This window comes from Geotrypetes seraphini, chromosome 12 (assembly GCF_902459505.1).
Source record: "Geotrypetes seraphini chromosome 12, aGeoSer1.1, whole genome shotgun sequence".
Classification (NCBI taxonomy): Eukaryota; Metazoa; Chordata; class Amphibia; order Gymnophiona; family Dermophiidae; genus Geotrypetes; species Geotrypetes seraphini.
In genome coordinates, this window is record NC_047095.1 from 26,321,099 (window position 1) to 26,609,456 (window position 288,358).

Below are 288,358 nucleotides of genomic sequence, written 5' to 3' on the forward strand. Positions count from 1 at the left end.
GTTTTTTTTAATTATGCCCCTCAATGCGCTTTGGACAGAGTCCAAAAAATAGCACTTCTTTACTCTACATAAAATGAAGAAACGGAGGTACCGCAAGCTGGCATCAGACAGGGAGGCAGTCGCAAAGTTTCTAAAAAACTTAAAGTGGCAGTGCACTTTTACCAATGGCCCTACCGGGCTCCGTGGATGACATCACCCACATGTGAGAATATACTGCCTGCTTGTCCTAGGATAAATTTGCTTTATCTCCCCCTCCACTCAAAGTTTATTGTGTCTCCTTTCTCACCAAGCTAACTTGGGAAATGGCGGTTGATCTCTTCTAAGAACCAGATATTGATGATGTCAAAACTTTTTTTTTTTTTTGCAGTACTTCTCAGGAAGTGGAGAAACTAATATAGATTTTATAACAAATTCCACAGATTCTTCAAAAAAAAATTAGTATCTCATACAACACAGTGCAAGCACCAACAACCAAGACAAATATCAATGATTATTAAAACTTTGGGTTTTTGAAATTTATTCCTCCAATAGACTGGAAAAACTGAGCAATGCTAGAGTTACAACAAAATCAGTTTAGAAAAAGGTATTATTGCTACAAACATTCATTTATCACAAATTACTATCTTATGTTTGTAACGTGTTTTGTTATATAATATGCAATGCATTCCAAATGCAGCCATATTCACAAAGATAAAATGTTACTAATGAATGAAAATGATTCAACCATATAGTAATATTTTCACTCAATACCAATATGCTAGAAAGTATGCTTAAAACACAATACATATTTTATTCTAATTAAATTTTGCTAGTTATAAAATTAACTAAAATGTACCAATTTTCAAAATAAATGTTAAGACATTTACAGAATTATATAAGCAAACTCTGTTCTCACAGAATGCATACTGGTTAAAGAAATACAGATTCAGAATGGACACATTAAAATTGCTAAAAAAAATTGTGACTTTGTGCACAAAATCACAAGGCAGCAAAAGATTAATAAAACCCCACATCTGTCAATGTTATATGAAAAAATTTTGCATTCATTCATCAGTAGGTTCAGCAGAATAGTCATTTGGATCAGCTGCCTCTTCACCTGCACTCTTGTCTTCTGGCTGCTCCTGAGGTGTTTCTTCAAAAGGATTTTCTCCCTGAAACAAGAAAATATTGTTCTCACTTGTGAGAAGGTTCATCTAAGACTTGTGTGACTGATCAAACATACTGTCTATCAGAAAAACAGTTGGCTCCATATCTATCATATGGAGCTCTCCCAGAGCTCTATACTAAGTATAAAGTTCTGAGCATATATGATGGCCCTTCCAGCAAGCAAATGTCTCAGAACTTCAGTTAGTTCCATAACTCAACATGGAATGCAAGCCGCAGGGAGGTGGGAGGGATTGTGTACATCATCAATCCTGCTGACTATGGTAAACAGTTGTTATAGATGAGAAACAATGCTTTGTCCATAGACAAGCAGGACTGAGCCAGGCACTTAATGGGTGACTCCCAACCTTAGGCCTCCAATGAAATCATGTATTGTCCAGGAGCAGCTCTGTCAAAGAAAGATGCTAGAATTGCCAACATTATGAAGTGAAGCTGGCCAGTACAGCTTCATCAAATCCACTGATTGACTGTGAACTGGTTCAAGCAGTGGTATGAAGTAAAGGTATAATGGAAGGATTAAATCGAAAGATTAGGTTCTTACCTCTGCTAATTTTCTTTCTTGTAAATCCACACTTTATTCTGGGACCAATGGGTTATTTCCCTTCACCCGCCAGGGTCTATAGGAAGCCTCAAAACTTCAAATGCTTTTCCCCCCTCCCTTACATACCTCCTCCCTGAGCATGCTCACTAGTCAGTCTGAAAGCAGCCAGGAACATCTGTAGAGGGTAAGAACAAGAGAGACAGAGGAATACGAGTACACTCCCCGACAAGTAAGTATATTCTACTCACAAGTATAAACGCAAAACAGCAACAAGGGAATATAATCAAATCAATATAACAAACATCAGTAACCTGAATGACAATAACAGTGCTAGAAGTAGAAACAACCTTAACCATTGCCCCCCATACCTACTGAAAACCTCCAGTACACTATTCCGTACCCTACTACAATGGATACTAACTACTCACAGATGGCCTTTTCCCACAAGACCTCAGCGAAATCATCATAACTCCGATCCTAAAAGACCTCAAAGGAACAACGGAATAACCTTCCAACTACAGACCCATAGCCTCAATCCCACTTTACATCAAGCTTATGGAAGGCCTGGTAGCAAAAGCTCTAACCTTATACCTAGATAACCACAACTTACTCCACCCTACAGAGTCTGGTTTCAGATCCAACTACAGCACATAAACCCTACTAGACATGGACACAACTAGACAACACCTCAGTACAGGAAAGAAAATGATGATCATACAACTAGACCTATCAACAGCCTTTGACTTGGTAGACCACGACATCCTTCTACAAACACTAGACTCTATAGGAATCTCAGGCAGGGTACTATCATGGTTCAAAGGCTTCCTACAATCCAGAACATACAGAGTTAAAACAAAGAAAAATAAGAACCATGGTCTAACCCCTGCGGAGTACCCTAAGGATCACCTCTATTACCCACACTTCAACCTATACATTGCTTCCCTCAGCTCCTACCTAGACAAACATGGCCTAACCTCCTACAGCTATGCAGATGACATCACCATTCTCCTTCCCTTTGACCAACCGCAGCCCACCATGATAGGCACAATACACAAAACACTTGAAACAGTAGCAACATGGATGACAGAGCACAAATTAAAACTTAACCCGGACAAAACAAACTTCATCCTCCTAGAAAACAACAAAACCCTAACCTTAACAAACATAGTAATAAACTTGATCTCTTACCCCATTCATCCCACGCTAAAACTCCTTGAAATACTGATTGACAGAGGCTGTACCATGCAACCACAAATCGACAAAATAATAAAAACATCTTTCACAACTATGAGAAACCTAAGACAAGTTTGAAAATTCTTCGACAGAAAACAATTTTGGTACAATCTCTAATCCTAGGCTTAATAGACTACTGCAACATACTATATCTCCCCTGCCCAGCAACCATGATAAAACAATTACAAACAATACAAAACACAGCTGTAAGACTCATCTACTTGCTAAATAAATATGACCACATCACAGAAGCATACCACAACTCACACTGGCTCCCATTACAAGCAAGAGTACACTTCAAATTCCATTGCCTACTATTTAAAGTTATAAACGGAGACAGCCCAACCTACTGGAACAACAGACTAATTCAATCTACCTCAACCAGACACAGAAAAACCCACACACTATTCACACACCCACCTACCAAAAATGTCAAATGAAGAAAAATGTACAACTTACTAGCCACCAGAGCAGCAAAGCTGGACAGACAACTCACAAATCTGCTAACCTCGACCACAGACTACAAAACCTTCAAAAAAGAAACAAAACCCTACTCTTCAAAAAATACATTAAACTTCTATAACAGAACCAGACCCACCCCAAGCTTCACCCACAACACTATCTACATAGCAAATCAAAAAATATTCAAACCACTCACTAGACATTTACTAGTATCATGACAATTCTCATGTAATCCACCAAATGTATTTCGTACCATCATGACAATTCTTGTGTAATCCATCTTGAACTGCAAGGTAACGGCGGAATAGAAATCACTAATATAATGTAAACAAAATGCAGACAGAAGAGGGCGCCTTAACTGGAGACCCCTTAAAACTGAGTGCTAACCCCATTCTGATGGCACTCTAATAAAAACTGGACAGAAATGCAGCTTACCCAATATTTGTAAAGGCAGACAATTGGCAAATCAGCAAGTATAGGGCAGGTTCTCAGAATAAAGTGGATTTACAAGAAAGAAGATTAGCAGAGGTAAGAACCTAATCTTTCATTCTTATACAATCACATTTTATTCTGGGACCAGTGGGATGTAACAGAGCAGTCCCAAAAATTCAGGTTGGGACTGATGAGCCCACTGCCAACACAGAGGCACCAAAAGCAGTATCTTGCTTGGCGGCCACATCAATCCTATAAAACTTGGTGAATGTATGCAAGGAGGACCAGATAGCGACCCTGCAAATCTCATCCAGAGAAACAGCTGCTGACTCTGCCAAAGAGGAGGAAAACCCCTCAGGTTAACGGAGCCCGGACATCGAGGGGGGGGGCCTCTTTCCAACCACCATATAAGCTGCAGAAATGGCCATGCGATTCTCCTGGAAATGTTAGTCGTAGAAGCTGGCTTCCCTCTGGGGGCAAGACCCACCAAGACAAATAGGTGGTCAGAGAGGCGAAACTTGTTGGTGACCTCCAGATACCATAGTATACTTCTGCGCACGTCCAAGGACTGAAAAACCCAGTCCTGCTCCCATAAACCAGAGGAAGCAAAAGCAGGAAGCTGGACTTCTTGATTACAAGAAAAGCGGAAACCACTTTCGGAAGAAAGGAAGGAACAGTATGCGATATCACTGCGGAATCCGGAATCCACAGAAAAGGAATCCTGCAGGAGAGGGCCTGCAGCTCTGAAACCCTGCAGGTTGAGGTAACAGCCACCAGGAAGACCGTCTTGAGCATGAGATCCATCAGATACACTTGCTGTAGAGGCACATATGGAGGGCGAGCAAGAGAGCGAAAAACCAGATTAAGGTTCCAGGTTGGACAGGGAAGGCACAAGGGAGGCCTGAGCTGCAACGCTACCCACAGAAAACAAACCACATCTGGATGGGCTGCCAATAAGCCCCTCAGGGAACGAAGGCCCATACACAAAAGCCCAGCAATCTATACCCGGAGCAAAGCTACTGCTAGACCTTTCTTCAGGCCATATTGCAGAAATTTTAGGACCTGAGGAATCGATGGAAAAGAAGGGTCCACCTGCCTCAGCGCACACCAGTCTTGGTAACACCTCCAACCCTTTGTATAGGCCGCCCCTATGGACATCCACTTGCTGTGAAGCAATGTGGTAATCACCACTGAAAAATAGCCTCAGCCAGTCAAGGCCACATGCTCAAAAGCCATGCAGTAAGAACAAAGTGTCCGGATCTTGCATCTCAATCGGTCCCTGTGTGAGAAGGCGAGAATAACAAGGGAGCCTGAGCCTCTGAACCTGCTGGAGCCAAACCAAGTTGGCATACCACGGCTGCCTCAGCTAATCGGGTGCCACCAGAATCACCAGACTCTCGTGGGCCGCTATGCACCTCAACAGATGCCCTATCATGGGCCATGAAGAAAAGATATAAAGAAGATTCTCCTGGGTCACGGCTGAACCAGAGTGTCCAGGCCTTCGTTTCCAGCCTCTATCAGCTTTCTTGTTGGCTGCTGTCACAATGAGGTTGAACGTGGTACACCACCAATGATCTACTATGCAACGAATGCTCTTCGAGAGTGACTACTCTCCGGGGTCCAGTGTCTGATGACTGATAAAGTTTGCTTGGACACTGTCCACTCCGTCACGTGCACCGCAGACAGCGCCATGAGGCGTCTCTCTACCCACCAAAAGAGCATCTGAGCCTCCACGCTCCGAGAAGGGCTCTTCGTGCTCTCATGACGATTGACATAAGCCACCTCCGTGGCATTGTCTTAAGAACACACAGACAGCTTGATGATGGAGACAACTCTCGAAGAGAAGGGCCAGCCTAATCACCCGCAGTTCCAAGTAATTGATCAACCACTTGCGCTCTAAGGGCACCCACCGGCCCTGAACACGGACAGACATGCACACTGCTCCCCATCTTTTGAGACTTGCTTCTGTCAACAAGATCACCCAGTCTGAGATCCGGAGCAGAAAACCCTGGGTCAATGAGAGAGGATGCAACCACCGTGTTAGACTGTTGAGTGCCACCGTTATCCAGACAGGGGTGCATGGAACAGGTCCTGTCGTGGATTCCAGCATAAAAGCAAGGCACCCTGTAGTGGATGCAGGTGGGCTCTGGCCCAAGGAACCACAGCAATCGATGTCACCGTGGTCCCCAGAACCTAGAGATACTGCCAAGCCATCGGGACCAGAGTAGCCAGAAGGTCCCTAATAACCTGCTGTAGCTTCTCCCAAAAGGACATGGGCAGAGACACTTTGTTCTGTCCCATGTGAAACCGATCACCCAGGTACTCCAAATCCTAGGTGGGTTCGAGGTTACTCTTTCTGAAGCTGATCACCCAACCCAGACGTTGCAGCAACTGTACTACCTGATGGACAGCTTGATACCCCTCGTTCAGAGAGGGCACTCTGATCAACCAGTCGTCCAGATACGGGTGAACCAGGACACCCATGAAGCGCAGATGGGCTGTCACCACCACCATCACTTTGGTGAAGGTCAAGGGTGCTATCACCAACCCAAAGGGCAGAGCCGCAAACTGGAAATGGCGCCCAGAATATGGAATTTCAGGTACTTCCGGTGGTCTGGAAAAATGGGAATGTGGAGATCCACCTCCATTAGATCCAGGGAGGCTAGAAACACCCCCAGTGCCACGAGGTATTATTAAGCTGAGTTTCTTGTTTGTTATTTTTCATATACATTTTTTGAATGTTTAAGGTTTGATAATTTGAGGTGTCTCGGTGGCACTTCAATGCTGTATGTTAGATATTTACTGTGTTTATTTTGCGAGTTTTCAGTCTCCCCTCCTGATTAAGCATTTTGCGAAATCCAGATTGCGGTCACTTCACAGGGGTAGCAAGTAGTGGCTGAAATGGAATAACAGTGCCGATAAGATGATTGGTCTGAGCATTTTCCATAAAAATTTTTATTTTTATTTGTATATTTAATGATTGTTTTGTAATGCATACTCTGTGATAAATTTTTGAGAAGTAGGTTTGGGTTTAGCCATACTCCTAGGTTTCTTACCCCATCCGTGGAAGATTTTAAGGTGTTGCCTTTCAAAGTTATCTGGTATCTTGGGCTATTTCTGCCCCATTTCTTGATTAGCAGTAATTTGGTTTTCTCCTTGTTGGCTATTAGTCTGTTTGTTTGGAACCACTGTGACAAACCAAGCACCCGTGCTGGTTTTGGACCTAAAACTGCCAAGAAGATCCTGTGCACAAGAGCTGACCAGATCAGCTCTAGTGACCAACTTGAGTCTGACTCCCTTGTCCATGTTATAAAAGCAGTGGTGATCTGGATCAGGCAGAATCACAGCATTTGCACCCTGTCAGTACATCAGCTAGGGCAGCTAAAGCCTATGAGACTAAGGCAAAGCAGACAGGGGAAGCTGCAATGGAACCAAAGCCCATCCCCCTCTACAGGCTGAAGGGGAGTGGCTTTGGGCTGGTTAAAGGTAAACTGAAGCAATCAGTAAGGGGAGTGGAGAGTGACGTGGCAGAAACACTCCAGCTTGATGAAGCAAGGCAGGAACCTTGGAGAATGCAGGCAGACTCTGAGGTGGTAGATTGGCCCATGCAGGAGGTAGAGGAAAGTTGCCCTATTCCTAACTTCCATGTTCCAGAGGATTTTATGGAAATGGAAATCCAGGAAGCCGGCCTACTTCAGAGGACCAAGCAGAGCTCATGGAACTTAACTGAAAATAGTGAGTAGCTGTGAGACAGCTAGTGTTTTTTTTTTAAAGTATGCTTTGTATTTTGAGTTCCTTGTTTTTTTGAGCTGGATATTATTGCGGGCCAAGACATGGGTACTTATCTGATTTTTACAATCTGCTAATTAGATGTTTAATTTGGGCAAAGAGGCATTGAGACAGAGTGAATGTTTGTATGCTGAAACTCATTGTGTTTGCCATGGTGGAGAAGCAATCATAGAATCTTGTTTCAGCTGAGCTGCCTACTAATATGTGCTGCAGTGACAGAAAGCCTCAAGGAAAGCTTACTCTCTCTTTTGTGCCTCAGAGAGAATATTTAAACTGTCTGCTGCTGGGAATCATAACATTCTTATATGCACTGTGCTATGAAAACCTTGTTCCTGCTTATAAATAATCTGTCACAGAGAAGGAAGTTTTGTTTCCAGAAAGCCAGTATGTTTTGAAGTCTGAGCCAGAATGGATAGTCTCAGGCAAGACAAAAATGTAGGCATTTTCTTTAGACCTTTATTTTTTTTTAAACTTGTTTTTTTGTGAAAACTGGTTTTGTGAATGAGTTTTGCTTTTGCCATACCCTTTTGACCTTGTGGTCAGAATAAAGGCTATTATTGACTTGGAGAAATTCTGCTTGAGTGTGATATTTGAATAGTTGAAGCCAGTACGTACCCTTTTCTCCCAGGCCTAGGCAGTTACCTAAGGCTCAGTAGAAGACCTGAGGATACCTCTGGTAGTAGGGAACACGGCAGAGCATAGTTTTGCCACTTCCCAACTCTGCTCTGAGGAGTATTTGTGACACCACTCAAATATTTTTTTCTAGGCCTGCCTTGATCTCTGTTTAGTTTTCACATTTTGTTTCTTTAACGGGATGATCAGTTGGATGTCGTCTGTGTAGATGTAACATTTCCATCCCAGTTTTCTAATTAAGTTCCCTAGCGGTTGGAAGATGATATTGAAAAGCATGGGAGACATAGCTGATCCCTGTGGTACTTCTATGTCTTTTTCTTTCCAGTTGCTAGGAATCCCTTGCCATTGTACCCTTGTTAGTCTATTTGTAAGAAAGGATTCAATCCATGCTATGACATTTTCTTTGAGGCCCAAGGTCAAGCATCATGATTTTAGTGTGTTGGACTAGATTGAAGGCTGCTGAGAGGTCCAGAAACCCTAGTAGCATGTCTTCTCCTTTTGCATGGTGTTTCAGGACCGAGTCCTGTACTGCTACTAGTACAGTTTCCGTGCTCAGGTGTCGTCTGAAACCTGATTGGTCCTGGTCAAGGTTTGACATATTTTTTAGGAAGTCTGATATTTGTTGGCAGGCTATTTTGTCTATTAGTTTAGATATCCACAGTTGATCGGCTACTGGTCTGTCGTTGGAGAGATCTTCATGGTCTTTTATTTTATGAAGCAGATTTCAAGAGAGCCATCATAGCTGCAGCAACTCTGATTTAACAAGGCTTATCTTACTGTTCAGAGGAGTATCAGTTTATGCATAACAGAATTGAATGCAGGCTACTGAAACTTAAAATAAGTACAAAGAATTATCCTGTTATGATGACACCAAGAATATAGTTCACAGGCAGCATGTCAATGAATTCTGGGGAAAAGCCCACATACAGGTCGGCAACCGCCTCCTGAGAACTCCTTTGGAGTTTTTTGTAGGACCTTATTCGCTTTTTGCTGCCAAATTGCGGCTGCATTTCGCTAGGGCGCAAGCACACTGTCCCCGGGGGCCAATTTCAACTTTCAGGATTGTCCCTGACTAGAGTGAGTGGCAAGACCCCTTAAAGGGGTCAAGGGAACCAGGGCCGACAAAATCTTGCCCCCCTCCTGTGCCGCAGAGCACATGGAAAGCAGCCACTTGCTAGATAGCCATCCACCACAAACAGCATGAATCCAAAGTATCCTTCTCTGAGTAGCCCATCTAAGTGATTTTCTTGCAAAAACTAAGCTTGTAGAGGCAAAACATAACTTTTAATTCAAATTGGGAAAATCCAAGATGGCCACTGCATGTGCAATTTTCTGAGAAAACATCCTGGGAAAAGCACAGAAATTTTAGGATTTTAGGGGGGGAGACTAGGGCTAACTCCCAAACTGCCCAAAACTCACTTTTGAAGACCTCCCAAAATTGCTGTGACAGGCTGTCAGCCCTGTACTCACTATGCTATGCTGTGCCGAGAGCTGCAGAAAAGGAAGCTGAAACAGCTTATAGTGAGATCCTCTGCCACATCAAGCCTCGCAAACTGGACTGCTGGTCTTCTGACTGCCCTTCTGCCCAACGGCAGAGGATCTCTGCCACTCATGGAAAGCACCGAGCAAGCACCTAGTGGAACGCAGTGGGGTCCAATCTCAGGCACACCTCCAAGGAGCCACGCAGCCTGTACTCAAACCCACTTGCGGATGAACCTGGGGTGAGCCAGCTCCTAAAGGAACGGACCTTGAGCTCTGATCTGAAGTGCAGGGTGTCCAGGAGGTGCACTGCGACGCAGCCAACCCCCTGGAAATGGACTTTTTCCACAAAGTCTGAGATCTCCCACAGCCAGAGCTGTCCCTGCTAGGAACCTCTTCAGTACGAAGATGCGAAACATGTGAAAATACTGAATAGAAGAAAAATTAAGCACAAGCAGAAAAGACTAGCTCCTACTGTTTCGCTTGTAGGAAAGCAACTGAATACCTGAGGGCAGTCCTGAGGTAAGAGGGGAGGGTCTAAAACATTATGTACATGAGGCTTCCTATGAGCAGTCTTGCAAGTGAGGATGTATAACCCACTTGTTCAGGAATACAACAGGATTGTACATGAACTAAAGTTATCACTAAGTGCCCTCTGGAAGGTGAAGAATGTAAGCATGCTGACTCCCAAATTAAATACAACTTATAACTATTTGCTGTAGATCTTACCTTGCAATAGAGATCATAACGTGCTTTCACGATTGGATTATTCAGGATGCTTGTAGCAGTCAGTACACTCTCTTTTTTTATTTGTTCCTTGTAGGTCTAAATTTTTAAAAAAAGTATAACAATGATATATAGCAAAGTGACAAAATAAAGTTGGTCAAGTTATGGGACCTACATTAAACAGGATTCCATTATATAACTGGATAGGGACAAAAAATGTAATCTACATTACAAGCATTAGCTTGAAAAGAAAAGCACAAATAATGGAAAAAAATATAAGAAATAAAAAAGTGCTACATAGACTTCAAAATGAGAAGGAAACAATGGGAAAAGCTGAGGCAAAGTATACAAAAAAAGAAAGAAGAGGAGAGTCAGCAATCACATAACATAGCTCCAAGCGAGCCTTCAGCATGACTTTGAACTGGGAATTCTAGCTGCTTAGAGTCTAAAAGAAACTTCAAAGCATACATGAGAAGATTAGGTTCTTACCTCGATAATCTTCTTTCCAGTATAAAGGAACATGAGTCTTGACCAGTGGGGGTCATTCACCTTTACTCGCGAAATTTACAGAAGGGATCATCCACAGCATTTCAGCCCTACCTCCTTGTATCAGTGGGCAGTGTCCCATCTGCTCAGTTTGAACCAAAGCAGGTGATTACACCTAAAAGAGGAGAAATAACAAAGAGGGCATGGGGATCATCCCGACCGTCAAGTCTTTTCTGCTCTACAACAAAGACAACGTATTAAACTCCATGAACTTTAATGTAAACAAGGTGGAACCAAACAAGTCACCTACCTGAGTGCAATTATTATTAACAGTTATATGATCTTCCACAGACTTTGCCACCACGAGCTGTCACATCAGTTATTGTACTTGCTTGAAAGCCAAATAAAACTCAACTTCATGCTCTCTTGGCTGTTCTAAGGCATTCTTTTGGAGACACACATAAATGTCTGAGACAGTAAGCAGGCTAAATTAAATCTGACAAGGCGGGCATAAAGACTCATGTTCCTTTATACTAATCTAATCTGGAATTTCTGAGTCGCACTATGTTCAAAGCGGATTCAAGGTGACTTGCATTTGAAAATTATTGGTATACAAATTGGTGCATTGCAAACTGAATAGAAGATACAGTTCTATAAATGGATAGGAATTGAACAGTTTTTAACTGGAAATAAGATTATCAAAGTACTTAATATTTCCCTTCCAACGCAAAAGACCTATACCATAACTGCTTCTTGACACAAGGCAAGAGCTCATTCAAGTAGATTATAACTACTAGAATGTCTGTCTGACTTGCAATAATTTTGCTAGCCACCTTATTTTCGAAAGTCTTTACACTTTCAGTTTGGCTCTTAACTCTATCAGATTTATACACATAAGCATGGATTAATGAGAGAAAGCCAACATGGATTTTAGTCAAGAGAAATCTTGCCTCACCAATCTACATTTCCTTGAAGGGGTGAATGAACATGTGGATAAAGGGTGAGCCAGTTGATATTATGTATTTGGATTTTCAAAAGGCATTTGACAAAGACTTCTGAGGAAATTAGAAAGTCATGGAATAGGAGGTAAAACTGAATTACTGCATGAAGTGGTTAGAGAAGTTGGATATTGAATTATCAACTTAAATAAGGATAAAACAAAATTATGTTTATTAAACTGTCCTAACATGAATTGTGATACTAAAGTTTTAACCATAAATAATATTGATTTTCCACTAGCTAGTGTAATAAGAATATTAGGAGTTCATTTTGATCACAATCTTTCACTATTACCTCAGGTCATCTTGTTAATAAAAAAAGTTTTTTGGTCTTTTCTAGAAACTGTATTAGAAAGTATTTAGACAATCAATTCCGCCTACTACTAATAATAATAACTTTTTTTTTATATACCGCAAGACCATGATAGTTCAATACGGTTTACAGCAAGAGAAACTGAACAGTCAGCGACATATACAAATCATAAGAAGTACATAATAAACAGATAAGCTAAAACAGAAACTGAACAGTCAGCGACATATACAAATCATAAGAAGTACATAATAAACAGATAAGCTAAAACAGTAAAAACTTAGGTAACAAATTATCAAATAACTGCATCTTAATTAATTTTCTAAAAGAATAATAACATGAAACACCTGGAATAATTTTACTGAGCCAATCATTCATTTTGCCTGCCTGAAAAGCAAGGGTTCTATCAAGAAATCTCTTAAAATGACAGGCTTTTACTGTTGGATATGCAGAGAAAACCAAAAAAACTCTGTGGAGTGACGATGTTCCCAAATGGACTTTATTTGAAAGTATCAAAATCATCCACATAAAATAATTCCATCCACATAAAAGTAAATCATCCACATAAGAGCCTTAAAGGACCTAGTCCGCTAGGGATACAGGATCCAAAACGGTCTGCGTTTTGACAAAAAATCTTCTTCAGGGGTCCCTGGGGGTCCTATAAAGGTGAGTACGTGGGAAACAATTGTGTGGTGAACCGGAAGTGAGACACTGCTTGTTGGATATGCAAATAAATGAACTCTGCGTGTGGACTTGTTGGAACCATTCAAGAGAAAATGGGAAGCCAAATAGACTGAATTCATACCAAATATAATTTAAAAAAACCCTCCAAACTATAGAATACAGCCATTAATCTTCAGATTGAAGAAAAGTGATAAGACTACACCTTACCTATGTGAACTGCACTGGCTACCTATAGAAGGGTAAATACTTTATAAATTCTATTGTATACTATTTAAAATACATTTTGGAGAAACTCCAGATTATATGCCTCAACTCAAATTTTTCCAATAATCCACCTTTGAATCTGAGAAATAATGACACTTTTCTGTATCCAGACATTAAGAATATAAGATACAATAGATCTTTTAACTCCACATGGGCTCATCAAGCAGCAAAACTTTGGAAAACTTTACTGACTAATATTAACCAGCAATGTAATTTTAAGATTTTTTAAAAAAAGACCTAAAGATGTAGCTATTTCAAGAATTTGTTATTAAATATTGAAATACTATCACAAGGCACCAAAATTTTTTTTTTCGGAATCATCTGAAAGCACAACACATTTTTCTAAATCAGTTTTTCACACTGATTTCAGATCTATTAGTTTTTTTTTCAGACACGTAAAATTTTAAAGTTATGACTAATGTTAGTTTATAATGTTTTAGCATATAGGGTTTTAAGAATTGCAACATCAATTTAAAGAAATGTTGCAGTATCTTCAGTCCAAAGTCAAATAAGCACATAGCATAGCATAATTATACTGGACTGTGTCACTTAGCAACCAATATTTCTTCAAAAATGCTTAAGAGTATGATTTCTCTTTGTGAGTTGTGTCTGGAATGTCACAATACAACATCCAGAAGTAGTCAGCTATCATACGCTCATTCCAGAAACCTTGGTAGCGACGTCCCATTAACTGAATGTCCTGGTGAAAACATTCTCCTTGCTCACCATACCAAGATTTTCTGGAAAAAAAGTCAAGATGTGAGTACCAAAAGGATTTTTAATGACATGTGACAGCCAAGTTTCTGATATGAGTCAAGGAGATTCTGAACTCCTTCCTTGTATGAAGGAGACTTATGGTTGCCCAGAAAGTTTTCCACTAACCACTTGAATGCCTCCCAAACTTCAAGCTCAGCTGCTGAGGGTGACTGCTTAACATCTTCAACCTGCATAACGGACTTGATCTGTGGGCCTATAAATATCCCTTCCTTCAGTTTTGCAGTGCTGATTTTTGGAAATTTCTTAACAAGATATTGAAAACCTGGCGAGTTTGCTTTACCCATGGCCTTTACCAGATTCTTCATCAACCCCAGCTTGATATGAAGAGGTAAAAGAAATAGTTTATGAAAATCCACCAATGGCATAAATTTCACACTGCTTGTCCCTGGGTTATAGGTATTCCTCAGCTGCCAGACACACTTGATATAATGTTCAGCTGTAGATCTGCTATCCCACAACCACAGGAAACAGCAGTATTTAGGGAATACTTGCATTCCCATTAGCATGCCAATGACATTCAAATCACCACAGATGTTCCACTGGTGTGTTTTATAACTGATTGTTTCTAGTAAATTCTTCATATTCTCATAATACTCCTTTAGATGAGTAGAATGGGCAATCGGTATACTTGGTTTGGAATTTTCATTGTGCAGTAACACTGCCTTCAAGCTTCTCTGTTAAGAATCAATGAAGAGACGCCATTCATCTGGACAATGCACTTGTGACAAACTGTTGAAGAGCCCGTTGATGTCATGACAAAAGCACAATGAGCCATTTACAGTGAAGAATGTTGTTATGATTCCTTTTTCTGTAATGAGTTATATTAGCATCTTTTGCAAGCAAGTGCTTTTGCTTAAGCCTTGAAGCAAGACGTTCTGCTTTTTCTTTTGAAAGATGTAGATCACAAATAAGATCATTGAGCTCAGCTTGTGTAAAGGAATCTGGTTCTGAATCTTCATCATTCATATCATCAGGATCAGATAATTCTGGATTGTGACCAGTTGCTGCATCATAATCACATTCTTCATCATGTTCCACAGGGACAGGCAGTGAGTCATCATGAAGAACAGGCCTATTAGCAGTATCCAGAGCAGGATAATTTTGTGCTTAGTTTTAGCTGAGAATCCACTTGGCAAAAGTAGCAATCTTTAATATGGTCTTGCAGTTCCCTCCATATCATTGGGATTGCAAATGACATCACTGCCATTCATAGTAACATCGTTAAAAAGGCATACAGGGACTCAATATAAATACCAGTCAGAAAAGGAATTATGTTGATGAATGAGAGACTGACTGTAATAGTATTAAATACCAGTGGGGAGAGAGCAAATGACTCCTAAAAACGCTCAGAAAAGTGAAACTCTGAAAGGGAGGTGGATACCTCCCCTTGAGGCAAGAGTTTACCGTCCAATCATTGCATTTGCTTTGTAGAACATCACTTTCTGACCACTGGTAAAAACTAGTATTGTTTAAATAAACTCTGTTAGATTGACTAAAAAGTTCAAAACAATTATGCACAACTCTTGCTTGGAACGATGATACCATTCACTTATCTGTACCAACTTTAAAGTTTGTAGTTGTAAGGGCTCTTGGGGGTCTCAACGCGGCCCCGTTTCGAAAATTCTGCTTCAGGAGACCCAATGCTACAATGCTACACACTGTTAAACGTATCTGTCCAAGAGGTGATCGTTTGTAAAACTTCAAAAATTCCAGACGTCTGGAATTTTTGAAGTTTTACAAACGATCACCTCTTGGACAGATACGTTTAACAGTGTGTAGCATTGTAGCATTGGGTCTCCTGAAGCAGAATTTTCGAAACGGGGCCGCGTTGAGACCCCCAAGAGCCCTTACAACTACAAACTTTAAAGTTGGTACAGATAAGTGAATGGTATCATCGTTCCAAGCAAGAGTTGTGCATAATTGTTTTGAACTTTTTAGTCAATCTAACAGAGTTTATTTAAACAATACTAGTTTTTACCAGTGGTCAGAAAGTGATGTTCTACAAAGCAAATGCAATGATTGGACGGTAAACTCTTGCCTCAAGGGGAGGTATCCACCTCCCTTTCAGAGTTTCACTTTTCTGAGCGTTTTTAGGAGTCATTTGCTCTCTCCCCACTGGTATTTAATACTATTACAGTCAGTCTCTCATTCATCAATATTCATAGTAACATAGCAGATGTGGCAGATAAAGTCCCGAATGGTTCATCTAGTCTGTCCAACCTGATTCAATCTAAAAATGTGTTGGGGTTTTTTTTCTTCTTCTTCTTAGCTATTTCTGGGCAAGAATCCAAAGCTCTGCCCGGTACTGTTCTTAGGTTCCAATTATTGAAGTCTCCATCAAAGCTCACTCCAGTCCATCTACACCCTCCCAGCCATTGAAGCCTTCCCCAGCCCATCCTCTACCAAATGGCCATATATAGACACAGACCATGCAAATCTACCCAGTACTGGCCTTAGTGCTTCTATATTTACTATTATTTTCTGATTCTAGATCCTCTGTGTTCATCCCACGCTTTTTTGAACTCTGTCACCGTTTGTCCTGTAAGTCATATACAGTCAAACCTCAGTTTGTGAGTAACGTGGTTTGTGAGTGTTTTGCAAGACGGTACAGCGGCATGATAACCTTCTTTGATCTGTTCGTGATCCCCTTCTTTATCATTCCTAGCATTCTGTTTGCCCTTTTTGCTGCTGCCGCACATTGTGTGGACGGCTTCATCGACTTGTCGATCAGAACTCCCAAGTCCCTTTCCTGGGAGGTCTCTCCAAGTACCGCCCCGGACATCCTGTATTTGTGCATGAGATTTTTGTTACCAACATGCATCACTTTACACTTATCCACTTTACACTTATCCATGTCGATGCCCATTCCTCGAGCTTGATTATGTCATGTTGAAGATCTTCGCAATCCCCCTGCGTCTTTACTACTCTGAATAACTTCGTATCATCTGCAAATTTATTCACCTCGCTCGTCGTACCTATGTCCAGATCATTTATAAAGATTTTAAAGAGCACGAGTCCAAGCACCAAGCCCTGCGGCACCCCACTGGTGATGCTCTTCCAGTCCGAGTTTTTATTCTTATTTTTAGTTCTTTAGTGCTCTAGGTTTGATGTGGCACTATGCCCTTTAAGCTCTCTTACCATAAAGCTTCATATTTAAGTACAATAGAACATTGGGCATTTTTATGTTATCAGGCCATATAGTCTCCATAATCAAGGATTATAGAATATTGGATAATTTCTTTATAGACTCCTGTTTGGTCTATTAAATTTATGAGCTGCCTTTTTAAGAGATTTTTCTATATGCACAAGTAAATTTTTAAGAGCCGTTTAAATTCAGCATTTACACAAACAAGGTATTCCTTAGAGATAGTTCATGTAAGTTGGTCTATGTGAGCCAAACTAGGTCCCCCACTATGCTCCATGTTCTGCCCACATAGACCAACTTACATGGGCAGATAAGAACATATACTACTCCCTCTGTCTGACAGTTAGTGTTTACCGAAGCTGTTATTTTTTTCATTATCTGGGGATATGTCCATGTTGTGCCTTCTATAGTACTGGCACTCCATTGACAGTGACCACATTTACTGTGATTTCCTTCAATTTTAGTATAGCTCTTTCCCACCCTTTGTTGAATCAAAATTTGACCCATCGTCTTTCCCTTTTTAAAAGAAAACATTGGGATCTCAGCAAAAATGGCATGAAGTTGTAATATATGCCAGTACTTTTTTATCTGAGCTATAATTTCCTTAGCTGCTTCTGAGTAAGGCAGTACGCAGATCAGTCGCTCTATAACTCTAGATCCTTCTTTTTCTTGCAATAAAAGCTCTCTATTGGCATATTTTGCTCTTAAATATGCTCGATGTATAGCCTTCGCTGGATATCCCCGGGCTTTAAAACAATGTTGTAACTGATCTGCTGCTGCTTTAAAATCTGTTAGATCTGAAGAGACCCTGTGTAATCTTAAGAACTTACTTACTGGGAGGTTAAATTTTAAATGACACGGGTGGTAACTTGAGAAATGCAGTAATGTATTACGGGACACAGGTTTTCTAAAAAGCTGTGTGGTCACATGAAAATCTTCCTTAATTAATTTCATATCCAAAAATTCTATTTCCTTATTGTTATATGTCGGAGTAAACTGTAAATGAGGGTCTCTAGTGTTGATCCAACTTAAAAATTCTAACAAAACTTGTTCAGAACCCTTCCACAGGAAAAAAAAATATCATCTAAGAACCTTTTCCATAACAGTCTGAAGGATATATCTCTCTATCTTCGAATTTGCCCATATATTAGGTGGCCACAGATGGGGCCAAGGTAGCCCCCATGGCTACCCCCTTAAATCTGTTGGTAATAGGCCCCCTCAAACTCAAAGTAATTCCTCTCAATCACCCATTGGGTTAATTTCATCAAAAACTCGGTACTAATTCTCTGATCTCCATTTCTATTAGCCAAAACTTCTTTTACTATAGCTAATGCTCCTTCTTGTGGTATCTTAGTGTATAGTGATACTACATCTAAAGTTACTAGAAAAGTCACTGAACTTACCTTGTGCTAGAATCCTAAGGAGGTGAGAGGAATCTTTCAGATAAGAGGGGTTTCAGATAAGGTTGCTATATTAGCGAGAAAAAATTGTTTCTAGTTAATTTAGAGTTTGAACAGTTTAAGCTTCCTTTGACATATTTAATAGAACAGTGCAATTGATTGATCCATTTAGTTTATATGCATGTATGGTTTTAAAATTAGGTTTTCCTAACAGTTTTATGTCATTTTAAGGCATTTTAAGGCAATATTTTTCCTTATTTTAAGGACTCTTCGAGACTGCATATCAATTCTGTATACTACCAACTTGTCTTTTGACTGGTATGTTAGTTTTCCTCCTTTAACAACACATTTATCACTACTCATGTGGGCATGTTTTCACTGTTTCATCTCACTATTTTTTGATGATCCTAAACCTTTAATTCCATCATCACGTCATGGTTTTTTGATATTTATAAGGCAAATATGTCTTACTATCATCACAATTCATATATTTGCTTAACCTGACATCTACAGATATGGCCCCAACATGTCACTATTTTCACACCCTTATCTTCACATCATTTATTATCACATCACGCATCCACTATGCATAGGTGTCTATGCATGATCCACTATGACATCATATTTCAGCTGCACATGTCACATATTTTGTTTACATTTTTTTGTTCACATCTGTATCCTTTTCTCATCATTTTTACTGTTATTGTCATTTCTATTTGGTATTTGTCTTTATTTCTATACTATATTTCTATTATTTATATTTTGATTTGTTTTTATTTTTAACCTTAGGACCTTTAAAAAAGGCTTGCTAGCCGAAACACAGCCCGTGTCGGGTCACGGTAGTCTTTTACATGGTTGATATGTTCTTATTTTACCATTGTTCAGAGATATCGTGAAGAAATAAAGGAAAGTCAAGAACATTGTGTTTATCCACAGTTTGTTTTCTTTCGGATAAGCATGTTGTGGCATTTTTCCTATCCAATCCCATCTCCTAAACAGTATCTAGTAGCACCTTGCACCCCCCCCCCCCCACACACACACACACACACAAACAATTCTTAGTGTTTAAGGCACTAACAACTATTACCTCTTCACCTCCAATTAAAACACACAAAATTCCCAGGTGTTTAGTGGCACCCTTTCCAGTCCACAATCCCCACCCTACCAGTCTATGGGCACCCACACCCCTTCCCTCATCAGGCCCAATCAGACCACATATCTCTTAATGAGACAGGAGTGATGCCTACTCGCTCATGCCTCCACCATCATCATTCTCAAACTGGCAGTTCCTGCCTCACAAGGTGATTCATGGGGATGCACTGGATAGGGCCAGTTTGTCAAAGAAGTGAGAAATTCACTTACAGTATATGGCTGACTGGCCCTGCCCAGTGCATTCCAAAATGTACCAGATAGAGCAGGGCAGTGCCATTTGAGAATGTGTGTGCCAGAGGCCTTATTAAGAGGCACGAGGTCTGGGGGGACCTGTGTGCTATTAAGACACCAGGGACAATTTTTTTTTTTTTAAATTGTGATTAGGTTGTCACTAGATAGCAAGGCAATAGTTTTGTTGGGAGGAAGGCAGTCTAACCGGTACTCATCCTAGTCTTCTCAAGGATTTGAGTTACCAGGCACCAAGGAAGCAGTTTTGCTGGAGGGGATGAGATGGCTGGTAATGTTGGGAAGGGGTAGATTTATAGGTAGATTTATAGATAGATAAATAGATAGATAGATATAGATATAGATATATCCTCGGGAAAGGGTGGGGCAAGTAATTTACAGAATGGGACGTGCTGTAGTGGGATAGAGGGGGAAGGAGATGAGGCCCAATGCAGATTGTGGGGGCTCTATACCATCCTCAGACATGGCAGTAGGTTTCAGGCACTGAGCCCCTACTGTACACCTCAGTGCACAGCCCTGCATGCTGCAGAGTAGCTGATCAGCTCTTTAGCATGCATTTTAATACTGTGTGCTGATGTCTACCGCAGGAGCACAAAAATTCTTAGTATACAGAGGCCATTAATGAGCAGGTTAAAGACACACTGTAAGCCCATGGTAGCTTTCTACATCTGCCCCCAAGTTAGTTAAGAGGGAATATATTATAGGGGTAAAAGGTCTAAAGTAACTGTGAATGAGGCTCATGGAACTAAATTCCCAGCCTTGGTTTTGATTCAGCTGTAAAGTAGAAGGAAAAAAATGCTAGTTAAAAAAAAAATAAATTGTTTTGGTGCACAGTCCAGAACAAAACATGCACATGCTCAAAAAGCAGCAGTGCATGCACAAAGTCATAAACTACTTTACAGTCAATGGTGTACAACAGCAAAATCTTACCAGTTTGCTCTTTGTATGATCTGCTGATTTCAAATGTTGTTGCACAGAACTGTACAATGCGGGGACATACACACTGCAAGCACTACAGTGTACAGTCTCCACCTTCATCATATGATCATCCCCAGTGACACCTGGTGAAGACAGACATTACATTCAACCATAAACATTACAAAGGATGAATAGTTATGAAGGAAGGATTAGGCTCCTACTTCGATAATCTTTTCCTGTAGAACAGCATACAATTCATTATAGATGGGTTGTGCACCTCAACTCGCAAGTTGCTTGCAGAAGACATCAATCATTTTCTTCTCTTTGTTCCTTTGTCCCTCAGTCTTTACCAAATTAAGAACCCTTAGAAAAAGAAAACCAAACAAGGGGGGAGGGGGTCTTGGGGAATTTCCTGATCCAAATAAGTTAAGAACATAAGAATTGCCACTGCTGGGTCAGGCCAGTGGTTCATCGTGCCCAGCAGTCCACTCTAATAATAAACAACAGTTAATAAACAACTATCCAACAGGGCATCAAATAACAGTGGAGAACAAAACTACTTACCTGTGTGCAACCGGCATTAAGACATATATAGCTCTTAGCAAAACAAAATGTGCTGATATCAAATTTAGTACTAACATGCCAGTATTCAAAGGACTCTGCTTCTCTTCCCTGGCTGCCTCAAGCCAAGCTCCTGGATACTCTTCCTAGCCTTCAAGCCAAAGCAGGCATATCACACATCTGACAGGGTGGGGCATAAGAAATTGTATGCTGTTCTATATGAAAGAGGATTATTGAGGTAAGAACCTAATCCTTCCTTCCTGTGCAAACAGCATACGATTCTGTACGGATGGGATGTACCAGAGCAATCCCTTGAGTCTAGGGTGGGACAGATGAGCCTACGACCCACATAGAGGACCCAAAAGTCACATCTGTTTGCGCCATCACATCCACTCTGAAAAAATTTTGTAAAAGTATCTAGAGCAGACCATGTGGCTGCCCTACAAATTACATCAGGCAGCACTGCTCTGAACTCTGCCCTGGAGGAAGCCACACTTCTGGTAGAGGTAGGCAATTCCGGTCCTCGAGAGCCAGAGCCAGGTCAGGTTTTCAGGATAACCACAATAAATATGCATGAGATAATTTGCATCTCAAGGAGGCAGTGCATGCAAATCCATCTCATACTTATTCATTGTGGATATCCTGAAAACCTGACCTGGCTCCGGTTCTCGAGGACCAGAATTGCCTACCCCTTCCCTAGCCAATGTACATCAAGTTTATCAAGTTTATCAAGTTTATTATGCAATTTGATTAATCGCCTATTCTACATTCTAGGCGATATACAATCAATAATGAATAAATAAAAACATGGGGTAGTTATTACATAGACAAATAAAATTACATAATTACAAAAACTTACAATCATGAAACATTAGGGAAATGATATTTAAAGGGTTACATTATGTATCAAATTTTATATTTCAGGATTACAACAATAGGGAGGGGATAAAAACATAAATAAAAATGTAGAAGATAAGAAAGATTATAAAGTTGTATATTAATTAAAAACATCATTGAATATTAATTAAAAGCATCATTGAATAAGAAACTTTTAAGCTTAGTCTTAAAATTAACTAAGTTCTTTTCTTCTCTAATATAAATAGGAAGATTATTCCAGGATTGTGGTGCGGTCACTGAAAATATAGTAAGCCGTCTAGTGTTTATAACTTTCAATGATGGAATAGCCAATAGATGTTGGTCCTGAGATCTAAGAGTTCTTGAAGTTGTATAGGGAATTAGAACTCTAAAAATAAAAGCTGGGGTTTGGGACATTATTGATTTGAACGTAAGCAAACAAATTTTATATTGAATACGATGTACCACGGGAAGCCAGTGTGACTCTTTAAGTAAAGGAGTGACGTGGTCGAATTTCTTAGCTTTATAAATTATTTTTATGGAAGCGTTCTGTATGATTTGAAGGCGTCTGATTTCTTTTTGAGATATTCCCATGAACAATGCATTGCAATAATCTAATTTGGAAATGATAAGGGAATGTATTAGGATATTTAAAGATTTTTCGCATAAGAATTTTGCAACAGATCGAATTTGGCGTAATCTAAAAAAGGTAGATTTGACCACATTGCTTATATGATCGTGGTATGATAATTTAGTGTCGAATGTTATACCTAGGATCTTAATATTTTGGTGAATCAGCAGAGGAGTATGATTAATAGAAATCGGGATAATTGGTTTACTACAGTCTTTCCAAGGAAAAAGCATAACCTTGGTTTTAAGAATATTTAAAGATAGCTTATTGAGATCTAACCAATGGTGAATTTGATCCAATTTCTCATTTATTATTGTTATATTTTGTGAGCTGTCAGGGTCAATTGGGTGTAATAACTGAATATCGTCGGCGTAGGCGTAAACAGAAAATCCGATAGATTGACATCAAGGAAATAGCCATGCAAATATCAGGAAACAGAAGCTTTACAGGCTGGCTTTCCTCAACGGCTAGAACTGATCAAGACTGAGGTGATCTGACAGGCAGAACTCATTTGTCCCTCAATATAACAAAGAAGCACTCTCCTGACATCAAGTAATTTCACTATTTTGTCATTTCCTCTTGTCCATGGGCTGAAAAGTGGGAAGCCGCACTTCCCAAAAGCTACCATACTGGAGAGTGGAGCCTAATAGCTCCTTTCAAGAATCTGGATACATCTGGATGAGAGGCCAAAGTCTTTCTGTCCACTAAGCCGGTTATTTGCACCTTTAAAGATACTATAGCCAGCCCGTTCTCCAAACTTTCCTTCATGAACTACAGGACCTCAGAAATAAGAGCCCATAAGGGGTCAAACTGCCTCTCCTTACACCAGGACTGAAAGAGTTTCCACACTTTGGCCTAAGCAGCTACAGTAGCAGGTTTCTTCGATTGTAGAAGAGTTGTGATAACCACATCCAAATATCCTTTTCGTGCTAAGGCTGTGCGCTCAATAGCCATGCTGAAAGCCCAAAGCGTTCTGGAGTCTAATCTAATCTGGTATTTCTGAGTCGCACTATGCCTAAACAGGTTCAAGGCAACTTACAATGTTTTGAATTACAGAATGAATATACTACTTTATAGTAGTTTTAGGAGGTCAGAATTATGGATAGGGAAATAGAGAAGAGAATGGAAGTTCTTTGATTGTATTGGTATAGTGTCTGAGTAGAGGGTGAGATTTAGTGATATTAATTATTTTCAGTTGTCTACAGTGTGTATGTTTTCAAAGAAGACTGTTTTTAATTTTTTTTGGAATTTGTTATATAATGTTTCCACCCTGATGTCAGTTGGGAGGTTGTTCCAGGTCTTGGTGCCAAGGTATGGGCCCCTTGGACAGAAGATTCTGGTGCAGTGGTAGTCAGACAACTGTCCCACTTCAAATGGACTAAGTTCTCATACCAAGAATGACGCAGCCAATCTGGGCCCACAAGGATTACCAATCCTCGATAGGCCATTGTCCTGCGAAGTATCCTGCCTATCATCGGCTATAGAGGGAACACATACAATAGCCCCATCACTGGCCATGATTGTACTAGAGCATCTATATCATTGCTTCCTGACTTGGATCTTTGACTGAAGAAATGAGGGGCTTTCCAGTTGCCGCTGAAGCCATGAGATCAAAAGTTGGCCGCCCCTAACATTTCACAATGCAGTTGAATGCTCTCTGGGGCAGGGATCATTCCCCCGGATCCAGGGTCTGGTGGCTGAGATATTTGGCTTGGACAGTGTCCACTCCCACTAAATGAGCTGCTGTGATGGTCTTCATTGAGCTTCAGTCAGGTGAAACAGTAACTGGACCTCTACCTCAGTGGAGCACTCTTGGTTCCCCGTTGTCTGTTAACATATGCCATGGCTGTGGCATTGTCGGAGAAGACCCCAACTGCCTTGCAGCTTTGCTGGAAGAACCACAGAGCCAGCCGAATAGCTTTCAACCTCAATCTGTTGATAGACCAATGCCCTTTACGGGATGACCCTCTCAAGGACTCCTCCCCAGCCGTAAAGACTGGCATCTGTCATCAGGATCACCCAAGACTCTAGCGGAGAGCGAGACCTCTGGATAATGACTCTGGCTGGCGCCACCACTGTAGACTCTGGCTTGCTTTTGCCATCCAGGCTGTGACTGGAGAGAGTCCTTCTGAGACGACTAACACACAAGCAGTGTGCTCTGTAAGGGATGCAGGTGGGCTCTTGTCCTCCAGAATTACCTCTACAGTCGCTACCATTGAACTTAGTACCTGCAGGTAATGCCATGTCCTAGGAAGTCAGCTTTGCTAAGATTTCTAACATCTGGCTTCTGTGCTTCAGGTTGTGTGGCTCTGGATGAAACACTTGGCCCTCTACTGTGTTGAACTAACCCCCCAAATACCTTGAATGTGAGCTGGTTCCAAGTGCTTCTTTTTGAAATTTATAATCCACTCCAGATCCAGCAACTGGACTATCTGAGACACTACCCTGCGACATTCCATCACAGATGGTGCTCTGATCAGCCAATCATCCAAGTAAGGAGGATCTTGGATGCCTGCTTTGCATAGATGCGCTGATACCACCACCATTACCTTAGTGAAGGTGCGAGGCATAGTTGCCAAACCGAACAGCAGGCCAAGAACTGAAGATTGCTCCATTTGCTTCTGGTAAGCTGCATACATCAAAGTCATAAAATCAGGGCGAAAGACCTGCCCTGTAATCTCTGGGGACCTCTGATGGGCTATCCCATGTCTCCTTTCAGGGTGAGGGGCATCCAAGCAAAAGCGCTTCATTGGCAATGCCAAGTTGCAGTTTAGAGGCTCTAACCGGGCTTTCCACCCTGGATATTAAACTTTCTTTCTCATGGAGTGACCACAGAGAGCTAAGTCAATCGCTCTCCACCACATGCCCCATGGTACAAGGACGCTCCTCAGGCACCCATCCAGCACACTTTTGGCATGATACTGAGATCAAAACACCTGAGGAGTCCATTCTATTCAATTTAAAGCAAATTTGAGGTGATTAGAGGCAAATAGAGGCTTTTAAAAGAAAATCAGGAAATTCAAGATGGCTACCACAGCAGTGATTTAGGTGCCAAAAACAGCCTGTGGAGCAAAACTAAAACTTCAAAAATTTTCAAAATATAATTTTGGAGGTGAAGGGACCCTTGGGACAATCTCAAAACCCTTAGTTTTGCAAAAATCAGACCTACCCCAGTTTTCCTATAGATAGTACTGAGCTGTACTCACAGATTTGCTAGGTGCTGTGCCTGCATCAGCTTCTCACTGCAGCTGGAAATTGAGAATTTTTGCCTCAGATAAGCAACGGTGGTTCCAGGGGCTTGTTTCTTCAAGCTGCTTTTTAATCGGGTTCCAAAAACCTGAAACCCTTGACTCCTCATGTTCCTATATATTTCTTCGGGGGGGGGGGGGGTAGCTGGCCTCTGCCAAGACTCCCAGCCAGTAGCTGGGTCAAATCAGTATGCATTGAAGCGCCTAATGCCACAGGCGCGAGTGCCACTCCCAGGGGACCTAATCCCGAACTCCCAAGAGTTAACGCAGGCCGGCCAGGCAGGTACTCTTTAAAAGTGTGGCCCTCCTGGTTCCAGAGGTCTGATCCTTCTCCCAGGCAGAGCTGTCCCAGGACCACTATGAACCTCTTAGCACAGGGAAGCCTCAAAAAGATCAGATTAAAACCCGAAAATAAAAAATCTAGTGCACAGCAGATGAAAAGACATCTTCTCAACTTGTTTACAGAGTTAAAACTGAGGAGAGGGGTTGCTGCCCAAAGAGACAAGAAGGCGGAGGGAAAAAAATGATTGATGTCTTCTGCAAGCAACGTGCAAGTTGGGGTGCATAACCCATCCATAAGGAATCGTATGCTGTTTGCACAGGAAGAAACACTTAATTTCTCTATATTAACATAATACATTTAAACTATTAAAGAGACAGGGATATACATTTAGTAATGAGTGAAATAAAAACTTACACAAAAAAATGAGCGACTAACTGGGATGATCTGCAACTGGGAAATCGGTTAATTAAAGAGTGGAGAAAAAAGACTCAGATATAACTGCATCCTCCCAATACTGAAATAATATAAGGGCAGCAGCAAAAAATATCATCATGCATCAGAAAAAAATTCCACACTCTCCGAACTATCGGAAACAGATCAAACCCTGCTCAAAGGCAGGAATTAATAAAGCAAGGGGAGCAAAAATATAGCAAAACTTATCTTGACTCAGACGCTCTTCATAAACAATCAAACGTCGGCTTCCGGTTTGGACTCAGACAATATGGCTGCGTGAGCTGCTTGCTCCCACTTCCTGTCCAGACATTCGTGCATACCAACTTTTACCAACTATCATTTTCGTAAACCTGCACATTCGGTATCATCAGCGGGTCTGTATAGCACAAGATTACCACAAAAAAATCTAAATCAGAGACCCCACCAACTAATAAATGCCTCAAGTCTGCTCCACCATCTCCAGTTAAGGCCGGCACGGCGGAGGACCTTGTGGAAGAACCGGACCCGATCATGGCTGAACTACAGAGCATCAAAACCATGATGAAGACGCATATTGACATCTCCAAAGATATGCGAATTGAGTTGGAGTCAATCCATTCTCAGATTGCCGCTTCTCAACAGCACTTCGACTCTTTAAACACCAGAGTCTTGGCGGTGGAGAAGGATATCCCCGCGATTCAAACCAATACAGCGGCCATCTTAAAACTAACTTCTGACCTGGAGGACCTGGCGAATCGTGGAAGAAGATCGAATTTACGAATCCTCGGCGTACCGGAGGGGTCGGAGGGCAATGACACCCTATCATTCATGTCTTCTTGGCTTCCTAAATTTCTGGACCTTGACTTCGTTCCTGCCTTTGAAATCGAGCGTGCTCACCGCTCTCCTTCCACCCCCCAGCCTGGCAACAAACATCCCAGACCGATAATCATCAAGGTTCTCAGATTTCAACAGGCCCTGACGATCTTGACCACCGCTAAGAGCAGAACATCGATGCTTTTCCAGGGGCGTAAAATAACTATAGTTCCCGACTTAGCCCCCGCCACCGCTGCAAAACGCAAAGCTTTCCTTGCAATGCGCTAGGACCTCAAAGATTTGGGCCCTTTCTATCCGGCGAGGTTCCGAGTGACTTTCAGAAATAAAACAGACTCTTACTCCGATCCTGAGACTCTACGCGCTTGGATACATCAAACAAAAATGGGATGACTTGACTTACTCTCTCTGATATAATGCTTTCTTCTGAACTCTGAGGATTTCGCCCCTTCAGCATCGGACTGCGCCCGAAGTCTGTGAACTGAGCCACCTTGCTGACCGCTCCACCATTCGACCATGTTACCCCTTTGGACCTTTTTTGCTTATCTTGCTTCATTCGGCTTTCTCTCATGGACCAACTCATTCTTTTTGTCCAGTTTTACACGTTCTGATCTCCCCCCGTATTCTGCTCGTTCTATCTACTGCTTCTCCCCCTTCTCTTTCACTGTTCGCACCTCTCTTCTTTTCCTGGATAATTCATTTCTCCTTCCTTGGCTTACTATATGATTCTTCCTCTCCTCTCTAATATGTTATTGAATATATGCACTTCTCTCCCTCCCTTCTACCTTCTCTGTAACAGCTTAAAAATAGTCTTATGTTTAGTTTCATTGTTTTTTGCATACCTTTTGATGTGTTTTGATTTCTTTCCCTCACTCCCGCTGAATTTCCCTTCTTACTGCATAGATTCTCTTTCTGCTCCTTCTGAAAATTTCTGTAAACATGATAATGCATTGCCAGATATAACTTTCCCTGCTACTTTCCCGGTCTCATCTTACTTCCCCCATCTTATCTTCTATCTTCTCTCTCTAACCGCCTTCTCTTTTACTGATGGTTATCTTTTAGTACGTTTGATTACTCATTTTAAGTTTCCTGGTTATTCCCAAACTCTGCTTTAATGTCACTCTTGTTCACTCTATTACCTGTCTTATAGTATCTCAATAGCCTTCCTGAGTGTTAATACTCTTCTCTTTCACACTTTTTGTTTCATGTACTCCATGTATACCCATTACCCCTTTTCACCACAGCCTGTGAATTTATTATTTTATATCATGTTTTCTATACCTCTCCCTGATACATGCCTTGTTAATATAACATTACATTACATTAGTGATTTCTATTCCGCCTGTGCATTGCGGTTCTAGGCGGATTACAAATTATAAGAGATCTGGACATTACCGAGAGAATTGCGTAACAACGATTATCTAGAGAAATTACATAACAGTGATTCATGTACTTTACATGGTGTGGTAGAGGATTCAATTGTAAGAATTACATAGCAGAGAATCAAGTGATAACAGGATACAGTAGAGAATATCAGTATATATGGGTTACAGACTAGAAGTTACCTAATAATGACGTAAGAAGTTTGTTGGATAGTGAGGTAAATGCTTATATAGGAGTCAGAATATGTTTGGAAGGACAGGTTCTAGGAGAAGACTAATGTGTTATTCAATAGAGGGAGAGCTTGTGCGAAAGGGGAGGATATTAGTTGGTGAGGACGTGTTTTTTGAATAGAAATGTTTTGATTTCTCTTCGAAACACTTTGATGTCTGTTGTGTTGATCATTAGTTTGGTGATGGTGGGGTCAATTTTCGCTGCCTGTGTCGCTAGAAGGCTGTCGTATAGTTTCTTACGTCGGGTTCCATTATGAGGGGGGGGAAGGTGAATAGGTTTTGAGTTCTTCTTGATCTGGATGAGTAGTAGCGGTATAGGCGGTTGTTTAGGTAACAGGGGGCAGTTCCATGGGTTACTTTAAATAGTAGACAATAGAACTTGAATTGAGTTCTTGCTTTTATCGGAAGCCAGTGAGAGTCTACATAGGCGGGAGTGATGTGGTCAAATTTGCTGAGACAGTAGATGAGTCTGATGGCTGTGTTCTGAACGGTCTGTAGTTGTTTTATCATGTTGTTTGGGCATGGTAGGTAGAGGCTGTTGCAGTAATCCAAGGTACTGAGTGTGAGGGATTGTACAATGATCTTGTAGTGTTCTTTGGTAAAGAACTTTCTTATTTTTCTTAGGTTTCGCATGGTGAAGAATGCCTTCTGTATGACTTTGTGTATCTGTGTCTGCATAGTGCAGCGTCTGTCTAATTGTATTCCTAGAATTTTGAGAGTGCTCTGTATGGGATATTTGATTGCGTTTACTTCCAGTTCTGTTATAGATGGCTTTTGTTCCTTCTCTAGTAGTAGGAATTTGGTTTTCTCCGCATTCAGTTTCAGCTTATGGTTCATCATCCATTTTTCTACTGTTTCCAGTGTTGTTTTTAGGTGTCCATTGGAGCTGGGGTCTTGGATGTCAAATGGGAGAATGATGGTTATGTCATCTGCGTAGCTGAAAGAAGTTATATTTAGGGCCTCTAGGGCAGTGCCTAAGGAAGCTATGAAGAGGTTGAATAGTATGGGCGATAGTGGGGATTCTTGTGGTACTCCGCAGGGGTTTGTCCAGGGTTCGGATAAAATATCTTTTGACTTAACTCTATATGATCTTGTTTGAAGGAATCCTTGGAACCAGTTGTGAACTTTACCAGTTATTCCTATGGCATCTAGTGTCTGGAGAAGTATTGGATGATCTACTAAGTCAAATGCTGCTGAAAGGTCGAGTTGGATGATTAGTAACTTGTTTCCTTTGCTGAGGTGCTGTCGGGCTATATCAAGTAAAGATACCAGTAATGTTTCTGTGCTGTGATTAGCTCTGAAACCGGATTGAGTTGGATGCAGAATGTGGTGGTCTTCTAGGTAGTAGGATAGATATTTTGCTACTAGACCCTCTATGAGTTTGATGTATAGTGGTATAGAAGCGATTGGTCTATAATTTGTTGGGTTGTCTATTGGGCCTTTGGGGTCTTTTAGTATGGGGGTGATTATGATTTCGCCAAGTTCCGGAGGGAACTGACCTTCCTTGAGAGTGGTTTGCAACCATAGCGTGAGACAAGCGATGAATTTGGTAGATGCTGTTGCTAATAGGTAAGGAGGACAGTTGTTCAAATCACAGGAGGATTTGCTGTATTTTTTGTACAGCCGGTCCAGGTCTGACCATTGTGTCGTTGGGAAGTTGGTCCAGGTCCTATCTGCTGAGATGGCTTCGTCTTTTGTGGGTTTTATTAGTATCTCTTCTATGATATTTTGAGAATTGTTGAATGTGGCTCTGATTGTGATGATTTTATTTTTGAAGTAGTCCGATAGTTGTGAAGCTGATGGAGTCTGGGTTCCTTGGGTGGCGAGGAAGGATTTGGTATCTGTGAGGTTTTTTACAATGCTGAAAAGTTTTTTGGTGTCTGGTTTTTCAGTGCCAATGAGTTTGGAGTAGTAGTCTTTACGTTTTTCCTTCAGTTTGAAGTCACCCTAATTTTATTTTTCCTTTTATGTCAGCTCAAGGTGGTGTCTTTAATGCTGGTGGGGTTGCTCTTCCTCTTATACTGTTGAAAGGTTTTTATAATTTTACCTGATTGCCTTCCATGTTTCTTATTCTACTTTGGACTCTTTCTTTTGTTCCTCTCAGGTAAAATCTTCATGGTTTCTCACTATATGTTACATGTTTTCAATTGAATTACTTACCTTTATTACTATATGCATATTTGGTTTTCCACTGCCTACCCTTTTCCATCACAGGGTATGCTTACCTTCTTATTACCATTGTTGGTATTTACCTTGGTCACATGTGGTTTGACTCTGTTCATTGCTTACCAAAGTTTCACTTTTCAAATTGTATATTTGTATACTTATCATCATTGGTATTTGCACTGCTTTTAGTATGCTAGACTGTGGACTGCGTGCAGCTTTAAAGCTATTTGTTTGACAAACTGGCACTCTCTCTCCACATTTCCTCCTCCTGTAGAAGAATAATTTTTGTTAACCTAATGTCTTACTCTTTCCTCTTTGACTCTCGTCTTCTTTTTTCTAGGGCAGGCGTCTCTCTTCTGGATCTCAAGCTTCTATCATTCTTAGCTCCTGCTTATGACATCCCTTAAATTTGTATCTTGGAACGTCAACGGTATTAATCACCCTTTGAAATGTAAAAAAATTATGGATTATCTTAAACTGAAAGATTATGACATTCTATTTTTACAGGAGACACACCTTGACTCAAAAAGCTGCTCCTTGCTCAAAATCCCTGGCTATAATACTCATTTATTCTCTCCTGCATTCCATAAGAAACGAGGAGTATCTATTTTAATTAAGTCCTCTCTTCAGGCAAACATCCTATGTCAGTCTTCAGATCTTGAGGGCAGGTGGATAGCTTGTTCTCTATAATTAGGGAATACACTAATTTCTATTCTTAACCTTTACGCGCCCAACTTAGATATACCCTCCTTCATATCTTCTTTGCGTGACACACTTTAAATATTTCCGAACATCCTTTGATAATAGGTGAGGATTTTAATCTACCCTTAGATATTCATGAAGACAGGCAGTCACTTGCACCCTTTCGTATCCCGAAAATGTGATCTGAACTTCATCATGTCATCTCTGATCTGGGCCTCTGTGATCCCTGGAGACTCCTCCACCCTAGTGAGCGATTGTTCTCATTCTACTCTGCTCCTCATAAGTCCTATTCTAGGATTGACTTTTTTCTTATCTCTAAATCACTAATGCCACTGGTTCGGGCCTCCACCATTCATCCCATCATTCTATCAGATCACGCTCCTGTTGGTCTACATGTTGAACTTCAGCATATTCGTCCTAAACATATCTGGCGTTTTAATACCTCCCTTCTTCTGGATACCTCCTTTCAGGACAAGATTCGTTGTTTTATTCCTGAATTCTTTGATATTAACACTCCCTCCACCCCCTCTTTTAACACGGTTTGGGAAGCTTTCAAGGCGAGTCTTAGGGGGGAAGTGATTAGCTTCTTAGCATGGAAATGGAAATCTGACTACGCCAAACGTGATACTGTGGAGAATGACATTTCTGATCTGGAAAAACAACAAGTTAATGAGGGGTCGAACCATGTCTCTCCCACTTTGATCCAGAAAAAAATTGAATATAATATACTTTCTAAACTAAAAGCTCAACAGGACTTTCTTGTATCCAAATCAGGTACTTATGTCTCGGCTAACAAAGCCGGACGATCTCTTGCTCGTTACCTAGCTAACCGCAAACAACGTTCTAGAATTGCCGCCTTGGTAAAAGATGATGGTACTTCCGTCACTGATGACGCCTCTATTTCTCAACTCTTTACTTCTTTTTATGAAAAACTTTATTCGTCATCCTCAATTACCTCGGATACACCCTCTGACCCGTTTCTTCATAATCTCTCTCATCCTTTTTTGTCCCAATCTCAGGCAACTATTTTGGGTGCTACTATAACAGAAGCTGAGATTTTGAATGCTATCAAATCTCTTGCTTCTCATAAATCACCAGGCCCTGATGGCTATCCTATTGAATTTTACAAAACATTTTCTAATGAACTGGTTCCTCTGCTACAAAGGTTATATGACTATCTTTTCTCCTTTCCGGAAGACCAGGGTGGATTCACCGAGGCACATATCATAGTACTTCCCAAAGAAGGACGGGATCACACTAATGTCGCGAACTATAGACCCATCTCTCTACTTAATGCGGATTGTAAAATTCTGGCTAAAATCCTAGCTTCCCGGTTGGATAAAATCCTTGGCTCTCTTATTCACCCAGATCAAGTAGGATTTATGAGGAACCGTTATATCGGTGACAATGCACGCACATTTCATGCTATCCTAGATGTTGCTCACTCATCTTCTGATCCCTTGATTGCGATCTCACTTGATGCTGAGAAAGCGTTCGATATGGTTGAATGGAATCATTTGTTTTCTGCTTTATCCTGGTTTGGATGTGGAATGGATTTTGTGAAATGGGTCCAGATTCTATACTCTAAACCTTCCTCCAGGTTACGCATTAATGACTCTCTTTCTACCCCATTTCGTCTTCATAGAGGCACTCGTCAGGGTTGTCCCTTATCTCCTCTTCTCTTCAACTTGGCTCTTGAACCTTTACTATTAGCAATTAGACAACATCCACACCTAACCGGTATACAGGTGGGATCTACTCAGATTAAACTAAACTAAACTAAATCTTGGGTTTATATACCGCAACATCTCCACAGGTGGAGCTCGACACGGTTTACATGGTTAGGGAAGGAACGGAACTCCAATAGATTTATAGAAGTAGGTAAGAAGAGAGGTTAGGTGTGATAATACTAGGGAGGGGATTAAATCTTTAGCGTATGCCGATGACTTGCTTGTTTTCCTCTCCAACCCTGCCTCCTCTATTCCTGTCCTCCTTGATCTAGTTTCTGACTTCTCTTGCCATTCCGGCTATCGTATCAATTGGGACAAATCTGAAATCTTACCTCTTAATGATGTTACTTCTTTATCTGACTGCGGCCCTATTTCCTTTCGTTGCGCCAGTTCATCGCTGAAGTACCTAGGTACTCTTTTCCATCAAGATACAGACACCATGATGTCCCTTAACCTTTCTGCTATAACTTCCAAAGTTGAGAAACTATTGAAAAGATGGTCTCCCCTCTCATTATCCTGGTGGGGGCGTCTCGAAGCCATCAAAATGACCATATCCCCGATCATCAACTACTATCTCTCCATGCTTCCTAGACTTGCTCCGAGATCCTTCTACAAATCAATTGAGAGCAGACTTACGGAATATCTCTGGAACAAAAAACCTCCTCGTATTTCTTTGCAAATCCTCAAATCCTCCAAGGAAGATGGGGGTATGGGATTTCCCTACTTCTTTCTATATCACATTGCCGCCTTACTCAGATATGGCTCCCTTTGGCTCCAGAACTCTGACTCAACTGCATCTCAGGCTGCTTGGTTGCATATTGAACAACATCTAGTCAGGCCCATTCCTTTATCATGTCTTCCATATATCTCTCCATCTTTTCTACCTTGTCAATCTGCCACTGTTGGGGCGACCCTCCAAGCGATTCAACTCTTCGATGATATTACTTCGACAAACAGGAAACATACGCTGGAGGCTCCTATTTGGTGCAATTCTTTGTTCTGTATTGACAATCAACTTATTCATTGGTGCTCGTGGATAGATAGGGGAATTTGGACCTTGAATCAACTCATAGATGGGAGCACCCTCTTCTCTTTCTCGCAACTCCAGGACAAATTTAATCTCCATTCCTCGGAATTCTTTCATTGGATTCAACTTTCGCACTGTCTGAAAGATACTCTCCCTCCATATTTACTTTCTCCTCCTCGTCAGCCTTCCTGAACTCTTCCCGTATGGAGATTTTTCTCGGTCATACCACATCTCTTTTTTATAAAGAACTTCGATCTCATCGCTTCCCTAGGTCTAAAAGAACCACTGATGTTTGGGCTACACATACCACTTGGCGGGGATCTGATCATGACTGGACTCATTACTTCAAGAAAATTATTCGTCCCACAGCCTCTTCTAGTCTTTCTCAATCTCTCTACTTTTTAACTTACCAAGTATTCTAACAAGATGTTTAGATCTGGTCTTAGGGACTCCAATCTTTGTTGGCACTGCTCGGCAATGTTGGGGGATATCTATCATATGATTTTTGACTGTCCTTTCTTATCCTCTTTTTGGTCCAAGATTTGGCGTATCATTCAACAAATTTTGCCTATTTCATCAGACTTCTCATTTGGCATTCTTCTCTTTAGAGCTTTGGCGGTTCCAGATCCCCTTACTCCTGATCAACAATCTCTTCTTAATATCTTGATAGCTCTCACGATCCAAATGATTCTCCATAACTGGAAATCTGCAGACCTACTAAATGTTGTTTTTTGGTGGAACTCTGTTCTTATGATTCACTTATATGAGATTAAAGCGGCTGAATTCTCTAACAGGGCTCTCGTAATTTCCCGCATTTGGGAACCTGTACAACATTTCTCCCCTTGATCGTTGACTTTCCCATCTTTTTCTTCTAGCTTCTCTTTTCCTGGTATTTGCTATCAGATCTCTCTCAGAAATGGACATCTGCCCTACCTTTCCTCCTCTTTTCTATAAACTCTCTTTCCTTTCTGTTACCTTTTCTCTTCTTTCCTTTTTTCTTTTCTCCTCTCCAGGGTTTTGCATACTTTCTGTTAGATTTTTGTGCTACCTCTCTAAGGAGTTAGCTTTGTTATATTACATTTGCCTATGTTATGGTATTCTGGTTGGATCAATTTTGATCTGTTTGCACTTGACTTTGCTATACTTGTTATTTCCTGATTCTTATATGATGATTGTCCTTTTATTTTCTTTTGTTTTATGTAAAATCAATAAAAATATTTGAAATCAAAACGTCCACTGCTTGTCACCGATACCCTTGACAGGGAGGTCCCTGTTTTGCCTCTGCTGCGTCAAAAGGGAGTCCTGCTCAAACCACCAGCTCTGCTCCAAAAGAAATGGCGCCAGTTTTTTTTCTGACGCATGATGGTATTTTTTGCCCTGTCCTTATATTACTTCAGTAATGGGAAGGTGCAGTTATATCTGAGTTATTTTTCTCCACTCTTTAATTAACCAATTTTCCAGTTGCAGATCAACCCAGTCAGTCGCTCATTTTTTTGTGAGTTGGACTCTTCTTTTTTGTGTGTTGTTTTTGAAATTTAAACTTACCATTATCTTTCCTTGAATCCTACTAGACCAGTGGTCTCAAACTCAAACCCATTGCAGGGCCACATTTTGGATTTATAGGTATTTGGAGGGCCTCAGAAAAAAATAGTTAATGTCTTATTAAAGAAATGACAATTTTGCATGAGGTAACTCTTTATAGTTTATAAATCTTTCCTTTTGGGTAAGTCTTAATAATAATAATATAATTTATAGCTAAAGAGACATATGATCAAGAAACTGTTTTATTTTACTTTTGTGATTATGATAAACATACCGAGGGCCTCAAAATAGTACCTAGCAGGCCGCATGTGCCCACTGGGCCGCACGTTTGAGACCACTGTACTAGACAGTCTAGATGTATGTTTTCCCCCTACCAGCAGAATTTATAATCCGCCAAAGCCTTTCAGTTCAAGGCGGATTACAAAGCATAAATAAACTGGGCGCTTCCAGAGATTATAACAGTTTAAACATACACCATTTACTCAAACATTTTCTAAGAGCATATATATTTCCAAAATAAATATGTCTTAATCCTGATAACCTACAAAGCTCATTAAAAGTTCCAGAACTTCCACAGAGGACACTTCTTTCCTAATGCTTTTAGCATTGATGTAACAGGTGCAGTGAGCTTGCAAGTGAAATCCTATCAAAGCTAGTACATTATCACCCACAAAAAATATAAGCATATAAAAGTAAAATTCAACACACAGGTGTTAAATTCCAACAGTCTTTGCTTCACTGCTATCTCTGAACTGGACAACCAGCATACTTCTCCCCTGAACTGTAAGAGTGAGTGAAAAAACAAACAAACAAATTAAATCAAATAAATAAATGGCTCCCCCTCCAAGATGAAAAAGAAGTAGTACAAATCCTTGCCACCCTAACCTTCTCACGCTGGTCCAGGATTGGTCTTTCAGAATTCAAGAAGAGAAAATGAAATTGCAAGTGTAAATATCATTTTCCTTACCATCCTGAAAGAGTAGCTCAGATCTGTGGGACATACCCAAACCTTCTAACGTGGCAGGAGAAAATCAGATGGCTCTCAGCCCTCCCTCTCCAAAAGCAAAGGCAGCTTCCCTGTTTACTTGATCATTCAGCGCCCATTTAAGAAAACCTTGCTAAAGTGGTAAGAGACGCCAAAAAAGTCTATGAAGAAAAGATAGCACAGGAAACCAAAAACTTCAAGCCCTTTTTTAGATATATAAAAGGTAAGAAACCAGCAAGAGAGGCAGTAAGCCCTCTCGACGATCAAGGAAAGAAAGGGTCAATTAAGGAGGATAAACAGGTTGCCGATAGGTTAAATTCATTCTTTGCCTCTGTCTTCACAAATGAGGACATTTCAACAGTGCCAGACACAGGAAAGATATTCACCGGAGCCATAGAAGAAAGCCTCACAACAGTAAAAGTGACATTGGATATGATATACTTTCAGATTGACAAACTGAAAAGCGACAAATCCCCTGGACCGGATGGAATTCACCCGAGAGTATTAAAGGAACTTAAGGTCGAAATTGGTGAATTGCTACAATCTCTGGCTAATATGTCAATTAGAACCGGGCAAATACCAGAAGACTGGAGGATAGCAAATGTTATCCCAATTTTCAAAAAAGGATAAAGAGGTGATCCAGGGAACTATCGACCTGTGAGCCTCACTTCGGTTCCTGGGAAGATAATTGAAACACTGATTAAAGACAACATTGTACAACATTTGGAGGATCACAATCTAATAAGGGCCAGTCAACACGGATTCAAGAAAGGGAAGTCATGTTTGACAAATTTACTACAATTCTTTGAGAAAGTGAACAAACAAGTGGATAGTGGAGATTCAGTGGACATAGTTTACTTGGACTTCCAGAAAGCGTTTGACAAGGTTCCACATGCAAGGCTTATGAAGAAACTACTAAGCCATGGAGTAGGAGGAGAAGTGTACAGATGGATCGGCAAGTGGTTGGAGAACAGAAAGCAGAGGGTTAGCATAAATGGGAAATTCTCGGACTGGGAGAGGGTGACTAGCGGAGTGCCCCAGGGCTCGGTTCTTGGACCTATCTTATTCAATATTTTTATATTCAATATTTTTATAAACGACCTGGAAGAGGAAACAACTTGCAATATAATAAAGTTTGCAGACGATACAAAACTATGTCGAGCTGTTGACTCTCAAAGGGACTGCGAGGAACTCCAGAAGGATCTGAACAAGCTAGAAGCATGGGCAACAAAGTGGCAGATGAATTTTAACATAAACAAATGCAAGGTGATGCATGTAGGAAAAAAAAAACAAAGAACACGAGTATAAGATGTTGGGGGTGACATTAGCAAAATGCGAACAAGAAAGGGATTTGGGGGTACTGATTGACAGAACCCTAAAGCCTTCGGCACAATGCGCAACGGCAGCGAAGAAAGCAAACAGGATGTTGGGCATGATTAAGAAGGGGATCACGAGTAGATCAGAAGATGTAATAATGCCACTTTATAGAGCAATGGTCAGACCGCAATTGGAATACTGTGTCCAACACTGGCCTCCATACCTCAAGAAAGATATAATTCTACTGGAAAGGGTACAGAGGAGAGCCACGAAACTTGTCAAGGGATTGGAGAATTTGAGTTACAAAGAGCGCCTTAGGAAATTGGGATTGTTTACCCTCGAGCAGAGAAGACTGAGAGGGGATTTAATAGAGACTTTTAAAATAATAAAGGGATTTGATAAAATCGACCAAGAAGAAGTATTGCTAACTTTTTCGGATGTGACACGGACAAGAGGTCACAGACTGAAACTGAGTGGCAGCAGGTTCAGGACGAATATCAGGAAGTTCTTTTTTACACAGCGCGTGCTGGGAATTTGGAATGCTCTCCCGGAGGATGTTGTGACAGAGATTACTGTTCTGGGATTCAAGCGCAAGTTGGATGCACACCTTCTTGCAAATCGTATTGAGGGCTATGGTATATCTGGGTCTCCAATCAGGAGTACCTAAATGGGCCGCCGCGTGTGCAGATCACCGGACTAGATGGACCTCGGTCTGATCCGGTGAGGGCTTTTCTTATGTTCTTATGTACCCTGCAGATGTCCCTGGGGAGAACTCTCCTGAACTCTGCCCAGAATACTGCTCAGTGTCCTTCAGGAATTCCATGCCTAGTGCCGATATATGCGAACTATGATCAAAGCCTTAGAACCGTCAAGCCACCTCCCCCCTTACATTAGTTGTAGAAAAGGATTAGAGAATTGCACGGGGAGAAATTTTTCTCCGTGGGAATATATTTTCCCGTCCAGTCGAGTTCTTTTGCTGTCCCTGCCCCATTCCTGCAAGCTCTGTCTTCATCTGCACAGGCCTCAAACACTTTAAAATCATAAATGTTTGAGGCTTGTGCAGTTAAGGCAGAGCTTACATGAATAGAGCAGGAATAATGACAGTGACAAAACTCACAAGGATGGGATGGAGAAATTGAGTTCCTGAAGGGACGGGGAAAAATCTTATCCATTTTCCTGAATGAGATGTAATCTCACGACACCATTACAGTCTTGTATAGATCAAGAAGATGAGGCCCTCTTCTCATTGCTGAGAATCCAACTTCTCAAAGAAACCACAACTTAACCACATTGGTAAAAAAAAATAAAATAAGATAAAGGACTGACCCTCTTCAGAAATACCAGGAATCATCCCCTACAGAACACAGGCTGCAGCTCAGAAATTAATCTGGCATAACAAATGATCATTTGAAAAACTGTATTCAGATAGCTCTCTGCATTCCTTTTGTACCCTTGAAGATATATGTCACTAAGAGATTAACGCACCTGAAGCGCCTATTCTCTGAATAGGCAGGCAGAATAGCCATACCGATGAGTGAGCTCATCCAATAGAGCCCTGCATGAATTCTACTCCAGCAATTTCTCAAAGTCTTTGAGACTGTGCACTGAGCATTTGCACACCTTCCATTGCACATAACTAAACCAGTTTAATACTATAATAGCTAGGATAGAACTCTAAAGAGAGGTGGTTGGAGCAATCTGGATATTCATCTTGATATCCTTGGAGAACATCTGTTACAGGTAAAAGCACGAGGCTTAAGTGTTTGGCAAGGCAGGCACGAGGTAGGATGATGCATCGGCCCAAGGCACTTGAGGCAGTGTTCGTGAGAGATATTGTGCACTTGCACTTGCACTTGCTACACCGTTTGAAACCAGTAACAGGCCGGGGCATAGACAAAAATACAGCCGATGCAAAGTCAAAGCCCGTGGGCTGCGGCTGAGCGGCCTGTACCGGACGAACGGACGGAAGTAAATTTTTTTTTTTTTTTAAAGAAAGAAAAATAACAATACAGCGATTCGTGAGAAAAATAAAACACAAACCACGGTAAGAGAAGGCACGAACGACGAAGTAACCGGAGAGAGCCAAAAAGACAGACTTCTCGGCTCCGCGGAAATCTAAGAACTGAGGAGACGCGCCCTACGTTGGGCGGGAAGGCACGCACGCATGCGTGGTGCGGACGACTTGAAACTTCGAGTTTCTTCAAGCAAGTCTGCTTGTGAGGCGTCGGATGACATCACCCATATGTGAGAATACCTGCCTGCTTGTCCTGGGATAACATCTGTTACAGGTGAATAACTTCCTCCTTAATCAGCTCCTGGTGCTGAGAGCTGAACTTTGATGTTTTCAGAGGGCACCCGGGGGGATTTTTTTTTTCCAACTGTAGAGAGTAGCCTATTCAGACTATTTTGAGAACCCACTGGTCTAGGTTTACAAGGTGCCACCTTTCTTGGAAAAAAAATTCAACCTCCTTTCTTTGGATAGTTCAGAATGGCTACTTTTACTGCAGTTATATTTACCTGGAGTCAACCAAAAGATCATCCTTTGCCTCGACTGTGGAGCCAGCTGGATCTTTTGATGCCTCTGCTACCTTGGGCAGGACGCAGGAGCAAGAGGTTCAGATATTCTGAGATGGGAGGAAACCTATGCCTTTGAGAGCGGTAGGCCCTCCCTTGCCCTCTACCAGAGTACCTCCTAGATGAGAAGGCTGAGACAGGAGTAAGTCAGGATAATGACTTGATGGTGTCATAATGTTTCTTGATGAGGTCTGCGACTACCTACATCTAGTCACCAAAAACATTTTTTCCCAGTATAGAATATCCACCAGCTTCCCCTGAACCTCTGTTTCTAGGTCTGAGGCACATCGCCAGACAAGCCTATGCATCCTAATACTCATGGCAGAGGCCATGGATGCTGCATTGAAATCATCATAGATTGTCTGAGTCATGTACTTTTTATACTCCTACTGCTTAGATACTAGGTGGCTAAGCTCAGCAGCTTTCTTTAGAGGTACAGTTGCAGAAATCCAAACTCTTTTCTGAGCACATGCTCCACCCCATTAGCCTGAGAGTTTGCAAACATATCCAGTTAAGTCCCAAAGTCAAGTAACATACATGCACAAATCCATGACAAGGGGGTACAGGGGGAAATCCCCAGCAACACAAAGTCTGAACTGGTCTGCTCTGCAAAACATGAAACAAGCAATAAACAGGCACAAAGGCAATGCAGCAAAACATTGAAGAACAATGTAGAAATAACCTGCTGCATGCAATGAGCACCCAACTGAGACAGCCTTCAGGAAAGCATACTCACAGAAGTGGAAAACTGCACCCAGGATCCGTCAACTGGCTGGAAAGACGTCAAGCTTGCAAGGAGACCAATTGAGGCAGAAAGAAGCAGGCTATTCAACAACTGAGTGCATGCAGAGAGGGCGGGTCGTAGAGAATTCTACAGGGACTAACAGAAAGAAGATTATTAAAGGTATAAACCTAATCTTCCATTCTATTACTTCCCTTCCGGATTCCATACGCTAGGTGATGTACCAAAGCAACGGTAGCAGCTAGGAAGGGACAGAAGAGCATGCCTTAACACCGAGGTCCCAAAAGCAGCATCAGAACAAGCTGCTACTTCCACTCAGTAAAACCGGGTAAAAGTATGAAGAGAGGACCAAGTAGCTGCCCTGCAACTTCATCAGAATGAATCGCACAAAACTTCACCCACAAGGCAGCTACACCTCTAGTAGAGTGTGTTTAGAGTGAAATTGCGGCTGCTTGCCGTGGGCGATATAAGTCATGGAAATGGCCATTCAAGTCCATCATGCAATCGAAGACTTGGACGCCGGCCAACCACAGCAAGGCGCAGCAGTCAGGACAAAAAAAAGTGATCAGACAGCCTGAAATCGCGAGTCCTCTTCAAACAGTGGAGCAAGACTCTCCTAACATCCAACTTGCACAAGATCCAATGCTTTCGTTCCAAGCTTGTGTAAGGAAACACAAACAAATTAACTTCTTGGTTGACATGGAAGGCCAGAAACCACCTTCGGTAGAAAGGTACAGGATGAAGAATCACTCCCACATCCGAATAACAGATAAAGGACTCCCTGCACAAAAGAGCCTGAAGCACCGAAATACTCCGTGCCACGACAATGATGACCAGAAAGACAGACTAGACTGCCAGATTCAGAAGAGAAGCATCCTTCAGTAATTCAAATGGGACCTCTCCAAGGCCCTGCAGAACAATGTTAAGATTCCAAGAAGGAAAAGGAAGACGCAAGGGAGGCCGCAAATGAAGTACACCTCTTAGAAACCTGGACACAGCTGGATGAGCAGTAAGCAAACTAGCGCCTCTGCACACTCTAAAACACAAAAGGCCTGCAACCTGAACTTTAAGGGAGGCCACTTCTAAACTTGTTTCTAGGCCCACCTGAAGAAAAACCAGGACCATCAAAATGGGAGCTCTCAGGCTCCACGTGATCCTGAGTACACACACCACTCTTGGAAAGCCTTAAAGGCTGTGGCATAAAACGACATAGTAGAGGGTGTCATCGAGCGCAAGAGAGTCGAAGTAACTACATCTGAATAACCGCACTTCATCAAAGCTGAGCGCTCAAGAGCCATGTCATAAGACTAACGCGCCATGGGTCTGACTGAGAAAATCTCGATGAAGAGGGAGCCGGAGTTTCTCATCCCACTAAAAATGGACGAGATCCTCATACTATGGGTGATGAGGCCAGTCTGAAGCTACTAGAATCACCAGGCTGGGATGAATTGCTATCCGGTGGAGGACCTGACTGGCCAGAAGCCACAGAGGGAACACTTACAGAAGTTCTAGTTCTGGCCAGGGCCATAGCTTCCTTGCTGTTTGTCACCTGAAAAAGCACCTGGCCTTCGAGTTCTCTGCTGAAGCCAAAAAGTCCATCTGGGGCTGATCCTAGTGCTGTACAATCAAATGGAATGCCTACTGTGAGAGGGACGATGTTCCTGGGTTCAAGATCTGACGGCTGAGGAAGTCTGCCTGAATACTGTCGACTCCAGCCACAGAGACAGAAGATGAGCTTCTACCCAATGGAACAGCATGTGAGTTTTCCAGCCCAAGGGAGAGTTTCTTGTGCCCCCTTGATGATTTACGTATGCCACCACAGTGGCATTGTTGGAGAAATTCATATAGATGTTCCTTTCAGGAGGGGCTGGAGAGCGAGTAGCTCCAGCCAAATTGCCCGAAGCTCCAGACAACTGATTGACCAAGATTTCTGATGAGGAGACCACTCCCCGCAGTGACCATCCCAACCCAACAGGCTGGCATCTATTATGAGTCATTCACTTGGAAATTTTAAGAAGCAGCCCTGGCAGAGAGCCTCCTCCTGAAGTCACTAGCCTAAGTTGCTGCACGCTGGCACTGTCCAGGAGACCAGCATCTGAAGGGAAAGACTCTGCGGAGACCACCAAGAGAGAAGGGACTCCTGTAAAGGGCACATGGGTGCTCCGGCCCAGGGGACCGCCTCCAAGGAGGCTGCCATAGACCCCAGAACCTGCAGGTAATGCCAGGACGTGGGAGTCAGATGGTCCAGGAGATTTCTAATATGCCGTTGAAGTTTCTGTCTATATGCCTCAGGAAGAAACACGACCCTGTCTGGAGATAAAGAGAAGGCCTAGATACTCCAGCTGGGAGGATGTCCAGTGGCTTTTCCTGAACTTGCCAACATTTGCAGGAGAAACACTACCATCTTCACTGCACTTTCGAGGAGATGAAGCCTGGATCAACCAGTTGTCCAAGGAAGGATAAACTTGGACCTCCTGCTGGCAGAGAAAGCCGCCACAACTACCATCACCTTGGCGAAAGTGCAGGACACCATTGTGAGGCCAAATGGCAGAGCTGCGAACTGGAAATTCTGTTGCAGAACCTGGAAAATGCAGAAACCGGCGATGCTCTGGGTAAATCACAGAAACATGATGGCAGATAAAGGCCAAATGGCCCATCTAGTCTGCCCATCCGCAGTAACCATTATCTCTTTCTCTCTCTGAGAAATCCCACGTGCCTATCCCAGGTCCTTTTGAATTCAGACAGTCTCCATCTCCACCACCTCTTCTGTAAGACTGTTCCATGCATGGAGGTAAGCCTCTGTGAGATTCAAGGATGCCAGAAACTCTCCTAGAGAGACACAGCGGCTATCACCATATATGCTGTTTCCATGCGGAAAAGAGGAATTCACAAGAAGCAGTTGACTGACTTTAAATTCAGAATGGGTCTCCAGTCATACGAGCCTTTCTGTGGCAGGATGAAGCATAAGGATTATCTGCCTAAGCCCAATTTGTGTTCTGGAACAGGTTTCAGCATCCTGATGTCTAAGAGGCGTTGCAGAGTATCACGGACCCTGGACTCTAGTCTGGTCGACTTGCTAGAGTCCAGAAACAAATCTGGAGGAGGACAAAGGAGATCTAACTTGTGCCCCTCCCGAATGATGGCCAGCACCCATCAATCCGAAAAAAATCGAGTCCACTCCGAATAAAACTGAGAAGTTAGCCTCTGACCCCTGGCATCAGCAGGGCTTTTTAGGCATAGCCACTGCACAGGAACCTGAGGCATGAGGATGCCTGGAATTGGAACTGTTGTAACGGGGGTATACCCTGGCAACACCTTTGGGAGGAACGAAGTGCACTATGATCCCCTCCCAATGACCGGCGAAACTTGTTCACTGAGAGACACTCAGGGTGGCGCTTGGCAACACCTGTGCAGAGGTCATCCAGACCCGTACCAACAAGAAGCTGGCCCTTGAAAGGACGTCCGCTTCCCTTCAGGCAGCATCCCCAAGCCAAAGACAAATCCAAAGAGTCTGGCACACAGCAGGCTGGCTCCACAGATCCACCAGAGTTTCTCTGTGAAGCAGCAGTCCGGCACCGCAGGACTGCATCGTTTCCGCAGACAGGGGACCACCGGGAGGGGGTCTCAAGGCACTGAAGCCACAGAGAAAACGAACTTTAAGCAAAAATGAAGAAAAAGAAGCAGATCAACTGCAAAAGACTTCTGCACAGATTGCTTGCAGAAATTGTACCCAGCTCTCAGGATAAAGAGTTTGGATTTTTTCAACTCCCAAACTGTGGGTTGGGATTGAACACTTAGCATATGGAATCCAGAAGGATCATAATAGAAAGGCTATTAAAGCTAGACAAATAATCCAGGTATGGACTAGAAAGACTTCATATCTGACAGACACATTACCTGATACAGTGATTAAAGTTCAGTTTTTGATTTCTTCCTCCACACTCATCAGCAAAGCACCACCTCAGACTCTGGCTTCCTGCAGGTTGGCAGATGCTTCTTGAACCTTTGACAAGTGAGAGCTCACCTAGTCAACAGAGTGTTCTGCAACAGACTGGTATGCACCCTTGCCGATGGCCCAATTTCGACTGTCACCATTATTAATCATCAATACTTGCAGATAGTCCCACATTCTTTGTGCTCTATGGAGAAAAGTCCCTGGGACTTTTGTTACTAATCTGTATATCTGAACTGCTGCAAATCAGGCTCCCAGATAACCTAAGCACTGGGATGGTATTAATCAGCTTTAAACTTCTAGTTTTATCACCTAGCCAAAGGACTCCAGAACCTGCCTCTTAAATTTATTTCCTCAGCTTCCTGTTCATACTTGGCCCAGATAATCCATCCATGCAAGTATGGGTAGATCTTCCATAAATGCCACCATTGCCTCTACCATCACGATTTTGGGGAAGATTTTTGGGGACTGTATCTAGCTTGAAGGGTAAGGCCTTAAACTGGCATGTCTACCCAGCATTGCTAAGCAAAGCCATGTGCATATAAACCTCACAAAGTCCAATGGGAAAAAACTCCACAGTGATTAAGCACAATCAGCCATATTCTAGAAACAATGCCCTATTCGCGACCGCCCAGCGACATCCAAGTTTTGGATTCATGTCGAACTTAAATTGGCTTAATCGGCGTGGTAATTGACGACACCGGTTTTCAGACAATCAAAAAATAATAATTTAAGAGTTCAGCGCCAAGCTCTTAGACTAGCGAAGCCTAAGTGGAGGTGCCATCCAATGCTTAGGGACACCTATGTTAAAAAGTAGGCGTAATTATGGACAGAGACTAGGCGTGGTTGACTTAAGCGTCCTTAAGCATCCAACATAGGTGCCACCAAATCAGGCAAGTGAAAAGCTGGCCTAATCAAGCGGCACCTATATCTTAAGTGCTGGTAGATGTAATTCTATAAACAGCACCATTTTCTTGATTGACAACTATGCCGAATGGCGCCTACAATGTAAGTGCCAATCGTCGTCCTTTATAGAATCTGGCCCAATGCTTTCACACTGAAATGAAGAACCTGAAAATATTTGATGACTTCCTTGAGGCTACAAATCAGATGGAAAGATATCCTACAAAGTAGATGGAGACCAGCCTGTTCCCTCTCCTTGGGTGGCACCAGAACCACTGCCTTAAGATCTAACATGAAGACAGAAGTGGTCCTGTCTCCATCTGCTGGTAGGGGTACAAATTCCACATAAATGTACTAAATCAATCTGGAAAATACAATTAGGAAAAAAATAAAAGTTGGGTATAAGAATTATCTATTTAGTAAATGGCAATGGAGACATCATTCTAATAAAATAAACTTAATGGAAAAAAGATAGCCACTCATGTATAAATAATGATAAGACACTTTGGCTCTGTTGGTGCAGTCGCTGGTAAGCCAACATACACATGGCAGATGGCGCATTGTTGAAGCTGAGAAAGGGGAGAGGACAAAGAGCGTCAGATTTGGAAGATAGGAAGCGAAGGTGCTGTGGGAAGGTAAAAAAGTAAAAATGCAAAGAACAAGAGGAAGATGGGCACGAGTGCCTGAATCAGACAAATGTTTTACAAGTGTCTGCTAGAGATAATATACAATATATAGCCCCTTGCAAATTTTACTTGCCTTCCATTACATCTTTTTCTATAATTTTACCAGCCTCATTCTGGGAACTTTGTAACTTGCGCATAGATGTCTTTTTGAACTTATTCACCATGCATTCCTAAGAAAGGAAATTAAATATTAGTCTTATGTGATGATGCAATACCTGGAGTTGTCTAACAAACTGCAGATACAGTAATAAACATCTTAACAGAAATGCAGACACTCATGTAGCAGGGTATGTCTGTCAGACTGCTTTGAATTGGCAATAGGACATTTGAGGTGCAATCTATATAGGGGGTATTGCTTTTCTGCTAAAGAAACTGAGCCAGGATCAGATTGTATTCGGAAGGAAGTATTGGTAGTTCCACTCTATGGACTAGAGCCCAGAATTCTATGCAATTTTGTGCATAATTGAGCATGCATAACTTTATAATGTAGCGCAGTGATATGGGACTAAAACTCGGTGACGATTTGGGTGCCAAAGTCTGTGCATGGAAAAAACTTTGTTTCGCACAGTGGTACAACCAAGGTCTTGGAAGATATATCGTAGGGTATATGTTATATGAAGAAATAAGAGTGTTTGATGATATACCCTTACAAAAGTATTAATAAGCATTGCGTGCTGGGAGTGCAGTATTCTCCCTAGTGTGTTTTAGCTGGGCGCTCCGCCCAGCTAATTTAGGTGAGCGCCCGGCTGTCATCTTGCATCCGCACCACCAGCATCAAAACCGCGCTTCAATCCTCTTCCCTGTCCCTACTCCAGGGGTGTCCAATCCGCAGCCCGACAAGGAGTTTTGTGCGGCCCAGCTTCTCCCTCCCTCCGGCGGGTAGTTTTCTGGCAGGCTCCTTTCTGCAGTCGGCTGCGGATGGCGTCAGCTCCTCGCGCGCGATCTGTGGTTGTGTCAGAAGCGTTCCCTCTGACGTCATGACGTCAGAGAGAAGGCTTCCGAAGGGAGCCGGCCAAAAAACTAAATTAAAAAATCAAATCAATGAAGAGTGTATGCCAATTCCAATGGTACAAGAAAAAAAAGCCCATTGGAGGCACATTTGAAGGTTTGGCTTCAAATCGTGTAAATATTGGCATATGAGTTATTTGGCAATTCTAGGGACATTCCTAACTTGACACAGGGGAATTATCAGGGCAAGCCAGGATTAAAGGGGCTTAGAGCCCATCAAGATAGTTTCCCCGATGAGCAGGCAAGCGGGGCTAGGTCTAGTTCCCATAGCCTGGATCGTTGGCAAGCAAGCCCAGTGCAGCACCAAGGGAAAGCACACAGAAACAGGCAGAGAAGCCATTTTGCCCCTGCTCAAAAAAAGCAGCAGTTTTTTTTTCCTGACTGCAATATTTAGTCTCGCCAAAGAAGGAGGCAAAGAGAGTATTGGAACATGCCTATCCCATCCAGAAGCAGAGCTGAGTGTTTGTTTGGGGGGGCATTTTCTAGTTTATTTTTGAACTTTGGAAACGTTTTTCTTAGCTGTGCCAGGATGTACTCTTTTGCCACTGTTGAAGGACTTAGGAAGCTGCATGTGTTTGCTAAATGAGAACTGCCACAAGCAGGACTGATATTGCAAATACATATTTTTTTTCAAGCTGCAAAGGTTTAAACACTTACCTGATTTTGTTAAGAACATTTACTAAAGTCTTATGCAATGAGCTAAAGAAATGCTCCTAAGTAATTATTGATTTTTGCCTTCTTTTATTACCAAGTTACCACAAGCTGGAAACCAGGCGTGGCCAAGCTACAAACTGCCAGAACCACGGCGGCCATCTTGGAATCTGGCAGATACTGAACAGCTTCTCTCTTGTCCAAAATGAATCATTGCCATCTATTATCACTGCTGTTTGTGTTTATGGTTTCTTTCAAAATGCTTTATAGCAATGTTACTTACCGTAACAGTTGTTATCCAGGGACAGCAGGCAGCTATTCTCACTAATGGGTGACGTGATCCAACAGAGCCCTGATGTGGACGCTTCTTTGAAGAAAAACTCAAAGTTTCGAGTCGCCCTCACCGCGCATGCGCGAGTGCCTTCCCGTCCAGACCAGGCGCGTCTCCTCAGTTCAGATAGCTAGCAGAGAAGCCAACCCAGGGGAGGTGGGTGGGACGTGAGAATAGCTGCCTGCTGTCCCTGGATAACAAATGTTACGGTAAGTAACACTGCTTTATCCCAGGACAAGCAGGCAGGTATTCTCACTAATGGGTGACCTCCAAGCTAACCATAGTGGGATGGTGGGAGAGTTGGCACTTAGGAGAATAAATTTTGTAATACTGTTTGGCCAAACTGTCCATCCCGTCTGGAGAAGATATCCAGGCAATAGTGAGAAGTGAAGGTATGAACCGAGGACCAAGTGGCAGCTTTACAAATCTCCTCAATCGGTGTCGATCTGAGGAAAGCTACAGAAGCTGCCATAGCTCTGACCTTATGGGCTGTGATTTTTTTGTCAAGTGGCAATCCAGCCTGGGCATAGCAGAATGAAATGCAAGCCGCCATCCAGTTGGAGATGGTGCACTTGGAAACGGGGCTTCCCAACTTGTTCGGATCGAAGGAGATGAAAAGTTGAGGGGCAGTTCTGTGAGGTTTGGTGCGTTCTAGGTAGAAAGCCAAAGCACGCTTACAGAGTATGAAGAGCAGATTCTCCAGAGTGAGAGTGTGGCTTTGGAAAGAATACTGGCAGAACGATGGATTGGTTAAGATGAAATTCTGAGATAACTTTCGGGAGAAATTTCGGGTGGGTGCAGAGAACCACCTTGTCATGATGGAAGACTGTAAAAGGTGGGTCCACGACCAGGGCTTGGAGCTCATTGACTCGTCGAGCAGAAGTGAGGCCAATGAGAAACACCACCTTCCAAGTGAGATACTTCAGGTGAGCCTTGTGAAGAGGTTCAAATGGAGGTTTCATAAGCTGTGAAAGAACAACATTGAGGTCCCAAATCACTGGAGGCGGTTTGAGGGGAGGGTTGACATGGAAAAGTTCTTTCATGAATCTAGAAACCACATGATGGGTGGAGAGAGGTTTCCCTTGAAGAGGCTGGTGGAAAGCAGCAATTGCACTGAGGTGGACTCGTATGGAGGAAGATTTGAGGCCAGACTGAGACAGGTGCAAAAGGTAGTCCAGAACTGAAGGCAAGGAGGAATGTTGAGGCTCCTGGCGCTGGAAAACACACCAAACAGAGAATCTAGTCCATTTTTGGTGGTAGCATTGTCTGGTAGTAGGCTTCCTTGAAGCTTCCAAGACATCCCTCACAGGTTGGGAAAACTGCAGAGGGGTTACGTTGAGAGGAACCAAGCTGTCAGGTGTAGAGACTGCAGGTTGGGGTGAAGGAGAGATCCCTGATGCTGCGTAAGCAGAGATGGAAAACTCCCTGCTGCTGAGTTGAAGTAGAAGGGAGTACCAAGCTTGTCTGGGCCACCGTGGAGCGATCAGGATCATGGTGGCCTGGTCTGACTTCAGCTTGACCAGAGTCTTTTGAATGAGAGGAAATGGAGGAAACGCATATAGAAAGCGATTCGTCCAGTCCAGGAGGAATGCATCTGCCTTGAGGTGCTGAGGGGTGTAGATCCTGGAGCAGAAGTGAGGCAGTTTGAAGTTGTGGGGGGCTGCAAAGAGGTCTATCTGAGGCGTTCCCCACAGGGAGAAGATGTGATGAAGGGGCGTGGAGTAGAGAGCTGCACGAGAACGGGGACGACGGGAATCCCGCGGGACCCGCGGGCATCCCGCGGGTTCCCCCTTCGGGTCACGGGGATCCCATGGGGACGCCCCTAGGGTCACAGGGATCCCGTGGGGACACCCCCTAGGGTCGCGGGGATCCCGTGGGGACGCCCCCTAGGGTCGCGGGGATCCCGTGGGGACGCCTCCGAGGGTCGCGGGGTTCCTGCGGGGCTGGATGTACTCAGTCGCGCGGCTCTTCTTCTCCCTACCTTCTCTGCTTGCAGCACAGAGCCGAATGGAAGTCTTCCCGACGTCAGCGCTGACGTCGGAGGGGAGGGAGGGCTTAAACAAAGCCCTCCCTCCCTCCGACGTCAGCGCTGACGTCGGGAAGACTTCCGTTTGGCTCTGTGCTGCAGGCAGTGCAGGTAAGGAGGAGAGTAGCCTCGTGGTTCGAGTGGCTACCAAGGGAGGGGGGCGGTCCGCCCCGCCACACCCCGCCCCGGTTGCAGCAGAGCCGGCCAGGTCCCCTTACTTTTGTGGCACTTCCCCGACCGACCGATAACATCCCGGGTCCGACAATCCTCCCTGCCCTGTAGCCGCGAATCTAAATTATCTTCTTACAGCAGCTGTAATAAGGTAATTTAGATTTGCGGTTAAGAGCAGGGAGGTTTGTCGGACCGGGGCTGTTGTCGGTCAGTCGGGGAAGTGCCACAAAAGTAAGGGGACCTGGCCGGCTGTGCTGCACCCGGGGCGGTAGAGAATGAGGGGGGAGAAGGACGCTGAAAGGCCATGGGGAAGACGGGAGGGGGGGAAGGACTCTGAAAGCACTTGAAGACAGAGGAGGGAGAAGGACGCTGAAAGCACATGGGGAATACAAAGGGAGGGAGAAGGACGCTGAAAGCACATGGGGAATACAAAGGGGTGGAGAAGGACGCTGAAAGGCCATGGGAAGGGCGGGGGGGAAGGACTCTGAAAGCACTTGTGGAAGACAGAGGGGGGAGAAGGATGCTGAAAGCACATGGGGAAGACAAAGGGGTGGAGAAGGACGCTGAAAGGACATGGGGAAGACGGGGGGGGTGGAGAAGGACGCTGAAAGGCCATGGGGAAGACAGAGAGGGAGAAGGACGCTGAAAGGACATGGGGAAGCAGAGGGGGGAGAAGGACACTGAAAGCACATGTGGAAGACAGAGGGGGGGAGAAGGACGCTGACAGGACATGGGGAAGATGGGGGGAGAAGGACACTGAAAGGAAATGGGGAAGAGAGAGTAGGGAGAAGACGCTGGCAGGGAAGAAGACAGATGCCAGACTATGGGGGGAGCGGAGAGAACAAGATGGGTGCCAGACCAATTTGGAAGGGGGAAGAAAGGGAGAGGCACAGTAACAGAGCAAATGGAAGATGCAGAAGGAAGAGAGACAGTGGATGGAAGGAATTGAATGAGAACATGAGGAAAGCAGAAACCAGGCAACAAAGGTAGGAAAAGAATTATATTTCTTTTTTTTTATTTTGCTTCAGGATAAAGTAGTATATTAGTTGTGTTGATAAAAATTTATAAACATTAGAGGCTCTGGTAGAAACCCGTTTGCAAAGTATGTATTCTTCCCAATTAATATTTTCAAATTAATAAAGTCTTTTTGCTTATTTGTAAATGGGTTTCTACCAGAGCCTTTAATTCAGTAGCATAATTAAATGAAATAACTATTTCTGAAGTTTATAGGGACGGGCGGGGACGGAGGGGATTCCTCACGGGGACGGGTGGGGACGGAGGGATTCCTCGTGGGGACGGGTGGGGACGGAGGGATTCCTCACGGGGACGGGTGGGGACGGGTGGGATTCCTCACAGGGACGGGTGGGGACGGGTGGGACTTTGGCGGGGACGGGTGGGGACGGGTGAGATTTCTGTCCCCGCGCAACTCTCTAGCGTGGAGTTGAGGGTCCACTCGTGAGATTGTAGGAGACGGTTCAAGTTGTCTGCTAAGGCACTGTCCGCCCCCTGAATGTAGACTGCTCTGAGTAAGTTGTTGTTGCAAGTTGCCCAATCCCACACTTTCAGAGGTTCCTGGCAGGTGGAGGCCGATCCCGTTCCTCCCTGCTTGTTCACATAGTACATGGCGACCTGGTTGTCTGTCCGAATGAGGACAACCTGGTCGTGAAGGAGATGTTGGAAGGTCTGGAGAGCGTTGAAGATCGCCCTGAGTTCCAGGAGATTGATGTGGCACTGGCGATCCGTGCTGGTCCAGTGACCCTGGATACGGAGGCCGTCCAGATGAGCCCCCCAAGCATAAGTTGACGAGTCGGTCGTGAGGACTTTCTGATGACGGGGGTTTGGAACAACAAGCCTCTGGAGATTGGAGGATAGCATCCACCAGCGAAGAGACTGTTGCAGAGCAGGAGTTACCTGGAAGTGTTGAGTCAGAGGGTCGGACGTCTGGGACCACTGAGACGCCAAGATCCACTGAGGCGTCCTGAGGTGAAGTCTGGCAAACGGAGTCACATGTACTGTAGAGACCATGTGGCCTAGCAGGACCATCATCTGTCTTGCCGAGATGGAAGGGCGAGAGACACTGAATGGCAGAGGTGAAGAAGAGCCTCCATGCATGGGGGAGGGAGGAACGCTCGGAGTTGGGTGTATCCAGGATCACCCCGATGAAGGGGAGAGTCTGGGAGGGCTGTAAGGGGGATTTTGGGAAGTTTATCTCGAATCCCAGATGTTGTAATAACCAAATTGTCTTCTGGGTCACGAGGGCGACTCCCTGAGATGTGGAATCCTTGATGAGCCAGTCGTCCAGGTAAGGGAACACCTGGAGGCCGTGGTTCCTGAGTGCTGCGGCTACCGCTACCAGGCACTTGGTGAAGACTCTGGGGGATGAGGCCAGGCCGAAGGGAAGCACTCGGTATTGAAGATGGAGATGTCCCACCCGGAATCTGAGGAATTGGCGTGAGGCCGGATGAATAGGGATGTGAGTGTAGGCCTCCTTCAGATCCAGAGAGCATAACCAGTCGTTCTGCTCAATGAGGGGATACAGGGATGCCAAGGTCAACATGCAAAACTTTTCTTTGACCAGAAACTTGTTGAGCACCCTGAGGTCCACAATGGGTCGCAGATCGCCAGTCTTCTTCGGAACAAGGAAGTACCTGGAGTAAAACCCCTTGTTCTGTTGGTCCCGAGGGACCGGTTCGACAGCGCCGAGCTGCAGCAAGGCCTGGGCTTCCCGAAGAAGAAGGGTGGTCTGTGTCAAGTTGGAAGGATACACTCTTGGAGGATGTTCCGGAGGAACCTGGTGGAATTGAAGGGAGTATCCCTCCTTGACGATGGAGAGGACCCAGAGGTCGGTGGTGATAGTCGTCCATCGATGGAAAAAATGGTGGAGGCGACCTCCTATAAGTGGAGTTGCTGAAACAGATAGAGCGACAGAGGTTATGCTCTCTTTGAGACAGTCAAAAGGGCTGAGGAGCCTTAGGAACAGCAGAAGGTTGAGGCTTTTGCTGATGTTTCTGAGGATGCTGCCTCTTCACAGGCTGTCGGATGGGGGGAGCCTGTTTCGGGGGATAGCGCCGCTGGTAGATCAGCGGCGGACGTGATTGACGAGGAAGTACAAGGGGGCACTCGGAGAAATTGAAAGGGGACAGGTTTAGAACAAACGCTAGGAAGTTCTTTTTCACCCAGAGGGTGGTGGATACATGGAATGCGCTTCCGGAGGCTGTGGTAGGCAGAAGCACATTACAGGGCTTCAAAGAAGATTTGGATAGGTTCCTAGAGGACAAAGGGATTGAGGGGTACAGATAGGAGTAGAGGTAGGTTATAGGGATAGGAGTAGAGGTAGGTTATAGAAATAGTCAGGGACCACTGCTCAGGCAATAGGCCTGATGGGCCGCCGCGGGAGCGGACCGCTGGGCGAGATGGACCTCTGGTCTGCCTCAGCGGAGGCAAGTTCTTATGTTCTTAAGAGCAGGCCTGGGCTTCGGACGCAGGATGGACTGGAATGACTTCTCATGGTCCGAGAGCTTCTTGGTTACCACCTCGATGGACTCATCAAAGAGGTCGGTGCCAGCGCATGGAACATTGGCAAGCCTGTCCTAGAGGTTGGGGTCCATGTCGATTGTCCTCAGCCACGCCAGTCGGTGCATAGCCACCGAACATGCTGTGGCCTGAGCCGCGAGCTCAAAGGCATCGTAGGAGGACTGCATAAGCTGCACCCGGAGCTGGGATAACGAAGCCAGCGCCTCCTGGTACTCGAATTGTGCCCTGGGATCCACGTAGGGCATGAACTTCTGGAGTACGGACGAAAGGAACTCCAAATATGTTGTGAAGTGGAAGTTGTAATTCAGGACTTTCGAGGCCATCATGGAGTTCTGGTAAACTCTCCTGCCGAACCGGTCCATGGTCTTTCCCTCTCTACCAGGTGGGACGAAGGCGTAGACCTGGGAGGGGTGGGACCGCTTCAGTGAGGACTCCACTATCAGGGATTGGTGGGAGAGCTGAGATCCGTCGAACCCCTTCCGATGAACAGTGCGGTATCTGGTGTCCAACTTACCCGGCACCGCAGGGATCGAATGTGTCTCGAGGCACCGTGCAAAGGTCTGGTCCAGTAGCTTGTGTAAGGGAAGCTTTAGGGACTCCGCCAGTGGTTGAGGGAGGCGCATAGTTTCCAGGTATTCTTTCGAGAATTTGGACCCCGTATCTAGGGGGATGTCAATGTCATTAGCCATCTGTCGAAGGAACGAGAAGAACAGTTGGTCGGCCGTTGCAGGGCCTCGAGACGGGCTCGAAGAGATCGAGGCCTCCTGATCCATAGGGGACAGGGATTGTGACGGTGAGAGAGATCCCATTGTGTCCTCGAGCTCCGGCATCGGTGGAAGAGTAGTGGTTGGTGGTGAATACTCCAGGTATGCTTGCTTCCGATGAGGCGAGGCCTGCCTGGACGAGTGCCTCGATCGGTGATGCGGACTGTGTCGAGAGGTTGGCCTCGATGGGCAAGGCGAGTAGGTCTTCGCTGAGGCCCCCAGGTAGTGGATGGGGCTGGAAGCGGTTGATCGAAGCAGGGGTGGTTGCCGTAAAGGCTCAAACCCCGTCGGGATGATCGGTTCCAATGGAGGCATTCGCAAAGACTCTGCTCCTTGCATCGATGGAATCAGCTCCAACGGAGGCACTCGCAAAGACTCTGCTCCTTGCATCGAGTGTATCGGTTCCAATGGAGGCATGGGCAAAGACTCTGCTCCTTGCGATGCATGCATTGTTGCCAGACCAGACACTCACAGAGACTCTGCTCCCTGTTGAGAGTGTGTTCCCCGCTGAGGCACTGGAGGGGGCTCGACCTCGCGGGAGGCTCTACATGCCTAGGCTGGATTTGGGAAAGAAGCTGAGGCCCCATCGTGGTAAAGAGCTCGATGAATTGCTTCTGTAGCATGGTCTGGAACGAGGCCGGCAAGAATGGATCCGCATCTGAAATGGGACCACCTGCGTGGGCCTCGCGCTCCCTCGGGGCAGTGTGTGAGTGCTTGGACTCCAAGGTCTTGGGCACTTTCAACACTACTGGGGGAATGGGCTGCTGAGCTACCTGACCTGAGGAGGTTGAGGAAGGCATCGCAGCAGGCGCCGGAGTCTGAGGCGGGCTTGATGAGACTTGGCACCGCAGAGGTGGTAGGCTGTGGAGATGCGGATGATGTTGAAGGCGAAGGTCCCTTCGAGGTCGACGGCTCCGTCGAGGATTCCATGAACAGCGATTCCCACAAAACGCAACGGCGCTTGAGTGGGAGCAAGGCCGGCATGATTTCGGGAGATGTTCAGGCCCGAGACACCGAATACAGCGTCGATGAGGGTCCGTTAGCGAAATCGCGCGCTGGCACTTGGCACACTTTTTAAAACCGATGATAGGCCGGGACATAGGCCGAAAAAGCTCCGCCGCAAGATCGAAGCCGCGGGGCTGTGGCCACGTGGCCTGCCCGGTCGAACGGAACGAAGAAATTTTTTTTTTTTTTTAAACAATAAAACACGACGAAAATCAGCGATTAAGATCAAACAAAACCAAAACGCAGACTTAGAAGGCACACGGGAAGAAAACTTTGCGCAGAGAGTCGAAGACGGACTTCTCGGCTCCGCGGAAAAGTAAGAACTGAGGAGACGCGCCCTGGTCTGGGCGGGAAGGCACTCGCGCATGTGCGGTGCGGGCGACTCAAAACTTCGAGTTTTTCTTCAAAGAAGCGTCCGCATCGGGGCTCCGTTGGATCACCTCACCCATTTTTAGAATACCTGCCTGCTTGTCCTGGGATAATTTGTGCTATTACTTTAAGCGCAAAGACTTGTACAATAAACCTTTGTTTTTCATTTTTGAAACTGAACTCTTTTGTGTTTTTATATAATTGTGCCTTTTTTTTTTATTTGTTTTTTTTTTTTAAATTAAACAGCAACTGGATGCTCCTGGCCACTTTGTGGGGGGAAAGAAGAAACCTGAGGAAAGAGGAGCTACTCAATAGCACCAAATCGGTCACAGGTCAAAAGCGCGAGACGACAAAGGCGCGCCAACAACCCAGCGCAGACAACTGAGCACAAGGCGGAAGCGCGCCGAAGAAAAATAGTATTTTAAGGGGCTCCGACGGGGTGTGTGGAGGGGGGAATCCCCCACTTTACTTAACAGAGATCGCGCCGGCGTTATGGGGGGTTTGGAGGGTTTGAACCCCCACATTATACTGAAAACTTTACTTTTTCCCTAAAAAAGAGGGAAAAAGTTAAGTTTCCAGTAAATGATGTTGGAGGGAGGGCTTACACAAAGCCTGCCCTCCGTTGTCAGCGCTGACATCGGGGAAGACTTCCGGTTGGCTATGTGTGCGCGGCAGGGCAGGCAGGAAATAGAAGACGAGCCTTGCAGCTCGAGCTCCATTTGGCTGAGAAAGTTGCTAAGATGAGGGCTGGGAGGCAAACGCGGAACACAAAAGGGGGGGGGAGTGCATTTTTGGACACAAGGCATGAACTTGGGAAAGAGGATGGAGGAAGGGAGGGAAAGAGATGCTGAGGTGGGAGAGGGTGTGGGTTTTTTTGGACACAAAGCATGAACGGGAGAGAGGATGGAGGAAGGAAGGGGAAGGGGGAGGGAGTGCGTTTTTGGGCACAGAAGACATGATCTTGGGAGAGAGAAAGGGAGGGAAAAAGATGGTTGTGTACACGGGGAATGGAAGAAAGGAAAATTTTTGGTCATAGGGAGGGAGTGAGGTACAGATGAGAGGGAGAAATATTGTGGTGGAACGGACAGATTGAAATGGATGCAAGAGGGAGGAATGTTGGACATAGTGGTGAAGGGAATGGTGGGAGAGATGTGGCATGGTGCTGGAGAGGGGTGATAGAAGGAGAAATGTTGGGCATGAGACTGGTGGGCAGGGGCGAAAGATGAGAAAGGGATAAATGCTGGACCATCGTAGGAGGAACCAATGGACAGCAACAGAAGAATTTACAGAAGATGGGAAAGTGGAAAAAAGAAACATGGGACCAACTTTATGGAAAAAATAAGTCTCCAGACAACAAAGGTAAAAAACGGAATTTATTGACTAAAATATGTTAGCTTTGGGAAATGTATATAGCAGATGTCTTTGTATTGTGTTCAAAAGAAAATGAAATGCATTGCTGGTTTTATTTCTACAGTGTTGAAGTACTTGCTGACCCTTGCTGTGACTGGTGGGGATCCCCAAACACCACCAGCAGAGGACCTCCTCTAGAGACGGCCAGGACTCCCCTCCACCAAGCACAGCAGTCGCTGGCAACATACATGAGCCACTGAGGTGCCAGTATCTGTGACTCAGGGATGCTATTGCTGCCTGCCAAGTTTGGCAAAAGAGACCCCCAGCCAACTGCAAAGGAAGTCATCAGCTGACAGCTTGGGGGTTCTCATCAGCTGAGTATTTATATTTTATATTTACTTTAAAGGCTCTGGTAGAAACCCGTTTACAAAATATTCTTCCCAATTAATATTTCCAAATTAATAAAGTGTCTTTGCTTATTTGTAAATGGGTCTCTACCAGAGCCTTTAACTCAGTAGCATAATTAAATGAAATAACTATTTCTGAAGTTTAAAGGGACAAGCGGGGATGAAGGAGATTCCTCGCGGGGACAGGTAGGGACGGAGGGGATTTCTCACAGGGACGGGTGGGGACGGAGGGATTTCTCGCGGGGATAGGTGGGGACGGAGGGATTCCTCACGGGGACGGGTGGGACTTCTGCCCCTGTGCAACTCTCTAGTGCAGTGATTCCCAACCCTGTCCTGGAGGAACACCAGGCCAATCGGGTTTTCAGGCTAGCCCTAATGAATATGCATGAGAGAGATTTGCATATGATGGAAGTGATAGGCATGCAAATTTGCTTCATGCATATTCATTAGGGCTAGCCTGAAAACCCAATTGGCCTGGTGTTCCTCCAGGACAGGGTTGGGAACCACTGCTCTAGTGCACAGTCGGCCATCCTCCCTATTCTGCCACTGCTGCTTTCCTTAACCAGCAGCAGTGGCAGTAAACAGGGGTGTCCGCGGGTGCTCATCTTCTGGCCGGCTCTGACGGGAGTGTGGGGGGGGAACCCCCCCACTTTACTGAATACTGTTCGTGCTGCCGTGTTGGGTGGGTGTGAAGGGTGTGAAGGGAAAAAATAGGGAAAAAGTTAAGTTTCCTCTATAATGGGGGGTTACAAACCCCCAAAACCATCCCCAACGGCAGCGCGAATAGTATTTAGTTCCCACACACACACCCCTGTCGGAGCCCTTTAAAATAAGGTTGCGCACTTATGACTGTGAACCATGTAGAAAACATAAAGCCCTCTTCTAATACAGGCTCACAAACTAAAAGTAATAATGTACACATACGAAACTCTAAAATGCCAGACTCTACACACAGTACAACACCAGAGAAATAGAAAGTAATGGATTTTTTTCCTGAACTGTGCAATATATAAATATAACAGATATAAATTCTCAAAACTGACATTTCAATCACTAAACTGAAAATAAAATCATTTTTCCTACCTTTGTTGTCTGTTTATTTTATTTTTCTGATCATCTTCTTCCCAATCTAGCTGTACTTCACCCTGTCTGTGTTCATAACTCTTCCAGGGACTCCTTATCTATTCGCTATTCTTTTTCTCCTGCTTCATTTTTTTGTGGTTTAGTGATAGAGCTACTGCCTCAGCATCCTGAGGTTGTGAGATCAATCCAAGAACTGCCTGGGAAAATCACTTAATCCTCCATTGCTCCAGGTGAAAAATAAGTACCTGCATATATGTAAACTTTTGAATGTGTAACCACAAAAAAGTATACAAGTCCCATCCCCTTTCCATCCTTTTTTGACCTAAATCCCGACTTTGGTACTGACTTTTCATACTCAGCTTTCTTCCGTTTTTCTGCCTCCATCTAAAATCTGCTTTTCAATTTCTTCTCTTCCATATCCACCATCTCCTCCCTCTCCCTCCCCTCCATCCATGTGCAACATCTCCTTCCTCTCTTCCCTTCCCCTCCATTCATGTGCACCATGTGACCTAATGGTAAAGCTGCTGCCTCAGGACCTTGAGGTGTGGGATTGAATCCCAGCATTGAGCCTTGTAACCCTGGGCAAGTCACTTAATCCTCCATTGCCTCCTGCTTTCAATATTTAACCACAAAAAGGTGGTATACAAGTTCCATTCCCTTTCTTTTCCCCTTTCTCTTTTACTCCAATCCCTTCCATGTACACACTCTTTCTTTGCATCCAGCATCACTCTTTTATATCTCTGTATACTCCCCATGTCTAGCAATACCCTTCTGTGTTTTTGATCCTATGCTCTCTCCCCATCTGTCTCTTTGCTGTGTCTTTTTTCCTTCTCATAAATAGGTTCTCCCCTTTTTCATTCTTTTCACCCACATCCTGCAGAAAACAGCCCCCTCCCTCTCTCAATTTGCAGGCTCTCTGTCTTTCCTTCTGCATTCTGCAGTAAGCAGTTTTCCTGCCCCCACCTCGATCTGGCATCAATCATTCTGGCTCTCCCTGCCACTGCTTGGTCCAGGATTAATATTTCTTTTCCTGCCCTCTGTTTCATCACACTTTGCAAGTCCAGCATTCCTTCCTGCCTGCCTAGCTCCCGCCCACCCAATGTTCTTACAAATGATCTTCTTCCCAGCAGCAATTCAACAAGGCGCTCTCTAGCCAAGCCAGAGGCCTTTCCTCTACTATGCGGCAACAGGAAGTTGCTGTAGAGGAAAGGCCCCTGCGGCTGGACAGAAAAAGCCTGACTGAATTGCTGCTGGGAAGAAGACCATTTGTAAGACCATCAAATGGCAGGAGCTAGTCAGACAGGCAGGTTGGCAGGGAGGGAGGCCAGACTCAAGAGTAAAATCAGATGGGACTGGCAGTGTTTTTCAGTACAAGTCCGCAGCCTATATGCAGCAGCCAAAAAAATAAATAGCGAGGACAGCATGGGCCGCCCAAGAGGACCTTGAGAACTGCCATTAGCTCAGTAAAAGCCTGCTGCCTGTATGCAGCAACCAAAAAAATAAATAGCGAGGATTGCACAGGCCGTCCAAGAGGTCCCCGAGAGCTGCTACTGGCTCGCAGGCCTTGCATTGAAGAACACTGCACTACATAAACCAGCTCGCTTTTTATTCACGTTTATTCACTTTTTCAAAGAAATCAAACAAATTGGCTGAACCCATGCTCATTCTGTCTCATTAAAAGATTTTTGTCTACATTTGCCGTAATTTTACTTTTTTATAATAGTTTCCATTATCTTGCCTGGCAATGAAATCAGGCTTACCGCTCTGTAATTTCGCAAATCACTCCTGGAACCCTTTTTAAAAATCAGCATAACATTGACCACCATCCAATCTTCAGGTACTACGGATGATTTTAGTGAAAGGTTACAGATCACTAACAGCAGACCAGCAATTTTATGTTTGAGTTCTTTCAATACCCTGGAATGTATGCCATCCGGTTCAGGTTATTTATCACTTTTTAACTTGTTGATTTAGCTCAGTACATCTTCCAAGTTCACCAAGATTTCTTTCAGTTCCTCCGCATCGTCACTCTTGAACATCATTTCCAGTTCAGGTAGATCTCTTACATCTTCTTCCATAAAGACCAAAGCAAAGAATTCATTCAGTCTCTCTGCTATGGCCTTATCCTCCCTTTGCTCCAACAGACCCCTAGCTTCCCTTACAGGTTTTCTGCTTCTGATGTATGGTACCTGAAAATGTTACTGTGAGTTTTTATCATCATGTCCATGCCTGATTTAAAGTCCTAACCTTTGCCACCGATCCTTTTAGCTTTTTTTTAACCATTTTCCTCATTTTATCGTAGCTACCCTTTGAAAATTAATTCTGGCTTACTTTGCACAAATGCCCCAAGCTGAAGAAGAAATCAGAAAACACACACCACTTTAATTAGGTAACAGCAAATTAAAAATAAAGAAATAAGGATGATGAAAAATGCTACAAAACAATGAAGGTTTCTTCAAAAACATTTTGAGAGAGCTGTTTCATTTCCTTTTAGCAGAATGGGAAAAACTAAACTAAAGAGCCTGCAGAGACAACTGTATACAGAAAATGCCAAGCATACTCAAAATTTTACATTAGCTATGAGCCCTGGAAGAGTTGTTTCACCACGGACTGTCAGATGAAGTGTAGCTGATCACATCAAGCTTGTCAATTGAATACCAAGCCTTCCTGTCAACAATTAACCCATCTCTCAATTATGACATTATTCAGCATTTAATAAAAAATTAAATGTATTCCCCCACTACCCCACTGTGGTCTCAGGGCAGTCCAAGAGGGTTGCCATACAGGACACTGGCCACTCAAATCCATCTCTTTCCTTCCTCTCCCTAGCTTCTGAGTCATACCAGAAACAATAACTCCCCTGTTGTTTACTGGCCTATATTTGTGCTGTAGAATCAAAGACAGGTGAGAGACTGCAGCAAGCATAGTGATAAGACCTCTTTTGGAGGGGCACAATATACATGCACATTCATGCTCTACCCTCCCTTTCCTTTTAACTATTTAATTGTAAACTGCTTCAGTATATTAACTGAAGGGTAATATAACAAACAGAAATGAAAACAAATAATATATTTTGGATGGGAAGAAAAATAAGGTAGTCCTAGAAATTGGCAGCACATGTGCCCTTGACAAATGGCATCTTCAGATGTCAAGTGATCTTCAACATTCACATGCTGCAATTTTTTTGTTGGCCAAATAGATATAGCAAGCAAACATTAAGCTTGAAACAACACTTGTAACTTACATGTAAAAATTCCATGATTACTTTGTCAAATTTTGTTTGCTTCTGAATATGATTTAAAGTTGCCTGATGAGACTCGCCGACCAAATGCGCTTCAATGTCTTTTTCTTCAAATGTTCGGAATTTACAAAATGAACAAGTGAATGCCATCCTAGGAGGCAAAATGTTGCTTAGTTTTTTGAATTAGACAGAAACAATAGCTTGCTAAACTACCATAAATACTCATGTAAAGATCACAATATTTATGACCAATTAAGAAGTCAAAAGTCAGGGAGGCAAAATATATTCAAATCTATCCACAGGTCCAGCATTTCCCTTTCCTTCCCTACCCACCCATGTCATGCGTATCATCTCCCTTTCCTCTAGGATCCAGTATTATCTCCCGTGCCCTCCTCACTCAGCATCCGCTAGCATCTTCTCCTCTTTTCCCCATGCAGCCCCTATCTCCATATTTTTTCTGGCACTTTCTCTCTCTGTTACATCCTAGCTCACGTTTGTGGTCTAACACCAGCTCTGGCAGGATACACATTTCAAATCTGACATATTGTAATCACAAAACAGAAAATAAAATTATTTTTTCTCTCTTTTCTCGTCTGATCATTATTCAAATCATGTTGGTCCCAAGCTCTGGTTGTCTTCTGATAACTCGCTTGCCAGAGTTTCCTGCCCATTTGTTGTTTTCTTCTTTCGCCGTGTTAACCATCCATCTTCCATCTCTGTCCTCCCCTTCTGTTTCCCTTCCCTCCCTGGAGGTCTGGTATCTTTCCTTTTTTCGTCTCCATCCCTGCAGCTGTAGCGATGGACCCCACCATCCCCAGATTCACAATCTCTCCTTTTTTCAACTACCCTTTCATCCAGCATCTCTCCCTCCTTTCCCACCACCCCAGGGTCCACCATCTCTCCCTTTTTCTTCCCAACTACCCTTCTATCCAGTATCTCTATCCCCCTTCATACCATCCCTTGTTTTCAACTTCTCTCCCTTTCTGTTCCTTCTCTCCCTCCATCCCATTGTCCACCATCTCTCTCCCTCTCCTCTGTTTTAGACCCATTATTTCTTCCCCTCCCCCCACCCTCAGTCCAGCATATGCACATCTCTTTGGACCCCTCCTTCCCTCCCTCTGTGTACTTTTACACCAGGGCCCGTTTCCCGCCGCCCCCCCCTCGCTCCCCCAAATGTCTGCATGTTTTCCCCCTTCGTCTTCCCGGTTTCACCTTCGAGATTTGGCCCGCCGTTCCTTCCCTCCCTCCATCCTGGCTTCCCGGTCTCATCTTCTAAGCAGCCTGCCTAGGATCGCCAGTTCACTGTAGCGAACCTAGCAGGCTGCATCGGCCTCCGCAGCATGTTCCCTTTGCCAAAGTCCTACCCCTCCTCTGACGTACGGGATTGCAGCAGAGGGAACATGCTGCAGAGGTCGACAGCAGCCTGCTAGGTTTGCTATAGCCGACCGGTGATCCTCGGCAGGCTGCTTAGAAGATGAGACCGGGAAGCCGGGATGGAAGGAACGGCAGGCCAAATTTGGCCTGCAGGCCTGAATTTGACACCCCTGCTGTACAAGACACAGAAAAGAAGGAGGGGTATGGGGAGACTTCCCAAGAAACAAGTCTAATCTGCTCATATTGAAACTGCATAACAATCATGAACAATCATAACAATGTAAAAACATCTTAAAATTCATAACCTCTGGGCAAAGTGCACAATATGACTGGATGGTAATCCTAGAAAGGGTGGGTTCCAGTAATAGAGTGTGAATTTACAAGAAAGAAGATTAGCAAAAGTAAGAACCAAATTTTTCGTTCTTGTACAATCCCACTCTATTCCTGGACAAGTGGGATGTTAACAGAATGGTCCCTCAAATTCAGGGTGAGACTGATGAGCCAGCTGCCAGAACTGAAGATCTGAAAGCGAATCCTACTTTGCTGTCACGGCTATTGTGTAATACTTTGTAAAGGTATGCAAGGAGGACTAAGTGGCAACTCTACAAATCTCTTAAGGGGAAACTGCTGAAGATTCTGCCCAAGAGGAAGCAACGCCTCATATGGAGTGTGCCTTTATTGGAACAGGAGGACGCTCTCCGGCTCCAACATAGGCGGATGAAATAGCCGCCTTGCAGATCCATCTGGAATTGCTGGCTTTCGAAACTGGTCTGCCCTTGTGGGCAGCACACACAAGCAAGAACAGATGATCGATCAAATGAAATTAGTTTGTAACCTCTAAGTACTTCAGTAAACGTTTGTCTACATCCAGCGATTTCATCACCTTGTCATGTTTGCCCAAACCGCAAGGGTTCAAAAGCCAGCAACCATATCTCCTAGTTGATGTGGAAACTGGAGATCAACTTTGGAAGAAAGGAGGGAACAGTGCGCAGAATCCCACTTGATTCCATAATCTGAAGAAACTGATCTATGCAGGATAAAGTCTGAAATTCTGAAACTCTGTGGGCCGATGTAATGGCTACCAAGAAGAACAATTTGGTGGTGAGAAGAAGCTCAGTTCAACGGCTCATATTATGAACTAGCAAGCGACCAGATAATTAAATTGAGATTCCAAGTCGGGACAGCTGATGCAATGAAAGGCGAAGTCAAATCATACCCCTCAGAAACATGACCACATCCAGATGGGTGGCCAGATAGCCCCTCAGGGTTTTAGGACTGAAACAGGAAAGTCCAGCTATCTGCACTTTTCCTGGCCTTCTTGAAGGAAATCAAGCACAAGGGGAATCAATGTTGAGCTTGGATCTTCGCACTGCCGAGCACACCAATTTTGAAAACGCCTCCAAACCTTTGCATATGCTGCCACCGTTAACTTCTTACTGCGCAATATTGTTGCAATCATTCCTATGGAGTAACCTGTATGCATTAAGTTTTTGCGCTCAAAAGCCAGGCCGTTAAGACTAAAGCAGTCCAGATCCTGTAGGGCTATGGGACCCTGCATGAGAAGGCATGAGTGACATGGAGGTTTGAGATCCCGATCCAGCTGCAGACGAACCAGATCAGCATACCACAGGCGCCTCGGTCTATCAGGTATTACTAGAATCACTCGGCCCCGGTAAGTGTTGAGTTGTCTCAGAAAACGGCCTATCATGGGCTATGGAGGAGACATAAAGAAGGCCCTCCTGTGGCCATGACTGCACCAGGGCGTCTAATCATTCACTTCCCGATTCGCAACAGTAGCTGAAGAAACGAGGTGCTTTCTTGTTGGACGCTGACACCATAAGGTCGAACATCCCATCTGTCCACTATACTCTGGAAGGCTCTCTGAGACAGACTATTCTCCCGGATCTAGAGTTTGCTGGCTGAGATAATACAACTGCACGTTGTCCACACCTGTAACGTGTGCCGCCGAAACTGCCAGAAGATGTTTTTCTGCACAGCAAGAGAGCAGTTGAGCCTCCTTGTGCCCCCCTGTCAATTGATATAGACTACCGCTGTGACACTGTCTGAGAAAATCCGGACTACCTGGTGTAGAAGAGCCAGCTGGATCGCTCTAAGCTCCAGGCAAGTAATCAACCACTTCCTCTTCGAAGGTGACCAACATCCCTGAACCAGACTCTCCATGCAAAGCGCCCTCCAGTTTATTTATTTTAAAAATTATTTATTTATTTTAAAAATTTATATACCTAAAATCAAACAAATATTGACATATAATCATCAGAAAATCACGTAAAGTGACCATCAAAAGAACAATCGCAAACATCAGTTCTTAGAAAAATGCATTAACAAATAACTGCTTTTTTTAATAGTTTTCTGAAATTACCCTTGTCATAACATTTTTGTAATTGACCGACAAGTAAGTTCCACAGTTTGGCCCCCGCACAGCAAAAGTCCATTTTATTGGTCTCAGAATGTCAGACTGTGCCAAGCATCCGGCATTCAAGGGAGCCACACATATAGCAGATCCCTCTGTGGACTCCAATGGGAGATTAGCACATCCTGAACTGGCTGCAAGTGAACCCTCGCCCAGGGAACCACATCGATAGTCACAACCATCAAGTATTGCTATGCTGTCAGGGCTTGAGTGTCCATAGAGAGTGATGTCAGAGAAGGGGCGGGATCGGGGCAGAGGGAAGACAACTCGGACAACCTATAGCAGCTTACAAAGATTGCTAAAGCCAGCGATCTTCTTCTGCAGGGCAGGCTGCTGAATTTCAGTAAATTGCTGCAGGAAGCCGGACACTAGCGGGTAAGCCACTTCCCGACTGACCCTCCCCACTCGCCCTCTAAAGTAGGAGCGGCAGGCCAGCAAGAGGCAGCGCTGCCGCTCCTGCTTTAGGGGGGAGGTGGAGGGTCAGTCAATGAATCGGTTTTGGGTGGGGTAAATCGATTCACCTGAAGTGAATTGGTGAATCAATTTGAATCGTGAATCGGGCAGCACTAATATATACCCTAAAGTAGAGGCAGAAGTGGAGGGAATATGAAAAACTATCTCCAAGGTATTAATTCATGGGAGTCATACCTTCTCTAATGGAAAGGAAACTGTGGCATATGGAAATCACACAAATGGGAGGGGGATTCCTTCTTGCGGTGCCATAGCCTTCATGCTCTCACTCTACTGTGGAGTGTGCATTACTGGAGCTAGACTGGCTGCAGCAGTCCCAGCCAAAGGGTACATTGCAGGATTTCTTAGACCACTATGGGAAAAGTCTACTTGCCAGTTGCAATTAATAGCTGAAACTTATATTTAATTTGTTTATAAATTATAGGTAAGAGACAATTCAAGTAAAACTGTTTTGACTTTCCTGGAGTTCTGAGAGTGTCAGAAGTCAGATATCATCTATTTGTATGGCTAATTTCAACCCACCTGTTGATGAGGAAGACAAAACTATTCTAAATGTTTCCAAAAAATGCACTGATTTTTTTCAGCAGGTAACACTATCATTACAAGCCTAATCAGAAGTGGTTAAAATGGTTAAAAAAAAATACCCAGAATGATTAAGTATGCACTAAGGCAATCATTACCAAAATGATGGTCAAAAGCTAATGAAACAGATCTGTAAATATTCAGCAACACACAGTACAAAATCCACCTTCCCTTTATAACATATAGGAATTTATTAAAAATTTCAGTTAAGATAGCAATACCTCACTGTATTTGCAATACTAATTTTAAGCTAATTGCATGAAATTGAGATTTGAAAAAAAACAAAAAACAAACAAACCACATTGATTTGTGGCAAGTATTTTTGCAGATTGGCTACATACAAGCTCTTAATCTGTTCATATGGTAAGTTATAACACCAACATTATCACAAACCTGTATCCATCACCGTATTTTTCACTATTTTTCTCCCTTCTGCGTCTTTGTTTCTCTCTTCTTGCCTCAATTCGACGTTTTTCTTCTTCTTCATCCACCTTTTCATCTTGTTTCCCTAATTGCAAAACATAAAAAGTAATATTTAAAATGCATATTGCTTGTTAATATAATTATCTCAAGTCTTCGGAATTTATTAAACAGTAATGTTTACAAGCAGTTGCCCAAGTTACAGATATATATATCATGTTTTATTATACTGTGTACCAACATCTTGCTAAATGTGAGAATCTGTACTACTACCATAAAGCAAAGTATATTAAAGAAGAGATTGCACAACAATTTGTCCTCCTTACTATAAGCAAGGGCTGTTTAGTTCTTTCCTGTAGTCAATATTGTGAAATTATACTTAAAAATCTTTGCACAGGGTCGTATTTTTACTACTTCCTGTCATACCTTCTGAACGTCAACTATAGTAAGCTCCATTGAGTAGGGATACCAAAGTTTTCTGTAAAAAAGGAGGATTAATCAGGCACATAAGTAGGTGACTTCAACAACTCAGTGCCACTAAATTTCATAAATAGCTTGTCCATTGTCCAGGACGGATGTGGGACAATCAATCAGCTTATGTTGAGAGATAAGCAAGTTTCCCAACTGATTTTGGAAGCATCTGTTATTAGGATACAATAATGTTCCAGCCCTGCAAAAGAATACCTTTGTTCAGGTTTGAATTCTGACATCCACCACTGTAATCTGGTTTAAAGTAAAGGTGATGGACAAATTCTGGTAAGGAGCTCAGGTATGCTGGAATCTGAAGTGGTACTGCATTTTGAGTCAAGGAAAAAGAATGACATGGACTACAGATGCCTGACATTGGCAAATAAGATCTGGCCATAACTGCTAAGGAACAGTGAACCTTCTGGACATAGTGCATTAGTTTTAGATGTCTCTGTGTGGCGGAAAAGCTTTGGTCCAAAGGTGTCCAAAATAGTGACTCCAAATGAAATTTTGGCTCCTCTAAGTTGATTAGAAAGCCCAGGATTTAAAGGAGATGCATCATTTCATTCCTGAGGGAAAACAGCTGGACTTTTTCAAGAAGTTTTTACATACTAGTCACCAAGTTATGGGAAAGTACAAGTTCCTGCTTGTGCAGCTAAGCTGCCACAACTACCAGGCATTTGGTGAAAACCCAGGAGAGTACAAAGAGAGGCTGAAAGGGAAGATTGCACTAACAACGGCTAGTGTCCAGAAGGAATCACATATTTTATGTAGCTGTGATGAACTGGGAAGCGCTTATTAGTGTTGAGAAGCATCCCTTCCAGTCAAGTTGGGGAGAATGGAGGACAGTGTGTTCATTTTGATCTTCTCTTTGCATAGTTAAGGGATCACCATCTAACCTATGGCAGTTTATAGTGATCTGTAACCTGTTGCTAAAATCATCTGTAGTACCTGAAGATTGGAGGGTGGCCAATGTTATGCTGATTTTTAAAAAGGGCTCCAGGGGAGATCCGGGAAATTATAGACCGGTAAGCCTCACTTCGGTGTGGGCAAAATGGTAGAAACGATTATAAGAAATAAAATTGTGGAACACATAGACAAGCATGATTTAATGAGACCGAGTCAGCATGGGTTCAACCAAGGGAGATCTTGCCTCACAAATTTGCTTGACTTCTTTGAAGGTATGAATAAATATGTGGATAAAGGTGAGCCAGTTGATATAGTATATCTAGATTTTCAGAAAGCTTTTGATAAAGTTCCTCATGAGAGGATCTTGAGAAAATTAAAATGTCGTGGGATAGATGGCAAAGTTCAATTGTGGATAAGGAATTGGTTATTGGATAGAAAACAGAGGGTAGGGTTAAATGGTCATTTTTCTCAATGGAGGAGAGTAAACAGTGGAGTGCCACAGGGATCTGTACTGGGACCGGTGCTATTTAACTTATTTATAAATGATCTGGAAATTGGAACGACGAGTGACGTGATTAAATTTGCAGATGATACTAAACTGTTCAAAGTTGTTAAAAAGCATGCGGATTGTGAAAAATTGCAGGCGGACCTTAGAAAATTGGAAGACTGGGAGTCCAAATGACAGATTAAATTTAATGTGGACAAATGCAAAGTGATGCACATTGGGAAGAATAACCTGAATCACAGCTACCGGATGCTAGGATCCACCTTGGGGATTAGCGCCCAAGAAAAGGATCTGGGTGTCATCGTAGACAATAGGATGAAATTTTCTGCCCAATGTGCGGTGGCGGCGGCCAAAAAAACAAATAGGATGCTAGGAATTATTAAAAAAGAGATGGTTAACAAGACTAAGAATGTTATAATGCCCCTGTATCGCTCCATGGTGCGACCTCATCTGGAGTATTGCTTTCAATTCTGGTCTACTTATCTCAAGAAAGATATAGTGGCGCTAGAAAAGGTTCAAAGAAGAGTGACCAAGATGGTAAAGGGGATGGAACGCCTCTCGTATAAGGAAAGACTAAAACAGTTAGGTCTCTTCAATTTGGAAAAGAGACAGCTGAGGGGAAATATGATTGAAGTTTACAAAATCCTGAGTGGAGTAGAACAGATACAAGTGGATCAATTTTTCACTCCGTCAAAAATTATAAAGCCTAGGGGACACTTGATGAAGTTACAGGGAAATACTTTTAAAACTAACTGGAGGAAATTTTTTTTCACTCAGAGACTACGGTAGTTAAGCTCTGGAACGCGTTGCCAAAGGTTTGGACAAGTTCCAAGAGGAAAAGTCCATAGTCTGTTATTAAGAAAGACACGGGGGAAGCCACTGCTTACCCTGTATTGGTAGCATGGAATATTGCTACACCTTGGGTTTTGACCAGGTACTAGTGACCTGGAATGGTCACCGTGAGAAGGGGCTACTGGGCTTGATGGACCATTGATGTGACCCAGGAGCCTTTCGTGAGGAACTTTATCAAAAGCTTTCTAAAAATCTAGATACACTAAATCATCCGGCTTACCTTTATCCACGTGTTTATTCATACCTTCAAAGAAGTCAAGCAGGAACTAACAGAAAGAAGATTATCGAAGGTATAAACCTAATCTTCTATTCTGTTATGTTCATTACAGATTCCATATGCTAGGTGACATACCAAAGCAATGACAGCAGCTAGGGAGGGTCAGAAGAGCCTGTCCTTAACACTGAGGTCCCGAAAACGGCATCAGAATGTGCTGCCATATCCACTCGGTAAAACCGTGTAAAAGTATGAAGAGAGGACCAAGTAGCTGCCCTGCAAATTTCATTAGGAGGAATCGCACAAGACTCCGCCCACGACACAACCACACTTTTAGTCGAGTGTGTTTTAAGCAAAATCGGTGGCTGCTTGCCCATATACTTTGGTTAAAAAAACTTTCTTTGTTTTGTGGAAACTTTGCACTATAAAATCTTATTTTGATTTTTCATCCTTTAGATTGTTAGTACAATCTTTAGTTCTAAGTACATTGGATTATTGCAATATTATCTATCTTGGTTCTTATAAGAAAACTACTAAGAGGATGAGAATTATCCAAAATATAGCAGAGTTTTAAATTTTTAATTTGAAAAAAATCGGAACATGTAACACCTTACTATCAAAAGTTACACTGGCTCCCAGTAGAAGCGAGAATAATGTCTGTGTGTCTTATGCAGCGAAGGTCCTTTTTTTTTTTTTTTTAGTCAAGGTTTTTTTATTGAAAAGTTTTTGGAATGAAATATACATACAGAAAGATGAAAAAACTAGAGTTATACAAGTTGCACAGGCAGAGATATAGGTAAACTAGCAATGAGATAAAGTAACAGTGACACAATAAATGATATAAATAACATTTGTATAACCCATAATCGTATAACTAGTAGAAAAACAGTTCAACAGCATGAATCAAAAGGAAATGTAGGGGAGAGGAGACAAAAGCAAAAGAGAAAAGGGAGTCGGAAAAATCAAAAAGTAGGAATATGAAGAAATAGCCTCAATGAATTCCATCTGGTTTTAAAGCGAGGGAATCTATAGGTGGATTTAGCCAAGTAAGCTTCAGTACGGTAGGTGAGGCAAACTAAGTTCCACCATTGGGAGTGTGAAACCTGAGTAAGGTCTTTCCAAGAACTAAGGAGGACCTTGAGAGTTAGGGAGAGCAAAAAGTCCATCAGATAGGCGTCATCCTCAGTAAGTAAAGATCTTAGGGCAGAAGACTTCAGCAAAAGCATTTGATAAGTGAGAGCAATATTAATGTGGAAAACGGAACAAATGGTGTCCCAAACGTCATTCCAAAAGAAACGTATCGTGGAGCAGGAAAAGAGATGTTGTAAAGAACCTATTTCTTTGTGACAGGTCCAACAGTTCTTGGAGTAGGAGGGATTTATGTTATGGGATTTGATAGGAGTCCATTGGGCCCTATGTAAAAGAACATGCTTTGGAGAAAAGATGCTGATCTGGAGGTGTGAAAAGTAGATCGGAAAATGTGTGACCAGTCGTCCTTAGAAATGGTCTGTTCTAGATCCAGTTCCCAGGATTTTAAAAGAGGGAGGGTCAGATTGGGAGAATAGGACATGAGAAGTTTATAAAAATGTGAAGCAGTGTGACCAACAGCTAGATATTGGTTGGAGAGGGTAAACAATGTTGGGATAGAGTTGGAGACAGAGGTGTGGAAGCCTGATTTCTTTATGGAGGCGCGTAGTTGCAACCATTTGTAGAATTGTGACTCTGCAAGTGAAAAGGTTGTCATGAGCTCATCAAAGGTTAGCCAAGAGCCATCAGAATGACAGATGGATTCTATACACCAGATATGTTTAGTAAACCATGTAGGCCATGCAACAGGTTTTTTATCTATTAGAAATTGGCGGTTATGCCATATGGGGCAGTAGGCAGATTTGCACTAAGGAATGTCTAGTTTTTTGTCTAGTTCTGTGAGAATTTTATGAGTGGTCAGAATGATGAGGTTATGGGGGAAGTGTTGAAGAAGAGTGGAGCCCAAGAGTCTCAAAAGCGGGTAGGGGCGTAGAAGTGCCATTTCTAGGGAGAGCCAATTGGGAAGGTCGGAAGCGTTCGAGGAGGAAAGCCACATTGCACCCTGTCTCAGGATGAAAGCTTTGTGGTAGCAGCGAAGGTCTGGGAAATTGACCCCTCTGGATTGTTTGGGAGCTTTCAGCTTTTGGAGGGAGATACGATGTGGCTTATCGTTCCAGAGAAAGCGGAGCATAAGACTTTCGAGTTGTTTATATAGAGAAAGAGGAAACATAAGGGGGAACATGTTGAAGATATAGGTAATTTTAGGTACCACCATCATTTTTAGAGTATCAAGTCTCCCCCACCAAGAAAGGTGTAAAGGAGACCAAGAGGCTAGGGTATCTTTGAGTTGAGAGAGGAGTTTGGTGGCTATAGCATGAGAAGAGGATGTGATGTCTTTGTCAAATGGTAGGCCTAAATATTTTATTCCAGTGGAGACCCAAGTAAAGGGGTATGATGAGTTAGAGAAGGGAATGCAGGAGTCATTGAGGGGCATTATTTCAGATTTGTCCCAATTAATTTTGTAACCAGAAAGAAATGAGATGGACTAAAGAAGAGAGCGAGGAATGTGGATCAGTTAAATACAGAAGAACATAGTCAGCATAAGCTGATATCTTTAATTCTATATTGGCAATTGTAACTCCCCTAATACTCGGGGATTGGCGGATAGTGCAAGGAGAGGTTCAAGGGCAAGGTTGAACAATAGTGGAGACATTGGGCAACCTTGTCTTGTTTCCCGGTACAGTGTAAAGGGTGCTGAAACATCATCGCTAACTATCAATTTAGCCATGAGGTTGTGGTACAAAAGAGAGATCATATGAATAAATGGTTGAGGGAGGCCAAAATGAGACAGCACACAAAAAAGGTATTTCCATTCCACCCTGTCAAAGGCCTTCTCCGCATCCAAAGAGACAATTACTGAAGCGTGAGCATCTGACAAGGCGGAGTGGAGAACATGACATAGGAGTCTAGTATTGTCAGCACCATATCTCCCTTTCATGAAACCCACTTGGTCCCTATGTATCAAACTGGACATGACTTTTTCTAAACGTAAAACCAATAGTTTAGCAAAAATTTTGTAGTCTAGATTCAAAAGGGAAATAGGACGATAATTCTTCACCAGTTGAGGATCACGATTTGGCTTGGGAAGGATGATGATGTTCGCTTCCAGAAATCGATGTAGATTGTCAGGAAAGTCGATCAGATGTTGAAAATAGGTAAGGAGGTGTGGCGTCAAGAAGGAAGAGAGGGCTTTGTAAAATTCAGAAGGAAGTCCATCAGGATGGCTGTAGTGATTTCTTCTGGAGAAAGTGGTTGTCTCAGGGAATGTTGCTGAGAAGAAGTGAGGGAAGGGAGATCAAGAGAGCGAAGAAAGTCCATGATACATAATTCAGATGAAGAGGATTCTGATGCGTACAGTTGTTCATAGAAGGAACGGAAGTCTTCCAAGATGTCCTTTGTGGTAGTGTGCAGTTGACTGGTTGAAGTTCTTATGTGAGTGATCCGGTGTTTAGAGCGTCTGCCTTTGGGATACGTGGCCAGAAGGTGGCCGGATTTATTGGAGGATGCATAATATGTTACTGAGTGTCTAAATATGGAGGCAGAGGCGAGGGAACTAAAGATTTCATTATATTGAAATTTCAGTTGCTGTAATTTCTTATAGGTGGAGGAGTCAAATCTATGGTAAAGTTGGGTTTCAAGAGCGTGAATTTCAGTTTCAAGTTGGTGAAGAGATGCTTTCTTTTGTTTAAGTCGAGAAGCAGCAAAGCTGATCGATTCACCTCGTAGCCAAGCCTTGTATGACTCCCAAAGGATGGAAAAGTCAGAGACATTATTAAGGAAAAAGACTTGAGACTCATTCTTGATGTGTGAGATGAAAGATTCATCTTGCAGAAGAAAGTTATTCAATCTCCATTGCCTCGATTTGGGAAGGATAGACAAGTTCAGGGTGCAAGAAACCGCTGCATGGTCCGAAATGGTAATATCATTTATTTTCGTGGATGTGGTGATGTTGACAATGTCCTTGGAGCCCAAAATGTAGTCAATCCTGGAGAATGAGTGATGAGGTGCAGAATAAAATGTAAAGTCCTTTGAGGTAGGATGTAGAATCCTCCAGATGTCAGACTATCCGTAGGTTGTCATGAGGTTGGAGACCGTCGAGCGGACTCTGGGTTTGGAAGGACGACAGGAGGAAGACCTATCAATAAACGGATCTAAGGGGAAATTGAAGTCTCCCGCTATTATAGTGTCCGTTGACAAGGAGGAGTTGCAAATGGTATGGAAGGAGTTGAAGAAGGAGGGGTCATCAGCATTCGGAGCGTAGATATTGAGAATTTTCAAAGGTTTTCCATCAATGGATCCATCAAGGAAGGACCAGCGACAATCAGGATCAAATTTGTGAGAGGAAAGTTGGAAGTTGAGGGACTTGCTTAACAGAGTTATAACACCATTTTTCTTCCCTGCGGCTGGAACGGCGAAGCAGTGTTGAATCCAGCCTCCAGATAATTTCTGAGCTTCTGCCAGACTAAGATGGGATTCCTGAATAAGGCAAATGTCCGCTCCAAGATACTTAAAATAATGAAGTATTTTTTTCCTCTTGATGGGACTACAGATGCCCTTAATGTTAAGGGAAACAATATTTATATTAACCATAGGAGAGTAGGAAAAACCTCAGAGAGCAAGATGAGGCGCTCCGTACAGGTGGATGTAGACGACGGGTCAGGTCTAAGTGTAGAAGCAAAATAAGGGATATACTCCAGAGCAGAGAGTTATAGAGGTAAGGAAAAGAAGCACAAACAAAAAATAAAACGAAGGTTCATGCTGAATAAATGCAAGAACAGAGAACAAACGAAGATCCAAAAATGGGGTCGCATGCTGACAAGATGCACTCAGTTAACTCACTCCCCAGCCCAGGCGAGTGTAGAAGAAGCAGAGAAACTGAGCCTCAAAAAGAAACTCAAGATAAAGTGAAAACAGTTCAGGTCATTTCGCTGACATTATCATCCAGAAATTTCTGCAGCTCCAGTGGATCATCAAAATTTTTCATAGTATTGCAGTAAGTTATCCGCATTCTGGCTGGGTAAAACAACCCATATTGTGCGCCAATGCTCTTGAGATGGGGCCGCATGGAGAGGAAGGTTTTGCGTTTCTGTGCTGAAGATTTAGATAGGTCAGGGACAAACAGAATCCTTTTGCCCTCTACTGTTAAGGAAGGATTAGTCTTTGCAGCTTGTAGGATCTGTAATGTTTGAGGATATCTAAGTACTTTGAGGACAACAGGCCTCGGTGGTTTGGAGGGAGCTGGAGGTCCAGAAGGCACTCTGTGCATGTTCTATTTCTAATGGAGGAGTAAATTGAAGCTTCAAGATGGTAGGAATAAAGGTATGGAGGAATTCCAGAATATTTTTACCTTCTGTATTTTCCGGCAGGCCTATTAAACGTACGTTGTTCCGGCGCATGCGGTTAGAAATATCCTCCAGGTCACTTTGAAGCAGGATTATTTTGCGGAGTTCACGCTGTATTTCCAGGTGCTGGGAGTCATGGGCCGCCAGGCGTTCTTCTGTGAGATCAATTCGGGCATTGTGTTGTTTGAGCTGCGACATGATGTTGCTGATTTCATTTTTTATATCGGCTGTGGCAGCCAAATTCTCCTGCATGAGGCCGCAAAGTATGTGTAGGTCGGCTGCAATGGAGGCGCTGTGCTCAGCGGAGTCAGGTGGGCAGGCCTTGATAGAGGACGGTGGCTCATGCTTAGACCACATAGACGCGGTGTGTGCAGCGGGAGTGCCTGCAGAGGCGGCGTTTTCGGCTTTAGCCGACTTGGAGGACATTTTTGCAGGTAAAGCAGTAGAATACTGACCGATATACTTTCGGATGAGGCAAAAAGATCTGTTTCTCGTGGGCTAGAGCGGAGCAAGATCGCTAAGCAGCCATCTTTGTAACAGGCATGTGACGCCCCCGAAGGTACTTTTTTTTTAAACATCCCACCCCCACCCCGACGTACTATTTTAAATGCTCGCACTCCATACGGCTCTTCCTAGCATTGGTGAGTGCCCGAAGCCTCCTCTCACTCTCACCCGCGGTATCCAGATCCAGCATCCCGCCCTCATGACGGGCAGGGCATTATCTCCAAGCTGCTTCCTAACCCAGCGAGAGAGGTCGTGTTCCACGCTGTGACCGCCACTGACCTAATTACGGCAGCCTGCACAGCGAACTTAGCAGGCTGCCATTTTCCTCCGAAGCACGTTGCCTCTGCTGTGGACCCCGGTGGGACACTGGATCTGGACACCGGGGGGGGGGGGTGAGAGGAGGCTTCCAAAGAACCTTGAGGAGGGGCAGGAAAACAGACTTGAAGACAAGGCAGATGCTAGACTACAGGGGATAGGGAGAGGAAACATTCAAAATGTTAGTGGAAGGATGATAGAGAGAGGGAGAAAGCTGAAACAAAAGGGAGACAGAAGAGAGGAGGGCAGATGTTGGACTTGGGGGTGTATAGAGGGAAGAGAGAGAGAGACTGCAAAGAGGTGGAAAGATTCTGGACCAGGGAGGGAGGAAGGAAGGAGAGAGAGAGAGAAGCAGAGAAAGACCTGGAAGAAAGAAGAACAAATGCTGGACATGGGGATGGGATGGGGGGGTTGTAAGCAGAAGAAATACATTTGAAACAAAGGGGAGGCAGAAGAGAGGGGGCAGATGTTGGACTTAGGGATGTATAGAGGGGAGAGAAAGAGACTACAGAGAGGTGGAAAGATTCTGGACCAGGGAGGAAGGAAGGAGAGAGAGAGAGAAGCAGAGAAAGACCTGGAAGAAAGGAGAACAAATGCTGGACATGGGGATGGGATGGGGGTTGTAAGCAGAAGAAAGACAGAGAGAGAGATAGAGACCTGGACCCAAAAGGGATGGGGCTGAATTGTGAAAGAAATGTTGGATGCACAGTCAGAAGGAAGTCCAACCAGAAACTAATTAAATCACCAGAGAAAAAAGGTAGAAAAAATGATTTTATTTTCAATTTAGTGATCGAAATGTGTCAGTTTTGAGAATTTATATCTGCTGTGTGTATATGAAAAATGAAAGGAAAAAATTGCATTACATTTAGTAGGGGAGGGGGGATAGGGTACAGAGCCTGGCAAGGAATGTGGGGTTGGATGCAGAGCCTGGAAGGGAGTGAGGGTGCTGTGTGCAGAGCCTGGTATGTTAGTACACAATTTGGTTCAGAATGTTTTTTTCTTGTTTTCCTATTCTAAATCTAGGGTGCGTCTTATGGTCAGGTGCGGCTTATGGAGCAAAAAATGCGGTATCTTATAAAACACTGTTTGGTCTTGCCCCATGCTATCTTTTAAAGCATTTTGAACCATCCGAAATTAACCGTTGCACCTGCAGTATTTCTTTGTTTTCTTTTCCATCTTTAAAAAGTTGTACAGTCAAACCTTGGATAGCGAGTAATGTGGTGTGCGAGAGTGTTGCAAGATGAGCAAAACATTTTATTAAATTTTAACTCGATAAAAGAGCGTTGTCTTGCAATATGAGCACGTATACCTGCGTCACGTCAAATACGCACAATATACGCGTGGCGCATTGCTGAGTGCGGCTGAACTTAATACAAGCACCCGCAGTTCAAATGCGCACAACATATGCACATCTCATGCTGAGCGCAGCTGAACGTAATAAAAGCATCACGTCCAATTCACCCAGTGTAGTGACTGCTTGAAACAAGTGAGGTCTTGCAATACAAGTACGTACAGTATTGTATTTTGTATTAAAGTTTTGGGTTGTGGAACGAATCGTCTGAGTTTCCATTATTTCCTATGGGGAAATTTACTTTGATATACGAGTGCTTTGGATTACAAGCATGCTTCTGGAACGAATTATGCTCACAAACCAAGGTTTTACTGTATATGTAAAAGATTTCTGGAAAAGACTTTATCCTTTCAAGGGGGAAAATGGAATAAGAGTTTAAGTGGTTTGATTATGACTTCTCCTTCTTATCTGTTTGACAAATTTGTATAACGACATTAGTCATTTTTAAGGAAATTGTGGTTTTATCAATTATGTAATTTGATTGATGTATTATCATTGTGTTTTTCACAGTTTCTCTGCGAGGTATTGCGGTATAAAAATAAAGTTATTATTATTATTACTACTATTTTTATTTGAATCCATTGAGCGATCGAAAACTTGGATGCTGGCTGACCACGGCGAGGCACAGCAGTTAGGACAAAAAGGTGATCAGATAGCCTGAAATCATTAGTCCTTGCCAAATAATGGAGCAAGACTCTCCGGACATCCAATTTGCATAAAATCGGATATTTGCACTCTGAACCTGTGGAAAGAAACGCAGGCACCCGAACCTCCTGGTTGATATGAAAGACCGAAACCATCTACGGCAGAAAGGAAGGTACAGTACAGAGAACACCACCTGAGTTCGTAATAAAGAAAAAGGGTTTCCTGCACAAAAAAGCCTGAAGATCCGAAATATAACATGCCAAGACAATGGCAATCAGAAAGACAGGCTTGATTGTGAGATCCAGAAGCGAAGCATCCTTCAATGATTAAATGGGGCCTCTCCAAGGCCCTGCAAAATGATGTTAAGATTCCATGAAGAAAAAGGAAGACGAAAGGGAGGATGCAAACGAAGCGCCCCTCTTATAAATCTGGTCACATCCAGATGAGCAGTAAGCAAACTAGCTCCTCTGTGCGCTCGAAAACACGAAAGGCTTGCAACCTGAACTTTAAGGAGTTATTTAAGCATGTAACATCCCCGGACCTTTATGTGCAATCGTGTTTAACATAAAGTGCAAAAATACATGAAAATAAAAGTGTGCTATAATCTTTCCAAAATACACTTAGTGCTATGAAAATTGCTACAATTCCATATTTAATTAGAGGTTCAACTTCCCCCGATGTGCTCCCCTTCACATCCAGACATTTTTTTCAAAAGCAGAAGAAAGACAGAGAGAGAGAGAGAGAGAGAGAGAGAGAGAGAGGCCTGGACCAAAGGGGAAAGACAGGAAGCAGATGCTGGACCATGGGAGGTGCAGACAGAAGAGACAGAGAGGGAGAGACCCTAAGGAAGAACAGAGAGATGCAAGATCATAACAGAGGAGAGAGAGAGAGGGAGACATGTTGCCAATAGGGGTAGAGGAGAGAGGAAGAAAAGTTGGACTCCTGGAGGGACAGAGAGAGATGCTGGTTGGGGAAGGGAATGAGGTCTGGAGGAGAGGAAGCATGCAAGAGGCAGAAAGAAAAAAATATTGGATGCACAGTCAGAAGGAAGTTCAATCAGAAACTAATTAAATCACCAGACAACAAAAGTAGGAAAAATTATTTTATTTTCAATTTAGTGATCGAAATATGTCTATATTTTGCACTAGATTTGTCTATTTTTCTATAGTTGTTACTAAGGTGACATTGCATATTTTAAAATCATCTGCCTTGACCTCTTTGAAAAAGAAAACAAATATAAATGATAATTAACATTTCTCTGCATACAGTGTGCTTTGTGGGTTTTTAATTGTGTGGTTACCATTATGAATTAATAAGATGATATTCTGTGTACATGAAAAATTAATGGAAAAAATTGCACTACAATTAGTACTATTATAATGGGGTGGGGTCGGAGTGGAGCTTGGGCTGGGGGTACTCGGTTGGTATTTGTTAGACTTAGGGGGTACTTGGCTTGAAGAAGTTGAGCACCACTGGTCTAGGTGACTATGTAGTTCACTCAGTAAGGGCCCCTTTAACAAAGTCACAATAGCGCTTCTCCCATGGCAAATGCACCAAAGTCCATTCAATTCCTAAGGGCTTCAGTGCATTTGCTGTGGCCGAATTGCTATCGCAACTTTGTATAAGGAGCCCTAAGGCTATGTCTTAAACAAAATCCAGATTGCCGGGGATACAAAGCATTACCTGATACAACATGAGTTTGAAATTGGTTGAATTAGACTCTCTCAAGAATGTTAGTTTTGAAAGAAATGGAAGGTTTGATACTGGCCAGTAGTTATTTGGAATAAGAGAATCTGCATTACTTTTTTTCAAGGGTGGCTTAAATGCTACTGGAACACTGCCTAAGAGTCAAACCTTAAAAAGAAAGTCATATTGAGCATTGGAAAATAATTAACAATTAACTAATAAAAATAATGCACACTTAATTTTCCCCATCACCAAATTTCCCCACTCGGCTACTTTTTCGTGCTACCCGGCTGGAAAAAATTTCTGGGGAGAACACTGTCATCCATTTGCATCTTTGCTTTCCTGACTACACGACCAGCCTCTCTTAACTTTTCCAGATATTTTTGCCTGTCTTCCTCTTTCTGCGATCTTTTGTAGTTTATGAAAGCTAGCCTCTTATCCCTTACCTTCTCAGTTACTACTTTTGAGAACCAAAGCAGCCTTCTTTTCCTCTTACTTTTTACTTACTTGCCTCACAAAAAGGTTTGTCGCCCTTACAATCGCTCCTTTCAGTTTTGACCACCACATTTCCACTCCTTCCAGACGTTCCCATCCAGATAATAATTCCTTGATATAAACCCCCATCCGAACAAAGTTAGATTTTAAAAGTCTAGAGCCTTTACTTTTGAATGACCTCTCTCTATACCCCTCTTACTATTACATAGTAACATAGTAGATGACATCAGATAAAGACCCGAATGGTCCATCCAGTCTGCCCAACCTGATTCAATTTAAATTTTTTTTTTTCTTTCTTCTTCTTAGCTATTTCTGGGCAAGAATCCAAAGCTTTACCCGGTATTGTGCTTGGGTTCCAACTGCCTAAATCTCTGTTAAGATTTACTCCAGCCCATCTACACCCTCCCAGCCATTGAAGCCCTCCCCAGCCCATCCTCCACCAAACGGCCATACACAGACATAGACCGTGCAAGTCTGCCCAGTACTGGCCTAGTTCAATATTTAATATTATTTTCTGATTCTAAATCTTCTGTGTTCATCCCACGCTTCTTTGAACTCAGTCACAGTTTTACTCTCCACCACCTCTCTCGGGAGCACATTCCAGGCATCCACTACCCTCTCCGTAAAGTAGAATTTCCTAACATTGCTCCTGAATCTACCACCCCTCAACCTCAAATTATGTCCTCTGGTTTTACCCTTTTCCTTTCTCTGGAAAAGATTTTGTTCTACGTTAATACCCTTCAAGTATTTGAACGTCTGAATCATATCTCCCCTGTCTCTCCTTTCCTCTAGAATATACATATTCAGGGCTTCCAGTCTCTCCTCATACGTCTTCTGGCGCAAGCCTCTATCATTTTCGTCGCCCTCCTCTGGACCGCCTCAAGTCTTCTTACGTCTTTCGCCAGATACGGTCTCCAAAACTGAACACAATACTCCAAGTGGGGCCTCACCAATGACCTGTACAGGGACATCAACACCTTCTTCCTTCTACTGACTACGCCTCTCTTTATACAGCCCAGCATCTTTCTGGTAGCAGCTACTGCTTTGTCACACTGTTTTTTCGCCTTTAGATCTTCGGACACTATAACCCCAAGGTCCCTCTCCCCGTCCGTGCATATCAGCTTCTCTCCTCCCAGCATATACGATTCCTTCCTATTATTAATCCCCAAATGCATTACTCTGCATTTCTTTGCATTGAATTTTAGTTGCCAGGCATTAGACCATTCCTCTAACTTTTGCAGATCCTTTTTCATATTTTCCACTCCCTCTTCAGTGTCTACTCTGTTACAAATCTTGGTATCATCTGCAAAAAGGCACACTTTTCCTTCTAACCCTTCAGCAATGTCACTCACAAACATATTGAAAAGGATTGGCCCCAGCACCGAACCCTGAGGGACTCCACTAGTCACCTTTCCTTCCTTCGAGCGACTTCCATTAACAACCACCCTCTGGCGTCTGTCCGACAGCCAGTTTCTGACCCAGTTCACCACTTTGGGTCCTAACTTCAGCCCTTCAAGTTTGTTCAACAGCCTCCTATGAGGAACTGTATCAAAGGCTTTGCTGAAATCCAAGTAAATTACATCTAGCATATGTCCTCGATCCAGCTCTCTGGTCACCCAATCAAAAAATTCAATCAGGTTCGTTTGGCACGATTTACCTTTTATAAAGCCATGTTGCCTCGGATCCTGTAACCCATTAGATTCAAGGAAGTACACTATCCTTTCTTTCAGCAACACTTTCATTATTTTTCCAACAACTGAAGTGAGGCTCACCGGCCTGTAGTTTCCTGCTTCATCCCTGTGACCACTTTTATGAATAGGGACCACATCTGCTCTCCTCCAATCCCCAGGAATCACTCCCGTCTCCAGAGATTTGTTGAACAAGTCTTTAATAGGACTCGCCAGAACCTCTCTGAGCTCCCTTAGTATCCTGGGATGGATCCCGTCTGGTCCCATCGTTTTGTCCACCTTCAGTTTTTCAAGTTGCTCATAAACACCCTCCTCCGTGAACAGCACAGAATCTACTCCATTTTCTCGTGTAACTTTGCCAGACAATCTCGGTCCTTCTCCAGGATTTTCTTCTGTGAACACAGAACAGAAGTATTTGCTTTCTCCTCATCACTCTCCACATATTGGTTCCCAGCATCTTTTAGCCTAGCAATTCAATTTTTTATCTTCCTCCTTTCACTAATATATCAGAAAAAATTTTTATCTCCCTTTTTTACATTTTTAGCCATTTGTTCTTCCGCCTGTGCCTTCGCCAAACGTATCTCTCTCTTGGCTTCTTTCAGTTTCACCCTGTAGTCCTTTCTGCTCTCCTCTTCTTGGGTTTTTTTATATTTCATGAACGCCAACTCTTTCACCTTTATTTTCTCAGCCACTAGGTTGGAGAATCATATTGGCTTCCTTTTTCTCTTGTTTTTATTGATTTTCTTCACATAAAGGTCCATAGCTATTTTTATCGCTCCTTTCAGCTTAGACCACTGTCTTTCCACTTCTCTTATGTCCTCCCATCCTAACAGCTCTTTCTTCAGGTACTTTCCCATTGCATTAAAGTCCGTACGTTTGAAATCTAGGACTTTAAGTATCGTGCGGCCGCTCTCCACTTTAGCCGTTATATCAAACCAAACCGTTTGATGATCGCTACTTCCCAGGTGAGCACCCACTCGAACATTAGAGATACTCTCTCCATTTGTGAGGACCAGATCCAATATCGCTTTTTCCCTTGTGGGTTCCGTCACCATTTGTCTGAGCAGAGCCTCTTGAAAGGCATCCACTATCTCCCTACTTCTTTCCGATTCCGCAGACGGAACATTCCAGTCCGCATCCGGCAGGTTGAAATCTCCCAAAACAGCAGAACCTCCTCTTTCCTTCCAAACTTTTGGATATCCACAATCAGATCCTTATCAATTTGCTGCGATTGAGTCGGAGGTCTGTAGACTACACCCACGTAGATAGAAGTTCCATCTTCTCTTTTCAGAGCAATCCATATCGCTTCTTCCTCTCCCCAGGTCCCTTGCATTTCGGTCGCTTGGATATTGATCTTTACATAGAGAGCTACTCCTCCACCTTTATGACCATCTCTGTCCTTCCTAAAAAGATTATATCCCGGTATGTTTGCATCCCATCCATGTGATTCACTGAACCATGTCTCTATGATAGCGACAATATCTAGATCTGCCTCTAACATCAGGGCTTGCAGATCATGAACTTTGTTGCTTAGACTATGAGCATTTGTAGTCATCGCTTTCCAGCTATTTTTCAGCGATAATCTCCTTTTTCGTATGGATTTTTGTGTCATTTCACTTTCCGTTGCAATACTAAGAAATGAGTTGCTGATATTGCTTATGTTGCAGTCTTTACTACTATCACATCTTTTCTTTTGCCGGGGGTGGTCTCTATAATTGTCCTTCGTACATACACCACCCCCACCTTCTAGTTTAAATGCCTAGAAAAATATTGTCTAAATTTCTCTGCAAGGTTTCTTTTTCCTGCTGTAGTAATATGTTGCCCATCAGTGCAATATAGCTTCTTGACCTTCCATGTATTTCCCCATCCTCCTATGTACCTGAAGCCTTCTTGATGACACCAGGCTTTGAGCCATCTATTAAAGTCCTCTGTGTTTTTCACTCTTTGCTCTTCCTTTCCATATGCAGGCAGTATTTCAGAAAGGTTTCACGCCCTCACCAAGCTCCTGAAAAGCTTTCTGTGCTGCAAGTGTGGAGTTGTTGGCCAGGTCATTTGTTCCCAGATGGATAACAACATCAGTGTTAAAATCCTTAGTTTCTTCCTTAATTATAGTCAGTATTTGCCTGGAACTCCTGGTAGCTGAGGATCCTGGAAGACATTTCACTATTTTAGTCTCCTCGCCCTGTGTTCCAAGGTTAATGCCTCTGATGATGGAATTCCCCAACAGTAATAGTTTTCTGTTTTTGGCTTTTTTATTTGTGCTTAGGGTGCGCTTGTTCTCTTAAGTTACCTTCATTGGTTCCAGTCCCACCTCCCTTCTGTTTTCTTGAGTATCGCAGTGCACTAGTGGAGCGAAGGAATTCTGTAGAGGTAATATTAGTGAAGGTGGATGTTTCTGTGTTACATGTCGCAGTCTTCCTGAGCTTACTGTGACCCATTTATTCCTGGGCTGTTTTATTCTTTGAGGTAGAGGTGGTAAGTTGGTATGATTTTGTGGAGTGATGGAAGCTGCTTTAATTGTATTCAATTCCTGTTTAAGTTTGCAGAGCTCCTCCTTAATACTAGCAAGTTGAAGACAGATGGGGCAAGCCTTAAGTCTCCAAATAGTATGTCTTGGAATTAAAGCACCACAGTGATGGCATAAAATAAAGGTCATCTTGATTGGTTGTGAAGTGACTTGATTTGAGTAGTCCTGATTATATGGGTCTCTATATATGAATAGTGGTCCCTGGGGTTGGTGGGACTATAAGTCTTACCCTTATTCCTATGAAGGGAAAGGGAAAGAGGATATAAGATTTAACAGAGGAAAGAGAAGGGTTTTTTTTTGTGTGCTTTTTTTTTTTTTTTTAGTAAGAAACAGGGATGAGAAGAGAAATTAAGCAGATATAATGCTGAAAACCAGTGAAAAGAGCAGAATATGAAATGCAGAGCAACTTATCTTATTGAAGTTCACAGGGCATCTTTGTTCACAGCACTGTTAAACCGTACCATGCAGTGATCACTGGAAGCCAGATAATCACCCACTGTAAATTCAGAAACACGCTGCCGCCAGTGCTGTTTAGCACCTCTTCACATCGGGACAGGCAGTCCCGCTGCTGCCCGACCCAGCCAGCTGAGAGGATCCTTCGGGGAGCCTTAATCTTCGGACCAGCCGCAGTACATGGCCCGCGGTCGCGAGCCCCGGGTCGCGAGCTGAAGGGGCATGGCTAAAGGGGCTTGCCCCTTTTGAGCCCAAGAGGAGTAGGGAGTAGGGTTATCGACTCCTCAATATGGGCAAGAGGAAGGCCAAAGCAATACTATCTGCTGGAACAACGGGCCCGATGGATCGCCACCTTATGGTTCCCACTCTGCCACATCCTCTATCCTCTATCCTCAGGGGAACCAACACCACCTCCTCAACCATTATATTCCCTACGGTTAGAAGAATCTCCTTCCCTTTTTAAGGAGGGATTAATTTCTTCTTCCCCTCAATCATCCTTGTTATCTGGACTGGAGGTTTCTGGACAGTCCTTGGGGCAAGCTAAAGAACTAATCCCAGTGCAGATGATTACTGGGCAAGGCTCGGACGTTCTCCCCAGGGATAAAGTGATCACTCTAAATGATGTTTGGCTTAGCATTAATAGAATAGAGTCATCATTACAAAAGACTGTTATGAATTTATGTCAATTTTCATCTGATGCAACAGTTAAAATTAAAGAGCAAGATATTAAAATCGGAGAAACAGCTGTGAAGTTTGAAAAATTAGACCAGGCAGTAGCTACCCTACAAGCTAGTGCTGTTTCTAATATAAAGGATAGTATGATGATACATGCTAAATTAGAAAAAATGGAAAACTCTATCAGGGGTAAAAATCTTCGCTTGTTAAATTTTCCAATCACACATTATCTGTCCCCGATGGAGCTCTTGATAATGTATTTGAAAGACATATTACATTACACTAAAGTGGAGACCTTTGAGGTTGATAATCTCTATTACATCTCAAGAGACTCTAAGGAAAGGGTAGATGAAGGTGAAATGGATAAAATAGTGTCACCTGATAGTTTGAATGTGTCACAGTTTTTGGAATCATCTAAAGATACAATAGATAAGCGAGCAACTCTTCTCGTGACCTTTAAGACAGAGCTTGAAAAACAAGATATTTTAAAATTATATTTTTTGAAAAAACAAGAGATGTTTTGCGGTCAACGGGTGATAATGTTTCCGGGTGTCTCTAGACAGACTCAGTTCAAAAGGAAACAGTTCCTTCAGCTAAAGCTTAAAGTTTTGGCAGTTGGAGCTACTTTCTTTTTGAAATTTCCATGCAAATGCCTTATTTCGTATGGTAGTGATAAATATGTGTTTTATGATCCAGTCCAGTTAGAAGACTTTATTAAAGAGAAACCATTGTTGAAAGTTTAATTTCTAATACTGATTTTACTTTTGGAGGATGTTTGATAGATATATAAAATGCCAGTTGCCTGTCCCTAGATAAGTAGACAGAAAGATTTGATGTTTTATTTTTAAAATACTGGCGACCAGCGATAATGTGGACTAGGACATGGTTGAATTATTGCCTAATATGTTTTGTGGTTCTTTATATGGAATTTGTATTTTTTGTGGTCATTCATGAATATTTGTTATTAAGACATAACGAATAATAATAATATTTGTTATTAAGACATAACGAATAATCAAATAAAAAAAGAAAAAAAAAGAAACACTTTCTCCATTTGTAAGCACTAAGTCCAGTATGACCCCATCCCGTTTGGGTTCCATTACCAACTGCTGAAACAGTTCTCCTTGTAGAGAATCCAGACTCTCCCTACTTCTAGAAGACCCCGCACTAGAGATACCCCAATCAATATCCGGCATGTTAAAATCACCTATTAGCAAGACTTCCCTTTTTTTAGATATATTCTGAATATCTACTATTAAATCTCTATCTACTGAAGGAGGCCTGTATATCACACCAATGTAAATATATTCACCATTCCCGCTTTCCAAATTGATCCACAATGCCTCTTCCTTGCCCTGCAGCTCCTGAAATTGTGTGGCTTTAATATGATCTTTAACATATAACGCTACTCCTCCTTTTCTTCCTACTCTGTCTTTCCTGAACAGATTATATCCCGGTATATCTACATTCCAGTTATGGTTCTCTATAAACCATGTCTCTGTGATCGCCACTATTTCCAACTCCTCTTCTTCTATCACAGTTTCTAGATTCAGAATCTTGTTTCCCATACTTCGAGCATTAGTATATACTGCTTTCCAGACATTGCCCCCTTTTCCCATCTGTGTAGAGGTATTCAGTAATTTACTTATCTGAGGACTTATACTCACCCGAGAGCTTGCCCCATCACTTCTAGGTTAAAACCCTCTTCAGTAGATTAGCCAGCCTTCTTACCTTCTTTGATAGATGCACGCCATCCCTGCTCAGCAGCCTTTGGAAGATCATCTCATGGTCCAGGAAGACAAAACGCTCTCGACAACATCATCCACCTAGTCATGCATTCATCTCCAGGATGCGAGCTTCTCTGCCCTGGCCTTTACCCTCGACAGGGAGGATGGACGAGAATGCCACCTGCGCATCTCACTGCCACAAAGTCACTTTTGACATGTTCGCAGGGATATCTGGCAGTATCATTAATGCCAATGTGGATGAGCAGCATTGGATAATAGTCATCAGGCTTGTTCTCCGTAACATTTTGGATTTTGGCACCAGGCAGACAGCATACCTCTCGTGATATCATGTCTTGTCTGCAGATGGATGTTTCTGTACCTCTCAGAAGGGAATCACCAACTAACACTACCTTACGCCTCCTAGTGGTCATGGCTCTGGTCCTTCCTCTAATTGGGATGCTCTCATCTCCACCACTTCCAGGACAGCATACTGGTTCTTCAGTTCAAGGGTAGGGATAATCACAGTACCAATTTTTGTAGTGTTCCGTAATCTGAGTCCAGCTGTCGTCCCTCAGCACAGCCTCTTCTTCCCCACTATTGGAAATCTTTGACACCTCATGAACCATTTCATCGATGTACCTCTCATTCTCACGGATGCTTCTCAATCTTGCCACTTTCTCTCTCAGTTCTTTTACTTTGTTCATGAGGGATTCAAGCTGAAGACAGCTTGTACATGGAACTACTCCCTCTGCCTGGGTAACATTTTCTGTGTGCACAGTGACAGAAGTTGTAACTTGAGCAGCAGCTTTGGTGATACGATGTTTCCAAGTCATACTGTGGTGCAGAAAAACTTACACCTGGAAGAAATAAAAAGAAAGGGCAGAAAAATCCTATATTCGCTATTAAAACTTTCACTCAAGAATATCATTTCCACAGTTGTTTTTTCTCCTTTTTGCTGTGGAAGATTTTGGTAATTTTGTTGTCATATTTTCAGAAGAGCATGTAATAATGAATTAACATGCCAAAGTTCTAAAAATTCATTTTCATAGGCAGCTGAAGTAAAATCTTGTCTATTTAGAAACCAAGCCTTGAGATGATAAAATTAAACAAGCTAAAAAGAGATTATGTACTTACCCTGGTAAGCTCTTTTCCAGTAGATAAGTGAGACATTCTAGACAGATGGATTATATCCCTATAGCTGTGTACATCTGCAGAAGGATAGGGAAAGACTTGAAACCCATGATCCTTTAAAGCTGCTGCCACTACCACAAGGCATTTTGTGAACACTCTTGGAGAGGAGGCCAAGCCGAAGGGCAGAACTTTGTACTGATAATGTTGATGGGAAATCTCAGAAACTTTCTGTGAGCAGGATGAATTGGTACATGGGTATAAACTTCTTTTAGATCTTTAGAGAGCAGAGTCAATCATTTTGATCCAATAATGGGTATACAATTCCCATGAATAACATTCAAAACTATTCTCTGACTTGGAATCTGTTTAGGTCTCCGAGGTCAAGAATTGGATATAGACCTCCTGTCTTCTTTTGGATGAGAAAATACCTAGCATAGAACCCCTGATTTCTCAGAGAGGGGGCACTACTTCTATGGCATTTAGTAGAAGCAGAGCCTCTATTTCCCAAAGAAGGGACGTTTGCTGCGGGATTAAAGAGGACTCTCTTGGAGGATGATCTGGAGGAACGGTGAGAAGATGAAAAGAATAACCCTCAGTTGTTATCGGAGTCCAACTTTGATGGTAGATTTGTAGACGACCTCAGATTGTATGAGGAAGAGATTGAGATAAGGGAACCATAGCTATATTCTCAAGAAACACGTCAAAAAGACTAAGTAGGCTTTCGAGGAGCTGCAGTCTGAGCTTTCTGAGACCGTTGTTGCTTCTGCTTCTTTTGTGGTAGTGGTCTAGAAACAGAAGGTTTAATAGTATATCACTTTTGATAGGAATAAGAAGGCTTGGCTGCCTGTCTTGAAACCAAAGGCTTAGTCTTTGTTCTGACCAAAGGATTCCAAACTCGTTTCATGCAGTTTTGTGTAGCAGCCTCAATGAAATCACCAAAAAGTTCATCTCCTAAACAGGGAATATTGGCTAATCTGTCCTGAAGATTGATGTCCATTTCAGAAACTCTTAGCCAAGGAAGATGTCTCATTGAAAGCAGTGCATGCACATAGATCTCATGCATATTCATTGGGGAAATCCTGAAAACCCAACTGGATTATGGCCCTCAAGGAGGGAATTTGAGAACCCTGCTCTAAACCATGCAGAAAAACACGTTCCATTTACCTCATTGTGGATCCCTCCAATAGTACTAAGTGGTGCTGTCAATGTAGGCACCCTGGAGCTCCTGGTACCAGTTCAAGAGGAACTGATGCTTATGCTTTTTAAATATGAGCCAATGCCAAACATTGTCATCCTCACTGGTACCATCCTCAATATCCCAGCTTAAATAGGATGACGACTGCCATCTTACCAAAACCAGTGGAAGAGCATACCTCAAGTAGAGGCTTTCTTCTCTACCTGTACCATGCTTCAAGAAGGACTAATGTTTATGCTTCTTAAGTTTGGATCAATGCCAAACATTGTCATCCTCATTGGTAACATTGGGACTATATCAAATTCCCATAACTCCTCGGTGTTGGGTCTGACACAGGTCAGTCCACGGGAACCACCATACCACCTGAGGTTGAGGCAGAGGGAGCCCTCTTTGATGCTGGAGCACTCCAAATGTCAGAAAATCACTGCAGCCATTAGGACCAAACACATCCAACGTCATCATCAATGGACTGAACTTAGCACCAAAAATCTTTTCGTGGTGGACCTCTCTGGCTCTTTTGCATGCACCAGCATAGGATACAGGAATGAGCGTTGTATTCTGGCCTCAAAACACAGAGTATGGGTTCCAGTCCCAGAGATGACTTTATTTTTTTAGCAGGAACAGTGCTTGAAGCCAATAGGAACCTTCTGGGACATGAAGGGGAAAACAGCTTATGAAAAATCAAATGGATCAATAGTGAAGGAAGAAAAGTCAACCTAAAACTTCAAATTAAGGCTAACCACTTATTGTAAACAAAAACTATTTGTTAGGGTCTAAAGGGAGGAAAAGACTTCAAGTACTCCAGGAAACAAGGCTTTAGAACAGTGTTCTTCAACCTTTTTACACCTATGGACCAGCGGAAACAAAATAATTATTTTGTGGACCGGCAAACTACTAAGACTGAAATAAAAAAACCCGTTTCCGCCCCGTCTCCACAAGCTCGGTCCCCACAAACCATCTGATCCCATCCACACAAGCTTCAGTTATGAATTTATATTGAATGTATTTTAGTAAAGTATAAAAAGAAACAATATTCTGTACAATTGTAATTTTATAAATACAAATAATACAGAGCAAGGATTAACAAAACCTCTGTCTCCCCACCCCTTCACATATATCTCCTCTACTATCAAGAAAACTTAATAAGCCAAATTATTACAGAATGCTACACAGAAATATCATGCTAACAGAATACCGCAGTCACACATGACAGGAATAGTGTTAAGGGAGTGCAACTAGGGCAACTGCCCCCTGGTCAGAGAGAGCCCTAAGCCAGCTGGAAGCTAAAGAATCACTGCCTGGGCTTTGCAGTCCCCAGTTATGTCTAACACCGGCTCTACAAGGATATATATTTCAAATCTGATATATTCTAGTCACAAAACAGAAATAAAATTATTTTTTTCTACCTTTAATTGGCTCTGGTTTCTGCTTTCATCTTCTTTTCACTCTCTTCCTTCCAGCATCTGCCCTCTCTGTCTCTTTAATCCAGCATCTGCCCCTTCCATCCACTGTCTGCCCTCTCCCCCTTCCATATGGTATCTGCCTTCTTTCTATGCCCCTCTTCTCTTTCCCCTTTCCATCAGCCTGCGCCCCTCTCTCCTTTTTACATGATTCATTCTGCTTTTTTCATTTTTATCGCTCCTATACCAGATCTAGTATCTTTATCTCTCTCTCCTTATTTCTCTGCTGACCCCCTTTCCAGCATCAATCTCTCTCTACTTTTCTCTATCTTTCCCCTTTCCCTCATCTGATCTCTCCATTCCACCCTGACCCCTTCCCCTCCTCTAATCTCCTTGCCAGCTGTTTCCTTCCTTTTTTCCTCCTCCCCTGACCAGTAGTAACTCTCTATCCTTCCCTTCTCCCCTCCCAGAAGCATCTTTCCTTCTCCCTCTCTCCTTCCAGGTTAAGTAGCAGCTCTTCCTTTATTTTCCCTTGTCCAGCAGCTTCCCAGCTTCCAACAGTAGCTTTCTCCCCTTCCCTCAGCTCCCCTCCAGGCAGCTCTCAGTACTTGCCTGCAGCAGCAAAGCGATTCACTTAGGCAGCCATGGGTCCTTTGATGGGTCGCGCTGCCTCTGAGGAAACAGTAAGTTGTATCAACAGAGGCGGGCAACAACTCAGCAAAAGCCCCAAGGCTGCCGAAGTGAATTGCTGCGCTGCTGCAGGCAAGTACTGAATTGGGTCCCCCTGATCTCGCCGGCCCAGCATGAATCAGCAGAAAATTTCAGCGTGTGGATCTCGCCGGCCCTGTACGGACCGGCAGGAATTTTCTGCAGACCTACACCGGTCCGCGGACCGGCGGTTGAAGAACACTGCTTTAACCAACTGTTTTATCAATTTTTCAATAATGAATACAAAGTATGTTAACATATCAGCTTTAAAATTCTACAATCAATTTTCTCATTTATGATTAGGTTCTAGCTGGACCTAGCAGGGCGATTCTAGCAGCATTTACAGAAAAGTGTGCAGCATGATTCCCATGGTTAGCTCAATCCAGGTGGCCAAATATTCAAAAACATAAATTTAAAAAAGTAAATGCTATATACTGAATATTCCTACTTCTCAAAGAAATTTAGAAAAAAGTGAGTACTGCTGCTTTGCATTTAAAGGCCTTATGTAATCAAACACACAATAAATAATAATTTAAGACCATTTCATTTCTAATAACTTTTTGACCAGACTAAGCTACTTACTTTTGCTACTGGCATTGTTAGGCTGCAGTTTGAGTTTCTTGCCAAATGTTCCACCAGGTTTATTAAATGGCTGATTCATCTTTCTTTTTATTCCTTTTGCTGCACTAGATTGATTATGATAATCCACAATAATACCAGGTCTCTGCATACCTCCAAAATTCCCCATCTGTGGTAAATGTTTTAAATCAAAAATATTAGCTTTGGATAAGACAAAATATGGATAAGATGGCAAAAAATCAGTAAACAAGCAAACTGTATAAGTTACAAGTATATATGAGGGTTATATGAAAAGTTCAGTAATAAAACAAGTTAAACAAATATTTTTTAAAATTTGACAAAACCTATTTTTCCGATGGGATAAAAAAACTGGACACGAACTGGCCTAAGGGCCTGTTTTACAAAGCCGCACACCAACAGCCCCGAAGCCCTTTAAATCTCTATGGGCTTTGGGGCGTTACCGCGCAGCAGCCGCTAGTGCGGCTTTGTAAAACAGGCCCTAAGTGTACAGCCCTCGATGGAGACTATGTTGAGAAATAATAAGGTTTTTTTATTTAACTTTTTTTTACTGAACTCTTCAAACTGTCCTCATATTTTGCTGAAGTATCATTAAACAATGATTTTCAAATAATTTATGAAAAAGAAAATTCTTACATCTTAAATGAAACTGAATATCCAACTGAATTTTATTCTAAAGTATTTCAATAAGAACTCAAAATAAACTACCACTGTTAACAATAATCTTTCTACTGTGCAAAACCTCTGCTTTTGCAAAATTAGGAATTTAACACATTTCTTTGCATTACAATTGTATGCAAACATTTAGCCACACCTGATCAAATTGTATACTTCAATGAAACCCTTAAGTGAACCAAAGTTAACACAGCCTTTACGTGGTACAAAGTTAAAATGAAATCTTTTTGAAAAACATTGCATTTATTTTTTTAATTCAAAATGAAAAATAAATAGCAAATTAGAAGGTACATTTGGGCACCATTTCAGTCAATACTTTGAGATACCTTTTTCAGCGGAAATGTCATCTTCCAAATGTTTCCTGTAGCCAGCTAAAAGATTACTACTGTTATTAGGAATTCTTCCTCACCCCCGTCCTGACATTTCTTAGCAGAACTCTCCTAATTCAGAAATATTCTTGAGTGTCCTTGAATATCCTGCATGTTTGAGGTCTCCTCGTAGTTCTAAGTCTGAGGACTGAAAGGCATTCCAAAACCTTCATCTTTCTTAAGTATACGTTTCACATCAGTATCTTGCTGAAATATCCAACCTCTCCTCAGGCAACCATACTAACAGTTGATAATGTGTTCTTCTCTTCTAATGTTTTACTCAGATATATTTTGTATCTTGTATGGTTGTAGATAAACAGTTCAATTTTTGTTTCATCAGTCTTAAGCACTTTGATACAAAAAAAAGTTTCAAGAGTAATGATTCAGAGGAACTGAAACAAATCTTGGTGAATCTGAAATATGCAATGACCCAAACTGATAAGTTAAAGAGTAGTAAAACCACCTGGACCAGATGGTATTCACCCCCAGGGTACTGGAAGAACTCAGTATGAAATCGACAAACAAACATGGTTTAATAGGACAGAGTCAACTTGGATTCAGTCATGGAAAATCTTGCCTCACTAATATGCTTCATTTCTTTGAAGGCGTGGATAATGTGAAAGGTGAAGCAGTTGTTATAGTGTTATCTAAATTTTACAAAATCCCTCATGAGAAACTCCTGAATAAATTATAAGAACATAATAGCGTTACTGGGTCAGACCAATGGTCCATCAAGCCCAGTAGCCCTTTCTCACTGGCCAAAACCCAAAGAGTAGCAACATTCCATGCTACCGATCCAGGGCAAGCAGTGGCTTCTCCCATGTCTTTCTCGATAACAAACTATGGACTTTTCCTACAGGAAATTGTCCAAACTTCTCTTAAAACCAGATACACTATCCACTCTTACCACAACCTGTAGTATTGCGTTCCAGAGCTTAACTATTCTCTGAGTGAAAAAATATTTCCTCCAATTGGTTTTAAAAGTATTTCCCTGTAACTTCATTGGTGTCCCCTAGTCTCTGTAATTTTTGACAGAGTGAAAAATCGATCCACTTATACCCATTCCACTCCACTCAGGATTTTGTAGACTTCAATCATATCTCCCCTCAGCTGTCTCTTTTCCAAGCTGAAGAGCCCTAATCTTTTTAGTCTTTTTTCATATGACATAAATTTTCCTTATGGCCTCACAATTGAGCCTTTTGATTTAGTTGATGTTCTTTTTGACATGCCCCAGAAGACTCGCAGTGGCTTCAAGAGATGCACCAGAGCAACAACAAGAAAGGCAAGGGGAGGAGTCTGTCCATTGCAAAGGGTCTTTATTCAAAACATCTCAACAAAGATTCAAGTTTTGGCGCACAAAGTGACACCTTCCTCAGGGGACACTAACGTAAAATTGGCAAAAAAAACCCCACACTTGCGGTTGAAGAACACTGGGCTAAGTCATGGGCCAGACCTAGCCCATCTCTGCCCAATCTCCGCCCCAGACCCCACCCCCATAATAGTACTAATTGTAATACCATTTTTTCCATTCATTTTTCATATATACACACACACACGTTTTCTTTCCTTTAATCACAGCAATGAATCCAAAGATTAATGGGTTATGACCATCCACCAGCAAGCAGATATAGAGAACACAAAACTGAGATCTATCATATATAGCAATGTTCTTCAACCGCCGGTCCGCGGTGCGATCAATGCGGCATTATCTTCAGACCAGCTCCCTCTTCCTCAGTGCTGCAGTGCGGGGCAGCGGCTCCTACACGCTTCCTGCACCTGAACCGGAAGCCTTCTTTCTGACGTTGCAACATCAGAGGGAAGGCTTCCACATGAGGTGCGGGATGCGCAAGGAGCCACTGCCCGCGTCTTTGTGCATTGCGCTAGTGAAGAAGAGGGCTGGCCCGAAGATAACACTGGGGAGCAGCATAAAATGGCAAGGTTGGGGCAGGTCAGAAGGTAAGGCACAGCATGGAGGGAGGTAGGGAGGGAGACAACAAAGGTAGGGGGAATGATTTTAGTTTTAAATTTAGTGATTGAATTGTGTCAATTTTGAGAATTTTCATCTGCTATCTATACTTTGCACTGTTCAGGAAGAAATCAAGTTTAAGTTTCAAGTTTATTATTTTTCTTGATTAATCGCTTAATCAAATTCTAAGCGATGAACATGTTAAATATAGTCTAATAAGGACAATACAATACACAACAAACTTTAAATAATAACATTGGGTAAAAACTAATACATAATATTTTATACTTATGACATAGGGTAAGATAAGGGTTAGAAATACAATTGATAAAGAAAAGTAAAACAAAGGAAAAATACATTAGGGGAATCAATTAACACATAGCATAACACAGTAAAATAACATCACCAAATTAAGAACTATTTAATTAAATATTAAAAGCATCTTTAAAAAGAAATGTTTTCAAATTGCTTTTAAATTTTCCTAAATCCTGCTCATTCCGCAGGTAAATGGGAAGATCGTTCCAAGTTTGAGGAGCAGTTACAGAAAAATAAATTGACGTCTAGTGTTAATAATTTTAAGTGATGGAATGGTTAATAGGTTTTGCTCATTAGACCTCAAAGTTCTATTTGAATGATAAGGAATTAAATGTTTAATTTGTTAATTTAAAATGCATTGTTTCTTTTTCTCTGGGGGTGTACTGCATGCAGAGTCTTGAATCTTAGGATTTGGTTTGTATATATTAGTTTCCTTGACCTTACGGACTACAAAACTCTAGCTGAAGGTGTTCGTTGGGAACATGTCCCTTGGTCCGACCATTTTCTAGGTACCTTCTATCTCCCTATTTTCATGTCTCACCTTGGGGTTCAACCCCGTGCCACAAAATCTATTACCTTCCGCAAAAAAATTGCGAGTGAACAGTTTTGGACCCAATTTCTCAACTAGTTTTCCTTCAGTCCTAAACCTGATGCCCCAGAAACCAACTGATACAACTGGGTAAACCTCTCTGAGACTACATACTGCTCTCTCGCTCCTCTATCTACTAAAACGGTCTCCTACTCCCGTAAGGTTCTGTACCACAGAGAACTGAAGCAGAAATGCCCAGTACTGGAGCGTAAATGGAAAAAATCTAAATCTCTCACAGATAGACAGTCTTGGAAGGACAGTATTAAGTTCTATAATACAATACTAAAAATAGCAAGGAATAATTTCTACGGTGATAAAATTACCAGATCCAATAACCAGAGCAGTATATTGTTTACCATCTGGCGCTCCTTAACCTCTAAAAACGACTCCTCTATTCTCCTCTCCAGCAGCAGACGACCTAGCAAAATTCTTCAATGAAAAGGTTGCTACTATAAGAAGCTCTTTTCCATCAGCAGTCACTTACAATTCTCTGGTGCCCAGCGACACTAACCCTATCCCAGTAGACAGATCCTGGACAGTCTTTGAGCATGTATCTGAAGCCCAGGTCTCTAAACTGTGCCACAAATTAAGATCCTGAAAATGTGCCCTGGACCCGTTTCCTACTTATCTATACAAGAAAATTCCCGCACAGGCTATTTCATCTCTCACCAGACTTATCAACTCTGCCTTACTATCAGGCCTATTTTCCGTAGAAATGGGACACATTGCCCTGACTCCATTACTGAAAAAAGCTGATCTAGACCCATCCTCCCCTTCTAGCTATCGTCCTATAGTATTCCTCTCCTGACCAAAATGCTTGAGGTTATTATATCCACTCAGCTCTCATCTTACTTAGAGAGATTCTCCATTCTATTACCTTGCCAATATGGTTTAGACCCAATTTCAGCACCAAATCCCTACTGGCCTTATTAATCTCAAAGGTTCAACAACTTCAATCTTATAATAAGTTTGCTATCCTACTACAATTCGATCAAATGGCCTTTGATGTTATCCACCACGATATCCTAATTTACCAACTTTCTGAGATAGGCATTGATTCCATATTCTTAGACTGGTTCTCGAAATTTTTACGATCCTGCTCTTACACTGTTAACATGAATGGCACCATATCTTCTCCTTGGAGACCATTATGTGATGTCCCACAGAGATCACCTCTGTCCCCTATTCTTTTCAACATCTATATGTCTTCTTTGAAACTCGTCCATCTATCTCCCTTTGAAACACTATATACATATGCAGATGACATGCTTGTCCTTCTTGAGATAGATTTGAACCTCACTAACCTCACCGAAAATATAACAGCTTGCATAACGAAACTCCAATCCTGGGCCCTCACTGTACAAATGAAGCTGAATGAGTCCAAAACAAAACTACTTTGGCTTGGCCCAAAATCAGATCAGCTACCTATGCTCATTTCACTACCTTCTGGTCCCACACTGCAGATTGAATTCTCAAGCAAAGTTTTGGGCATCATTATTGACTCTACACTTTCCTTTAATGACCAAGAAATAACACAAGAACCGCTCAACAGGAGGAGCTCTAGTCTAACCCAGACAAAGCCCTCTGTCCCACCAAAGGAAGGATCAGAAACTACATGCCAAGTCACTAAAACATGAGATCTGCCTCATTCATCACAAGGAACTAAACTACCAGGACAAACAAACTTGCACAGTGACAAACAACCCAAAACTGAGCTGCCAGAGTCCCCAGAGGAGACAAGAAAGCGTGCTCCAGGACACCAAGAACTAGTAGTGCCACAAATCCCAGTTGAACATCAGGGAAGCAGCAGTGCTCACCCTCCTTCCAAGGGAAGGAACTGTGCCCAGGATATGTACACGACTGCCAAGGAAAGTGTCCCACTCGGCAATCAGAGATGAAGGTGCATCAATGAAATGGGGCTGTGCTTAGCAGCCAAACAGTCACGCTCAAAGATGGAAATGGAACTGTGCATGACAATCAGAAGCAGGACCATGCACAGAAAGCAGTGGTGAAGCCATGCTGTACCACCAAACAATGCTATGCTCCACCTCTACCTTCAGATGTGGAACCATGTAGGACACCCAGGAGAAGTAGAGCCCTATGCCCCAAGATGGAAGCATACCACACTACCAGGCAGAATCACATTCCACATCCAGAGCTGGAGCCTTGCTATATAGCCAGGTGGGACTGTGCTCCCTATAGAACGATGAAGCCAAGCTGCACCAGAAGAAGAAAACTACACTGCTCCAAGGAGCAGAAGTGGAGCAAAGTGCTACGACAAGGTAGAGAGCCATGTCTCACTTCCATAGGCAGAGCAGAATGGAGCTGGGAAACAGATACCAAGCTGAAGGCATGCTCTACATCTATAAAAGGAACCAAGCACCACCCCCTTCCAACACACGGGGCTCAAATCCATAGCCGCTCCAAGTAAGCTACAGCCCAAGACTGCACTATCAATATGTGCTAGGATGCAGTACCAACAGAGGAAGGTAAGTAAAAAAAAAAGAACACGAGTGCTCATCATCCAGATATGAAGCTGCAACCCTCGAACCAGAGAAGGTAGAATGTTCAACAACTTCAGATGGCGCAACACTCAAGACCCCCGGAAGGCAGAGCACCCACTCAACATCCCGAGAAGGCAGATTGCACTATATTCAGAGATTGAGGTATATTCGTGCCTCAGGGCCAAATACACTATGTATTCATCCCAAATCTGGAGATGGAGCCCTGCTCCAGAGCTAGAGAAGTCGGTACGCTCAATTTACATTTAAAATTTGGAGCTATTTTATTTATTTATTTAAAAATTTCCATTCCACTTAACACCTACACGGTAGAGAATGGTGACCATTTTCCATGGCAAACTGTGGTAAATCCGCAGAAATGGGAAATATTGCTGCTGGTTTACTGCGGAAACGGGAGCAATGCCTCTTATCATCTCGCAGGAGCAGTAAAAAGCCTTGTTCCCGTGGTAAAAATAAAATTGCACCCTGGTCAGATATGGCATCTTCTCGTTAACTCCCCTTGCATCTATTTTACCTTCAGAAGCTGGAGCCTCAGCCACGTGCCATGAAGAAGAATCTTCAGAGATCTGCACCAAAGCCTTCCTACTACAGACGAGTCCCTCCTTAATGTAACTTCCAGTTTCACAAAACCGGAAGTTACATCAAGGAAGGACTCATAAGACCATTAGAATTGCCATACTGGGACTGAAGGTCCATCAAGTCCAGTACCCTGTTTTCAACAATTGCCAAATCAGTTCCCAAGTACCTAGCTAGATCCCAAGTAGTAAAACAGATTTTATGCTGCTTATCCAAGGAATAGGCAGTGGATTTCCCCAAGCCATCTCAATAATGGCCTATGGACTTCTCTTTTAAGAAATTATCCAAACCTTTTTTAAATCCAGCTAAGCTAACTGATTTCACCACATTGTCTGGTAACAAATTCCAGAGTTTAATTACACGTTGTGTGAAGAAATATTTTATCTCTACTTAGTAGTTCATTGCATGTTCTCTAGTCCTTGTACTTTTTGAAAGAGTGAACAAGCAATTCATATCTTCCCTTTCCACTCCACTCAGTATTTTATAGACCTCTATCATATCACCCCTGAGCAGTCTCTTCTCTAAGTTGAAGAGCCCAAGCCACTTTAGCTTCTTCTCATAGGGAAGTCATCCCAAACCTTTCAATCATTTTCGCTGCCCTTCTCTGTACCTTTTCTAATTCCACTATATCTTTTTGAGATACAGCAGCCAGAACTGCACACAATATTCAAGTTGTGGCCGTACCATAGAGCAATACAAGGGCATTATAACATTTTCAACTTTTGTTTTCCATTCCATTCTTGATAATTCCTAACATTCTATTTGCTTTCTTAACCGCCACAACACATTAAGCTGAGGGCTTCAACATATCCTCAACAATGACACCTAGATCCTTTTCCTGGGCAATGACTCCTAACGTAGAACCCAGCATCGTGTAGCTATAGTGGGATAGGTGGCAAAGTTCAGTTGTGGATTAGGAATTGGTTATCGGATAGAAAACAGAGGGTAGGATTAAATGGTCATTTTTCTCAATGGAGGAGAGTAAACAGTGGAGTGTCACAGTGGAGTACTGGGACTGGTGCTATTTAACTAATTTATAAATGATCTGGAAATTGGAACGACAAGTGAGGTGATTAAATTTGCAGATGATACTAAACTGTTCAAAGTTGTTAAAACGCATGCGGATTGTGAGAAATTGCAGGTGGATATGCAGGCGGTGCTTCGGCGCATGGGATTTTCGGGTAATTTTTTGCATTGGCTGACTCTGTTGTATGCTAACCCAGAGGCTTCCTTGTGGGTTAATAGCCGATACATGACCTCCTTTCTGATCCAGCGTGGGACACGCCAGGGATGTCCATTGTCCCCACTTATTTTTGCTTTGGTGATAGAATCTTTGGCTGAAGCCGTTCGGGCGTATGTTGATATTCATGGGATTACCCCTGGGGAGCAGGAGCATAAGATATCGCTTTACGCGGATGATATTTTGTTCACCCTCTCTCAACCGCTGGAGTCTCTGCGGACAGTGCTTTCAGTGTTGGAAAGGTATGGCCGGATGGCAGGGTTTAAAATTAATGCTACTAAATCTGAGCTTCTTAATATTTTTCTTTCTGCGGATTCCATTACAGACTTGACAGGGGCCTTCCCGTTCCGCTGGGCTGCATCATCGCTTCGCTATCTTGGGGGTTTGTATTTCTTGTGATTTGCGTGAGCTGTTTTGTCTGAATTATCTACCCTTATTGAGAACAGTGTTTCATGATCTTGATCGGTGGGAGGGCCTACTATTGTCATGGATGGGGAGGATTAGTGCCCTGCACATGAATGTTTTGCCCTGTTTTTTATACCTGTTCTCCTGTTTGCTTCTCTCAGTCCCCAAGCAATTTTTGCTCCAGCTTCAGCGCCGTGCTTTTACTTATATCTGGAATCATAAACTGCCACGGGTACGAAGGGAGCGTATGTACTGGGATAGGCAGCATGGTGATATGGGAGTCCCAGATTTTTTGAACTATTATTATGCTGCCCAACTACAGGTTTTGTTTCACTGGGCTTTTCCATCTCATCGTTGGGTCTCTTTGGAACAAGAGTTGCAACCTACTTATCCCCTGGCAGCATTGCCGTGGCTTCCCTTAGAGACTATTCGTGAAGTTTCAAGTTTCAAGTTTATTATGGATTTGATTAATCGCTTATTCAAAATTCTAAGCGATGTACAAAGGAGTAAAATAATAAATTACAATTATCAAGGGGAAACAAACCAGATAAGTACGACTGACTTGTAAAAACTTATGATACAAAAGGAAAAAATAGGGAAAGAAATAGAAGTTAATGATAGTAAGTAAGACGAGTAAGGGAAAAAAACCAATAGGAAAACAGTGAGCTTCAAAGAAATTAAGAACTAAGATTCAATTGATGCACCTTCAAAGGGGGGACAGGCCAGGGATAGTGGCATAGGCCTTCAGGGGGGACAGGCAGTCCTTCGGGGGGGTAGTCCTTCGGGGGGTGGGACAGGCCTTAGGGGGGAACAGGCCTTTAAGGGGGATGCAGACCTTTAAGGGGGAAACATGCCATCAAAGGGGGTAAAGGCCATGGATGGTGGCATAGGCCTTCAGGGGGGACAGGCAGGCCTTCAAGGGGGGGGGACAGGCCTTCAGGGATGGGGGGACAGGCCTTCAGGGAGCAGGTGCAGGTCTTCAGGGGGAACAGACCTTCAGGGGGAACAGACCTTCAGGGGAGGGGGGCTCTGGTGTAGAAGTACACAGAGGGAGGGAAGGGGGGTTCAAAGAAACATGCATATGCCGGACTTTGGGGGGGGGGAAGAAATAATGGGTCTAAAAATAGAGGAGAGAGAGAGAGATGATGGACAATGGGATTAAGGAGGGAAGGAACAGAAAGGGAGAGAAGTTGGACACAAGGGATGGTGTGGAAGGGGGGGATAGAGTTACTGGATAGGAGGGTAATTGGGAAAAGAAAGGGAGAGATGGTGGACCCTGGGGTGGTAGGGAAGGAGGGAGAGATGCTGGATGAAAGGGTAGTTAAGAAAAGGTGGATCTGTGGATGGAGACGAAAAAAAAAGAAAGATGCCAGACCTCTGGGGAGGGAAGGGAAACAGAAGGGGAGGACAGAGATGGCAGATGGATGGTTAGCACAGAGAAAGAAGAAAGAAGGAGACTCTGGCAAGCAAGTTATCAGAAGACAACCAGAGACTGGGACCAACAAGATTTGAATAATGACCAGACAACAAAAGGTAGAAAAACTAATTGTATTTTCCATTTTTGTGATTACAATGTGTCATATTTGAAATTTGTATCCTGCCAGAGCTGGTGTTAGACCGCAAACGTGAGCTAGGATTTAACAGAGAGAGGAAAAGTCTTTGTTTATTTTATTTATTACACCACAGCGCCAGTGTGGTTAGGAGAAGACAAAGGGGGTGAAGAGGTTATAAAATAAACCCACCAGGATGTTTGAAAAAAACACCCAATTGGGCAGGAAAATCGAATCGAATAACCAATTCAGTAGGTTGAATCGAAATTTTTTTTCCTGAATCGGGCAGCACTAATGCACATCACATTTAAGGAAGGTTATGTAATGGCTACAAGGAGAAAAAAGTAAAGTATATAAGAAAAAGTGAAACACTGTCACCTGCTGGGTTTAAAAATTGGGCTTAGCATTGGCAAATTTAGGATTTAAATGTAAAATGACGTAAGATATTCCTGGGAAGGAAGTCGTGCCATTGTATTCTTACATATGATAATTATTACAAATGATGTCATATATGGTATAAATTTCTTTGACTTGAATTTCTCCTTTGGAGAGCAGAGAAAATTTGATAACGTGTAATGGCTCTCCCCAGACATGAAAGGCATTAATAAACATGAATTTTATTATTACACGGCTTTTTCTCATGTCTGTTATTTGAATTCACAGAACGGTATCCCTAGCCCAGTCATATTGGGAAAGGGAGTCCATTCTGGTTGTACTATTGAGATCCAAAAGGATTGAACAAGTCAACAAGCCCAAAAGGAATGGGTAAAAGTATTAGGGTCTCTGCCACATTTTAGACAAAGAAGAGAATCAATGCCCCCAATTTTATGGAGTGGTACCTACATAAAATAAGCTCTAATTAAACAACAAGTCCGATCTCTAGAACGTGCATGGAAAAAAAATAAAACCTTAACAAATTTACAATTATTCAAGGAACAAATTATATATTACAAATCAAAAATAAATCAAGCAAAAATGCAATATTATTCTGAGAAAATAACAAAGGCTAAAAATCCATCAATGCTATATAAAATATTAAAAAGAATATCAATCTCAACTAGTAAGGAGAAATCAAATGAAAATAATAACACACTTACAGCACAAAAATTGGCAGATCACTTTACAGAAAAAATTAAAATAATAAGAAATTCCTTTGTAATAAATCAACAAGGTAATATTGATCCTGATCAATTAAAAACTGAACTCTCAACCTCAAAATGCTCCAAATTTAAACTTCCAAGTCAAAAAGAAATTGAGATGACTATTAAATCTATCAATATTAAAAGCTCAAAAGCAGATCTTCTTCCTCCGTTCATTCTGAAGCAATACTTTCAAATTTTTGGACCATTTATTCATACCTTAATTACAGAAAGTCTGACCCAAAGTAAAGTACCAAAAGAATGGAAAAAATCAATAATTCGCCCAATTATTAAAGATAAAAATGCAAGTAATACAGATCCAACAAATTATAGGCCCATATCTAATATCCCTTTTCTGGCCAAGTTAACGGAAAAGATAGTTTATACTCAAATATTAGATTTTGTGGAAAAAACTAACGTCCTCCACCCTAATCAAACAGGTTTTAGAGAACATCACAGTACAGAATTATCACTAGTTGGCTTAACTACTTCCATTCATTATTTTCTTGACCATCACAAAACTACTTTATTAATTTCACTGGATCTTTCCGCAGCTTTTGATACAATTGATCATATACTTCTCATAAAACGACTTCAATCTATTGGGATCACGGATCAAATTCTTTCTTGGTTTAATTCTTACTTTACAGATCGCTCTTCTTCTGTTTTCTTTAAAGAATCTATATCTAATCCTACTTCAACCACTTTCGGTGTTCCCCAAGGGTCTATTCTTTCTCCATTACTTTTTAATATCTTTCTAGCACCGCTCCTTACACTGTGTCAATCTATAGGTTTTCAAGTTTTCGGATACGCAGATGATATTCAGCTTTTACACCCTGTAGATACTGATAATATATCAGAAATACATGAGATCAGTAAGAAACTCGATCAAATTCAACATTGGCTAAACACTAATAAACTGGCCCTTAATATAAAAAAAACAAATTTGATGATCTTTCCATGGAAGGAAAATCCCACACTTATCACCCCTATTACTATAAGAAATATTCCTTTACAGATAGTTAATAAAACGAAAATATTAGGAGTAATTGTTGATTCTAAATTAAATTTTCATGACCATATAAGTCATATTGTTAAAACTTCATTCTATAGATTACGACAAATTAGATCCATCTCAAAATTTCTGAATGCACAATCTTTAAACATTCTTATCCACTCATTAGTCATATCAAAAATAGATTATTGTAATTCTCTTTTTAGAGGTATTGCATTAAATGAAATCAAACGTTTACAAATTATACAGAATGTCTCTATAAAACTTATTACAAAATCTAAAAAATTTGGGTCACGTGATGCCATGAGCGTGTGAGGACGCATCCTTGCTCGCTCCGGGGCTACCCTGTTTCCACGACAATAATTGCCGATTTTTCGAAGTCTCCTTTACGCTGTTTCGACTCCTGAACTCGATCTGGGTGCATGGAAAAATATCTAACCAGATCAACGGATCACATGCAACCCAAATCCGCCCGCAAAGATCGTGATCGAGCGCGGCCTGGGGCGAACAAAATGGCGGCAAGCCCCGCGACGGCGGTCTCGAATCTCACTGAGACCGCCCTAAGCGATATCAAGGACGCCTTGGCGCAGGTCTTGGGGCCGAAGCTGGAAATAATTACGGCACAAATTACTAACGTGGAAACTCTGCTGGCGGCGGCAGCGGCTCGAACGAGTGAGCTGGAGCAACGGGTCTCCACTTTAGAAGACACCTCCGTGACACAGAGCACAGATTTGGGGGAGTTGCGGGCGCAGGTTCGGGCGCAGGCTGAAAAACTGGACGATCTGGAGAATCGTTCCAGACGCTCGAACCTGCGCCTGCTGGGAGTCCCAGAGTCGATTCCTGACCGTGACCTGCTGGGGGTCCTAGAAACATGGCTGAGGGAAGAATTGCCATTCCACTCCTCTCTGGGGCCCCTCCGTATTGAAAGGGCACACCGCTTGGGCCGTCGTTCTGACTTGGAGACCCGTCCACGTGTTGTCATCATGAAGGTGCTCAACTTTCGCCATAAGGTGGAACTGTTGCAACTCTATCGGAATAAACGTGATGCCTTGAAGTATGATGGCTCTCTGATCAGAATTAGCCAGGATTTTTCTCTGGCTCTACAGGAACGGAGGCGACCATTTTACTCCCTCTGCACACAACTGTCTGAGCTTAAAGTCAGATTCCAGTTCAACTATCCGGCTCAATTGAGGATCCTTCACAATGGTGTCTGGAAGACCTTCCTATCATCTGAGGCGGCTGCTGAATTTATTGCCTTGCTTAAACGGCCTGATTCAGGACAGGTTTGACTCTGGGGTTTGAGCCTTCTATGAGACTGACATGTATAGCATGATTGTTATTGTCCCTAAGCGTTTTTCTAGGGAGACCATGTTTTGGAAAATTTCCTGAGTATATCCTTTTGCTGGCCGGGGTGGCCCTGGGAGGGACATCTACCGTGACTCTTCTTTCTCCCACCTGATGGGAGCAGTGGGGAGTGTTGGGGGGTTTCGGGGGGAGGGATATTCCTGGGTGGCAGCAGCGGTACCTGTAGGGCAAATTGTGTTTTTATATCTGTGTTCTCTATGGTTCTTGTACATTTTGGGATATTGTGCATGGTATGAATGGAGTGTGATTGTGCAGTCCTGGGGTGAGGCTGGGCGCCCCTGGACTCTCTCTATAGGATGGTTTCTTGATTCTGATCTGAGCAGTGGGGAGAGTCATGGGTGATAGGAATTTCCGTATACTTTCCTGGAATGTATCAGGCATCACCTCGCCTGCCAAGCGGACGAAGATTTTGTCACAGTTGAAACATCACTCGGTTGACATAGCCTGCCTCCAGGAAACTAGACTTACCGACGCAGAACACCAAAAACTGAAGAGAGGTTGGGTTGGGGACCTATATTATGCATCCTCATCAGGGAAGAGGGCGGGGGTGGCTATATTGATCAGAAAGGGTTTACCATGCTCTGTCCAGGTCCTGAGGCGTGACACTGATGGTCGATATTTGCTGGTGAGGGTGACAAGTCCGGGCGGGACGTTCCGGTTACTAGTGGGATATGGCCCTAATGGATACCAACACTCCTTTTTCCAAAATCTGGTTAATATATGTTTACAGTTTTCAGGTGACCCGCTGATATTAGTGGGTGATTTGAATCAGGTTCTGGATCCTGGTGTGGATCGCTCTGGAGGGTTGGGGCCAACGAAGGCGAGACAGACAAAGGGTGTTCCTTATCTGTGTCGGACTTTGGGGCTGGTGGATCCCTGGCGGTTGCTTCACCCCACTGACAGAGATTATACGCACCAATCCAGGGCTCATGGAACATTTTCCAGAATTGACTACACTTTGATCTCAGAACACAAATTTGCTTGGGTTTCGGAGGCAACCATAGGCCCCCTTGAAATCTCTGACCATCATATGATTTGGATAGATGTAGCAGTGGGGGGATCGATGGGTGTTGGGTCGGGCTGGAGATTTCCCTCCTACTTGCATTCTGATCCTCATTTTAGGGAATTTCTATCTGGGAAATGGGAGGAATACAGCTCCTTTAATGCTCAACATTTAAATCAACCCATATTATTTTGGGACGCAGCCAAGGCGGTACTACGCGGGGAGGTGATTGCTTATGTGGCCGCTAGAACTCGGAGAATTGCCCATCGTATAGTGTTACTGGAGAAACAGTCGACTCAATTGAAACGGGAGTTACTACACTCTCCTTCTCCGACTGCTAGGGAGGCATATTCCGCCGTTTTGGCGGAGCTAAACTCTCTCATTCATGAGCGTACTAAGAAATTGTTATTTTTTCGCAAATATCAATTTTATAAATATGGCAATAAATCCGGGAAGTTGTTAGCTTCTGTCGCCAAGAGTTGGAAGGGATCTCGATATATCGCTATGTTGAAGGAGAAGTCGGGGAAAGTACTGACATCCGCGGACGATATTTCCAATTGCTTTCAAAATTATTTTGCAGATTTCTATTCGTCCCCTGGTCCCTACACGGGCCCGGACGTGGGGGATTACTTAGAGGACGCGGGGATGCCCAAATTATCGGCGGTTCAAATATCTCGGTTGGATAGACCTTTGCAGCTTCCGGAAGTTCTACAGGCGATTAAGACTCTGAAATCGTGTACGGCTCCGGGCCCGGATGGCTTTTCTCCGGAGTTCTATAAGATCTTGGCGACCTCAATAGGGGGGACCCTTTTAAATTTTTACTCTGAGGTACAGAACTCCGGCGCCCTCCCGCGGTATGCAAATGATGCTTTGATAACTTTGATCCCAAAACCTTCCAAACCTTCGACGGATATTGAATCATATCGCCCGATATCACTGCTGAATGTGGACCTGAAAATCTTGGCTCGTATTTTGGCGGAAAGACTGGCCTCCCTGCTCCCTGCCGTAATTGTGCCGGAACAGGTGGGCTTTGTACGATCTCGTCAATCGGTAATTAATGTACGCCGGGTACTGCTGGCCTTTTCTCGAGCCCAGCGGGCCCACATTCCAGGGTTGTTGGTTGGGTTAGATGCGGCTAAGGCCTTTGATAAAGTCCACTGGCATTACCTCTTTCAGGTGCTGCATTATATGGGGTTCCCTGATAGTTACCTGGCGTTGATTAGATCACTCTATTTGAGACCCAGGGCATCGGTTTTGGTCAATGGAGTACGCTCTTCCTTCTTTGTGGTGGGCAGAGGGACACGTCAGGGATGCCCGTTGTCGCCCCTCCTTTTTCTTTTATACTTAGATCCTTTACTACGCACACTTCAGAGGGATGATGAACTAGTGGGGTTACCTGAGGGCTCCTCTCAGCTGAGGGTGCTGGCATTCGCGGATGACCTTCTGCTTACTTTAGGTGATCCGCATCGCTCTTTGCCTCGAGCGCTGGAACTTCTGGATGAATTTAATCTTTATTCAGGTCTGGTGCTTAATAAGCAGAAGTCCATAGTGTTGCCCACCTCACCTGGGGTGCGTCTGGGTTGGCAGGGAGAATTTCCCTTACAGTGGGCTACATCTCAGCTGACCTATTTGGGGGTAGTGATCCCTCAGGACCTGGACAGGCTGTATTCCCTTAATGTCTCACCCTTATTTCGGCGCACTCTATCCACTCTCGCGGGTTGGAGGAAACTCCCTTTGTCACTTTCTGGCCGTATTGCATTGTACAATATGATGCTCTTACCACAATGGCTTTACATTATGCAAATGTTGCCCATTATGCTTACACCTAGACACTTGGCACGCCTCAACTCACACCTCTCCGCTTATTTATGGCAGGGAAGGCGGGCTAGGATAGCTTTGTCCAAGTTGATGCTGCCAAGACATCGGGGGGGGATGGGTTTGCTGGATATTTCCCGATTTGCACTTGCATGTCAATTTAGACACCTACACGATTGGTTTTGTAATACCTCCTGGTTTTCCCAGCCTGAGAATGAATGCTTTGAGTTCAGACCGTACCATTTCAGTTTTCTATTACATGTTCGACAGTTACCCGACTTGCCTTCTCTGCATAGTCATCCTTTTTTGCAGGTGATGCGAACAGCTTGGAAAAAACTATGTCGGTTATTGAAAACTTCTTCTGAAACTACGCCCTATCTTCCTGTGGCGGGCAACGGAGCATTTTCCCCTGGTATGGACTCTGCTGTCTTTGGCCGCTGGACTTCTCAGGGCCTTCACTACCTGTTCCAGACGGTGCAAGATGCGGGTACTCCGACCCCACTTACTGACTTACAGAGGGAATTTACTTTTGTAACTGGGGACTGGTTTGCTCATCGACAACTGTGCCACTACATACAGACTCTGACTCCTGCACTGTTGAGAGACGTGGTTCAATCTAGCTTACGAGAAGCCCTTGATCTCACGGCACACGACCATGTACCCTTAAAATTTTACCATAAATTCTTGCAAGACTTATCTGGAGAGTTGGACTTTGTCTCTCTTGCCCAGAAATGGTCGGCTGACCTGCAGGTACCAATCTCTGATGATATGTTGCGAAGGGGACTTCGCGTGGGACGCGACCCTACCTTGTCTTCACTGGAGAAAGAGCGTAATTACAAGTTTTTACTGCGAGCATTCTACCCGCCCAAGCGGGCTATGATAATGGGGATTGGTACATCTTCTGGTTGTGGAAAATGCTCCTCTCCAATGGCATCCTTTGGACACATGTTTTGGACATGCCCCCTGGTGTCTGCATTTTGGTTGACTTTAATACCCACGTTGGCTGCGCTATGGGGATGCTCGTGGAGGTTGCATCCCAGTTTTCTTCTTACTGCACAAATTCGATTTCATCCACCAACACCAGGATGTGCGGCCTTCCTCCGAAAGACTGTACTTATGGGCCGGAAATGCATTCTGACACAGTGGCTTTCACCTCAACCTCCTTCACTGCAACAGTGGCGTTCACTTATGTTACAGCAAATGCTGTTGGAAAGGAGGGACATTGTTGATTTGCATACTAAAAAGGGCAGGCTGTTCCGACAACGCTGGTACCTGTTTAGTTTAACCTTTGTCACACCCATTCAACAACAACTATGGACAGACTGATCTGATTACCACTTTACTGCTTTAGGCTCTCTAATAACATGTTATCTTCCGCTGTTGCTGCCCGGGTGGGGTGGGATGGGGAGGGACGAGGGGGGAGGGAGGATTGGGTGAGTTGGGGATTTGGGAAAGTTGGCTCATCATATACCTTGACATCCTTGTTTACGTACTTGTCTTGCTATACTGTTTAATAAAAATTATTACACATAAAAAATTTGATCATGTTACTCCCCTACTTGAAAAGGCACATTGGCTCCCTGTCATCCATAGAATAACTTATAAAATCTGTTTACTTACATTTAAAACACTACTATATAAGACACCTGCTTTTATTCATAAACTTTTAATACCTTACCATCCAACTAGAACATTAAGATCGATTGATCAAAATCTATTAACAGTACCTTCATTGAAATTGATTAATACTAGACGGCAATTTATATTTTCCGTAACAGCCCCTCAAACCTGGAATGCCCTTCCAATTTTTATACGGAACGATCAAGATTTGGTAAAATTTAAATCACTATTAAAAACATTTCTTTTTAATGATGCTTTTAATTCCTGATTTTTTATTTATTGTTTTTCCTAATGTGTTTTCCTATGTTTAATCTTTTATATAACGAATGTATTTCATAACCCTATTTTTACCCAATGTAGTATAATATGTTTTAACCTTTGTAAGCATTATGATTCCCAAAGTTTGTTTTGTTTGTTTGTTTGTTCTCTTTTAATTAAATTTGATTTGTACATCGCTTTGAATTAGAGAAAGCGATTAATCAAGAATAAATAAAAAACTTGAAACTTGAAACTAAATAGCACTCGGGCATAGCACTTCTTCAACATTGCTCCAGATTATTCATTTTATTATCATTTTCAATCTGTTAAAAATCAATCAAATGGTAATGATGTATTAAACAGATCCTGCAGCAACAATTTTGTACCAAGTAGAAAATGTGTCACCTTCTGTTCACTTGGTCATACACACAAAAAAAACCAGGGTAGATTGCGGAAAATTCGATCCATTTCTAAATTCCTTTGTCCTAGAGCACTTAATATTCTTATTCACTCTCTGGTGATGTCTAAAATCGATTACTGTAATTCATTATTTACAGGAATTACGTTACAAGAAATTAAACGTTTACAAATTATTCAAAATGCTTCTATTAAATTAATAACAAAATCTAAAAAATTCGATCATGTGACACCTCTCCTTAAAAAGGCTCATTGGCTTCCAGTCATACACAGAATTACACATAAATTATGTACTATTATCTTTAAAACATTAGAAAATAAGACTCCAGCATTTTTATTCAGACTACTTATTCCATACTCTGTTAAAAGAACTTTAAGATCTAGTGAACGGAATCTTTTATCAGTTCCTACGTTAAAAGTAATAGGCACAAGAAGACAATTTATCTTCTCATGTACAGCTCCCCAGATCTGGAATGCGCTTCCTATGTTTTTACGGGAGGAGAAAGTGTTTGGGAAATTTAAAAGCGAATTAAAAACCTTTTTATTTAAAGACGCATTTTTAAACTAAGTAAATTTTATTATATAGTGTTATTCTAGTTAATTATTTTTCACTTATTTTTTAAATTCCTTATGTGTTTTCCCTGTATGTTCTTTCTTTACTATAAAAAATGTATTTCTCCCTATCTTTCCCTTTGTTTTTGTTATAATTGATAAATTGTATGTAATGTTTTCGTTTTCATATGTGTATATTTTATTGTAAATCGCTTAGGAATTTGATTAAGCGATTCAACAAACAACCTAATAAACTTGAAAACTTGAAACTTATTCACAATTTTGCAAAAATTCCTGAGGCACTTCAATAATTGGGTATCTGGACTTATTCAGGTCATATTCTCTTGTGTGGCAAAAGAATTTAGGCTGGCTCAGAAGATCTATGACCATCCTACTACTATGAATTTTACAGAATCTGGGTCACCATTATACAGAGCAGATCAAATAAACTTGAACAATCTATTAAAGGTGCAATGCATTTTAAATATTTTCAGAGCACGGCCAAAGCTTGCAGAGGCTAGAACACAGACCAATAAAGGCCTATACACTAAGGCCCATATTCTATAAACAGCGCCTAACTCGTGGTTAATGCCATAAAAAAGTCTTTAAAAAACAAAACAGCACCTTCATCACAGCTATGGAGACGCTTTATGACGCCTAATGGCACTGTAGGTGTGGCTAACGCCGGAAGTGGCATTAGGTGTCATAAAGCTTCTCCATAGCTGCAATTCACATGAAAGGTAGGCACCAGAAACATAGGCCTTTAAAACCCTGGCCTACATTTCTGGTGCCTACCTTTCACGAAGCTGCGATTCTATAAACGGTATCATTGTGCAATTGACACGTGATCAGCGGCCGACAACGACAGCGCCGTTTATAGAATCTGGCTCTAACAGCCTTTTCTTGGTCTATGTCTATGGAAAAATGTTTAGAGGTGTGTTTACGTTTTCTGCATCCTGGAGTCTAGGGAAATTATTTTCAGACACATACTCAAGTTAGAGATGCATGTGTGTGTACAAGAAGAAATATAAAAAGGGTAAAAGTGCAAATCCAATAATGCAAGAACACAGTATAACCCTCAGATTAGAAATTATTTCAGTAATATTTATACATACATCTCTTATAAAATGATTCTTTTTCTATGCATTCCAAAAGGCATTCCTTTATAAGAGGAATTAAATACACACATCCAAAGATCTACGTTAAAACCATTCAAAAGAAAAAGGGTATAATAGAATAAGGAATTTTTCTTAAATGCATGTTTATTTTATCTTGTCTTTAATGATGAACTACATTTTAAATTCAACAGCAAAACCTCTGGAAGAGACAATGGGCTCCTTTTACGAAGCCGCGTTAGCAGTTTAACACATGTAATAGCGCGCACTATACTGCTGGCCGCGCTAGCCGCTACTACCTCCTCTTGAGCAGGCAGTAGTTTTTCGGCTAGCATGGGGGTTAGCGCATGATAAAAAGTCGCAAGCGATAAAGCCGCTAATGCGGCTTCGTAAATGGAGCCAAATGTGTTTACACACATTTTCCCACATATTTATTCTATTTTTATCTATGGTTATTTTTTGTATTTGTAAACTGTTTTAGGTTGAACTATAAAGCAAATGATATGCACATAACAAACTAGAGAAAACACTAACCCCCTCCTTTACTAACGCATAGCATGGGTTTTAGCGCCGGCAGTGGTAGTAACTGCTCCGACGCTCATAGAATTCCTAAGAGTGTCGGAGCAGTTACCGCTGCTGCAGACACTAAAACCCGCACTACGCGTTACTAAAGGAGGGGGTAAATTCACATAATTTTTTGTATTTAGTTTTACTGCACCTAATTGAAAATGTTTAAGAAGGCATGTGATCAAATATAATAAATTTTCATGTTTTCACAGTACAAGACAAAATTAAAAGCAAATTGATGAGGTTAACACTTGCTACAGTTTTAATATACAACATGAAGTCACAAATCAAACAGTTTTGATGTCTAACATTAAGCAGGAGAATGAATGTCAAAAGAGCATTGACCACCCACAGTTTGTAACCATACATTGCACCTTTAACCTAATCAGAATTTCAAACAGTTAGTTCCATAGAAACTTTTTTTTTCTTTATTACAAAATATTTATCAGCAGCAAACCTGCTAATGTTTAAAGAAAATAGTACTTTAACCCCTTTTGGATGAAACCTGTAGTTACATTGTCTCCTTTCATATAAAAAGGAGAGAACACCAAATCTAGTAATTCAAATGACTATTAATTGATTTTACTTTAAAAGACATACTGCTTTAAAAGTCACCTTCAAAGGGCTTTGCTATGATATCCATGCCCTTTTGATGTCACTACAACAGTGCATTCCATTTTAAAGTTCTGGTTGTGAAAGAATTCAAAATCAACTAGTGAAAAGAATCTGAAAAGATTCTGTACTTACTCCTCTGCCTCGGCCTCTGCCTGTTGATGGTCCTCCAAAAGCATCATAGCTTCTGCTTCCAAACGCACCTTCGGGATAAGCAGGCGTTCCTCTCCCCCGAGAGCCTACAGCTGCAGGCTTCATATGGGGTGAAGAAAAACTGCTGTAGGAAGAGTAACTTTCTCTTCCTCTGTCATCCAAAAACCCAGGTCTCAACTTTGAGCGTGCGTAAGCTGATTCCCAGCTAGACCCGCCCTGGTTTCTACCTCCGAAAGAGTCAAGGCTATTCCGGTAGGAGCTGTCAAATCGACCATCATAACTATCTCCAAAGTGCCTTTGTTCGGGTTCATTAAAAGCATAGCCAGATCTGTACAGATCTCGCCCGCCCAGAGAAGACCTGGAGTCAAAAGACTCATAAGGTCCAAACCTGAAAAGTTGCAGTGAGGGAAAAAAAAAAGTAAGCTTACTAGGGTTAAACATTTCAAAACACAATTATCAGTTGACATTTATCAACTACAATTAAAAAACTTAGTTTAGTTAGTCTAACCATCTATAACTTTATGCACTTTGATTAGGGCTGGGCAATTCAACCTGTGAACTGATTCAACAGGATGAAATCTATACAAACCAATTTACAAAGAAGCTAAATTAAAGCTCAACAGTACTGAACTTTGTTTTGTTTAAGCTTCAAGTGCTTTTTCTTCCACTCAAAAAAATATTGTTCTATCACTTTTCAAGCCCAGCCCTAGTCTGAGAACAGCAGCTTGTGGCTTTTCTAAGCTCATGCCTAAGGTTGACAAACATTTAAATTAAGAGCAAGTAAAAGAAACAACAAAAATAACCACCTCATTCCTATGTTTTATGGAAGTAAAGATTATACCTCTAGAATTATACACAATTTACATTAGGAAACTATGTTAAACAGTTCTAGTTTCATTTACTTTCTGTGGGCATAGTTTTTTAACAACTGTATGGTTCAATATTAGTCACAGTTAAATACACTGATTCTGAAGTGTAACCAAAGGTGAGGCAAGTATACTCTATGCATCTGAACAGTGCATAGTGAAACTCTGTATGGGATAGCATTATTTTAAGTTTTCTTTTCACTCTTAAATATTTCAAAACAGGGCCAGTCTTCTCCCAATAATTTAAAACAAGGAGAAGGGAAAAAAAGACAACATGCCCTCCATATTTAACCAACTGGAAACAGATTTAATAGATCTATGCCAGTAGGTTAACAAATGGAATTCTTCTATATAGTGAAACCAACTCTCAAAAAGGATTATACCACACAAACATCCAAAAGAAAAGCAATACATTTTAAACATAAAACCAGATTTATGATTACAGATTTCCAAGCTTCTCCAACCAAACTGTTTAGTCATGGCAGGCAATGCAATGCAATACAATACACTCTGCAAACATACACTTAGATTAAAAAAACAACAAGTTGAGAAATGCAATATGAGCCCATCTTTAGTCAAATCTGTACAAAACAAATGGAATCAAATGCAGATTAGTGGACAGTACATTATTTTGGGGTCTTCAGTATAGCAAATGCCAAAGTGCCCAAACATTCTTTACTACAATAGAAATGTTTCCTACTTGATAAGGCTCGCTAGTAGCAGAATCTAACCAGAAGATGACACTTCAGAAAAAACTTATTGCATTTTTAACTCATACTTTTCCCCCTATATAATTCTCACCATAGTGCACAATGTCAGATTACAATTGACAATTAAGTTTGAAGATTTAAAAAAAAAAAAATTCCACACACATCCACGTACATAATAACCTAGACAATACACCACAATCTCAAATCTCTGCCCTTCATCCAGAGCTTGGAAAGATAAGACTGAAGAAGAAAAAGCAGAGAAAAGCCAAAATATTTAATAATCACATTAGGATCTGGAATCAAGATCTGAAATGTCTTCTGTGATAGCATGCCTGAATTAAAGATGACATTTAGAATCACATTTAACTTCTTTCTATTACTCAGGCTAACAAATCATCAAATGGAACCTCCAAACAGCAAAGATGCAAAAATATCACAATGGCTTCAAACAACACATATTCAAAGATAATAAAAATTAATTTATATCTTTCCTCCCTAAAAAAACATCAAAACCCGAATAAAAAATATTTTCTAGAATCCAAAAGTTACAAAAAAAATCTCAGTTTGTATTTAGTAGGATACCAGTACAATTCAGAATTTAAGAGGATAATTCTTTAAAAAAGGGCAATTTGCTTCCACAACTGTAGCTTTCATGTAAAGTATTTGCCTCCCATTGTTTTCCCACTAAATATGAGAACTGCATATTAACAGTAATTGAAGCTTTTACAGCAAGGGCTGCAAGTTCACACACATATCAAACTTGATGAAAAGCATTCAAGCAATTCTATTCTTTTGAAGAATTTTTTAAAATAAAATGGTTTCCGTATGGAAAGGAGGTCATGAACCTTGCATTAAACGCTTTAATGAATATGCTGCTTCAGTTTTGCTCCATTTCAATTAATGACTAAATGAATAATAATAATAATAAATGTAATATTGTTTACCTGTTACTACTCTCTATCCCAAATGATTGGTTCATATAGTCAATAGATCTTTGGTTTCCAAATGTTCCATGTCCATAGTCACGTTCCATTGCTAAAGATGAGAAAACATTATGCAAAAAGCATGAAAAACATGATGCAAAAGTTTATACCATACCCAGGACCTTTTGTTTCATGTTACTATTATGGCTGTATCAGTTCTACCAAAACCTGATCCTTGCAGCAAAACCTGTTAGTCCATATGAATTATGGAAAATTAGGAACCGAGCAAAGACTTTCTCTTTTCCTCTCCCTCTCTCCTGATCTAGACTAGCAGGAGAGCTATAGTGATGTGGCTAGAAAATCAGCCAGGAAGGAGGGAGATTGTACCACACACATACACTAACACCCCCATCCCACCAAAACAAAATGCAATAAATCAGAAATCAGTGAGTGCTGAAAGGTTAAAAGATTATCCAGGTAAGAACCTTTCAGTTAATCTACTATAGATTCTATATGTGTGGTCATTTATCTCTTCCTGCGAACTGACTTGCAGAAAGGGAATACTTACAACTTTGAGCCCCAGTCCACAGCTCAGTTTAGTCCCAAAGCAATCAAACTCCCTTGGAACAAAACACAAAAGAGGAGGGGAACGGGGAAACACCCCGCAACAACAAGCAATTCTGATCTGCTCTGCAACTTAGAAAACAATAATTAGAAAAAAAAAACATCATAACACAATCATCAAGAAATAATCTGCAGTGTGCTAGCACTAACATTAAAAGGAGCCAGAGGAATGCACTCATACATACTGGGTTACTTGGAGTGTAGCTATCTGGCTTACAGGAGAGGAACTCCAGGCCTGGAACACAGAAATATCCAAGGCGATACAGAGGGCGAGCCATACAGAATCCGTAGTAGATTAACTGAAAGAAGATTATCCAGGTAAGAACCTAATCTTTCATTCAGTTACATCTACTCCGGATTCTGTATGTGTGGTGACTTACCAAAGCAGTGGCTTACATCTAGGGTAGGACATAAGATCCTGCTTGCAAGACAGAGGACCCAAAAGCAGCATCCTCTCAAGCTGCTACATTCACTCTGTAAAATCTGGAAAAGGTATGAAGAGTAGACCAAGTAGCTGCCCAACAGATCTCTGCAGGAGGAACTGCCCGAGATTCTGTCCAGGAACAGGCGGTGCTCCTAGTTAAGTGTACCTTGAAAGAGACTGATGGCTGTTTACCACAGGCAGTGTATGCCAAAGAGATCGCCATGCAAATCCAACTAGCCTTAGATGCTGGCCTGCCAAGCCAGGAGTAGCTGGTAATCATGGTCAGAAAGGCTAAAGTCATTTGTCCTTTCCAAGCACAGGAGCAAAGCCCTGTGGGCGACCAGCTTCTTCAAAACTCTATCTTCTTTATCAGACCCTGTGGGCTGAAAAGCAGGCAGACGAACTTCCTGGTTGAAGTGGAAATCCGACACCACCTTTGGAAGAACGGAAGGAACAGCACCAAGAGCAACGTCCTCATTCGTAATTCTCAGGAAAGATTCTCTACAGAAAACAGCCTGCAGCTCTGAGATTTGCTGCACCAAAACAACCGCCACCAGAAACTCAGTCTTAACTGTGAGGTCCAACAAAAAAGCATCCTTGAGGGGCTCATATGAGCCTAAGTGAGATCCTTCAGAACAATGTTAAGGTTCCTGGACAGAAAGGAACATCACAGAGGAGGCCTCAACCTGAGACCTCCACGGAGAAATCTGATCACATCAGGATGAGCCATCAGCGAAGACCTGCGATCATGAGTCAGGAAGGAAGAGACCTGCACCTTAGGAGTAGCCCTTTCTCAAGCCTGGCCTGAAGGAAAGTCAGAATGACCAAAATGAAAGCCTGACCTGGCTCCACCTGGTTATTAGCACACCATTATTGAAAAATCCACCAGGCCTTCGCATAGTTTGCCATGGTAGAGGGCTTCTGAGCCCGAAGCAGAGTGGCAATAACCATGCTGGAATAGCCCTTGTGAATCAGTGCTGAGCACCAAACAGCCATGCCATAAGACCAAAACATTGTGGATTCTCCTTGGGGACTAGACCTGACTGAGAAAGCCATGATGATGAGACAGCCTACTGTTTACTACTACTTATCACTTATATAGTGCTGAAAGGCGTATGCAGCGCTGTACATTTTGACAATTATTGATGGTCCCTGCTTGGAAAAGCTTACAATCTAACATGGACAGACAGACATGACATAGAAGATAGGGGATGCACAATCCCCAAGGTGAGAGGAGTCAAAAGCACTCTCAAAGAGGTGGGCTTTTAAACGGGCCTTGAATACTACCAGAGATGGAGTCCGACATGGGGATTTGGGGAGCTTGTTCCAAGCATATGGTGCAGCAAGGCAGAAAGTACGGAGTTTGGAGTTGGCAGTTGAAGAGAAGGGCACAGATAAGAGGTCTTACCAGCTGAGCGGAGCTCAAAGGGAGGTGGATCATAGGGGGAGATAAGTGAAGCGATAGTCAGGGGCAGCTGAGTGAGTGCATTTGTAGGTCAGTAAAAGGAGTTTGAATTTCCAGAGACCTTTGTCCTGCTGAAAAAATACCAGGTCTGCATACCAAGGACGGTGAGGCCAATCCGGAGCTACCACGATCAAAAGGCCAAGAAGAGATGCCCACCATGAGCCAAGGAGGGAAGACGGAAAGGAGGCTGACCGATGGCCAGGGTTGGACCAACGCATCCAACCCTGAGTTTCTCAGCTCCACTCTTTGACTGAAGAAGCATCTGGCCTTTGCATAATTGGCCAAAGTCATCAAGTCCATCACTGGTCTGCCCCAGTACTGCACAATTAGATTGAACACCATTCTCCTGGGTCCAGGAACTGTCAACTAAGAAAGTTGGCCTGAACATTCTCCACTCCAACTACATGGGCTGTAGAAAGAGCCTGAAGGTGGATTTCCGCCCACCGAAAGAGCATCTGAGCTTCCAGCGTATGTCCTTGTTCAGCACCTGGAGGGTGATTTCCCCTATGACAGACTCCGGAAGAGTGTTCCAGTTTTCTACCACTCTCTGGGTGAAGAAGAACTTCTTTACGTTTGTACGAAATCTATCCCCTTTCAACTTTAGAGAGTGCCCTCTCGTTCTCCCTACCTTGGAGAGGGTGAACAACCTGTACTTATTGTACTTATCTACTAAGTCTATCCCCTTCAGTACCTTGAATGTTTCGATCATATCACCTCTCAATCTCCTCTGTTCGAAGGAGAAGAGGCCCAGTTTCTCTAATCTTTCGCTGCACGGCAGCTCCTCCAACCCCTTAACCATCTTAGTCGCTCTTCTCTAGACCCTTTCGAGTAGTACCATAACCTTCTTCATGTACGGCGACCAGTGCTGTACGCAGTACTCCAGGCCACCAGAGCAGCGAAACTGGACTAACAACTCACCAACCTGCTGACTTCGACCACAGACTACAAAACCTTCAAAAAAGAAACAAAAACCCTACTCTTCAAAAAATACATAAAACCAATATAACACAACCAATAATGTTCTGAATCCCGCCTACATTACCAACTACCCCTTAGCAAATTAGAAAATGTTCAATCTATTCCTAATTACTTCTTCATATCTTTTCAATATGTACTTCTTAAGATCATAGCAATTCATATGTAATCCGCCTTGAACCGCAAGGTAAAGGCAGAATAGAAATCACTATTGTAATGTAATGTAATGTGAGGGTGCACCATGGCCCGGTACAGCGGCATGATAACCTTCTCCAATCTGTTCGTGATCCCCTTCTTTATCATTCCTAGCATTCTGTTTGCCCTTTTCGCAACCACCACACATTGCGTGGACGGCTTCATCGACTTGTCGATCAGAACTCCTAAGTCCCTTTCCTGGGAGGTCTCTCCAAGTACCGGCCTGGACATCCTGTATTCGTGCAAGAGATTTTTGTTACCGACATGCATCACTATACACTTGTCCACTTTGAACCTCATCTGTCATGTCGATGCCCATTCCTCAAGCCTGATTATGTCACTTTGCAGATCTTCAAAATCCCCCTGCGTCTTCACTACTCTGAATAACTTTGTATCGTCCGCAAATTTAATCATCTCACTCGTCGTACCTATGTCCAGATCATTTATAAAGATGTTGAATAGCACGGGTCCAAGCACCGAGCTCTGCGGTACCCCACTGGTGACGCTTTTCCAGTCCGAGTATTGTCCATTTACCCCCCCACTCTCTGTTTCCTATGCTCCAGCCAGTTTTTAATCCACATGAGTATTTCACCCTCGATTCCATGGCTCGCAATTTTCCAAAGTAGTCATTCATGAGGAACCTTGTCGAACACCTTCTGAAAGTCCAGATATACAATGTCGACCGGGTCACCTTGTCTATCTGTCTGTTTACTCCCTCGAAGAAGTGCAGCAAGTTTGTCAAACAAGATCTGCCTTTGCTGAAACCGTGCTGGCTGGTCCTCATCAGACAGTGTCTGTCAAGGTGATCAATGATGTCATCCTTAATCAGTGCCTCTACCATCTTTCCCAGTACCGAGGTCAGACTCACCGGTCTGTAGTTTCCCGGGTCTCCCCTCAAACCTTTTTTGAAGATCGGCGTAACATTCGCCACCTTCCAGTCCTCCAGAATCTTTCCTAATGTCAACAGATCAACAGATTGGCTATTAGTTGACGCAGTTCAGCTATGGTCCCTTTCAGTTCCTTGATGACCCTCGGATGGATGCCTACCCACTTTCCTTCAGTGTCTTCTCCCCTCTCTCTCCCTTCCCCATTTTTCTTCAACATCTTCTCCCCTCTCTCTCTCTTCCCCATTTCCCTTCAGCGTCTTCTCCCCTCTCTCTTCTCCATTTCCCTTAAGCATCTTCTCCCCACTCTCTCTCTCTTCCCCATTTCCCTTCAGTGTCTATTCCTCTCACACACACCTCTCTCTCCACTTCCCTTCAGCACTCTTCACATGGTCCAGCAGCCCCCACCTTCCCGCTTGCTACGGTCAAAGCATCTTCCTCCCTCCCTTGCCCTTACCTTTGTTGACGATTTTTATTTTTCTCTCAACAAGCAGCCAGAGCCTTTCCTGTAGTCACTTGCGGCTGCCGGAAAAGTCTTCTCTGACGCAACTTTCTGTTTCCGGTTTTAGGTACTAGTTCACTCTTGCTGACTAACACCAGCTCTGGCAGGATACACATTTCAAATCTGACATATTGTAATCACAAAAGTGAAAATAAAATTATTTTTTCTACCTTTTGTTGTCTGGTCATTATTCAAATCATGTTGATCCCAGGCTCTGGTTGTCTTTTGATAACTCGGCTTCCAGGGTCTCCTTCTTTCTTCTTCCCTTCCTTTTACTTTACCTCCCCCAAAGGTCTGGCATCTCCCTTTTTCCTCATCTCAGTTTTCTGTCCACAGAATTTTCCTGCCTATTTCCGCGCTTCCCCTTCCTAACTCTGCTCTGGAACGTTTTCCCTGGGCAGGCCAGACACTGTTCCCTTCAACAAGGATCGCACAAGGGTCGAAAGCTGGCTGTCAATCTACCCAACACTCACCGCAGGGTACAGGCCCGTACTCACTCCAGCATCAACTCACATCCAGTAGCGTGCAACCGCAACTCCCAGCAGTGGCTCCAATCCCTCACAATCACTCACAAGCCCCATTGTCTTCTAACTTCTCCCCCCTTCCAGCTCGACCAGCAATACTTCCCTGCCTTTCCCCCACAACACACAAGCAGCCTGCAGAGGATCACCGGTCAGCTGTAGCGATCCTAACAAGCTGCTGTTGGCCTTCACAGCACATTCTCTCTGCCATGGTCCCACCCCTCCTCTGACGTACAGGAGGGAACTTGCTGCTGAGCCTACGGCAGCCTGCTAGGATTGCTAGAGCTGACCAGTGATCCTCTGCAGGCTGCCTTAATGTGAGACCGGGAAGCCACATGAACCTACAGATGATGTGGCGCTTGTACCAGCAGGCCATCTTAAGTGCAAATTAGAAATTGTCTGGCGGGTCAGATTTTATTACACTGGCCCACAGGCCAGAGTTTGACATGTCTGCTTTAGACACAGCAAATGAATCCAGAGACTAGTGGGATGGCACACATCTACCAGCAGGTGGAGATAGAGAACTGATTTGCAGGAGCTCATCTTGGACAGAACCTCTCCTGGTCAATTAGTATTGCTCTTTGGCCAAGTATCAGGAACAGCAAACCGCTGCAGTCTGCAGCAAAAAAAAAACTTCTTTCCCATAAACAAAATCAAAGTGAAACCAACTATCAACTGTAACCAAGAATATGAATGCCCCGCCGAATTACAGCAGACATCAATAACAGGTGGGGCTCTGGATTAATCTGATGTGTCTAAAGGAAAGAAAATTAACAGGTAACATAATTTTCCCTTGCTTAGCAACAGCAGAGATGAATCCAGAGAATAGTGGGATGTAGCAAAGCAATCCTTAAACAGGGTGGGACGCAAAAGCCACCTCTACAATGACTGAAGCCCCAAAGGCAGCCTCACTACAGACTGCCAAATCTCCTCTAAGGAGAACCCCCTGGACTCAGCCCAAGAAATAGCAACCACTCTTGTTGAGTGAGTACGAAGGTCCACCAGCAAGTAGGCAGAAGCAATCGCCTCTCTAACCCAACGGGCCACAGAAGCCTTGGAAGCCGCCATCCCCTTCTTGTGTCCGGAAAACAAAACAAAAAGTTGATCTGAACGACAAAAGTCATTTGTGACCTTAAGATAGTGTAGGAGCATCCTCTGTACATCAAGAAGCCACAAGATACCAGCGACCATCTGGAGAGAAGAGATTGCTGCAACAACCTCATATGAAAGCGCGCCAAAGGCACCACCTCCAGAGCCGCCACTACTGAGCCCAGAATTTGAACATAATCCCACACCCTCAGATGTGGGACCCTGAGCAGGCCCCGAACCTGCAACTGCAACTTCTCGCCATGCTCCCGGGGCAGATACACCTTTCCATGGCTGTGCCGAACAGAATTCTCAAATGCTCCAATGATGCAAGGGGATTAGCGAACTCTTTTGAAAATTGATGAACCAGCCCAATGACTGAAGCAGGGAGATCACCCTTTGGGTAACCCGCAAACTTTCTTCTGGAAAGAAGCTTGAATTAACCAAATGTCCAAACAGGGATGAACCCGAATTCCCTCTTTCGGAAGGAAGGCTACCACCACCACATCACCTTGGAAAAGGTGTGCGGTGCCGTGGCCAAACCAAAGGTCAACACTCTAAATTGATAATGCTGACTGAGGATCGCATTTTATACCACTGGTGAGGAGGTCAAATGGGAATATGCAAGTACACTTCCTTGAGGTCGAGAGCTGTGAGAAACTGGCCTGATTGAACTGACAGACCCCCCTTTCTTCGACACCACAAAGTAAATGGCATACCCCCTGGCACCTTTGATCCCGGGGAACAGGGACTACCGCTCCGAGGTCCAGGAGCACCTGAAGGGTGCCTTGAACCGACTCCCCCTTGGCCGCTCCCAAATACGGGGACACCAAGAAAGAATCTGCAACAGGAGAGGAGAATTCTAACTTGTAACCGTCTCGAATAATGTCCAAGACCCAATGATCAGACATTATCTTGGCCTACTCCACCAGGAAGAACGACAACTGTCCCCCTGTAGCCCCGGAAGAGAGAGCTGAGATCCCGTCATTGTGAAGCGTGGGTGGACGGAGGATGAGCTGTTGAGGAATTGGAGGCCTTGGAAGGACGAAAGAAACTCTTCTGCAGAAACTTTAGTTTAGCGTTGTAAGAAGGAACATAAGAGGGACTATAAGAAGGTTTGCCCGGTCTATACCACTTCAGGGCAGGACGGTGAGGACTTAAAAGAACTCTTAGGTCTATCCTCCGACAACCGTTGACCAACTCTTCTAAGTCCTTTCCAAACAACAAACGACCCTTAAAAGGAAGTGTACAAGGCATAACTGACGCCCAATGGCAGAGCCACAAAAACCTCTGAGAAACCACTGAGGCTCGAATTATATCATATAAGGCATCCACCAGATACGCCAATCCCGTCTCCACATTCAGGAATACAGAGGCAGAGCAGCTCCGCTCTGCTCTCCATCATCCCATCTGCAACCTGTTGAACCCACTGAAGACAAGCCCAGGCTGCATAAGAGCTGCACACCACCGCCTGTAAAGTCAAAGCCACAATTTCAAAGAACAATTTTAAAGATGTTTCCAGCTTCCTATCCTGTGTATCATTCAGTGCCATCGCACCTTCTACCAGCAAGGTGGTCTTCATGGTCCACCTCAGAAGCTTCAATTTGTCCAGCTGGTCCGGAGCCACAGGATATAGTTGGCACATAGCCTTTGCCACCCGGAGACCCACCTCCAGCATGGACCATTGAGCTGAAATGAGTTCCAGCATTTCCTCGTGGACAGGAAACACTTTGGGGGGCTTTCTAGTACCTGTCATGAGAGGGTTGGAAGCCATAAGTCTGTGCGACCACCTGTGCAATATTGAGACTCTGCAGTGCCTTTGAAATAAAAGAAGACAAATCTTCCCTATGGAAGAGGCAAAGCGCCGTAGAGTCATCCGGTTCCCCCGTTAGCGGCTCCCCAAATCCAAGTCCTGAATTTCCTCGCCAGCTAAGGACCACGGGAGAGAGAGGTAGAGGCAACCGAGTCAAGAACAGGGTCCTCGCCTGCCACTGACATCACCCTGCAGCGTTTTGCCTCCTTCTGACCCAGCCCAGTGTCAACCTGAAGCTGGTCAACCAAGCCCTGGGTAGACCATCCCTCCAAATCGCCCCTGTTGACCAGGAAGAGCCCCCTGTAATATAAAGGCTTTGTGCATTAAAAGCACAAACTCGGAAGAAAAGGGAAGAGAACCCGACTGCAGGGATACCGCCAATGACTGTCCCTGCCCTGCTGATGCATCCAATACCGATGAAATGCTGGCCGCCGCAACCCCCAACAACTCCAAACCTAAGGAGAAAGGCCGCGAACGCAGGTGAGCCACCACCAAGGGCGAATAGGCACATACACGACATTCACGCAGGAAAGACCCAACTCCTCCAGTGCCATCTTGTTACCCTCTCTGGAACCCTCCGAGCAACTATTTACGCAGACGCCCAACGGTGTTCGCCACTTACTACAGCACGAACACTGTTTCACAACCTCCGCAGCCATGCATACACACGATGCAGCCAAAACGAGCCACCCCAACAACACTCACTAAAAAGTACACACACTAACTGCTCGCTCCCTTCAAGCCAGCATGGCGATATCACTCACAGCCACAGGTTGATCAGCCGGACAGTGAAGAAGCACTGAAACAGCAAATTGGTCTCTTTCTGCTTTTTTTTTTTGTATGGAAAAAAAAAAATAGAGACCTGTGAAGCCCCTCAATCACCGAAGGGAGGGGGGGAATGGACCTAGGGGGGGCCCAGGTGGAGCCCCTTAAGCTGGCACCCCCAACTCACTGAAGACAAGCAACAAGAGTAAAGATCCATAAGAACAACCTTACTGGGTCAGACCTAAGGTCCATCAAGCCCAAGGAGTAGCAACATTCCATGCTACCAATCCAGGGCAAGCAGTGGCTTCCCTCATGTCTTTCTCAATAACAGACTATGGACTTTTCCTCCAGGAAATTGTCCAAAGCTTAACTATTCTCTGAGTGAAAAAATATTTCCTCCTTTTGTTTTTAAAAGTATTTCCCTGTAACTTCATCGAGTGTCCCCTAAAAGCCAGGAGCTAGATGAATGGCATCCATCTACCTGCTGGAGATAGAGTATACTAATTGACCAGGAGAGGTTACATGCAACAGGAGCTCCTGCAAATCAGTTCTCTATCTCCACCTGCTGGTAGATGTGTGCTATCCCACTAGTCTCTGGATTCATCTGTTGCTGTTGCTAAGGAAACAGCATGTTTACTTCTTACCTTGTTTACAAATCTCTCCCAGTGAAGCTGGAATCGCCGGGTCAAATCCATCAGTATTGATGTTGAGCATTGGCGTTGAAGTCTTCAGCCATAGTTGCTTCAGATGAAGCTAAAACAAAAGCAGTTCGAACTGCAATTTCCTGGCTTTAAGCGACCATTTCTGCAATGTAGAGCACAGCATGCAAGAAATTTCCTGAACCCTAGGCACTGGACACACCAATTATGTGGAACCTTGCTTGAAATGGTCCTGTGGAATCAAGTACAGTTCTTGAAGCCATTAGGCGCCTTTGACATGGAAGGAAAAACATTCTACGTAAGTTCAAAGGTCTCAAAGGTCCAGGAATGTAGAGTAGATGGTATACTAAAAATGGATTGGCGCTCCCAGCCTGAAAACAGGCTCAAAAGAGCCTGAAGGTCCAAAATTAAAAAAAAAAAAAATCAAAAATCAACTGAAAGAAAAAAGTAATAAAACTGAAAAATATGACTAAATTGAGAAGAAAAACAGATGGGAAGGCACAAAAGCATTAAAAGTTTGACGTGCTTAGAGAAACTCTAAGAAACTGCTTCTCAGCTCCACAGAAAACTGAGAACTGAAGGTCCTGTGAGCCGACATTGAGCTGGAAGGCACCAACGTATGCACGGTACAGGCAGTCTCAAGACTTTTAGCGTGACAGTACACTTTTGCACTGTCCATGCCAGGCTCCGTGAATGATGTAACCCACATGTGAGAATATACTGTCTGCTTGTCCTCGAATAACATTTGTTTATTCTTTCCAAAAATACTAGGACTAGTGGGGCATGTGATGAAGCTACTAAATGGTAGATTCAAAATAAACCAAAGAAAATATTTCTTCACTCAACAGTTCAAGCTCCTATTGCTAACCTACAAGTGCGTTCATTCTGCTGCCCCTCAATATTGCTCCTCTCTTCTCTCTTCTTATACATCTCCCAGAGAACTCTGTTCCGCAGATAAACCACTTTTAGCTGTACCCTTCTACTCCACTACCAATTCCAGACTTCTTTCCTTTCATCTAGTTGCCCCCATATCTGGAATAAATTACCTGAGTTTACCGCCAAGCCCGTTACCTTATCTTGTTTTAAAGCAGACTGAAAACCCACCTTTTTGATATAGCCTTCAATCCTTAACCCTATTCTTCTACCCACCAACGCAGCCAGCTGATTAATTGTTCCTCTTAACTGTATCCATGACATCCTGTTTGTCTTGTCTGGCTATTTAGATTGTAAGCTCTTACGAGCAGAGACCGTTTTGTTCTTTGAGACTCTGTACAGCGCAGCATGCATCTAGTAGCATGCCTGTAAATAAGGCGCTATAGAAATAATTAATAGAAGTAGCAGTAGTAGTTATTAAACTCTAGAATTTGTTGCCAGAGAATGTTTTAAAAGCAGCTTAGAATGGTACATTTTATTTTTTTTTAATTCTTTTTTTTTTTAAAACTTTATAGAATTTTAAATAATGGCAGTGCATTACAGAAATTATAACATGAAAAGCTTGCATAAAATGTACCGTAATACACAAAATATAATGAAACAACCATTTCCCCCCCTATCATTCCACTATTAATACCTTAAATCCTATTTTTATTACAAAAATATACTCATATATTTAAACCTTCAAAATATCCCTCCCTCCCCCCCCCCGGATGTGTAAGGAAATCTAAGAAAGAAAAGCAACAATTACAATATCCTTATTATTTGTTAACAAATGCAGTCAATGGGCTCCATATTTTTTTAAATGTATTACTCAAACCTAAGCATTCCGCGTTCATTCTTTCATATTTATATGTATTGCACACATTCGCCCACCAGAACGTGTAATTAAGTCTATCATGACATTTCCAATTTCTTGTGATCATTTGAATGGCTATTGCTATTGCTGTCAAAATAAAAAAAAAGACAGCTTTTATATTTATCCAACACAGGCTTTACCTGTAACAATGTGCCGCAAATTATAACTTCATACGACAAAGGAATAGATGACTCTAATATAAGATTAATTTGTCCCCATATAGACCTCCAGAAACTAAGTATCATTGGACAAAAATATAACAGATGATCTAATGTCCCAATATTAATATGACAATGCCAGTATCTATTAAATTTTGAGTTATCAATTTTTTGTAATCGAACTGGGGTCCAAAAAATCCTATGCAACAGAAATAACCATGTTTGTCTCATAGATGCTGATGCTGTGCATTTTAACCTTCAAGACCAAATTCGTGGCCATCGAGATGCAGAAATATACTGTTTTATCTCGATACTCCAAATGTCTCTAAGACTATTTTTTGGCTTTTTATTTAAAAATTCCAAAATTAATTTATACCACTGAGCGGCCTGATGTCTTGTTAAATCTGTCTGATAGCAAAGGATTTGCAAGCTATAATAAGTTTTTAAATTTTTCCATTCAGGGAGCCCACTCTGAATAGCCTGCTTCAACTGCAATGATCTATAATGTTGAGAATTTAAAAGACCAAATTCTTGTTGCAGCAGTGAAAACTCAAGCAACTTCTCATTAGATATAACATCAAGTTTCAAGTTTATTAGGTTTTTATATACTGCCTATCAAGGTTATCTAAGCGATTCTACAATCAGGTACTCATCATCTAATGGCCGAATTCCTGCTTGCATCCAATTCTTCCAGGCAATTCCAGTACCGCCAACTTGTATCTTGGAGTTTAACCATAAAGACTGTAAAGTAGATTTTATTATAGGAACATCTGTTAATTTATCAATAAATTTAATTGTTTTCCATGTATCCAATAAAATTCTGTTATTCCTAGCATAACTAGGTAATCTGATACTTAATACATGGGATAGTCTCATAGGGTACTACAATAGGTTGATAATGATAGATAATCCTAATTGGAGGAATCCAAATACCTAAATATTTTATACCACCTTCTTTCCAAAGGAAAGGGAATGTGTCAAATAAACCCTTTGAACAATTAACATTTAAAGGAAGAACCTCTGATTTACTCTAATTTATCTTATAACCTAAAAATTTACCAAATTTATCAATCAATTCAAGTAAATGTGGAATGGTGGACTCTGGATTTCTCAAATGAAGCAATATATCATCTGCATAAGCAGAAACTTTATATTCCCGACCTGCATAAGGAATACCTTGAATCTCCTTCATCTGTTGAATTGCTAATAACAAGGGTTCCAGAACAATATCAAACAGCAAAGGAGATAATGGACATCCCTGTCTAACTCCCCTCTCCAGACGAAATTTCTCTGAAAAAGTATTATTAATGTATAATCTGACAAATGGGGAGCTGTACAAGGTTTGAATTATCTGAATAAATCCAGATCCAATTCCTATTTGAATTAAACTTATTACACATTACGTGCCTCAGGAAACAGAAAATGGCTATTACAAAGAAAAAAATATTCATCAAGATAAACATTATGCAAATCATGTATTAGGTAAAGTTATATAGCTAATTCCCCTATAAGTCTTCAAATTAACGGAAGAGAAAATTAAAGGAAAAAGAGGCACATCATAATTAGGAAATAATACAAATTAATGATGGATCAGCTGAAAGTTATCTTCCTCATTAGATTAATCTCCAATTTCTTCCCTTAACCATAACCTGGACCTGCATCTTGCACTTATTTTCAAGAAAAGCCTTTAATTGTTGGGATCAAAGAAAAAATACCTATTTGATTCTTATAGAATTAAACATTTACAGGGAAAAAGTAAAAAGAAATGGGCTCCCAGGGATAATACTTGAGGACGCAACATCAAAAACTGCTTCCTTTTTTCCTATGTGTCGACACAGACATCAGAGAATACCTACACTTTTCCTCTCCAAAACAATTTATCATTATTACGAAAATACAGCCTCAACACCCAGTCTTTATCGGACTCAAATACGAATGACACCAGGAGTGTAGATCTTATACTCTCATTCTCTATTGATGTTTCCAGTATCTGTGTGACATTCAAAGCGTCCATTGATAGATTGCCCTGAACCTGAGTCTGTCTTTTTTTCCCTGGCAAAAAATAGACTTGGGAGAATGGAGGTACAGCTTTCTTTGGAACCCCCAGAACTTCCATCAGATATTTCTTAAGCAGTTCAATGGGGGCTATATTCTTAGATTGAGGAAAGTTAACAAAACATAGATTCAAACTACGGGTATAATTCTCCATTTTCTCCACTTTATTTCTCAATCCCACTAACCCCTGACTATAAATCAGGGCGTTAGATTTCTATTCTTTTAGATCTTGTTGAGCTTCCTCCATTTTTTCCCCAACTCAAAATTTTTTGCTTCCTGGGTGATAATTCTGGTCTTAACATCTTGTAAAGAATTATTCACCATGTTACCAATGATAATTTTCTCCAAGCACACTACAGAGTCCCAGATAGAGTCTAAAGTGACATGAGAAAGTTTGACCATAGGTGTAACACAGTGCTCACCAATATCCTGCAGCTGACTATATTCCAGTCTTGCGGCTCTTTCGGGGCTGCGAACCACCCGCAGCTCCTTCGGGCTCCAAGAGGAGCTCAGCATCGGCTCCCATATTGGTGTCCAGTAGATTGGAGTCTCCTTTTGCACTCCAAACACTCCCCTCTGGTGACGAGAAAACCGCAGCGCCGCTCACTCCCTGCGGACTCATCAACTGCTCTGAGTGCAACTTAATGCCTGGGTCCGTGAGCGGAAGTCTCTCCTCCAGGCTCAGAGTAACATTGAGCATGGGTAGGGCTGCTCTTTGCCAGAACCCGTACCGGGGGGACGCGCTGTGCGGACCACGAATCGTTCAATGGTATAAAGGGGAAGCGGAGAGGACTCAGAAGGGTAAGTCCTAACTTTCCCCTTCCTCTTACCCATCTTGACGAAATTTTAAAGCATATTTAGCTGAAGAAAAAGTTTTCCAAACTCGGAGCTTCACAGCGTCTGTGCACCTAAGATGCCATTTTAAATTTTCTTTCGATGCCACAGAATAGTTTTAAAAAAGGTTTGGATAACTTTCTAAAACAAAGTCCTTAGTCCATAAACCATTAAGATTGACTTGAGGATTGTTTGCACTCTCCCCCACCATGAAAGATGTAAAGGATTCCAATGCTCACATACTTCTGTTATTTTTTTTAATAAAAGTTTTTCATTCTCTTTCAAAGTGTCTTCCAGCATCTTTTTTATCATTATACCTAAATATTTTAATCCCTCTTCTTTCCAGGTAAATGAAAAAGCATCAAATAAACCTTTAGTACAATGTACATTAAGAGGAAGAATCTCAGACTTATTCCAATTGATTTTATATCCTGAAAATTTTCCAAATGTATCAATCAACTCCAATAAACATGGAATGGTAGATTCAGGATTCCTCAAATACAGCAATATGTCATCCGCATATGCTGAAACTTTATATTCTCTATCAGAAAAGAGAATACCCTGTATCCCCTTTACTTGTTGAATGGCCAATAACAAGGGTTCTAATACAATATCAAAAAGCAAAGGAGATAACGGATAACCCTGTCTAACCCCCCTCCGCAAAGTAAACCGATCAGAGAAACTATTATTAATGTACAATCTTGCAGAAGGGGAGCTATACAAATGATTCTGCCTGTAGTTTGTTACCAAATGAGTATGATACCAATATTTTTTCAGGGGTCATTTTATAAAAAACTTAATGGTATTCTTACGAAATTTACTTGGCTGGGTAAAAGACCTAGGATTGCTCTAGTATCTCTACAAAAGCCAATTGAGGAGGGAGGGGTTAAATTTCCAAACTTTTATAGGTACCATCAAGCCTATATTTTAAGCCAGGATATGTATTGGATCCTCCCAGAACTCTATGATAATGCTCCAGATTGGTTATATTTGGAGTGGCGTCTTATGTTTCCTTTACATTTAGTTCATGTTGTTAGTATAAAAATGCCTAGAAGATATAAACAGAACAGAATTTTGATTGATACATGGAAAACTTTGAGATACATTAGTAATCTAACATCTATTCCAATAAGTAAATCAACAAATCAATCTTTATGGATAAACTCCAAGATTTGAATTGGTGGAGCTCAAATCTTATGGAAACACTGGATTATAGCAGGCATAAGAACTTTAAATGATGTTATTTTAAATGGTAAACTGCTTGACTTTTCACAGTTGCAAATTAGATTTGGTCTTGATAAATCACAAAGCAGGCTATTCAAGTGGGGTTCCCTGAATGGAAAACTCTTAATACTCAATATAGTTTGGAGTTCCTATGTTTCCAGGCTGATTTCATGGGACACCTAGCCGCACAGTAGTATAAATTATTATCTGGATTTTTAAATAAAAAGCCAAAAACTGGTCTGAGAGACATTTGGAGCATTGAGATTAAGCATAATATTTCTGCTTCTCAATGGCCACGAATTCGGTCTTGGAGAATGAGATGTACTGTGTCAGCATCTATGAGACAAACTTGGTTCTTTTTATTACATAGAGCTTTTTGGACCCCAGTTCGTTTACAAAAGTTGGATAGCTCTAAATCTAATAGATGCTGGCACTATAATCTAGAAGTGGGGACATTGGATCATCTAATTTTTTATTGCCCCTGCATTAGGAATTTTTGGAATTCAATTTGGTCTCAAATAAATTGCTTATTGGAAAATCATGTGGAAATATCATATGATACTGTTCTGTTCAGTATGTCTATGAGGAAAAAAAGTCAATTATCAGCACATAACAATAAGCTTTTGATGATAATGACAGGTGTTGCTATTCAACATATTACTAACAACTGGAAAAATTATAGTAATCTCAATTATACGTTTTGGTGGAATTCCCTGTGTCATATTTACAAGATGGAAAGAGCAATTGCAATACAGAAAGGAAGTTATAAAAATTTTTTAAAGATATGGAGACCGATGGTTGATTTTTGTAGTGAATAGGCATCATTTTTCTTTGATAATATACATAGGGGGGTGGGGAGATTGGAAGATAAGATGTAGCAAAAAGCACAGTTACTTACCGTAACAGTTGTTATCCAGGGACAGCAGGCAGATATTCCCACACATGGGTGACGTCACCGACGGAGCCCCGCAGCGGACAGCCTCGAAAGCAAACTTGCTTGAAGATCTCGATCTTTCGAGCACTGTACCGCGCATGCGTGCGTGCCTTCCCGCCCAAACTAGGGGGCGCATCTCCTGAGAGTATCCTCAGTTCAGATACCTAGCCAAGAAGCCAACCAGGGGAGGTGGGAGGGTTGTGGGAATATCTGCCTGCTGTCCCTGGATAACAACTGTTACGGTAAGTAACTGTGCTTTATCCCAGGACAAGCAGGCAGCATATTCCCACACATGGGTGACCTCCAAGCTAAGTAAAAAGGGATGGAGGGAAGTTGGCAATTTACGAAAAAAGATTTTGCAAAACAGATTGGCCAAAGTGGCCATCCCTCCTGGATAAGGAATCCAGACAATAATGAGAGGTGAAAGTATGAACCGAGGACCAAGTGGCAGCTTTGCAGATTTCCTCAATGGGAGTTGATCGAAGGAAAGCTACAGATGCCGCCATAGCTCTAACTTTGTGGCCCGTCACTCGACCTTGCAGAGGAAGACCAGCCTGAGTGTAGCAGAAAGAAATACAAGCAGCCATCCAGTTGGAGATTGTGCATTTTGATATAGGACGTCCCAACTTGTTTGGATCAAATGAGATGAAAAGTTGAGGAGATGTTTTGTGAAGTTGAGTGCGTTGGAGGTAGAAAGCCAAAGCACGTTTACAGTCCAAGGTATGAAGAGCAGCTTCTCCAGGATGAGAATGAGGCTTTGGAAAAAACACAAGTAGAACAATAGACTGATTGATGTGAAATTCTGAAACAACTTTAGGTAAGAATTTAGGATGAGTACGGAGGACCACTTTGTCATGGTGAAAAACTGTGAAGGGTGGATCTGCAACTAAAGCTTGTAGCTCACTGACTCTTCGAGCAGAAGTGAGAGCAATCAAAAACACAGCTTTCCAAGTGAGATACTTGAGGTGGGCTTTGTCAAGCGGTTCAAAAGGAGGTTTCATAAGTTGAGCTAAAACAACATTGAGATCCCAAACCACTGGAGGTGGTTTAAGCGGTGGATGGAGATTGAGAAGTCCTTTCATAAAGCGAGAAACGATAGGATGTGCAGAAAGAGGTTTTCCATCCAAAGGCTGATGAAAAGCAGCTATAGCACTAAGATGGACTCGAATAGATGTAGTTTGAAGTCCAGATTGTGATAAATGGAGTAAGTAGTCCAGAACGGATGTCAAGGAGGAAGATCTGGGTGGCAAGTGACGTGTAGAACACCAAGCAGAGAATCTAGTCCACTTCTGGCCATAACATTGTCTAGTTGATGGTTTTCTGGAAGCAAGTAAGATATCTTGAACAGACGGAGAGAATTGAGAAAAGTCTGTTATGCAGAAAGGTACCAAGCTGTTAAATGTAGAGACTGCAGATTGGGATGAAGCAAGGATCCTTGACTCTGCGTGAGTAGAGAGGGAAATATTGGTAGAGGAAGAGGCTCCCTGGTGCTGAGTTGAAGTAGAAGGGAGAACCAAGGTTGTCTGGGCCACCGAGGGGCTATCAGAATCATGGTGGCATGTTCTGACTTCAGTTTGACAAGAGTCTTGAGAATCAGAGGAAACGGAGGAAAAGCATAAAGGAACTGATTCCTCCAGTCCAGTAGAAACGCATCCGCTTCGAGACGTTGAGGGGCATAGATGCGGAAGCAAAATTGAGGCAGTTTGAAGTTGAGAGGTGACGCAAACAGATCTATCTGTGGAGTTCCCCAACGGGCAAAGATTTGGCGAAGAGTAGGAGAATTGAGTGTCCATTCGTGAGGCTGTAGAAGACGACTCAATTTGTCCGCCAAACAATTGTGTTGACCCTGAATATAAACAGCTCTGAAGAAGATGTTGTGAAGAATTGCCCAATGCCACAATTTCAGAGCTTCTTGACAGAGGGCGTGAGAGCCTGTCCCTCCCTGTTTGTTGACATAATACATGGCTACCTGGTTGTCGGTACGTACAAGAATCACCATATCGTGAAGGAGATGTTGAAAAGCTTTGAGAGCATAGAATATCGCTCTGAGTTCCAATAGATTGATATGACACCGACGGTCTGCTTGAGTCCAGAGACCCTGAGTGCGAAGACCGTCCACATGAGCTCCCCATGCGTACATTGATGAGTCGGTTGTGAGGACTTTCTGATGAGGAAGAGGGTGGAAAAGCAAGCCTCTGGAAAGATTTAAAGAGAGCATCCACCAACGGAGAGACTTCCGCAATGAAGGAGTTATGGAAATCAGTCGAGTTGGTGGATCCACTGATTGCTGCCATTGGGATGCCAGTATCCATTGAGGAATACGAAGGTGAAGTCTGGCAAAAGGAATCACATGAACTGTAGAAGCCATGTGACCGAGCAGAACCATCATCTTTCGTGCTGGAACAGTTGAAAGTTGGAAGAGTTGTTGAGAAATCTGAAGCAGGGCGGCCTGACGTGGTTGTGGAAGGTATGCTCTCAGATTGATAGTGTCCAGAGTTGCTCCTATGAATTGGAGAGACTGAGAAGGAGTCAACTGAGATTTGGGAAAGTTGATGTGAAATCCCAAACTTTGTAGAAAAAGAATAGTCTGTTGGGTCGCTGCAATAACCCCTGAAAAAGAGGGAGCCTTGATGAGCCAGTCGTCTAGGTATGGAAATACTTGGAGACCCTGGTTGCGAAGAGCTGCAGCCACAACCACGAGACATTTTGTGAAAACCCTGGGAGAAGAAGCCAATCCGAAGGGGAGAACTCGGTACTGCAGATGAAGGCTTCCTACTTGGAATCTGAGGTACTTGCGAAATGCTGGATGAATAGGGATATGAGTATACGCCTCTTTGAGATCGAGGGAACACATCCAATCCCCTTGGTCCATTAAGGAATATAAAGTTGGCAGTGTGAGCATTCGAAATTTCTCTTTGACTAGATATTTGTTGAGAGCTCTGAGATCCAGGATCGGTCGCAAATCCCCCGTCTTTTTGGGAACTAGAAAATAACGGGAGTAGAATCCCAAGTTCCTTTGGGAAAGAGGAACTTCCTCCACAGCTCGTAGGAGAAGCAGAGCTCGAGCTTCTTGGAGAAGAAGGGGAAGATGCGACTGATTGGAAGGACACTCTCTTGGATGGCGATCTGGAGGCACCTGAAGGAGCTGAAGAGAGTATCCCTCTCGTAGGATGGTAAGCACCCAGAGATCTGATGTAATGAGCTCCCACTGGTGATAAAATGTGGAAAGGCGACCCCCTATGGGGAGGGGAGAATTTGGAAACAGAGAAATTTGAATGCTCATGTCGAGATTGTCAAAAAGACTGAGCAGGCTTGGTGGCAGCAGGAGTCTGAGATTTTTGTTGTCGCTGTTGTGGAGGAGGACGACGAGGAGGAGGTCTTGATAAAGCAAGAGTCGTTTTCTGAGGATAACGACGTGGAGTCTGTTTGAAACCTCTAGTTGGTGCAGGTTTAGGTTTTGGTCGAATGAGGGAAGCAAAGGAGCGTTCATGTTCTGAAAGATGCTTGGTAGCTGCCTCAATAGAGTCATCAAATAATTCATTTCCCTGACAAGGTAGATTTGCTAATCTATCTTGAAGGTTGGGATCCATGTCCACAATACGTAACCATGCTAAACGACGCATGGCTACAGCAAAGGCCGATACTCGAGACGAGAGTTCAAATGCATCATATGAGGCTTGTAACATGAAGAGTCGTAATTGAGAAAGAGTCTTAAGGATGAGTTTAAATTCTGAAAGACGAGTGGTAGAGATATCCGGGTAAAAAGATGGTAAAATCTTCAGAAAATGGTTGAAGTAGGACGTAAAGATGTAGCTGTAATTAAGAACTCTATTTGCCATCATAGAGTTTTGGTATAAACGGCGACCAAACTTATCCATGGTACGACCTTCTCTACCTGGAGGAACTGAAGCATAGATTTTGGAAGGATGTGCTTTCTTTAAAGAGGATTCTACTACCAGGGATTGATGAGATAGTTGAGACTTTTCATAACCTTTACATGGAACTGTTCGATAACGGGATTCCAATTTAGATGGAATGGCAGTGATGGAATAAGGAGTCTCCATATTACGAACAAAGGTTTGTTTCAGAACAGGAGTCATAGGTAATCTGAGGGACTCTTTTGGTGGATGAGGAAGCTCCATATCTGCTAAATATTCAGGAGTATATTTAGAATCTGAATGAAGATCCAGTTTGAGAGCTTGTCCCATATCAAAAATAAATTTGGCAAAAGAAATGGATTTGGAATCAGACGCTTCCTCAGGAGATACACTGCGAGATTTAGGAAGAGCTGAGTATGAGGGAGAAGCCTCTCTAGAATATGGTGAAAGTGGTTCTGAGTCTAGACGTAGAGTCACAGAAGAAGCTGCACTGTGAGGTGGAGTAAGAGAATATTTTCTCTTCAGGCTCCTGGATGGAGAAGTACTAGGTGTACGTGGTAAAGAATGAGTCAAGGTCTGTGGTGAACTGTCTCGACGGGGTGGCTTCGATGGTGGAGTCTTCGGTCGAGAAGGACTTCGAGTCGATGCACGATGGTGTCGAGATCTGTGCTTCTGCTTCGAAGAATGAGGCAGAGAAGTCTCATGCCGAAGACTCCCTCCGAAGCTTGGGAGCAATAGGTCTCGAATGCTTCGACCGGTGCTTCGGAGGAGGCGAGTCTGGAGAAGAATCAGATGAAGAAATTTTCTTCGGTGTCCTGGATCGGCCTCGAGATACTGGAAGCTCTGGTTGTGTGACAGGCTGATCAGTCCGAGGCAAGGTCGAGGACGGGACCAATTGAGCTACTAAGGAGGAAATCTGAGTGGTGAGTATAGATTTCAGCATGTCCTCCAGCATCGGCACCGAGACAGAAGATTCTGACCTCGTAGGTGCAGCAGTACGCTCCGAAGAGGGCGACCTCGAAGGTGAGTATTCCCTTATCTTGGAGGTACGCTTGGAAGATGGACGTGCAGAGGAGTCTGGTGGCTTCTTGGGTACGATACCTGAAAGAGAACTCGGAGACTTACCCCCCATAGAAGACTTCGCAGATGGCACCGTCTTCGAGGGAACCGAAGCAGGTAAGGTCGAGGCCTTCGAGACCGAAGCTCCAGCCGGAGCCTGGGTCGAAGCCTTCGAGACCGTAGTCGTCGATGTCGTCGGAGTCGAAGCCTTCGAGACCGGGGCAGCCGCCGAGGTCGAAGCAGAATCCGAAGGTTGCTCCATGTCTCCGAAAAGTTGAAAAAATTGAGCGCACCGGCGTCGAAAAGCCCGTGGAGTAAGAGTGAAACAACGGTGACAATCTTCTGGGGAATGAGTGGGACCCAGGCACTGTAGACAGCGGCAGTGGGGATCGGTGACCAAAATCACACGATTACACTGGCGACAACGTTTGAACCCGGTAAGAGGCCGGGACATGGAAAAAATAAAGTCCGTGTCGAACGAAAGGAGCAAATGGGCCTAGGCCCAAGGCTCACCGGCCGGACATGAAATCAAAAAAACAATTGAAACTTTTTTATTTTATTTTATTTTTTTTTAAGAAAAGAAAACGAAAAAGAAATAGGAGAGCACAGCGACCGAACTTAACTGAAAGAAAAGAAACAGCCGCGGTGAAGAGAAGGCAATGCTGCAGAGATGTAGAAAAACGTGTCTTCTTGTCTCTGCGGAATTAAACGAACTGAGGATCCTCTCAGGAGATGCGCCCCCTAGTTCGGGCAAGAAGGCACGCGCGCATGCGCAGTACAGTGCTCGAAAGATCGAGATCTTCAAGCAAGTTTGCTTTCGAGGCTGTCCGCTGCGGGGCTCCGTCGGTGACGTCACCCATGTGCTTGTCCTGGGATAATTGAAATTTTGAAGGAATATGATAGTTTTAATGATTGTATAGAAAGATGGGAGGGGGGAGGGTTTTTAATTAATTTACATATTAAGAATATAATGTATGATGTTCAAGTGTTATACAATAGTATTTCATGTTGTTCTTTTTGTGCACTTGATGTAAGTTTGAAAAAGAATGAAGAAATTTAAAAAAAAAAGATTGACTTGAGGAAATTCATTGCTTATTCCTAGGATAAGCAGCATAAAATCTGTTTTACTCTTTGGGATCTTGCCAGGTATTTGTGACCTGGATTGGCCACTGGGCTTCATGGACCTTCAGTCTGTCCCAGTATGGCAACTCTTTATGTTCTTATTTCTATAGGGCTACTTGAAACAAATAATATAGAAGAGAAAGAAAGTTTAGATTTGATATTCCCTTTCCTCATCCTGCACAATCATCCTCAGACATCAACTAGCAGCAGTCATCATCACAGAGAGCTGTGGTCTTAAGCAGTTTTCCTGGCACTGTTGATGACAACAATGGAAGAGAAGAATCACTCACAAGAAGCCTGAGCCTCTCTCAACCAGTTCTCAATGTCCTCTGAGAATTCCAGTCCGCTCACCCACTTCAGTGCTACACTTGGGCCCTGCTACCTTAGTAGTCTTGTTTCTCTTTCTGCATTTGAATTTGGTATTTAATCTAATCGAAACGCGGACCGTGTTGGGTCCTGTATCCCTAGCGGACTAGGTCCTTTAAGGCTCTTATGTGGATGATTTACTTTTATGTGGATGGAATTATTTTATGTGGATGATTTTAGTGTACCTTTGGAACTTTGATAATTTCAAATAAAATCCATTTGGGAACATCGTCACTCCACAGAGTTTTTTTGGGTTTCTCTGGATTTTCTTCTTTGTGGATATTTTGGGGTCAATTCCTTTTGTTTTTTGTTTGGTATTTAATCTAAACCAGGTGTCTCCAAACTTTTTGCCATGAGGGCCACATTGGGTACTTCAGCACTTATCAGCAAGTCATAGTAAAAAAAAAAGAAAAGAAAATTAACTCTAGATATATAAGTTTTATTGAAAGCAGAAAATTTTATAAACTTGTGAGATTAAATTATCGTATATTAATGATGACGAACACTACCAGCAAAATCTCTTATTTTCATCACAAATTATAAAACCATCAATGTGAATGATGGAACTGTTTTGGTGTTTTTAAAATCTTATTAAACTGAGGTTCAAATTTTGAAACACTAATTACAAGTAGCGACTTCAAAATGTTCATCAGATAAATTTGCCCTATATGGACAATTAACTGTAACGACTAGTAACGAACTTCCAAATTCAATTAGTCACAGCACCAGAACTACATTACATTATATTACCTACAACGCCGCGAATTGAAACTGTCAATCAAGGACGAAAAAGTATGAAGAAATACCGCAAAGTATACTATTATGATTCAGTATTAAATAAAGTTGTGAATAATATTAATATCAATATATTTTGAACACAATTTTAATTAATGCATTTGAAATCTATCAACACCTGTAGGTTTTGGGTTTTTTTTGCGGATTCTCATTGCAAAATTAGTTCAATTGGTACATTTCCACAGAATTCTTCCAAGGGCCAGATAAAATCATATCGCGGGCTGGATGTGACCCGCGGGCCATACTTTGGAGACCCCTGATCTAAGCCAATGGCACAGGACTGAAATTTTTTTTTTCTGGGGCCCAAGGTTAACATGGGTGGGCATTTAACAGTGCAGATATTGACACTGTTCCTATTCACAATTCATTGGGTCTATACTGCCACTAACTTTGTGATCTTGAGAAACCATAGGCCCACCTTTAATTACACCATTGAAACAGTTTCATTTACCAAATAATGGTGACAGACATGTAGAACATTTTACAGAACCTATAATTTATATTCACTAAAATAAAATCTATAAAAATCTTAAATATTCACTTGAAAACTTATAGAGGTATTTTATGCTTATTGTATGTTATTCATGGATCAAACACAAAAGAGAAGAGCTAGATATAATCAAACAAACACACACATTATTAGCTTTAAATTTAATAAGAACTGCAGATCCAAAAACAAGTGTGATCCAAAGAAATAATAAAGAATAAAAGGAAAACGCAAAGAAAAATCTAGGTAGCACAGAGATATTAAATGATCCTGCTCTTCAATCATGGGTAAAAAGCCTTCCATCAATATTCAAATATAATTCTTTGCTAAAATCAATTCCAGCGAAAACTTGATTTTGGTAAAAAGTTATATTAAAAAACTGATGGAAGTTTTTTTGCCCATGCAGAAGCACTTAATACCTATGGGGTCCTTTTACATAGCTGCAGTAAAAGCTTACTCCAACTTAAAATAACGTACCATGGGATGAAAAGGCATCCTGCAGTAATTTCTAAATCAGTGTGTACTAAAAATTATTTTTGCATTTTTGTTGGAGGGGGCGTGTCAGGGAGGCAGAGAGTTGGAATTCCTGCACTAATCATGGTTAGCATAAGTTTACTGCTGAACCCTTAACACCTAAAAAATAGGTGTTAATAAATTGTTTACTGTTTATTAGAAGCTTCTATACCGCTACTAATGACTGGGGAGTCAATTCTGAGCGGTTTGCATGAGCTTCAGGAGTGGTGTTACAATACATGAGCTAAATACCGTATATACTCGAATATAAGCCAAGATTTTGGGGCCAAAAAAATGGCCCAAACATGGGGTTTCGGCTTCTATTTGGGTCATCGCCTACCCGCCCTCTTCCAGGACCCATTGCAGGCCTCCACAGGGCCTGCTGCAAGACCTTTCTCTCAGCTCTGTCAAATCCAACCCCAGCCTTCCCTGCACACCCGCCCCCCCCCCCCCCAACTCCTTGGCAGCCTCGCAGTGGGCAGGACAGGTGGAATCCCTTCCAAAATTGGACATCCACATCTTCCTCCCACCTCCCCCACCTACCTTTCGGGTCCCATGTGGCTAGCCGGTGCACGGAGCAGAAACAATCTTCCTGCCCTCTATCTCTGTTCGAGGCCGCTGGCTGATTCCACCTCCCCTGAGTTCCTTTTGGGTCCCTCATAGCCAGCCGGTGCACAGAGCAGGAGCGATCTTCCAGCTCTCCTGCTCCATTTGAGGCCGCTGGTTGATTGGTTGCTGTGAGTTCTCGACTCACAAGAACTCACAGCAGCCAATCAGCCAACAGCTTTGAATGGCATGGGAGAGCAGGAAGATCACTCCTACTCCGTGCACCAGATGGCCACATGGGACCCGAAAGGTACGTGGGGGAGGTGGGAGGGAGGAGTGGATGTCCAATTTCGGCAGGCACAGAAGACAGAAGGGATTCCTCCTATTCCGCCCACTGCGAGGCCATAAAGGAGTGGGGGTGCATAGGGGGGGGTTGGATTTGGCTGGGATGAGACAGGAGATCCCTCATATCCTTGACCACCCAGTCCTGTAGCAGGCCCAGTGGAGGCCTACAAGACATCAGGAGGGAAGGAGATGGTACAGGGCAGTGAGGGAGGGGGTACAGGGTGCAGAGCCTGGCAGGGAGGGAAGGGGGCTGGGTGCAGAGCCTGGCAGGGAGTGAGGGGGGTTGGGTGCAGAGCCTGGCAGGGAGTGAGGACTGGATGCAGAGCCTGGGAGGGAAGGGAGCTAGGTACAGAGCCTGGCAGGGAGGGAAGGGGGCTGGGTGCAGAGCCTGACAGGGGAGGGAGAAGGCGCTGGGTGCAGATCCTGGTAGGGCACTTGAATATTAAGCCTCCCCCCGTCTTATATTCGAGTCAACCATTTTCTTCCCTCCCCCCTTGGGGGAAAATGGGGGTCTCAACTTATATTCGAATCGGCTTATATTTGAGTATATATATGGTATATGTGTATCTTACCTATTTATACTATAATTATTGTTTCTGTATTGTCATATACATTGCTCCACTGCGAATTCATGGTCTCCGTCATTCGTGGTATTTTCTGACCGCGAAATGACTGGGCAGCTGGAGCGCTGGCAAGTGAAGGAAATCACTCGCAGTATGCTCCAACCGCCTCTTCCTGTACTAAAGTCAGGCCTCACCAATCAGGAGCTGCTTTGACACGCAGGTCCTGATTGGTGAGGCCTGACTTTAGTACAGGAAGAGGCGGTTGGAGCATACTGCAAGTGATTTCTTTCACTTGCTGGTGCTCCGGCTGCTCTCTCCTGTCTCCCCTGCTAAAAACCGTATTCGCGGTTTTTCAGCATTCGCAGGGGTTCCTGGAACAGAACCCCTGCGAATATCAGGGGAGTACTGTACTCTTCTTTCTTTGTATTATTTGTGAGTTCACCCTTTCGTGTTCCACGTGGGGGATAGCCTGCTGTTTCCTCCATGTTGCTATTCCCCTCTAAATGTTTCTTCATTTGCTAAAGTGTTCTGTGAAGAGTATCATCTTTATTCCTTTCTTAAACTTTTTGGTATCTTTTTCTAGTTTTATTCCTTAGGAAGGGAGTTCTACCACATTGGGGCCTTCACTGAGATCATTCTTTTCCTGACACTTTTGCATTTGATGTCTCTGAAGGAGGGCATTTTCAGTAGGTATTCTTGGCTCAAGCGTAGGGTGCATGTTGGTCAGGTTATCTAGTCTAGTTGCTAGGTACTGCACTTCTGACAGATGAATGATTTTGTGTGTCAGCAACATGATCGTAAATTTCACCCTGCTTTCAATCGGGAGCCAATGTAATTCTTTCAGTAGCAGGGTGGAACTTATCTGCGTTGATTTTCCCAGCAGAAATCTAGCTGCTGCGTTTTGTACAATTTGGATCAGTATGATCATGTACTTAGGAATGCTCAGCAGGATTGCATTGCAGTAGTCAAAGATCGAGAGTACCAGGGACTAGTTGAGACACTGCTTTATGGGTTAGGTAGGGTTTTAGTCCTCTGACCCAGTAGTTTGCCATAAGCAGTAATTTTTTAAATGGTCATGAGCTAATAGCAAAATTAGTGCATGGTCATTAATTTAACAAATGGAAAATTGGCCATTTTACTGTAGTAAAAATGGCCTTAGAGTGTACGGGACATGGTAAGGCAGCTTAGTAAAAGGCCCCCTTATATTTGCTACTTAGATTTTTTTAAAGACTTTTTCCTTCCTTCTTTTTTTAATAATTGTTTTTTTTAATCATGTTTGTTTTTTGGACTTGCAGGCCTTACATGACATTTGGGGCTATCAGATAAAAAGTACAACAGTATTCAAGCTCAGACCAAATACTATAACAGCATCAAAATTATCCTCACGATTCGTAACTATAGAATTATGGGGGAGAGGATTGTTTATTTTTTGGGGGGGTTACGCAACCCTAGGCTTGGGCCATGCACAATCCCCTCCGAATCCATGACAAACTAACAAAAACTCCCCCCCCCCCCCCTTAAATAAGACATAGTACCACAGTTAGGCCAATGGCCGCTGACAGCACCACGAACGGCCGGGCGTATGTCAGAGATTATTCCTCCCTGCCCCAGTGCCCGTAGACAGACACCACGCGTCTTACTTTATACCAAGAGCTGCACAAAGCTCGAACCGCCATTTTCTCGCGGCGGATGTTTTCCTTACCAGCACCTTCGGGCCACCCTAAGAGCTCGTTAACCTGCAGTTGCGAGATAAAAGGGAGGGGGAAGTCCTCGCCTCAGCGGGTGTCGGAGAGTCAACAGCGAAATGCACCTTCGACCGCACACAAAAGACAAGCCAACGCCTTCGGAGGCGAAAAAAAGGAGAAAACTTCTCTGCGAGTGGCTGCCCGCACCACGTGACTGCAGGGGGATTCCGCGCAGCTCTGAGGAGGTGAAACGGTCACATTCACGCAGCGTTTTCTGTCAATGAGTTCAGCTGCATTATCAAGATGTTTGCACAGACATAAAGGTTATCGAAATATATACATAAGCAGCTGACAAAAGTCTTATTCTCCAAAACTTCATGTCCTATATGTCCTGTCTATCCAAATCAGATTGCAAGCTCTTCTAAGCAGGGACCGTATATTGCTTGTTAAATGTACAGTGCTGTGTACGCCTTTCAACACTATAGGACGGGCAAAAATAACTGAGCAAATAAATAGATAAATAAATAAAATAAATTATAAACAGTAGTAGTAGGATTCCTTTTATTAAGGTGTGGTCAGATGCAGTGGCATACTTAGCATATGTGGCACCCGGGGCCCATCATTTTTTTGACACCTCCCCAAGCCACATGTCACACATGAGTACCTAGGAAAAGGCAGCATCTTACATACTGCAGCTAGAAGTACAACAGCAATACACCCATTGTAAAACTAAACAAGCCAGACTAGTACAGATCAATTCTACAGTCAATCCTAACAGAAAACCATGTCTTTCGAACACACAGAACACAGAAAATACCTTCGCCTAGTATGGACTAGGTCATCACAAACTAACCCCTCCCTCTTTTACAAAACTGTAGTGTGGATTTTAGCCACAGTGGTAACAGCTCTGATGTTCATAGAATTGTGAGCATCAGAGCTGCTACCACCACGGCTGGCACTAAAAAACGCTCCACAGTTTTGTAAAAGGGGGGATAAAATAGAAATACCTAGACAAAGGTTAAATTGAACCAGCAAGAAGCTGGACTCTTCATACAGTGCAACACAACAGAAACAGTCACACATGTCTCCTAAAGCAATAAATAAATAGAAAATTTTTTTTCTACCTTTGTCTTCTGTGGTTTCTGCTTTCCTCATCTTCTTGTAACTCTCTTCCTTCCATACACTGTCTGCCGTCTCTCTTCCCCTATATGGCATCTTCTCTCCTTCTATGCCCCTTCCAGAAACTGTATGCCTCCCCCTTCCATCTCTCCTTTCACCCCCATTGGTCTGGCATTTCTCTCCTCTCCTTCCCTCTCCCACACCTCTGCAATCCCTTTCCCTTTTTTCCCTCATTTTCCTTTTCAATTTATTTTCTGCATCTGTCTAGATTACATTCTTACTACCCTCTCATCAATGTCCTTTTTTACTGTCTACCTAAAGCTTGCCACCTCTTTCCCTCACCCCTCCAGTGTTTCCCTAACTCAATCCTTTTCTCCCCATCATGTGCCTTCCTTTTATTTATCCCCTCCTTCCATCATGTACCCTCTTTCTCCAACCCTTCCAGCTAGTACCTTATCCTCTCTGTCCACTTCCATCCAGCGTCTGCTCCCCTCTTTCTCTCCTCCCATTTCATTCCTGCATTTGCTCCCTTATCTCTCCCATCTGCACTTCCATCCAGTATAGGCTTCCCACTACCATCCAATGTCTGCCCTTCCTCTCGCCATCCACCCCTTTTCAATCAGCATCTGCCCCCTTTCTCTCCCTCCAATATCCTTCCCCTTATGTCTCTCCCCTTTCTCTGTACATCAGCACCACCCTTCCATACCACCCTGCCCCCTTTCTTTCCTTCCACCACTCTTCCATTCCAGCAATCCTGCTCCTTTCTCTCCCTTCATGCAGCAAGGTCCCATGATGATTGTAGCTGCCGGCTGCCAGTCCACCCCACTCCGACGTACTTGCTCTGGAGCAGACTCAGCAGCCACATGCTGGAAGGTCCCGCGATGACTCGTCTGCTGACTCTGCTCCAGAAGAAGTAAGTTACGTTGGAGGGGGTGAACCCGGCAGACACAGGGAGTTGTGGCAAAGTCCCGCAATGACTGCGTCTGCCGGGTCCATCCCCTCCGACGTAACTTATTTCTTCTGGAGCAGAACCAGAAGATGAGTCAGCGCGGGACCTTCCTGCACCTCAGTACGGCTGCCGACTCTGCTGCAGAGAAAGTAAGTCAGAGGTAACATGACCATTTATTTTTTCCTCAAAAGGGGAGATCTATTAATTAACTGTGTATCCTTTCTTTCATTTCTTTCTTTCTGCACTCAGGCCCAACAATTGTCCCTTTCTATTCCCTCCCTCCTTCCTTCCCATGTCCTCAGTGCCCCCAGTGCCTCCGTCCTGTATCCATAGTACCCCCAGTGCCCCCGTCCTGTGTCCATAGTACCCCCAGTGCCTCCTTCCTGTGTCCATAAGGCCCCCAGTGCCCCCTTCCCATGTCCTTAGTGCCCCCAGTGCCTCCTTCTCATGTCCTTAGTGTCTCCGTCCTGTGTCCATAGTGCCCCCAGTGCCTCCGTCTTGTGTCCAAATTCCCCCAGTGCCTCCTTCCCATGTCCTTAGTGCCCCCAGTACCTCCTTCTCATGTCCTTAGTGTCTCCGTCCTGTGTCCATAGTGTCCCCAATGCCTCCTTCTTGTGTCCATAGTGCCCCCAGTGCCTCCTTCCCGTGTCCTTAGTGCCCCCAGTGCCTCCTTCTTGTGTCCCCTCACTACCTTCCAGATTTTGGCCACCCCAAAGCCAGCCTGTCTGTCTACCTATCTCCCTCCCTCCCTGCCACACTAAAGCCAGCCAGCTTGCCTGCCTACATCCTGCCCTCCCTGTCGCGGGAAAAAAAAAGTGCCTCTCCCCTTCCTTTCCCCCGGTCCGCGCCTGCAATCTTACCTCCCCCTGCCGACAAGAAGTCTTTCCAACGTCAATTCTGACATCGGAGAGGATGTTCCGGGCCAGCCAATCACTGCCTGGCTGGCCCGGAACGTCCTCTCTGACGTCAGAATTGACGTCAGAAAGACTTCTTGTCGGCTGGGGGAGGTAGGATTGTAGCAGCGCGGCCGGGGGGAAAGGAAGGGCAGGAGGATCCAGACCTGGCCGTCTGTGCACCTCCCCAAGCCATGCACCCCCCCCCCCCTTGGTACACCACTGTTCAGATACGGTCTTAACGTGGCCTTAGGCAAAAGGTAATGGATGGATTTACGGGCTCTTCTGATTTTTTCCAGATCCTCTTATGGAAACATTACAATCTTTTTCCTGCCTCTCTCATAATGAAGTGGACTGTAGATATGTTTTTACATTTATTTCTTTTTTGTTCCTTTAGATGTCAGTAAGTCAGTACATGAATATCCTACAATTCCGGTCCCTCGGTGTCTAACTTAAAAGCTTTCAGGATTGCCAGCTGGCAAAAAAAATTTCCAGCCCAACTTATGGTAAAAAGTAGCCCAGAAAATAGCCCAATCAATTGCTGCTTAAAACGTCTCTAATTTATCAAACAAATACATCATACAAACACAAACTGATAATTTATACACTGCACATATCCCAAACAGTCCATAATGGTGTAAAAAAAGACCAAAACACAATAACAAGCACAATGTAAAAGTACTTTCCAAAATGAAAAGCTCTTCAAATTTCTGGACATAATGGACCGGATTTTGTATAGGATGCCCATTCTCAGGAGCCGCCTAAGTAACTTTAGAGAATCTCACACAGGCGTCCTATATATAATCATATCTATCCTCATGGACAGACGCCTACACCTGCCTAAGCACCACGATTCTCTAACCGGCATCCATGTCACAAGCACCAGTTAGAGAATCAGGTTGCCGCTGAGCTGATCGCAGCTCTGTTTACACTCAGTCCCAATCTAGAATCTCTTATGTTATGTTCTTCTTGGTGTGTTGGATCTTCCACTCCTGAGCCAGCATCTCTCCTTTACCCCTTTGTCTGCATCTCTCACTCATCCCTCTCTCTCATCCCTGCACACCCCAGCAAGTTGTACACCCCCCAGTCAGCATCTCATCCCTGTACCCTCCACCCCCCAACCTGCATCTCTCTTATCCCTGTAACCCCCCACTCCCAGCATCTCTCTCATCCCTGTACCCCCAGCCAGCTGTATACCCCCCAGTCAGCATCTCATCCCTGTACCCCCCAGTCCCAGCCAGCATCTCTCTCATCGCGGTCCCCCCAGCCAACTGTATAACCCCCAGTCAGCATTCATCCCTGTACCCCCACCCCCAGCCAGCATCTCATCCCTGTATCCCCCACCCAGCATCTCTCATTCTGTACCCCACCAGCCAACTGTATACCACCAATCACCATCTCATCCCTATACCCCCACTCCCAGCCAGCATTTCTCATCCCTGTACCCCCCAGCCAGCTGTATACCCCTGTTAGCATCTCATCCCTGTACTCCCCACCCCCAGCCAGCATCTCTCTAATCCCTGTCTCCTTCCAACCAACATTTCTAACACTCTTTCCTATCCCCCTGAGCCAGTATTTATCACCCCATCACTCCCCAGCCAGCTTCTACCATCTCTCCATGAAGCGATGCCGATTTCACTGGCAACTGGCTCTGCAACTTTTCTTCCAGCCCACACTGCAGCTAAATACATTACACACTTAAAAGAAGTAGGTGGCAATACTAGAGTGAGGCTTGGCTATTCCTGCCAGACTGGTCTCGAGATTGGTAAATTTTCATTGGTTCAGCTGGGACCAATCATAAATAACCTGTTTTGCTTTTCCAGGCCTAGTCTTTTAGCCCTGTACTCAGGGCCCAAAGATGAAGGGTCTCTCAACAGATTGAAGCTCCATCAAGCCAAGTATCCTGTTTCCAATAGTAGCCAACCCAGGTCCCAAGTACTGTACCTGCCAAAATTCCAAAGTAGAACAGATTATATGCTACTTATTATAGGAATAAGCAGTGGATTTTTCCCAAGTTTATCTTAATCATTATTTATGGACTTTTCTTCTAGGAAGTTATCCAAACCTTTTTTTTTTTTTTTACCCTGCTAACTACTTTCACCACATTCTCTGACAACAAATTGCAGATTTTAATTGCATGTTGAGTGATAAGGGTGGGTAGGATCTGATGTCTGGCATTCGTTGACGACATACTTTTGCTTAAATTGATTCAACCTCAACAGTCCTTCCAGAGGGTCTTACATTTGGTGGAACAGCATGGGTGGGTGTCAGACTTGGAACTGATTTTAAATAAATCAGAGGTTTTGCCTTTCAGTGGATATTACTATGAAAATTGATCGACACCTTTCCCTCTTAGGAAAGTTAATCTAGACTTAAATATTTCAGGGTTTATACTACTAATGATATCATAAAAGCATACCATGAAAACATTTATACCTAATTGCAGGATATCTTGTCTTGATGGACCAGACTACCCCTGAACTTAAGGGGTTGTATAGCTTTGTTTAAAATTGCATTGTTTCCAAAATGGGTATATGTGATGCAGACCTTCTCAATAAAGATTTGGCAACTTTTTACAAGATCTTAAGAAAGTTTCTCTGAAATAATTTTTTTTAAAAACCTGTATAACGCTCATGCAACTGTTCTTGCCTGTGGGATGGGGAGGATTGGCTCTCTGATCTACAGAGGAACAATATTGCTTGCTTAATGAGGCATCTGGTGGACTGGATAAAGGACACTCAATTTTATACTCCTTAATGAGGCATCTTGTACTGGATAAAGGACACTCAAGCAGCAGTTAATATCTCCAACACATTTGCTATATTACTTACATACTCAGAAGCCTTACAAGATCTTTCCTACTCAAAGACAACCTTTGTTGAAATCTACGAGACAGTGCTAGCAATGGTTGTGTAAACATATGCAATTAACATCATACTTCACAATTTTACTCCCTTTGTGGGGCAATCTGGATCTTGATCCTGTTGCAAATAAACTCTATTTAAAGAAGTGGCAGGAGAAGGATCTTTGCTATGTGCAGGACCTGGTGTCTGACTAAGGTACTGTGCTATCGTTTCAGGATTTGAAACTTGCTGAACATTTGCAGAGCAGGATTGGCTCTTTTATCACCAGATCTCCCACTATATTTACTCTTTGGATTCTAATACTTTGAATGAGAACATGGTTCAGGAAACCATCAATTTCTGGACCAACTGAAGTCAGCTTATCTTTTTATCAGGTCAGCCTGGGCGGTTTCAGTACTCCCTGGGATTATGATGCCTTAGCGGAGGTCTGGAACCATGACCTTCTACTACTAGAGCGGATTATGGGAGATGCCTTGCGTCTTATGAAACATCTCAAGAACTTGACACATTCAGTTGCTTTACAGGAACTGCAGTATAAGTTCCTTCTTTGCCTATATATATCACCTTATCATGCTTATCTTTCTGGTTTTGCTCTTCATGCTCAGTGTCCTAAATGTCACTATACTCCTGCTGGTCCTGTGAGAGAATCCAAACGTGTTGCTCCTTTATTGAATTTTATTTACAAACTGTATTGTGTAAAAGGATCCCTCTGAGGACAGATATCATGCTGTTTTCTCAAGCACGGTCCTTGGGCTTATCTAGGGGGGAAATATATTGTTGCACAAGGCTTCTTTATTAGCTAGAAAATGTATTCTTTTATAGTAGAAGCAATCTGAAACACCTACCGGTACTCTTACATTATGGAGAAGCAAAATGTTATACTGTTAAAATGGAATATTTGGATGGTAAACGAGGTTCACCCAGACTTTGGAGATGGTATAAAGAAATTTGGTCACCTGTATGGGATGGGTTGTCTCATAGAGTCTGTAGTGTTATCTTGAATTCTTGATGCTGGAGCTCTCAAGGGAGGGGGTGGGATGTTTAGTTTTTCTGTTCTTTGTTCTCTTCTTTAAAGCCTTCTTGAAGAACCAAAGCAGATGGCTTTATATTGCCTTTTCTACTGCTGGTTATTGTTACAGTTGTTTTCTTTTGTATTGGAGTATACTACTGAAAAAAGCAATAAACATAAGAACATAAGAATTGTCGCTGCTGGGTCAGACCAGTGGTCCATCGGGCCCAGCAGTCTGCTCATGTGGCGGCCCTCCGGTCAAAGACCAGCGCCCTGAGACTAGCCCTACCTGCGTGTGTTCCGGTTCAGCAGGAACTTGTCTAACTTTGTTTTCTCCTATGACAGACTCCGGAAGGGCGTTCCAGTTTTCTACCACTCTCTGGGTGAAGAAGAACTTCCTTACGTTTGTACGGAATCTATCCCCTTTCAATTTTAGAGAGTTCCCTCTCATTCTCTCTACCTTGGAGAGGGTGAATAACCTTTCTTTATTTACTAAGTCTATTCCCTTCAGTACCTTGAATGTTTCGATTATGTCCCCTCTCAATCTCCTCTGTTCAAGGGAGAAAAGGCTGTGTTTCTCTAACCTTTCGCCGTTCGGCAACTCCTCCAGCCCCTTAACCATTTTAGTCGCTCTTCTCTGGACCCTTTCGAGTAGTACCGTGTCTTTCTTCATGTACAGTGACCAGTGCTGGACGCAGTACTCCAGGTGAGGGCGCACCATGGCCCGGTACAGCGGCATGATAATCTTCTCCGACCTGTTCGTGATCCCCTTCTTTATCATTCCTAGCATTCTGTTCGCCCTTTTTGCCGCCGCCGCACATTGCGTGGACGGCTTCATCGACTTGTCGATCAGAACTCCCAAGTCTCTTTCCTGGGAAGTCTCTCCAAGTACCACCCCGGACATCCTGTATTCGTGCATGAGATTTTTGTTACCAACATGCATCACTTTACACTTATCCACGTTGAACCTCATCTGCCATGTTGATGCCCATTCCTCAAACCTGATTATGTCATGTTGCAGATCTTCGCAATCCCCCTGCGTCTTCACTACTCTGAATAACTTTGTATCATCCGCAAATTTAATCACTTCGCTCGTCGTACCTATGTCCAGATTGTTTATAAAGATGTTGAAGAGCACAGGTCCAACACGAGTGCGGTAACCCACTCGTGACGCTTTTCCAGTCCGAATATTGTCCATTTACCCCCCCCCCCCCCTTCCTCTCTGTTTCCTATGCTACAGCCAGTTTTTAATCCATGTAAATATTTCACCCTCGGCTTGCAGTTTTCCAGAATAGTCGTTCATGCGGAACCTTGTCAAACACCTTCTGAAAATCCACATATACAATGTCAACCGGGTCACCCTTGTCTATCTGCCTGTTTATTCCCTCGAAGAAGTGCAGCAAGTTCGTCAAACAAGACCTGCCTTTGCTGAAACCGTGCTTTGTTTGTCAAGGTGATCAATGTCCTTTATCAACGCCTCTACCATCTTTCCCGGTACCAAGGTCAGACTCCCGGGTCTCCCCTCGAACCTTTTTTGAAGATCGGCGTAACATTCGCCACCTTCCAGTCCTCCGGAATCTTTCCCGATTTAATCGACAGATTGGCTATTATGTTCTTATGTTCTTATAAAATCATAACTATTTGAGGCTTGTGTGGATGGGATCTGAGATCATGTAGATATTAGTTAACAGAGTAGAGTTTTCAGTTTCCTCCGGAATAGGGCATGGTTGGGTTCTGTTCTGTCTCTGCGAGGTTATTCCAGACTAGTCTTTAAGCCCGTTACATTAACAGGTGCTAGAATAGATAGAAACATAGAAACATAGAAGATGACGGCAGAAAAGGGCCATAGCCCAACAAGTCTGCCCACTCTATTGACCCACCCTCCTTGATTTTACCTCTTTAGAGAACCCACGTGTGTATCCCATTTCTTTTTAAAATCCAGCACACTGCTGGCCTCAATCACCTGAAGTGGAAGTTCATTCCAATGATCGACCACCCTTTCGGTGAAGAAATACTTCCTGGTGTCGCCATGAAATTTCCCACCCTTGATTTTCAGCGGATGCCCTCTTGTGGCCGAGGGCCCTTTAAGAAAGAAGTTATCATCTTCCACCTCGATACAGCCCGTGATATATTTAAACGTCTCTGTCTATCTCTACGTTCCTCGAGCGAGTATAGCTGCAATTTATTCAGCCTTTCCTCATACGGGAGATCTTTGAGTCCCGAGACCATCCTGGTGGCCATTCGTTATACCGACTCAACTCTCAGCACATCTTTTTGGTAATGTGGTCTCCAGAATTGAACACAATATTCCAGATGAGATCTCACCATGGATCTGTACAACGGCATTATGACTTCGGGCTTCCGGCTGACAAAACTTCTACGGATACAACCCATCATTTGTCTTGCCTTCGATGAAGCCTTCTCTACTTGATTGGCTAATGATCACCCCCAAATCACGTTCTGCCTTATTCCTGGCTAAGGTTTCTCTATTTAGTGTGTAAGTTTTGCACGGATTTCTGCTGCCAAGGTGCATGACTTTACATTTTTTAGCATTGAAGCTTAGCTGCCAAGTCGAGGACCACTGTTCCAATAGAAGTAGGTCCTGCGTCATACTGTCGGGCAAAGTACTCTTACTTACTATGTTGCATAGTTTGGCATCATCGGCGAATAATGTGATTTTACCTTGAAGCCCCTGAGTCAGATCTCCTACGAATATGTTGAAAAGGATCGGGCCCAAGACCGAACCCTGCGGCACTCCACTGGTCACCTCCGACGTTTTGGAAGGGGTATCGTTTACCACCACTCTCTGAAGTCTACCGCTTAGCCAATCATTGACCCATGCAGTCAATGTTTCTCCCAGACCCATAGATTTCATCTTGCTCAATAACCTGCGGTGTGGGACGCTATCAAAAGCTTTACTGAAGTCTAAGTACACGACGTCGAGGGACTCCCCCACATCCAGCTTCTTTGTTACCCAGTCAAAAAAGCTAATTAGATTGGATTGGCAGGACTTTCTCTTGGTAAATCCATGTTGGCGGGGATCCCGTAGAGCCTCCTCATCCAGGATCGTATCTAATTTATGCTTAATTAGTGTTTCCATGAGTTTACTCACAATGGAGGTGAGACTCACCGGCCTGTAATTCGCAGCCTCTGTCCTGCAGCCCTTTTTGTGGAGTGGGATGACATTAGCTGTTTTCCAGTCCAAGGGGACTCTTCCTGTATTCAGGGAAAGATTGAAGAGCACAGATAATGGCTCTGCCAGGACATCACACAACTCTCTAAGCTTTGTTCACTTTGAGTCTTGATAGTTCGCAGTAGACGCTGCTGGGTGTAAACTCGAAATTCAAAAACGGGTCTTCCGAGCTTTGCCGTGCTTGCAGCTGTGGACCGGACCCTGGTGCCTCGGAGGTAAAGACTGAGCAGAAGTATTCATTTAGTAGTTCGGCTTTATCGGAATCCAATTCTGCATAATTCCCGTCTGAATTCCTGAGGCGTACTATCCCATCTGTGTTTCTTTTTCTATCACTGATGTACTTAAAGAAGGATTTATCCCCCTTCTTAAGAACATAAGAACATAAGCAGTGCCTCCGCTGGGTCAGACCATAGGTCCATCCCGCCCAGCAGTCCGCTCCCGCGGCGGCCCGAACAGGTCACGGCCTGTCTGAGTCACCAGAAGGGGCCCCCTTGCCACCTTGGTTTCCCATTGAGTCTTATCTTCCCATCAAAGTCTTAACCCTCCGGTCTTGCACATGCACGACCTGGTTGGATTTCTATACTTATTACTTGGTTTGCTTTCTATACCTGTGTTACATCCCAGCACCTCTCTCAGTATCCCATGATCCCCCTATCCCTCAGGAATCCGTCCAATCCCTGTTTGAATCCTTGTACCGTACTCTGCCTGATCACTTCCTCCGGTAACGCATTCCAAGTGTCCACGACCCTTTGGGTGAAGAAAAACTTCCTTGCATTTGTTCTGAACCTATCTCCCTTCAGTTTCTCCGAATGCCCCCTCGTGCCTGTTGACCCCTTCAGCCTGAAGAATCTGTCCCTATCCACCCTCTCTATGCCCCTCATGATCTTGAAGGTCTCTATCATATCTCCCCTGAGCCTCCTTTTTTCCAGAGAGAAGAGCCCCAGCCTATCCAACCTCTCAGCGTATGGGCAGTGTTCCAGCCCCCTTACCAGTTTCGTTGCTCTCCTTTGGACTCTCTCAAGCACTGCCATGTCCTTCTTGAGGTACGGCGACCAATATTGAACGCAGTATTCCAGATGTGGACGCACCATCGCTCAATACAATGGCATGATGACTTCCCGCGTCCTGGTTGTTATGCCCCTCTTTATGATGCCCAGCAACCTGTTGGCTTTTTTCGAGGCTGCTGCGCACTGTGCAGATGGCTTCAGTGATGCATCCACCAGCACACCCAAGTCTCTCTCAAGACTGCTGTCTCCCAACAATGCCCCCCCCCCAATTTGTATTTGAACAACGGGTTCTTTTTCCCTATATGCATGACCTTGCATTTTTCCACGTTAAAGCGCATTTGCCATTTGTTTGCCCAGTCTTCCAGCTTGTCCAGGTCCCTTTGCAGGTCCTCACACTCCTCCCTAGACCTAACTCTGCCGCACAGTTTGGTATCGTCTGCAAATTTTATAACCTCGCGCTTTGCCTCCTTTTCCAGGTCATTGATAAATATGTTGAAGAGTAACGGCCCCAGCACCGATCCCTGTGGCACACCTCTTGTGACTCCCCGCCAGTCAGAGTATTGTCCCTTTACTCCGACCCTCTGCAGTCTACCCGACAACCAGTGCTCGATCCATCTGTGCACATCTCCTCCCACCCCGTAGTTCCACAGTTTCCTAAGCAGCCTTTCATGTGGCACCTTGTCGAAAGCCTTTTGAAAATCAAGGTAAATGATGTCTATAGGTTCCCCATTGTCCACCCGACTGCTTATTCCCTCAAAGAAGTACAGAAGGTTCGTTAAGCATGACCTTCCCTTACAGAATCCATGCTGGCTTGTTCTCAGTAGGCCATATCTCTCGATATGCTCGCAAATACCATCCTTGATCATAGCTTCCACCATCTTCCCTATAATTGAAGTCAGGCTCACCGGCCTGTAGTTTCCGGGGTCACCCCTCGATCCCTTCTTGAAGATAGGTGTGACATTCGCCAATTTCCAGTCCTCTGGTACCTCTCCAGTTTTCAAGGATAGGTTGCAAACATGCTGGATTGTGCCCGCTATTTCTTGTCTTAGTTCTTTCAGAACCCTTGGGTGGATCCCATCCGGGCCCGGCGATTTGCCGCATTTTAACCTGTCTATCTGCTTGAGGACATCCTCCTTACTTACCTCTATGTGTTCTAATTTTTCAGCCTGTTCCCCACTTATGAGCTCCTCTGAGTCCAGTATATTAGATGTGTCTTCTCTCGTGAAAACCGACGAGAAGAACATGTTCAACCTCTCAGCTACCTCTTTATCCTCCTTGATCACTCCCTTCCTATCCCCATCGTCCAACGGCCCCACCTCCTCTCTCGCTGGTCGCTTCCCCTTTACGTAACTGAAGAATGCCTTGAAGTTTTTCGCCTCCCTGGCCAGCCCCTCTTCGTATTTCCCTTTTGCTTTTCTAACCTCTCGGTGGCATTCCTTTTGGCATTTCCTGTGCGCCTGGTGATTTTCCTCCGTTGGGTCCTTTTTCCATCTCCGGAAGGACACTTTCTTGTCGTTTATTGCCCTCTTTACTTCTGTTGAGATCCAAACCGGGTCCTTTGACCGCTTGTTCTTGCCGCCTTTCCTGAAACTTGGGACGTACATTCTTTGTGCTTCCTGCAGGGTGTCCCTGAATAGAGTCCAGGCGCTTCCTACAGTCGCCATCCTAAGGATGTTTTTGAGCTTCCTCCCCACCATTTCCCTCATAGCAACATAGTTCCCTTTCCTGAAGTTGAGCGCAGTTGTTGCGGTCCTCCTTACTGTGGGTGTCCCCCTTTCTAATGTGAATCGGATCGCGTTGTGGTCACTGTTGCCTAGTGGTCCTCCCACTTCTACCCCTCTTGCAGGCCCCCCTAATCCGTTTAGGATGAGGTCAAGAGTAGCACTCCCTCGCGTCGGTTCCTTGACTAGTTGCTCCATGAAGCAGTCCCTCACAGCTTCTACAAATCCTGTTTCCTTAGTGCAGTTGGAGTGACCCGTACTCCAGTCAATCCCCGGGTAGTTGAAGTCCCCCATCACTGTTACACTTCCAGTCCTGCATTCTTGTCTCAGTTCAGCTTCCAAGTCGTGTCCGATTTCCTCCGGCGTACCAGGTGGGCGATAGTACAGCCCCAGTTTTATGCCTGCACCCTTGTTTCCCGGCAATTTGACCCATAGCGATTCCAGCCCCTCTGCCTTCTTTGCCATATCCATCCCGACCGAGTAGATAGAGTCCTTTATATATAGTGCTATGCCTCCCCCCTTCTTGTGGGTCCTGTCCCTCCTGTAGAGCTTGTACCCTGGCAGCGCCACATCCCATTGATTCTCCTCTGTCCACCATGTTTCTGTAATTCCAATTATATCCAGGTCCTCCCCCTTGGCTACGACCTCTAGTTCACCCATCTTGGCCATGAGGCTTCTTGCATTGGCGTATAAGCACCTCAGGTCTCGTCGTTTTTCCTCCACCTCCGTATTTACCTGGGCCGCCTCCCCTTGAATTTCGGGCAGTTCTCCTGTTCCCTGTGCTTCTGCTTTGCCCTTAGCCTTTACTCCCACAGCTTTCGTTTTCCCCACATTTCCGCCACCCCTCTCCCCAGCTTCTCCTCTGGGTTTTCTAGCCCTACCGGTCTCCTCTTGGGCTATCATCCCTTGAGCCTCTGTTTGATCCCCCTCGCCTTGTGGCACCTCTATATTGCCCTCAGTTTTTGCCCTCGTGCCACCCAGTCCCCCTGTGTCTCCATGCCCCTTAGTCTCCTCCCAGCAATCTCCCTTTACCTGGTGTTTCCCTCGCTGTCTGATCATAAGATTCACCGGTCTCTCTACTTCCTCCTTGCAGTCAGCCCGTTCAGCATCTGTTCTGGATACTGTTGTCCGAAGCGTCAACATCAGATCAGCTGTCGGCTTTCCCCCTCTCCTCAGTTTAAAGCCCTCTCGATCTCCTTCCTCACATTGGCTGCCAGTAGTCTAGTTCCCGCTGTGCTCAGGTGCAGGCCGTCTCGCCGGTAGAGCTTGCTCTTTCCCCAGAAGGACGTCCAGTTCCTCACAAAGTGGAAGCCCTCCTCCTGGCACCATCTCCTCAACCATGCATTCACAGCCTGGAGGTCTGCCTGCCTCTTTGCATCTGCTCTCGGTACAGGCAGGATCTCAGAGAATGCTATCCTCCGGGTACCCCGCTTCAGCTTTCGTCCCAGGGCCCTGAACTGGGCCATGTGGCCATGCTGAAGTTCCTCCGGCTCACATCATTCGTTCCGATGTGGATTATCACCGCAGTCTCCTCTGTCTCTGCTCCGTCCAGGATCCTCTCGATCCTATCAGTGACATCTCGTGTCTTGGCCCCTGGGAGACAAGTCACTAGCCGGTCCTCCCTTCCTCCAGCTACGTGACTATCTACCTCTCTCAAGATCGAGTCTCCCACCACAATAGCAGACTTCCCTTTCCTCAGCAACCTCCTCTGTCTCAGGTCTGTGTCCTCTGTGTAATGTGGTGTCTCTCCCTCGGGGTCCCGGTGGGTCCCGGTCTCCTCCTCTTGCGTGATTCCTCCGCTAGGTCCTTCCCCGGTGTCGCCTTGTGGATCCTGGGTCTCGTCTGCCGACATCTGTCTGTGCAGCTGATGGTCCTGTTCCTCCACCCTCCTCCTATAGGCCTCCTCGATGAATCTCTCGAGGTCCCTCACCTGGTCCACCATGGGGTCTGCTCCGTCTGTGTCCTTGGTTGACCAGTTCGTCTCCTCTGTGTTGCTCAGTCCCTCCAGTCCCTCGAGTTCCTGGACCTTGACCCTCAATCTGCCGACCTCCATCCTCAGGCTTTCCAGTTCCTGACACCGACTGCATATGTACTCCCGCCTTCCCAAGGGAAGGTAGTCGTACATATTACACTCTGTGCAGTATACTGGAAAGTACCTCTGGGTTCCTGGGTCCTCCATTGCTCTCGTGAAGTGCTGGTGTGCTCCTGCTGTGGGTAAGAGAGAGAAAATAGAAAAAGAGAAATGAGAAAGAGAAAAGTGAATTACTTGGCGTTTCTGGTTCCCTCGCAAGGCTCCTTCGCAAAGGCGCTCTACGGCTGCGCGCCGTTGGCTCCTCCCCTTTTATGGGGGGAGTTAGTCTGGTGACGTCGGGGGGTAGGCGGAGCTAACTCTCGCCTCTTCCCAATTCCGTGTACCGTCTGCCTCTCTCCCGGTCTGCTCTGTTACTCCGTTCCTCTTTCCGCTCCACTCGCTGCCTTCTCCGCCCTCTCTCCGCTTTAACTGCCTCCTCTGCTCTGCTTCTACACTCTCCTCCGCTGCCTGCTCTTTCCTCTCTCTCCCTGCTAGCTCTCTCTCCGGTTTTCCTCGCTGCACCGGCTTGCTGTCTCCTCCGCTCTGCCCTCTGCTAGCCCTCTCTGTTAGTTGCACGTAGCCACGTGCTCACAAGGCTCAGCTCTCCCCGCAACTCCTTTGCTGTCTTGATGTGTGTGTCTGTCTTTCTTTCTCTCTTTCTCCCTTTCTCCTTGGCTACCTTCTGTCTGTTTGTCTTTCTTTCTGTCTGTCTCTCTCTTTCTTCGGCTGTCCACCACCACCCCTTGCCTTCTCCCCCTGTCCAGCAGTACCCCTTCTCTGCTCCCCCTTTCCAGCAGCATCCCTTCTGGCCCACCGGCACGATCCTCATGTCCATCTCTCCCTCCCCCTTCTGTCTATTCTCCCCATCTTGCCTCCTCCACATCCATTTCTCTCTTATTCCTAGACTAAGTAGCATAAAATCTGTTTTACAACTTGGAATATAACTAAGTATTGGGAACTGGGTTGATCACTGTTGGGCTTAATGGATCTTCGTTCTGTCTGTTCTAGTATGGCAATTCTTATGTTCTTATGATTCCTTTCCAGGTCATAGACCCATCCCATTGCTGGGTTATGCCATTTGAGGCTTTGCTGCCTTCTCCTCTCCACTAACATTTGAGGCTTTGCTGCCTTCTCCATTGCCGTGTCACTGTTGTGTCACCCAAGCCGTGAGGAAAATAGTTTCTGAAAACAATAAGACTCCATATTTGGATCAATAGTGCATTTACATTGTGTCACTAAATTGCAACAATTTTAACTGGCAAAATATAAAAAATACATACAAAAACTTGTTGAAACAGCATTGGTGGGATCAAGCTGAAGTTACCACTTGATTGTATCTATTTTAATAATCATGTTGGAAAAATGTGTAAAGATGTATTGTCAAAAAGTGAGAAAAAAGAAAAAAAATGTGACTTAATTTTTTTTCTACCATTTACTAGTTTAATTTGTTCCTATGTAACACACATGCCATGGAATGTTTATTTTTAGATTGGCAGTCATAGTATATAAAACTGAAACCTGAGGTAATATATGCCACTGTGTTATTCTTAATATACTTATATACACTTAAATGCACTTGTCAACATCAGATATGAATTCAGGAGTTATTTCCATATTTTGAGTAAAGGGATAAAAGATTATTCAACAAATATAATCAAAATAATATAGTCCTTTGAGGTTACTGGACATTTATATTACAGTTAAATCAAATTAAGCTCTAGTCAGGATACTTGCTTATTTATTGTTATGACTTATTAAAAAGAAAACTGTCATCAAAATTTAAGGCAGTTTATTATCCAGCAGGATTAAATACCTTATTAATTTGATAAGTTTAAAGCAAGCTACTGTTGAATTCACACTGAAGAAAGATTCCCTTCTGTTAGGAGTATCCAAACAAACTACCCAAGGCTCCTTTTACTAAGTGCAATAGCAGTTTTAGCGTGTGCTGAATTGCCGCATGTGCTAGACCTTAATGCCAGCATTGAGCTGGCGTTAGTTCTAGCCACAAAATACGGGTTTAGCGCATGCTAAAATCCTGCGTGCGCTAAAAACGCTATTGCAGCTTAGTAAAAGGAGCCCCCAGTTTTTTGAAGTCTGTCCTTTCAATCAAAAGGTTTATCTATAGTTGATAATTTAGATTCTTTTTTGAGGCATAATGTGATATTGCGAAAGGAAAGAATTACTAAATTTCTAATCTGAATTTTAATGTTCAAATATTGAAAACTCTTCATTGCTCAGAATTTCTGTAACTACTGTTTTAAATTTGCTTTTCACATGTGATGAAATATCTCACAAAACACTATGAGAGAAACCCTTCTTAGTATATTGAAGGCTGGTATCAATAATAATTACCATCTGGTATACATGTAATATTTGAAGTGCTTCTCTCTGCAAAGCTTTAGCATAATAAAATTGATACAGGCTATCACAGACATGCCAGTTTAAGGCTGTTTACATAGCTTGCACGATGGCATCTTTTGATCAAACAGCCTTTCTTTTTATATAAAAATAAATTAGTAAGTGTTATACTTACTTAAGGAGAAGGATTTCTGCCAAATAGTCATCAGGTCCTCCTTGTACTATGAATCATTTTGGTGCTCTAGTTGGGAATTTCTATTTTTTATATAAACGAGAGGGGGGGGGGGGTCCATTCTTAATTACAATTTTTAAAAAGAAAACCCAAAAATTGATTTGAGGATTAAGAGATGTCATACTAGCTAAATAAGGGGCTGTGAGCTATCTATCTTATGATGATATATTTCCATATTGGCTTTTAGTTAGCACTACGGTATACAGGTATATTGGTACTGTATTTTGTTAATTCCAAATATAACTGTTGCCTTTTGATTCGGTTTGAAGATTTTGGCTAGAAGTATATAATTTTTTTTTGGCAATGTGCTCTGCCATTGCAGCACCAAATGTAATTAAAGCATTAAAAAACTTACATTTGAAAATACTTACTTCTATTACAGGCTATCAGAATTTTTAATTTTTCACTCTCATACTGGGCATATGTAGTACAAGCTAAGAAATTAAAAAGCAGTTCCTTAAGTAACAAAACTTCATTAAATAAATCATTTACTTAGCAGACAAATAATTTGTAAACATTCAGTAGATACATCATCCAGGTTAATTATTCTTGAGAAGAAAACTTTAGGATAAACAATAGTTTTTTTTCAAAATATATGAAAATTATATTTTAAGCACTGTTATATCTACATTTTTATAAATTTACTTTTCTTCTAATACATGTTGATCTGTGAGAGCTAATACCTTTAAATTTGCAATTGAGAAATCTAGAAATCCATTACTTTTAAAAAACTGTTTATATGCCACTAACATAGGTAGTGTTATCTTGATTCAGTGCTTCCTTCACTTCTGGGGGTAAAGCATCAAAAAGATGATCTTCCACAATAAGCCCACTCTTCCTAAGAAATCGGCACTGCAAGAGTTGAGGTGGCAGATGGTCTAAACTGTTTCCTTTGAGCTCCAGATGAGTAAGCTGCAATAGCTGGCCAATCATTTCAGGGACTGAAGCAATATGGTTTTGCCCCAGACATAAAGTTCTTAACTTCACACATTTAAATAATTGTTTTGGCAACATTTCTACCCTGTTTCCTGTAATAAGGAAATATTGTAGGTTCTGAAGGAATCCTATTTCCATAGGAATTATAGAAATGGTGTTATGGCTCACATCCAAATATCGGAGTTTCTGTAAATTGAACAAGGCAAATGGTAGGGATTCAAGTTTGTTATGTGAGAAATAAAGTGACTCCAGATTTTTTATTTGACTAATAGAGGATGGAATATTGACTATTTTATTGTACCATAACTTTAAACAAGTTAATCTTTTTAAGTGCTGGAAACTTATTATTTCTTCTATTGCACATATGTTATTTGATTTTAAATCCAGTTCCTGTAAATTAATGAGGCTGAAAATTGCATGTGGTATTCTCTCCAAATCACAGTTCTGCAGTTCCAGCTCAGTAACGTTTATCATTTTCTTAAGGCTGTTAAGTACCATAAGCTTTGTGCCATCATTAAGAATTATCAATTTGTTTAGATGTGGTGCTACCTCAGTAATAGAAGATGGAATTTTGGTCAAGTTGCTTTTGATGTATAATAGTTTCAGATGTCTTAGTTCTCTAAGAGATTCAAGTCCTATCATTTTGTTGTTTTCTGAGCTCAAACTTCCAATCAAATACAATTCGCGAAGGTTTTTCAGCAAATATATCCAAGCAGGAATTTCTGACATATCTATGAATTTTACATGAAGACATTTTAAGTGGTCACGCAAAAAGCTAAATGCAGTGTGATCAATTTTTGCAGGACAGTGATAGAGATGGAGTTCTTGAAGATTTGTCATCTGAGAGACTTTTGGTGGGATTTTAGCTTCAGGAATGAGTTCAAGTTTTAGCATTTCTAAGTCAGTCAGATCAAATACTGCATCAGGGACACCAGACAGCATAAAGAGATAAAGTTCTTGCTTATCTTGGGCATTTCTGATAACATGTTGTCTGAGTTTTTCAAATGTCCATTCATGGTTTAAACTGATTTCCCGAAGTTTGTTTTCACTTACTTCTGATAAAAAGACACCAAACCGTTTAGAATACAATTGGTCATACTGATCCACCATATGCAAAAGAAATGCAAAATCATTTTTGACATCAGGGATATCACTGAAGCTACTCTCCTCTCTGACTTTTTCAAAAGAATATTCCTTTAAGGATCTTCTGAATAACCAAAAGAGTGTATAGAGACAGACAAAGCCATATACACAAATAAGAGCAATGTAGCTGATCAGCAGTTTCTTCAACATGAAAGCCATATTATGTGTGCAATGAAATGATTGATAACCAATCAGATGTTCTACTGTTGGCTTGCAAATGTGCTCAAAATTGATGTCAGATACAAAAGTAAGAGTATAGCACAGGATGAAAATAAATTTTGCAGTTTTAACAATTGTTTGGGCAACATACAATCTATAAATGAAGTCGCTATCTTCCACATGAGTACGAAATTTTCGAACTTTCTCAAAAAGGGCTTTAGCCTGCTCTCCATCTTTTCTATCCAAAATAGTAATGGCAGGAGCTTCGATAATTGTTTTTTCTGCTGAAAATTTGAACCCTGTTTTGTTCATTTGTGTACCAGGATTAGGGCTTCCTTCATCACTGCTTGAAGAGATTTGTTTACCCACAGATTTAGCACTAATTATTCTTTGTTTATTTTCTTCAGAATCTTCACAAGCTGTTTCAGACAATGCTTTTGTGGTCCAGGGAGATTCAAAGCACTTCCCCAATATAGAAGTAAAATGCTCTATTTTTGAGGATGTTTTAGGATATTTAAACCAAAAGTTGCTACTGACCATTAAAATAATAGTGTGTATGAGAGCAAGATAGGGAAAGTATTTAGAATACCAAGGAAGAGCCACATGATAACACATCTGATTAATAAATATATATTGTTGGTAATCCAAATTTGTTTTTCGTCCTCCGTAACTCATACGCTCACTCATTACCTTATGGTCCGTAGATATGGTGGAATATAATTCAGAATGGGTTGCTGCACTAAGAGATGAATCTGGTGTTCCAGCAGAAGTACCTTCCAAGAAGACTGTTTTCGTCTCCCAGTTTTCTTTGTCTGTGTTGGCGAGTACATTAAACTGTGACACAGTGTGCATATCATTTCTTTGTCTATTACGCAAGTCATTTAGTCTTACAGCTGAATCCAGTATAGGCAAGCAAACCACTTGATCTTTGGTTAGTTGCATAGTGCCCGCAAAGATGGCAGTCATAAGCATAGCCACAGCCAGATAATCCATAAACACATCCCACCATGGTTTCAGGATTCGAAATTTTGGTTGAACATCATTCAGTGATGTCAGTTCTGCAAGGGTAAACATACCTGGAAAAAGAAAGTAATATATCATGCTTTCATTAAATAAACCAACACTTAAAACTTGAGTCAAATTATTGTCACATTTTCTATTTGCAAGACTACATAAAACAAAATAATGCTCTAATTAGAAGTAAATGTTACTTTGAGACTAACTTTTTTTTTTTTTTTTTAAATAAAGATCTTCCATGGGTAGAGCATTATTTTACATGCAGAAAATATTCTTATTAAATGTGTAGATATACACAAATTAAAAAACTCTCATCAAACTCGCTCATCTACCCACAACAACCAAACAGAATACACACAGATAACATGTGCCTATATGAACATCAGAGCCCTAGGCCCAAAGACAGAACAAATAAAAGACTGGATAGAAATGGAAGAGCTAGAATACCTCTTCCTCACAGAAACCTGGCTAACATCCAACAATGACCCGCGGATAACGGAGTTCTCTCCACTGGGCTACAAAATACAGGTGGTCTGCAGAGACAAAAACAAGGAGGAGGGCTAGCTATCATAGCCAAAAAATCCTAAACATAAGCATTCTAGACAAAACATCCACCCCTACATGGACCTACTAGCCTGCCATCTCTCAAGTGACACACTAAAGGGAACCATGATCTGCCTTCTCTGCTACAAAACACCAGGGAAATGAAACATAGCAAAACCCGAATTTGAAGAATTCATATTCCGCAATTCCCTAATATCTGCATACAACCTGCTCCTAGAAGATCTGAACCTGCATTGCAAGGATGAAACTTCCAAACAAGTTGAAAACATTCTCTCTTTCCTAGAAGCCCTGTCCTACAAAATCCTAGATCCCCAAACCACACATGAAAAGGGACAGCAACTCGACATAGCAGCCTTCATGTCACAACAACCCACTCAATTAGAGATTCACACTGCAAACAGAATTTGCAGTCAGATCACTACTTATACACTTTCAATATCAACTGGGCACAGGGAAAATCCAGGCAAAAAACCCCCAGAGCATAAACTATGAAACACATCAAAAGATAGAGCCCCACCAAATTCTGTAACAAAATAGACACCCTCCCTGATCCCAGAAGGGAACCCTAAAGAGTTCATAACCCACTGGAGCACACTAAGCAATATCATCCTAGACAATATGACGCAACTCCAAAAAAAAAAAAAAAAAAAAAAAAAAGAATATGCAAGCGCTCAGATAAATGGTTCGACAACGAACTACAAAAAAAACAAGAAAAAAAAATCCGGTGACAGGTCAAAAGCGCGCAAGACAATTGTGAGCAGATAACTCAGCGCTAAGACAATGGCGCGCACAGACAATTACGCTAAAGACAATTGCGCGCAACTATATCTCCGCGCAAGACAATTCAGCGCAACCATAACTGAGCGCAAGACAATTTAGCACAAGATAACTGAGCGCAATGACAATTCAGCGCATTCAGCGCGCCACTAGAGGCCGCTTGGCGATCGAAGGGCACGTACAGCATGTTAACACGTCATGTTAACACGTGATCACGTCAACGCATGTTCAGTATGATTCCCTTGACTCTTTGCGTTTTCAATATAAGTCACATGAATGCATTTTCGTTACTATGGTTACGTTTCCTCATTATATATATTCTCCGAACAGCATTTAAATATAAGTCACGTGAATGCATTTTCATTACTATGGTTACGTTTCCACATTATATATGTCCTCCGAACAGCCTGCCTTCCTTTCGCTGCCTGACCGTGTCCGTTATAGGTAAAGATCTGGTTTTGCTAGTACTTGATCTATAACGAATATTTGTCTTGCGCGGATTTTTATCGCCTCTGGTGAGAGCGAACGTACTTCCACATTTCTTCATTTACAGGTATGTTTATATTTCCGGTTTGCACGCACAAGAAAACCGAAGGTATGATCATAAAACTCAACGTTGTGTCTTGTGTGCGCGCAATGGTCTATGGACCAACTATGAACTGTTTATATTGTGTATGTTGATATTTATATTTCCAGTTCACGCGCAAGAAAAGCGAGGGGATGATATTTACGGTTCACGCGCAGGTATGGTCATAAAACTCAGCGCAATTGATTATGAAGTTTATATAGGGTATGTTGATATTTACATTTCCGAGTCACATGTGCGCGCCGACCGTGTTTGTAAATGTCGCTGCCTTTCTAAGCGATACCAGATGCATGCTACACAATCGCAACAAAAGCGAGGGTATAATTTTAAAAATCAGGCTGAGTTATGGTATTAAGATTATGTATCATGTGATGATTGATATTAATTGGAACCATAATTGGATGGAGTTATAGAATTGAAAAATAATAAAGATGTAAAGAAACATGTTGGCATGAGGTAAAAACTCTTATGCCAGCAACACTAGTATCTGAATCTATTTAATTTGAATGTTGCATTATCTAATGATACAATATTATTTGGTAAGTCCATGAGAAAAAAAAAGGAAAATATCAGCACTGGAGTTACCATTCAACAAATAAGTAATAATTTGAAAGATCATAGTACACTCAAGTATATAGTTTCGGGTGCAATTCATTATGTCACATTATCAAAATGGAAATAACAGTAACAATAAAAAAGGGAAGTTGTAATAATTTTAATAAAATTTGGGAACCATGAACATCTTACTGTAATGAATACACACTATTTTCTATTTAAAGATACACCGTCTTATAGTTGTGAGGGGGGTCGTTATTATAGTATTATCATTCATATTGGGAAAAGTAAGAGTGGGGAAGTGGGGTGGGAAGGGAGATACTTATATCTATTATGTGATAATATAGACAGATTGACATGTGATGTATTTAATTTTAATGTTTTGATTCTTGTACACATGATGTGTCATTGAAAATGAATAAAGATTTAAAAAAAAAAAAAAGTGTGCTCATGGTTTATAGTTTTATAAAGGCATTGGGTTCCATTTTCTTTTGCAGGTATCATACATAAGAGGATATTCACATTTACAGGTATATGCATAGCTTCATTTTTTAGTTTTACTAAATCGTAACAATAGGATAGGATAAGTAGTCTGATGGTGAGGCTTATTGTTGTAAAATTTTTGCCTTGGGTGTATAGTGAGGGTGATTGTATACCATTGTTGTGGGTCCTTTTTTTGGGCCTCTCTGCCTTCCTTCTGTCTGTGCTTAGGTATAATGACGTTCTTAATCCATGATGGTTGTCAAGCCAGATTTCCACTATTAGAGGTATGATTGCAAAGGTAAGTACAGACATAGTGGAGGATATGTGGTCATCCCTGAAATCTGTCATACACGAGGCAACCGGCCGTTACATAAAATCATCACATAAACGGCGAAGAAAAGACAAACCCCAGTGGTTCACCGCAGAGATCTCACGTCTCGTTAAGGAGAAGAAAAACGCATTTGCTTCCTTCAAACGCACGGGGAAAAGCGAAGATCAACTGCTACACAGGATCTAATCCACAGAGGTCAAAACGGCAGTCAGGGAGGCCAAACTTCGAGTGGAAGAAACTCTAGCAAACAACATTAAGAAAGGGGACAAATCCTTCTTCCGGTATATCAGTGACAGGAAAAAAAACACAGACGGGATAGTACGCCTGAAAAAAACGGACGGGAATTACGCAGAATCGGATCCTGAAAAGGCCGAACTACTAAATGAATACTTCTGCTCGGTCTTCACCTGCGAGGCGCCAGGGTCCGGCCCTCAATTGAAGCCACAGTCAAACACAAAAGACCCGTTTCGGAATTTTAAATTCACACCCAGCGAGGTTTACTTTGAGCTAACAAAACTCAAGGTGGACAAAGCCATGGGACCGGACAATCTGCACCCCAGAGTGCTCAGGGAGTTAGGTGATGTCCTGGCAGAACCGTTAGCCGTGCTCTTCAATCTCTCACTGAGTACAGGGACAGTCCCCTTGGACTGGAAAACAGCTAACATCGTTCCTCTACACAAAAAGGGTTGCAGGACAGAGGCTGCAAATTACAGACCGGTGAGTCTGACATCGATAGTATGCAAACTCATGGAAACACTGATCAAACACCAATTGGACATGGTCTTGGACGAAGGGAATCTACGGGACCCCAATCAATATGGATTCACCAAGGGTAGGTCCTGTCAATCAAACCTCATCAGCTTCTTTGACTGGGTAACAAAAAGACTGGACGAAGGAGATTCACTGGACATAGTGTACCTAGTCTTCAGTAAAGCTTTTGACAGCGTCCCACACCGCAGACTGTTAAACAAGATGAAATCGATGGGGTTAGGAGAGACTCTGACGGCATGGGTCAATGATTGGCTGAGTGGCAGACTTCAGAGGGTGATGGTTAACGGTACTTTCTCTGAGACATCGGAGGTGACCTCTTCAACATATTCATAGGAGATCTGACTCAAGGGCTTCAAGGTAAAGTAACATTATTCGCCGACGACGCCAAACTATGTAATATGGTAAGCGAGGGCAATTTACAAGATAGTATGGCGCAGGACCTGCGTACATTGGAATGCTGGTCCTCAACCTGGCAGCTGGGCTTCAATGCTGGAAAGTGTAAGGTCATGCACCTAGGTAGCAGAAACCCGTGCAGAACTTATACCTTGAACGGGGAGACCTTGACCAGGACTTCAGCGGAACGAGATTTAGGAATAATCATTAGTGCAGACATGAAATCTGCCAATCAGGTGGAGAAGGCTTCCTCAAGGGCAAGGCAGATGCTGGGTTGCATCCGTAGAAGTTTCGTCAGCAGAAAGCCTGCTGTCATAATGCCATTGTACAGGACCATGGTGAGACCTCATCTGGAATACTGCGTGCAATTCTGGAAGCCACATTACCGCAAAGACGTGCAGAGGGTCGAGTCGGTCCAAAGGATGGCCACCAGAATGGTCTCAGGACTTAAAGGTCTCTCGTACGAAGCAAGACTAAACAATTTGCAGCTCTACACTCTCGAGGAACGCAGGGAGAGGGGAGACATGATTGAGACGTTTAAATACGTCACCAGACGTATAGAAGTGGAAGATAACGTTTTCCTTCTCAGAGGCCCCTCAACCACAAGGGGGCATCCGCTCAAACTCAAGGGCGGAAAATTTCACGGCGACACCAGGAAGTATTTCTTCACGGAGCGAGTGATTGATCAATGGAACAAGCTTCCAGTACAGGTAATCGAGGCCAGCAGCGTGCCAGATTTTAAGAATAAATGGGACGCCCATGTGGGATCCCTACGTGGGTCAGGGTAAAACATTGGCTAATCTTAAGGGGAGGGTCTATAGAGTGGGCAGACTTGATGGGCCTTGGCCCTTTTTCTGCCGTCATCTTTCTAAGTTTCTATGTTTCTATAGTGGGTCCTGTTTGTTATATCTATATGCTAACCTTATAAATTCTAGTCTTGCAGTGATGTGCTGAGGGATATGAATTTGCTGAAACCCTAGTGTTGTCTAGAAGTTCAATCTTGGAGGCAAGGTAAGTACAGAGGTATAGGGATTTGTATGTCCTATGTACGTAATAACCTCATATAATCTACTATTGAAGGTGACTACAATCAACAGAGGACAGACATCTTCAGTGTTTTCCTGCCAGGGATCGCACCCTTGCAGGTATAATGTGTTATGCCATAGTGCTGAACTCTACATATAGGAATTTGTATGTCATATGTATGTAATAACCTCATATAATCTACTATTGAAGGTGACTACAATCAACAGACTACAATCAAGAGACCACAATCAACAGAGGACAGACATCTTCAGTGTTTTCCTGCCAGGGATCGCACCCTTGCAGGTATATGGTGTTGTGCCATAGCGCTGAACTTTACATATAGGGATTTGTATGTCATATGTATGTAATAACCTCATATAATCTATTATTGAAGGTGACTACAATCAAGAGACCACAATCAACAGAGGACAGACATCTTCAGTGTTTTCCTGCTAGGGATCGCACCCTTGCAGGTATATGGTGTTGTGCCATAGCGCTGAACTTTACATATAGGGATTTGTATGTCATATGTATGTAATAACCTCATTATTGACTACATATGGTGTTGTGCCATAGTGCTGAACTCTACATATGTATGGCCTAACCTCACTTATTTGACCTTTGCAGGTTTTTTTGTGTGCTGGAGGTTGGTGGGGAGCGAACATGAAGTTTACATGCATGTTATAACTCTTGCAGGTACTGGTTCAGGGTCGAAGGTCGACTACAGTTCCTGAGGGTTTCATTGATATACTTCCAGTCTTACAGGTATGATGTTCTTTTGAGTAGTGCACTCATGATATAGGGAATTGTATATCAATTGGAAGTCAAAATAGGATAATGTTATTAATTGTATGGTTTCAGGAGTGATTTGACATAGACATGGAAGTAATAACTTCACAGCGTGGGAGAGAGCACTGGGTTCATGAGGGCTATCGTTATCGTCGTGACCGAGTGATGGCAGACGGTTCCACGTCCTGGAGGTGTGTGCGCCGTGACTGTGTCAGAAGAAGAAAGAGGCACGTCGATGGATCTTCTGACGAGATAACGGCGCATGTGCATGCACCCAACAACGCCAGAATTGAAGCTGAACGAATGATGGGAGAGATACGCGAAAGAGCTGTGGCTACGGTTGAAAAGCCACGACAGATCATTCATGGGACAACAGCTGGTACAAGTTTAGAAGCAGCTACATTATTGCCTGCATACACCTCCATGCAGAGAACAATTAATAGAAAGAGAAATGCAGGCCATCTAGTAATGGGTAATCCCAGGTGCATAAGAGAGATACAAATTCCTGAGCCTCTCCAAAGAAGCATACGTGGTGAACAATTACTGTTGTGGGATTCTGGTGAAAATGATGAAAGACGCATTTTCATTTTCACAACACAATCAAATCTTGAGGTGTTGGAGCAACATGGACATTGGTTCATGGATGGGACATTCAAAGTTGCCCCCTATTTGTTTGTACAAGTGTTTACCATCCATGCATTTGTAGACAATCGTGCACTTCCCATGGTGTACATGTTGTTGAACAGTAAAAGGGAGGAGGACTATGAACGTGTGTTAAGGAAATTGGTAGAAACCAGAAACACGTTGGCACCATTAACTATCTTGATGGACTTTGAGAGAGCAAGTCTGCAAGCTGCCCACACAGTATTTCCCAATGCTACAGTTTCTGGCTGCCTGTTCCATCTGGGTCAATCATTGTGGTGCAGAATTCAACATGAGGGACTGACCGCCAACTATAGAGATGAGGAGAGAGTAAGATTGTTCACCAAAATGCTGTTAGCATTAAGTTTTGTTCCTGTGGATGATGTTGCTGAGTGTTTTCAGACCTTGGAGGAGTCGACCAGATGAACTGACCCCGGTGTATGACTATTGGGAAGACAATTACATCGGTAGAATGCGGCATAATGGGAGACGTGTCCCACCATTTCCTATTCCTCTGTGGAATATGCGCTCCCCTGTGGAAGATGGACTGCCTCAGACCAATAATTCAGTTGAAGGTTGGCACCATGCATTTCAATCCTCTGTTGCATGCCACCATCCAACCATATTTAAACTCCTTGAACATATACAGTGTGAGCAAGATCACACAGAACAGCTGCTTGCTCGATTCCAGGTTGGTAACCGCACACCACCCAGCAGTAAGAGCACTTATGTGAGAGTGACGCAAAGACTAACAACGCTGCTGCCAACATATGGACATAGACCTCTCTTTCAATATCTGCGTGGTATAGCACATAATCTGGAACTTTAGAGTTTGTTATTGAAGTTCAGGTTTTCCTGTTGTTATGCTACAATTGTGTTCACTCAGTGATATGAACTTTGCTTTGACATGTCCATACGGTCTTCCCAAGCACATATGCTGCAGGAACAGATGAGACACTTGGAAATGTCTATGTCCTCCACTCCTTTTGGTGGCCCGAAAGCTAGAGGCCTGCAAACTGTTGCGCTCAGGATCTCTCCCCCAGGAGTTTCCCTGAAGCCCTCCTCTGGCCCCTACCTATCCTAGTATCCACTGCTCTGACATGTGCCAAGCGTGAAGGTTTTTTATGCCGAGCAAGGTAACCCACTCAAGCATACTGTACTCGCTTTGACATTTTCAAGGTGTTGTGGGTGGTGTTCAAAGGCTTTTTCCTTCACGTAGGGCAGGTCAGATGGTGTCTTGGATGGAGCGGCTTCAGGGATAGCCATTGTTAAGCTCCTTCCCTCTTTCTACCCTTTAAATGTTGCTCATTTAATTTGAAGGGTGTGTTGTCTTTCTTTTTCAAGGGTCTGTAAGCAAAATGTTTGTTTTCCACACATGGTGCAGGAACAGATGTTGGTTACCTGCTCTGCCAATATCTTTCTCTCTCCCACTGGTTGGTTAACTGCTCTGCCAACCTTTGCTTTCACTCCCACAGATATTGGTTATCTGCTCTGCCAATATCTTTCTCACTCACTCCCACTACTGTTGGTTAACTGCTCTGCCAACTGTTGCTCTCAGACCCACAGATATTGGTTACCTGCTCTGCCAATATCTTTCTCACTCACTCCCACAGATATTGCTTACCTGCTCTGCCAATATCTTTCTCTCTCCCACTGGTTGGTTACCTGCTCTGGCAATATCTTTCTCACTCACTCCCACTACTGTTGGTTAACTGCTCTGCCAACTGTTGCTCTCAGACCCACAGATATTGGTTACCTGCTCTGCCAATATCTTTCTCACTCACTCCCACTACTGTTGGTTAACTGCTCTGCCAATATCTTTCTCTCTCCCACTGGTTGGTTACCTGCTCTGGCAATATCTTTCTCACTCACTCCCACTACTGTTGGTTAACTGCTCTGCCAACTGTTGCTCTCAGACCCACAGATATTGGTTACCTGCTCTGCCAATATCTTTCTCACTCACTCCCACAGATATTGCTTACCTGCTCTGCCAATATCTTTCTCTCTCCCACTGGTTGGTTACCTGCTCTGCCAATATCTTTCTCACTCACTCCCACTACTGTTGGTTACCTGCTCTGCCAACTGTTGCTCTCAGACCCACAGATATTGCTTACCTGCTCTGCCAATATCTTTCTCTCTCCCACTGGTTGGTTACCTGCTCTGCCAATATCTTACTCACTCACTCCCACTACTGTTGGTTAACTGCTCTGCCAACTGTTGCTCTCAGACCCACAGATATTGGTTACCTGCTCTGCCAATATCTTTCTCACTCACTCCCACAGATATTGCTTACCTGCTCTGTCAATATCTTTCTCTCTCCCACTGGTTGGTTACCTGCTCTGCCAATATCTTTCTCACTCACTCCCACTACTATTGGTTAACTGCTCTGCCAACTGTTGCTCTCAGACCCACAGATATTGCTTACCTGCTCTGCCAATATCTTTCTCTCTCCCACTGGTTGGTTACCTGCTCTGCCAATATCTTTCTCACTCACTCCCACTACTGTTGGTTACCTGCTCTGCCAACTGTTGCTCTCAGACCCACAGATATTGCTTACCTGCTCTGCCAATATCTTTCTCTCTCCCACTGGTTGGTTACCTGCTCTGCCAATATCTTACTCACTCACTCCCACTACTGTTGGTTAACTGCTCTGCCAACTGTTGCTCTCAGACCCACAGATATTGGTTACCTGCTCTGCCAATATCTTTCTCACTCACTCCCACAGATATTGCTTACCTGCTCTGCCAATATCTTTCTCTCTCCCACTGGTTGGTTACCTGCTCTGCCAATATCTTTCTCACTCACTCCCACTACTATTGGTTAACTGCTCTGCCAACTGTTGCTCTCAGACCCACAGATATTGGTTACCTGCTCTGCCAATATCTTTCTCACTCACTCCCACAGATATTGCTTACCTGCTCTGCCAATATCTTTCTCTCTCCCACTGGTTGGTTACCTGCTCTGGCAATATCTTTCTCACTCACTCCCACTACTGTTGGTTAACTGCTCTGCCAACTGTTGCTCTCAGACCCACAGATATTGGTTACCTGCTCTGCCAATATCTTTCTCACTCACTCCCACTACTGTTGGTTAACTGCTCTGCCAATATCTTTCTCTCTCCCACTGGTTGGTTACCTGCTCTGGCAATATCTTTCTCACTCACTCCCACTACTATTGGTTAACTGCTCTGCCAACTGTTGCTCTCAGACCCACAGATATTGGTTACCTGCTCTGCCAATATCTTTCTCACTCACTCCCACAGATATTGCTTACCTGCTCTGCCAATATCTTTCTCTCTCCCACTGGTTGGTTACCTGCTCTGCCAATATCTTTCTCTCTCCCACTGGTTGGTTACCTGCTCTGCCAATATCTTACTCACTCACTCCCACTACTGTTGGTTAACTGCTCTGCCAACTGTTGCTCTCAGACCCACAGATATTGGTTACCTGCTCTGCCAATATCTTTCTCACTCACTCCCACAGATATTGCTTACCTGCTCTGCCAATATCTTTCTCTCTCCCACTGGTTGGTTACCTGCTCTGCCAATATCTTTCTCACTCACTCCCACTACTATTGGTTAACTGCTCTGCCAACTGTTGCTCTCAGACCCACAGATATTGCTTACCTGCTCTGCCAATATCTTTCTCTCTCCCACTGGTTGGTTACCTGCTCTGCCAATATCTTGCTCACTCACTCCCACTACTGTTGGTTACCTGCTCTGCCAACTGTTGCTCTCAGACCCACAGATATTGCTTACCTGCTCTGCCAATATCTTTCTCTCTCCCACTGGTTGGTTACCTGCTCTGCCAATATCTTACTCACTCACTCCCACTACTGTTGGTTAACTGCTCTGCCAACTGTTGCTCTCAGACCCACAGATATTGGTTACCTGCTCTGCCAATATCTTTCTCACTTATTCCCACTACTGTTGGTTAACTGCTCTGCCAACTGTTGCTCTCAGATCCACAGATATTGCTTACCTGCTCTGCCAATATCTTGCTCTCTCCCACTGGTTGGTTACCTGCTCTGCCAACCTTTGCCCTCAGACCCACAGATATTGGTTACCTGCTCTGCCAATATCTTTCTCACTCACTCCCACTACTGTTGGTTAACTGCTCTGCAAACTGTTGCTCTCAGACCCACAGATATTGCTTACCTGCTCTGCCAATATCTTTCTCACTCCCTCCCACTACTGTTGGTTAACTGCTCTGCCAACTGTTGCTCTCAGACCCACAGATATTGGTTACCTGCTCTGCCAATATCTTTCTCACTCACTCCCACTAGTGTTGGTTACCTGCTCTGCCAACCTTTGCTCTCAGACCCACAGATATTGCTTACCTGCTCTGCCAATATCTTTCTCTCCCACTGGTTGGTTACCTGCTCTGCCAATATCTTTCTCACTCACTCCCACTACTGTTGGTTACCTGCTCTGCCAACCTTTGCTCTCAGACCCACAGATATTGGTTACCTGCTCTGCCAATATCTTTCTCACTCACTCCCCCTACTGTTGGTTAATTGCTCTGCCAACTGTTGCTCTCAGACCCACAGATATTGATTACCTGCTCTGCCAATATCTTTCTCACTCACTCCCCCTACTGTTGGTTAATTGCTCTGCCAACTGTTGCTCTCAGACCCACAGATATTGATTACCTGCTCTGCCAATATCTTTCTCACTGAATCCCAATACTGTTGGTTAACTGCTCAGCCAACTGTTGCTCTCAGACCCACAGATATTGTTTACCTGCTGTAGCAACCCTAGCTATCTCACTCTATGTTGTTGTTCAACCATACATGATTAGAAGCAATGCTATACTATTTATAGGTTCAATCCCGCCATGTGTGTTTTTATGCTATAACACATCTAATTTAACAAAGGTACAAAGGTGATGGTTGCAGTCAGGTGTTGGTCTTTCTAGAACACACAGAGTCCCAAAGTTGGAATGTCTGTCAGTCTCAGAAAACATGAGATGTAGAATAATGCATTGTTTTACAATTCAGCATGTTGTACATAAAAGATCATGAATGATGAACTGAAAGATTTTGTGTTCTTGAGACTGCATTTGAACATGTGTATTACATGTTTATCACATATGCAATATTTTAATAAACATTTACCAATGGTTAAAACGTGTTGTTGTTTTATTTATGTTAGTATGACATCAATAACCATGCCATTAAACATAAGTTTTTATTGTACTATCCCACTAAGTAACAAGTAAGGACACAATGGAAACAATTAACTGTTAGAAAGAATTGCAAGTGATGCATTTAAATTAAAATGTTTTATTATTGGAACACTTGATGTAAGATTAAAAAATGAATAACATTTCTTCTAATCATATTTATTCCTACATCATTAAATATATCATTGGGCATACCTGGGATAATGTAGGATTGAGTGACTTGGCAAGGGTCAAAAGGAGCACTGCAGAGTCTAAAACACAACCTCAGGGTGTTGAGGCTGTAGGTCTAACCATTAGGTCACAACACACTCTAGTTTAAAGTCCAATGGAATGCATCAGAAGGCAGAAAAGGAATATGCTATTTGTTGCTTGAAACTTCTAAGACATTAGCAGAGAAAATAAGTTCACAATTTCAATAGAAAAATAAGAATTTTCAATTCCATGCTTTATGTAGGTTAAATCATCTGTACAATTGACCTGGTGGCATATTATCAGTACAGAGTGACTTAGATTCCATTTTCAGTTAACATTAGGTCAGTTAACTTTAGGACAAAGCTAAGAATTAACGAACGACCCAATACACACCTTAGTGTGATGATACCTATATAAGGTTGTAGAATATACACCATCCTCTGTAATTGATTTTTGTCCAGATACTTTAATGCAATTATCTATAAAAGACCAGTTAAATAAATGCATCCCATAACAGCTGTGCACATTCCATTAAACCTCTATCCATTTATTGACAACACCTATCATTATGGAAAACATGATGTTTAGTAATCAACAAAAGTGTAAATACAAAAGGCAGCATCTTACTGCATTGAGCAGTAATGTATTCCCTCCGCATCCCTCTTCCCTAAAATATGTGATGTATGACTGTATTAATATATTATGAGTGGAAAATAATGTGTAGTCATTAAAATAATTTGTCCATGACTCCATGATCTTTTTAAAATTAAGATAATTTTAATGTTCTTATGTGTTTCCCATATGCAAACACTGTTATAGCTGCGCATGCGCGGATGCGTCAATCTCTCACGCATTTGACTTGCACCCAGTCCTTTTGCATATACAATAAATAAAAGATTATTGCCAGTATTTGATAAAGCCTTTTCACATGTACGCTGCACTTTCATATCGGCGCGACTCACATCTGAATCTTTAGGATCAATAGGTCAGCACATGCATACGTTGAACAACATATGCGCATGCGCAATTAGGCTTCCCCACCCGCATTTACAACTGTCACCATTTATTCAGAGTTTCAAGAACCTCTGTTCGTCAGCGCGGTTTTGACTTGCGCTCATTATACTAAAACCCGTCAATTGCGCGCTGGGAAACTAACCCGTCAATTGCCCGAAAAAGTACTATAACTGTAAGATGATGACACACGTCATCATTATGCACTAATGGAGACATGCTGATGTCATCACACGTTTCAACACATATGCGCGCCATGCTAACGCTAATTGTGTTTCAATAAAGTACTACAAAACTATATACTATAAAATTCACACATACTCAATTAATATGCGCATTTCATCACTATAATGTAATAAAATTTGACGATTAACCATATAACACGTGTTTTAGATAACCAATAGCAGCGCTGAAAATGGGAAATCTCACGATATTCACACACCATCAGTCATGTGACTGGTATATAAGCTTTGCAAAAACGTCATAGATTCACAGAGAAGATGACATCCTATCTAGGGTTTCGTGGGCGGAAGCCCAACTTCTCTGAGCGTGAAGTACTCACATTAACTGAGTACTTCATGATCAATGCTAAACTGCTGTTCCTCGTTAAGGGGAAATGTAGAAATATAGGGGAAATGGACAGGGCCTGGGGTAAACTGGCGCACCTGTTCAACGCCAGCGCTCTAACACCGCGCTCCGTAAGTACTTATTAAATACACGTTGTTCATAGACAAATTGGCGCGGCATGGAAGGCAATAATGGATGCGTATTTCATACACATCTCATGAAATCGCGCACTGCGTCATCATGCATCCGCTGCAAAATTGCGCAGTTGATAATGGTGTCTCTCATTTACTTGTTTGAGTTAAATTGCTTTATTCCAGTCGTGTTTTCAGAATTTCAACAATGAATATGCTTGGAATCTATTTCCATGCACTGCTTTCAATGCATATTCATTGTTGAAATCCTGAAACCCGGACTGTACCCGGGGCTCGAGGACTGTAGTTGCCTACCCTTGCTTTAACATATCCCATATATATATCATGCCTCACTCATGTCTCTCCATTATATAATAGGTTGAGGATTTGAAGAAAAAAGCCCGAGAGTTTAGGCTCCATCACCCTGCATGGGTGCTGGCTGTAAGACGAAATCTGGACAACACCCCAGGTATGTTACAGTAAAATATCGGGTGGGTATAAGGTGTGCAGTCATAATATCTCTGTTGACTAATAATGTATTTTAAACATTAACAGTTCTTCATATACTTCTGACACTACATGCATTTATGTCTTCAGATGCGAGTGAGGAGGAAGAGGAGGAGGAGGAAGAGGAAGATGCCCCTATCCCTGACCGCCCGTTCCTTATCCTACGCCGACGCCCCACTTCCCAACCCCCTTCCACCTCTGCCCAGCCCTGTCCAACGTCCCAACCCCCTTCCACCTCTGCCCAGCCCCGTCCAACTTCCCAACCCCCTTCCACCTCTTCCCGTCCAACTTCCCAAACCCCTTCCACCTCTACCCAGCCCCGTCCAACTTCCCAACCCCCTTCCACCTCCGCCCCACTTCCCCCCACCGACGCCCTAGACCACCCTTTTCCAGGATCCCCCTCCGAAAACGCCCCAAACCCTGCCCTGCCCCTTCATTCCCAATGCCCAGTTCCCCCTCCCTCCCACCCCCTAAACCCCAGTTCTGCCTTCAACTTTTCCCCCAACATCATCCCTCTGTCATTACCTCTCCCCCAGCCCTCCCATGTACCTCCATGAGTCCTCCCTCAACACCCATCCTGGAGAGATTGAGCGACCTCTCTGTCCAGTCCGGTAAGTGTTCCGATATTTTGATTCTGAATTTTTTATTTTAAAATCTTTTATTCATTTTTAAAACATACATCAAGTGTACAATTAATAAACATACCGTATTTGCCGGCGTATAAGACGACTGGGCGTATAAGACGACCCCCCCAACTTTTAGTTAAAATATAGAGTTTTGTTATATACTCGCCGTATAAGACTACCCCTTCTTCCGCACACCTTCTCTACCGCCCCGGGTGCAGCACAGCCGGCCAGGTCCCCTTACTTTTGTGGCACTTCCCCGACCGACCGATAACAGCCCGGGTCCGACAAACCTCCCTGCCCTTAACCGCGAATCTACATTACCTTCTTACAGCTGCTGTAAGAAGGTAATTTAGATTCGCGGCTACAGGGCAGGGAGGATTGTCGGACCCGGGCTGTTATCGGTCGGTCGGGGAAGTGCCACAAAAGTAAGGGAACCTGGCCGGCTGTGCTGCAACCGGGGCGGGGCGGCCGCCCCTCTCCCTTGGTAGCCACTCGAACCGCGAGGCTACTCTCCTTCTCCTTATCTGCCCTGCCTGCAGCACAGAGCCGAACGGAAGTCTTCCCGACGTCAGCGCTGACGTCGGAGGGAGGGAGGGCTTTGTTTAAGCTTTGTTTAAGCCCTCCCTCCCCTCCGACGTCAGCGCTGACGTCGGGAAGACTTCCGTTCGGCTCTGTGCTGCAAGCAGAGAAGGTAGGGAGAAGAAGAGCCGTGTACATCCAGAAGACTGAGCATCCAGCCCCGCAGGAGCCCCGCGACCCTCGGAGGCGTCCCCATGGGATCCCCGCGACCCTAGGGGGCGTCCCCACGGGATCCCCGCGACCCTAGGGGCGTCCCCGTGCAGCTCTCTAAACAGTACCCGGCGTATAAGACGACCCCCGACTTTGGGGAGGATTTTAAGGTACTGAAAAGTCATCTTATACGCCGGCAAATACGGTATTTAAGATTTAAGACATCACTTGAATTGTCTTAATATAATATCAAATGCTTAGGTTTATTCATATGTAACAAACAGAACCAAGTTTGTCTCATAGATGCTTCCACTGTACACTTTATCTGCCAAGACCATGCTGACTACGTAATTGTCTTTTCAATGTCCAACTGCTTTTAATGCTCCTTTTCATTGCAGATATATTGGCATCCCCCTCCTCCTCCCCGCCTATGTCAACATCCCCCCTCCCCATTCAAAGCCCCAACCGTTGTCCCACCTGTTGTGCCCCCCTCCGACCCTCCACCCGAGATTGTGGGACCAACCCCACACCGGCCACCACCCCTGTTGCAGCGACCACTATTGTGGCTCATGCTGCCACAAACACAGATCCTCCGCCCAGTTCAGTAACAGCGGAGGACATTTACACGGCAGTGGCAACCATCTTAGCGGGGGTGCAGCACATGCAAGACTTTGCAGAGGAGTCCGTCAGAAACATCCGTGACGTGACAGGGGCACTACAGGTCTTGCTTGCAGCACTTCGTGGTGCCCCTCCCACCCCGCCCACCCTGTGAATGGCTCCCGCTGTTACCGAGGGAGCTGCACCCTCTTGTCACCACTCCTCCCTCCCCTTCTTCCTCCCCCTGCCTCACTCCCTCCCCCTCCTGCCCTTAGCCCTCCCTGAAAAAAATACAAAAAAAGAAAAAAAACATCTCCCACCCCTTCTTCCTCCCCCTGCCTCACTCCCTCCCCCTCCTGCCCTTAGCCCTCCCTGAAAAAAATACAAAAAAAGAAAAAAAAAACATATCCCTCCCCTTCTCATCCACCCCCCTCCACACTCCCACCCCTCTACATCTGTTCCCAACTTACCCACCCCACTCCACTTACAGTCTCCAGCATCATGACTCGCCTGCCTCCTACTGTCTCATGGGATCTGCTATCCTCCTATGAGTGGCTGTCTCTCTCTCCCTCCCTCCCTCTCTCTCTCTCTCTCTCCCTGACAAGTGTTTTCTTTGCCCTCCAGCCTCCTGTGTTGCAGCAGCTGTGACTACAACTTCACAATTGAATTCTCCAGCATCATGACTCACCTGCCTCCTACCGTCTCGTGGGATCTGCTATCCTCCTGTGAGTGGCTCTGTCTCCCTCCCTCTCTCCCTCCCTCACAACAGTGTTTTCTTTGCCCTCCAGCCTCCTGTGTTGCAGCAGCTGTGACTACAACTTCACAATTCAAGTCTCCAGCATCATGACTCGCCTGCCTCCTACCGTCTCAGCTCCCATGTCTGGACTTGGCTTGCCAGCTCTCCTTTGATGATCAGAAAAATGTGACATCATATCTGATACTTTTAAAAAGACATTTTAATATACAGTTTATTGAAAATAAAGCACAACTGCGTACAGGATAAATGCAAAACCTTATCAAACATAAGTGTTAATTTACATGGCTGTGTCAACTACGTAGAATTTGTAAAGCTACAAGATTGACAGCTTATCTTGTTTAGAGATGTTTTTAATAGAGTAGAACACTTATCATTCTTAATCCTTTAAGTATAAATTAGATGAAATGCATATGTTAACATCTTTCCTTTCGTGCACACACAATGTGATTGCTGTATAAAGTGTACACCTGGCGTAATTTTAGTCACCCTTATCCCTGTATGCCTCTTGTAAGGAGATGCGCATTTAGTTTGCTTTAAATCCAGAACTACTTACCATTAATAAAACAGGGGCACTGGTCTCCTGAAGTAATAGCATGTATTTAATATGTATTTCCTGAGCGCAGTGTCAAGGCACTAGCATTGAACAGGTGCACCAGTTTTCCCCAGGCCCTGTCCATGTAACCTATATTTCTACGTTTCTCCTTGATGGGGAACAGCAGTTTAGCATTGAGCGACATGTACTCAGTTAATCTGAGTACTTCACGCTTGGAGAATTTGTGCTTGTGCACACAAAATCCATAATAGGAAGCCATCTTCTCTGTGAATCTATGACACTTTTTGCAAAGTACTCAGTTAATCTAAGTACCTCACCACCAACCACCCCTGTTTCTGCGACCACTATTGTGGCTCACACTGCACCCAGACACACACACACACACACTGACTGAATGAGAGCCAAAGAGTCAATTTTCTCCACATTCTGTCCATTTTTCAAATGTTCCTGTGCTTGATGGGGAACAATACTTTAGCATTGAACAAGAAGTACTCAATATGTATATATGGACTAGATTTATGTATGTATCTCTATATATCATCTTTTAAAGTTCATCGTCTTTTACATCCTCCAGTTCAAACACTGAAGCTCAAGGATTAACTATTTTATACCTAAAGCATACAGGATACTTATCTTTCTGTGAATTAAGGCTTTTGCACTGGAGTTTCATCCACTCCCTGTCAATTTCTACAATGTTCCTGTGCTTACCCTTGCAGTCATAATATCTCTGTTGACTAAGAATTTTTTTAAGCATTAACAGGTCTTCATATACTTCTGACACAACATGCATTTATTTCTTCAGATGAGAGTGAGGATGTGGAACAATAATTGTCTTTTCAATTTACAACTGCTTTTAATGTTCAATTCTCCAATATTCCAGTGCTTGCCCTTGACGAGGAAGAATACTTTCTCATTGACAGAAAAGTACTCTATATGTGTATATGTACTATACTTATGTATGTATATAATCTTTTACATCCTCCAGTTCAAACACTGAATCTCAAGCATACAGAATACTTCTCTTTCTGTGAATTTATGCTTTCGCCCTCATCATCATCCTATTTTTAGACCATGTAATTGTCTTTTCAATTTAAAACTTCTTATAATGATCTTTATCATTCAATGTTATTATTTGCTGTTCACATCATGTTTACTTGTGTTCAATAATACATACTTCGCATTTAACTTTGCCCTGGGAGACCTATGTTATCCATTCTATATGTTCACTGTATTATGCTTTCTTCAATAACACAGTTACCCAGAAATAAAAACATTATAATACAACTATTGAGTCCAGAATTTATTTTAGCCTCACAAACTCCAATGAGATTATGAACTTATAATGACTTATAATGACTACGGTTGCCATTTAACAAATTGGTTATTATTATCTTTTAACATATTAAGACACTTCATAAAATCAATAACTAGAAGGCTGCAAACAAATTGTGGACAGTTTTGTTTGGGTTTTATTTGGGGAGGGGGTGCAGTGAAGCTTCTCTTTAATCTTTGAAATCTGTTGGGCCTGAAGACAACTGAGCGTGAAGACACTTGTAAGTTTGAACATGAATAACGATTTAAACAAACAAAGAAAACGAGATAATGATCTTCATAAACACTTTTAACATATATTCTGTCATGTAAAGATCATTAAGCAAATTCAGCTTTACAAAATTTTAACAATCGATACAACAAACATATCATGCAAGACAAACAGAAATAATGAAACTTAGCATTTGACAGATGACTATGGGCATTTCATTATGACCCCATTGCAAACACCCACTATGGCCATTTACCTTCCACTATTACAGGTCTCACAGTCCCCAATGAATGTGTCTGGTAACAGGACAAAAACACCTGGGTCAAAAATTGAGAACTTTCCCAAAATCTGCAGCCTGGAACTGGGTAACCTGGCCATCCTGTTACTTTGATTTATTAAACTCTTTTTCCAAATAGAGAATGACACAGGGACACAGGAACTAAATTTCACCATCCTGTCCCTATGAGTTATGTTGCTGTCCTTGTCCCTGTCCCTGTCCCATTCCTATCAGCTCTGCTTTAACGATGCCAGGTCAAGAGCATGCCGGGACAAAGGTCGCGCGCAAACAACTGAGGCACGTGCAGAAGAAAATGAATATTTTTAATGTCTCCGGGGGTGTGGAGGGGGGAACCCCCCACTTTACTTTATACAGATTGCGCCACGTTGTGGGGGCATTGTGGGGGGTTTGGGGGAATGTAACTGCCCACATTTTACTGAAAACTTCACTTTTTCCCTAAAAAACAGGGAAACAGTTAAGTTTCCAATATAATGAGGGAGGTTACAACCCTCCAAACCCCCCACAACGCTGCCGCGATCTGTATTAAGTAAACTGTGGGGGTTCCCCAACAAAACCCCCCCCCGTCGGAGCCCCTAAAAACACTCTTTCTTCGGCGCTTGCTTCCGTCTTGCGCTCAGTTGTTGGCGCGCACCTTTACCTTCGGTGGTTTTGTCTATGAACCTTCTCCCGCTCACCTGCCGGCGCTCACTTGTCTTGCGCTGAGTTGTCTTGCGCTCACTTGCCGGCGCTGAGTTGTCTTGCACTGAGTTGTCTTGCGCTCACTTGCCGGCTCTCACTTGTCTTGCGCTCACTTGCCGGCGCTGAGTTGTCTTGTGCTCAGTTGTCTTGCGCTCAGTTGTCCCGCTAGTGCACATTTCGGAAAATAATTTGCGCTCAATTGTCTTGCGCTCAAATGTCTTAAGCTCGGTTGTCTTTGCGCTCACTTGTCTTAATGCTCAATTGTCTTCCGCTCATTTGTCTTGCGCTGAGTTGTCTCGCGCTGAGTTGTCTGTGCGATTTTGTCCGCGCGTGATTGTCTTGCGCGCAATTGTCTATGAATCAAAAATCCAACAGAGACTGCAGTAGAAGTAGAACAGACAAAAAATTGTAGACAAAATGTACAAGATGCAGGCTATGTTTATTATATCAAATATAAATGCGGTTAATGTTATCACCCTTCAAGCAATCCTATGGACCCAACACGGTCCATGTTTCAGTAAACACACCTTCTTAGGGATCCAGGGTTGGTAAAGTTTGAATCAAACCGCATATAAATTGATAGTGAACATAGGTCTGTACAAAACAAACGGCTCATTTAACAAAGGTGCGCTAGCTTTTTTAGCACACGCACCGGATTAGCGTGCTAGCCGAAAAATACCCGCCTGCTTAAAAGGAGGCGGTAGGGGCTAGCGCACGCAGCAATTTATCACACGCTATTCTGCGCGTTAAGGCCCTAACACACCTTTCTAAAAGGAGCCCAAAGTTCCTAGTTCTCAAAAATGGCAGAACCCCCTACCATAACGAATCTTGAAATAAATTCCATCTCATACCCCATACAACCCCACCTAAAAATATTAGGGGTGACGATAGACAGAGGCTGTACTATGCAACTACATATCAACAAAACAGTCCAAAAAGTCTTCGCAATCATGCGTAATTTAAGGCAAATCTGAAAATTCTTCGATAGAATATAATTCAGACTCCTGGTCCAGGCACTAATTCTAGGCCTACTAGACTACTGCACCTACCCTGCCCCACCACCATGATAAAATAACTACAAACAGTGCAAAACAAAGCCCTCAGACTGATCTACTCACTGAAGAAGTTCAACCACATCACCACCGCATACCAAGACACAAAGTGGCTATTGATACAAGCAAGAATACTTTTTAAATTCTACTGTATGCTCTTCAAAACCCTACATGGCAATGGACCATCCTACCTGAACACTTGCCTAACTCAGAACAACTCTTCCGGACCAAGGAAAACTCAGACACCATTCACCCCCCCCCCCCCAATCAAAGGTATTCAGCGTAAAAAAATACACGACAGACTACTTGCCACACAAGCAGTGAAACTAGACAGCCACATCTCCAATCTACTGATTTCAGCACCATACTACAGAACCTTCAGGAACGAAATAAAAACCAGGCTGTTCAAGAAATATGTCAAGACAAATTCCTGATACAACCAATATCCTCACTCCATCACCAGACTCCAAATGTTACAGCCAAAATCTTCCCTGTAATCTTCTGGAAATGACCAGAATCTCTTCCTTTAGTAATCTGCCTAGAAACTCAAGGTATTGGCGGAATAAAAGAAACTAATGTAATGTAATGTAATACTCAGCAAGAGAGCACCTATTTTTATGTAATTTTCATGTAAGTATCTCTGGTGAATCTGGGGTGGTCAAGATATATGTACATGCATACATTTACACCTTTGAAGTAGAAAGGTTGTACACCTATGTTGCATTTCTAAATAGATTCCTTTCTGGACTTTTCTCAGATGTGTCCTGCTATGAAGTTACCCCCTCAACATTTCATGAAAATCAATTCACAGAATCCTCAAAAGGCCCCTCCTATGGCGCCTGGGCCAACCAGGCCTTAGGATGCTGTGGGACAGGATGGAGAGGGGCGGGCCCGCCTCATTTTGACGGAACGGGCCTGCCGGCCAGATGGTGAGAAGACCCAGCCAGCCTGCCAGCCAACTTTTTAAGGTTAGTAGAGAGGGGTCTGGTGAGGGGGTGTTAGCAGGGGGTCCAGGCTGGGGGTCATCTTCCAGCAGGAGGGGTTGAGCACCCTCCTGCCAGCAATCGTCACGGGGGGGGCCAGGGGCCTACTGGCAGGAGGAGTTGGGCACCTTCCTGCCGGTGATCGTTGTGGGGAGCGGGTGGGGGGGCCTACTGGCAGGAGGGGTTGAGTTTTGTTTGTTCAGGGGGAAGACTGGCAGCCACGGCCTCTAATTGCGGCAGGGAGATCCCTTGCCACAATAAGTATAGCGGCCACGTCTACTGACAATGTAGGCCAGCATTTTGCTGGCCTACATTGTAAGTGTCTCCCACTCTACTAAGGAGACGCATAGGGCCACCTAGGTTCACCTAAGGTTACCGCCTAACCTTAGTTGGGCTTGTGGGCCTCCCTAGGCTTTTGGAGATGCCTTCAATGTAGGCGGCCTGCCTGGAGAGCTTTTTTTTTTAAAAAAAAAAACACATGCATCCCGATTGGCCAATTAGACAGCTGTAGGACACCTACAGCTGCCTACAATCAGGACGCAGTTTACAGAATCTGGGCCGAAATATATTAGCTGCATACAATTTGTAATTAACAAAAAATAAGAAAAAGTCACTCTATATTCTTTTATAATGAAATGAAAGCAAATGTCCAACAACTGCTGTGAAACTAATGCTCAGAGACATGAAGGCAGATAAAACCGCCTCACCACCCAATCATCGCATTGTTCAATACAGTGTCAGAACAAGAACAATGGTAGGTATTCAACTTGCAATTGCCTGAATGGCTATAAGCTCTACATCTTCAATCAATTACTTGAGAAAATCAGACTTAGCTTGAAATTAACTGATTAAGTCTGATTTTCTCAAGTAATTGATTGAAGATGTAGAGCTTATAGCCATTCAGGCAATTGCAAGTTGAATACCTACCATTGTTCTTGTTCTGACACTGTATTGAACAATGCGATGATTGGGTGATGAGGCAGTTTTATCTGCCTTCATGTCTCTGAACATTAGTTTCACAGCAGTTGTTGGACATTTGCTTTCATTTCATTATAAAAGAATATAGAGTGACTTTTTCTTATTTTTTGTTATTTTTTCTTTGAGTCACTCGACATATATATTTTTTGTTGAGTTATTAGCCTCTTTTTGTGTACAATTTGTAATTGGCTTAATATCATTTAAATTGTTAAATAAAAGAGATATTTCAATATACCTGTGCGAGTCTCTGGTGGTCATTCTCTGTTGAGTAGGGTATCTTCCCTGCGTGGGAGTCTGAAATGCCAGGGGTGACTATTTTCATGAAATAGTCAATTTGCTGTTACTTTTAAAGACCCTCATATAATTAATTGTATATTCATGTGTATATTTGGCAGGCAAGCAAGCACAGAGCAAACAAAAAAGATCTCAGCAGTAACAGAATGTATTTTTTTAAATTTCTGTTGATTAGCACAACTAGGATTAATCCTTAATAAGTTAGTTCCTTCACAATACACAAATGAAAATGAAACTATGCACCAAATTAGCCAGACCTACTTTCACAAAACAAAAAAAATAATATTTATCTCTTCCACACCATAATAACGTGCCTCTCTCACCTTGGTGTTGGCATGTCAAGCACTCTGGTACTGCAGAGCAACTCCAGGGAAGATATTTTTTCCTTATTCAGCTCCAGCTGATTTTGGGCAGTGAGCCCTGTCCAGTGAAAACTGAACGGTAGTTGGGAAAGTTGAATAACATCCTCTACTCTGATAATAACATCAGTCTTTCTTAGGTGTTTGGGGGAGCCAGCACTTGGCTACATCTTGAAATTACTTCCACAAGATCAATATCTGTTATGCTGTGAGTAGATATAACAAAGCAGTTGGAAACTTAGGTATTCTCTGATCTTGGGCACATGTCCTATGTATTAGAGTAGCCAAGATCACCACCAAACTTTTCAGCAACTGTGTGTAAGATGGAATCTCACAGAATAGGAACTATTTTCTCTGACTGACTGAGCTGGAGAAACCACTTATGAGGGGTGCTACAAAGCTCTCAGCCCAACCAAGAAAGGGAATGACGTGGAGCCGTGAAATTTATAAGTTATTCCACATATTCATCCCTAAATTTAACACACTTGGCACTTCGTTTCTGTAACCTTTCCAAAGAAATACTCCGACGACTGGTCACTGAAATACTGCTCCACTGCTGCAATCACCTCTGAATCACTTGAAAATTGGTGCCCTTTCAAATTGTTTTTAAGGTTTGGAAACAGAAAATAGTCAGAACAAGGTCTGTTAAGTAGGTTAGATGATCTATGCACTGAAACCCAACTGCGTCAAAACATCCATCGTTTTGCCAGCCTTGTAAGCAGGTGCATTGTCTTGTAAAAGAGAACTCCTTTCCGCAGTTTCAGTCTCCTTTTTTTTTCAATGCCTCCTTTAATTGGCACAGCAAGTTAGTATTCTGCATTAACTATTTGGCCCCTTGGAAGATAGTCATTACACGTTTCAAGTTTCTTTATTTTTGATATTCCATCTTTGATAGTGTCTAAACGGTAAACCGTTAAAATGAGATTAAAAAAAGAAATAAAAAGAGTCAAATTAAAAGAAATATCTTATCAAATGTTAAAAATACTGGACAAGTTTACACTGACATACATGGAACAAAAGGGAAGTGGGGGGAGGGAAAGTTTCTAAATGTATCGATGTGAAATTAAAAAAAACAAAAAAACCTTCCTGATCCCAAAACACTGTGACCATGACCTTTCCTGTTGATTTTTGGGTTTTGGCCTTGGAGGACCTGAGTGCCACCACTGCACGGACTGTTATTTTGTCTCAGGATCATAGTGGTGTAACCATGTTTTATCAACAGCAAAGCACAGTTATTTATCATAACAGGTGTTATCCAGGGACAGCAGGAAGATATGCTCACATATGGGTGATGTCATCTATGGAAGCCCAGTAGGAAAGCTTTAAAAGTGCATCATCACCTTAAGAACTTAAGAAAGTTTGCAAACTGCCCGCACCACACATGCACAAGTGCCTTCCCGCCTGACGTAGGCTCACAGTACCTCAGTTCTGTAAGCAAACTAAGAAGCCAACCAGGGGAGGTGGGAGGGTTGTGAGACTATCTGCCTGCTGTCCCTGGATAATACCTGTTACGGTAAGCAGGCAGCATATTCTCAAAAGTGGGACTCCCTAGCTTACTACAATGAGATGGAGGGAGACTTGGCCATTAAGAAAATTAATTTTGCAATTCTGCTTGGCCGACGTGACCATCCTGTCTGGAAAAAGATTCCAGACAGTAGTGAGATGTAAGTGTATGAACTAAGGATCAAATAGCAGCTTTACAGATCTCATCAATAGAAGTGGAATGTAAAAACACAACTGAAGCTGCCATTGCTCAGACTCTGTGGGCTGTGACATGACTCCCCAGTTGCAGCCCAGCCTGAGCATAACTGAAAGCAATACAAGCCGCCAACCAGGTAGAAATAGTTCTTTTGGATACAGGACATCCCAACTTATTAGGATCGAAGGAGACAAAGAGTTGACGAGATGTCCTATGTATGCTGTAAGTAGTAGGCCAAAGCTCATTTACAGTCCAAAGTATGAAGAGCTGTTTCTCCAGGATGAGAATGAGACTTAGGAAAGAACACTGGAAGCACAATAGATTGATTGAGATGGAATTCAGTGACTACCTTTGGACAGAACTTTAGATATGTGCAAAGCACCACTTTGTCATGATGAAACACTGAACGGTGGATCCGCCACCAGTGCCTGAAGTTCACTTACTCTCCAAGAACTGAGAAAAAACACTTTCCAAGTGAGATATTTAAGATGAGCCAAGAACATTGATTCAAAAGGAGGTATTATTAGTCTGGCAAGAACCACATTAAGATCCCGAACTACTGGAGGTGGTTTGACATTCAAAAATCCTTTTATAAATCTGGATACAAGAGGATGAGCACAGAGGTTTTCCATCAACTGGCCTATGAAAAGCGTCGATAGCACTGAGATGAACTCTAATCAAAGTGGTCTTGAGGACTGAATTGGATAAATGTAGAAGGTAATCCAATACTGAAGATACAGAGGTGGATTTAGGATCATCATGATGAAGAGTACACCACGTGGAAAACCGCTTCCATTTGTGTTGATAACACTGCTGCGGAGACAGTTTTCTTGATGCTTCCAAAATGAGTCTGATAGGTTGTGGGAAAGATGAAGGTCAGCCAATGTCAGGCCGAGAGGTACCAAGCTGTCAGACACAACAACTGAAGATTGGGATGCAGAAGAAATCTGTGACTCTGTTTGAGAAGAGATGGAAAAATCTGAAGAGGGATTGGTTCCTTGATACTGAGTTGAAAGGAATCATGGTGGCCTCCTCCCTTCTGAGTTTGACAAGCATCTTGAGGATGAGAGGAATTGAAGGAAACGCTTAGAGAAACTTGTGCGTCTAATCCAGTAGAAAAGCATCTGCTTCTAGCTGTTGGGGAGACTACTGCTTGGAGCAAAACTGGGGCAACTTGTGGTTGAGAGGGGACACAAACAAATCTCTTTGAGGAGTCCCCCACTGAGAGAAGATGTGATGCAGAATTGCAGAGTTGAGTGTCCACTCGTGTGGCTGAAGAAACCTGCTGAGTTTGTCTGCAACAGAATTATTTTCTCCTTGAATGTATATTGCTTTCAGAAATATGTTTTGAGCAATCGACCAGGTCCAAATATTTTAGGCCTCCTAACAAAGGCGGAGAGAGCCCGTGCCGCCTTGCTTGTTTATGTAATACATTGCGACCTGATTGTCCATGCGGATAAGAAGGACGTGGTTGGTGACAATGTGCTGAAAAGCTTTGAGTGCATTGTAGCTCGCTCTATGTTCCAACAGATTGGTATGGCAAAGCCGGTCCAGGACAGACATAAGAACATAAGCAGTGCCTCTGCTGGGTCAGACCAGAGGTCCATCGTGCCCAGCAGTCTGCTCACACAGCGGCCCATCAGGTCCAGGACCTGTATAGTAATCCTCTATCTATATCCTTCTATCCCCTTTACCTTCAGGAAGTTATCTAATCCCTTCTTGAACCCCAATACCGTACACTGTCTTATTATACCCTCTGGAAGCGCATTCCAGGTGTCCACCACCCTTTGGGTGAAGAACTTCCTAGCATTGATTCTGAATCTGTCCCCTCTTAAGTTTTCCGAATGCCCTCTCGTTCTTGTATTTATTGAAAGTTTGAAGAATCTGTCCCTCTGCACTTTCTCTATGCCCTTCATGATCTTGTAAGTCTCTATCACGTCCCCTCTAAGTCTCCTCTTTTCTAGGGAAAAGAGCCCCAGTTTCTCTAATCTTTCAGCATATGAAAGGTTTTCCATACCTTTTATAAAACGTGTCGCTCTTTTCTGAACCCTCTCGGAGTATCGCCATATCCTTCTTAAGATACGACGACCAATAATGGACGCAGTACTCCAGATGCGGGAACACCATCGCCCGATACAATGGCAGGATAACTTCTTTCATTCTGGTTGTAATACCTTTCTTGATAGTACCTAGCATTCTATTTGCCTTCTTAGAGGCCGCTGCGCACTGTGCCGACGGCTTCATTGTCTTGTCCACTATTACTCCCAAGTCCTTTTCTTGGATACTTTCACCCATTAACAGCCCTTCCATCGTATAGCTGTACTTCAGGTTTCTGCTTCCTATATGCAAGACTTTACATTTTTCTACATTAAACTTCATCTGCCATCTCGTCACCCACTCTCCTAGTTTGTTCAGGTTCCTTTGTAAATCTTTGCAGTCCTCTATATTCCTAACTCCACTAAATAGTTTGGTGTCATCTGCAAATTTTATTACTTCGCACTTCGTCCCTGTTTCTAGATCATTTATAAATACATTGTGACCATTCTCCAGTCCGAGTAGTGGCCCTTCACTCCTACCCTTTGCTTTCTACCCACCAACCAATTTTTGATCCATCTATGTACGTCTCCTCCACCCCATGGTTCTTCAGTTTCCATAGTAGGCATTCATGGGATACCTTGTCAAAGGCTTTTTGGAAATCTAAGTATACGATGTCTATGGGGTCCCCTTTGTCCATCCGTTTGTTTATTCCTTCGAAGAAGTGCAATAGGTTCATTAGGCATGATCTTCCCTTGCAGAAGCCATGTTAGCTTGTTTTCATCAGTTTGTTCCTTTCTAGATGCTCATTGATGCTGTCCTTTATCAGTGCTTCCGCCATCTTCCCCGGAACCTAAGTCAAACTTACTGGTCTGTAGTTTCCCGGGTCACCTATTGATCCTTTTTTAAAGATGGGCGTAACATTAGCTATCTTCCAATCCTCCGGGATCACACCTGTTTTCAGGGATAGATTACAAATCTGCTGTAGTAGTTCCACTATTTCCTCCTTTAGTTCTTTCAGTACCCTAGGGTGGATTCCATCTGGGCCTGGAGATTTGTCAGTTTTTAATCTATCTATCTGCTTGTGTACATCCTCAAGGCTTACCTCCATGGATGTTCATTTTTCTGTTTGTTCTCCTTTGAAGATTTTTTCAGGTTCCGGCACGTTAGATGTGTCCTCTTTTGTAAATACTGATGAAAAGAACATGTTTAGTCTATCCACCACTTCTTTTTCCTCCTTCACTACTCCTTTCCTATCTCCGTCATCCAGTGGTCCCACCTCCTCCCTTGCCGGCTGTTTCCCTTTAACATATTTGAAGAACGGTTTGAAATTTCGTGCTTCCCTGGCCAGCCTCTCTTCATATTCTCTTTTTGCTCTTCTAACCACGAAGTGACATTCTTTTTGATGTTTCCTGTGCTCTATCCAGTTCTCCCCGGTTTTGTCCTTTTTCCATTTCCGGAATAAATGTTTCTTATCTCCTATCGCTTTCTTCACTTCTTTAGTTATCCACACTGGGTCTCTTGTTCGGCTCTTTTTGCATCCTTTTCTAAATCTGGGGATATACAGATTTTGTGCCTCGCTCACCGTGTCCTTGAATAAAGACCAGGCTTGCTCTACAGTCTGCGAATTCTTTCAGATGTTCCTAAGTTTCTTCCTTACCATTACTTTCATCGCTTCATAGTTTCCTTTCTTGAAGTTAAAAGTTGTCGCTATGGTTCTATTTCCCTTCGATGTTCCTATTTCAACTTTGAACTTGATCATATTGTGATAGCTGTTTCCCAACGGTCCCACTACTTCCACTTCCTTTGCAGGTCCTCTTAGCCCATTTAGGATTAGATCCTGAGTGGCATTCCCTCTTGTCGGTTCTCTGACAAGCTGCTCCATGAAGCAGTCCTGTATAGCCTCCAGGAATCCGGTCTCCCTAGCGCATTTTGAGTTTCCAGTGACCTTGAGTGCGTAGACCGTCTAGATGAGCCCCCCCCAAGCACAGGTGGATGAGTCCGTTGTCAGAACCTTCTGATGTGGTGGTGTGTGGAACAACAATCCTCTGGAAAGATTGGAAGAGTTCATCCACCACTGCAGAGATTGTCGAAGTGAAGGAGTGAATGCAATGTATTGAGATAGTGGGTCGAGAGCTTGAGACCACTGAGATGTGAGAGTCCATTGAAGCATTCTGAGATGAAGTCTCGCAAATGGAGTAACATGCACTGTGGAAGCCATGTTATCCAGTAGTACCATCATTTTCCTGTTTGAGAATGATGACAGATGAGAAGTCTGAGTGCAAAGCTGAGCCAAATTTTCTAGTCTTTGCTGAAAAAAATGCTCTGATATGAATGGTGTCTAGCAGAGCTCTAATAAATTGCAGAGTCTGAGAGGGTTGAAGTTGGGATTTGGGAAAATTGATTTCAAAACCCAACTGCTGACGGAAAAGAATTGTTAAGCGAGTCACTGCAATCACTCCTTGAGAGGTTGGATCTTTGATCGGCTAATCGTCCAGATAGGGGAAACCTGGAGACCCTGAGTGTGCAATGCCCCTGCCACTACAACCAGGCACTTGGTGAATATCACCTCAGAGCTGAACAAAACTTTCTTTTTAAAGATGCCTACAATTGATTTTAATTTTTTTTTTTTAAATTATCACTTGCCCTGTCATATCCTTCCTATTGTTCCTCCCTTTTATGTGCTCATTCTTAACAAACTGTAGTTCTTCCCTTTTTTCCTATTGTTCTCATGTCGCAACCCCAACCAAGTATGTCGATCTTGGAAGGTCTATGTTTATTATTTGTTTGTTCCCTATTCATATTTTACATTTTAATGTACAATGCTTTGTATTCCAGGAGAAGCGTTTTATCAAATTTTAATAAACTATGAAACTATAAAACTGTGCCACCTGAAATCTGAGGAATTTCCTGGAGGTCGGAACAACATCCAAAATTTTCCTTCACTAGAAACCTGTTGAGGCCTCTGAGGTCTAAAATTGGACTCGGACCTCCTCATCTTCTTTGGGATGAGAAAATACCGGGAGTAAAACTCCCAGTTTCTCTGTGCAGGTAGAACCTCCTCTATAGCATTGAGGAGGAGGGGCATCTGCTGAGGATTGGCATATGATTTGGAGGCATATTGATGAAATGAAGAGAGTATCCCTCTCAGTTGACTTTCAGCACCCAAATGTCTGTGGTTATCAGTTGCCAACAAGGATAATACAGCTGGATCTGACCTCCGATTGGTTGAGGAAGAGGCTGAGAAATAGGAACAGAAGCTTTGCTCTCTAGAAGTCCATCAAAAAGACTGAGCAGCTGCTGATTGAGCTTTTTGAGGGCGCTGTTGTTTTTGTTTTTTCTGCTGCAGTCTTGGAGGAGCAGCTGATTTTGAAGAAAAACACCTTTGATATGAAAAAGGTTTAAAAGATTTAAAACTTGGAAGGCTTAGGCTTGGATTTAACCAAAGCATCCCAATGTTTCTCATGATCAGTGAGCTTTTGTGTGGCATTTTCAATAGAGCCACCAAACAATGGAAATGTTGGCTAATCTGTCCTGAAAATTGATATCCATATCTGAGACTCTTAGCCATGCAAGACATCTCATTGCTACTCACATAGCTGAGACTCTGGAATATAATTCAAATGCATCGTAAGCCGATATTGCCATATATCTTCTAGCTAGGGCAAGGGTGTGAGATATATGATGAAATTCCTGCAAATATTGTGGAGGAATGTATCTATCAAAAGAAGGCAATTCCTTAACAAGGTACTTTACATAGAAGGAAATATAGAAATTGTAATTTAGAACTCTATTTGCCAACATGGAATTTTGGAACAGGTGATGTCCAAATTTATCCATAGTGCATCCTTCATGCCCTGTTGGTACCGAGACATAGACTCTCAATGGAGTAGATTTTTTCAAAGTCGACTCTACCACTAGTGACTGGTGCTGAAGCTGATTTGTCAAAACCCAGAGAAGAAATTATTTTATATAGAGCAGTGTTCTCCCCAGGGCCTTATAGCCGGGTGCTGCGCCTGGCTAATTTAGATGACCGCCCAGCGAATCCTGCTGCTGCTGCCGATGCTCCTTCCCGGGCTGACTCGCCGCCGAAAATTTTGTTTGACGCCTGCCTTTTTTTTTTTTTTTTTGCCAGCATGCTTTTACTTGCTTCAGCCCTTCCTCGTTGCCGGCACCTGCCTACTTTCTGTTTCCGCGAAGGCAGGACCCGGCAGTGAGGAAGGCCCGAAGCAAGTAAAAGCAGCAAGTTGTAAACTTCCCTCCGGGGCTCTATCGTGTGCGTGCCGGCTTCCCTTCTCTTTCCTCCCCCCAGAGATGCTACTTCCGGTTTCGGAGGGAAGAGAAGGGAAGCCAGCACGCACACGATAGAGCCCCGGAGGGAAGCTTACAACTTGCTGCTTTTACTTGCTTCGGGCCTGCCTTCGCGGAAACAGAAAATAGGCAGGATCCGGCAACGAGGAAGGCCCGAAGCAAGTAAAAGCAGCAAGTGTAGTGGTATACCATTTGAGAAAAACAAACGCACGGACATCGGACCCGATTCTGCTTACTCTTTTAAAGCTCTGATCCAAGTAACCTTGGTGCCTATTGTGGAAGATAAAGTGATCAGCCAGGAAGAATGAAATCAAGAACGTTCAAGTTTAGTCAAACTGTGATTTGAACTTTATAGGCATTTGTTTTTCATTCTTTAACTGGCAGGCAGAAGGATGCTCCATTTATTAATCTTGCAAAGTCTGATACAGGAAAAGCTAGAAGTGCATCAGAATTTAAGGAGCTTGGGGTGTGCAAATCCACTTAATGCAGAAATTACAGTAAAACGAAATCACTTTTCTATTTCACTGCAGCTCTATGAGGTTTTTCGAGCTAATGTTCTTTTGCACTTAGCTATAGTCAAATGATGGATAGGAATATGTTTATTTCATTTAAGCTAAGGGAAAACAATATTTTTTCTGAGTATCCTTTAAATAATGGTTCACAAATTAATTCAGCTTGTTTTAAGGCTGGGTTTTGTTTTTCACATTATTGCTTCTGTTTTTATAATCCTTAAGAAATAAGGGGCAATTCTCAAAGTGGGTTCTTCCTCGTAGGCACCCTGAGACTGTACAGGGAACGCTTATTCTATAGCAGTAAATGGGCTCCAGGATCCATTACAGAATGGTAGCATATAGCCTTAGATTCAGGCGCCTTACAGTTAAAGCAGCCATATTGCTGACGTAACTAAGCATGTCCAATTGTGGGAGAAATGATTTTATTTTCAGTTTAGTGATCAAAATGTGTCTGTTTTGAGAATTTATATCTGCTATCTATATTTTGCACTATGGCCCCCTTTTACTAAATCGCAATAGCGGTTTTTAGCACAGGGAGCCTATGAGCATCGAGAGCAGTGCAGGGCAATCAGTGCATCTCCCTGCGCTAAAAACTGCTATTGCGATTTAGTAAAAAGGGAGGGGGTATATTTGTCTATTTTTGTATAGTTGTTCCTGAGGTGACATTGCATAAAATCATCTGCCTTGACCTCTTTGAAAACCTGCGGAATATAAATGCTAATTAACATTTTCTCTGCGTACTGTGTGCTTTGTGGGTGTTTTTTTTTTTAAGTTTATTGTTGGTAGATCATTTTGACTTGGTCATTTTAAAAGTAGCTCGCAAGCCCAAAAAGTGTGGGCACCCTTGCTGTAGAGCCATTTCTTGTATGACTGGATCAGCTATATTTATCTTTTTTTTTTTTTTTAGTTGTTTAAATTCATGCAGAAATAAATGGCTAGATTGAACCTGACTTCATTAACGCCTTTCCTTTTTTTAAATCTCTATACCATTTGAAAGAGGGCAAATACTTCTTAAATTTAGTAAAAATATTCTGGCACATGTGTCAAACCTTAATAAAGGAAGTCATATTGAGCATTGGAAAATAATAATAATAATAAACTAATAAAAATAGTACACATTTAGGGCTCCTTTTACTAAGTTACAATAGTGGTTTTAGCATGCGCTTAGTGCGCGAAGAATTGCTACATGCGCTAGATGCTAACGCCAACATTGAGCTGGTGTTAGTTTTCCCACATAGCACAGGGGTTTGCGCGCGCTAAAAATGCTAGCGCACCTTAGTAAAAGAGGGAGTTAATTTTCCCCACCACCACATTTCCCCATCCCACCCGGCTACTTTTTCATGCCACCTGGCTGGAAAAAATTTCTGGGGAGAACACTGTAGAGCCCAATTTTCTGGGAGCCACTGTAATGGTTAGGAGAGTTTCCCAGTTCTTGTGAAGAGTTTCTTTGAGAATACCATGCAAAGGTAGCCTGAGAAGTTCTTTAGGAGGCTCATCATAATCTAAAGCCTCCAAGTATTCAGCACTGTAGGCAGAGTCGGCATCTAGCTTAACTGGGAGCTCTTTGCCCAACTGCTGAATAAATTTTGTAAAAGAAAATCTTTCAGTAGGAAATTTAGCCCTTGGTGGAGACTTTTCCGAGGTAGGGTCATAATCCTCCATTGTAGACTCAGGTAAGACCTCAGCTGAGCCAGACTGTAAAAGTCATAAAAGGGCTTTGGTGAAGAAGTGTGCTGAGAGGATCAATGCTCACGTCGAATCTGGTGTCGATCCGATGACGAGGAGGATGACACTCTTTTAACTTGGAAGACCGTGAAGGAGAGCGATGTTATCTTTTTGAAGCTCCTGAAGAGGAACAATGTTTACTGGATTTAGAGCATCAAGACAAGGAGGAAGAATGACAATGCCTCGATGAACTGGAGTGGGGCCTCAATGGAAAACTGGGCCTATGATGAGGTGGTCTACTCTTAGGCATGGAACGTTGATGCCGCTCTAGAGAGCCAGTGTCGGTACTGCAGGACCTGGTGGCCTTATGCTCAGGCTGGACCGGTACTGAAGGAGTCAATGTTGGAGTAAGGAGTTTAAACATATCATTCACTTGGAAAAGTACATCGAGCTTTTCGCGGAATGAAAGCACTGGTACTGTTGGCTTTTCTGCCGGTACCATCGGTGCTGCATCTTGCCTCGGAGAGGGTGATGTCGAAGATGCACACCTCAATGTAGGGGAGGCAAAATTCAAAAGAGGTCATCGCTTGGTTGGCATCAAGGGACTCGATGCAAGAGTGACCTGCAAGACCTGTTGGGAAGCTGGCGGCTTCTTAGCTGGCTTACCAGAGGAGCAATGTCTTCCACCTGTCATTGTCGATGTCTTTGATGTCGAAGGCTGTGATGTCATCTCCGTGTCCATGCCGGCGCTGAACAATTTTTCTTGTTGAATTCTCCGGCTCTTAATGGAACACTGAACACAAGAATCTACACATTGTTCCAGGCCAAGGCACTGCAAGCACCAACTGTGGGGGTCAGTGATGGAAATTGGCCTCTGGCACCTGCAGCACTTTTTAAAACCCGATAATGGCTGGGACATTGATGGAAAGAGCATCTCAGCCAAATCAAACTCAATGACTGAGAAAAACAAAAGGGCCTCACCGGCCTAAGCCCACGAGGAGAAGAGAGGAAAAAAATTTCCCTGCCCTTTTTTTTTTTTTTTTAAAGTAAGTATACTTAAAACAATTATAAAAACAGAAGAAATAACGCATGAGTGGAAAGACAATACAACATTTTTTTAACAACATTCAAAAACACGACTTCTTAGCTCTATGGAAAATTAAGAACTGAGGTACCGCAAGCCTACGTTGGGCAGGAAGGCACTCACTCATTTGCGGTGCAGGCAGTTTGCGAACTTTCTTAAGTTCTTATAGTGGAGATGCACTTTTAAAGCTGTCCGTACTAGGGCTCCATGGATGACGTCACCCACATGTGAGAATATGCTGCCTGCTTGTCCTAGAATAACTAGTTATTCCAAAAGGTTGGCACCTGCTCACCGAAAATGCTGCAAAATCAACTTGGAAGAGTCTACTCGATATTGTTTTTCATCAGCATTCAAACATTTGGGACACACTTGGCTAACAGCTTCTACATACCCAGTGCTTGTAGATTATACACCCAACATGTTTCCTGGATATCTGTAGTGTCTCAGCAATTGTTTTAGCCAATATTTACCGATCTGCCAAAATCAGGTCACGGACAGTCAAAAATTTCAGGAGTTGATTTGAGGCATCCCAGACCTTGCTGCATCTTCGGTCTCAGAATCTCCACACTGAAAGTTTGTTCACTACTTCTTCACTATGGAGTATGATGGGCATTTATCACTCATTGTTTGCATCATACGTTCAAGAATTCCCTTTGGAGTTTTTTATCTGCAGGAATAGGAACTTCATGATGACTCAAGAGTTCCACTCTTGAGAATTCCACACTTTTCCTTGACATGGTTCAATCAACGATCTGAGACAATGCCAAAACACAGCATTACGAAGCTGCAAATTTGCACTTTGCAAAATACTACTCATAATTTAGGAAGTTGGTTGGGATGAGTACTTTCCAGCACCCCCTCATAGGCAAATGATGAGAGACAGCTCAGGCAAGATGGGTCCCCACTGAACCAACTGGTTAGAATTAGTACAGTTACTATGTTGTATATCTCAAGGTTGCCCATACTATGTTTAGCTGAGAAAGTTACTCATCAGAATGTTCACACAAGTGATCAGTAGATTTAAAGACTGCACTCTGTGTCTTCACTCAAACAAGATATACTTGGACAGAAGCACACAGCTTCCAGTATGAAGAACATCTGGAAATCCTGAAGAATCCATGGCAATGTTGTTTAAAACATGGTTTGTGGCCTAAGTTAGGCCTTGGGACCACTAAAAGGTGACACATGTAACACTCTTACAGATGTGCCAACACCACAAAATCTGAAAAGCATTCAAAGGGGTGTAGACTTTCTATAAGCCAATGTAAAATAAGGGGACACCTATCTTAGGATCCAAGATTGAGTCACTTGCATGAGCTTTGTGAAGAACACAGCCCAACTACTCAAATAAAAGAAAACATGCTCAGATTTTACAAAAATAATTTTATTCAAGAGACAAAGCCCACATGTCCAAAAGTTATAAAAATAGTTGTCATATAGCCATCTATTTCACAGTCATTACCATTAACAGAATGGAAAAGGCAAATCAAATATTACACTATCACCAAATAGTGCAGGCAAGACCACAGTTTACATAGCCAAAGTGATTCAAGTAGTGCTAAAAAGACAAATATAGTTCAGGATCTGAATACATCATATATTTACACAGAGGTTAAAAGTGCATATGTGAATGAAGTAGTACCTTTGCTGGGGAACTTCACAGGGACAAAAAGAGATTATGTCCTTACCTTACTAGTAGATAGGTGTGTCATTCTGAACAAGTGGGTTATCGCCCCAAAGATTATATCAAATTCTTCAGGGCCCAAAGGGCTGAGTGGCATCTAAGATATTAAGGGCTAGATGCAATAAAGATAGCGACTCGATCGTTGATGGCCAATTCTCCAACAGCGATTGATGCACTATTAAGTTTGGATGCAAATGCACCGATTCAATCAGTCAGTGAGCAATTGACACATGCGCAAAACCCTAACAGTCATGAAAGGGGAAGCAGCCACTTGTCATTGCTGTTAGGGCTTCTGGGTTTTTTTTTTAATGAAACAGACGTTGTGCACAAGTTAAACCTGTCCCATTAAAAAAAAAAAGCAGATGGTGTCCAGGCTGTCTTCCATGCATCCAAAAAGTGCAAGCCTGCCTGGCCCCGCAGCCACTCTTTCCCGACGGGGAAACCTCTGTTTCGCTGAACTGCGTCAAAGGAATGATTCCAGCCTACTCCACCAGCAATTGTAGAGGCTCTTCAAGTGCTCCAACTGCTCACATCCACACACATAGAAGCTGAGGCACTTGGAGAGCCTCTACAGTTGCTGGTGGAGTAGGCTGGAATCATTCCCCTGATGCAGCTCAGCGAAACGGAGGTTTCCCTGTCGGGAAAGAGTGGCTGCGGGGCCAGGCAGGCTTGCATTTTTTGGATGCATGGAAGATAGCCTAGACACCATCTGCAGCTAAGTGTTTGTTTGTTTTTTCCTGCTTACCACTGGCTGTGTTTGAGACTCATATATGTGCTGCTCACTTTACTTACATTTTTTGAAGTTTTGTAATTTAGCATGCTAGAGTTTTTTTGAGGTGGTTCCTACGAGGGCTACTATAGTGATTCTCACTGCTGAGTGAACTGATACATTTTGGACCTTGCTTAATGGTTGTTTATAAGTGGAGTTTTTTGCCATATGAAGATGAACTGAGGCTTTTTCTCCACTTTTTTTCCTTCTTTTTTTCTTGTTTTTTGTGTGTTAAGTAAATGAGTGGGTCTTTGTATGAGTGCAGTGGTAGTGTCTAGGTAGATCTCTCCTATGGTTTCCAATAGGGCATAATTTATTAGTAAAATTAGGAGTTTTGTATGTCCTTTCTGAGATTTTTTTGGGTCGCTACAATAACCCCCTGAAATGTTGAATCTTTGATGAGCCAGTCATCTAGGCAGGGAAACCAGGGCCGCCATCAGGGCAGTACCACCAGTCCTGCATTCAGGGGCCCGGAGCTGACAGGGGGCCCGGGCTCCCCCAGGGTCCTAGGCCACAGTTCTTCAACCGCCGGTCCGCGGACTGGTGCCGGTCCCAGTGGCATACCTAGGGGGGGGGGGGGCGGTCCGCCCCAGGTGCACAGGAGAGAGCTGGACGGGGGACCCGCAGAGTTCAATACATCTCGAGCCGCGAGGCTCATCTTCTGTTCCTACCTGCCCTGCCGCTCACATATAGCCGATCGCAAGTGTTCCCCGATGTCAGCGCTGATGTCGGAGGGAGGGCTTAAGCAAAGCCTGCCCTCCGACGTCAGCGCTGGTGTCGGAGAATACTTCCGGTCGGCTATTTGTGCGCGGCAGGGCAGGCAGGAAACAGGAGACAAGCCTCTCGGCTCGAGCTCCGTTTTGCTGAGAAAGTTACAAAGATGGGCTGGGAGGCAAACACGGAACACAAAAGGGGGGAGGGAGTGCGTGTTGGACACAAGGCATGAACTTGGGAGAGAGGAAGGGAGGGAAAGAGATGCTGAGGTGGGGGAGGGAATGGGTTTTTGGACACAGAAGGCATGGACTTGGGAGAGAGAAAGGGAGGGAAAGAGATGCTGAGGTGGGGGAGGGAATAGGTTTTTGGACACAGAAGGCATGGACTTGGGAGAGAGGAAGGGAGGGAAAGCGATGCTGAGGTGGGGGAGGGAATGGGTTTTTGGACACAGAAGGCATGGACTTGGGAGAGAGGAAGGGAGGGAAAGCGATGCTGAGGTGGGGGAGGGAATGGGTTTTTGGACACAGAAGGCATGGACTTGGGAGAGAGGAAGGGAGGGAAAGAGATGCTGAGGTGGGGGAGGGAATGGGTTTTTGGACACAGAAGGCATGGACTTGGGAGAGAGGCAGGGAGGGAAAGAGATGATGATGTGGGGGAGGGAATGGGTTTTTGGACACAGAAGGCATGGACTTGGGAGAGAGGAAGGGAGGGAAAGAGATGCTGAGGTGGGGGAAGGAATGGGTTTTTTGGACACAGAAGGCATGGACTTGGGAGAGAGGAAGGGAGGGAAAGAGATGCTGAGGTGGGGGAGGGAATGGGATTTTGGACACAGAAGGCATGGACTTGAGAGAGAGGAAGGGAGGGAAAGAGATGGTTGTGTACACGGGGAATAGAAGAAAGGAGAATTTTTGGTCATAGGGAGGGAGTGAGGTACAGATAGTGGCATACCGGGGGGGGCGGTCCGCCCCGCCCTGCCCCGGGTTTATGTCCCAAGGGGGTGCACAGCTGGACACCCTCCAGTGTTCTCCCTAGGCCGGCAAACTGCGGCTCTTTAGCCACTTGAGTGCCACCGCCGCCATTGGGAACAGGCCGGCGCTAAGTTCTCCCTGCTTTTCCCTGTGGGGCCGACCAACTCTCGCCACTCGCATCAATTCTGACGTCGGAGAGGACGTTCTGGGCCAGCCAATCGCTGCCTGGCTGGCCTAGAACGTCCTCTCCGATGTTAGAATTGACGTCGGGTGGCGAGAGTTGGTCGGCCCTGCAGGGAAGAGAAGCAGGGCGAACTCGGCGCCTGCCTGTTCCCGATGGCGGCAATGGCAGCTTATAACAAAGAAAAATGGGGCACGGAAAGAGAGAGAAAGACAGACATACAGAACGAAAGAGGGTGTGGAGAGAGAAAGAAAGAAGGGGGCAGGGTGAGAGAGAGAGAGAAAAACAGACATACAGAAAGAAAGGGGGTATGGAGAGAGAGAAAAAGAAAGAAGGGGCAGGGTGAAACAAAGAAAAAGTTTGGGGAGGGAATGAGGTCTGGAGGAGAGGAAGCATACAGGAGGCTGAAAGAAGGGAAGACATATTGGATGCACAGTCAGAAGAATAAAGTGCAACCAGAGACTGATGAAATTACCAAAGGTAGGAAAAATGATTTTATTTTCAATTTAGTGATCAAAATGTGTCTGCTTTGAGAATTTATATATGCTGTCTATATTTTGCACTATGGCCCCCTTTTACTAAACCGCAATAGCGTTTTTTAGCGCAGGGAGCCTATGAGCGTTGAGAGCAGCGTGGGGCATTCAGCACAGCTTCCTGCGCTAAAAACCGCTATCGCGTTTTAGTTAAAAGGGAGGGGGAATATTTGCCTATTTTTGTATAGTTGTTACTGAGGTGACATTGCATAAAGTCATCTGCCTTGACCTCTTTGAAAACCCACGGAATATAAATGATAATTAACATTTTCTCTGCGTACAGCGTGCTTTGTGTTTTTAAAATTTTATTGTTGGTAGATCATTTTGACTTGGCCACAAAGGTAAGGGGGAGGGAGGGAGGGAGGGGAGCTGCTGAAAGACATCTAGTAATCCTTGCAGGCTTGACTGTGCAGGGAATTATTTTTGTAAAATCATGTTTTGTTATGTGACTGGCATTATTTAGGCTTTAATTTCTATGAATGAATAGAATGAAAATGATATAAATTACTTGCTTGTTTTTATGTGCGTGTGCTGAAGGAAAGTGGAGAGAGAGTGGGCTGAGGATGCTGAAGGGAAATGGGGAAGAGAGAATGGGGAGAAGACGCTGATTTATAAATTGACAATTGTACAGAATATTGTTTCTTTTTTATATTCATCCATAGCTGCATGTTAATGATGTGCTCATATGCACTTATTTATCATCATAACATATACATCATCATTAACATGCAGCTATGGATGTGTAAGGACGGCTGAGGAGGATGGATGGGAAGGAAGGAAGGTGCACATATCAACATATCGTACATTTTTAACATGCATGATGAAGCTATAGGCAAGCAGAGGAGGATGGGATCATACAGATGTGTAGTTTTTTCTGATATATTTATTAAGCTTACAGTATTTATAAAAACACATTTAATACTTGTTACAAAAAATATTGTGCAATTGTGATCTACTTCTGGCCTACAAAGGTCAAAAGAAATCCTTAACTGAGATTTTACATTCAAAAGTGAATTATAGCTACTAGCACTATTATTTATTAGTTATTTATTATGCAGATATTTATTAGTTTGTTATTAGTTCAGTATTAGACATATGTTAGTTTAGAATAGAGAGGTATAGATTAGTTTAGTTTAGGTTAGGTTAGGGCCCTGCCGAAAGAGTCTACCTTGACGTGGTTGCAGGCTTACAAATCTTTTGGTCAAAGAGTGCGGCGACAGAGAAAAGTATGTGTGTATTCGGCCCATGGAATAAGAGGGGGTCAGGGGGGGAAGGGGTGCATGGGGGGCCCAATAGGATTGCTCAGTAAGGTGCCCAGAAATTTCTGATGGCGGCCCTGAGGGAAACACCTGAAGACCATGGTTCCTTAGAGCTGCTGCTACCACCACTAGGCACTTGGTGAACACTCTGGGAGATGCCAGGCCAAAGGGTAGCACTCTGTATTGAAAATGCAGATTCCCCACCCGAAATCTGAGATACTGATGGGAGGCCGGATGAATGGGAATATGAGTGTAAGCCTTCTTGAGATCTAGAGAACATAACCAATTGTTCTGATCTAGAAGGGGGTAAAGGGATGCCAGGGACAGCATGTGAAATTTTTCTTTTGACTAAAAATTTGTTGAGAGTCCCAAGATCCAGAATGGGTCGTAGATCGTCTGTCTTCTTCGGAACTAGGAAGTAACGGGAGTAAAACCCCCTGCTCTGCTGTTCCAGAGGAACTTCCTCGATGGCACAGAGATGAAGCAGAGCTTGAGCTTCCTGAAGAAGGGCAGTCTGGGATGGATTGGAAGGATACTCTCTTGGAAGAAGCTCTGGTGGAACCTGAGTGAAATGAAGAGAATATCCTTCCCTGATTATTAATAGCACCCACAGGTCGGACGTAAAGGTCTCCCATTGATGGTAAAAATGGACACGACCTCCTATGGGGGGAAGGGAGGACAGAGGTAGAATGATGGAGGTTATGCTCTGTTTGAGACAGTCAAAAAGGCTGTGCAGCCTTAGGTGCAGCAGAAGGCTGAGGTTTCTGTTGCTTCTGCTGCTGTTGTTCCTTGGGGGTTCTCGATTGTAAGGAGCTGCTCTTGGAGGATAACGCCTCTGGAAGGATAGAAGAGGTCGAGAAAGTTTTGCAGGAGCTGGCTTGGGCTTTGGTCTGATGAATCTCGAAGCACTCCCAAAGACTCAGCTCCTTGTATGGAGTATGAGGATTCCTGTCAAGACACTCTCAAAGACTCAACTCCTTGCATAGAGTGTGAAGATTCCAATTGAGACACTCGCAAAGACTCGACTCCTTATATAGAGTGTGTAGACTCAGCTCGAGGCACAGGCAAGGACTCGACCTTGTGTGAGACTGCTGATTGCCCAGACTGGACTGCAGGAAGCAGAGTCGAGGCAGGACTGTATTTGCTCAGTAACTGAACAAATTCCCGCTCTAAAATGGTCTGAATAGTAGCCTGCAATTGTGGAACCCAGTCTGAAACTGGACCACTTGCTGAGGCTAAAGGCTCCGAGGTGGCGGGAGAAGCATGCTTCAACTTGGAGGATTGACGCTTGGATATTAGAGAATGACACGGTGGTTGTTACCCGCGGCTAGCCGCGGGTAACCCGCCAAAACGGGGAAAGAAAAATAGTAGTCGTTGCGGGGACAAGGCCATTCACCGCCCCGTGAATAGTCTTGTCTCCGCAGTGAGGCAATCAAGGATAGCGCGGTCCAGCAGCCCCCACCGGCCCGATCGCAACGTTTAGCCAGCTCCCTCCCTCCACCTCACCTTATATTCCCAGTTTGCCGGCTTTCTTTTTCGCCGAGCCGCATGCTTTCAAAAAGCCGCGCACACGTGGCTGCTGGAGTTGTTCAATCTTCTCTGCTGCAACTTCCTGTTTCCGGTTGCGTCGGAGCGGAAGATTGAACAACTGAGCAGCCACACGTAGGCGGCTTTTTGAAAGCGTGCAGCTCGGCGAAAAAGAAAGCCGGCAAACTTGGAATATAAGGTGAGGTGGAGAGAGGGAGCTGGCTGAATGCTGTAATCGGGCGGGTGGGGGCTGCTAGACCGCGCAATCGCGCATGTTCCTGGCTCACACTAGGAAGGAGGGAGTGAAAGGGAAAAAGATTCTGGGCCAAGGGGATGAAGAGGGAAAGAAAAGAAACCCACAGCAGGAAAGAAAGGGGAGGACAGGCAGGTGAGCCAGATGCTGGAAGCAGGGGGGCAGGGAAAGAAAGAGGGAAATAAGCTAGATGGGATTGAAAAGAAGAGACACACTGGTATGGAAGAGGAAGATAGGGGAAATCTGGACACAGGAAGGTAGCAGAAAGAGGGGAAATTATGTGCATGGGGGCATAGGGACAGAGACATAAAGGGGACATGCCATGGGGATGGTATATGGACACAAGGGGGGGGCAATGCCAGATACATAGGGAAGATATTAGAAATGGGGAAAATAGGAACACAGAAGCGAGATGGTTTGTGGGGATGGGACAGGGACCGAGCTCGCAGGCTCCAGCGGCTTGCACAAATTACATTGTAACGTGCCACAAAAATAAGAGGGAGGTAGATAGATAGGCCACGCGAGAGGAGCTCAAGGGTGGTAGAAAGGAACAGATGGTAAAGGAGGGAGGTAAGGGTGGTGGTGGTGGAAAGGAATAGAACAGACATTGAAAGAGGGTAGAGAGGAACAGACCCTAAAGGGAAATGAGGAAGACAGAGTGGGGAGAAGATGCTGGAAGGGAAGAAGACAGATGCCAGACTATGGGGGAGCGGAGGGAAGAAGATGGGTGCTAGACCAATTTGGGGGGGGGTGAAGGGAGAGGCACAGTAACAGCAAATGGAAGATGCAGAGAGAAGACACACAGTGGATGGAAAGAATTGAATGAGAAGATGTGGAAAGCAGAAACCAGACAACAAAGGTAGAAAAAAAAAAAATTATATTTATTTATTTATTTTTTGCTTTAGGATAAAGTAGTATATTAGTTGTGTTGATAAAAATTTATAAACAAAGCCCTGCCAGCTGAACATCTCTTTCTCTAGTTCAGCAGCCAGAACTGTGATTTATAAGGAAGGAATAAGCTAAATATTGCAGTACTAAGGCTTATATGGATGCTGCGGGGACAGTGACGGGGCGGTGAATGGGATGGCAGTGACGGTGATAGGGTGGTGAAGGGAATGGCGATGACGGGGCGGTGAAGGGGACGGTGGGCCGGGGACGGGGCAGTGACGGGGACAGATTTTTCCCCCGTGTCATTCTCTATTGGATATCTTAAGGACCACCGCACGAACCTTCTGCTTAGGTATCTGACCTGAGGGAAGCTCAGGGGAAGATAAGGCAGGTGTACTCGAGGCCAAAGACAATCCAAATGAGGAAGGTCTGATGAGAATCGAGGTCGGAGTTGTGGAAACAGGAGGACCCCCCGTTGAAGGCTTGACCGAATCAGAAGTCGAGATCGAGGATATAGCTGAAGAGTCCATCCTGAACAGCTTTTCCACTTGAACCCGACGACGTTTAAGGGCTCAAAGTTGAAGAGTAGCACAGCGCACGCATGACTTCGGACTATGGTTAGGCCCGAGACAGCGAAGACACCAGAGGTGTGGGTCCATGAGGGAAATCACACGCTGGCACTGGCAACACTTCTTGAAGCCCATGACTGGCCGGGACATAGAAGGAAAGATAGCCGCGGCGAAGTCAAAGCCCACAGGCTGTGGGTGTGCGACCCATCCCGCCAGTCAGCCAATGAAAAAATAAAACTTTTTTTTAACTAACAAAAGAAAAGACACAGCGATTCGGCAAAAAGAAATTAAACACAAACCGCGGTGAAGAGAAGGTACGAAGCAAACGAAGTTCAGCGCAGAGCGAAAAAGACAGATTGAGGAGACTTGCCCTGTGCTGGACGGGAAGGCACTCGCTCGTGCGCAGTGCGGCAGACTCGAAACTTCTGAGTTTCTACAAGCAAGTCTGCTTGTGAGGCTGTCCGTATCCGGGCTCCGTGGATGACATCACCTATATGTGAGAATAGGCTGCCTGCTTGTCCTGGGATAAAATATATTATTAAGGTAAGGACATAATCTCTTTTTCCAGTGCAATAGGTGTATCATTCTGGACAAGCGTGAAGTACAAAAAGAAAGTCTTAGTCCCGTAACATAGAGGAACCAAAGATTACATCCACTCATGCTGCAATACTTGTGAATGTATGTAGAGTGGACCAAGTCACCCCTTCTACAAATCTCAGCTGGAGAGACTGCCCTAGCTTTGGCCCACAATTAAGCTATACTCCTTGTCGAATGCACCTTGACAGAAACAGAAGACTGTTTCCCATGGAGAATGTAGGCCGACAAAATGGCCTTACATATCTATCTAGAAATCATGACCTTGGAAGTGGGTGCACCTCGCTTAGTTGAAAGAGTCAGAACAACAGAAACAATATGGCGGTGGCGTGTTAGCAGCCAGAATTTGAGTTCCATCATGCCTTACACGTTTTAGCAAGAATTTACCTTTCCAGCTCAGAATACTGACGATGCCTCATAGCAAGCGTAAGGGCTTTCTTTGGGCAGACCTCCCGTTTCCTGACTAGCTCACCAGCCAGTATGGAAGGGGGAAAAACCCCAGTAGTAACTCCGATGAAGGGAATCACTGGAGCTGTAGGGCTTGAAACCTCATGATCCCCTCCAGCAGTCCGATTGCCACCTAATCTGGTGGGGTAAGACATCAAGAACGTGAGTGCCGAGGTCCTGATGAGTCCAACGCCCTCAGGTAGTGGGGGGGGGGGGGGGCCTCATGCCAACCAGAACACCGAGTCTTCAACTTTTCAAGAAGCGGAGGAAAACCACTAAGGTGATACTAGATGGCATTTGGCGAGTGCTCCAAAAACTAGAAACTGCTGCCACAAAATCGGCAGGTGATATTTCAGTTATCATGAGTAAATTAGATGATCTTTCAGTCTCTTTCAAAATATTAAAATGGAAACTAATACAAAGTCTGACAAAATTAATAAAGAAATAGCTTAAATTCAAAATCTCTCAGGAAAATTTGTAAAGGATAGACTTTTATTTTAGAAGAAAATTGAACAAGACAACCTCAGGATATTGAATTTTCCTAAATCCTTAAATACCTCACCATTGATATGTTCAAAAAATATCTGATTGAAAATTTAAAGTTTACCAAAGATTTGATTCCACCTATCAATAGGATATACTATCTTCCAAAAAAAGCTGAAATTTCTTCTTGAGATAATCAGCCTGCTAGATCACAACCTATTGATTTAAATGATATAACAGGCATATTGGAAAACTCCCAAGAAGAGATTGAGTACTGAGGCATAATGATAATATCTTTTGTTTTTGAGCAGGATCTCAATGGAGTAATGAGAATATTTTTTCGTCACTCTCAAAGCTTGTTTCTAGGTCAGAGAATTTGGATTTTCCCTGATGTGACAAAGTCCACCCAAGATCGTAGGAAGCTATTCTTAGCTATGAGGGAAGAAGTAAAAAATATAGGCGCTACATTCCTTCTCAGTTATCCCTGAATATGTTTAATAAGATATACTGGGATTAAATATGTTTTTTTGTTTCTGAGCATCTCCGTAGTTTTTTGGACACTAAGAAAATGCTGTAGGGCAGCCTAAGTTTGGTCGTTTATGTAACATGTTAAGCCTATTCTACTTTATTCTTGTTGCCTAGAAATTTGAGATCTCCTTGTCCTTTTCTTTATTGTTTCTCAATTATATTGAGGATTATCTAAGAGTTTAAAAGTATGCTTAATTATAATACCTAAATTCCTAATTTTACCTATTATGTGGTATTACTTCTGTTTCTTCTTTTTTCTTTTTTACTTGGAAATTATTTTCTTATATACTCTGAGTTTCTGTAACAAGTGGATTCTTGTGAATTTATTTGAAAATGTATAAATAAAAAAAGAAAGAGTCAGAACAAACAGATGGTCAGAGTTTAAACTCATTGGTGACTTCTAGATAACGAAGAAGCACTCTTCTCACGTCCAACCTCTTCAAAATGTGGTCTTGCTTCTTAGAACCGGTTGACTGGAATGCAGGTAAGTAGACTTCCCGATTATTATGAAATGCCAAAACCATCTTCAGCAAAAAAGAAGGAACAGTGCATAGGGAGAGCCCAATCTCCAAGATTCTAAGGAAGGGCTCTCTACAAAAAAGAGCCTGGAGCTCCGAGACTCATCTCGCCGAGGTCACAGCTACCAGAAAAACTGCCTTAGTGTCAAGTCCAAGAGGGACATCTCTTCCAGCAGCTCAAATATAGCTTTAGTGAGACCTCACAGAACCATATTAAGTTCCCATGAGGGGAACAGTGGTTTGATTGGTAGTCTGATGCGAAGAGAATCTTTTAGAAATCTGGCACTGTCTGGATGAGATGCCAGGGTAGGTATGCAGTCTCCAGCCTTAAAACAAGAGAGCCCTGTGACTTGGACCATAAGAGAAGCCATGATGAGGCCCTTATTAAGGCCTGTTTGGAGAAAGGCTACCACCACTAAAACTGGAGCTGAAAACGGCTCCACATGCTCCTGGATGCACCAATGCTGGAAAGTCCTCCATGCTTTAGTGTAAGCAGAGACTGTAGTCGACTTCCTAGATTTGGGAAGGGTGGCAATGGCCACTCCGGAATTCCCATTGTGCTCTAACGCTTTGTGTTCAAGAGCCATGCCATATAAGCAAAGCGATCTGGATCCTCCATGCATACTGGACCCTGTGAAAGGATGTCAGGATGCAATTGCAACTGGAGGCCATGGCCTATGTGAAGACGCATAAGATTTGCATACCATGGCCTGTGAGGCTAATCCGGAGATACCAGAATGACCTTTCCCTGATAAGTTGCAAGCCATTGAAGGATTCAGCCTATCATGGACCAGGGAGGAAAGCAGTAAAATATGATGCTCTGAGGCTAAGTCTGGACCACAGCGTCTAGACCCTCACTTCCAGGCTCAAACCTTTGACTGAAGAACCCGTCTGCTTTCTTGTTCTTCACCGTCACCATGAGGTCGAATCAGGGATGACCCCCAGTGCTGAACAATGGCCTGAAACGCTACCATTGACAGTGTCCACTCACCCGGATCCAAGGTCTGTATGCTGAGGGAGTTGGCTTGAACACTGTCCACTCCTGCAACATATGCTGCTGATAGCATATGCCGATAGCGTCTGTAAATGACGCTCTGCTCAGTGAAAGAGCATGCGGGCTTCCAGACAGAGATGCACTCTTGGTGCCTTCCTGGTGACTGACATATGCCACCACTTTAACACTGTCAGAGAAGACTCACTGCTTGACCTTCTAGAGACATCTGCAGTTTCATCAGAGCCAACCGACTGGCATGGAGCTCTACCGGATGATTGGCCAATGCTTCTGAGAGGGCGTCCAACGCCCCTGAATCACAACCACCAAGGAAGCAATCCATAGAGGCATGCCCCTGGAGAAGGACTAAGGATGAAATAACCACTCCACGCTGGCCTGAGCCTCCAGCATCCAGGGTAGACACTTCTGTAATGCGTCCGTATGTGAAAACCAGCATGAAAGAAATGCCTGCTGGAGAGAACACATATAGGCTTTTGCCCAAGGCCCCAATCTATTGTGGACACTATGGTGCACAGGACCTGAAGATAGACCCACGCCGATAGAGTTGACTTGTCGAAAAGACAAGAAATCTGAGAGTATAGCTTCTGTCTGTTTGCCTATGGTAGACAGACATGGCCGGCAGACATTCTGAACAAGATTCTTAAGTATTACAGGGATCCTACAAGACTCGGATCACCTGATCCACTGTGCGCCAACCCTAGGACAACAAGGGGCCCCAATCAGCCAGTCGTCCAGGTAGGGATACACTTGCAGTCCCATCTTGTGCAGGTGAGCTGCCACCACAACCATCACTTTGGTGAAGGTGTGAGGAGCTGTCGCCAGGCCAAAGGATAGAGCAAAAAATTGATTATGATTTTCCAGAACATGAAATCTGAGAAACTTCCTGTGGTCTGGGAAAATAGAAATATGCCAAGTAGGCCTCTGTCAGATCTAGAGAGGCTAGAACTCTCCTGGGGTCATTGCTGCTATGACCGATTGAACCGTCTTCATGTGAAAGCATAGAACTTTGAGCACTGCATTTATGTAAGGTCTCCAATCATTGGAGCCTTTCCATGGTACGATAAAGTATATGGAGTATCTCCCTGAGCCAAAGTCTTTGGCGGCACAGGCTCTATAGCCTGAATGTAAGTAACCTTCTCACAGTGGCTTGTACTTTGACCGCCTTTTCTGGGCACCCTGCGGGCAAGTCCACAAACCAATCCATCAGAAACCGGGCAAATTCCAGCTTATAGCCAGACTGATGTCCAGAACTCAGCAGTCAGACTAAATCTGGACCCAGGCCTGCAGAAATGCCAAGTGGAGGCCTGATTACATCTGGATCCAGAGAACCACTGCCTGTAGTTCTGAGAGAATATCTGTAATATGGAACTGGAATATTGTTGAGAGCGCCTGGAGCCACGAAAATTAGAACACCCTGAGCCTCTGGGTCTATTATCGGGCAGGGTCTTAGGGCAATAGTCCACCATGCAGTTCATTAGATCATCCAGGCCTTTTCCAAATAAAAGCTGCTCCTTAAAAGGGAGTCTGGCAAGAGGGAGGAGGAGATAGAAGAAGTTAGCTGTGTGTCCAAATTCAGCTCCCGCAGAGACTCCAATATGAGATCCGGTAAGGCAGTAGACTTAAATAAATGAAGAATCGTGGGATCATCCCCAGGTTCTGAAGCCAAAATATGATCTAAAATGCCAGCGTACAAACCTGGATCCCCTGCCATAGAAGTTTCCAAGTTTATTTAATCTTTGATATACCATTTATCAAAAATATACCTAAACGGTTTACAATATTATAAAAAAGAATAAAAACTTAAAAATAAAAATAGAGGGGGCAACAAAACATGTTGACATACTGAAGCCAGAAGGAATAAATGGGGAATAGGAAAACATTAAGTACATTGAAAAAAAAAATATCATAAAAGGGAGGGAAGAGAGAGAGGGGCTTGAAATACAAGAGTAGGGTAGAGTTCACTTAAAAAAAAGCATTTAAATTCGGTGTTACCGATTGCATGAAAACTGTTTGGGCTCTTATTGAAAAGGAGTCAGAATGTGTAGGTGTCCTTGAAGAGAAGTGTCTTTAATTTAGATTTGAACTTATCAAAAGATGTTTCTAGTCTAAGGTCCAACGGAAGGGTGTTCCATAGAGTGGAGGCAATGACAGAGAGGATAGTTTTGTGGGTTGTGTCAAGAAAATAATTCACGTATAGACGGGACTGAAAGAAGATTTTGAGTGATTGGAGATTCTGGGTAGGAGCATACGGAATAAGAAGCTTATCAATGAATGCTGGTGAATTGAACTGCTTGGTTTTGAATGTTAGTAGAAGTGTTTTGTAGGTAATATGGTGAAGAATGGGTAGCCAGTGTGCTTTAAATAAGAGGGGGGTGACATGGTCAAATTTTTTTGCTTTGTAAATGAGTTTGACTGCAGTGTTTTGTAGTAGTTGAAGCTGGCTGATTTCCTTTTGTGTAATGCCTTGATACAGGGCATTGCAGTAGTCAATGTCAGAAATAACAAAGGAGTGAATCAAAATGTTGATGGGGGGGGGGGCAGGTCTAAAACAGAAAGAATAGAATGGATAAGTCTTAGTTTGTAAAAACAATTCTGAGCAACATTGCTGATTTGATGATGAAAATTGAGATCTTCATCAATGACAACTCCTAGAAGTCTGATTTTATTGTCCATCTGGATACTGCATGAATCAATAGGCTGGTTCAGGGCTACTTTTGGAAAAGTAGAGAAAAATACGCCCTTGGATTTAGAAATGTTCAAGGAAAGTTTGTTTTGTCGAAGCCAGGAGCTAATTTTGTTAATTAATAATTAAGTTTAATTGTTAATTGTTAATTAAGTTTATTGTTGATTTTGACTGCTTCTTCTGGTATATTAGAGTTCAGGGGGTGAAGTAATTGAATGTTATCCGCGTATGCAAAAATAGTATGCAAAAATAAAGCCGCATTGTGCCAAGGTGAGGACTAATGAAGATATTAAAAATGAGGGGGGAGAGAATGGAACCCTGTGGAACTTCATAGGTTTGAGTTATGGGCGAGGATGTGGCATTATTGATCTGGACTTTGTAATTGCGATTTTGAAAGTAGGATGTGGAAGGAGCATCCACAGAAAATAAGAGATCAGTAAAATATCAGCATCATCCGTATCCCATGGACTGAGGTCTCCTGAGTCCTGGATAGCAGCAGACTGTGAAGATGTGCCTTGGGAGGCTATATCTCGATGAGGCAAGTCCAACATGCAGCAGGACTGCACAGGAGAAGCACAGCTCTTATGAAAGGCTTTCCACAAAAACCAAGAAGTCTGAGAAGGCATCTGTCCCAGGAAGCACTGAATCACCCTATGATGACTTTACTTTGTGTTTTCTTGGGCTGCAGGGTGTCCACATCCTTACACACCATTTCTAGGCCCTGAAAACAGAAAAAGCCTCCCCTTTTTGTCAACTTAGTACACAGAGGAGAGGTTAAACTGGCTGCTCCTGCCTCTCTGGTCCGTGCCACATGACATGTGGTGCAAGGACACTCCTGATATGAATCTGGGTAAAAGGGCCCAAGAACTCCATCCCAACCAGTTTTAAGGCAGAAATTGAAATTTTGGAAGTGCAGGGAACTTTTGAAAAAAAAGATTGCTAAAAATCCAAGATGGCCGAGTTCTTTCATTCCCTAAGCACAGTCTCATTATTCATTTAGAAAATCATTGAAAACTTATTTATTTGAAAAATTTGTAAACTGATCTTATTGCTATATTCCTCTGATATATGTATATTCATTGATTGTACAGTCCTCTTGATGTGGTTGGGCGGTATATAAAAATAAATTATTTTTATTATTATTATTATCATCAAGATTTTTACACCTAAACACACTTTAAAAAAAAACCCCAAAAAACCCACTAATGAAAGTCAAAAACCAGCGAACTTAGGATTTTTCAGGAGGGGGAAAGAGGAACATGCAGGAACCTTCAAAACCCTGTGACCTGTGCTGGCAATCAGTGTTCCCTCTAAGCGGGCGGGTGTTGTGAGCAAACTTTTTTCACTGTGAGCTAAAAATATCGGGCGCCAGCAAGTTATGAGCCAAATAAATATGTTGTCAAGGCATCAGGCCAGCTTAAGTTCCAGGCCAGTTATGGAACTGAATTTAAGATTTGTAGGTTCATGGGGACATACTCTAGTCCGTATAGTGTAACAGGAAAATTTACAAAGGGAAACTCTCTAAGGCAGTGTTCTTCAACCTTTTTACACCTATGGACCGGCGGAAATAAAATAATTATTTCGTGGACCGGCAAACTACTAAGACTGAAATTTTTTTTTAAAAACCATCGCCGCCCCGTCCCCGCAAGCTCGGTCCCAAAAACCATCTGATCCCATCCGCACAAGCCTCAAATAGTTATAATTTTATATTGAACATATTTTATTAAAGTATAAAAAGAAACAATATTCTATACAATTGTCATTTTATAAATACAAATAATACAGGGCAAAATCAACAAAACCCCTGTCTCCCCTCCCCTTTACATATATCCCCTCTACTATCAAGAAAACTGAATAAGCCAAATTATTACAGAATGCTACACAAATATCATGTAACAGAATACCACAGTCACACATGGCAGGAATGGTGTTAGGGGAGTGGAACTAGGGCAACTGCCCCCTGGTCAGAGAGAGCCCTAAGCCAGCTGGAAGCTAAAGAAGCACTGCCATCTCTCCTCCTGCCCCCCCCCCCCACCCCCCAATTTGGTCTAGCATCCATCATCTTCCTTCTGTTCCCCTCATGGTCTGGCATCTCTATCCTTCCCTCCCCCCTGTGGTTTTTAGCATATCTCTCTTCTCATTTCCTCCACTCAGATCTGATCATTCTCTGCTCTCTCTTCCCTTTTCTTCTCTGGTCTTCCTTCTCTATTTTCTGCCTCCATCTAAATTAAATTCTTTCTTACTATTTAGTCCCGTTTCCCTCTTTTCACTGTGTCTACACACAGCTTGTCACCCCTTTCCCTCACCCCTCCATTATCTTACTATTTTCTTCCCCCTTTATTTATCTCCTCCTTCCATCCAGTATGTGTTCTTTCCCCACTTCCATTCAGCATCTGCTCTCCCTTCTCAACTGACATCCATCTGCCTTCTGCTCTCTCTCCCTTCTTCTCACTTCCATCATCTGTCCCCTTCTCTCTCTCTCTCATCTCCTCCATTCCATCATCTGCCCCTTCTCTCTCTCTCTCTGTCTCCCCCCCCCCAACTTCCATCATCTGCCCCCCTTCCCCTCACCTTTGTGGGTCACTTTCTTTCCCCTGAGGGTGGCTCATGTCACAGGGGAAGCTTTGGCCGAGCAGAACCGCTTGATTGACAGTGGAACTTACTTGATTGATGTCGATGCTGGGGCCCGTTGCCGTTTGAAGGAAAAAAAAAAAGGTGGAAAAAAGGAACCTGTAAAGGCGAGAGGAAGGGAAACCTCCAGGACAGCTGCTTTTTGCCCTCCTTCAGCGGCCCAAGAGTTCAGACCAGCAGCGGCAGCTCTGTATGCTTTTAACTTCGGCACAGAGCTGCCCCTAATCAATAGTTTAGCGCGGTTTCATGAGGCAGCCTCGGGGCCTTTGATAGCCGGCCCGCTTCGATGATGCGATGTGGGCCGGCCTAGCAAAGGCCCCGAGGCTGCCTTATGAAACCGCGCTAAACTATTGATTAGGGGCAGCTCTGTGCCGAAGTTAAAAGCATACACAGCTGCCGCTGCTGGTCTGGAGGTGCGGAGACAAGGCAGGAGGCAAACGCGGTGGAAGGCAGGAGTCCCGGCGAAGGCAGGAGTCCCGGCACAGCGACTGCAACAGGAAGTTGCAAGTCAGCTGACGCCGGCCTTTCGTTGCGGCGGGGACCGAATCCTTTGCGGACCGGCAAGATTTTGTTTGCGGACCGGCACCGGTCCGCCGGTTGAAGAACTGTGCTCTACACTGTGTGCGCTGTGACGAGAAACTTGTGCGCTGCGAGGTAATATTTTGTGCGCAAGCGCACGACAGCGCAGCTTAGCGGGAACACTGCCTCAATGTGCTGCAGCCTGCCTCACCTCTTTACATTAGCTGGAACGGAGAAGAATCACTGACTCATGCTAGAAATGCTTTGTCAATGCTGATCTTCGGGCTGCCAATCAGACAGTGTCTGACTGCACCCCCCCCCCCCCAACAGACTGATAATGTGCTATCAGAAGGGGTGAGGCAAAAAATGTGGCTGGCACCCTGCAAGACACCGCTGAGTCTCCTACGGATGCCTAACAGCCTGTGCTCAAACCCCTAAGTAGTAGGTGAGGGACTAAAAATGGGGACAGCCCTGAGCTCCAAAAATACTTCTGCAGGCTGGCTAACAGGTACCACCAGGGATCAGCCTATCAGCTGCAGATCTGTCTGCTTCTTCTCTACAAAGGTAGAGCTGATACCAAGTTGAAAGCTCCGAGCACTGAAAACACCGAATATAATAAGAAAAGGGAGAGCAGAACAGAAACACTCCTTCGGGCTCACTTGCAGAAAGGAAAAACTGCAGGTGACAGTAAAGCTCTTGGTAAAGTAGGAGGATCACAGAAAAAATCCAGAGTGAATTCCCTCTGCATATGGCTTGTGGCCATGGGGAGATAACCTGATTGTCCAGAATGACACGCCTATTGCACTGGAAAAGTCTTTTGTACTTTAACACAGAGTGCTGGCAAGGTCTTTGCTACCTCTAGGTTTGGTAGAACTCTGTGGATGAAGTAAGGCTCTGGCAGGGCCTCAGATAATAATAACAACACTTACAATAATGTATTTATATTAAATGTTTACAAGCTCTCTCATAGCACAGTTACTTCCCTAACAGGTGTTATCCAGGGACAGCAGGCAGATATTCTCACATGTGGGGGACGTCACTGACGGAGTCCCGGTACGAACACTTTAAAAAGGCATCACCACTTTAAGACTTCAGAAAGTTTGCGATAGCCTGCACCGCGCATGCATGAGTGCCTTCCCGCCTGACATAGGCGCGGTCCCTCAGTTCAGTAAGCCAGCCAGCTAAGAAGCCAACCAGAAGTGGGAGGGTTGTGAGAATATCTGCCTGCTGTCCCTGGATAACACCTGTTACGGTAAGTAACTGTGCTTTATCCCAGGACAAGCAGGCAGCATATTCTCACATGTGGGTGACCTCCAAGCTAACCAGAATGGGATGATGGGAATGTTTGCCTTTAGGAAAATAAATTTTGTAATACTGACTGGCCAAAGTGCCCATTCCGTCTGGAGATAGAAAGCTACTGAAGCTGCCATAGTTCTAACTTTATGGGCTGTGACACGACTCTCCAGTTGCAGTCCAGCCTGAGCATAACAGAACGATATACAGGAAGCTAACCAGTTGGAAATTGCTCTCTTGGAAATAGGATGTCCCAACTTGTTAGGATCATAGGAGATGAAAAATTGAGGAGATGATCTATGCGGCTTTGTTCTGTTGAGATAGCAGGCCAATGTTCGCTTGCAATCCAGAGTATGAAGAGCTGCTTTTCCTGAGTGAGAATGAGGCTTAGGAAAAAATACTGGAAGCACCATTGATTGAGATGAAATTCCATGACAACTTTTGGCAGAAACTTTGGATGTGTTCGAAGGACCACTGTCATGGTGGAACACAGTGAATGGGGGGTCTGTCACCAATGCTTGAAGTTCACTTACTCTTCTGGCAGAAATAAGTGAAATGAGAAAAACAACTTTCTACCGTAGACATTGGTTCAAATTGAGGCTTCATCCATTTAGCAAGAACTACATTAAGACTATTTGAGGAGGCTTGAGAGGTGGTTTCACATTGAAAAGTCCTTTCATAAATCTGGAAATCAAAGGGTGAGCAGTGAAAGGTTTACCCTCCACTGGTTGGTGAAAAGCTAGCTGGGCACTGAGATGGACTCGAATGGATGTAGACATGAGTCCTGAATCAGACAAATGAAGAGGTAATTCAGAACCAGTGAAAATGAAATGGATTGTGGATCATAATGATGATGAAGACACCAAGAGGAAAAACAAGTCCGCTTCTGCTGATAACATTGTTGAGTGGCTGGTTTCCTGGAGGCTTCTAGAATAAGTCTCACTGGCTAAGAGAGGTGGAGTTCAGCTGCATTCAGCCCAAGAGATACCAAGCTGTCAGGTGCAGAGACTGAAGGTTGGGATGTAGAAGTGCACCTTGACTCTGCGTAAAAAGAGATGGAAATATCAGCAGAGGCATAGTACTGAGCTGAAGTAGAAGGGAGAACCAAGGTTGCCTGGGCCACAGAAGAGCTATGAGAATCATTGTGGCATCCTCCTGCTTGACTTTGACCACAGTCTTTAGAATGAGAGGAGTAGGTGGAAATGCGTAGAGAAACTTGCGAGTGCAATCCAGCAGGAATGCATCCGCCTCCAGGTAGAGAGGTGAGTAAAGTCTAGAACAGAATTGAGGCAACTTGTTATTGTGGGGAGATGCAAACAAGTCCACCTGAGGGGTGCCCTGCTAGCAAAGATGGGATGGAGAGCTGTAGAACTAAGCGTCCATTTATGAGGCTGAAGAAACCTGCTGAGCTTGTCTGCTAAGCAATTCTATTCCCCCTGAATGTAGACTGCTTTGAGGTAGATGTTCTGAGCAGTCACCCAAAGCCAAATCTTTTGAGCTTCCTGGCAAAGAATTAGAGATCCTGTGCCTCCTTGCTTGTTTATATAGTACATCGCTACTTCATTGTCCATGTGAAGCAAGAGGACTTGATTGTGGATGAGATGCTGGAAAGCTTTGAGAGCATAATAAATAGCTCTGAGCTCCAGAAGATTGATGTGAAAGTTTTGCTCTCTGGTGGACCAATGACCTTGAATCTGAAGACCATCCAGATGTGCCCCCCAGGAGTAAGTGGACGCATCTGTGGTCAAAACTTTGTGTTGAGGAGGCATATGAAAAAGCAGACCTCTGGAGTGATTGGATGAAATCATTTACCACTGCAGCGACTTTCAGAGACGGTGTCACAGAAATGGGTTGCAAAAGAGGAGCTGTCGCTTGGGACCACTGAGAGGCTAGAGCCCATTGAGGTGTTCTGAGATGGAGCCTCGCCAGGGGAGTCACGTGGACCGTAGATGACATATGTCCAATTACAATCAATAATTCTACCATTCAATCCGGAACTTCAGTCAAAATCTTAGACGTCATTCTCGATTACAAACTAACTTATCACAATCAGATCAGTTCAACTATCAAAAACTGCTTCTTTAAATTAAAAATGATTAGATCTCTAGCAAAAGTACTCGATCCAGCATCCCTTAATATATTGATACATTCCTTGGTTATCTCAAAACTAGACTAATGTAATTCCCTATATAGTAACTTGCCCCAAAAAGAAATACGACATTTACAAATCATTCAAAACACAGCAATAAAAATCATTACTAACTCAAAAAAGTTCGATCACGTTATACCCCTCATAAAAAAATGCCCACTGGCTGCCGATTCCACATAGGATAACTTTTAAACTAGCGCTTCTGACATTTAAAATCCAGCATTCAAAACAACCTATTTCTCTTGACAGACTACTGTTACCTTATGCTCCATCAAGAATATTTAGATTGGCAGAACAAAATCTTTTAACAATCTCACCTTTGAAAATCATAAATACAAGAAGAGCGGAGATTTTCTCTATAACAGCCCCACAAATTTGGAATCGTCTTATGTCTTTTTAAAAGAAAAAAACACCCAAAAACAATTAGATAAATTTAAAAGTATTCTTAAAAGTTTTCTATTTAATTTTGCCTTTCAGAATTAAGTTCTGAAATGGTTCTGATAGATAGACTTCAAAATACCAGAAACTAGCCTTATAAGGCTAAAACCCCTTCCTTACTGTGTTTGCCTTGAATGTTTCTTTGCTTTTAAAATTGTAGTTCTCTCCCTTTTTCCTTGTGTCTCTTGTAAGTTAGTATTAACATCAGTATTGTCTATATGTCCTTTTTTTGTATCTTTTTTTTAATGTAAATCGCTTAGAAATTATATAAGCATTTTATCAAATTTTTAATAAAACTTGGAAACTTGGATATGGCCATGGCAGAGGCTCTGGATGCGAGTTCAAAGATGTCATAGGTGGAACGCACCATATATTTTCTCAGCTGTAGCTCAGTGCTGGCAAGTTGTTGAAAACCCTTCAACTTACAGGCAGGAGCGTATTTATGATATGCAGGAAACTGCTTCATAATAGAAATTATAGTCGACAGCTCTATTAGCTAACATGGAATTCTAGTAAAGTCTTCGACCAAATTTATCCATGGTGCGGCTCTCCCTACCAGGAGGAACCAATGCATAAACATTTGATGAAGCAATCTTTTTCAAAGTAAATTCTACTACAAGGGATTGATGAGAAATGATCTTGTAGAGAGACTCCAGCTTCCTAGCAGCTACAGGTACCGAGAGTGGTGGTTTGAGATTCTTGTAGAAAGTTTCTCTTAAGATCCCATGTAAGAGGAGCTTCAACATTTCCTTTGGAGGATGATCATAATCTAGAGTTTTGAGATACTCCTTACTATTGTTAGAGTCAGCCTCTAATTGCACCGAAAGATCCTTTCCCATTTGTCATATAAATTTAGTGAAAGACAGCTTTTCTGTGGGAGAAGTAGCTCAAGCTGGAGAACGTCTGGGAGAGTTTGATGCAGGAGAGTCATCAGCATCGGTAGTAGATGGAGACGGATCAGGGTCTGAATCTTCTTGCAAGTCAGAGTCCTGTAGCAAAGAATGAGAACGTTGCTTCGATCTGTGCTGTTCCAGTGTCGGGGTCTCTGAATGTTTCCTCTTCCAAAACACCTACCCAGACTTGATTGGGCTCCTATCAGAGTGCCTGGAAGATGACGAATGACGTTGAGTAGATGGGGTCAGATGCTATTAAGACCAATGCTTCAGTGCTGGAGTGGCAGGACTGGATCGACATGTCGAGTCCTTGGGACGCATCGAAGGAGCATCAACGGTGCCAGGAATCCTGGCAATGTTAGGCTCAGGCTGGACCAGTACTGGAGGAGTCAGAGTCGGGAGAAGCAAATGAAATTGGTCTCCAAGCTCCTCACGAAGCAAAGCATTGAGCTTCTGCTTCAAAGTAAGCACTGGTACATGGAGTTTGTCACCGGTACCACAGGTGCTGTGACACATTCCGTAGAGGATGACTCCGATGATGAGGCACCCCTCGATAATGGAACTGGTCACTGCAGGGCCTTGCGCTTAGTCGACATGAATTGGCTTGATGTCTTTGTGACCAGCGTCCCTGATGGGGAAAGGGATGGCTTCTTAGCCAACTTATCCAAGGGCGTGATGAGCTGCGATGCCAGTGTCGATGCTGGTGCCTCTAGCGATGTCGAAGCCTTCAATGCAGGTGACTTCGATGTAGACGGTGTTGCTGATGCATCCCCCTCCATGCTGACACCGAAGAGTTTCTCTTGTTGGAGAATACGATTCTTGATGGTTCTTTTTTGTAAGGAAGAGCAGTGCTTACACGTTTGAACACGGTGTTCAGGACTCAAACACTGCAGGCACTAGCTATGAGGGTCCGTTAGTGATATAGCGCGAGAACACTGACCGCACTTTTTAAATCCCATCAGCGGGTGTGACATAGACGGGAACACCGCCTCAGCCAAATCAAACTCAATGGCTGAGACTGACGACAGGCCCTGCCAGGCCAAAACCTGCGTAGGGTAAAAAAAGAAACAACTTTTTTTTCCTATACAAGAAAGAAAATAAAGATAAGAAATAAGAGACGCAAGAGCAGGAAGGCAAGGAAAAGATTCAACGGCTGTTGAAACGCGCGACTTCTTAGCTCCGCAGAAAACTAAGAACTGAGGGACTGCGCGCCTACATCGGGCGAGAAGGCACTCGCGCATGCATGGTGCGGTCTATCGCAAACTTTCTGAAGTCTTAAAGTGGCGATGCATTTTTAAAGTGTTCGTACCGGGACTCCGTCGGTGACGTCACCCACATGTGAGAATATGCTGCCTGCTTGTCCAGGGATAATGTACTTTACGAGGGTTCCTACCAAAGCTATGATACTGTTTCCAATCTGGCTTAATCACAGTCACATCTCCACAGTGCTACTGTTCCCTTTCCTCCCTTTTGAGCAGTCATTTTGGCTGAGGGCTTACTTCAGAGTTCTACTAGATGGTCATCCTTTCCTGAAGTGGTCTTGCCCCTCAGTAATTGTCCTTTCTGATGCACTGAGACATGGTGATAAGAAAGGGCAGCATTGCAGGAGAGTCTCTGGTAATGCCACATATCTGGTGTACACAAATTGCATGTATACCTGTATACCTATAAATGAATGTGCATACAATCAATCTGGATGCTTATAGTTCTAGCATAAAACTATACACATGCAAAGAAAGACAAAAAATTAAACATTAAAAATGTCTGAAAATTGAGAAAAATGTGTTTAAAACTAGCACAAACCATTCTTTTAAAACTGTACACATTCCTAGTCTTTGGTATGGAAAGAACTAGGATGAATTTGACTGAATTTCTTCATCAGTTGGCCATCTGACTCCCCAGCTCAAGGGTCCTAACGTGACTGCTACTCCAGCTGCATTTGGTTCATCTCCTGCTCCTCCAAATCCAAAAAAAGGGAGATCTGGCTCACTGTTTTTCTTTCTTCTGTAGACTCTCTGAAGACTTCCTAGGACCCAGCTCAGATAAAAGGACATTTTAGATGCATCTGTAAAGAAAAAAGAAAACATAGTAAATCTATATGAATCCAAAAAGCAGATGATGTAGAATCCCAGAAAGTTGCCTTCTCAGCCCTTACGGAAGCTAGTCTGGGAGAGACCCAAGATTAATTGTGTAGATAACAACTCACCTTAATTGTATAGATAATAACTCACCTTCTAGGCTCCCTAGAAGAACATTAAAGTGCTCTGGTCCCAGTACACTCCTGATCTATTCTGCTGCACTCAAAAGGTCCCCTCTAATCTACACAATGTGGAAGATTTTATCCTTCACTTAGCACTTACAATCATGGAGTGTTTTCTTGATTTGGTCGTCCTGAAAACTCCAAGGCTCAAAATGTTGGTGGAGGCTCCTTCTATACAATATTCTTCAAGGAAGTAGAATTTTGTATGGCTGTGTCATAGTGTTCCATCACCCTCTTCATCAGCATCTCATTTTTCTTTAGAAAATGTTCACATTACAGATGCAAACTCTGGTCTTGGGGAACTCAGCTTCAGCAGGCCTGTGTGGCTCCCTCCCTGTCTTTCATCCTCTCACATTCAATGTTCTATGCTTACTCACTTGCCCTCTTTCACACACTATCATTACCAATTAGCCACCAACATCCAAACCTGTAACAAAGAAACATATTAAAGCTAATAGCTAGTATCAATTTTACTTTCATTCTTACATACACTGAAAATACTTAGTAAATCACAGTTATGGGAGTCAAGAAGAGAAAGGAGACAGCCATCATCACTTTCAGTATCTGCCTATGAACAGGCAAATCCTCCAATAAGTAGGTGCAATGAGCTCAGCCTCCTCACAGCACTGATCAATTCAGTTCAAAGAACCGAGTTTCATGCTTTTGAAGAGGAGATGTCAGGTAACAATATTTTTTAAGTATATAGATGAAACGGCTATATAATATATCTATTTAAAAAGAAATCATCCCAGACCCTATGCAATATTTCACTTATCACATCACTTCAAGCAATGAATGCTAATAAATGAAATTGTGTGCTAACGCAAGTTGTGTTAACTTGACAGTCTGAAGACATAATGAGCATGGTTCATTTTGCACAGTACAGTAGTTTGGTTTTACAGCATCAGCTCTTAAAATAAAATAATTATTTAATGTAATACATTTGTCTAATCACAACTGTATTTAAAACATAATATCAACTTAGCCTGTATCAAATGTCAGTAGTTATAATATGATGTAGTACTATAAACCCTAAGAAATGTTGAACTTTAAGTTAATTGCACTCTTTCTCCAGCATCAATTGAAACCAAAGAGCCCACATTCTTAGAATTGCGCCTGACTAGCCCTAATGAGTAAAAACACAAGCAGCAAAACATGGAAAAGTCTTTGAAAATGATTCAAATTAGTTTAAGGTTACTTGCTCATTTCAAAGGTTCACAGTGCTGTATTACATAAACCCACAATAAAATAAAGGACTACAGACCTGTACTATCACACTTCAAACTAGCTAGTGAATAGTAAGAGAAAATTCTCTGGAAGTGTACTGCCTAATGCCATCATCCTGTAAATGTTTAATCCATTCTGCAGTATAATAACTAATCTCTCTTAGATCACAAGACCTTTAGGCTATGTTATTTAGCACTGGTTCTGTCTTGCCATTTTTTATCCTGTAAATATATCATTTGTTCTTAATTCATATAATTTGCTTGACTTGCATATTTGTAATGCTGTTACTCTGATGGTGCTAGAGCAGGGGTGTCAAACTCAATCACATAAGGGGCCGAAATCTAAAACATAGGCTAAGTCGCGGGTCGAATTTTGAATTAAGATACTTAGGGGTCCTTCTATTAAGGTATGTTAACCGATTTAGCATACGTTAAATGCGCACCTTAATAAACATCACAAAGTGTGACGGCTACGAGACTGGAGGCGCATAAATCTACAGCTGATGTCTTTTTTGAATGCCAAAACCACAAAAAGATGGCATACAAGTCCACATTTCCCTTCCCTTTTGATTGCAGCCACAGAAAAGCAATATGCAGGATTTTTTTTTTTTTGTACCCGAGGCAAAGGAGAGTTAAGGAGACTTGCCCAGAGTCACAAGAGACCACAATGGGAATCGAACCTGGATTCCCCTGGTTCTCAGGCTGCTGTACTGACCATTAGGCTACCCATTATCCTTTTGCAATCCAGGCTTGAGCATTTACACCACTTCATGGCTGGGTGTGCATAAATTGGCTTAAAGTGCTAGTTTTCTATAAAGAAAAATAGGTGTTTACTTTTCTTTATAGAATAGGCTTCAAACAGCTCCACAATATTACCTTTCTCAGCACAGGGAAAGCAGGTGCAGGCAGCCAGGAGGACAAGGTGGACCCAAACTGCAATGGCAGCCAGGACAAGGGTACAGGCAGCTGGGAGAGTGCTGGCAGTTGGGAGGACGAGGCGACAGTGAAGTAACTAGATCAGGCGTTCACTGGGTTGTCATGCAGCGGAAGAAACGAGATAACTTGGATATTCCAGGGCAGGCTATAATCAGCTAATTTTTCTGGCCGGTGGCTGTATCAAGTGCAAAGAGTAGTGGCCCTTCAGCTGCTCTAGGTCCAGTATCTCCTGCAGACCAGGTCAGGGGAATGGAGGTTCTGTTGCTGTTCCGGGTCTCAGAGGGAGATAGTAGCAATACATACACCATGTGCTCACTGGAGGACCAGGGTGCAGGCAACCGGGAGGACCAGGCAGATCTGAGTGGTGACAGCAGCCAGGAGAGTGCAGGCAACTACGAGCGGAAACGGCGAAGACACAGGAACTTAGAGAACTTAGTCGTGCCGACCACAGCAGGAGCACAGCATCGCGTGAATCTACAGCTGATGCCTTCCGGCGGTTGTGCTAGAGAAATTATATATACCCAGTTGGCTGCATCCCCGGATCCTCTGCTGCTGTTGTGACTGGTCCCTGTTGTGCCCCTGAACGTTGGAATTGTGTCTCCTTTAGTGGATCCAGAGGTCTCCTCCAGATCCCACCTCAGTCAGCCTCTGAACAGTTCTAGATCTAACTTTAATGTGAAGAAAAAGATTTATGATGTTCAGGTAGAATAGGGATCGCCTGAGGCAGAGGATCCAGCCAGCTGACTGGGTAAACACCAGATCCTCCAGATTTAATGTGGTACACACTAGATCCTGAGGATCTGTTTTTACCCAGTCTCATTTATAAAACCTCTAGCAGCTGCCACTAAACAAATAAACCATTTTGAATAACTAGCCCTAGTAGTTTCTTTTTACAATTTCTTCCACTTATGTTATAAGTAATGTAACTAATAGCCAATCATTCATTTAGTTTAAAAATTTATAACTAGCTCCCTATTAATTTAAGATTTAATAACTATCTTTAGGGTTAATTTTTAGTTTACTACTACAGATTTTATCACATCCTTCAGAAATATTTTTTTAAAAGCATACTTGCTCATAACAGTAAGCAAAAAGAAAACCAAGTTAACACAGTTCAATCTAAATACATACAGACAACAGTAAATTCATCTTTTAAAAAGTATCAGATACTAGAAAGATAAACTAACAAGAGAAAATCTTTTAAAAATGGGTTTCTCAAAATTCTCAGTTACTATAATTCACACTTTCCTTATCTATCCGATCAGGCATATATTCCAAAACATCAACAAACAATACGATCCTTATAGTGTAATCATTAATTTTCTTCATTGGTTAACAAAGAATTAGAATCTGTTGGTCTCTGGCCTTTCTGAAATTGCATATTCCAGAAAGCATCCATTCTTTTAAAGACCGTGCTTCTTCTACAGGCTGTCGCAGTATAATAAGATAACCATAGGCTGTTCGAGAGCCCACATAAACAAAGGCTGTCTGCAGGCAGCTCCTTCATAAGCAACAAATAAAACCGAGTGCATTCTGATGATTGAACGCTTGCTCTTTTTTCATCCAGAAGCAGCCAAACTGTATCAGCATGTCGTTAATTCCCATTTAAGAATGTTAATCTGCCAGTTTCACCAGTGTTGCCGACTGCGCCTATAATCATAAATATAACGTTCAGAGGTATGAAAACTCCATTGATTCAAAGGCGATGAGCGCGACCTTATTTTAAGAGTTGGGCGCAGTCTGGTTGCAGTGACGAGAGCGAAGGAAAGCATAGAGACCTTTTCTTACCTGAGCCAAACCTGCGTTCCCAGCCAATAACTCTAGATCTGACTGGCGTTTTACGACATCAGGTTTCAAGCCATAAAGAGCTTCTACAGCTATACTGTATTCACTTTCTTATTGTGAAAAGCATTAACAGGAGACAACTGTACACTTCCTGTTTAAAAATAAAAAAAAGAGCTGCAATTCCAGAGAGTCTGCGGAGAGTGAGGTTTCTGATTGCACAACAGCCTTTCGCCATTGTCAGCAACTCGCAGCTCTTCCGCCTTCTAGACCCCGGACTTTCTATCCGGTCTCTCAATGATAAACACACATAAAAACACTTTCTCAGTCACCTCTTGCCTCCTTTCTCCATTAAAGACTTCAAGCCAGTTTGAGATTGCTGAATTCCATTATTTAAACACACTTTGATATGCAGTCTTTCAAATCTCAAATACTTGATCTACTATGAATTATAACTAATTTGCAAAGACCAAATATAAATTGGAATCTTTTATTTTTAAACATAAAAAGGTACAATGCCTTTCGCCTTATCAATGCAAAGGCTTAAGCTAAGAAACACCATATTATTAAATGAGCGTCTGCAACTTAGCAATAAACTGAACCTGCCAATTACACAACATTTAAAGGGACAGCTGGAAATATGCTCTGCCTCCTTTCTTATTGATTTCATGTTTACAGACTATGCATTACAATCTTTCTGATTTACAGAGCTATCCTGAAGCCAATGTTTTGTCTTAGTTGAAGAAAGCACATAGACATTTTACTATTGGTTTTGGCAAGGCAGCACAGTCAGTGGCGTAGTAAGAGAGGGCAGACCACTTCATCAAGGGGGCATGGACACTGGTGCCTTTCCTCCTCTCGCTCCCCCCACCCTAAAATACCTTGAAATATTCACTGGCTCAAGCAGCATTTTCCACTGGCTCACGCTGGCTTCAGCTCCCTTTTGTGGGACCAGGACACAACATCAGAAGGGAGACAAGGCCAGTGCGAACAGCAGGTGGAAGATGCTGCTCGTACCAGTGAACATTTCAAAAGATAAGGTGTTCAAGCAGCAGGGAAGAGTGAGGAGCACACGGCAATGCCAGGTACCACCACCCCAGGCACCAACCTCTCTCGCTATTACATCGAATACAGATTCATAGGGAACTAAACCTTGAAGTTCACTGATTCTTCTAGTTAAAACGAGTACTACCAAAAAAAGCTCAGTTACTTACTGTAACAGGTGTTATCCAGAGACAGCAGGCAGATATTCTCAGATGTGGGCAACAGTCATCCACGGAGCCCAGTACGGACATTGGAAAGTGCACTGGAACTTTAAGAGCTTTAAAGCTTTCAGACTGCCCGCACTGCGCATGTGGTACCTCAGTTCCTTAAGCAAGCTAAGAAGTCAACCAGGGGAGGTGGGTGAGATGTGAGAATTATCTGCCTGTTGTCTCCGGATAACACACGTTATAGTACGTAACTATGCTTTATCTCAGGACAAACAGGCAGCATATTCTCACATGTGGGACTCCCCAGCTTACTGCAATGGGATGGAGGGAGAGTTGGCCATTAAGAAGAAAATAAATTCTGTAACACTGCTTGGCCAAAATGACCATCTCATCTGGAATAGGATTCTGGACAGTAGTGAGATGTGAGTGTGTGGATTGAGGACCAAGTGGCTGCTTTGTAACGTAGTAGAAGACGGCAGATAAAAACCCAAATGGTCCATCTAGTCTGCTCAACCTGATTCAATCTAAAAATTTGTTGGGAGTTTTCCTTCCTCTTCTTATCTATTTCTGGGCAAGAATCCAAAGCTCTGCCCAGTACTATTCTTGGATTCCAACTACTGAAGTCTCCATCAAAGCTCACTCCAGTCCATCTACATCCTCCCAGCCATTGAAGCCCTCTCCCCTGCCCATCCTCCACCAAACAGCCATATACAGACACAGACCATGCAAGTCTGCGCTGCACTGGCCTTAGTTCTTCAATATTTACTATTATTTTCTGATTCTAGATCCTCTGTGTTCACCCTACGCTTTTGTAAATTTCATCAATGGGAGTTGAACTTAAGAAAGCCACTGAGGTTGCCATAGCTCAAACTTTGTGTGTCGTTAACACGTCCCTCGAGTTGCAACCCAGCTTGAGCATAGCAGAAGGAAATACAGGTCATTAGCCATGTGGAAATAGTTCTCTTGATGACAGGACAGCCTAGTTTGTTGGGATCAAAACAGATGAATAGTTGAGGTGAAGTCCTATGTGGCTTAGTCCTTTGTAGGTAGTACACCAAGGCCCGCTTACAGACCAATGTATGAAGAGCTGCTTCTCCAGGTTAAGAATAAGGCTTTGGAAAGAAGACTGGAAGCACAATGGATTGATTCAGATGAAATTCCATGACAATTTTTGGAAGGAATTTAGGATGAGTGTGAAGAGCCACCTTGTCATGGTGAAACGTTACTTTATACGGTGGGCTGGAAACCAATGTTTGAAGTTAACTGACTCAATGAGCAGAAGTGACAGAGATCAAGAAAACTTGAGATGAGTAGACGCTAGTGATTCAAATGGTGATTTCATCAGCTTGGCAAGGATTACATTAAGATCCCAGGTAACTGAAAGCATTTTAGCAGAGGGTTAGAATTGAAAAGATCTTTCATAAACCTGATGGTTTCCCATAAGATTCAGGAGCCGACAATATAGCCTCACATTCAGAGTCATGAATAGAAGACAAATCAGAGTCCTGATCTAGATTAGGAGAGTTTCTGTGATGATACTAATCTGATGAAGTTGAAGATGGAGATTGTCGGTACCAAGATGAATGAGATTGAGAATGCTTCGAGGCAGATATTTTGAAGAAGAGCGTTGATGTGAACGTTGATGCTTGGATAATGATCATCAATGTCTTGATGAAGAATGTTGGTGCTTCAATGAGGATTTCCGATGTCCTGATGAAGATCCCCGATGTCTCAATGGAGAATGTTGGTGCGTCAATGGAGATCAGTTCTCTGAAGAAGACAAATGTCAACGCCTTGAACAAGAGTATCGATGCTCTGAGGCAGCAGAAGGATACCCCAAAGAAGAGCATTGATGTTGACTAGACGAGCGTCGATGAGAAGCAGAGAGATGCTTAGAAGCAGAGTCTGAAGTGGTACCTTGTGGCCTGTGAGAGCTATGTTCTGGCTGGGTCAGTACCGATGGAGTTGGTGTAGGTATTGGCACGGAAAACAGTTTGAAAATATCACCAATCTCCTTACAAAATATGTCATTGACATGGATTTGAAGATTTTGTACCGATACCCGAGACTGAGCAGGATGTCAAGGAGTGGGAGACCTCAAGGAGGATGCACGCCCTGAAGGAGACATAGCCTACATAGAAGGAGATCATTGGCATCAATGTTTGGCCTGCATCAAGTGACTCGATGTTTTAGAGGCCTGCAACACTGGTTGGGAAGTGGTCGGCTTCTTAGCAGGCTTCCCTGAGGCAGGGATGTCTGATGTCAATGCAGGCATCGGTGGTACCGAAGATTGAGATTTTTCTAGCAAATCCATGGCAGTACTGTCCTGCTGGAGACACGGAGTCTTTACTCAACATTTTTGTAGGGTAGAGCAATGGATGCAGGTATCCACTTGATGATCAGGACCGAGGCACTGGATACACCAGCTATGCGGGTTGGTGATAGAGACATCTACAGCATTTTCTAAACCTGCTCAGTGTCATAAACATGGACGGGAAGATTTGGGCGGCAAAGTCGAACTCAATATTAACTGAGGAAAAGCCGCCAAAAAGAAAAAGGCAAGATCCGAAGGCCTCAAATGAGGTACGATGGGAATGGAAAAAATTAACAATTATTATTATTTTTTTTTTTTTTTTTACTGAAAGAAACAATGTAGACTAAAAAGAAACAAAAAATACGAGACAAGGCTCATAATTTTATCACGATGAAGGAAAGGCAATCCAGCACAAGAAAACACAACTTCTTCGCCCTGCGGAAAACGAAGAACTGAAGTACCGTGAAGCTACTTCAGGTGGGAAGGTACTTGCACATGCGTGGTGCGGGTAGTCAAAGTTTTTAAGCTCTTAAAGTGCCAGTGCACTTTTTACTGTCCATACCGGGCTCCATGGAGGACATCACCCACATATAAGAATATGCTGCCTGCTTGTCCTGGGATAATGCACTATCTATGTTAGATTCTTCAAAGATGAGGATTCCATTGGCTCAAGTGGTAGTTTCATAAGAGATGAAAGCACAGCATTCAGGTCCCAGGGGGCTGGAGGTTTCTGAATTAGTGGTTTTGACATGAAGTCTCTCTCTTATGCATTTAAAATCAACAGGACACTGGGAAGCAAGATCAGAACTTAATAGGCTGAGGTAGTAGCAAAATGTATCCTAGGGTGTGTGCAGTACAAGCCAGTACAGATGGTGACATTTGTTCCTACAGTACTTGCTAATTTCCTTTCCTTGAGTTCTACTGGACTATTTCATACAAGTGGGTTGTGACCCCTTCCTACAAGCAGATAAGAGGCAAAGACCCAACAAATCAGTGACATCACAGGTATAAGAAGAGGTACCGTCCTGGAATTTCCTAGTATTTTATTGACAAAGCAGGTTTGAAACACTCAAAACAGGATATAGGTGAGGTTCATACAACAATGTTACAGAATAACACTATAACAATATTATGCCACAGTACTGGATGCCAAGATACAAGCTGTCTTTGTTTTCTTTTAAACTTCCACACATTCAAGTTTCCACATTGCCTTCTTTGAAGCCATTATGAATCTTTCTTTGAGAACCGCTTACCAGAACACAAAAAGAATCAATAAGTTGTATTGAACCTGAGGCCAAAAAGCACCACGGTCAACCATATGAATAAGATGGAAAGAATACTCAAAATTACCACAGGGATTCCTAAAAGCCACTGAGGCACATGAATACCCCCCAATGGAGTCTAACTGCTATCTTTCCTGGTGGGTCCTGGATTGGTCTAGAACAGTGGTCTCAAACTCGCGGCCCCCTGGGTACTATTTTGCGGCCCCTGGTCTTGTACCCGATCTCTCACTCTGGGCAGGAAGAGAGGCACCGGCGTCACCTGACTTGCAACTTCCTGCAGCCGTCACATATGCCAGGACTCCTGCCTTCGTGTATCTGCCGGATGGGTATGTTCGTACGGAATCTATCCCCTTTCAGTTTTACCTTGGAGAGGGTGAACAACCTGTCCTTATCTACTAAATCTATTCCCTTCAGTACCTTGAATGTTTCAATCATGTCCCCTCTCAATCTCCTCTGCTCGAGGGAGAAGAGGCCCAGTTTCTCTAATCTTTCGTTGTACGGCAACTCCTCCAGCCCCTTAACTATCTTAGTCGCTCTTATCTGGACCCTTTCAAGTAGTACCATGTCCTTCTTCGTGTACGGTGACCAGTGTTGTATGCAGTACTCCAGGTGAGGGCGCACCATGGCCTGGTACAGCGGCATGATAACTTTCTCCGATCTGGGAAGGTAAGACATGGAAACATAGATTTTGAGAAGAAGAAAAATGGAAAAATTGAATGTTAAGTTAATTCCAAAGATGGATGCAAGGTAGAAAGTGAAGAAAAAGTGAAGAAAAACAGTCCATGGACAAGAAGACCCTGGAAACATAGTTAAAAGCACAGAAAAATAAAGTCACCAGACAACAAATATAGTGATTTAAATGAGTCATTTCTGAGAAAGGAAAGATGTTAAACTTTAACTATGAGAGCCACAGAAAATATAGAGTACTTGGAGGGCCGCAAAAAAATAATGTCTTATTAAAGAAATGACAATTTTGCATGAGGTAAAACTCTATAGTTTATAAATCTTTCCTTTAAAAGTTAAAGGAAAGATTTATAAACCATAAAGAGTTTTACCTCATGCAAAATTGTCATTTCTTTAATAAGACATTAACTATTTTTTTCTGCAGCCCTCCAAGTGCCTACAAATCCAAAATGTGGCCCTGCAAAGGGTTTGAGTTTGAGACCACTGCTGTTAAGTGATGGGCAAACTAAAGCTTGTACCTTCCCTGCATGATCTCCAGTACCCATTGGTCTAATGAGGTCTGTGACCGACCTCTGCATATGCCAAAAGCTTTCCATCTATCCTCATGAGGAAGGCTTCAGCCCTGGCTTCATAATGCTTACTTGGGAGGTTGAAGCGGAATGAGTACCAGAAACTTGGCTTCAACTAGATCCTGTGAACCTCTGGCATGATCCCTGATAGGATCTCTAAGCTGAGTCTCCTTCTGAGTACTGTCGAAAGTACCTGGAATTACAAACATTACACCACCCAGAATCTCAAGAGGTTCATGGTCTGCTGTCAGGCAGAGATTTGGGTTGGTGATCTGCCATTCTGGCCATCAGGGCATCCAGACCCTTTCCAAACACATCTGTCCTTTGAAAGAGAGTCTGCTGAGAGTAGCCTTGGAGGCAGAGGTTTTTGCCCATTGCCTAATCCAAAGCATCCTGCAAATTGAAATGGAATAACCTGAGACTTTACTCATGACTCTGATGTCAAAGAAAACATCAGACACATAACCTTCCCCTGCTAGCATAAGCTGGGGCAAAGGCTCACCCTCTGCCAAGATAAGCCCACTTACCTTGGAATGACAAGCATGTGCCACAAATGTGGCTGCTGCAACAGCTTTGATTCCTAAAGCCAAAGCTTTGAACTGCCAATTTGGGACTACATCCAATCTGCGATCCAGCATATCCTTTAATAGTACATCTCCCTCATTTGGCAGGAACATGCACTTGGTTACCTGAGCCACCAAGGAATCCACCTTTGGTTGAGCGAATATCTGTTGATACTCCTGTGCCACAGGATACAGCCTAGACCTTGTTTTGGCTACCTTTAAAAGAGCCCTCCATGACTACACAATGAAGGTAACTCAAGAAGAAAAGCACCCCAGAGGAAAAATAAGAAAGCTCAAAACAGAAAATTATTTGCTGTTAGGGGATTCCATCATCATAGGTATTAACCTTGGTACAAAAGTCAAGGAGCCTAAAATAGTGAAATGTCTCCCAGGATCCTTGAGAACCAGCGGCAGCCATTCAGGGAGTGGTGCAGGGCTGGGCAGGAGCTCAAAAAGCTCGTTCCTGCTGGGTGCGCCTCTGGTCATGAGATCTGAGGCAGCCATCCAGGGAGGGAGGGGCTCAGCGTGGGGCAGGAGCACAGAAAGTTTGCTGCTGCCCAAAACACTACTGGACCACCAGGGATTCAAAAAGGCGAAAAAAGGTTCAGGGGGAGGGGTAAAAAATTGTTAGTTGGCCAGGACGGGAGACAGGAGGGATCCCTCCTGTCCCAGCCTACCAGGTCATACGGCAGGCAGGCAGAGGCCTACAACAAGTCCAGGAGGGGGGGAGGCGATAACCCGAATATAGGACGAGACCCCCATTTTTGGGACCAAAATTCTCATCCTATATTTGAGTATATACAGTAATTACTCTGAAAGCACTGCCTTGGTCAATGGCACTTATCTGTCTAGCAAACAGAGCATTTACGGTATCATAATATTTATAATTACTTTTACAGTTACCCGGCACAAAGATTTTTTTCATATTAAAATTATTTAAGAATTTTTTAAATCTAGATTTGTTGTAAATGTATTCATAAAAGAGCTTCAATATTAACTGTTTCAAAATATATTTTTCTCTGGTTGGCAATATAAAACAGTATGAAGATTCAGATTTAACTTAGTGGATTTATTGCATTGACTGATGAATAACCTATGAAATGAATGTCTTTATCATATTTAAATAAATTGAAAAACTTATGGGCTATAAAGACTTCTGCAATCAGCAGTAAAGGACTCAAAAATTAATGTACAATACCTGTCGCCATTTTCTCTTTTTAATAGGTTAATATTTCCCACTGTTGTATGAGCTTCAATTCTGGATGGTCAGGTCGTCACTTACTGCAGGAAGAAACAATGCAATCAATTCTTATATTTTATCTATTAGAGGAATTTTTGTCTACAGCCATCTATATTTTCTTTTGAAATAAAAGAATGACCTTAACTTACTAATATGGTGATGTCATTGTTCATGGAAGACTAACCAAACAGAAGTGACAGTACATCATGTACAAATTTAATGAAAGAAGTGAGAGGAACTATACCAGTGCTATAAAAAAAGATTATGTACTTACCTTGATAAACTAAACTAAACTAAACCTTAAGTTTGTATACCACATCATCTCCACAGAAGTAGAGCTCGACACAGTTTAATATCTTTTCCATGGCCACAAGCCATCTGCAGAAGGAATCCACTCTAGATTTTTTTCTGTGATCCTCTTACTTCACTGGGACCTCTACTATCACCTACAGTTAGATCCCAACCATGCATGAGCTTCCCCGAGACTAGGTAAAGTAAAGAAATGGGAAACTTCCCAAACAACAGTTCTGCTCTAACCAAACACTTGAACAATGCAATAACAACCAAATGTCAATAGAAGCATCACAGGAGCATAGGTAGTACACCTTTCGACTTTAGCAACCCATTATACACTATTCTTCAGGGCCCAAAGGGTTGACTGGCATCCAAGACACATACTTGTAGAAGACCAATCATAATGAGACAGTAGGCAGGTGCAGGAAGGACAGGGCGAGGGTCCAGAATGACACACCTATCTACTGGAAAAGATTATAAAGGTAAGTTCATAATCTCTTTTTCCAGTACAATAGGTGTGTCATTCTGGGCAAGAGGGATGTACAAAAGCAGTCTCTGACATATAAGGTGGGCTGACTGTGCCAGCCCATAAAACAGAGGACCCAAAGGCAGGAGTTCTCTCTTGCCGTCACATCCACTCTTTAAAACTTAGCAAATGTATGTAGAGTGGACAAAGTCGCTGCTTTACAAATCTCCTCTGGGGATACTGCCCTAGCTTTGGCCCATGATGAAGCCACACTTCTTGTCAAATACGCCTTGACAGAAACAGGAGACTGTTTAATAATAATAATTTATTTTTTTATATACCACCAAAGCCATAATAGTTTGAGGTGGTTTACAATAAGAGATGCTGGACAATCAGCGAATTGGTTACATTACAAGGTTATCGAATTTAAGGTACAAGAGGTGCTGGACAATCAGCGAATTGGTTACATTACAAAGTTATTGAATATAAGGTACAGGATGGGAGTAGTGAAACTGTAAGATTCTTGGGTTACAATTGATTAAACAAATTCATTTTAATTGATTTTCTAAAATTGAAGTAGGATGAGGAATGCATAATAATGTTACCCAGCCAGTCGTTCCATTTACCTGCCTGAGAGGCAAGAGTTCTGTCTAGGAATCTTTTGTAGCGACAGTCCTTTAATGATGGATAGGTGAACATGTGAATTCTGCGTGTGGGCCTAATGGCACAGTCCAGATTAAACTGAGAAACCAGGTACATAGGGGCCAGGCCAAATATTGATTTATAACAAAGGCAAAAAAATTTTAACAAAACTCGTCCTTCCAAGGGCAGCCAGTGAAGTTTTTGATAATAGGGACTAATGTGTTCCCGTTTTCTCAAACCAAAAATCACTCGGAGCCTATGGAGGGTTTTTTTAAAGGTTCCCAAATAAATGATGTTACAGTAGTCCAGTATGCTTAGGATGGAAGATTGAACTAATAAGCGGAAAGATACTGCGTCAAAATATTTTCTGATGGTTCTGAGTTTCCATAATGTCGAAAAGCATTTCCTAACCAATAAATCCGTGTGTACATTTAGGGTAAGGTGTCGGTCCAGATTCACTCCCAGAATTTTTATGGAATCTTCAATAGGGAAGACCTGACCATTCACAAAAATCGTTGAATCTATAAATTTTATCAGTTGGGCTTGCTAAGAAAAATTTGGCTTTAGGCCCTCTGATCATATTTGTGCTGACTCATTCAGCTAAGCGAACCATGCCAGCCTATATTATCTGCGGGAAACAGGAGACTATTTCCTGCAGATAATATAGGCTGGTATGGCTCACTTGGCTGAATGAGTCAACACAAACAGATGATCAGAGGGCCTAAACCTGTTGGGAACCTTAAGATACCCAAGAAGTACTCTTCTTACATCCAACTTCTTCAAAATCTGGTCCTGTATATAAAGTACCGGTATCTGCCAGAGCCCGAGTCTTCATGGGGGGAGGGGGGAAGGGTACAGGTTCTATGGCTTGAATATCTAGCAACTTTCTCATAGTGGCTTGAACTTTGATTGCTTTTTATGAGTGCCCTGTGGGAGAGTCCACAAACCAATCTGTTAGAGGCCAGGCAAACTCCAGCTTGTAGCCGGATTGAATGATGTCTAGAACACAACGGTCAGACGAAATCTGTAAAAAATGCCAAGAAGCAGTCCCCAATTGCTATTTCTTGGTGGAGGATGCAACATGAGGTGCTGAGGTCTATTCATACCGTCCCTAAAAGATTTCTATTATACACGTAAAACAAACTTTGCAGTAACTGCCCCTACATTATGGAACTCCCTGCCACAATACCTCTGCGACGAACTACAATTAGCCAAATTCAAGACTAACCTAAAGACTTTTTTATTTCGGGACGCATTCAACCAAACCTAGATTCTTTTCTTTCATCCTCTCCACGTTTCATTTTTTTTTTTTTTTTTCTTACTTCTTCTCATATTTCTTCCTCGTTTCTTCAAGCAAGTATATATAACCACAACATGCCCTCACCCTTACGTTTTATCCTCTCCCCACTTTCTCCATTTCATCTAAACAATGTAACTTTTCCCCACTCCTCCCCCACTACCCTCACTTTCTAGTTTGTCTAGTCTTCGTCATTTATGTTCAATTCAGATATTCCTATGCACTTTCTACAATCTTTAATTTCTCGTTACTATTTTTAATCTCTTATTTAATTTTATTGTTAACCGGCCAGATATTTGTTTGATGGTTGGGATATTAAGAACTAATAAACTTGGAAACTTGGAAACCATGAAAACCTCTGCCTGTAGCTCTGGGAGAACCTCTGGGACGTGGAACTGGAATACTGTTGGGAGTGCCTGGAGCCTTGAGAGGCTCTAGGTCAGCTGTGAGGCAGAGTCTTAGGACAATAGTCCACCCTGCAGTTCATGAGATCACCCAGGCTCTTACCAATTAAGAGCTGTCCCTTAAAAGGGAGTCTGTTAACAGTAGTTTTAAAGGTGGAATCTCCAGCCCACTGTCTGATCCAGAGCATTCTGCGAGCAGAGATTGAATAAGCTTACACTTTACCCATGACATGAATAATGTCATAAAGAGCGTCCACTGCATAATCCACACCAGGTAAAAGGAGCTGATGGGATGGTTCATCGCCTTCATGCTCCAAAGTATGCAGCCTGGAAAGACAGGCACGTGTGACAAAGGATGCTGCTGAGGCTGCTTTGACTCCCAAAACCATCACCTCAAAAAGTCTCTTGAGAACTACATCTACTCAGGGGTTCCGCATATCCTTGCAGGATATCCTTTGCAGGATCTAAAGTTAGACTTCCAGCCAGCCCCTTCTTCTTCTTCCTCCTCCTCCTTCATGTGTGGAGTGAGGGTTCAGTCCTCTGTGTTTCCCTGGCATCTGGACATTAATATCTTGGTCTCGGAGCAGTGGGATTCTGCAGAAGGGTCTCTCAAGGTGGCGAGAGCCATGTCTCAGCTGTATCATATCGCACAGGCTCTAGGTCAGCTGTGAGGCAGCTTTTTAGTCAGCTTTTTAGTCAAAGTGGATTCCTTGGTTGCACAATTTGGAAGGGAGGTGCATTTAGTAAATTGTGCAACCAAGGAATCCACTTTGACTAAAAAGCTGACTAAAAAGCTGCCTCACAGCTGACCTAGAGCCTGTGCGATATGATACAGCTGAGACATGGCTCTCGCCACCTTGAGAGACCCTTCTGCAGAATCCCACTGCTCCGAGACCAAGATATTAATGTCCAGATGCCAGGGAAACACAGAGGACTGAACCCTCACTCCACACATGAAGGAGGAGGAAGAAGAAGAAGGGGCTGGCTGGAAGTCTAACTTTAGATCCTGCAAAGACTCCAAAATGAGATCCGGCAGGGCAGTTGGCTTAAATAAATGCTGAACCATGTGGTTATCCCCATAGATCTAAAGCCTTAATACAATCTAAGGTGCCAGTCTGCGTACCCATCTCCCCACTACAGGAGGTGCATCTGTGGACAATAAGGGAATAGTGAGAGTATCATCATCATCCATATTTCCTGTAAACAGATCTCCCAAGTCCTGAATAGTACAGACTGCAAAGCAGATACACCTTGGAGGTTATGCTCAGATGTGTTGAGTCTAAAATTTGCATAAGTGGAAGTGGAAAATCAATGAAAAACAGAATCTCAAGTGGCTGCCTGATATGAAAGTAATCTGATATAGAATCTTTTGTAATGCCTTCCCCTAACCGATGGAAAATCAGATATTGTTTCTATTCTTAAGAAACATTGAGAACTAGAGAAATTAAAATGCTCAACTAGATACCCTGGGGCTATGCCATACACTGCCTTATAACATAGATATCCAAATTTAAACAACACCCTTGCCTCAAAAGGTAACCAATGTAACTCTTTATAATAGGTTATGTGATCTGTCTTTCGTAGTCTAAAAATTAGATGAACTGCAATGTTTTGTATCAGTCTGAGTTGGTAAAAATTATTTTAGAGACCTCCCAAATATACAATATTAAAACATAGTGACTGAACTAATAATCGAAATGCACTATCGTTAAAATAAGATCTGATTGTACGAAGCTTCCATAATATAAAATAGCATTTCCAAACCTGATCAACATTAGAGATCATTGATAAATTTCTATCCAAATGAATGCCTAATATCCTAATAGTTGATAAGATAGGGAAGGTGATTCTATTTAAAATCAATTTGTGCTCACTACATTTTAATGGAGTTGCCAAAAAAAAAATTTGGTCTGTAAGAGGATCACAGATAAAATCCGGAGTGGATTCCTTCTGTAGATGGCCTTTGGTAAGCATTTCTCCTTACCAAAGGCCATTGTAATGCCTAATTGCATTTAGGTGCACAAATGCAGGTATTCTATAACATTGCGCCTAATTTCTGGGAAAGCTCCTGACCTGCCAAAGTCTATCCACCTTAGACTACTGCAATATCATCTATGTGGGTATTCCTTATAAAACCGTGAGAAAATTAAGAATAGTGCAAAACACGGCCGTCCGACTAATATTTGGACTATAGAAAAGTGATCACATTAGTCCCTACTACAAACTGCTACACTGGTTGCCAATTGAGGCACGGATTTTATTCAAGTTCTCCTGCTTTTGCTATAAACTGGTATGGGGAATGGCCCCAATTTATCTATTACCTCACTTCGAACTTTACTCCCCCATAAGGACAACCAGAAATTGCAACCTCTTTGCCTACCCGAAGATCATAGGTTGCAAATACAGAACCTTTCTGGATAGAACTTTTAAGTTTCAAGCTGGCAGACAGCAAACCTGGCTAGGCAACTTCACTGACAAAGCCAGGCAGACCTACGGCGCCTTTCGGAAAGAAAGCAAGACCACTCTGTTCAATAGATTTATTCCCTAGCCAGACAACGCCCCCCCCTTTTTTTAAAGCTTTTCTCTTCATGCTGATATTACGCTTCTTCACTAACGGTATTCTGTTCTTCATTTGACTGTTCAGTGTCTTCCTCACCATTTGTATTCTGTAATTCGCTGACCATCCAGCCCTATCGATGAAACATGTCAAGATTATACTGTAACCTATTTGTACCCTGTAATCACTGACTACTCAGTGACATCCTACCTATTCTTTCCCTGTAATTCGCTGATTACCCCTGCTAAATCTCAGCTATAGTTTTTTCCTCTTGCCCCCCCCTCTTCATCGCTTATAAATTTTTGTTACAATTCTGTAATTTTGTAGTTTTGACAGTTCTGTAACTTCGTTACAACGCTGTAAATTTGTAATTTTGTCAATATTTTGTAATTTGTGTAAATTTGTAATTTTGTCAATATTTTGTAATTTGTGTAAATTTGTAATTTTGTCAATATATTGTAAATCCGTGTATCACCGCGGACTGTAATTAATGAATGTGAACCGCCTAGAACTTTTTGGGTATGGCGGTATACAAGAATAAAATTATTATTATTATTATTATTATTATACAGCTCTCTTCACTGTAAACCGCCTAGAAGTCGCAAGATTATGGTGGTACAGAAAAAATAAAGTTATTATTATTATTATTCCTCTCCCATAGCAACCTTTTGAAGCTGCATGCTCTAAAACAGGGGTCTCCAAAGTCCCTTCTCGTGGGCTGAATCCAGTCAGGTTTTTGCATTGAAAGCAGTACATGCACATAGATCTCATGCATATTCATTGGGGAAATCCTGAAAACCTGACTGGATTCGGCCCTCGAGGAGGGACTTTGGAGACCCCTGCTCTAAAATGTAGGCACACATACATATATTGTAGAATAGGATGTAGGGCAGATCTGCACCTAACTCCAATTGTTATTGCTTAGCTTGCACATGGATCTGTGATCCACACCCAAAATTACACACCTGGATTTAGGCAACTTATACAGAATCTAGCAGTTAGTCCCCTTTTGAAATGGGGAAGAAATGTCTATGAATTTACCTTCCCAAGGCACACCCCTATACCATTTGCACACTTTTGGTTTTGATACATACATATGTCAGAGTTGTAAAATGAGGACTTAGATGTTTAAGCAAGATACACATTTAAGTGCTGGTTTATGCATGTATCAAATAGGCCTTGTAAAATGAATGCTTACATGAAAAGAAAAGCACTAATTTGTAAATATTTACTAAATAGTGCTCATAGTCTCCTGCAACTAGATAGGACCGGATCTACATTACAATCACATTTTTCTCCACATGAAATCCTGAACTAGGTATTCAGTGCCAGAAAAGTGTCTTCCTACACAGATTAGACTGAATACACAACATTTTATTACAATTTCTTAAATTAAGAATTCTTTAGGGCATTTTAAATATTTGATCAGATATTTGGGCTAGGTCAACTATTGGACCAGTTGAGGCTCTGGCCTAGGTCACTGAGGATACATGGCGCCAAAAGCCCTGGCTCCTGAACTCACCACCAGTGCTTCACCTGGTCCAAAATTTCTCCCCTTCTCTCTCCAGCCCCTAGTCTGGCATTGCTCCCTTTCCTCTCTCCCTTATGGACCTCTAAAAATTACCTTGTTTGCCAGTAGCAACAGCATGCACAGCAGGTTGCTTTCGGCCAGACCTGGGTCTACCCTCTGTCACGTCCTGCCTGCAGGATGTGGCATAGGTAAGACCTAAGGCTGGTCTAAAGCAGCTTATTCTGTATGTTATTACTACAAGCAAGCAAGTGTTTAGAGGGCCGCAGAGGGAGGGAGAAAGGAGAGGGAACAATGCTGAACCAGAGGCTTGAGTAAGAAGGGGAGAAAGCAAAAGCTTTGAGGGTGAGGATGCTGTCAGGTGGGGTGGAGGGCACCGCCATCAAAGTTGGCTCACAGCACCATAATCTTTTCAGCTGGCACTGGTACTACATCATAAAACATTCATGATTTAATGGCCATTTTTAGTAACAGATGCAAATTTAGCAACAGATGAAAATTAATTACTGGCTCATTTAAATCCCTTAACTAACTTTTACAACAAATATTTTTTTTAATGTTCCCTTTCATAAAGGAGCTTTCAGTTTTTAAAGGTCCTTAGATTGAGATCCTTGTGACCCGATAGCCCTCATCCTAGTGTGGGGGAGGGCTTTAAATCCCTGATGAGCCAATGGTTCCCCTGCCCCTTATTCCTCAGCCCTAGTGTAGAGCTCAAGGTCAAAGAACCTGTGGTCTCCTCCATAAACCCCCACCTTCCAATATGTTTATTCCTAATTCCTTGCCAAGACTTCAGTAAACCATAAATTATTTCCTGTAGAAGGCAAGAGAAAAATCTCCCCTCCTCCTCACTCCTGCTCTGGCATCACCATTTAGCTAAAATGGCAGACCCTTATTCTTAGTGGTACATTGGATCTTACTTCTAGGGGCCAGTCTTCCAAATATATGAAGGTTTGATACTGTGAAGGGCATTTTGTAAAGTCACTTTGCAAAAGTGTCATTCACACTATAATGGAATTTGAATGTTTATAGCCATTTTATGTTTTCTTTTTTTGTTTATGTGAAGCATACTTTTGCAAAGTTGTTTTGTATGTCAGTAAATGACTCCTATTAGGAGAAATATCTACATTTTGGAAAATAGAACCTCTTGCTTTGATAGTTTGTGCTAAGGTGTTTTTCTTTTAAATGTTGGTTTATGGAAAGTTTAGGTTCTTACCTCAATAATCTTCTTTCGAGTAGACATACTCTCTATTCCTGAACTTGTGGGTAGTCAACCTCTTCTTGTGAGAATTCTTCTAGGGAGCTTCATTTGCATTCGTTTTGCTCCTCCTTCCTTATCTCTGGGTTCAACTCCTCAGTACCTAACAAAGCAGTCAACTCTAGAGAGGAAACATAAGAGGGAGGGGTTTGGGGACTTTCTCCGAGAAACATGTATGTTCTCATATGATCAAACATATTAGAAAACTTGTAACAGATAACCAAATTCAAACATTTACAATATATAACAAGGTGAAAACAAACAAGTCACCAACTTGAACACAACCTGCACTAAGAGTGTGGGAGATATGTATAGACACCCCCTGGAAAGTATAACATAGTAGTCACTGCCTCTATTCTTGTCAAGGCTGAACCAAAGAAACAAGATCTCTAAGTTGTCAGGTCTTATTGAGGCAGGAAGCAGGAAAATTCACAGCTAACAGGGCAGGCTTCAGGAATAGAGTGTATGTCTACTAGAAAGAAGATTATTGAGGTAAGAACCTAATATTTCCTTCCAGTACAACAGACATTCTATTCCTGAGCCTGTAGAATGTAATAGAGCAGTTCTTCAACCTGGGGGGAGGGGGGAGGGAGACAGATGAGCCTGACACTAGAATCCAAATGTGGCGATGCTGATTGACCTTTATAAGCTGCTCCAGATAGCATAACCAGATGATCTGACAACTGAAATTTATTTGTAACTTCTAGGTACCACAGTAAGAGTCTGCACACATCCAATGATTTTAACACCCTATCATGTTTTCTGGAACCAGAGGGTGTGTAGGCAGGCAAGCGTACTTCCTGGTTGACATGGAAGCTGGAAATCACTTTTGGCAAGAAATATGGGAGTGTGTGCAAGGTCAGGCCTCAATCTGTAATCCTAAGAATCTCTGCAGGACAAAGCCTGAAGTTCTGACACTCTCTGGCGGAGGTAATCGCCACCAAAAACACTGTCTTGATGGCAAGGCCCATCAAGGAAGATTGGTCCAGTGGCTCATAGGGCAGACTCACTAGTACCCAGAAAACCAGATTAAAATTCCTTGTCGGAAAAGCCTATCGCACCGAAGGGAGGAGCCATAACGCATCCTTCAAAAATCTGGCTACATCAGGATGAGCAGCAAGGGTGCAAAGCAGGAGAGCCCAGTTATCTGAACTAGTGCTGCTCGATTCAAGATTCAAATCGATTCACCGAATCACTTTGGATGAATCGATTCAAATCGATTTAAAAACAAAAAAAACCCAGCCTTCCGATTCGGTGACTGACCCTCCCTCCTCGCCCCCTAAACAGGATCGACAGCACTGCCTCTTGCTGGCCGGCTGCTACCGCTCCTACTTTAGAGGGCGAGGGGAGAGGGTCAGTCGGGAAGTGCTGTGGTGTCCGGCTTCCCGCGCATCCATTTACCTAATGCCAGCAGCGGAACAACCTGCAGAGAGGATCGCCGGTCCTTGCAGGTTGCCATAGGCCTCAGGAGCTGTCTTCCCTCTGCCACGATCCTGCCTCTGATGTCATACACAAAATAGGGTGTTTGATAGTAGAGTTGACTCCACTTAAGTGCACACCCTTTGGATCGGGTTGTCACATGCGCTTAAATGGAGTGTGCGCTTAATAGGAGTACCACTTATTAGTCATGAAAAATCACAGTATGCTGTAGTCAAATGCAATAAAACTTTTATTCAACCAAAAACACAATGTAATACGGTACAGTTGTAGAAACAGTACTGTTTGGTCTAATGCAATAAACCTTTTTTTTGAACCAACATTTTACTGAAATAATCAGTCATTGTTTTCTGCACACAGATTGCATGATTCAGGCTGTGTATCTGACTATTGATGCTGTAAAACTGTCCATAATCATGACAGACATTTATCTTCAGATAACAAAGTAGCATGTGTAGGGACTTCAGCGCATCAGAGCAGGAAACAATTCTGCAGATGATTCATTAGTTGTGATGACAGCAGCAGTATCTCCTTCATCATCAGACTCTTGGTTGTCTGCAGTGTCCTTTATGACTGTACAGATATCAGAATTAGTGCTGTCAGATGATGTGAGCAGATCGTTGTCAACGGCGAAATACAGCTCAAACTCTTTTGACGAGAGTCCAACTGGGAGTTCAATGGACGAAGTGTCTGCTTCAGTTGTCTCATCAGATGCATGAACGAAGCTCGCCCATCCATAGCAATTTGAAATCGTTGATCATGAGACTCGACTCCATGCCTCCTGTACCATATGAAGAGAGTCGAGCACTGTCATTTTTCTCGCCAGCTCAGCAGCTCGGGGGCTGGATTCCATGCTTGCATCAATCACTGCCATCACATATCGTAGGACAAGTGACCTGTAATAACGTTTGAAGTTTGTGATTAGCCCTTGGTCCATCGGCTGAATCAAAGAGGTCATGTTTGGTGGCAGAAACACGAGTTTGATGTTGGTTAGTCTTATGTCATTGCTGTGTGCTACACAGTTATCACACAGCATTACAATGTGCATCTTACATCTTCTCATCAGATTAAGCTTCTGTAACCATTCAATCCATAATGTCACTATCATCTATGCGTTTTTGTTGCTTTCATATTCAACAGGTAGGCATTTAATGTTTTTGAAGCACTGAGGATTTCGATTCTTTCCAATCACCAGTGGCTCGAGCTTTTCACTACCATCAATATTGAAACTTAGCAGCAATGTCAATCATTTCTTTGGCACCTTGAAACCAACAGCTTCGCTGCATTTGAAAGCCAATGTTCCGTCGGGGATGGCACGCCAGTAGAGGCCCGTCTCATCGGTGTTGAACACATCACATGGTTCATATCCACCAATGACTGATGGCAACACTTCCATGACCCATCTTTCAGCACCAAATTCATCCCATCTTGTTTTTCGCCATGCTGCTTCTTAAATTTTATGCCATTATAAACTTTTCACCTCTCTAACTATCCATTTGTCACTTTGAAGTCTTCTATGCCCAGTTCTTCATATAACTGCTGCTTTCCCCATCAGCAGAAGTCCAATGATTGACAGTTGTTGACTTTTAGCTTCAGCGAACCATCGCAGCACCACCTGTTCAACATCTCCAGCCTTCCCAATTCTTTTCCGTTTTCTGGTAGGATTGCTGTTTTGCTAGTCTTTTAATATCGCTTGCTTTTTTGTAAATCTGAGAAATCTGGCTAGAATGAACACTGTAATGTTTTGCAGTAGAGACCTGACGCTCCCTTTGATCAAGTCCCTTTAACACAATGACATGTTCAGCCAAAGACAATGATTTCTGTCCACACGACACCATGGTATAGTTCCAAAAGTTCTAACACCTGGCCAGGCCTAGGCTGCAGTTCTGAAACACATGACTCATCCACGTAAGAATGTGATTGCATTTAACCGGAGTGAACATAACATGAGAGAATGGAGATTGGACCTATAACATCTGTGTGCATAAGCAGATTGTGTGTTTATTAGAATTGCAATTATCCAGAGTTTATGTCCATTGACTTTAATGTAAAAAAAACCCCGGGATCGTGGTGGTCAGGTGCGGATAACCAAAGCGTGTGCTTAACCAACATGCACTTAAGTGGAGTCGACCTTATGAGAGGTTTTTTTATAGGATCCGTGACTGAAATCTGGAACTGATGAGTCTCAGACTTGAATCTTTCAGTATTCCATCAGTTTCTGAGATCCTTTTTCCTCTCAGATATGACTAAACACCTTTTATTTGTTATTGAAAGTCATAGTTTTATTTTAGCTTGGGCTATTAATTTGGTTTTCCAATCCATCTAATTTCTTGGGTAGTGTTGACTTAAAAATCTCAATATGTATAGTTTTTAGAGGAAAGGCAAAAGAGGAGAGATATGGTAGAGACGTTTAAATACTTACATGGCATAAATGTGCATGAGTTGAGTCTCTTTCATTTGAAATGAAGCACTGGAATGAGAGGGTATAGGATGAAGTTAAGAGGTGATAGGCTCCAGAGTAATCTAAGTAAATACAGTCAAACCTCTGTTTGCAAGTAACACGGTTTCTGAGTGTTTTACAAGATGAGCAAAACACTCCCGCAAATCGTGCCTCGCAAAATGAGCATTGACTCGCAAACCGAGCTCTCGGATATGGTGGCCCAGGGATTGGTATCTGCCTGTGGGTGCCGCAGCCTCTTCAGCGGGGTAGCTTCCTTCCCTTGGGCTCCCCGTGTAGCTGCCCTCTCACTTCAGCTGATGCCTCTGCCGTCCACCAGCGCATCCCTGCTCCCAATTCAAGCCAGCTGCCATCCTGTAGAAGAATGCATACAACCTTTCAGCTTCCGAGCCAAGCCGGCCGTCGCCCCAACAATGCACGCACCACATACAAGCATGCATGCATAGCAAACTTTGGTTGTGGAACAAATCTTCTGAGTTTGCATTATGGCCTATGGGGAACTTTGCTTTGATATACGAGTGCTTTGGCTCACAAGCATGCTTCTGGAACAAATTATGCTCATAAACCAAGGTACTACTGTACTTTTTTACAGAAAGGCTGGTAGATGCGTGGAACAGTCTCCCAGAAGAAGTGGTGAAGACAGAGACTGTATTTGAATTCAAGAAGACTTGGGATAGACACATGGGATCTCTCAAAGAAAGAAAGAGATAATGGTTACTGTGGATGTGCAGACTAGAAGGGCCATTTGGCCTTTATCTGCCATCATGTTTCTATGTTTCTAAGAACTTCTGTTCTGTATTCACAGAAGAAAACCCTGGAAAAGGACCACAAGTGGCTGAAAGTGGATTCTACACTGTCCACGGAGGAAAAGTATTTATGAACTAGAAAAATTAAAGGTGAACAAAGCAAGGGGACCAGATGGGATCCATCCCAGGATACTGAGGTAGCTCGAAGAAGTTCTGGCAGGCCCTTTTACAAATCTGTTTAATAAATCCTTGGAGACGGGAGAGGTTCAATAGGAATGGAGAAGAGTGGATGTGGTCCCTCTTTACAAAAGTGGTCGTAGAGATGAAGTGGGAAGCTATAGGCCGGGTAAGCCTCACCTCTGTTATTGGAAAAATAATGGAAGCATTGCTGAAGGAAAGGATAGTGAATTTCCTAGAATCTAATGGGTTACAAGATCCAAGGCAACATGGGTTTACTAAAAGTAAATTGTACTAAACAAATCTAATTGAATTTTGTGAACTGGATCAGAAACTGGTTGGCGGACAGATGTCAGAGGGTGGTGGTTAATGAAATTTGCTTGGAGGAAGGAAGGATGAGTAGTGGAGTGTCTCAGGGATCAGTGTTAGGGCCAATTCTGTTCAATATATTTGTGAGTGACATTGCTGAAGGGTTAGAATGTAAGATTTGCCTTTTTACAGATACCAAGATTTGTAATAAGGTGGACACCCTGGAAGGAGTGGAAAACATGAAAAAGGATCTGTAAAAGTTAGAAGAATGGTCTAAGGCAGTGGTTCCCAAACCAGTCAGGTTTTCAAGATATCCCTAATGAATATGCATGAGAGAGATTTGCATACCTGTCACTTCCATTATATGCAAATCTCTCTCATGCATATTCATTAGGGATATCTTGAAAACCCGACTGGCTGGGGGGTCTGTGAAAGGGAAACAACCAGCCAGAGAGGAAGTGGGACCACTGGACGACGGAGACAGGAAAGGAGTGATAAAGGAGGAAAAAGAGATAGCTGACAGGTTAAACAAATTCTTCTCGTCAGTCTTCATCAGGGAGGACACAACCAATATCCCAGAACCCGAGGAGATTATAACCGGAGACCATGATGAAAGGCTGGTACAACTAGAGGTAAGCATAGAGGATGTCCTCAAACAGATAGACAGACTGAAGAGTGACAAATCACCGGGCCCGGACGGCATCCACCCAAAGGTACTAAAAGAACTGAGAAACGAAATAGCAGAAACACTTTGCCAAATATGTAACCTCTCCTTAAAAACTGGGGAGATCCCAGAGGACTGGAAAATAGCAAATGTCATGCCCATCTTTAAGAAGGGATCAAGGGGTGACCCAGGAAACTACAGGCCTGTGAGCTTGACCTCGGTTCCGGGAAAGATGATGGAAGCACTGGTTAAGGACACAATCTGCGAACACATAGAAAACAATGGACAACTGAAGGCGAGCCAGCATGGCTTCTGCAAGGGAAGGTCGTGCCTCACGAACTTGCTGTACTTCTTTGAGGGAATAAACAGCCAGATGGATAAGGGGGAATCCATAGACATCATCTACCTTGACTTCCAAAAAGCCTTCGACAAGGTACCTCACGAACGGCTACTTAAAAAGCTGTGGAACCACGGGGTGCAAGGGGATATCTACTGATGGATCAAACACTGGTTGGCAGGCAGGAAACAGAGGGTTGGAGTAAAGGGCCAATACTCAGACTGGCAATGGGTCACGAGCGGAGTTCCACAGGGGTCGGTGCTGGGACCTCTCCTGTTCAATATATTTATTGACGACCTGGAGACGGGGACGAAATGTGAGGCTATCAAATTTGCTGATGACACCAAACTCTGCAGCAGGGTTAGAAGCACGGAAGACTGTGAAGACCTGCAAAGGGACCTAACGAGACTGGAAGAATGGGCAAAAAAGTGGCAAATGAGTTTTAACGTAGAGAAATGCAAGGTCATGCATGTAGGGAAAAAGAACCCGATGTTCAGCTACAAAATGGGGGGAATATTGCTAGGGGTGAGCAACCTTGAAAGAGACCTGGGGGTGATGGTGGACACAACATTGAAACCATTGGCGCAGTGTGCGACAGCCTCAAAGAAAGCAAACAGAATGCTGGGCATCATCAAAAAGGGTATCACAACCAGGACGAAGGAAGTCATCATGCTGCTGTATCGCGCAATGGTGCGCCCGCACCTGGAGTACTGTGTCCAGTACTGGTCGCCGTACCTCAAGAAGGACATGGCGGTACTCGAGGGAGTCCAGAGAAGAGCGACTAAACTGATAAGAGGTATGGAAAATTTTGCATACGCTGACAGGTTAAAAATGCTGGGGCTGTTCTCCCTGGAAAAGAGGAGACTTAGAGAGGACATGATAGAAACCTTCAAAATCCTAAAAGGCATAGAGAAAGTAAATAAGGACAGATTCTTCAAACTGTGGGGACCCACAACCACTAGGGGTCACTCGGAGAAATTGAAAGGGGACAGGTTTAGAACAAATGCTAGAAAGTTCTTTTTTACCCAAAGGGTGGTGGACACATGGAACATGCTTCCGGAGGAGGTGATAGGCCAGAGCACTTTACAGGGGTTCAAGGAAGGTTTGGATAGGTTCCTAGAGGATAGGGGGATTGAAGGGTACAGCTAGAACTAGAGGTAAGTTATAAAAGTGGGCAAAAACCACTTCACAGGTCACGGACCTGGTGGGCCACCGCGGGAGCAGACCGCTGGGCGAGATGGACCTCTGGTCTGACTCAGTGGAGGCAACTTCTTATGTTCTTATGGGTCCCCCAGGACAGGTTTGGGAACCACTGGTCTAAGGTCTGGCAACTAAAATTCAATGCAAAGAAGTGCAGAGTGATGCATTTGGGAAGTAGAAATCTGAGGAAGCCATATGTGTTGGGAGGTGAGAGGCTAATATACATTGAAGGGTAGAGGGACTTTGGAGTGATAGTGTCTGAGGATATGAAGGTGCAGAAACAGTGTGACAAGGCAGTGGCTGTAGCCAGAATGATACTAGGCTATAGAGAGAGGCATAACCAGAAAAGTGTTGAAGCTCCTGTACAGGTCATTGGTGAGGCCCCACTTGGAGTATTGTGTTCAATATTGGAGACTGTATCTGAAAGGATATACAGTAAAACCTTGGTTTGCAAGTGTTTTGCAAGACAAGCAAAACATTTGATTACATTTTAACTTGATATACAAGCAATGCCTTGCAATACAAGTACATACAGTATACATGTCACAACTGAGCCGATGATTCTTCTCTCTCTGACGCTGAAAGAGTGCAGTGACTGTTCTAAACGAGCAAAGTCTTGCAATACGAGTATACAAGCGTCACATCATCACAACTGAGACGATGGTTCTTCTCTCTCTGACGCAGCGGGAATATAGTGACTGTTCTAAATGAACGAGTACATATAGTATTATGTGTTAAACTTTTTGGGTTGTGGAACAAATCATCTGAGTTTCCATTATTTCCTATGGGGAAATTCGCTTTGATATACGAGTATTTTGGATTACAAGCATGCTTCTGGAACGAATTATGCTCGCAAACCAAGGTTTGACTGTAAGAGGACTTGAAGCAGTCCAGTGAAAGGCAACAAAGATGGTAGGAGATTTGAGCCAAAAGACCTGAATAAGTATACTTTAGAGGACAGGAGGGACAGGGGAGATATATGATACAGATGTTTAAATACTTAAAATGTATAAATATAGAACCAAATATTTTCCGGAGAAAGGAAAATGGTAAAACTAGAGGACATAAATTGAGATTGCGGAGTGGTAGACTTAGGAGTAATATTAGGAAATTCTTTTTCATAGAGAGGGTGGTGAATGCCCTCCTGAGGGAGGTGATGGAGAAGAAAACTGACAGGATTCAAAAGAGTATGGGATGAACACAGAGAATCTCTAATCATAAAATGAAGGGTATAATTGGAAGAACCAAGGCTGGTACTGGGCAGTCTTGAACAGTTTATGTCCTGTATATGGCTATTTGGCTTAGGATGGCTGGGGAGCGCTTTGATGGAACTCCAGTAATTTGGTATGGTCTAGCTAGGCTGGAGTGAGCTTCAACAGCAACTCCAGCAGACTTCTGCAGTCTATAACCAAGAAATATCAATGAACAAAGACAACTGAACTTAATCATGGATTTGTAATGCATGTACCTAATGGGCAGACTGGATGGACCACTCCGGTCTTTATCTGCTGTCATTTACTAGGTTACAATATTTTTTCCCTGTGGGCTTCTGGAAGGAAGCCTTTGTTTTTCCCTCATCTTGAACTGGAATGTGGGCAGAAATGGTATTCCAGGCTCTGTCAGGTGGCTCTTCTTGAAGTTGACCACCCATCCAAGCTTCTGCAGCAAGTGGATCACTCGGTGAGCCACTAGTCTGCCCTCGGATTCAAACTGGGTTCTGATGAGTCAACCTGTATGCCCATCCTGCATAGGTGAGCCCAACTACCACCATCACCTTGGTGAAGGTCAGTGGCACCATGGCCAACCCAAAGGGCAAAGCTGCAAACTGGAAGTTTTGTTCCAACACATGGAACCGCAGATACTTCTTGTGGTCCAGAAAAATGGGAATATGCAGATAGTGCCAAGAAACTCTCCTGGCACCACTGATGCAATCCCGACCTCACCATCTCCATTTTCTGACTTTCTAATCTAATCTTCAATTTGTGAGTCGCACAAACCTATACAAGCTCAAGGCAGCAGATCAAAGAGGAAGTGGGAAAGTAATGGGGGGCATGGAGAAGCAAGGGGAGGGGCCTAGAAGTAGGGGGTGCAATACAGAAGCTGAAACAGTTAAATGTCAAAGAGGTGGGTCTTTAGGTTTTTCCTGAATGCGGTGTAGTTTATCTCTTTCCTGATTGCTTCTGGGAAATCATTCCAAGTTTTTGCACCCAGATAAGTTAGCATAGAGTGGAAAATTCGTTTGTAGTGGAGGTATTTTGTGGATGGCAGGTTTAGTTGAATTCTGTTAAGGATTCTTCTTGATGTTGACCAAACAGTAGAGAATAGTTGGATGAGAGGGGCTGCTGAGTTTCTGTACAGAATCTGGTGTAGGATACATGAAGTTTTGAAAATTATTCGGGATGATATTGAGAGCCAGTGTAGTTGCCTGATGAAGGTTTTGATTGAATCATATTTCTGGATGAGCTGCAATTTGTGGATAAGAGTGGTGTTGATGCCAAGGTATGCGGAGTGATATGAGTGGAAGTATGGTCTTGTGAGATGCAGTTGACGCATAGTGTAGATGGTCTTTTTCCGAAGGTTAGAGATTTGTGGTTCCATTGTGAGAGTGTTATCTAAGATGCAGCCAATACCTTGGTGGATTTTTCCATTGTGAGAATGATGCCTGATGAAAGAGTGAGGTTAGATATGGCATTCTGTTGTGCGGTGTGGAAACTAATGCTTTGGTCTTGATGGCATTCAGTTTCAACTTGTTGTTCATTGCCCATGTTTGGATTTTATCTATATTGTTTGAGATTTTTTCAGCAATATTAGTATGGTTATTGGTTGTAGGGATGAGGAGGAAGATGTCATTGGCATAGGATAGTACAGTTTCATCTTCCATTTTGATGTGTCCCAGCGAGTTCATGAATAAATTGAATAGGATTGGGGATAATGGGGAGCCTTGTGGGATGCCACAGATTGCCTTCCAAGGGTTGGAGTATATGGCTTGCTTTTTGACCATGTATTCATGATTTTGTAGGAATTCGGCGAACCATTTCAGTACAGTCCCTGTTATTCCGATTTCTGAGAGTTTGGCTAGGAGTAGTTGGTGGTCCACTGAGTCGAAGGCTACGGATATATCAAATTGGAGTAATATTGCCTGATGACCCGAGCTTAGCAACTGTTTGATTTTAGTGATTAGAGTGATGAGGAGCTCAGTGCTGTGCTTTTTTCGGAAGCCGTATTGGGACGTATGAAGGCAGGAGTGTTGCTCTATGTATGAGGCAAGCTGCTTACTGACATGGGACTCAAGGATTTTAGAGAGGATCGGAATGCCAGCAATCGGTCTGTAGTTAGATGCTATGGAGAGGTCTGCTTGGGCTGTTTTCGGTATAGGGGTTAAGGCTATTTTACCCATTTCTTTGGGTAGGTGTCTTTGGTTCAGGGAACTATTTAGCAGGTTGGTGAGCCAGTTAATGATATGATGTGTAGCTGATGAAAGAAGGTATGGAGGACAGTTGTCTAGGGGGCTGCTTCGTGAGGTTAGTTTTGATATTAATTTATTGGTATCAGGGATGGTAAGGTTAGTGAATGAAGTCCAGATTTGGTCTGCTTTTATGGGTTCAGTGTATTCCGTAGAGTTGTGTTGGGAAGTGTTTGTAGTGGCTGTCTTTGCAACTTCCGATTGGACCAATTTGACTTTGTTGAGGAAGAAATCTGTTAGGGAGTCTATAAAAAGATCCAGGAGGGTATGAAAACTTGAGCTTGAGCCCTTATTATTTCCAGCACCCAGCGATCTGTGGTGATTTCCATCCATGCTCCCAAATAGGCCAATAACCTCTCTCCAATACATGTAGGCTCAGCTGACAGCTTGACATCATAACTGCTTCTTTGGAGCTATGGCAGAGCAGGATCCTGAAGATTGAGGGTGCCTGGCCCTTCCAAATCTTTGTCTAGAAGTTTGAAACAATCTCTGGCCTGGAGACCTGTAGTACTTACAGACCTGAAAGGATATAAACAGCATTGTACAGTTTCATGACAGTTTCTTTTGGCTCTTGCTCTAGCTGACTCATGGCTTTAGCCAGCTCACCTGAGTTCTTGTCAGTATTACTTGCTGAAACCTGGCAGTGTCTGTTGGTTGTTATGCAGCGAGAACAGATGTCCTCTCTGACCGATTTGAACCTTTTTATACTGATAACAGCAAGCAGATAACTTGTTTTTGGACATGTGCTATCCTGTGTATGTTTGCAAGGTAAATATTGCATGCAAATGTTACTATAAAGGAAGCCCCTCAGCATTGTTATGCTTGTAACTCATCTGCAGAGTGAACACATGCACTGCCTAGAAGCCCCTCCCATAGAAAAGCTCCCCATCTGACCGTAAAGGGCTATGCAGTTTGTGAGAAGCGGAGGATGCAGGCACATAGTTTCATAGTTCATAGTTTATTAAAATTTGATAAAATGCTTCTCCTGGAATACAAAGCGTTGTACATTAAAAATTTTAAATTTAAATAGAGAACAAACAACAAATGATAAACATAGACTTTCCAAGACTGACATATTTAGCTAGGGTAGCGACATGTTCTATTCTCTTTATAGAAATCAGTGGATTGTCAAACATGTTTTGCACTGGCCTGTTGTGACAGGTACGGCTAGGCAAAACAAGGACCTCCTGAGAACTGGGGGTAGCGCCTGGAAGTCCAAAAAGTACTCTGCCCAGACTCCTAGGGACTTGAGGTTTGCTATCTGGCAAAAATTTTAGCTTATAGTCCTGCATGCTGGCCATATGTTCATCCAGGCCTTTCCCAAAAAGTAACTGTCCCTGGAATGGCAGTTTACTCAGGGTCACCTCTTTGATGAGGAATCCCCCACCCACCGTCTGATCCATAGCATCCTGTGGGCAGAAATGGAGTAAGCCGACATCTTGCTTATGACTGAAAAGATCATACAGAGCATCAGACACATAGTCCACCCCAGTCATTAAAAACTGGAGATCTTTGTCCATGATAGTGTCCAGATTGTGGCGCAACTTAGAGTGGCAAGCTCAGATGACAAAAGACACTGCCACGGCTGCTTTCAATCCTGATGCTGTAGCCTCAGAGAGCATTTGTTCACAAAATCTAATCTGCAGTCCTCGGCACCCTTCAATACCATGCTGCCTTCATTGGGAAGGGAGGTATGCTTTGCAATCTGTGCTACCAGTAAATCCACCTTTGGGGGAACAAAAAGTTGATTAAATGCAGCATCCAAAGGACAAAGCTTTGACATGACTTTGGCCACCCAAAGGGGCTCCTCCAGAACCTCCCAATGATAGCTGAGCATTTTTGTAATGTCTTGATGTTAAGGAAAGCAAGAGGTCTGTTTGCTGATGCTGCTCATAAGCAAGCATTGTGAGGCAGAGGACTGAGAAGCCTCTAGCTTCAACTCTTAGGAGGGATTCCATGATCATCCCCATAAAGTGCTGAAGGTTTAAACAGCCTGTGCATAGTTGGGTCCTCACCAAGGTCCAGAGCCTCTCCCAAATCTGGATCCTGCCTTCCCAGGTATTTTAATGCCTGTAGAGTAACCCCCTCTTTTGTTAACCTTTATGTTTTAGTTCCCCCGACCTTGAGAAAGTTTGGCGAAACACGTCAGGAAGGGGAATGGACTTTGAATAAACTAAGTTTATTATTTATATATTTATATTAAATAATTGAAATAAGTAAATATTTGGGCAATAGTACTTGGAATCATGAAGAATCCCACCACATGTATCTATTGGTAAGGGTGGATATCCGAATTCCTAAGATGTACTGTTGTAAAGAAACTGGACTAAGAAAGAATTGATAAAACATTGATATATTATCTAGCGCTACTATACTATCTAAGTTGGAGTGAACTGTTTTGGGGTAAAGAGTGAGATTCTCTTTATATATACTATAAATATTGAAAGATGGCTCAAATGCAGGTTCCCAGGTATGCAGCATCATCATCTGCTATAGAGGATTCTGACTGGGAGAGCAAAGGCATTAAAATAGAATCAGTATCTGGCGGAACCTAACTTCTAAAAATGACTCCGCCCCCTCCCCCCTCCCATCTCCAAATGACTTAGCCAAATTTTTCAACGAGAAGATCACTACCATAAAGAGCTCGTTTCCCTCAGCTATCTCCTACAACTCTCTCCCCCCGAAAGACTCCGACGCTATCCCTGCCGACAGATCATGGATTACATTCGAACTTGTTTCCGAGACCCAGATCTCTAAACTTTGCCTCAAACTTAAATCCTGCAAGTGCATCCTAGATCCCTTCCCATCCTACCTTTATGAAAAAATCCCTACACAGGCCATCTCTTCCCTTACTAACCTCATAAACAAAGTCTTACTATCAGGCCTGTTCTCCACCGAAATGGGACACATTGCCTTATCCCCTCTTCTGAAAAAACCCGATCTTGACCCTTCCTCACCATCGAACTATCGCCCCATAGCAAACATCCCTCTTTTAACAAAACTTCTAGAGACCATAGTCGCCACTCAGCTCTCCTCTTACCTAGAGAGATTCTCCATTCTCCAACACTACCAATACGGATTTAGGCCCAATTTCAGCACCGAGTCCCTCCTAGTTTCCCTAATCTCAAAGGTGCAACAACTACACGCCCGAAACAAATTTGCTGTTCTCCTACAGTTTGATCTCTCCACAGCTTTCGACGTTGTGCATCACGACATACTAATCTACCAACTTTCCGAGATTGGGATAGACTCTTCTGTCCTAAAGTGGTTCTCAAACTTCCTTCGCGATCGTTCCTACATTGTCAACACAAACGGCTCCAAATCCGCTTCATGGACACCATCCTGTGGTGTTCCACAGGGCTCTCCCCTATCCCCTATTCTCTTCAACATATATATGACCTCCCTGAAGCTCCTTAAACTATCCCCCCTTGAAACAATTTACACATATGCAGACGATATCCTCATCCTCCTCGAAACAGATCCAAACCTTACAAACCTCCAAGAGAACATCACATCATGCATAATAAGACTTCACGCCTGGTCCCTCTCAGTACAGATGAAATTAAATGAATCAAAAACAAAATTACTCTGGCTCGGCCCAAAATTAGCTCACCTGCCCGCCCTCTTCACCCTACCCACAGGCCCTGCTCTACACCTTGAGTTCTCAAGCAAGGTCCTTGGCATCACTATCGACTCCTCCCTTTCCCTCAACGATCACCTGAATTCCCTGGCAAAATCTTGTTTTTTCAGCCTCCACATGCTGAGGAAAGTTAGATCCTATTTTCACCAAAAGCATTTCACCGTCCTTGTACAATCCATCATCCTATCCAAACTCGATTATTGTAACGCCATCTACTTAGGCCTAACGAAAAAAAGTCTTCGCAGACTCCAGCTTATCCAGAACACTGCGGCTAAGCTGATTTTTGCTAAACACAAATATGACCACATCTCCCCTCTACTTACCAATCTTCACTGGCTCCCAGTACTTTCCAGAATTCATTTCAAATGTTCCTGCCTGGCTTTCAAGATCATTCACGGCATCCTTCCGCCCCTAATCCCTCTATCCTTCCTCGCCCCGACACCAACTACCACCAGATCTGCCCACAGACATAAACTATCCTTCCCCTCTCTACACGGCATCCTCCACGCAGGTAAACTGGGTAGATCCCTCCTCTCCAAAATCACCGGCCTCACTGTCCCGCTGCGGAACCTGGACTCCCTCCAACTATTCCGAAAACAACTGAAAACCTGGCTTTTCTCTAGTATATAATAATCTCTTCTCCTGATTACATCCCCTCTTTTTATGCTTTGTAAACTCTTTCTCTTCTCTCTTCCCATATTTTTTAAACTCTGTAAACCGTGTCGAGCTCCACTTCAGTGGAGAAGATGCGGTATATAAACCTAAGGCTTAGTTTAGTTTAGTATCATCCAAGTCATCATTTGACCAAGTATCTCTGACCTGTGTATGGCACTGTTGCTGGGGAACTGCAATCTTGGGAGGAGAAACCCCCAGAGCTAGCAGGGCCGCAATTCCAGGGGGTTCCATACAGACCTTGTTAATCGTATAAGGCTCAAACATCATGTATTAATGAATTCCTGATGTCCAGATGGCCCCTGCAGATGCTATTTAGCTCCATTTGGGGGTTCTCCAGCTGTATTTCACTGGGGACACATTTGCGCTGCTCCCTTGGTCAAATTTGGACTTTTTTCCTTGTCCCCGAACCGACTGGGTATTAACACCCTGAGAGACCAGAGGAGGCTAAGCCAATGACTCCCCCCACCCCCTCACATGCTGCATGGCACATGGAACACAGATGGGGCATGAATCCAAAGTATCCTGACCTGCAAAGTCAAGCAGAAATGAGGTGTTTTAAGGCAGACAGAGGCTTTTAAATTCAAATTGAGAAATCTAAGATGGTCACCATGGCAGTGATTTTAGTGCCAAAAAACAGCCCAGGGGGAGCTATACAGAAAAATAAAAAAATAGCAATTTTGGGATTTTAGAGGTGGGGAAACCTATCTTTAACTCAAGGACCCTCCAAATTGGTTTGTCAAGCTGTCAACCTGTTACTCACTGTGCCATGCTGGGTGCTGGGAGCTGCAAGAATGGAAACTGCAAACAGTTTACAGGGAGAACCTCTGCCTTAACAAGCCTGAAATCCAGACTGCGTGTGTTTTCTGACTGCCTCTGGAGCCCAAAACTATGGCCGGAGACCTCAACATCCACCGGATCAAGCGCATGCAAATGGGGTGGAGAAACAAAGTTGGCCAAGATCCTGGAAAAAGCCGCCACAAAGGCATACAGCCTGCGTTAAAGCCCATTTGCGAACAAACCTGGGGCGAGCCTTGCACCCAACTGCCGCCAAACTGTTAGTGCAGGCTGTCCAAGTTAGGGTTACCAGACGTCCAGATTTTCCTGGACATGTCCTCTTTTTAGAGGCATCCAGATGGCTTTTCAAAACCCGGCACTTTGTCCAGGTTTTTTAAAGCTTCCATGTAGGGACCACATTGGGAGGACATCTGCGCACACGCGGATGCAATGTATGTGATGTCATTACGTTGCATCTGTGCATGCGCAGATGCCCTCCCGATACGGTCACAAGGACAAGAACAGTTTGAGGAGTGACTTGGACAGGGCTGGGTAGAACTTGGCAGGGCTATGGGTCCAGATTTTACAGGAGTAAAATCTGGTAACCCTAGTCCAAGTGGGTGCACTGAAAAGCAGTCTACCCCTTGGAAGCAGATCCTCAACCTCAGAATCTGCGCTTTACCACAGCCAGAGCTGTCCCACAAAGGGGATCCTTTGCAGCACCGAAAGCCTCTCAAATTTAGTGAAAACAACTTGACTTTAAATGAAAATAAACACAAGGAGGAAAGACAAGCTCCTACTATCTCACTTGTAGGAAGACAAAACCCAGAGGTAAGGGAGGAGAAAAAAGAATGCAAATGAAGCTCCCTACAAGAGTTCTTGCGAGTAGAAGATTAACTACCCATAGGCTCAGGAATAGAGTGTCTGTTGTATTAGAAATTATATTTATTGTATCTCACCATGAACTATCACTGGACAGCATGTAGAAATTGTAATAAGTCAACAAACAAACCTGAGCTATTTGCAGCAACTTTGCTCATTCAGTTGAATAGTCAGGAAAAGGAAATACTTTATATGAGCTTTTAGATTAGTTATGTACTGCAAAAACGGTGTCTTTTTGTATATCTGTCCTGCTTCAGAAGCACATTTGCATTGAGCACGACTGAAATATATACTGCAGCAAATAAGGGGTATAAGCCAAGAATCATCCATTGTTTATACTAATGAATGAGGCAGGTGAACCTATGGCATGTTGAGTCCTGCTCTGCAACTGTTGTTTCAGTTTAAGTGTTGTATCAGCTTTCACTCACCCTGTTTTACCTTCATGCTTGTTTCCTTATCCTCATTTATTCAGTGTACCATTCACTTTACCAATCATCACAGCCACCTCTGTATCATCCTACTTTATGCAACAGTTACGGTATTCCCGCTGCAGTGTCAGTACAAACTGACAAAAAAAAACCAACCCCAAATAAACGTGATTGCACCTGCGAAAACATTGTTTTCTTTCCCTTTCTATTCCATTCTACTACCGGTATGGCAACACTATTGAGCATAACATCTTTTTTTAACCCTTAGGCTACAGGGAACATTCTGCATATTATATTAGGCAGAACAAGCTGTTCACGCACCATGGCTCAGCAGCTGCAATCCCAACTTGCTGGTGTCAACCAAAATGTCCTCCATCTCACACTGCTCTGTACAACTGCCTAGCTTACCCTATATTCTTATGAAGGGCCCTTATATTCCCCAGCTTTCAAACACAAAACTTTCGCCAGGTTTTAATTTTGGGGAAAAAATGTATAATATCCTCAAACAGGTGCTCCTTGTGACCCTGGGCAAAGTCACTTAATCCTCTATTACCCCAGGTACATTAGATAGATTGTGAACCCACCAGAACATAGAGAAAATGTTTGTATGACCTGTATATGTAGACCGCTTTGAATGTGGTTGTGTAACTACAAAAAGGCGGCATACAAGTCCTTAATCCTTATTTCACCTCGATACTTTCAAAACGTCAAAGTAATAAGCTATGCACTTTGCAATCAATTATTCCCATAATAATAAAAACGTTTTATTTAATTACCTCGTGTACAACCTAGCTTGCTTTTTAATTCTCTATGCCTTTTCAATCAAATTTTAGCTGTGAGTTCTATTTATGACACTCTGAACTCATACAATTTCCGGTTCCTCAGCTGAGCGTAATTTGAAGGACAGTTCAGTTAAATATTCAAATCGAAGATCAGTCGCGCCTTATGAGAGCTTTCTGATTGGGCAAGATGAAAGATCAGGCAATCAGCCCAATTGGTCAATAGAAAAATGGAAAGATTCTGAAACAAGAAAACCAAAAACTTGGCTTATAAAGGGATATACTGTGGAGCTGGCAATCATATTTTTCTGAATGTGCAGTGAAAGACAAACAAACCGCTTCACCGTTCTCGAGCTCCGAGAACCGCACTGCTTTACTGCGGACGCCAACTTCTCAAGAGTCTCAAAGGCTTTTAGCACCCAAGAGCTTGTCTTCTGCTTGGTTGCCTAGCGATGCGGATTAATCTTTTCTTTAGTGAACTCGAGCACACCGCTTCCCAAGTTGAAGGCTCGGGGGCGTGGCTAATTGTAATGCCAAGATCTGGATTGGAGGATGGTGATAATGAAGTCATGGAGAAGATGGGAGGTGGTGGTATTTTACAGGAACCTGCGGGAGAGCGGATAGGGAGGTTTGGTTTTAAAGAGGCCGGAAGAGCGTATTGATTGACATGGTTGTCCTAGAATTAACACTGTTAAGTCCTATTTTATTCCTACTTTTCGCTCTCCGTTTCCTCAGTACTGCTCACTTTCCTTTTGTGGTTTAGGGGAATACAGTATTGGATTTGGGTGGTGGCAAGTTACAGATAAACAAGGGACCTTGGTAAACGTTTTTGGAATATAGAACTAGGTAGTGAGCTGACACTCGAAGAAATCGCGAATTTGAATTAGAGAGTTGCGCGGGGACAGAAATCCCACCCATCCCCGCCAGGATCCTCTCCGTCCCCGCCCGTCCCCATAAAAAGCAGCAATTACTTCTGACAGGATCATCAATTCCACAGTTTCTTTTGTGTTTGCGCTGCTGTTTTCCTTGTGGAAACTATTTGGTGGAACCCTTTTTTTGTTTTCTGTTCAGATAATTAACTTACAAACCCCCCTTTTACTAAGGCTGACGTGTCCATTATATTATATGGATGAATCCTGCTTCCAAAGCCTTCCATCCCCGTGGGAGTTCTGTGGGCCAGAGGGGGGTCCCCGTGGGAGTCCCGTGGGTTAGGGGGGGGGGGATTTCCACGATCCCCGTTCCCGTGCAGACCTCTAATCTGAAACCTGTTTCTTCCACCATGGCTCTTTAACAACTTTGGGCAGACTATTTTCATCCTCTATTACCTCATCTAAAAATTCAGATTATAGCCTCTTTGCAAATATCTTGAGCTTAGATTTGGAGAGGTAATTAGGTCTTATTTCTCACTTAAAGGAGAAACCATATGTAGTCTGTGAATATATGTGGATTGAGGGTTGCTTATGTCTTGCTGCTATATTCAAGATCAGGACCTGCAGCTTGCCTACTATTACTATTAATCATTTATATTGTGCTGAAAGGCCTACGCAGTGCTGTACGTTTTGACATTTATAGATGGTTCCTGCTGAGAAAAACTTACAATCTAACTTGGACAGACAGACATGACACATAGGGTTGGGGGATGCAGAGCCCAAGGTGAGAGGAGTTAGGAGTTGAGCAGCTTTGGAGAAATGAGTTTGAGAAGGTAGTCTGAGCAAAGATAGAGGTGGGGAAGGAGAAAGACAGGAAGGGAGGGAAGATACAGATTATGGTTTTGGAGAGAGATTGAAACTATATGAAAAAGGAAAGGATTGCTGCCAGTGGTCTGAAAGTTACAAAATTATTTCCTTATCTTGCAAGACTAGCCCAGATAATTGGGTTATGTTCCCTCATCTATGAGATGGTGACAGACAACATGGACAAATTAGTGCCATCATCAGCAGTAGCTTTCATAGCTACCCAGGATTTGCAGAAGTTTTCACTCGCTACACTCATGTTACTCCTCTCCTTAAATCACTTCACTGGCTCCCTATCTGCATACAGTTCAAACTCCTATTACTGTCCCTCAATATCTCTCCTCTCTGACATCAGAGGGAATGCTTCCGGGTCAGCCGCAGGCTGCATGTAGGAATTACAGTCACGGCTTTGTAAAGAGAAGTGCGGCTGGGAGGAGGGAGCTGGCCAGAGGAGGTAAATACCCATGGGAGGGAGGGAAGCACAGATTTGGAATGCAGAATGGAGGGAAGGATGACCAGGGGTGCATTGGGACACAGAAGGGAGGAGGAGGGTCGCATTTGGAAAGGAAGGGAGGAAGAGGGGGCGCATTGGCACAGGAAGGGAGAGGCAGGACCCTGGTTCATAAGTTGGACATTCTTAACCCAGGGACTGCCTGTATCTGTTCATCTCTTGGACTCTAGATTCATGAAAGGCCTTTTTCATACCAAACCACCAAGCAAACCTCCTTCAATTGCTTGGAATCTCTTAATCTTATACTTTCAACCCTCATGAAAGCTCCCTTTGAATCACTGGCATGTTCATTTCTTAAACACCTCACTTGGAAACTGGTATTCCTAATCTGCATCACTTCTGCACATCGTGCCAGTGAACTACAAGCACTAGTAGTGGACTCTCCATATATAACCTTCTACCATGACAGAGTAGTTCTCTGAACTCATTCTAAGTTCCTGCCGAAGGTCATATCAGATTTTCACCTGAACCAGTCTACGCACCTCCAGCCATTCTCCAAAAGAATCTGTTTTCAATTCCCATCAGATCAACCTTCTCTAACAAGACCTCATTCACACCCTGAAGAAGCAGCACTCCACACATTGGACTGTAAACATGCTATTTCTTATTACTTACATCAGACAAAAACCTCATAGAAAATCCACTTAGTTGTTTTTGTCATTTGATCCTAACAGACCAGGAACTCCTGTTTCTAAGAGAACCATCTCCATATGGTTGGCTGACTATATCTCTTTCTTTATGCTCGGGTTGGGCTGCACTAGAAGGTTGTGTTACCACACATAAAGTTAGAGCAATGGCAACTTCAGTAGCTCACCTATGGTACAGTCCTATAGAGGACATCAGTAAAACAACCACTTGGCCCTTAGTTCATACCTTCACCTTCATAACTTCCCTCCATCCCATTTTTCTTCACAGCTAGGGAGTCCCACATGTGAGAATATGCTGCCTGCTTGTCCCAGGATAAAGCACAATTACTTACCTGTAACAGGTGTTATTTGAGGACAACAGGCAGATATTCTCACAACCCTTTCACCTCCCCTAGTTGGCTTCTTAGCTCTTGTACTGAACTTATGGTCCCACAAGCTGATGTCGGGCAGGAAGGCACTGGCACATGCGCAGTATGGCCAGTCTCAAGACTTTAAAAAATTTTAAGTGACAGTATACTTTTTGCACTGTACGTACTGGGCTCTGTGGATGATGTCACCCACATGTGAAAATAGCTCCCACTTACCCAGTAGACTTGAGTCCAAAATCACCACACATGGGAGACATGAGCCTGGATGCCCTCTACACAGAAGGCCCAAGTCCAGGATCCCAGTGCTGGGATCCATGCACCTGGGAAACATAGTCTTGTACTAGCCACTAACTCCCCTTTCTCCATATCACCTACCTACCTCTACTCACTCTATAGGCCCTCTCTATTTGCCCCCCCCCACACACACACTATAACTTACCTTACCTGACTGTGGTTCCTCTTGTCTTCTCTGATGGCCATTTAAAACAAATGGGATGGTTCAAAGTTGGCAAGATTAGTTTGTGGGGATGAAAGGAGAAGCCATTGTATAGGAAAGATAAGTAAAAGGTAGGTATGGGCAAGGCTCTTTCATCCTGGCACACAGTCCTGTTCAGTGGTCTTGGGCAAGGAGGGAGATATATGGGAGCAACTTCAGTGAGTCCCCTTTATGAGGTCTGGCTCACATACAAGTTGCCCCTTACTGTGAGAAGTAAGGAGTAGGTAGGAAGGGTGGTATAGTCTGGCTCTTCTCCCCTTGCCCCATGCTGCTTATTTTCATTTGGTTTGGGGTGGAAATAGGAGGCAGAAAGAAAGTCTGTTGAGCTGGTGCTGCCTTACTTCCTGTGGCTGATTGGGATAAAAATGAGCCAATCAGCAAGGGGTGGGAGGAACTTCTTGCTCAATAGGGCTTCTTCCTACTCCCCACTTGCAGGTCTGAGTGAAAATGTGGGAACCCGGAGGGACAAGTGATACCACTAGGGTAAATGCTAGAGAATGATGATGATGATGATGGGGAGAGGACAGGGACAGAGCCCGCAGGGAAAGAGAACAAGCTTTGTCCCTATGTCATTCTCTATCTGCATAAAAACTTAAAACATCTTAGACAATTGGCAATGCAGAAGCTGCTTTTGGATTTAAATGAACTATGGTTAAATGACATCATTTGTGTCTTGTCTGCCTTTGATGTGGCAACAAGAGTCTTGTCTGCTGATCAGACTCTTACCATCTGCAACATCCTTCCATCATGTGCCCAGCTGCTTAAGCATCTTACTGTTGCTGCAACAGATTCATCCATCGATGCTGGCATCAACGAGCATTTCTAACATTTAATAGACACTTATTTTCTGTTATCAACTACACAATCTAATTACCTTCCCAGATGATGTAAAAACATAGGCAATTGAATCTTTGGGAAGGTTGTACCAAAACCAGATTGAAATGGAAGGCTCTATTTGTGATTTATAAACAGAATATTGTCCTTTTTTATACTCAAAGATTTAAATATAAAATCATAAGTGTTGGAGGCTTGTGTAAATGAGGACAGAGCTTGTGGGGACAGGGTGAGGTTGGGGACAACGTTTGTGAGGACGGGACAGAGACAGGGCCTAGAGTGACGGGGACAGAGCCCACAGGGGCATGTCATTCTTTAGTAAACAATTCTCATGTCTCTCTTAACCACCTCTCATACCATCAGGAAAAAAAGGCAGCCATAGTAGAGGAGATGCAGCCATGACGGCCAAGATTAGCCAAAACTTAGTTGTAACCATGTTGTCTTGCATATTTTTAAACTATAACAACACGCTGAAGATACTTCTTGCATGGCTGCATCCAAGTTACTCAGCCATGGTTCCAAGTTGCTCAGTTCTAGGAGGAGACTTTGGGCTAGTCCTGGATTTTTGATAACATCATTCTGATGTGTTATGGAGCCTGCAGTAATCATGTCAATGGACAAAATCAAGGATTACCACACTGCTTTGGGATGTAACTTTAAAATCAGAACTGGCCAAAAAGTCTCCCTCCTGATACTGGAGAACTTGGTGACTCTGCAATCAGCTCTACCAGCTCTTTTTTTACTCTCTCTCTCTCTCTTTTCTCACCAAATCTGATTCTTCTGTGGACTTGTGACTTTTTCAAATGCCACATTCACACAAGCCCGCTTTCCAAGCAAACCACTTGGCTACTTCCATTTCTCTTGTTTCAGTGGTTCCTGGAGGTGGATCTTTATTTTTCTGCAGGCAAAAGGTAAATTCTGCATTGCATCGAATTCCCTTGGCAGTAAGAGGGGAGGGGGAGGGCAAAAGCTGAGAACACTTGAGGGAAGAGAGATCAGCATTGCATTGGGGGGGTAGAGTACTAATATAATTGAATCTTTAATTTCTTTATCACACTAAACTGCATTTGGCTCAAGATGATTTACAGTTCAAATCCAACTGAGCACAATAAATTGGGGAATTAAGGTAAAATTAAAAAATCAATGACGCCTATCAAATTTTTTAAATTTTTTGCAAAAACTCAGATAACCTGAATCCATTCTAATGATAGGAGGCAAGCTATTTCAAATAAGTTGCAAAATAAGTAAACAGAATAAAATTGTTGTTTATATTTTATAAGAGATGGGAAAAAAAGAAAGAACACAAAGAACAATCAATGAGAAGTTCAGATGAATACTAAGGGCCAGATTCTGTATAGGACACTTGGTATCAGAAGCCGCCTAAGTGGTTTTTAAGAATTGCACACAGGCATTCCATATAGAATCGCATCTGTCTTCAAGGACAGATGCCTAAGCCCAACTTAAATTCACAATTCTATAACCGGCGTACATGTCACAGGCGCCGGTTAGAGAATTGGGTTGCTGCTGAACTGATTACAGGAAGGGAATCTGCCTGCTGTGATCAGTTTAGCAGCAGGGACCTGTTCCCTTACCCCCCCCCCTCCTCCCCGCAAAGACTACTGACAGGAATTATGCCCAGTCCCTCCTGCTGGAACCCCTGGATGTCCGCTACAGGAGTACCCCATTCCTCCTGCCGCCAGCCCCAAGACATCCCCTGGTAGGAGGGATGCCCAGTCCCTCCTGCTGGAACCACCCCCCTTCCAAAGAACATCGGCATGGGGGATGGCCAGTTCCTCCTGCCAGAACAACCCTTTCCGCAAGCAACATCAGCAGGAGGGATGCCCTGTCTCTCCTGCTGGACCTCTCCCAAACCCACCCGAACCCCAAAGTACCTTTTTTTAAGTTGGCCGGCAGGCTCGCCTTCACTGAATGGCGGGCCTGCCCCTTCCCAGTGCATCTTGGGATGCACTGGGGAGGGACCTAAGGCCATGATTGGCCCAGGTGCTTATGGCCCCTCCCATTGGAGGAGCCTTAGGCACCTGGGCCAACCGGATTCTTAGCCTCTCTCCCAGTGCATTCTGGGATGTGCTGGGAATGGCCTAAGATTCCGATTGACCAGATCCCTTAAGCCACCCTCAATGGGCACTCCTGCCGTGGATATTCGGGGTTGGAGGGGTGGCTTTGGGGTTCTGCCGGTAGTCTTCATATGGGGGGGGGGGGGCAGGTCCCTGCCGCAGCTGCTAAACTGATCGCGGTAGGGAGATTCCCTTGCTGCAATCAGTTCAGCAGCCGCATCTATTTGAAATGTAGGCCAGCATTTTGCTGGCCTACATTTCAGGCACCTATTGCGGTCTTAGGGAGACGCCTAGAGTCGCCTAAGCTCGTCTAATGCTACTTTTGGGTGAAACCACAACTTGTCTTGGGTGAGCTTAGGCAGCCCTAAGCACCTCCCTAGGCTTGCGAAGACACCTACAATGTAGGCAGCTTGCCTCGGGATGGGGTTTGTTGAGTTTTTTTAAACATGCATTCCAATTGGCTGGTTAGACAGCGGTAGGACGCCTACTGCCACCTACAATCGGGACGCCGTATATAGAATTTGCCCATAAATGTTGAGGAGACAGATGAGTATTGGTTGGGGGGGGGTGAGATCACTGGATGTAGAAGTATGTGTTATGGGGCCTAAAATGACAAGTTGGCCTAGGGCCCAAGTAATCGATGCTCTGCAGCTTGGGTCATGGCACAGTACATCTGGCTTGGAAGCTGGGATCTGGACTGAAACCTCCAATTATTTTTCTAATTCATTTTTTCAGTGGTTGGATGTGCGAGTTAAACTCAACTTCCATCTCTAACCACAACACTTAAGAATGGCAGAAAAGTGTGTGCACTCTTTAAATTTATTACTGCTTTAAGTGCACTTGGATATTCAGGGTATCTTTTAATGCTGAGTATTTGAATATAATTAGCTTATTGCATCATAGTCATTTTTGTAGTGCAGTAAAGAAAATGTGTAAAATTGTAATACAGTTTTGCTATTGCTTTATTAGATCAGCTTACATGATGCATTTTTTATAGCTCCCATGAGTCCAAATAAAACAACCACCTTTCAGGAATAGGATGACTGACACTGTGCCACTGGCACACTGCCAGATATCACTCATCGGTCCTCAAGCCTAATTAACATTTTGTAGGGATGATGCCTTCTGGCTGCGCCTTCTCAATTATGTCTGCCTGTTTTAACTGGTGGTGTTAAGAGGTGGGGCAAAGAGGTATGAGAGCTGTCTACATTAGTGTGGTTTGGCTGGAGCACTTTGAGTGTTAACTGATTAGCTAAAAGTAAAAAATCGTAATCGCGTTGTCTTGCATATTTTTAAACTAAAAGAACACCTCTTTTTTCAAAAGCTTCTTTCTCTGTTTCTTAAGTACAAGAGAGTAGTACTTTACAAGTCGATTTCTGATCAGACTCTGTTCTTCACTTACAGGAGTTCAGATGTTGGGAAGTAAAGTATCCTCTGCGAAAGGGTATTTCTACCAAAGAGCGTTAAGCCCTAATGCGCACTTAGGGGTCCTTTTACTAAGGCACGCTAGCTGTTTTAGCACACACTGAATGCTAATGTGTCCATAGACTATAATAGATGCATTAGCGTTTAGCGTGCGCTAAAATGGCCAGCATGCCTTAATAAAAGGACCCCTTAGTGCGTGTGAAAATGCTTACTGCAAAGTGTGTTAAAGCGCTTTGTGGTAACTAATTTATTTGTGCATGCTAAACGTGCAGTAGCTATTTTCTTATAGTTATTTTCTGGAGAGGGCATGTGAGGGGCAGAGAATGTGCATAGACATGCAATCTAATTAGTATGTTCCGAATACGGCACACTTTCTAGTTAGTGTGCCCATAATTCTTAAATAAGAGATGGTAAGTGTTCCCAGCAAGTAAACAGACAGCAATCCTGGCTGGGAAACTACATAAATAAAACCAGACAAACCTACAACGCATTCCGAAAATCAATTAAAACCGCTCTATTTGACAAATTCATTACCTAAATAGATGACCTTCTCTCACTATGTTATTTCCCTGCTGCAAACCCGAATGTAACCTCTCATGTATCTCCAATCCCTCATGTATTCTTTCCCCATGCAACCCCAATTTCTTATGTAACATTTCTCTTCATGCATTCTGCAATTCGCTGATTGTCCAGCCTTCTTTCGATGTGAACCGCCTAGAAGTCGTTTGATTATGGCGGTATAGAAAAATAAAGTTCTTCTTCTTATTATTATTAATTTGTTTTCAGGTTTTACGCGCTAATGTGAACATTACCATGCGACCTGAAAAAGAAATACTAGGAATTGCTTGATTTTCCTAGATGTGCTAGAAATGGGTTTAGCATTGGAAGGTCCCACATTAGCACATGCTAAGTCCATTTCCTGGGGCAATTTAGAAGACATATCCCCAAATTTCAGATGGAAAACTTGTTTGTAGTGAAGATCTTTTGTGGATGGGAGATTTAGTAGCATCCGGTTGAGGTGTTCTGCAAGAAGTAGACCACGCCATTGAGAAGAGCTGGATGAGTGGGGCAGCAGAGTTTCCATAAAGTATTCGGTGAATGATGCAAGATATTTCCAATGTTATTCTTGATGGGATGGGTAGCCAGTATGCTTATTGAACAGAAGAAAAAAGCCTCAGAGATCCCAGTGCATAGCTCACTTTCCCCCCTCCTTTACTAACAGATAGCATGGGTTTTAGCGCCAGCAGCGGCGGTAACTGCTCCAACGCTTATAGAATTCCTATGAACATCGGAGCAGTTACCACTGCTTCAAATGAGTGCTAAAACCCACGCTACGCGTTAATAAAGGAGGGGGTTTGTTTGTCTCATGTACTACTTAGGGACTAACTTTCATTCATTGGCAAAAAACTCCCTGACAATTCAAAACAGTGTACATATATTGCGTTGATATTCACTTTGCAGGCTGAGTATAAGAATATATAAATCAGCACGCAATTAACTAATGGGAGGCCCGTTTCACTAATTGCTTCTTCAGGGGAATTATCATGTTACAACCATTTAAATAGTGTTAAACATTTCAAAATACAGATATTAAAATCACTTTGGTTGTACCACAGAAAAGTGGCATGACCCTTACCCTTTTTTCATACAAGCTTTTGTGACGATTAAATACTTGAGTATATATGCTAATCACTATGGTAGTAATGTTATAAAGTAAGTTTTGCACATATATGGTCTGTTCTACAGTAAAATTCCAACTGGTATAAAAGTATGCACAATGGCATACTTTCTTCCTTTCATCTCGTGTTTCCCCCCTCTCCATTCACCAGTTGCTTTCATATTTCAATCTTTAATGAATTTAGCACTCAGCTGGCGATTCATATTAAAGGCAGGGTATAATTTAATAATATATAAATATAATAATTATTTTTTTTTTTTTGCCTTCTTGAGAATAGGAGGGGCAAAGAGTAGAGAAGTCATATTAGCAGCAGGGGAGGAGGACCACTTCAGTATTAGCACCTGCAACATTTGGAGGGATGACACTCTTTCCATGCTTACCCTAGACCAGAGTAGGCAATTCCGGTCCTCGAGAGCCAGAGCCAGGTCAGGTTTTCAGGATATCCACAATAAATATGCATGAGAGGAGGCAGTGCATGCAAATCCATCTCATACATATTCATTGTGGATATCCTGAAAGCCTGACCTGGCTCTGGCTCTCGAGGACCGGAATTGCCTACCTCTGCCCTAGACCATCCTTTTCACAATTTTTAAAATATTTAAAAAAACAGCATTCCCAGCTTCACTTCAACTCTTCTTTTCTATCTTGCTGGAAAGCCAACAGAAACTCAGGAAGCCTCAGACTGCCCTGACACCCATCTGTATGTTACTTAAGTTAAGGGGGAATTGGAAATTTAGCTAGCCCTAGATTGATTTTTCACTTTTCTTCTGTTAACAGGATTGTGAGCTTATGTTTTAAAACTGTCCTGCCTCCCCCTCCCCATTTCTTTTTCTTCTACTAAGAACATAAGAATTGCCGCTGCTGGGTCAGACCAGTGGTCCATCACGCGGTGGCCCTCTGGTCAAAGACCAGCACCCTAACCGAGACTAGCCCTACCAGTGCCCGTTCTTGTTCAGTAGGAACTTATCTAACTTTGTCTTGAATCCCTGGAGGGTTGCTTTCCCCTATAACAGCCTCCGGAAGAGCGCTCCAGCTTTCTACCACTCTCTGGGTGAAGAAGAACTTCCTTACGTTTGTATGGAATCTATCCCCTTTCAGCTTTAGAGAGTGCCCTCTCGTTCTCCCTACCTTGGAAAGGGTGAACAACCTGTCCTTATCTACTAAATCTATCCCCTTCAGTACCTTGAATGTTTCGATCATGTCCCCTCTCAATCTCCTCTGTTCAAGGGAGAAGAGGCCCAGTTTCTCTAATCTTTTGCTGTACGGCAGCTCCTCCAACCCCTTAACCATCTTAGTCGCTCTTCTCTGGACCCTTTCGAGTAGTACCGTGTCCTTCTTCATGTACGGCAACCAGTGTTGGATGCAGTACTCCAGGTGAAGGCGCACCATGGCCCGGTACAGCGGCATGACAACCTTCTCTGATCTGTTCGTGATCCCCTTCTTTATCATTCCCAGCATTCTGTTTGCCCTTTTTGCCACTGCCGCACATTGATGGAACATTGGAAATTGTTGTTTGAAGCTCTCTGAACTCAGCAGGGCTGTGTGGGGTAGCAGAAGTAGGAGCCAAGTGAGTTGTTGCCTGAGAGTGCCTGAGGAATCGTCTTCCTCCGCACGGTACCTTCTTTTCTACCGAAGTTTGTTTCAGCATTTCATGTCAGCCAAGAGGTCTGTCTACCCACTTTTCATGCTACAGGTTTGGCCAAGCAAGTTAAGACATTGCAGAGGCTGGGCGTACAGTTTTTTTACTCCACTATTTAGAATGCACAAATGACTTTTGTCTTTCTAACCATCTGTTCTAACTAGTCTGTCAAGATGAGACAGACCTGCTTCCAAGTCATCTTTTGCCAGATAGATTCATATGGCAATTTTGTCTACGTACGCTGCATGTAGAAAACAACCACTTATTTTTCTCAAAGCTCATTCAATTAGAAGTGTGGCTGCTTCCTGAGCAGAGTCCAGGGTAGTTCCGCCCGAAGAGATCTGTAGAGCAGCTACTTGTTTTACTCTCCATACCTTTTTATAATATTCTACAGAGTGGACGTGATGGCTCAGGAGGATGCCGCTTTTGGGTCCTTGGATTTGCGGGAAGGCTCATTGGTCCCACCCTAGACATCTGCCACTGCTTTGTTATGTCACCTACAGTACAAACTCCTATGTTTCTGTAACACAATAGAAGATTAGGTTCTTACCTGGATAATCTTTTTTCTGTTAATACACATAGGAATCTGTACAGCTCACCCTATCAGTCTTCAATACATCTGCTTTCTGCCTCAGATAAACCTATAGTTCAGAATTTTTCTTCTGTCAGTTGAAAGTATATGTAATCATATATGACTAAAAAAGTCATAAGTTTATTGAGCACCTGAGCTCCATATGTGTTTGTGTGTTGCACAGCAGGGTGGTTTGTTGGTACATGAGTTACAGAGCAGAACAGAAATGTACTATTGTTTCGGGGAAGTTTTCCCATAACACTCCTTCTGCTTTCTTCTGTTATAATGGATATCAATTGCTTTAGTACAAACTGAAGAGGGCACTATACTCCACTGGTGAAGGAGGAGGAGCTGAAAGATGTGATCCTTCTGCAACATTTCACCTACAGTACAGACTCCGATGTGTATTAACAGAAAGAAGATTATCCAGGTTAGAACTTAATAACTGTAAACTGCTTGATTATTTGAGAAAATTATTAGGGCTTCAGCTTCACTATTACGTCTATGCCACATATTTTCTCGGTCTCTTCAAATGTAAAATCTGTGTTATATGTTGGGCAGTCCTTTCCTGGGCATTTGTTTGAGACTGAAAAATCTATATTAAAAAAACCCACCCTGCCACTCAGGTTCACTGTGGATATGACCAAATTGCGATTAAATCCGTAAATAAATTAAAATTCTTTATGTAAGAGCATAACTAATCAAATGCTTTATGTTGAGAGTTGCTAGTTCACTTCCCAGATTAAGTATTCCATGCTGCAGGCGAGCTAGGGTTAGGAATGCAGTGGAGGCAGCATTCACAAACCAAGGGGAAAAGTCATGATCAGAGTTAAAAACAACACTTGATAACCAGATTTTGAGCACATAAAACAGTTTCTGAAAGAGCCTTGGTACACGGCTGCTTGTCTCATGACATTACTGCAATCAGATTAGGAACACTAAGAGGGAAGGTGTATAAAAATTTAATTGAACCATCAGGTTATCCCTTAGCAGTTCTTATGTTAAAGTTGGTCTCTAATCAAATGAATAAAAAAAGGTGTACTACATAACTTAGTTGCTATTCACAGCCAGCCCTGGAGCCTTTCCTGTTTCCACGTAGGTGGGACCAAGTCAGAAGGTTCTGGGGCCAGCTGCAAGCAGTGTGTGTGGCTTGCTGAGAGAAACCTCCAAAAGAGAAAATAAGTTTAAAAGGTACCAGGTGGGGAGGGGCTGGCTGAGAGACTGTGGGAGATGCTTTTATCATCAGGAGGAGCAAAAAGAGGGTGAGGAGGAGAAAGAAAATTTTCTATCTACCCACTTTGGCCTTGAACCCACCTAAAATTGGCCATCTAGCTGTGCCACTGGTATGAGAACGCGCTGACACATGCCCTATGCCTTCATTGTAATCTTGGGCAAGTCTCTTAACCCTCAATTACCTCAAGTACAAACTTAAATTGTGAGCCCTCCAAGGACAGAAAATACCTACTGTACCTAAACGTACACTACTTGCAGGTGATTTATAAGAAATTAAAATTTAAAAAGTAAAAGTCTGCTTTGTTTTCATCATCATCTGGGGTCATGTAATTTTCTAAGTGTTAAAATGGTGTAATATTGAATAAGTTTAAGAAGCAGTGAGCTACAGAAAATCAGCATGGGATTAAAGGATTATGTAAGGCCATCAAGGATGCTATGCATAACTTGTAATCATGTACACTGTGTATGTAGCATGATTAATTTTGCTGGATCTAAGAATTACAAAAGTATGGCTTGAACTTTGGATATAAGAATTATAAAATGTATTTCTTGGCTGTACTCTGAAAAATGAACACAGAGGATCTAGAATCAGAAAGTAATAGTAAATATTGAAGAACTAAGGCCAGCACTGCTCAGACTCGCAAGGACTGTGTCTGTATATGGCCATTTGGGGGAGGATGGGCTGGGGAGGGCTTCAATGGCTGGGAGGGTGTAGATGGACTGGAGTGAGCTTTGACGGAGACTTCAGAAGTTGGAACCTAAGAACAGTACCGGGCAGAGCTTTAGATTCTTGTCTAGAAATAGCTAAGGAGAAGAAGAAAAAAAAAAAAACCAACAAATTTTTAGATTGAATCAGGTTGGGCAGACTAGATGGACCATTCGGGTCTTTATCTGCCATCATCGACTATATTACTAAGTTATTAGAATCTAAGAATTATAAAAGTATGATTGGATATCTGAATTTAAGAATTATATTAATATATTTCTTAAACTGACGTCTTGAAAACTCTAGCCATCTGACTTCAGAACACTGAGGCCTAGATGCAGTAAGAGGATCGGTAAGATCAGGTGGGTCTGCACCAATCTGATTTTTTTTGGCCGATTCAGAAAGACCTGTTGCACTAAAAAGTTTGCATGCAAATGATTCAAGTGGATGTTCGTCGTAATCCCTGACTCTGCCATCTGATGATCACTGTGAGAACGACTCGCACACATGCACAGAGCCAGCAAGGGAAGCCCGAATAGCTGAGAGGCAGGGGAAGCCTCCTGCCACTCAGCTGTTCAGGGCAGGAAACCTTTTTTAATGGGCAAAGAAGCTATGCATATTACACATGCATAATTACTATCCCATTAGAAAAACACCCCTCTCCCCCCCCCCCCCACCGCTGATGACGGCTCTCCCCAACGAAGCGACACCACGAACCCCCACCCCACCCCGTGCCAGAGAAACAGGCAGGAGAAATGCCCACTCCCTCCTGCCACCAAAGGCCCACTCGCTCATCAGGCGCCCCCCCTCCAAGCATCTCCTAGTTAGGGATGCCAGATTTTACTATAGACCCACCCAGTTCCACTCATCCCCGCCCTGTTATGTCCCAGTCCCGCCTCCCCCCCTCCTCACACACTACCTGCTCTCGTCGGGCAAGAGTAAATCCGTGTATGTGCGGATTTCCTCCTGCCTGACGTGATTTAGAGGATGCTTTTCAAATCCTGGATAAAGTCCTCAAAAAGGAGAATATGTCCGGGAAATCTAAACGTCTGGTAACTCTAGTTCTATATAAGCAGTATCATTATCTATAAATGTATATCATTGAAAGAGACTTACACGCTATTCTTAAAGTTTCCAATTTGAAAACATAAGCATAGTCACACTGGGGCAGACAGATGGTCCATCCTGCTTCCAACAGTGACCGATCCATATCATAAGTACCTGACAGAATCCCAAATAGTAGCAAGATTCCTACGGACATCGGTGACTTTCCCCTTTTCTGTCGCAAAAGCAGACTATGGATTTTATCTTGAGGAATTTGTCCAAACCCTCTTTTAAAAAAACCAACCAACCAGAAATGCTAACTGCTATTACCACATCCTTTGGTAATGCATCCCAGAGCTTAACTATTTATTAAGTGAAAAAAATATTTCTTCCTATTTGTTTTAAAAGTGTAACTTCATTGAGTGTCCCCTAGTCTTAGTACTATTCGAAAGAATAATCGATTCATGTTTACCCATTCTGCACTGCTCAAGCTTTTGTGGACCTCTGTCTTTGAAACAGGTAGAGCCTGAACATGTGTGATAATGCACATAGAAATTTAGGGTCACCAACAAATAAAAATTAATTGTATTCATTGTTGGAACATAGAGCTGGAGGGATGCCACATCTGTACCGCTTGTAAAGCTGGCTCTCAGTTGTAGAATTTATTTGGTCACACAGTGGCAAGATCTATTCAATAAAATAACATATAAACATGATGGCAGATAAAGACCAAATGGCCCATGCAGTGTGCCCATTCGCAGTAACCATTATCTCTTCCTCTCTCTTAAGAGATCCCACATACCTATTACACGCTTTCATGAATTCACACAGTCTTCACCACCTCTTCTGGGAGACTGTTCCACGCATCTACCACCCTTTTTGTAAAAAAAAAAGTATTTCCTTAGATTACTCTGGGGCCTATCGCCTCTTAACTTCATCCTATGCCATTTTATTTCAGAGGTTCCTTTCAAATGAAAGAGACTCGACTCATGCGCATTTATGCCATGTAGGTATTTAAGCGTGTCTATCTCCCCTCTCCTGCTGTTCCTCCAGAGTATACATATTAAGATCTTAAAGTCTGTCTCCATACGCCTTTTGATGAAGACCACGCACCATTTTAGTAGCCTTCCTCTGGACTGACTCCATCCTTTTTATATCTTTTTGAAGGTGCGGTCTCCAGAATTGCATACAATATTCTAAATGAGGTTTCACCAGAGTCTTATACAAGGGCATCAATAACTCTTTTCTCCTACTAGCCATACCTCTTCCTATGCATCCTTCTAGCTTTTGCTATCACCTTTTCAACCTGTTTGGCCACCTTTAAGATCACATACAATCACACCCAAGTACTGCTCTTCTGTTGTGCCCACAAGTTCTTCACCACCTACATTGTACCGTTCCTTTGGGGGTTTTCAGCTCAAATGAATGACCTTACATTTCTTAGCATTAAATTTTAGCTGCCAAATTTCAGACCATTCTTCAAGCTTTGCTAGGTCTTCAGGTTGTTCACACCATCCAGGGTGTCTATTGCAGATTTTGGTATCATCTGCAAAGAGGAAATTGTACCCTACAGCCCTTTTCAATATCGCTTATAAAAATGTTAAAAATAACAGACCCAAGAACAGAACCTTGAGGCACACCACTGGTAACATCCCTTTCCTCAGAGCGATCTCCATTGACCACTACCCTCTGTCACCTTCTATTCAATCAGTTCCTGACCCAGCCCATCACTTTGGGGGCCCATCCTGAGGGTACTCAGTTTATTTATTAGACATCTGTGTCTAAATACACCACATCTAGCGCACTCCCTCTATCCAATTTTCTGGTCACCCAGTCAGTGTTTTATATGCTGATGTAAAAATCCATTCAAAATTGAATCAAGGGTCAGGTTAATTCTCTAGGATAAAAAGTTTTTAATAAACTGATTTCATTTTGCAAAAGTGCAGTTCAGTTTTATTTCCTTCTTTCCAGAGAATTTGAAACAAAAAAGCTCAGCAGTTCTTTAAAGAGAACGAGCTGATGCTAAGACTATTTATTTATTTTATTTAAATATTTATAGCACACATCATCCCATGATTAAATGTCAGTTTTCATATAATTCAGAGGAGACAGCTATTTCTCTTCACTCTGCAGTCGTAATTATTGGCTGATAACATTTCTATGACAAATTTATCAGAAAGCAAGGGTGTACTTAGCCAGCTGTCATTTAATTCTCCTAAAGATTGATTTATTGTAAAAAGATCACTTTGTGCATTGTTAAATTAAAACCAGTAATTCTTTTAATTGATTTTTTATTTCATTGTAGGCTGTGAGATCTTTTATGGGTTTGACAGAAGAAATATTCCTAGATGTGTTATTATGCTTTTCCTATGCGACACCTCTTATAAATCAAGTTTCAAGTTTTTATTAAAATTTGATACTGTCGCTTATCAACCCCCGTCTTCTATGAAACTGCGACAGCAGTTTCTAGTGCAGAGAACCACACTGAATGGTCTACGCTGCTCATGATATTCATAGGAACTCTATTAGCGTCGGGAGCAGCGCGGGACATTCAGCGCGGCTCCCCGTGCTAGAAACTGGTTTCACAGTTTCGTAGAAGAGGGGGCAAATTTCTAAGTGAGTTTACAATTAAAATGTAAGGGGTAAAATTTTTTTTTTTAATGCCAATAACAATACAAATATCATAAAAAGAAGATAAAACAATATTAATTAAATGGCGTACTTGATATTGTACAGACTGGACTGACAGGAAACAAAAGGTAGATGGGGAGGAAATACAATTGAAAAAAGGAACGAAAACATTGAAGGGAAGGACAAAAAGAGGGTAAATACTGCCTATTGTTTCTTTGAATAGATTGATGTGACCCATGTTGCCTGTCAGATATATAGGGGCCAAATTTGCTCAAATGCATGCTAAAAATGAATGGATACAGTAAAATTGAAAGCTAAGCTACAGTAAAAATTAAACATGCATTTTACTCTTCAGGGCCAGCCCAACTGCTAGGTGGAGTAGGCATCTGCCGAAAGTGTCACAGGGTTGGAGGTGAGGCAACAATAGCATGACGACTAATGCCATTCAATCTGAGTTAGCCCAACTGGTGAGCACCTTTACATCTCAGGCTTGCCCCATCCCACCTTCTCCAAAACAGTAAGTTCAGAATGAATGGGACCAGGCAGATATTCAAGAGCAGGGACGACGAGTGCTAGGTGAGATGCTGGACTCCTGTTGGGGTGAAGGGTAGTAGAGAAAGGATAGGGATGGGAAAATACTGGGCATAAATGGGAAGGGCCTTGAGCTGTCCCTTGAATAGCACATGATCGATGGTGCACTGAAGACATCAGATAGCTGTTTTTACAATGTACGAGTACATTTCTCCCTCCGTATTCACTGTGATAGGGGATTAACAGAACCACAAATACTGAAAAACCGTGAATAACTTTTTAATATGTTATTTGCTGTTTTCTATTAAAAACCATTGTGAATATGGTGAAACCACGAATAACATGGTGGGAGACTTGGCCTGTTCCAGAAGGAAAGGCAAAACACGGTGAAGAAAGTGCTGGGAATCAGCGATTTTCTCTGTAAACGCTTGGAATCAGTGATTTCTCTATGCAAGCTGATGTAATTGGGGGGAGGAGCCAGCAAGCTGAAAACCGTGAATAATCGAAACCGCGAATGCTGAAACCGCGAATACGGAGGGAGAAGTGTATGTTACTTCAATTTCTACAGAAATGAAACAACTAACATAGAATTAGACACTTAACACGATGCCCCTAATTTCTGTATTTATATGCCAAAATATAGACTTGGTAATGGATGCTTGTCATTGCCTTTTGACTTTACAAGTAATGAACTTGGAATTGACGGCAAACTGCACCTAAAATCTGAACAGAATTTCAAGGTATCCAGTGCCAAAAAATTCTTATAAATTTAAAATAGATGGTTTTGGGGTTTTTTCCTGGTCATTATAATGCTGTGATCCGGTAAATTTGTTAGCAAAACAAATATTTCTCTTAATGAACCAGAACTATGAACACTGAAAGCTGTTTAATAAACGAATAAAATATGTCTTTCTTAGTCTTATTGAGGAAGTTTAGCATCTTTTCTTATATCACTTTATTGGTAACAGATGCATCCTGGAGAGATTTCTCATTGTTTGCTGCTAGAACTTCATCCTGTTTATACTTGGATAAACCAATTACTAAGTGAACACAGACTGTCTGTGCTTGAAGGAGGAAAGCAATGAAAAAATAAAATTTGTGGTTATCATCCAGGCATGAATTGTGTAATGAGAATTAGTGGAACCTAGCTAGTGGCACTGCAGGGCTTTCGAGCAGAAAGATATGGGCTCTGAGCCGATGGTTTATAAAGGGTTTGCTCTATTTTGGTACCTTTGGGAAAACCATTTACAGATCAGGCCTTAAGCCTCCTTAAAAACAGATTTAAAAGCCAGGCTCTGACTTCAGTTTGTCCTTCCTGTTCTGTTGTCTGGTTTCCCTTTTTGATAGATAGAAGAATGAGGTGGGAGCGGGAGAGATGAGACATTGTTGGGGGGGGGGGGGCAGCAGGGAACATGGGGTTTTTTTTCTCAGAAAAAAAAGCAATACTTATGTGGACCCTGACCCAAAATTCAGTCAGTATCTGCATAAGATGAGCAGGCAAATTTAGGACAGCTTTTGAGCCAGGCCCTAGCTGAATATTGCTGGAGGCTGCATAAGCCCTAGTTCCTCCCCAGCACCACACCCTGGCTCACTCTTGATGGCCTACTATTTTCTTTTTTTTTTTGGGGGGGGGGGGTTTGATCTGTGTCTTTATTCAGTGATACTGCCTAACTTAGTGCTGCTGCACGTTGGTGTTTAGACATTGATTAATGATTTAAGCAGGCCAGATCTGCTCTGAATATCGGACCCTTAATGTCAGAAGTTGATCACATTATGGGCAATTAACAGCTGTCCATAAAATATGAGATAGCTATCAGAAGTGAAGAGATCAAAGACGTATACCTATACTATCAATGAAGAACTGTGTATTATTAAATCTAGTTGGGAAGCTGAGGGAGCATCACACTTTTGGACTCTACTGCACATTAGAGTGAGAAGGGGATGGGATTGGAGGAAACTTGTCAAGCAGCTAGAAATTTCCATTATTGTTATGACTCAGACAGATCACTATTTTGTTTTCATGTGATACTATAAAATACTATTAAATAAATTAAAAAAAATTTTTTCCAGACCAACTGTCACCCTTGCTTATGGTCTCAACATTGACAGGTGTACTGCTACCACACAGTTTAAGTCACCATACCTGCTCTTTATAGGCTCCTTTATTCATTGTGGCTTCTGCTATATCTAAAGACTGTGGCCAATATTAATCCCGCCTGACACATGCAACCCTAGTGTAGTTTGGCTTCCATTCTGGGTCCACCATTAAACTAGGATTACCCAGAACCTGAAAGTCCTTTATGCTTTTCTTGTGTCCCTTTGTGGTTTGTACTTTGAATCCCTCTTTTTTTTCTATGGTATTTTCCTGCCCAGCTACCTACACTGCTATCTCAATCTGAAACCGTGTACCACAAAGGATCTCAGATATGCTGTCCTCACTTGGAATTTGGGGTTCTATTCTGTCTTAGGTTTTCTTCTTATCTCCCCCATTGCACTTTTAGTGTATGCTCAAATGCATCCTCTTCCATTGCTAGCCCACTATCAGTTGATATACCTTGGGGATCTATCATGGGACCTTTTCTCTCTATACTCCCTTGGTGCTCTGGTCTCCTCCCGTGATTTTCAATATCTTTATGCTGATTGATTGATTTATTTGGTTCATTTTATATCCTGCCCTCCCCAACGAGCTCAGAATGGGTTACAGGTTGACATACATAATGCATAGACAAACGGGATACAATTTATGATTGTGCATTATAGTTGTAATCTCTTAGGTAGATATACATGTAAAGTTTAGTATATCGTTTGTTTATTAGGTGTTTTCTAAGTTTGCATACATAGAGTTTGAATATAGAGTTAGAGTTAGGATACCTAGTGATTTTTGGGGAAGAGATAGGTCTTTATTGTTCTCCTAAAACCAAGGAGTCCATCAAGGGATCTAATATGGGGAGGCAGTTGATTCCAGTAGCTTGGTAGGAATTGGAAGTAGGAGTGGTTTCTGGCACGCTGGAGTTGGAGGGCACAGCCAGGGGGTATTTGGAGACAAGTTTCCTCTTGAGAGTGAAGTGGTCTGTTTGGGATATATGGTGGAAGCTTGTCAGTTATGTAGCAGGGTGCTATGCTGTGTAAGGATCTGTATGGTATTATCAGTCCCTTAAAAATACAGTGTTTGGTGATGGGAATCCAATAGGCTTTTGATAGTGCTTGTGAGACAGTCTCGGGCATTGAGGTTCATCAGCTGATAGCTGCATTTTGTACACGTTGTGGGCGATGGAGATTTTTTGCTGTTAGACAGTTGAATAAGGCATTACAGTAGTCCATGCGGGATAGAATGAATGCATAGAGAATTTGGGCGAAGTCAATTTCAGAGAAATAG

The 288,358-nt window shown here is 43.1% G+C and overlaps 2 protein-coding genes across 7 annotated transcripts; both read right to left on the reverse strand.

The window, feature by feature from the left end:
- Positions 1-499: 499 nt before the first annotated feature.
- On the reverse strand, positions 500-147,156 carry LOC117346460 (DBIRD complex subunit ZNF326-like). Its single transcript, XM_033916036.1, has 10 exons — positions 146,934-147,156; positions 118,669-118,759; positions 116,131-116,536; positions 94,297-94,462; positions 68,811-68,925; positions 63,563-63,710; positions 47,693-47,789; positions 20,852-20,982; positions 10,463-10,558; positions 500-1,151 (listed from the first exon to the last, which is right to left on the reverse strand). Exons 2-10 carry the CDS (start codon positions 118,755-118,757, stop codon positions 1,044-1,046), a joined length of 1,356 nt encoding a protein of 451 aa, XP_033771927.1. The 5' UTR covers positions 118,758-118,759; positions 146,934-147,156; the 3' UTR covers positions 500-1,043.
- A 16,307-nt stretch (positions 147,157-163,463) lies between these two features.
- Positions 163,464-267,325, reverse strand: LRRC8D (leucine rich repeat containing 8 VRAC subunit D). Of its 6 annotated transcripts, none has more exons than XM_033916028.1 (5): positions 267,197-267,325; positions 266,858-267,101; positions 248,850-249,012; positions 240,407-240,489; positions 163,464-167,646 (listed from the first exon to the last, which is right to left on the reverse strand). In XM_033916028.1, exons 4-5 carry the CDS (start codon positions 240,414-240,416, stop codon positions 165,068-165,070), a joined length of 2,589 nt encoding a protein of 862 aa, XP_033771919.1. In that variant the 5' UTR covers positions 240,417-240,489; positions 248,850-249,012; positions 266,858-267,101; positions 267,197-267,325; the 3' UTR covers positions 163,464-165,067. The 6 variants fall into 6 exon arrangements, with proteins under 6 accessions (XP_033771919.1, XP_033771920.1, XP_033771925.1 ...); XM_033916029.1 differs by having other exon boundaries at positions 267,205-267,308; XM_033916034.1 differs by lacking the exon at positions 266,858-267,101 and having other exon boundaries at positions 267,197-267,214.
- Positions 267,326-288,358: the final 21,033 nt, after the last annotated feature.

What these genes read in the sequence shown, in the direction of transcription:
- LOC117346460 (XM_033916036.1), bottom strand. Translation starts at nt 118,757, where the DNA reads ATGGAACGTGACTATGGACATGGAACATTTGGAAACCAAAGATCTATT. An exon ending in GCAGAGGCCGAGGCAGAGGA is followed by an intron (nt 94,463 to 116,130) that starts GTAAGTACAGAA and finishes CATTTACCACAG; the next exon opens with ATGGGGAATTTTGGAGGTAT. An exon ending in AGAAAAAGATGTAATGGAAG is followed by an intron (nt 20,983 to 47,692) that starts GCAAGTAAAATT and finishes TGTCTTCACCAG; the next exon opens with GTGTCACTGGGGATGATCAT.